General features: G+C 46.0%; 16 protein-coding genes and 2 long non-coding RNA genes across 41 annotated transcripts; 10 read left to right on the top strand and 8 right to left on the bottom strand.

The window, feature by feature from the left end:
* Positions 1–244: 244 nt before the first annotated feature.
* Positions 245–9,853, top strand: LOC125708600 (hippocampus abundant transcript 1 protein). The gene is made up of 12 exons (XM_048976260.1): positions 245–546; positions 2,104–2,199; positions 2,674–2,736; positions 2,825–2,952; positions 3,237–3,351; positions 6,296–6,514; positions 7,337–7,450; positions 7,817–7,888; positions 8,104–8,216; positions 8,332–8,429; positions 8,519–8,673; positions 8,787–9,853. Exons 1-12 carry the CDS (start codon positions 466–468, stop codon positions 8,991–8,993), a joined length of 1,461 nt encoding a protein of 486 aa, XP_048832217.1. The 5' UTR covers positions 245–465; the 3' UTR covers positions 8,994–9,853.
* A 73-nt stretch (positions 9,854–9,926) lies between these two features.
* On the bottom strand, positions 9,927–15,436 carry sass6 (SAS-6 centriolar assembly protein). 3 transcript variants are annotated; one of them, XM_048976257.1, is made up of 17 exons: positions 15,195–15,436; positions 14,966–15,026; positions 14,692–14,771; positions 14,380–14,484; positions 14,098–14,269; positions 13,588–13,665; positions 13,388–13,507; positions 12,985–13,176; positions 12,703–12,897; positions 12,544–12,633; positions 12,273–12,452; positions 11,953–12,034; positions 11,556–11,689; positions 11,318–11,455; positions 10,975–11,075; positions 10,786–10,877; positions 9,927–10,628 (listed from the first exon to the last, which is right to left on the bottom strand). In XM_048976257.1, exons 1-17 carry the CDS (start codon positions 15,257–15,259, stop codon positions 10,543–10,545), a joined length of 1,971 nt encoding a protein of 656 aa, XP_048832214.1. In that variant the 5' UTR covers positions 15,260–15,436; the 3' UTR covers positions 9,927–10,542. The 3 variants fall into 3 exon arrangements, with proteins under 3 accessions (XP_048832214.1, XP_048832215.1, XP_048832216.1); XM_048976258.1 differs by having other exon boundaries at positions 10,975–11,078; positions 11,375–11,455; XM_048976259.1 differs by having other exon boundaries at positions 11,375–11,455.
* Positions 15,437–16,536: 1,100 nt separating this feature from the next.
* Positions 16,537–24,275, top strand: trmt13 (tRNA methyltransferase 13 homolog). 5 transcript variants are annotated; one of them, XR_007382504.1, is made up of 12 exons: positions 16,537–16,693; positions 17,375–17,424; positions 17,511–17,577; positions 19,245–19,307; positions 19,389–19,458; positions 19,618–19,724; positions 19,814–19,981; positions 20,081–20,153; positions 20,377–20,451; positions 21,396–21,759; positions 22,199–23,025; positions 23,476–24,275. XR_007382504.1 is itself a non-coding variant. In XM_048976262.1 (11 exons), exons 1-11 carry the CDS (start codon positions 16,556–16,558, stop codon positions 22,377–22,379), a joined length of 1,314 nt encoding a protein of 437 aa, XP_048832219.1. In that variant the 5' UTR covers positions 16,537–16,555; the 3' UTR covers positions 22,380–24,275. The 5 variants fall into 5 exon arrangements, 4 of the variants coding, with proteins under 4 accessions (XP_048832219.1, XP_048832218.1, XP_048832221.1 ...); XM_048976262.1 differs by having other exon boundaries at positions 19,660–19,724; positions 22,199–24,275; XM_048976261.1 differs by lacking the exon at positions 23,476–24,275 and having other exon boundaries at positions 22,199–23,140.
* Positions 19,213–26,195, bottom strand: lrrc39 (leucine rich repeat containing 39). 3 transcript variants are annotated; one of them, XR_007382506.1, is made up of 10 exons: positions 26,059–26,195; positions 25,657–25,798; positions 25,204–25,309; positions 24,715–24,871; positions 24,489–24,625; positions 23,456–23,601; positions 23,216–23,368; positions 22,874–23,019; positions 22,193–22,751; positions 19,213–20,074 (listed from the first exon to the last, which is right to left on the bottom strand). XR_007382506.1 is itself a non-coding variant. In XM_048976265.1 (9 exons), exons 1-9 carry the CDS (start codon positions 26,081–26,083, stop codon positions 22,678–22,680), a joined length of 1,086 nt encoding a protein of 361 aa, XP_048832222.1. In that variant the 5' UTR covers positions 26,084–26,195; the 3' UTR covers positions 20,179–22,677. The 3 variants fall into 3 exon arrangements, 1 of the variants encoding a protein (XP_048832222.1); XR_007382505.1 differs by lacking the exon at positions 19,213–20,074 and adding an exon at positions 20,179–21,856; XM_048976265.1 differs by lacking the exon at positions 19,213–20,074 and having other exon boundaries at positions 20,179–22,751.
* Positions 26,196–32,782: 6,587 nt separating this feature from the next.
* Positions 32,783–40,293, bottom strand: dbt (dihydrolipoamide branched chain transacylase E2). Its single transcript, XM_048977142.1, has 11 exons — positions 40,137–40,293; positions 39,551–39,668; positions 39,388–39,463; positions 37,673–37,854; positions 36,768–36,895; positions 35,456–35,702; positions 35,102–35,268; positions 34,722–34,799; positions 34,332–34,523; positions 34,167–34,238; positions 32,783–34,033 (listed from the first exon to the last, which is right to left on the bottom strand). Exons 1-11 carry the CDS (start codon positions 40,185–40,187, stop codon positions 33,866–33,868), a joined length of 1,479 nt encoding a protein of 492 aa, XP_048833099.1. The 5' UTR covers positions 40,188–40,293; the 3' UTR covers positions 32,783–33,865.
* Positions 40,294–43,971: 3,678 nt separating this feature from the next.
* On the top strand, positions 43,972–50,357 carry rtca (RNA 3'-terminal phosphate cyclase). The gene is made up of 12 exons (XM_048976035.1): positions 43,972–44,191; positions 44,335–44,449; positions 44,587–44,687; positions 45,401–45,544; positions 45,842–45,965; positions 46,051–46,109; positions 46,456–46,597; positions 46,812–46,933; positions 47,190–47,248; positions 47,651–47,745; positions 47,831–47,935; positions 48,524–50,357. Exons 2-12 carry the CDS (start codon positions 44,405–44,407, stop codon positions 48,620–48,622), a joined length of 1,095 nt encoding a protein of 364 aa, XP_048831992.1. The 5' UTR covers positions 43,972–44,191; positions 44,335–44,404; the 3' UTR covers positions 48,623–50,357.
* Positions 50,358–51,652: 1,295 nt separating this feature from the next.
* On the top strand, positions 51,653–84,406 carry cdc14ab (cell division cycle 14Ab). Of its 10 annotated transcripts, none has more exons than XM_048976026.1 (17): positions 51,653–52,079; positions 55,396–55,486; positions 55,825–55,900; positions 58,011–58,058; positions 59,855–59,947; positions 63,976–64,055; positions 71,770–71,836; positions 73,669–73,731; positions 74,491–74,578; positions 75,036–75,266; positions 75,667–75,805; positions 76,580–76,742; positions 78,414–78,508; positions 78,624–78,671; positions 79,379–79,507; positions 80,284–80,668; positions 82,191–84,406. In XM_048976026.1, exons 1-17 carry the CDS (start codon positions 51,986–51,988, stop codon positions 82,218–82,220), a joined length of 1,920 nt encoding a protein of 639 aa, XP_048831983.1. In that variant the 5' UTR covers positions 51,653–51,985; the 3' UTR covers positions 82,221–84,406. The 10 variants fall into 10 exon arrangements, with proteins under 10 accessions (XP_048831983.1, XP_048831986.1, XP_048831987.1 ...); XM_048976030.1 differs by lacking the exon at positions 51,653–52,079 and adding an exon at positions 54,344–54,516; XM_048976025.1 differs by lacking the exon at positions 51,653–52,079 and adding an exon at positions 54,344–54,946 and having other exon boundaries at positions 58,014–58,058.
* Positions 84,407–85,129: 723 nt separating this feature from the next.
* Positions 85,130–87,758, top strand: gpr88 (G protein-coupled receptor 88). The gene has a single exon (XM_048976036.1). It carries the CDS (start codon positions 86,125–86,127, stop codon positions 87,166–87,168), a length of 1,044 nt encoding a protein of 347 aa, XP_048831993.1. The 5' UTR covers positions 85,130–86,124; the 3' UTR covers positions 87,169–87,758.
* Positions 87,759–92,123: 4,365 nt separating this feature from the next.
* vcam1b (vascular cell adhesion molecule 1b) lies at positions 92,124–95,979 on the top strand. The gene is made up of 7 exons (XM_048976034.1): positions 92,124–92,333; positions 92,479–92,754; positions 92,926–93,231; positions 93,367–93,627; positions 93,771–94,046; positions 94,401–94,661; positions 94,781–95,979. Exons 1-7 carry the CDS (start codon positions 92,288–92,290, stop codon positions 94,939–94,941), a joined length of 1,587 nt encoding a protein of 528 aa, XP_048831991.1. The 5' UTR covers positions 92,124–92,287; the 3' UTR covers positions 94,942–95,979.
* Positions 95,980–102,919: 6,940 nt separating this feature from the next.
* LOC125708889 (uncharacterized) lies at positions 102,920–106,651 on the bottom strand. Its single transcript, XR_007382556.1, has 3 exons — positions 106,580–106,651; positions 104,460–104,605; positions 102,920–103,763 (listed from the first exon to the last, which is right to left on the bottom strand). It is a non-coding gene; the product is annotated as an uncharacterized LOC125708889 (long non-coding RNA).
* Positions 106,652–106,889: 238 nt separating this feature from the next.
* On the top strand, positions 106,890–123,697 carry slc30a7 (solute carrier family 30 member 7). Its single transcript, XM_048976791.1, has 11 exons — positions 106,890–107,101; positions 107,764–107,865; positions 109,208–109,321; positions 109,779–109,866; positions 110,588–110,720; positions 111,934–112,155; positions 112,314–112,364; positions 113,681–113,816; positions 122,261–122,351; positions 122,429–122,578; positions 122,676–123,697. The coding sequence occupies exons 1-11, from the start codon at positions 107,022–107,024 to the stop codon at positions 122,721–122,723; spliced, it is 1,215 nt and encodes a 404-aa protein (XP_048832748.1). The 5' UTR covers positions 106,890–107,021; the 3' UTR covers positions 122,724–123,697.
* Positions 116,992–118,932, top strand: LOC125708890 (uncharacterized). Its single transcript, XR_007382557.1, has 2 exons — positions 116,992–118,503; positions 118,737–118,932. It is a non-coding gene; the product is annotated as an uncharacterized LOC125708890 (long non-coding RNA).
* Positions 123,698–124,600: 903 nt separating the features above from the next.
* Positions 124,601–133,078, bottom strand: dph5 (diphthamide biosynthesis 5). Its single transcript, XM_048976792.1, has 7 exons — positions 132,696–133,078; positions 130,188–130,312; positions 129,256–129,364; positions 128,448–128,568; positions 127,395–127,434; positions 126,208–126,311; positions 124,601–125,796 (listed from the first exon to the last, which is right to left on the bottom strand). The coding sequence occupies exons 1-7, from the start codon at positions 132,828–132,830 to the stop codon at positions 125,561–125,563; spliced, it is 870 nt and encodes a 289-aa protein (XP_048832749.1). The 5' UTR covers positions 132,831–133,078; the 3' UTR covers positions 124,601–125,560.
* Positions 133,079–164,671: 31,593 nt separating this feature from the next.
* Positions 164,672–168,654, top strand: s1pr1 (sphingosine-1-phosphate receptor 1). The gene is made up of 2 exons (XM_048977429.1): positions 164,672–164,947; positions 165,820–168,654. The coding sequence occupies exon 2, from the start codon at positions 166,032–166,034 to the stop codon at positions 167,136–167,138; it is 1,107 nt and encodes a 368-aa protein (XP_048833386.1). The 5' UTR covers positions 164,672–164,947; positions 165,820–166,031; the 3' UTR covers positions 167,139–168,654.
* Positions 168,655–170,147: 1,493 nt separating this feature from the next.
* On the top strand, positions 170,148–178,184 carry zbtb37 (zinc finger and BTB domain containing 37). Of its 3 annotated transcripts, none has more exons than XM_048977304.1 (5): positions 170,148–170,584; positions 170,696–170,754; positions 170,834–171,802; positions 171,921–172,020; positions 173,525–178,184. In XM_048977304.1, exons 3-5 carry the CDS (start codon positions 170,850–170,852, stop codon positions 173,993–173,995), a joined length of 1,524 nt encoding a protein of 507 aa, XP_048833261.1. In that variant the 5' UTR covers positions 170,148–170,584; positions 170,696–170,754; positions 170,834–170,849; the 3' UTR covers positions 173,996–178,184. The 3 variants fall into 3 exon arrangements, with proteins under 3 accessions (XP_048833261.1, XP_048833260.1, XP_048833262.1); XM_048977305.1 differs by lacking the exon at positions 170,696–170,754 and having other exon boundaries at positions 170,165–170,200; positions 170,451–170,584; XM_048977303.1 differs by lacking the exon at positions 170,696–170,754.
* A 741-nt stretch (positions 178,185–178,925) lies between these two features.
* On the bottom strand, positions 178,926–183,753 carry serpinc1 (serpin peptidase inhibitor, clade C (antithrombin), member 1). 2 transcript variants are annotated; one of them, XM_048977306.1, is made up of 8 exons: positions 183,640–183,753; positions 182,454–182,829; positions 181,043–181,258; positions 180,811–180,948; positions 180,477–180,695; positions 179,956–180,130; positions 179,327–179,391; positions 178,926–179,229 (listed from the first exon to the last, which is right to left on the bottom strand). In XM_048977306.1, exons 2-8 carry the CDS (start codon positions 182,823–182,825, stop codon positions 179,056–179,058), a joined length of 1,359 nt encoding a protein of 452 aa, XP_048833263.1. In that variant the 5' UTR covers positions 182,826–182,829; positions 183,640–183,753; the 3' UTR covers positions 178,926–179,055. The 2 variants fall into 2 exon arrangements, with proteins under 2 accessions (XP_048833263.1, XP_048833264.1); XM_048977307.1 differs by having other exon boundaries at positions 182,454–182,826; positions 183,640–183,747.
* A 1,833-nt stretch (positions 183,754–185,586) lies between these two features.
* rc3h1a (ring finger and CCCH-type domains 1a) lies at positions 185,587–209,284 on the bottom strand. Of its 4 annotated transcripts, none has more exons than XM_048976137.1 (20): positions 209,133–209,284; positions 201,329–201,747; positions 198,558–198,681; positions 198,192–198,431; positions 197,912–198,087; positions 196,551–196,751; positions 195,936–196,068; positions 195,718–195,836; positions 195,405–195,517; positions 195,041–195,313; positions 194,554–194,762; positions 194,060–194,454; positions 193,042–193,212; positions 192,805–192,960; positions 191,767–191,986; positions 191,590–191,683; positions 191,392–191,497; positions 190,730–190,891; positions 190,173–190,330; positions 185,587–190,080 (listed from the first exon to the last, which is right to left on the bottom strand). In XM_048976137.1, the coding sequence occupies exons 2-20, from the start codon at positions 201,557–201,559 to the stop codon at positions 189,933–189,935; spliced, it is 3,429 nt and encodes a 1,142-aa protein (XP_048832094.1). In that variant the 5' UTR covers positions 201,560–201,747; positions 209,133–209,284; the 3' UTR covers positions 185,587–189,932. The 4 variants fall into 4 exon arrangements, with proteins under 4 accessions (XP_048832094.1, XP_048832095.1, XP_048832096.1 ...); XM_048976138.1 differs by having other exon boundaries at positions 190,173–190,273; positions 209,133–209,283; XM_048976139.1 differs by lacking the exon at positions 190,730–190,891 and having other exon boundaries at positions 209,133–209,283.
* A 3,248-nt stretch (positions 209,285–212,532) lies between these two features.
* stil (STIL centriolar assembly protein) lies at positions 212,533–222,660 on the bottom strand. The gene is made up of 17 exons (XM_048977508.1): positions 222,323–222,660; positions 222,016–222,103; positions 221,723–221,830; positions 221,515–221,630; positions 221,159–221,346; positions 220,309–220,562; positions 220,139–220,222; positions 219,575–219,661; positions 218,981–219,128; positions 218,643–218,749; positions 217,826–217,952; positions 215,650–216,750; positions 215,275–215,389; positions 214,874–215,060; positions 214,467–214,623; positions 214,003–214,295; positions 212,533–213,918 (listed from the first exon to the last, which is right to left on the bottom strand). Exons 2-17 carry the CDS (start codon positions 222,099–222,101, stop codon positions 213,216–213,218), a joined length of 3,861 nt encoding a protein of 1,286 aa, XP_048833465.1. The 5' UTR covers positions 222,102–222,103; positions 222,323–222,660; the 3' UTR covers positions 212,533–213,215.
* Between the last annotated feature and the right edge of the window lie 318 nt (positions 222,661–222,978).

Genomic DNA, 222,978 nt, shown 5'->3' with positions numbered 1-222,978 from the left:
GAATACACTGAATCTGCCACCATTTCGATGAAGAATAACAACTGAATCAAGCAATTTACAGTAATTTGTCTTTGCGATTACGCTCCTTAACTACTGTATACTTGTAATGTACTAAGCGCATTACTTCTAAATCACTTCAGATAAAGCACCTGCTGAACAAATGTACGTCAATGTCGATTTGTGAGGCGCTAGTACCGAACCTGTCGTGCAAGGAAGACGTGCGATGACGTAAATACGTACGGGACCACGCACGAGCGAGACCGGTTTTCGGTCTGCCAAGATGGCGCCGGTGAAGGCGGCGGCGGAAAATGTCTTCAGCTAGCTTGTTGTGTTAGATAGGTATTTCGGGTTGCGGCTTGTCTTTTACCTAGGTATACATTTCCAGTCCGAGCAGGACATCAGTTGGGATTGTGTAACCTTCTTAGCGAGCCGCTTTATATTTAACTGAAGGACTAGGATGGTAATATGACACAGGGTAAGAAGAAAAAGCGGGTGAATCGCAGTCTCCTGCTAGCGAAAAAAATCATAATCAAGGATGGAGGAACGGTAAGTCCGATCCAGCCTTTTTATTTAGCTGATTTCCTTGTATCATCTTTTATGATGTACACTTCTTGGGTGGATGGTTGGATGGGTAATCGCTATTTATTTTAGTGGCCAGTCGCTGTGTATCACCTTGTGTTTGGGTAGATTACCGTAAAACATGGATCTGGTTTCACATAAACTAATGTCCGTCAGAGCTGTTATTCGCCTGACTAATAAGGATCGTGGCGTTTCAGCGTGGGATTTCCCCGAAATGCGTCCAACGCTTCAGCATCAGGTCCACAGACTCGGCCATCGGCCGGAACCATATGGTTCCGTTAGTTAATAACCATCCTCCGCCCGGGGAAATGACAGCTGTTTAACCTGCAATCTGCGGTCTCAGTTTGGTGCGCTGCCGTCCACGATCAGGGCCTCAGTAAGCGGCGTAATAATACTAAATGCTAAATTGTATACTAATGCCATCTGGTCATACAGTTCATGTTCAGTTTAAATGATCCGGCATTGATACTTAATGATGTATGTGATATATGAATGGCTGATGTGTTTTCCTGTCCATATCTGCAGTTAGGGCTCATAAAATTTATGCCTGCCGTTTGTGCCTGTGGTTTGAGTCCGTTATCACATATGTTTGATGTTTGTCATGTATCCGAACAGTTCAAGCATCTCTGCATATATGGCTTTACTCTAATGGTCATAGTTTTTCTCTAGGTGTTCATAGCCGGAGAACTATTATCGCTTTTAAAAGGAACTTGACAAATTATTGTGGTATGAAGAAATGATATAGAAAAATATCTGAAGGCTGAACAAATGTTTTTCGTTATGCAAATAATTTCTGGTGAATGGGAATACCATTCATATGGAAAGCGTTTGAAATGAGCCGTGACGCTTGGGCATTTGCCTCCCAAGTAAATTGTTGGTTAACCGCCCACAAATTTCCGAATTAAAGAAGTCCTTCCTGCTCTTTCATTTTCCTAAACACAACGTGGGTTGCTATGGCAAAAAAAATAAGTTCGTTTTCTGGGTGATTCTTATATATTTGAATTTGGAGCAAAAGCGAAACCTTAAACATTATGCTTTTGGTCAAAGCGAAACTGATATGTTGATAACATGTGTTCGCCCTTAAACTGCAGAGTTATTGTGCCTGTTGCCTGTACACTAGCTCAGATGAAAGTAAAATCAAAACAGTTTATTTATCAAATATACAACAGTATAGCAATGAAGACTTTCCAGTAAATCTCCTTATAGTAAGTCATAGAAATATGTAAAGAAAATAAACAACATAGAAAGTAATTCTAAAAATTGTAGAGAAATTAAATGGATGTGTGTAAATTGTTCATACTGTTAACGTGATAGACGCTGTCATGGAGCCTGTTTGTCAGTACTCCGATTCTGTTTCCCTGACGGCAACTCTCCAAATCGTGGAAAGGACGGATCTCCTTAAATGTACACATGAGATCAAGGGCCGCCCTTCGCTGCATCTGACCCAGGCGCATGGCCCACTAGTGTCTTCCAGGACGTTCCAGGTACTTGTGGTCAGTTACCATTTCTTCTCCAACTTTACAGCCGCAAGTTTTCGGGTCTCCCAGCGTTCACCACGCAGTCATTGTGGTCTTCCTGGAGTTCTTTGCCTGGGGCCTCCTCACTGCACCTACGCTGGGGGTAAGCTTGTTTGCTTATCACATAGACAATTGTTCAGGCACGTTCAGATTTGCTTCTGGTGCTAAATGGAAGTGTAGGAATAATAGCAATCTGTGAGGAACAGTGTCACATGAAACGCTTACTTTAAAGCTGGAAAATAGCCTTTTCTATTGCATAATTAACCTGCTCTTGCAAGGCCTTATGTGTGCATGGCCCAAATTTCAAAACTGTTATGCAATGCCCACAACTCTCATACTTATTGCTATTAACAGTGTTCTCTGGCTTGGCTTGCATCATTAATCTGATCGGGAAAGACCTGATAAATGTTAAAGAGCACAGTTACATCCTCAGCATAGAGAGATTTTTTAATCTCTTTTAATTAACATTTTGCTGAATTGCAAACTGTCCTTAGTCATTTTTAATGATACAATGGCAGTTGCATTGTGGGTAGTTCTGCAGTGTCAGTCCTGACATCAGTTGTTCCCTCTCTTCTAGGTCCTGCACGAGACGTTCCCTAAGCACACCTTCCTGATGAACGGCCTCATCCAGGGTGTGAAGGTGAGCCATGCCACTCGCTGCGTTCTCGGCTCGGCCTCCCCACTCGGCCCTGCTGCTGTTTATCTTAACATGTGCGCCCCCCCCTTAGGGTCTGCTGTCGTTTCTGAGTGCTCCACTGATCGGCGCCCTGTCGGATGTATGGGGGAGGAAGTCCTTCCTTCTGCTGACGGTGTTCTTCACCTGCGTTCCCATCCCCCTGATGAAGATCAGCCCCTGGTAGGTGGACACATGTTATTTATCAGTGTTGAAACATGGGGCTAAAACCCAAAGTGTAAGAGATTATCGATGGCACCTAATCCCTCAGAGGGAATCAGGCTGTCGGGTTAGGTGTACAGTACAAAGAAGGTGTTTGCTGAACATTATTTCTGCACTGCAGTTAAGATCATATTACAAGCAGACTTACTTGGGTAAGCTCATGTCTGTTCGCTTGATGTTGTGTCATTTTCTGAAATGTGCTTTGTGTCAATCTAATGGCCTGCGCTTCCGCGCTTCTGTTCCAGGTGGTACTTCGCGGTCATCTCGGTGTCAGGAGTGTTTGCTGTGACCTTCTCCGTCGTATTTGCGTACGTGGCGGACATCACCGAGGAGCACGAGCGCAGCATGGCCTACGGACTGGTGCGTGCCACCCTCCCACTCGTTTGTCCGATGAGAGCATGTTACATGCAGTGCGTAATGAGAAGCCTGTGGGCGGCTCGTACCAGCCCCCCCACACACCACAACCACACCTCACACTCAGGATAGCAGAAGTACGACTGATCCTCCATATGAATGGATTTTAGAAAATGAGGAAGCACGATGAAAGCAAGAGTTTCCGGGCGGGTTTTTCTGCCGGCAGTTTGTCTTGGTCTGAGTCATTAGGAGACAGGAATCCATCCCGGGCAGCGCTGAGCACTGAGACATTTTAGAGCGACAGTCAACCTAACTTCATGTTTTTAGACTGCAGGAGGAATCCAGAGTTAAACAGAAGAGCTGCATGGATATTTTACAATTCGGCTTCGTCATTACAGATGAAGAATTTCCCTCTGGGATCAATAAAGTTCAACTAATCTAATGATTAGTACACAGAGGTACACATAACGAGAACTGAATACCGTAAATTAATGTTTCACGACCTGGTCCTCGAGAATCCTCGAGACGATCCACGTTTTTGCTCCTGCGTGGAGATGGGAGGATCGGGTAGGAAAGTACTCTACAGGCAATCTAGGCAGGGGCACGGGGGGGGCAATGCCCCGCCTGGCCCATTAATGCCAAAGATTCCATATAGGTGGAGCTTTAGCTTTGCAAACGCCAAATATCCACCCTTAAAAATCTGATTGGTTGGTTTGTCCAGATTAAAATACAGTGACGCAGTCAGAGCAGTGCAGTCAGTGTCAACTCTCGTAGTTGCATGCATCCTGTCCATTGTCTTAGTCAGTCTGTAAGATTTTGGGCTGATATATCAGGAAATATTTCCATTGAGTAGAAGTTGGATTACTATAGCAGAGTATAATAGCTGGGCACGGTAGTGTTGGATAATGTTAGCTGCACTCTTACCGTTGGTCATGTGTCTTTACTTTTTTGGTTTCCTTTCCTTTCTATTCTTTCTTAGAGCAAAGCCAAAAAAGAGAAGGTATCCCTTGAATGTCCTATAAACCTGTCTTACACTGATTTCAAGCTAACATTAGCTGCAAGTTGGTGGTTAGCTGATTGCTCTCGTCTGTGTTAGCTAGCATTAGCTGCATGTTTCTGAACACTTCAAGATCCTCCCAATTGCGATGTTGTTTTCCCTTGGCTTTGTACTCTTTCGCTATCATTTTTATGCATCGATTTCTGATTGTTAAATCTAGCAAGGCTGCTGCTGCAGAGCAACAGTCAGCAAATTTGAAGACCCCAGTGTTTGAAGCGACTGTTTCTCAACCCAGCATGTCACAAGCCACCATGGCGCAGCTCAGTTGCCCAACCACCTCACTCCTCAATCCCATTACCCCGTGCACTACGCCAACGGAAGGCTGATCGCGGGACTACGGATTATTGTTGGTAGCCATGGATTGAATAGCTGTGCCCTGTCTCAGCCAACCAACCTAGCTTTTCCTAAGCTTACCTTCGGCCAGACTGCACATGCATTCAACCTCTGTTGGTACCGTGGGAGACCATGGCTAGAGTACTCTACAAAGCTACATTCATGTTTATGTTCCCCCTGTTGCAAATTCGGTGCATCAAATGATAGCGATACTGTTTTTACCAAGCAAGGATTTAATAATTGGAAAACTGTATTAGAGAAAGACAAGGGATTCAGCAAGCATGTATCTAGCGATTGTCATTTGAAGAATGTAGTAACCTGGTCTCAAATGCAAAAGAGGGAGGCAACTGGGGAAACTATCACAAGCCTTTTGGGGCCCCACCCAAATAAAAAAAAAATGCATACTATGTCAGAAGTGTAGGAGAGGTGGTAAAGTTCCTTTCAGTTAATGAGCTTCCTTTTCCTGGTAGCCAAGAAAGGAAGTATGGTGGTGATGAACAGCATTAGCCTGCTGGCCTCCTCCTAAAGCTTTTTGAATACACACACTGGCAGAGGATCCCAAACTTAATGAAATTACAAAAAAACATTCCTCAAAATGCAAAATACACATCCAAAAACATTCAGAATGAAGTAATTGACACTCTAGCCACTTTTATTATTGAAATCAATCATCAAAAAGAAATACAATAATGGAGATCATGCAGGGTTTGGCATTAAGTGATTCAACTAGAGACAGATGCAATGGGGAAACTCCTTCAATTATAATTAGGTTTGTGAGTGATGGAATTCCTGAGGAACACCTGATTTGGTCGTCTTGATATGAGTCAGCTGGATGCAGAATTCGTTACCTCCCAAAAAATAAATCATCTTTCTGACTCGGGTTACAGTGCAAATCAAATGAGTAGTCAGTGCTACGATGGGGCCTCAGTTATGAGAGGGATCAGGGGTGGGGTCTCGACCTTGTTGCAACAAAAGACAGGTAAGTATATTCCCTATATCCACTGCTATAATCACTAGCTGCAGTGGTTCATGCAATGGAGGCAGAGCCATGTGCAAAAAGCATTTTTTGAGCCATCAAGATCACCACACTCCTTGTTCCATCGTCATTACGTGTCACTATTATGTGTTACGCCCCCTGCAGGAGCTGGCAGGTACTGCCTGCAGCGACAGCCTTTCTAATGAAATCTGTGTTGCAAAAGTCGTGTTACTCTGAAAAGGCCTGTCCACCATTTGCAAACACCTCCAAGAGTTTAAGGAAGCTTCTTAAAAGGGAAACTAAATAAACTCAAACACTGAGAATATTATGGGTGTGGGATCAAAGTACAAAGATTATGCATTAGAGGGTTTAAAAATATTAATTATAACTATGGTTTACTTTAGCTTTTGTTTAAAAAAAAAAATAAAACCCACCAACATCTCCTACTTCCCCCCCATTGAATGCTGTCTAGAACCGGGCCTGGAAACACTGCTGTAGATTTTAAACCATAGAGCCTAATAAAAAGGCCACGGGTCCCTTTGCTCTCTCCGCTGTCCTGCACTTCATGTCATGGTCTGCTTTAGGTCTCGGCCACCTTTGCTGCCAGTCTGGTCACCAGCCCGGCCATCGGGGCCTACCTGAGCCGCGTATACGGGGACAGCCTGGTGGTGGCGCTGGCGTCGGCCATCGCCATGTTGGACATCTGTTTCATCCTGGTGGCCGTGCCGGAGTCCCTGCCAGAGAAGGTGCGGCCGGCGACCTGGGGAGCGCCCATCTCCTGGGAGCAGGCCGACCCCTTTGCTGTGAGTGGAGCCTTACTGCCTGAGCGAATGCAAACAAGGTCATTTGTGTCATGATTTAGGATTCTGGGATGTGATTTCCTGCAGGCTGCAGTTTGGTATGGTCCGTCGCTTTTATTTAGATAGCCTGAGGGAGGCGCTATATTTCACTTTCGATGAGCTGCAGCATGTGCTCCAGGCCGCTTTCGTCATCTCGGCAGAGAGGCCGTGAGCAAATCCTGGCTGGTTTGTTCGGACACGGTGTCTGACACTGTTATCTGATCGGGGAGTAGAATGTTGATTCGTGCACAATCCACAGAGCAGCACTTTGCTTTTGTCCTGGCAAGTATGAGCAGGTGTTCAGTCCCTGGGAACATTTCTGCTCTTTGTTCAGCTGCTGGCTGAGTGCCTTTCCGCCCTCGCTGCTGCTGCTTAGGGTCTTGGGGCTTTATATGGAACTGAATTCAGGGATACACTAGCCCAGTAGGGCTGGGACTCTGGAGCCCACGGGGGGGTCGTTTCAGCCTCTGTGTGACAGGTCATTAAAAATAAGATGCTGGACTCCATCCGACTTCCCTCGGTTTGTAGGTTGTTGGCGATCTGGTTCTCAGGCTTGTAACCTGCTCTTTAGATGGGGCTTTACCGTAATAAACCTTGGCTGTTCATCCTTTTATTAATCATAATGACGATGATCTTGACTGTAAGCCGTCAGGGAAATAAACCGAACTGCAGCCGCTCCTGGACCTTTTCTCTGAGTCCTCGTCCTGATTACGGGGCGGTGCTTGAGGCTGGCTCCGCCCCCAGCCTGTTAGCGTAACGCTGCCCGTTTTCCTACACCCCTGGCAGTCCCTGCGGAAGGTGGGCCAGGATTCGACGGTGCTGCTCACCTGCATGACCGTATTCCTCTCCTTCCTCCCTGAGGCTGGACAATACTCCAGCTTCTTCCTCTATTTACGGCAGGTGGGTGGGTCAGACCAGCCGCTCCGCATGTCCTCCTCTGACCTCACAGGCAGACATATTTATTGACATTTCCCATAATTCTCTGTTTTATTTTGCCTGGCTAACGTTGTCAGCCACAAAACTCACTTGCCATTGCATGTATTGTTGTTGTTAATGTATATTTTCATAAAATAATCTCAAAGAATTATATTTGTTTTTCTGGCCTGATAAAACTCTCCAGTTAGGAAAAAAATCTCCAGTTAGGATTTCTGTTCCAGCCCGGCTGCACCAGTCTGACCTGAAATAGCCCTGATGCCTAAATTGCTTTGTGCTGCCACTTCTGTTGTGTTTGCTGTTTGAGGCTGGTCTCTCTGCTCCATCTTGCAGATAATGAAATTCTCCCCTGAGAGTGTGGCAGCTTTCATAGCAGTGCTTGGGTTACTCTCGATCATCGCACAGGTACCAGTCAGTCAGTGTGTGTGTGTGTGTGTGTGTGTGTGTGTGTGTGTGTGTGTGTGTACACACTTCTGTGGAGTGTCTGCAGTTGGGTTAAATTATAACTGGGCGTTTTATCTAGCTCATACCACATCTCCCTTCTGGTCACATTCACCTTTATACTATGTGTTTTTATTCGGATAGTTCAGGGCTTAATGAAGGACTCTTTCTGTGGCTAGACGGTGGTAATGAGTTTGCTGATGAGGTCCATTGGAAACAAGAATACTATCTTACTGGGCCTGGGCTTCCAGATCCTGCAGCTCGCCTGGTACGGGTTTGGGTCCGAGCCATGGTAAGTAGTGTACTGCACCCAGACAAGCCAGAACCTTAACAGGCATGTCTCAGTGATGAGAGGAGGGGGTAATGGCTCAGTAAATGGTGTTTGAGCATGGGATTCCCCCCCCCAGGATGATGTGGGCAGCAGGAGCTGTGGCAGCCATGTCCAGCATCACCTTCCCAGCGATCAGCTCGCTGGTGTCCCGCACAGCAGACCCCGACCAGCAAGGTAATCACGATGTCCCCATGTCAGATTCCGATGGTTCTGATTGGTTCGTACCCGGTGAATTGGGACGTGTCCGGGCTTCTCTCACGCAGGGGTGGGCCAGGGCATGATCACGGGAATACGGGGGCTCTGCAACGGCCTCGGACCGGCGCTCTACGGCTTCATCTTCTACATTTTCCATGTGGAGTTGGACGAGGTGCCTGAAGGCAGCCACGAGAACCAACACCCTGCTCATGACATGCAGCCGGTACGTCGCCCCCTTGTGGTCAGAATGCCTTGTTTAATGTGTTCCTTTAGCATGCTGGTACTTTTTGAGGATGTTGGTGATTAACAGCCAGCAACACATCCCCCCCCTCCCAGAATTCAGTGATCCCGGGCCCACCATTCCTGTTTGGCGCATGCTCCGTGCTGCTCGCCCTGTTGGTGGCGCTGTTCATCCCTGAGCACAGCGGGCACACTACACGCCCTGGCAGCTGGAAGAAACACGCCTCCCCTCCTGGCCACCCGCACAGCCCCCAGCCTGCTGGGGAGGCGAAGGAGCCTCTGCTCCAGGACAGCAATGTGTGATGGTGCACATGGGCCTTAAAGCAACGTCCTATACAAGGTCTGCATGTACATAAGAAGGCTAGGCGCTCGGTTTTACTCTGTGGTCAGGTTTTTATAAAGGGGAGTGGCTCACTCAGGGACACACACCTGGTAACACAGGACCGCACCTGAACACAGTGTGTTCGCCGAAAAAGCTTTCCAGCACGTTGTCCTGCTGGACTGCATCACTGGGAGCTGGAGTTCTGGACAGCCTCCTAAAGGACAGCCTTAATCGACGGAGAAGACTACATGGTGACGTTTCTGCCTGATCATGTCGGTTGCCTGACAACTTATTACCCATACTTCTAAATTGATTTAATTATCAGGGTGATAGTGAAACGTTCCTTTTAGTTTTACCAGTATTCGAGAATACTGTAATGGGACCAGATTCTCACATTGACATTTTTTTTCCCACTGCTTAATATAGGAAGTGTGTAGGGCAAGTCCTGTACTTTTTAACCCTGCATATTTACAGCAAACTGTTTACACATCAGATTGTGTGTGTTGCCTTTTAGCTGTTCTGTTGACATCGGAGGCATTGTGTAGCTTTGAAAATGCAAGATCCGTCATCAGTGGCCTTCTGTAGAGAGTCATGAAAATGCTAATTTACCAAATACCTGAAATATTACATATGGAATTGTGACTATAGTTTTGTGAACCCTTGTTGTATTGAATTGGTATTGTAATATTTCACAATGTTTTTGTTTTACCTGAATGGTTTTTGCTGACTTTTAATCCCTTGACTGATGCTGCTGTACATATGTCAAAATGAAACCAAGATTATTGGTTAATTAGCACATTATTTGTATGTTATGAAGAAAATAAAGTGAGAGACAATCTAATCATTTTGACCAAAGAAGCACTTCACCCCTCCACCACCAAAGGGCAAAGTTAAGTATGGCGTAAAACTGATGCTTCTGTTGCAAAGTGTTTAAAAGAATTTTAATGAAAAAATATACATATGCACACCACCTTAGTCCTGTATATACAATTTTTACATTTACAGTAAGGTAGAGGAACGACTGTGGTAGACTACAGCAAGACCACAGGTCAGCCATTCTCTGGTCATAATCAAGACAACAGGCTAAGGTGGCCAGTGAACGATTAATCTCTCCTGCGGGGGATGGAAAGGGTGACTGTACAGCACCTGCTCAGTGGCACTGCTGTCTACTGTGATCACATATACACACAGCCTATAGTGTTTCAAAATGGCAGAACACTGTGCAAGCATTGGAAAAAATGTACATCATGGGGTACATAAGCAACAAGCACAGGACAGACTGCCGGGGTCTTTGTGCATGAATGCAAAATACAATGAGACTGAATGGTGCCGACGGCACACACTGATCACCAAGGAGAAGTGAAACATAATTCACCCATTTCCACATTTGCATACAAACCAAAGTTTCATTAACGGCAAAATATTTCATTTAAAAGCACCACATGCATACACCGGCGTACGTCAACGGCCCAGATCGTCTCGGCACTGAAGGCGCGGCTGGGGCCTCGAGGGTAAATCCGTCAGCCACCATCAGCTTGGAAAATATGCCGAGGGGGCAGAGTGCAGTCCGGACTTGGGGGCGGGGGGGCCGCTGGTCAAAGGTGGCCTGGGGGCTTCTGTGGACCAGAACCATCAGCCAGAAATGAAAAATTGAACAGCTCCCAGAATTCTTTGTTTCTGATCGGCCCTGGTTTTGGCGGGCAGGGAACTCACTGCTCTGACTGTCAACAGGTCACTTTACTAGGTGAGAAAGCCAGTAAATAAGTGTTTTACCTCTGCTGTTGGTGTTGGGAAGGAGGCCGTGCAAGGGAATGCTGTCATCTCGCCTCTCAAAGTACTTGGAGTCCAGTCCTGGGGGCTCCCTGCTACAGGAAGAGAGTGGGGAACTGAGCCAGGGCAGCAAGACGCCGAGGGAGTGGTGAGTAAATGGAAGCGGAGGGGCTGTCACACTCCATGACGTACTTCTCCTTGTTGGAGGCGGGACCCTGATGTGCCGTGGGGCTCCCATGCCTCACATCCACAGAAGACAGGCCTGCTTTGGAGCCAATGGGTTTGAACTGCACCTGCTCAAGGGTCAGCAAAACAAGAGATGAGTAACAGTCTCTGGAAATCACACATTATTGTCATTTTTCTGGTAGTACTGTGGCAGGAATCAAATTCATCTGCATAGCCTACAGCTGGGGAACAGAGGGTTTGCTATGTACACACTGACACAAAATTCAGCTGATGGCGGTAACCATAGTGACCATGGAGGCAATGCTGTCCAATGACTGGGGGGGTTACAGAGCTAGAATGAAAGGCCTGCCTTGGGGCCAGTGCCCTCGTTGTACAGTGCGAAGGTGGGCCGGCTGCCTGAGCTCACAGAGGATGACAGGGGGAAGGCATGCTTGGAATTCAGCGTGGAGGTGATGGGGTAGCCTGGGGCAAACGCACGACTGTCCAGCTGGAGGAGACAGAGGAGCACAAGCCAATCAGAACGACTGCTACAGAGGCCTCAGAACCTACCAAACCCAGGGATGCTTGGAGCCAGATGCAGGACTCACCATCATATGAGAAGAGGCGGTCATTCTGCCACCCACAGCCAGCGACTGGGGCGCCGGGGTCTGGAAGGCCCCCGAAGGCTCCGGCTTCCGGGCCAACTGGTTCTCGTTCAACTGCTTGTTCAGCCAATTGATGACTTGGGTTTAACAAAATGAGAGAACGTAAACTACTGAATATTTCATGTGCAACACTGAATAATTCACAGTGTAATTGTTTAAAGAAACCGGGGAAGGGTCGGTAAATCAGGGACACCAGCTGGCATCCTTAACTACAAATTTTAAATGTATGCAGGACACAAATACAGAATAACGTAACGCATGAATCTTAGGCTATAATTACGCAGAACGACTCCAGAGACAGTCCTCCGCTCACGAACATGGGTATGAACCCTAACCCTACCATTCTCGTTGGTCTTTAACACCTCTCTGCTTTCATCCAGTTTCTGAGCAGTAGCTTCCAGTTGTTCTTTCAGTTTTGATACCTATGAGTCACGAAATTAACAAGATCACATTCTTCAGTAACAGTAAATGTAATTAATACATATTTAATGTACGTGTTTATCCAATAGATTGTTATATGAATAGATAGAATGTCATCTATATTGTGATCCCCGCCCCCGACACACGCGTGTGAGTGCGTGTGAGAATGTGTGTATATGTGTGTGCATATGTGTGTGCATATGTGTGTGCATATGTGTGTGCGTGTTTGTGAGCCTCAACCTCCTCGTCTCTGTGCCTCAGCTGCTGCCTCGTCTCCTCCAGCTCCTTCTGCTCCCTGTGGAGCCTCTCCTTGGTTTCCTGCAGCACCTTCTCCTGGGACACGGTCACTGTGTTCTTCACCTTGATCTTCCCCACCAGCGCCCTCGCCTCCGCCTGCAGCTTCTTGATGATGCCGTTCGCCTGGAGACAGGAGGAGCCACAGACAGGCGTGAGGCGCCTTCGCATCCATTGGGGTGCTGGGAGCGTTACTCCACACGAATGGGCGACGCACCTTGATCAGCTCCTCGGATAACGACTTCACGGTGGCCTCCAGTTTTCCGATGTGAAGCTGCTTGTTCTCGACGTTCCCTTCCACAGATGTCTGCGAAAATGTGATGGCATCACCATCTGCAGGACCTCCCGTTCACTCCCAAACAGATGGACAGCCTACCTTCTGTTGCTGCGTGGCCTCCAGCACCTCTTTGGTGCGCAGCACCAGCTGCTCCTTGTCCTTGATCTCCTGCTCCAGGACGGCCACTCGCATCTGCAGCTGGTTGACCTGCCGCTCCTTCTCGTGGCACTCCTGGTCCAGCGAGCCATTCTCCCGCCGCAGTGACATGGCCTGCTGCTTCGCCCGTTGGCACTCCTGCCGTCAAACATGGAGGGTGTGGTTTGTACGAGGAGGTGGGTGGAGCTCCTTATCGCCATGGAGGCTCGCTCGAAGCATCTTCACCTCCTCCAGTCCTGCCAGCTTGGCTTTCATGTCACGGATGGTCGAGTCGGCCTTGTACTTCTTCTCCGTCAGGTCTCGGGTGGAAACTTCCAACTCGTTCAGCCGGCTCTGCAGGTGCTGCGCGCTTTGGAGGTGCGTGGCCTCCAGCTCCCTGCGCAGATGCTCGCTCTGCTGCTGGAGTTTCGTTTGGGTCTGTTCAGGACAGACAGTTCGCAGAGGGATGGGAAGCCAGCATCGCTGACGGTACAGCCTGAGGCTGCAGTTCAGTATGACTTCAGGACCCTTAAAAGTTACAAGTATGCTGATGCACAAAAGTGCTCATGAAAATCCATCCAGAGACGAAGCTCAGAAACAGTAAAACGCGAAAGCACACGGCGCAGAACATCAGCCCCCGTGGGCTCACCTCCAGCGCCTTCTCCCGCTCGGCCGTGAGGTCCTGGGTGTACCGGCTCGACAGAGTGGTGGTGTTGGATGTCCACTCCGCCCGCAGTTTGTCCAGCTCCCGGCTCTTCTCCGACAGCGTCTGGGGCAGACAGAGGTGCAGGATTATGAGGCTGCTGTCCACCTGCACGGTGCATGATGGGCGGGTGAATCGCTCAGCACCTGCTGTGTATAGCTGAGCTGCCTGGTCAGGTCCTCCTCTGTCCTCTTCAGTTTCTGTTCCAGCTGCTGCTTCTCCTCCTGTCATAATGGAGGGACTCGCGTCACAGTACATCGGTCCGCGTTTATGAAGGTCAGAAGCTGTATATTCTCAATATCTCTGTCAATCCAATTAAATCACTAAAATCCACATATACATAACATTTGGTCTGCTGTGTAACTGCTACAGGAGGTTACTTTGATGAATAGAAGATATGACATGTAAAAATGTTACTCAAATGCTGAACATAATGTAGATTTATTCCTTAGCAAATAGTGAATGTCTTTAGTAAATGGTGAGTAACATGCAAATGTATTAAATCTCAGTGTGTGCAAAAGCTTTTGACTGGAAGTGTATACAACAGTGAAATTAGTCCTTTTGAAATTGAAACACAAGAATGGATTTAGAACCCACTACATTCCAGACAAGGTCAAAGATCACTAGGAAAACAGTGAAAACCTCCTTCCACAGACCTTCAGCTGGGAGAGGCAGCTGGCCAGGTACTTTTTGATATCGATATCCGTCCCATGCAGGAGTTTCAGAGACAGGTGTGTGAGGTGTTTGAATGCGTTGGTTTCCACAATGTTCAGGCTCGCGTGGCTGTGCTCCAGCAGCTGGGATGAAGAGGACAACTGGAGAAGAAACCTACAGCAAAAGATAATGACAAGGAGTGAAGGCCCAAGGGTACGGAGTTAAAGCATCAAGTTTTGTCACATACGCAAACATACTTCTACGCGCTTTTTCCAAATGCTCACCTTGGACTGTCTTTGTCTTGTTCAGATATACACAGGTTTAACAAATCGATAAATTTCTGAGGAAAGGCCGAGAAGTCCACCAACAGGCCCTGCTGAACTTTCAAACTGTTAACAACACACACAGGATCTGTATTAACTTCAGATTCTTTCAGGATGACACCGTGAATCACTACAGCTGTCACACAATTCCAAAAACCCAGGTTAGTTTGTCTGAGCAGTTCTTCAAGCGCATATCAAAAACATGGTTTTGTAGGTAAAATGCACTACAGTGCAATTTCATAGTAAGCTTCATAAGCGTGATATGGTTCATACCTTTGAAAGTCCTCCTCAGAAATGGTAAGGTTGTAGAGAAAGTAGGGGTCGGCATCATCTGTCAATCGCACTACCAAATCCTGTCAAACAAAAAAGGACAGGCCGTGCTTGGAAACAAGGACATTTTTCATAATATACGTTCTTAGCAGTCAATTCGGGTAGGTAGTCATATAAAAAGTAGATTATGAATTTCATTGTTCTTGCAAAAAACCTTAAAATAAAGTCATGTTACAGTACTGTTACATTTGTTAAAAAATTAAATGCGATTACTCACTCTCTTGTGCACCGGATTTGTAGTCAGCTGAAGCTCAACGATGATCCGTATGGTGCTACGTCTGTAGAGAGAGAAGAAAAAGGCATATTAGCCAAAAGCGCACAGCGAGATGTATAAATCAAATATACATATACCTTAATGTTCTGTGTTGGTAGCATCTTATATTTGATTTAGCCATTAGCTAGTTAAAGCAACAGGCCGGTCGGCTGATGTGGCTAACCCAGCTTACCGGTCTTCGCAGTCTTTACATTTGATGTGTACTTCTAACACTTTATTGAAAAGTTTCTCCGACATATTTGTTTCATATTCCAGAGCGCTTGGTGTAAAATCCGATATATTCTCTCGAGTTGGATGCAAATCCGTTTTATTTGTTGATATGAGTTATTTTGAGTTTGGCGCTCCCCTGCCGCGAATGGCAGTTACGGACCAGGACCGGAAACCGGAAGTCGAGTGTTCAAGGAAAAAAAAAGTGTAGGGCGCGGTTACTGTGACGACGCAGACGCTTCCCTGCTGCGGGCAATAGTATGACAAACTTATCGGGCGAATGTTTCTGAAGCATGGTGGGCCTGCATACAGTTTTAACTTGGTGGATTGTTTAAACAATTGTCTGGAAATATCGGGAAAACGGAAAATCTATTAACAGTAAACATTTTACGTTAATGGGATATTAATAATTTTGACAAATTTGTGAAAATGACATATACTTGTATTCTGTAAAAAAAAAAAAAAAAAACTGAAAAATGTATTTCCACTAGCTAGGCACGTCAACCCTAACATAATAGTTTAACTACTTCTATCCATCCCTCCATTCAGTTTCTGAACACGTTTGTGCTATGCGGGGGGGGGGGGCAGAGAATAATAACCCAGGAGAAGGCGTAAATCGATCGCCGAGGGATCAACTATTTCACTTGACTCAATTAGTGTAAGGTTTTAATAAGATGCTCCTCTCAGTTAATCAATGAATTAACCATTTTTTAAGTTTTATTTTATTGGGTGATATTTCTCGTACGGGGCGGCGTGGTGGTGCAGTGGTTAGCACTGTTGCCTCACACCTCTGGGACCCGGGTTCAATTCTCCGCCTGGGTCACATGTGTGTCGAGTTTGCATGTTCTCCCCATGTCGTCGTGGGGTTTCCTCCGGGTACTCCGGTTTCCCCCCACAGTCCAAAAACATGCTGAGGCTAATTGGAGTTGCAAAATTGCCCATAGGTGTGTATGTGTGAGTGACTGGTGTGTGAGTGTGCCCTGCGATGGGCTGGCCCCCCATCCTGGGTTGTTCCCAGCCTCGTGCCCATTGCTTCCGGGATAGGCTCCGGACCCCCCGTGACCCAGTAGGATAAGCGGTTTGGAAAATGGATGGATGGATGGATGGATGGATATTTCTCGTAGTTACCTTGATATTAATGACATTATCTTACAGCCATACCTATTCTCAGTTTAACCAGATAAGTCACTATGGATCAATTAAAAAGTTTTTATTATGAGAAGGGCGGCAGTCGCACTCCACTGCAGTGGGGGGCGCTAAAGATTTCAGGGTTATCTTTACACACCCGCCACTGAAGGACCGCTGAAGAAGAGATTTGCTCAGCGTATGGCCACTAACATGGAAGGAGATGGTGTGTCGGCTCCCTTACCGGGAAGATGTGGCTTTTACGTCGTGAAGAAAAGGCGTTATTGTAAAATGATAGTGGGACGTGGAAAGGCGTTTTGCGGGGAACATGCGAATGTGGTGTGTATAACGGACCAGCGCTGGGGCGAGTCCCATATTCACCTCACATTGACGCGATCCGCGGTGCGCAGCTCCACGACTGTGGCTGAAACTTGCAGTGGCCTTTTATATCATTTTGCGGAATTTAAATATATTAAATATGTAAACCCATTCATTTAATGTCAACATATAATGGAGGTTGCTGTCAAAGTCGGTAAACCGAATTACTCAATAATGTTGTGTGGACTTATCTATAAGTACGAGCTACTGGCTGACACATCCAAGACTTACTACATCGCAGCTTGCGAACTGCTGCCAAGCAACAACTGTTCCTCAGATTATTAAATAAACCATTATGAAAGACAGTGAATAAAATAAAATTTGACCCTAAGGTTTTCGTGTAAATCTTGCTAAAGTTATTCTTATTTCTGTCTGTCTGCTGCGAATTTGAGTAACTTAAAAATGTGTAGGTCAAAATTTATAGAGTATGTCCCATTACACCAGTCATATAATGTATTTATGTGCCCTTACATTGATTGAGGTACTGTAGTTGGTTTTGATATCTGTTTTCTTAAAAACTACAGCCCTTCTCACTGGAAGTGCTGGGATGACATTGCACTCAGTCGTTTAATACTACTGAATCTTACTCAATAAGTAGCCTTGTTTCATGTTTCTTGCATACTTGTGTTTTTCCTTTGTAAGGAGCACGATGCTGAGAGGATAAGAGTCCCATGTCCACTGGATCCCAAGCAGTGAGTCATCAGGAGGTGTTACTGGAGGGTGTCAGGTGGAGATGGGACCTAGCCAATGACATGCTGCCTTTTTTCCCTTTATGCAGTACAGTATATCAGGACAATTTGGAAAAGCATCTTAAGAAGTGTAACTCAAGGGAGAAACTAAAACCGGTGAGTCTTTTAATGCAGTTTTGTGATGTGTGAGTTCATTTCAGCAGCTCTTTGTCTGAGACATTTAACTCTTGGTGTCAACTTAACATGAATGTTGTTATTATTAAAACATACAGTAATATGTTAACGTATTAGTACACTGCATTCAGAAAGTACTCAGATCCCTTCAGTTTTTTCAAATTTTGTCATGTTGCAGCCTTAGGCTAAACTCGTTTAAAAAAAAATGTCCTTATTAATCTTAATTTAATACTCAATAGTGTCTAAACATAAACAGGATTTTAGAAATGTTTGCAAATTTATCAAACATAAAAACCAGAAACATCACATTGACATAAGCATCCAGGCCTGCTACTCAGCACTTGGTGGAAGCGATTGCAGCCGTGAGACTTCTTGGATGTGACACAACAGCTTTGCCCACCTTGATTTGGGGATTTTCTGCTGTTGTTTTCTGCAAAGCCTCTCCAGCTTTGTCATGTTGGATGGGGACTGTCGGTGGATAGGTCTTCTCAGGTCTTTCTAGAGATGTGCAATTGGGTTCAAGTCTGGGCTCTAGCTGGCCCACTCAAGGACATTCACAGAGTTGTCCCTAAACCACTCCTGCATTATCTTTGCTCTGTGCTAAGGCTCGTTGTCCTGTTGGAAGGTGAACCTTCAGCCCAGTCTGAGGTCCAGAGTGCCCTGGATCAGCTTCTCATAAGGATATCTCTGTACTTTGCTCTGTTTAGCTTTTCTTTGACCCTGACTTGTCTCCCAGTCCCTGTCACTGACGAAACACCCCCACAGCATGATGCTGTCACCACCATGCACCACCACTGGGCTGGTATTGCACAGGTGATGAGCGGTGCTTGGCTCTTAGAATTGAAGCCAAATGATTCAGTCTTGGTTTCATCAGACTGGAGAATCTTGTTTTGCACAGTCTGACAGTCATTTAGGAGCCCTTTTGCAAACTCAGATGGGCTGTCATGTGCCTTTTACGTAGACTTTTACTGAGCCCAGATCAGTTGAATGTTGCAATGATGGTTGTCCTTCTGGAAGTTTCTTCCATCATCGCACCGGATCTCTGAAGCTCAGCCAGAGTGACTGTTGGGTACTTGGTCACCTCTCTTACCAAGGTTCTTCTGCCCCAACTGCTCAGTTTTTCCTGGGTGGTCAGCTTTAGGAAGGATCTTGGTTTTTCCAGATTTCTTCCATTTAATAATTATGAGGGTACTATAGTCTTTAGAACCTCCAGTGCTGCAAATATTTTTGTAGCCTTCCCTAGATCTTTGCCTCAATACAATTCTGTCTCCGAGCTCCGTATGGAATGGCTCGGTTTTTGCTCTGAGATCCATTGCCTGACACCATGACACCATTATATAGACAGTCGTGTGCTTTTTCACTTAAAATGTGAAAAATATGAAGTAGTCTGAGTACTTTCTGAGTGCGCTATACGTTACATCTTAGTGACAAAGTGAGCAAAGAGTATGCACATGTGAACAGGCCAGACGCAGAGCGAAAGCTATTAGTATCTCAGCGTACAGAATTTGATTATGCAGGAAAGTATAATTATAGTGCAGTTAAGAAATACAGAGAAATCTTGATGTTCTCAGGATGGAGGATCTCATGTCTTTCACAGATTGAGTTTTATATGAGACATTTGATCATTATTCTCTTTATTTCAAATCTAGGTATATTACATTCAGGATGTCAACGCTGGCCCACAGGAAGATGAGGGTCTTCTATTGGATGAGGTGATGCCTTGATGTTTCCTTATTGGTGAGATCTCTTCTCTGTGTATTTGTTTGGTTAGTAAGATGTTCTCCTTTTGTTAGGTACCACTAGGAGAACGTTCCAAAGAAGAGCTGAACTTACTGATTCAAAAACTAAACAGGGCTGTCAGTGGTAAGTAAAGGTGACAGTTCCATGTCATATCAGTCAGCACGTCTACCACAGCTTCCATGCATCTTCTACAATGTTTCTTGTGGTCACTGCACTATGTATGAAACTCATAACTGGATTGAGACATGCTTCCTTCTGTTAATGATTGATAAATACTTGTAGGGCTCAGTCTTGAACATGAAGAGAGAATTCTGTCCCATCCAGCTCTCTGTGATGCTCTCAACGATCCAAAAAATGGCGATTGTGCATTCAAGCACTTGAAGCAACAGGTGTGTGACAGCAGCCATTGTGTCTTAATTTCTACGGCGTCCGTTTGATCTAAAGGTTTTCCGCTTGCTGTGCTCTGTCGGTTCACAAGGCATCTCTCCTGGGGAACATGGACGCATTGGGTTTGCTGGGACCGGAACGGTGCTTCATCGAGTTCGGGGCAGGGAAGGGGAAGCTGTCCCACTGGATCCACGTGGCCCTGCAAGGGTCTCGCAGTGTCCATTTCATGCTGGTGGAACGATCCTGCACACGTTTCAAGGTACGTGACGTGACGGCCGGGCTAAGGCTACGTCTTCTGGATTACTGATGTGCCTGCGATGTTCTTCCAGCAGATTTACTCTCATGGTCGTACCTTTAGGTAGACGGTAAACACAAAAATGCAGACGTCACATTTGAAAGACTGCAAGTGGACATTCAGCACCTCTGTCTGCGTAAGTATGGTACATGAAAGAAACACACACTTCAATGCAGTTTTATTAATTAAAATTTGTTTTTCTGCAAGTTACAGTTTCTTATACTCAGTAAATCATCGGTTCTTAGTCCAGTCGTCAACCTTCTGTTCTCCGAACTGAGCACAGGGTTGAATAACACCGGTGTAAATCATTCATTCTTTGTTTCATTAAGGTTGTTAATGATTTTGTGTTTGGTTTAAAGGTAAAGTTCCTTTTCTACAAGGAGAGAAAGTCCCAGTTGTTGGAGTTGGCAAGCACCTGTGTGGGGCGGCGACAGGTAAACTCAGAGCTGTCTGTAGTCCGACTCCAGTAACTAAAGTAATGATTTGTTTATCTTCAATTACATTAATAATACCTGGAACATTTTTTGCCTATTTGACAACATTACTGAGGGGTGTGTTTTTGTCTCATGATTAGCGGAATGATTATTTTTTATTCTGTTAAAAATGAAAGATCAGTCTCCAGGTCAAATTTAATGATCGATTAAAAACAAGTTGCAGGCCATACAAAACCATCTTGCTGTACTTTGAGACTCCTACAGTTCCCTCCTATCCCATATTTTAGAGGATCGTTCCATGTTGTGAAATAAAATGCATTTTCAACCGATTTGAGATGGAATGAGCCGATTAAAATCCCTCATCCTTCACTTGGCTGGTTAGTCGTCCAACGCAATCATAGACATTATTATAGTAGTTATGTCTTTAGCCCAAGTGCTGCTAACTTTTGATAAATATAAAGTTCAAATATTGGTCAACAATACAGGCCAAAATTGACACATCGGACCAACACATCATGCATCTCCAACACTAGTAAATACATAATGTGCGCTATGTATCCAGGTAGGATTCTTTAAAGACCAGTCACATTCAAATTTCCCTAGAAATAACATTACTAAACGTTAAACAGAAAGTAAAATATATAAGACCCAAGAGTAATGTATCTTTAAAAACGAACAAAGCCACACTGAAAACTAAAACTAAACTGGATTTCAAATGAAAATTGAGAATTATATAAAAGTCAGAATTTAATTTTAAAAATCTGTAATAGTACTGCCCCAGCCTTGTGCACTGTGCTACCTGGCATAGACTCCAGGGGCCCGTGGCCCCCACCCAGGAGAAGCAGTCAGATCACTGGCGGATTCCAGGCCCTTCCTGCCTTATTGGCAGTGACCGCACTGCATTACTTGTTACATCAGGGTTCTGTGTTACTCCTCGTCCTCAGATCTGGCACTGAGGTGTCTGCTGGATAGTGTCGAGGACGATGAGGAGAGCGGAGAGCCCCCCAGAAAACGCGTGAAGCAGGAGGGGGGGGCTAAGCGTGACCCTGCAGCCGCAGGCGAGGTCTCCGGGCTGGCCATCGCGCTATGCTGCCACCACCGCTGCGACTGGAGGCACTACGTGGGGAAGGAGTTCTTCCGGGAGCGGGGGCTGGGAGCCTCCGAGTTCGCTGCCTTCCAGCGCATGTCCAGCTGGGCCACATGTGGTCTGAGAAAGGTGGCTGGCGTGGAAGGCCGACCTTCAGTGGGAGAGTGGGGGGCTGAGGAGCACGATCAGGGGGAGGACGCCGTACCCAGCACCTTGAACGAGTGAGTTTGCTTTACTTATGACTGGCAGACTCCGAAATCCAACCCAAGAACCTGCCCTGGAACTCAGGAGGATCGACACATCTGTTATGCTATTGGCCTGCAAAACAGATGTTCAGATTCACTTTAAGACCAAAGAGTGCCAAGCAAAGAGGAGGGAGAAATCAGACTGAAATCCTCAGAGTACACAGATGGCAACCTCATGTTCTGACTATCACTTATTTTTCATGATAATGACAATGCAAGAGGCAAAGTTCTGGGTATTTTAATGTTGTTTCACTGAAGTCTTGGTTCCAAGTTTTTGAGTATTTACCGAAGTCGTCACTATTCTGAGCCTCATTTCCGTCCTCTGCTTGTGCTGTATTAACCTTACTTCCCTGTTACAGCATTATCTTCGGTGCTGATTCATGTCACCCTTCTCCATCCCTGTGCCTACCTGCAGCGTCGTGTCTGCAGAGGACCGCGAGCGAGTCGGGCGCCTCTGCAAGCTGCTGATCGACTACGGAAGGGTCCACTTCCTCCATGGCAAAGGGTTCGCCTCTGACCTCTGCTACTACACCAGCAAAGATGTCTCACTGGAGAATGTACTCCTAACTGCAGTTCCAACCAGTATCAGTAGTTGAAGAACCCAAAAAAAATGACAGCTGAAAAGAATTTAGACCAGAGAGTATTGACACCAACATAGAGCTTATCGGCACTGACTGGAATCATGGGTCAGACAGCCTTGGCAGGAAGCAGTGGACAAGATGGCCTTGACAGGGAGCAGTGGACAAGATGGTCTTGACAGGGAGCAGTGGACAAGATGGCCTTGACAGGAAGCAGTGGACAAGATGGCCTTGACGGGAAGTGGTAGACGGAACAGGGACAGCACTGGCAGGAACCAGAGACAAGCACCGGCAGATATGGGGAGCACACAGCATGTTAGAGTGCAGGTGCCGCATCGGGCCCAGGGCTGATGGTCACGTTTAATACTGAGGTGTAATTTGCCTGGGTCTCTGTAAACAGAAGGACAAATTCACAGCTTAAGTGTATCGCTCAGAATGCTGTATTTCAGACAGTCAACAACGTCCGTAATTCTACCTCCAGGGCAAACAGTGAACGTTAATAACAGCGTAACCTCTCTTGCGGGCCTCCTTGATGTAGGCGTGCATGAAGTCTTTTCCAAACATCTCCTGGTCGTCGTCCTCCTCGTCTACCACGGCTGCGTCCTGCTTGGCAAGTGACACGTCTAGTGTCAGTGGGTTGTCTCTGAAGTTCACGAACCTGAAGGTGCACCCCAGTATAAAGTAATGTTTTTGTTATTTTAACATTGTGCCTTAAACTGAAGCAGACAGGTCCCTTAATGCGTATTTGTATTTTTAAATAAAATCTAATCATGAGCCTTGTTGAGTGTTGTCAAAGTCAAACCCACAGTGTTTTTTTTGTTGTGATCCTTATTTAGCATGGTGCTATTCCTTACCTGAGGTTACTCATGCCCTCCATCAAGGCAGGAATGTCCCTCAGCTTATTGCTGCTCAGCACCAGCGTCTCGAGACTGTGCATGTAGCCAATGTTGTCAGGCAGGACCTCTAGTTCATTCCTCTGCAGCCACAGTGTGTGCAGCTTCTCCATCCTGTCCGGGATGCAGAGGCCGTGGTCACCGGGTGCCGGGCCGGTCACCGAGGGGGGGGTCACAGGACTGCATCCCTGACCAGCTTACTTGTGGATGTTCTCCGGCAGGTGATCCAGCCGGTTGCCGCCCATGTCCAGCCACTCCAGAGCTGGCAGGTCCAGCACGCTGTCAGGAATGCTGGTGAACTGGTTCATGGAGAGGTCCAGGTGGTACAGCTTGGTCAGTCTACTCAACTGGAGGAAAAAAAACATGAAGAAGTGGTAGAATCCAGCCATCTGTTTTTTGCTGCTGCAGTTCTCAGTTTTAACTTTAGTACTCTTTAGTGTTTAGTATTTAAATTTTAGTACTTAGTATTCAATTATTTTATGAGAAATCAGAGAATTTAACTTCATTGTGAATGTGTAGATGATTATATTTTTCATTCTGGTGCCCATAGCACTTGAGAATGATCCCTTTACGATTTTGTATATTGACGAGTTGATAAAACCACCGATTAGTCTGTAAGTGTGTGTTTTAGGTGTAACGCCACTTGAATCTAGATCGTGAAGTCGGCCTCCTTTCGTCGATTGAGTTGTAAAGACTCGTCGCCCGTGTCATGAACTCTTCCAGTGACTGCGATCAGGCAGGTGCCTCTGGACCCTTGTGGCTGGGATGGAGAGGCTGAGAAGAACCCCCAGGCCAATTAAATACCACCAATTAAATACTAAAATAAGCTATAACTGCAACCCGCATTTTAAATATTTTCTCTTTACTTTTGTATACTTTGAATATTTTTCTAGTGCGTATTTTGTATTATTATCTTTGTTTGGTTATGCTATCACTGTCTGCAGCTGTAGCAATTTAATTTAACAGCAGGTGCCCCAGTACATTCATGCAGGGCCAAATAAAAATCTTGAATCTTTTTGAATTTTTTTATGGTGCTGATAATGAACTGAAAATAATTTATAAAGGATCAGGAGAATCACAGAGGTGCCTGATTAGAGGAAAGCTTTGACACAGATTCAGGAACGGGGCTGTGGAGATGTTGGTGGAAGTATCTCATCATGTTGGTGTGGCTCAAGGAAGCTGAAGTTGCTGACGAGCCCAAGAGGAGAGCCGGTGGCGATGCAGTGTGAGGGACCTGTGAGGGCAGCCCGTCCAGGTTCCTGTTGACAGCCAACTCCAGTTTCTCCAGATTCTCGCAGCAGCAGAGCTCCTCGGGGATGAAGTTCAGCCGGTTGTAGCTCAGTAGCAGCTCTCTCAACCTGGTCAGCTTACCTACAGGTCAGGAGCACCGGCTACCTTATTGACCAACGATAACGACGCGAAAAGCCTCTTGGGTCCTGAGCCGTGCCGGGGACACTGACCAATCTCTTTGGGGATCTCCATGATGGCGTTGCGGGACAGGTCGAGGACGATGAGGTGCTGGAAGCTGGCGATGAAGCGTGGGATGTTCTGCAGGCTGGTCCGGTGCAGCTGCCACTCCTGGACCTGAGAGAGCTGCACCAGCACTGGAGGCAGGGTCTGACAGGTGGAGATGAGAGGTGTCATGGTCTTTAGGCTTCTGTGGAACAAGCTGCCCACTTTCAAAAGCTGCTTTATTAGTTGTTGCCCAACCTGGCCCTCGGGGTCCCCCAGACAGACCACGGTTTTGCTCCTACCAGGGCAAAAATATGGACTTTGTGGCAGGGAGCATAAATGTGGAATGTCTAGGAGTCCCCCAAGACCGAGTCGGGAAACACTGTATTAGAAAACAACAGTCGCAAAAACTTCCCATTAATCGTAAACTTATTTGGAATTTGGTCCTTAAGCTCCAATAGTGTTTTTGCTGACACCGGATGACTTCAGAACCATACCTTCCATTCTTCTTTCTCTATCCTAAAGATCACTCTTCCATCCTCCGTTACCACTTTGTCCTTCAGTTTGGCCAACGAGATTCGATCCTCCCAGGCGTGTGCCAGCCTAAGGTAAAAAAACAAGGCATGACAAATGACTGCCTCCCATTGACTGACTCCGGTGGTCCTGAAGTGCTTATCAATATGCATACTTGACTGTACTTGTGTTCTCGCTTACCCATTTTGACTGAAGTACGCACGAGAGAGAAATATCCCAAGATGACCTTTTGCCCCGTCCCAAATATCAAGGATGCATCAGTTGCATCCTCACCAAAGAGAACAATCCCATGATACATTGCAACCCGAGTTTGTTCTTGGCTTTGATCTTGCTCTTTGCATCCTTGGTATTGAGAAACACCCCGGGACTGGGAAAGGTCACAAGAACACATTGTCCGTCCCGAAAAATAATCCTACCTGCCCACCGCTGCCCTCTCCTTCAGATCCTGCTGCTTCTGCTGATCCTCCCTGCATTTCTTTATCCTGGTCTCCCAGAGGGCCTTGATGGAGTTCACCGTACCGAAACACACCGTCACCCCTGTCATGGTGACTCTGCCACCTCGCAGTCAGAGGAGGGACAGCAGTCCAGCCTTACTCAACAAGGACACGCACAGCGGAAACAGGCCACTCGCGTGTCAGCTGAGAGATGAGAGATATATCATCGAAGGTGTTAATAGTACATACTTGCTTTATTAAACCACGGGTCAATAAACAATGCATACGTAGTTACTCTAATATGTAGCATTGTATGGTCTTTGAGAGGGAAAGACAATAAGTTCTGAGATTACATTGTAGCATTGCTCTCTAGCAGCCACTCACCCGTTTCATGATACAAGACGGTCATCTGCGGCTGTCGTTGTCATAAGCCTCCCGTGGCTCCCATAAGTCAGGTCCCTACTCTTTCATCAGATCTTTTCCTGGGATCGGATCGTGAACAGAGTTCAAATCACTCTTCTGTCTGAGAATTGCTGTGCAGTAGCGATTCTGTCAGCGTTACTCTTTAATAAAACGCAACCCCAGAGTGTGTCTATTTTTAGGGGCAAGACGGGAATAGTGCGGGTCACATGGGAGGGTCTGCCTCGGGGTCAGCTGTCTGCTGAAGCGCAGTGTTCTGGTTCGATGAGATAAAAGGGCCGCATTGTGATCGCTGATCTTTAACGGACACAGTCAGAAGTGGACATGCACTCGGTAGGTCGTCTGTGGGTCACGAAATGCACCACACGGCTACCACAATGTCAATGTGTTATATGTGCACCCGAGTGCCCTGTTGCATGTGTTGTCTTTGTTATTTTACCCCAGATGTTGCTGGAAGTTATGAAACTGAAATAATAAACGGCCATCTCCACGTAGCGGACGTGTTAATGTTTTCATTCTCTTTGTACTCGTGTTCACTTGCGTCTTCTATGACAAGCTGTTTTAGCTTTAATTCAGGGAACAACCCAGGATGGGGGGCCAGCCCATCACAGCTCACACTCACACACCATTCACTCACACATGCACTCCTACGGGCAATTTAGCAACTCCAATTAGCCTCAGCATGTCTTTGGACTGTGGGGGGAAACCGGAGTACCCGGAGGAAACCCCATGACGACATGGGGAGAACATGCAAACTCCACACCCATGTGACCCAGGCGGAGAATTGAACCCGGGTCCCAGAGGTGTGAGGCAACAGTGCTAACCACTGCACCACCATGCCGCCCCCTGTATGCTATTTCATTGTATAAAAAGAAACTTACTGTACTGTACAATAAAATATTTCACCACTGCTTCTCCCTCAGCTCCCACTGTTTGCTAACACATGCATCTTTGGATTTCTTAGTGCAATCTGTGCTTTATTTTTTTCGTGAAATGTAAGTGCAGTATCTGTTTATTACGTGCTGTGGTTTAATATGTACATTATTATTTCAGTACTGTGTATACTGTCCTTTAATGTCTTGCCTCTCTCGTATAACTTGAGATACGCCCAAATTGACTTGCAACAAGTGGTCCTGGTTCCAAATGCGGAAGCCCATGGATACCTGTATTTTATATGCTGTAGTGTGCTGGGTGTCAGACATTGCAATGCACCTTGCTTTGATTTTGACCCGTTAGATCAGAGGGAGGTAATCTTATCCAGAAAGGGCCGCTGTGTATGATGGTTTTCACTGCAATTCTCTGAACAGCGAACCTAACGGTTATCCCAATACCTTGATCTTGCTAGCATATTTAAATGTGTACCTATTCAGGAATAGAGTGGTGAAGGCATTCATAGGAGGACTGATGATTATCAGAGGGAACAAAGGGGCTGGGTACTTGTCAGTATCCAGTAGAACCACCAGACTCCTACACTGAATTGTTCTGGATGTGGCACAGACGCTAATCCCTCTGTATTCGGGGATCCGTCTCCAGTTTGTACTCTTCCAGTTAATAGGTAGATTATCAGACAGATTTTCGCCCTAGTCCAGTACTCATTGACAGCCTAATACACCGTGTTTCAGTTTCTCTTGATAGTCAATACATGTCACAGGATGTACATTACTCTGATGGGCAGGCCCTCTTACATATGATGGAAACACTACAACAACTTAAGGGTCAGAAGAGTGAAATACATATAATGAGTGTGTAGCTCAGCAGACTAAGACTCTGTGGCTGTGATCAGAAGGTCGACAGTTCGTGCTCAGAATTGGCAGAATAGCCACATGTCCACAGGCTTTTGAACAAGACCTGAAAACCCTGGGGGCCTCAAGGTAGCAGTGTCTTCACTGTGACCCCCAAGCTTGTTCTTGCCTTTATAGAGAGTAAGATGGGGCAAATTATTAATCCCATGGGGCCTCAGCAGAATTACAAACCTGTACAAGGAAAATAGTTGTTAATTTTACATACTACCTTCTGCTGGCCTTATGAGAATATTCAGATTGTCATTTTTCCCCATAATTGCAATTTTAACATTAAATTAATGATTTTACCATGGTCCTGTGGCCACTTTATATGGTAATTATTGATGAAAACTTTTTTGGAAAGTGAAACAATATTAAAATTGCTTTATTGCGTAAAAAAAACTGTTTTTGTTTAGTAAAATAATGTTTTTTCGATTTTTATACTGCCGTCTTGTGGCACAATTTAGTACTGCAGTTTGAAAATAATTAAATGATTTCTTCCCGAAATTGCAATACCTACTTTTGGCCACGAGATGGCAGCAAGAAAATAGAAAAATTATTTTCCCACGGTCTACTAGCAGCTTTGTGTGGTAATTGTTTGTATTAAAAATACATTGGACCAAGTCAAATTATTTTAATAAAGAATTAACATCAAAAAGCTGCTAGTAGACCGTGGGAAAATAATTTTTAACTTTTCTTGCTGCCATCTCGTGGCCAAAAATAGGTACTGCAGTTTGAAAAGAAATGATTTCTTCCCGAAATTGCAATACCTACTTTTGGCCACGAGATGGCAGCAAGAAAAGTTAAAAATTATTTTCCCACGGTCTACTAGCAGCTTTGTGTGGTAATTGTTTGTATTAAAAAATACATTGGACCAAGTCAAATTATTTTAATAAAGAATTAACATCAAAAAGCTGCTAGTAGACCGTGGGAAAATAATTTTTAACTTTTCTTGCTGCCATCTCGTGGCCAAAAATAGGTACTGCAGTTTGAAAAGAAATGATTTCTTCCCGAAATTGCAATACCTACTTTTGGCCACGAGATGGCAGCAAGAAAAGTTAAAAATTATTTTCCCACGGTCTACTAGCAGCTTTGTGTGGTAATTGTTTGTATTAAAAATACATTGGACCAAGTCAAATTATTTTAATAAAGAATTAACATGAAAAAGCTGCTAGTAGACCGTGGGAAAATAATTTTTAACTTTTCTTGCTGCCATCTCGTGGCCAAAAATAGGTACTGCAGTTTGAAAAGAAATGATTTCTTCCCGAAATTGCAATACCTACTTTTGGCCACGAGATGGCAGCAAGAAAAGTTAAAAATTATTTTCCCACGGTCTACTAGCAGCTTTGTGTGGTAATTGTTTGTATTAAAAATACATTGGACCAAGTCAAATTATTTTAATAAAGAATTAACATCAAAAAGCTGCTATTAGACCGTGGGAAAATAATTTTTAACTTTTCTTGCTGCCATCTCGTGGCCAAAAAAAGGTACTGCAGTTTGAAAAGAAATGATTTCTTGCCGAAGTTGCAATACCTACTTTTGGCCACGAGATGGCAGCAAGAAAAGTTAAAAATTATTTTCCCACGGTCTACTAGCAGCTTTTTGATGTTAATTCTTTATTAAAATAATTTGACTTGGTCCAATGTATTTTTAATACAAACAATTACCACACAAAGCTGCTAATAGACCGTGGGAAAATAATTTTTAACTTTTCTTGCTGCCATCTCGTGGGCAAAAGTAGGTATTGCAATTTCGGGAAGAAATCATTTCTTTTCAAACTGCAGTACCTATTTTTGGCCACGAGATGGCAGCAAGAAAAGTTAAAAATTATTTTCCCACGGTCTACTAGCAGCTTTTTGATGTTAATTCTTTATTAAAATAATTTGACTTGGTCCAATGTATTTTTAATACAAACAATTACCACACAAAGCTGCTAATAGACCGTGGGAAAATAATTTTTCTATTTTCTTGCTGCCATCTCGTGGCCAAAAGTAAGTATTGCAACTTCGGCAAGAAATCATTTCTTTTCAAACTGCAGTACCTTTTTTTGGCCACGAGATGGCAGCAAGAAAAGTTAAAAATTATTTTCCCACGGTCTAATAGCAGCTTTTTGATGTTAATTCTTCATTAAAATAATTTTACTTGGTCCAATGTATTTTTAATACAAACAATTACCACACAAAGCTGCTAGTAGACCGTGGGAAAATAATTTTTCTATTTTCTTGCTGCCATCTCGTGGCCAAAAGTAGGTATTGCAATTTCGGGAAGAAATCATTTAATTATTTTCAAACTGCAGTACTAAATTGTGCCACAAGACGGCAGTATAAAAATCGAAAAAACATTATTTTACTAAACAAAAACAGTTTTTTTTTACGCAATAAAGCAATTTTAATATTGTTTCACTTTCCAAAAAAGTTTTCATCAATAATTACCATATAAAGTGGCCACAGGACCATGGTAAAATCATTAATTTAATGTTAAAATTGCAATTATGGGGAAAAATGACAATCTGAATATTCTCATAAGGCCAGCAGAAGGTAGTATGTAAAATTAACAACTATTTTCCTTGTACAGGTTTGTAATTCTGCTGAGGCCCCATGGGATTAATAATTTGCCCCATCTTACTCTCTATAAAGGCAAGAACAAGCTTGGGGGTCACAGTGAAGACACTGCTACCTTGAGGCCCCCAGGGTTTTCAGGTCTTGTTCAAAAGCCTGTGGACATGTGGCTATTCTGCCAATTCTGAGCACGAACTGTCGACCTTCTGATCACAGCCACAGAGTCTTAGTCTGCTGAGCTACACACTCATTATATGTATTTCACTCTTCTGACCCTTAAGTTGTTGTAGTGTTTCCATCATATGTAAGAGGGCCTGCCCATCAGAGTAATGTACATCCTGTGACATGTATTGACTATCAAGAGAAACTGAAACACGGTGTATTAGGCTGTCAATGAGTACTGGACTAGGGCGAAAATCTGTCTGATAATCTACCTATTAACTGGAAGAGTACAAACTGGAGACGGATCCCCGAATACAGAGGGATTAGCGTCTGTGCCACATCCAGAACAATTCAGTGTAGGAGTCTGGTGGTTCTACTGGAAACTGACAAGTACCCAGCCCCTTTGTTCCCTCTGATAATCATCAGTCCTCCTCTGAATGCCTTCACCACTCTATTCCTGAATAGGTACACATTTAAATATGCTAGCAAGATCAAGGTATTGGGATAACCGTTAGGTTCGCTGTTCAGAGAATTGCAGTGAAAACCATCATACACAGCGGCCCTTTCTGGATAAGATTACCTCCCTCTGATCTAACGGGTCAAAATCAAAGCAAGGTGCATTGCAATGTCTGACACCCAGCACACTACAGCATATAAAATACAGGTATCCATGGGCTTCCGCATTTGGAACCAGGACCACTTGTTGCAAGTCAATTTGGGCGTATCTCAAGTTATACGAGAGAGGCAAGACATTAAAGGACAGTATACACAGTACTGAAATAATAATGTACATATTAAACCACAGCACGTAATAAACAGATACTGCACTTACATTTCACGAAAAAAATAAAGCACAGATTGCACTAAGAAATCCAAAGATGCATGTGCTAGCAAACAGTGGGAGCTGAGGGAGAAGCAGTGGTGAAATATTTTATTGTACAGTAAAGTAAGTTTCTTTTTATACAATGAAATAGCATACAGGGGGCGGCATGGTGGTGCAGTGGTTAGCACTGTTGCCTCACACCTCTGGGACCCGGGTTCAATTCTCCGCCTGGGTCACATGTGTGTCGAGTTTGCATGTTCTCCCCATGTCGTCGTGGGGTTTCCTCCGGGTACTCCGGTTTCCCCCCACAGTCCAAAAACATGCTGAGGCTAATTGGAGTTGCTAAATTGCCCGTAGGTGTGCATGTGTGAGTGAATGGTGTGTGAGTGTGAGCTGCGATGGGCTGGCCCCCCATCCTGGGTTGTTCCCTGCCTTGTGCCCATTGCTCCCGGGATAGGCTCCGGACCCCCCGCGACCCAATAGGATAAGCAGTTTGGAAAATGGATGGATGGATGGACTACGATTGGCTATTTGGTTTGGTAGAAGATGAAGATAATTGACCAATGGATGTGGGATTCACACTGTCATGATTATTAGAGCAGAGCTTGAAATTCAATGCGGTATAGCTGGTATCTTGTGCAATATTATTTATTCACAGTCTGCTATCATAATTTGGGAATTTCCCGCTTCGTCTTACCGTATATAAAAGAATGGGCCAATGTACGGTAAGTTGCATTGTGAATAACATTTCTTAATACAACATCACAAAGCCAATTTAATAAATTCAAATCCTGGGAAGAGCACTCCTCAGATATTAGTTCTCGGGTTAGTGTTAGCAGACTATAGGCGAAACCACCTTTAGTGCTATCTGTTAATGTTTATTAAGTTAGCATTAAAAATGGAGAGGTTTTTAATATCTTTTGTCCTTGTAGCTGCTAAATACACTCATTATTAAAGCCATAAAGTTGTCTGCCTACTACATTGGAATCTCCACTGAGTAAGTGTTTTTGATGGATTTTATTTAACTTTATTTGACTCTGGTCCTTAGATCTAATGTCATACTTCTTCACTTATATTGTTTGTGAAAAGGTTTATCACGGTCAAACAGAACAGCCACTACATCATCATACATGAACAAGCACCTCACAAAACAAAAACATTTCATTCTCATAATTAAAACTTTTGAATGGTAGGCCTAGTGTGTGGATCAGAGACAAGATCTTGACACCTCATTAACTATAATTTGTTCTATGAACAGCTCAGATACCACCATGCCGCCCCCCAATCGTAATCAATATAAAAAAAAAAAAGTTCCTTGCGATTATGTTTACTTAACATACAATCAAAAACACACAAACACCATGCACAGATCTGACACCACAAATTTATTAAAACCTAATCCACACTCACCCAGCATTACACATCCACTCAAGAAATGCATCAGAATCTAAACGGTGGCTACAGGTGGTTAGGGCTGGGAACCACAACAGCACTAATCTCCGGAAATCATGTGTCCATTATTCCCCAGTAATTAATAATGTAATGAGTACAGCGACTACTAGAAACTAAAATAAAAAAAAAGTAGCTGCTTGGGCGGGGGGACTACCAAATAGAGCAACATCGTGATTATTAAATGGGGAATGCAGTGAATATGCCAGAAAAAAAGCTATTGCAACAGGGAATTCACATCCCATAATGTAATCATTTTAATACATTAATAATCGTTATTATTGGTTGCTATACCAGCCAATAATGTCATACCCAGTCAATAATGTAATTGCTTTTTGTGCGTAAAGTTATTACTTTAATTTTGAAATTTTATTATTGGCAGTTATTACATTACTGGCTGTTTACATTATTGGCATGTACCCTGAGGGTCCCACCCCTCTGAGTGATAGCTAAGTGATAGCTAAGTGATAGCACACAAGCAGACAGCTCGATGCTTTTACCCAAAGAAATTCACCATGATTATCACACCACGTTCATATAGTCAGATATCAACTAGAGTAATTCAGTTTAAAATAATATTTCATAGTCTACCAGCCATGTCCCTTGCAGGACACGAACCAGCAACCTTCACATTGCACATCTGTGTGTTTAACAATTGTTCTACCGACTGCCCCATAGGGTAGGCAACCTATTGACCTTATACTGACGAGCATGCCACGGACATACTGCAGCTCGAATCTAAGATAACATAGAACTCATGACTCGGTACGCAAGACAACAGGAAGGCATGTCAAGTCAAACCTGAAGGCAATGAGGTCCCTACAATGGGATCAGTGTTAAGAATGCCGCAAACGCATATCATGTGTTATGACCCCATTAACAGCAGTGAGGGGGGGTGATTAGGACAGAAAAACTGGGGGCAAAGTCCGAATAAAGTCAATCTATATCATCAGACATCTCTGGTCACTTCAGTTCAGGTGGCAACAAGTGCTGCACGATCACTTGAGGTCGAAGACCATGGTGGCTGGGTCCTCCAGGTAGGACTTCCAAAGGTTAGAGAAGCGGCACATGGTCGCCCCGTAAATGATGCGGTGGTCAGCGGACCAGCTGACGTTCATGATGTGCGCTTTCACCACCTCACCTTTGGAGTTAAACCGAGGCAGGACCTACGGGGACAAGACCGTTTACTGCCAATCACTGCACCCACCCTGAGCAATGCTCACTAAGACACGGCTGCTTCCCTCAGCCGCGTTCGTGTTCCCTCAAGACGGAGATTCCCCATCTCTGAAGGGTACAAACCTGCACTTTCCCCAGTGCTCCAATGGCCACTTCAGGAGGCAGGATAACGGGCTTCGTATAGGTGCCCCCGATCTGGCAATACACACACATACACACGGGAGATGTTACCGGGGAAACCAACATCGTCAAAGTCATACAACGGGCAGCTCGGGTTCCTGCCCTCACCGAGCCGATGTTAGAGATGGTGAAGGTGCCTCCGGTGAGGTCACTGGTACCAAGCTGCCCCGATGTGCCAAGGGACTGCAGACGGTTGAGCTCAACCGCAATGTCAAAGATGCTCAGCAGTTGCACGTTCTTCACGTTGGGCACGAGAAGGCCCTGCGGTGTGTCCATAGCCAGGCCGATGTTGTGCGCTGCCTGGACAGGAGTACAAGACCGGACCGATACTTAGGTGGTCATATCAGAGTGTATTGGCTTCCTTGTCAGCTTTCCCGTCAATTGGGGTCAAATCATCTTAGCAAATAAAATTTCATATGATTAAACCATCATAAGCACGTCGACATGTTTAAGCTGAATGGGCTGACAAGAGTTGTCTTTCCTGCATGGAGCGCTTACCTTGTAGGTGATGTTTTGGCAGCTGTCGTCCAGGGAGGCGTTGAGGATGGGGTACTGTAGAAGGCCTAAGGAGGCTGCCTGTTCTCACACACACACACACAAAATCATGAATGACATGCTCAGTAGATATCAGTGATCAGTGTGGCATAAGGCAACCAACCCACTGCACGCACGCACGCACGCACGCACGCACGCACGCACGCACGCACGCACGCACGCACGCACGCACGCACGCACGCACGCACGCACGCACGCACGCACGCACGCACGCACGCACGCACGCACGCACGCACGCACGCACGCACGCACGCACGCACGCACGCACGCACGCACGCACGCACGCACGCACGCACGCACGCGCTTAAGGCACCAGTGGTTACCTTAATGAAAAATGGCATGTAGGTCAGCTTGATGCCCCGCGACTCAGCCAGGTCCTTCAGCTCGGAGCGCAGACGCATCAGCTTGCTCATGTCCACCTCATCACAGTATCCGAAGTGTGGGATCTTCAGTGCTGCAGTCATTGTTTTCACCATCGCTTTGTGGAACCCTGTCAAGAGCCAGGTTCAACCAAGAAAACCAACTACACTGGCCATGGAGATATAAATGACAGAAATCATCCTGAATTGGGTGGATATCAAACCCCCTGCATATAATGATGGTGGGGGAGGTCAGTTACAGTCCGGCATTTACATTCCACGTATTATTGACAGAAGAGGTTGGAAATCCCACGTCACCTTTGAGGGGCTCTATGTGGTCCTTTCCTGTTAACACTGGTCTATGTAACACAGGCCGGGTGACCCCAGGAGGGGCCCTGTCCTTCTGCTTTGCTGCCGAAGGGGCCGCCAAGGGTGGTGGCGGCTGGATCTCCTGGTACGGAGTGGGGGGCAGGATGGCGCCGGTCTGCTTGGACAGGTAGTTGAGGATGTCCTCTTTCAAGATACGCCCATCTTTTCCTGTCCCCACTACCTCACTCAGCTTAATCTGCAAATCATACGGACGAGACCAGTGAAGAAGCAGAGGCGGCCATCGCCGGGGGGAAAGGTCAACGAAAAGGTTAGAGTATAGAGAGGGACCTTCATAGCTTTCTGCTCAAACTTTAATATAACGGAAGCCAGTGATGATTTCACTTCTTACAAATATTTCAGCAGACAACTTCACAGCTGAACAGTACACACATTACTCCGGGGGGGAGCAATCAAGTACTGAAATACCTCACGAATGCACTTACAGTCCTTAGTTACAGACCCACAACAAAACTGATGTCTCTTCATACTTGTTACTGTGATGAGACTTAGTGTTGGTCGCTAAGATTCGACTTCCTACATTAAAGCTGGGTACTATGCTACAGAACTACATTATACCCGTCAGATAACCATGCTGACATCTAGACTGAAAAACAAACCCATAACTTCCAGCATGTTGACATTAACGCTCTGGGATGGACTACAGCACAAGTCCAAAGGGTCAAATTATGGTGTCTGGTACTGCAGTGAAAATTAGCCGTTCATAAAACAAGAGGAATCCCCTTGCCTGCCGAATAGCATTCCAGCGATAATTGCCCAGCTCTTTGGGAATCAGACCCCCCCATATGACAAATGCAATGCTTAACCCATCCCCCCTGCCAAATAAAAGACAAGCAGCCATAGCAACAGCACCTACACAGTGTGCAATGAGAGCCAGTTCAACTTGAAGCACACCGGTTTTATTTATAATCCCGGGACAAGTGTAGGGAAATTAACTCAAGCTCCCTGGGAACCAATTTCACTAGAGAACAGTCCATCATGGCCCCTCCTCTACTGCTGGACCCCCGCACACCCCCCCCCCCCCCCCGTTCTTTGGCAGACTGCCAAGACGACTAGCAGTTCTTCATCCACCTCCCACCAACTAACTCTTTACCAAGCACCCCAACACTAACCAGTCCCACCCGTTTGCCGTTTATAGTAAAGACATCAGACAGCATAAGTACACACAGTATCAAAGGCCATGAAGCGCTACAGGGGGACGGCGTGACGCGGTAGGTGTGCATGTGGAAGCCGAGAAGCTTACGTTGTTCTCCATGGCCAGGCGGCGGACAGCCGGTGGAGCCAGAGTCTTGTGTCCCTTGATCTCCTGGTGGGTGTGTTCTTCATGGGACATGGCTGGTGTTTCGACGACATCCTTTTCTGGAGCTTCCTCTGCAGGGACCGAGGGAAACGTCACGTATCGATACACAGAGTGACGAGGGGGAGGGAAGCATCACTGTTTCGTTCATACAAAGAAAAAAAAAATTGACAAAGACAATTTAATGACGACCGCCGCGAAAGCCTTGTAGGCCGAATGTTTTAAGATGATGTAAAACAGTCCCGCATCACAGGCGATACCTAATAATGATATATGTATATAATTAAGGTTAAGAAGAATAAAACTGCCAATACAAGAGATTATAGGCATATATATATAAAAAGTTCAGCAAGACCCTCCAAAACCCGGGGAAACAGGGTGAGCATCCTTTAACAGGGTGAGCATCCCAGAACAAGGATTCTTTCACATATTTCAGATAAGGATTCTCTGAAACTAGTCATTTGTGAAAAACAAAATATATAAGTGATCAGAAAGAGAGGGGGAAAAAAAACATGCTTATGCAGTTTAACCTTAATAAAATAAAATACTATTATAAGTGATGCATTCCTACAAAAACAGTAAGCAGATGCAATAATGAGAAGCCACAGTTTACCTCTGAATGAAGACATTGGTGAGGAGTAAAAGGAGAGGCTTTCAGGAGCGCTAACGAGTACAAGAATACCAGGTACGCACTGGAGAAACTAATTAAAGTCATCAAAAAAAAATAATAAGAGACTACAGAATGTTTTCAGATAAGAGTAGGGTAGTATAGTGAGGTCCGGAGAACATCAGAAGAGTGGATGTGTAGTGGGGACCCAGAATTAGCTAAATCGACTAAGTAACACTCATACCCTCAGTCGGCTCGGTTTCGATGTCCACGAGCGGCGTCCCCACCAGCGCGACGGAGTCCACATCGTAGTAAAGCTTACGGATGATGCCGTCGTAACGGCTGGTGATCATCACTGAGGCTTTGTCGCTCTGCACTTCGCAGATGCTGTCGAACTGGGACACCTTGTCCCCTTCCTTCACATACCTGGGGTGGGAGAGCATAGAAGGTAACTGATAAGGGCAGGAACGCACATAAAAAGCTAAGAAACATCCCAATTAAAACCTGCTACAGGCAGACAAAAATCAATTCAAAGTGCTCTAACTTTATTTAATGTACTTTCAAACACCTGAACAAACTCATCAGGAAGGCCAGCTCCCTCACAGGGCTGACCCTGCACCCACTGGAGTCGCTGGAGGAGAGGATGTTGGCAAGATTGGGAGAACATTATGAATAATTCTGCTCGTCTGCTTTAGGGGCCGCTATACTGGAGCACATTTAGCCACCAGTGTGCTAAAAAACACAGTTCCTGCCCACTGCCATCAAGCACCACAGCGCCTTCTCCTGACCCCCAGCCAAAACAAGTTAGGAAGTGACCCATGTTTATAATGCAAATCCGGTGATATGTGCTCTCTCTAATACCATCTCTAATTTATTATCTGTAAGTATTTATCTATATAATACTAAGAAAATATCTTCTATATTCTATATAGATATTCTATTTGTGTAATACATACTTTTAAAATTTGTTTGCACCATGTATACTGTCTTTGGCTTTGTCTGTCCTGCAGAGTGTGTCAAATTCTTCGGAGTATTACAACGAGGAACATTATTCTTAAATTTTACCACTATTTTCCCCACACAGAGTGGTAACCTCTCCCCATCTTCACTGCACAGAGTGGTAACCTCTCCCCATCTTCACTGCACAGAGTGGTAACCTCTCCCCATCTTCACTGCACAGAGTGGTAACCTCTCCCCATCTTCACTGCACAGAGTGGTAACCTCTCCCCATCTTCACTGCACAGAGTGGTAACCTCTCCCCATCTTCACTGCACAGAGACACTGCCTCTCCAGTAGGCCCTTTTTAATCTTGCTGACCTGCTGCCAATTAACTTCATTAGATACAAGATATTCAACCAGATGTTTTTTTTTAGCATAACACAACTTTTCCAGTCTTTTGTTGCCCCTGTCCCAACTTTTTTGAAACGTTTTGCTGGCATCAAATTCAAATAAAGCATATTTGTGTCATAAAAAAAAAATCTCTGTTCCAACAATTGATATGTTGTTTTTGTTCTATTCTCAATTAAATATGGGCTTATACGATTTGTAACTGCATTCTGCATATTGCATTCTGTTTTTATGTATACTTTATATAGCAGCACGTTACTGCTGCCATAAACATCAGAATGTCCCCCTAGGATCAATAAAGTCAATCTTAATCTGGTTCCTGGCACTTTATCCAGGTTACGTTTAGATTCAAGTCATTAAACCTCTAACAGAGTAATATGTAAGACTATTCTTCAAAAAGAAACCATAAAACTAACAAAGTACCCCCACCAAACGGTGCACTCTGAAAACTAATCTAGAGACTTATAATTAAAACAGTACTTAACAGTCCGATTGGTACAAAGACAGTTCACGCGACTTATAATCAGCAATAATGCCATCTGCAGTCTGTGGTCGGCATGACAATCCGCTTGCAAATGGTTTTGAGTTGACATTGTCGGAAAACAAACTTACCATTCTTTCACCGTCACCTCCTGGATGCCCTCCCCAATGTCCGAAAGTTTAAATTGGAAAATCGGGACGGGATTACCTTAAAAAAACAATACATCATTAACGCAAGAATAGCAATACTATGAATACTAATATGAACGACAGTTTGAAAAACAAGTTCACTTACAATGACTTGTCTTAAAACTCCTATATGGCAGGCGAATGAAGTGAATGCGATAGGCTGAAAATGCTGGTCGAACGACTTGCACTCTTGAGCAGCAATGTTTATAGTACAGTGGAGAAAGCTGTAAAAGAACGCAGAAACACTCGCTTTTAGTTCCAGAGGAAAACGTTGCGGGTTATGCACAGCAGGCAAAATCACTAGACCAATGGGAAGCAGAGGTTAAGATTCTGAAATGTAAGTTTAGCCATAAACATTATCATTCATGCATAAAATGTAGCAGAAACAATATATCAAGATAACTATGTATTCAACCATTCCCCATCTTGCATGACTATTTGATTCCAGTTTACTTAACAAGAACTCTAAGTTGAACATCCATACAACTAGGTCATAAAATACCGCACAGTAGGACACTTGATAGCTGTTTGACTACCCATTAAGTTGCTAGATGACATGCATTGCACAAGAACGTTTCAATCGCTTACGTTCTAGTATATCATGCAGTTAGCCAATCTGTACAAACAAAAGGCAGTCACACAATGTAATAAATCATGCCATGAAAGCATTGAAAACAGAATTCAAATCATACCAAACGTCTCATTAATGTAAATGAACCTCTAAATGTTACAAATGCCGCCATCTTTAGCCCGAATTCTTCGCTCGGCCGGAACTAACGCAATATTCACGCCCCACTACAAACACCAATCCCACGCCGGCATTGAAAAGGAGGGTCTAGCTGCAGACGCTTGTATGGATCTCTCCACCAGAAATTCATCAACTGCACAAAACACGTAATTTTTAAGAATGTAAATACGTGTTTCCTGTGGAGGTGACGTATGGCCAATTCCCTTAAAGGTGTACGCACTGGTGATGGGAAGTTTGATTCAATTAACCTTTTCGATTCAATAAAAATGTTCAGCTTGACTATTCACAATAAAAGAAAACAATATATAAAAAGCAGAAAGGGTGTCGATGCTGAATAAACACGCGTGTTTATATAGTTCTTATTTTCTTTACTTAAGCCAAATTCATGTGCATGAGTACATCCATCACAGTGAACAACTGCAATACTACCAATACAATCACACATACACATACAATGAGCATGAGTAAACTTGCATACGTTGTTGTGCAAACGTCAAAGTTAATAAATATATTTGTTTTTTGATGAAAGACATATAGTTTTATTATACAGAAATGAAATCATTTACTGTTGTGATAAACGATGAAGAGCTGCGTTTATTTTATTCCTTTTAACAGCGTAACTGCATTTCCGCAGTAAACGCCGCCCCAGCAAATATGCCCATTTGTATGGGCAGGTGTGGGTTTACTGTGGGCCAGTGTGGGCAGGGCAAAGCCTCACTAATCCCATGTTGGGCCCACAAGGGGCCCACAGTAGTTTTGTTTGACAACCCCTTTCTAATTAGAACTGCACACAGCAAACCAAGGCGCTGCACGTATGTGTGTGTGAAGGAGGATCTGCAACTTGCACTTCACTGACAGCAGTTCGAATTCAGGTTGTGTGCGTTTGACCGTACAGCATTGTGAGGGGGGCGCGTATGGCAAGTCATTTTAACATTTAATCGTAAGACCGGATATGTATTGCAGATATCTCAAATTAAATTCTTCGTAGTCAAAAAAGAGCATTTCAGATATCCACAATGACGTTCTTCCTATCCACAATTGTCATTTCAGATATCCACATCGTCATTCTTTCTGAATGTTGGATGATGCAATCATGATAATGCAGTTGTGAGTTTCAACTACCTCTAAGGCAGGGGTGCCTAACTCCAGTCCCGGAGGGCCGGAGCCTTGTGTAGCTTAGTTCTTTCCCTGTTCCACCATTTAACATTTTCGGGTTTCCCCTGAAGATTTATGGCAATGTGCACCAATACACAGCACACTTATTCAATGGAAATTCTAAGGTAGTAGCCAGTCAACTTTATGGCTTTAATAATGAGTATATTTAGCAGCTACAAGCACAAAACGTATTTAAAGGTTTTACGTGTTAATGGTAACTAAATAAACATGAATAAACATCACTTACGGTGGTTTTGCTTATCCTGGCCACCCGTCAGTCTGAATAGCGGCTGTGTGTTTTCCCTATGCATAGTGTTCAGCTGCTGTGACGTGCCATCAAACTTTGCACCGTGTATGAACCACCTTTTTATTTTGTGATTATTGTAACTACTCCCACAATTACGTAGTGATATTGTAGACAAATATTTCTTATAATGAATTGAAGCGTTTTAGAAATCCTGGATGTCCCTCATCTGCCTCTTTGAAACCATTGTCCCTACGGTGGGATATCAGCTTTTCCATTGATTTCGGGTCGAATACCAGTAACAAATGTTTCAAGTTCACCCTTACTGCAGCAGCAAGCATTCACATCAATAGAATACATGGTATTTGACAGGATACAGAATTCAACTAGTGCATGGAAACCAAGCCGTACCAAGTGAAACATTTTTAACATGTGAGTGGTTCTGCTGTGTTTTCATAATTTTCTGAAAAAGTCATTTATAACTTGTACTTCTAGCCATACTTTAGTGCCATAATTCCAGAACAGGCTCAACGCCCGAGCAGAATGCCAGCATTGTAAAGTAACATGGTGCTTTACATGTTTTTAATAAAAGCACCGTTTGTCTCCCATCTCCATGGGAACACGGTAAACATACCCTGGTCCTTTGTACCTCCTGTTCTCCTTCCATGTCATGGTGTGTTTCCCTGTCTGTGTGTGTATACTGTGAGGAAGAGCCCCCCCCCCCGAGGCAATGCCACAGAGCTACCCAGAGCACAGGCTGTAATGCAGCTGTAAAGCTTTCGTGATGATCAATACTGCTATTAGTTAATGTTACCATTGTGAAAACTGTTAATATTTTCCTGTTAACAGAGGCTCTAGGCACATTACTGAAGAACACAGATTACATTTAAGATCAAGTTTCAAAGTTTTGTCACATACACATAGTACAATGTGCAGTAAAATGAGTTATTGCTTAGCTGCAGGTTGTGAACAGAGGACAAACATATGAGAGACATAATTATAAATGGGACACGAGTATAAAGAGACATGATATTGGACATTCAACAATAAATATAACAATATATTTATAAATATCCATAATGTGCAATTAGCAGTTTTGACAATTTTATTGGTTCAGACCACAGACCACAATATCACTAAATAATTTTGATGGAATAATAATGGAAATGTTACAAATATGACCAGACTTTCAGCTCAAATCCCAAAAGTGAAATTTTGCTTGTAAATAAACTCAAAACTTGTTGAGATCAGTTTACATCCATTTAGATAAAAATATTTGTTTATTTGTCTATTTATTTATCTGTCTATTGTTTGTGATAAATTGAGGATAGTCAGATTGTATGAGTAGTTACAGTTTGATTGGCAGCCTAAAATACCTTTGGGTTCCATAAAACACCTATTTTAGGAGAGAAACCTACTTCCTGTATCTTTTATCAACTGCCTGCGTTGTGTAAAGCTACAACAAGCTATGTTTTGCGTCGTTCATTAATCATGACGACATATCCACACATGCAAATAGTCATAGAAACTGTTACACTTGTTGCTGAATGCTCCCATAATTAAAACTTTGCACTTTCACACCAAGATGCATTATTACGTGATAAGATGTCAGTTTTAAAAATATTGTGTACATATATACGTCAGTAAAAATTCTCTCACATAGTATAGTTCGCCAGTCAAAGGAGACACGCAAACGCTTAGAAAAAATACAGTTTATCCGAATTCAAACCATTCCATCCATCCATCTATCTTCTAATCAATCCTGGACAAGGTTAAAAAAGTAAAACAATAACAAAACCCCGACGTATAAACGGGTAATAGAAAACAATATCGACACATTCTGATGTAATATGTTGTGTTAATACATTATAGAGATACTATTCAATAGACTCAATGATTTCAATGACAGAAAGACAGGATGATACAGGTAGGCTATAAAATACACGTATAACTAAAATTATTTTTATAGAACATAAAGTAGGCATACTACTAAGTATTCAATAATTTAAACTTTTTTACGTTTTTGAGCGAGACGATTCGGCTGAGAAATTCTGAAACAACAGACAGTGACCCTATGTTGTAGGGTCAGCCCAGATCTTGAAAATAAAACTAAAACGGCCTAACACGTTCTTCAACAAAAAAAAAACCCCAGAGATATATGCATATACGAATGTATTAAATTTAAAAGTTAACATTATCACCGTTTCACAGACAAAGGAGTTATACAGTATACGGTATAGATGGGCTATTATGCGATTCAATGGGAAGTCTCCTTTTTATTGTGCTGCACCAAGGTCGGGCGTCTGGCGAGCTTTTTTCCACATGTCCCAAAGTCCTTTCTTGTCTCCCAACTTTGTCACACAATGCACTGAAATGGGCGCCTCTGCTGCGCATGTCTGCGCAGGCACGGACGGAGGCTGCCACACAAACTGCCGCTGAGTCGCCGGACGCTCACTTTTCACTGGTGGGGCGGAAGAGGAGATTGTTTTTGGAGGTGTCCGAAATAATAAGAAGAGGTTTTATCCACTACAGGGAGCGGCAGAGATTGCAGTGACAGTGCGTAAAAGGAAAGAGTAGGATCTCGCAAACTGGGGGAATTGGTGAGCGCAAAGACTGGTGGGAAGTTCGCGGTTCGCTCATTATTGTTTGCGCTGAGTCGCCGGTCTGCGGTACTGGGAGCGCGTCGCCAGGTTTGGTGCTTGGGTCGGGGCTGAGAGTCCGGGCTGCTTTGTCTTTGCGTAAGGTCTACTCCGTGGCTCCTCGGACTGCGGGATTTCGGAGTTCGTATCGCTACTTTTCGTCCTTCCAGAAAAATGGCCGCAACAGCGTTCGAGATGGACGGAAGTGTAATGGAGGGGGTAAGCGCTGAACCGCTGATCGATTTTTAATTTTTTCCCCTATGATACAAATCAAGAAAATGATTATGAAATCAACTTTGGTAGATATTTGATGTCCTACTTTCCCCACGTATGCTGATGCGTCTGTTTTCTCTTAGGGGGGGCAGATCCTGAGACTGTCCGCTGCGCTGAGTTGCGTCCACGGCTCCCCTATCAAAATAAACAAAATCCGTGCGGGGAGAAGTACGCCGGGATTGAGGTAACGTTGAATTTCAACTTCTTCCAAGTCCCCCCTTTTAAACACAGTCGTGCTGCAGTGTTCCTGTGATCGTGCCGTAAAGCGGAGCCAGCCGATCTGCCGGGCGTATAGGGAGACCGGGCTGCTCCCCCCAACTTCAGCCCAATGCCAAACAAAGCAAAGTTGATTTTTTCGCCCAGCTCTTCCAGCATCTGCCGGATCCCGAATCACAATCCCCCGCAGCTCGTACTGACAGTTCCGCGGTACTACGTGGGGGTCGCAGTTTTATCCACTTTCGCATTATTTTCACTCCCCAGTTAGAGAGAGATCCGGCCCTCATACATTTTTCATATGATCCTTTGTTAGTTAAAGCGTAGGCACATGGCTACTCTACTTAGTTTTATTTGCGATAGGGAGACCCATATTTAAAGGTTTCTGGGTGCATTGTGTCCGGCGGTAATGCTGTCTTCAAGTTGGCAAGCATAATTTTAGACATATCATTAATAGGATATTTTTGGGTGGGAAACCGGAGCATAATTTTGAAAACGTTGAAATGAAGTACATGCATGTGTTAATGTCGATGTGGAATATGACGTAAAAACATTATGTACTTTTTTGTTAAACCCATTGCTTTGTATAAGTTTAACGACCGATTTTTAAACCAGAAGGAAATGAATGAGAACCACCAGACGGACTTTCTTTTGAATGTAATCCCCCCGCCCCCATCTCTCCAGGCCCCAGCATCTGTCGGGTTTGGAGCTTGTGAGGGACATGACTGACGGGAATCTGGAGGGCGCCGTGGTGGGATCCACAGAGATCACGTTAACCCCCGGCAAAATTAAGGGTGGGAGTCACGTTGCAGACACCCAGACAGCGGGGTAGGAACGGGCTTTCACACAAATGCTAATTTTTCTTATTGTGCCGATTATTCGGGATGTTTGATTTGCAGAATAACATTTAAGAGCCAATATTGAATTAAATAAAAAAATCTGATAATATAATGTGACTTAGTAAGCTTATATTTTAAATTAAAAAGGATAAAATTTTATGTTGGCTCATTTCATAAAAATGAATCCCTTCAGTAAAACGTCTGCTGGTGTAGTGGCAGTGGTTCTGAGATGTGCTGGGTGTTTCCTTGCATCCGAGTACCCGTCCCCTGTTCTCATCTGCCTCAGGAGCGTCGCACTGCTGCTGCAGGTGTCGCTGCCCTGTGCCCTGTTTGCAGGCGGACCCTCGGAGCTCTGCTTGAAGGGTGGCACCAATGCGGAGATGGCACCCCAGATCGACTACACCGTGAAGGTAGGGGGTTACTGGTTGCTGTGAGCTGCTGATATGTCTTTCAGGGGTTTATGTGGTGATCTGATGGCGTTCATTGTCTTTTCAGGTGTTCAAGCCCATCGTGGAGAAATTCGGGGTCTATTTTGATTGTGATATAAAAATGAGGTAAACTGTGGCAAAGTTAATATCAGCCTTTTTATAGTTAATATCAGCTATAATTGAGCAATCTAGCGTGTTTCTGTGGAGTTTTTACGGTGGGGTGTTCTCAGATTTAGGAAGCTGGACTTGGCTCTCTTTTTATATTGTGTGGTCTCCAGGTTCAGGTCCAGACAGTAAAAATCCAGACAAAGATTTTGTTTCAAGCAAGCAGTTGAGTATAAAGAGTAAGAATACTCGCCTGAAATCCTGGTCTGGATTTTTACTTGAACTATCCACCTTCTGATTGCGTGCGTCTGCATTCATGTTTTGGTGACTGTGGACGGAAACTCGAGCTCTGTTCTCTCTCTGACAGGGGATATTATCCCAAAGGGGGTGGTGAGGTGGTGGTTAAGGTCAACCCTGTGAAGGAGCTGAGTCCTGTCAGCATGACGGAGAGGGGCAGCATCACCAAGATCTACGGCAGGGCTTTTGTCGCCGGAGTTCTTCCTTTCAAGGTATCCAGGGGTGACCTGTGTGCCAAAAGTAGAGCACCCTGTTTACACCCTTGTTAGTGCTTCTAAATCCCATTCGTCACGTGAGTGTTTTGCCGCTGTTTTATGCGTGTATTTCAAATCTGCAGGATGGATGAAACCTCAAGGTCAAATGACATGGGGGGGTGGTAATTTAAAAAAATTTTTTTTATAACCCTCCCCAATCCCATTAAACTAGCTGGCCAAGGACATGTCAACGGCAGCAGTGAGAACCATCCGGAAGGAGATCAAAGACCTGTACATCAACATCCAGGCTCTCCAGGAGAAGGATAAGGCCTGCGGTAATGGCAACGGCATCATGTGAGTGTCCGCTCTCACCCCCCCTGCTTCTCTTGGCGACCCGAAACCCCCGTCAGAACCTCGAAGTGTGTCTGACAAATTTGTGCAGGGTTGCGGTTCAGGACGCAGACTGACATCCAAGGAAATATCAATCTGTATAAAAAAAGGGTCACGATGGCTTTTTGCATTGATATCGTCTGGTATGCTCTGTAATCTACGGATGCCGTCCTTCTGTCAAGAGGCGCTGCTGACCAAGCTTTTGTTTATCCTTACTCAGAATCATCGCAGAGTCCTCCACTGGCTGTATATTTGCAGGCTCTTCACTGGGTAAAAAAGGTGAGGCTTTTGGTTCATGTTACTTTGCTAAAGTGGTGTGTAGTGTGGCAGCCATGTTGTTTTTCCCTCAAATCTATACTTGTCCTTACCATTAGATGGCGGTACGGTGCAACTCATTACTCAATACTTCGCTTGCATTAAGTATTTATGGAGAGGTAGTGAAGCACATACAATTGCAGATATTTGAAAGACAAAATAATTTTTATTAATCACTTTATGTAGAATAAATTTTTCAGTAAACACATGTTTTATTACATTTTATTCGCCCAAAGGTGATTTGATTCATTGTGGGTTCATTAGTAGGTCTGATGGTTCAGTGAAGCATTGCTTTCCCATAACTGTACGTTTGGCTGGTCTGCATCAATAGCCTGACCACTGTCTTTTCCCCACTGCCTCACCCAGGGGTCTATGCTGACAAGGTAGGTGTGGAAGCCGCGGAGATGTTGCTGAGAAACATCCGGCACAACGGCTGTGTGGACGAGTTCCTTCAAGACCAGGTGAGGGTTCAGTGAACACATGCGTCTTCTACACCTGCCTGGCATGAGATGTGTGCTCAGTGGCAGCTCTGTCTCTGGTCATCAGCTGATCATCTACATGGCGCTAGCCAAGGGCACGTCGAGGATCCGGACCGGCCCACTCACCCTGCACTCGCAGACCGCCATCCACGTCGCTGAGCAACTCACCACGGTACGTCCAACACAGATATGCTGTGAAATGAGATGATGGTCCACCTGAAATGGATGCACCGTGCCTGATCAGCACTTCATATGTATCAGCGGGTTTCCACCTGGATGGGGGGGGGGGTAGAACCTTTATGAGGGTCTGTAGTGAGTGTATCTTGATTGGGGGGGGTCTGTGCCCCATGAGGGTCTGTACCTCATGAAGGTCTGTGGTCAGTGTGCCCGGTTCGGGGGGGCAGTGCCCTTATGAGGGGCTGTGGTGAATGTGCCTGGATGGGGGGGGGGGGCAGTGCCCTTATGGGGGTCTGTAAAGTCGTGTTTCCGGGAGTTCAGTTATCAGCTCATTATTTCCCTCATGAATTGTTGGCCCACTGGTTTCATTTTGGAGTGTGAATGGGCTCCTCGTTGTAAACTGAAGAAAATCCGCCCAAGTAACCGCATGAATAATCTGATGGTCTGTTATGTTCTGCTGAGTAGCTGCCAGTTTTACCCCCTGGAGTCTCCAGTCAGACGCTGGTCTCTGCTGCTGGTGCCTCCCCAGCCGCTGGGCTTCCTCTCCCTAAGTGTCCCTGTTCTGCCTTCCGCCGCCTTACAGGCCAAGTTTTCTGTGACCAAGGCGGAGGACGAGAGCTCCGGCAGTGAGACGTACATCATCGAGTGCCACGGGACGGGAGCCCCCAACCCCAGCCTCTGAGGCGGGGCGGAGGCCGGCTCACACCTTTGCCTTTGCTACCAGCCGCCATACGCCGCACGCCAGCCTGTGGCCAGGAAGACTGTAGCAGATAAACTACTGTGCGTTGTTTTTTGTTTTTGTTTGTTTTGATTGCGGTTTTATGGACGTAACCTTTTCCCCATAAAATGAATTTTGATTAAACCCCTTAAAGCTATCACCCCCCCCCACCCCCCCACCCCATGTCCTTGTATTTTCTAGGCTTCTGTTACTCAGGGTATTGCCTTACACTGTTATAAATCCATTCTTTGATTTATTTTTTTTCTTTCCTCTCTGTCCCTGAATGAGGAATGTGACTGAAAGGTGATTATTATATATAAATTCTCAACGTTTTTGAAGCTAAATCGTTTTTGCCGCAAGAATGCGACGTTGCAGCAAAGCGCAGTTCTTTACTGTCTGGCGGGATCGGTTTCCATTAACCTGGTGCCCATTTGCTCTTTCTTAAGCAGAGTAGGCCGTCCTGATTCGACTAATTCGATGAAGTTTCTCTGTGCTTGTCTCTAACTGGATAACTTATGATGTTTATTTAAGGTTTTTGATGGATGTCCCTGTAATCGGTCTCTCCCCAAGTCACTGTGGTGTTAAAGGGCGTGATCCACGCAGGGCAGCATGCATGCAGTTTTTTTTTTGTTTGATTATCCATTTCCTTTGGAAGGAGAAATCCATTTCATTGATTTATTGCCGTTTAATTATTTACATTATTTCTCAAGCTGGCCAATGGGTGCAGGTGTGATTTATTGTGAGGTTTTACTGGTTCTGCTCATAACTGAAGCAATGTGTGGTCTCACCTCGGAAGGTTATTTCACTGGAGATGAAGTAAGGCAGGGTTTCCTCTGCTGTAAGTACTCATATTAAACCATTTAGTTAAGGGCCACCAGCTTGTACCATGACAGTGGGGTGAGGCTTTTACCTCATGTAACTGGTTGTATACCTGGGTTTTATTTATATGGTACTCATGCTGTTCCTACTCGCAGGCCTTCTCCAGCGCCGTGGTCTGGCTGATGGATGGTTGTCCGTCTTGGCCACATATCTCATGTGGCTTCCCACGGTGGAGCCCCTAGGTTCCTGCAGAAACCCCCCCCCCCTGGCCTTGCATAATCTGCCATGGCATTGCGGGGTTTTTCTTTTAGCCCCCATTACAATCTCCAGGCTTTGGCCTCGCTAGCAGCCCTTAATGTATTGGCTAGGTAGACCTGCGCTGGCTCTGTGTGCTATTAGGGGGCAGATGGTGTAGGTTAGGCCTGAGTCATTGTTCCTTTTGTTGTGCGGGGGCAGGAAGGTCTTGGGTTCCGTTGTGTTTTTGTCTCGGCTGCGGGAGGTGGGCGAGATGGATGCCCTTCACTGGGGTCAGGGGTTTATGCAAGCCTGAATCTGAGGGGGGGGGGGGGGTTATATCCAGCTGATGGGAGGCCCTTGATTGGCCCTGTGCTTTGATTTGGGGCCTGTCCTGCACATCTGTTACTCCAGGTGACCCAGACAGGGTTCATCTCCAATGTTCTCTTCGGATCTGCGCAAAGCCCAAGGATGTCTGTAAAGTCTAGAATATAGCATCTGCTCTTTGGAAATACTGTAAAGCCTAGAATATAGCATCTGCTCTTTGGAAATACTGTAAAGTCTAGAATATAGCATCTGCTTTTTTTCATTTGTAAGTTTCCATACAGATTTGGTTTACATTAAAATGGTGATGCATTACTGGGAACTATTGCTGTGCTCATTTATTTAAAAGCAGGTTGTTCTGACTGATATGGTGCTCTGGTTCCTGCGATCAAACACAGTATGAAATGAGCAGTGACCCACCCCCACCCCAAAATGAACTGAGTTCTAACTGGGGATCTTGTTACGGGGATTTCATAAGACAGTGTACAGTCTTCTGAAACGACAGAATGAATTTAACAAGTAGTTTAAAGCCTAAAAAACATACAAGCCCCCCTTCCCAAAAAGGCTCCTTAATTTCAGTGGGTTCCTCAGTCTTTGGAACGTTTGGTTCATTGTGGCAGATATTTTTTCTTTAGAGCTTCCTAAATAGACAGGTAGCTTTACGCTGAAGGCCATCGCTGTGTTCAGTGTGGCGTGTGTAAGGGTGATTTAATAAACACAGTGTTCCCTCTGTGATGGGGGAGTTTGAGTTATGCTCCCTACTCACTGGGATTAAGTTAGCAGGGAAACCTGTACATGTGTAACACAAATGAGCATGTAACTCATTGGAAAACACCGTGAATATATGCTTCAGATAAGTGATACTGGTTGAATCAACCTTACAGATACATGGAAGACTATTTGGTAACAAAGTGATGCTCTGGTGTTATGCTTTGCAAACAGTGATGCTTGATGCTGGCTAATTTAGCAGAGATTCTGCGAGTTTGCATGTCACCTCTGACTTGCCATTACTGGGCTCTATTAACTGTCCCAAGTTATACGGAGCTGTTGTTAGCGGGCAGCTAGTGTCCGGAGCTTCCTTACCGGGAAGAGAAGTTGATCTAAGGACGGCTGGGTAAACGGCAGGCACCGGGTTTTAGTGTGCTCCTCCCAAGTTAAGGTACACCGCGGACGCCATGGGAACAGAGCAGCCTGAGGCTGATTGGCTAAAATGTTTGCCCTATGTATGCTGTGGTTAGTCTAGTGCTGCTGTTTCATATCTTTGTGATTCTGTCCTGTTTCACTTCATTTTCAATTGACATGGTAGAAATGTAGCTTTGTGAGAAGTCAAACTGGTGTGAGTACAGAGGGGAGGTTCTGTCTGGCCGGCCAATTCCCCCCCCTGAGGTTACCACCCCCGAGCCAGAAGAACAAAAAGGTAGAACAAGAGGTTCACAGCGAACGCTGGGCCCTGACTTTTCCGTGATGTCAACATCTTAGGGTATCAGATATCCGAGTGTAATGGGGGGTGGGAGCCGCCTTGCCCTTGGAGTGACATGCAGCAGAACTTGGTCTCCCAAAGCATGAGCGACAAACCTTAAGATAAACAGACAAATGATTCTGAGACAGATCAGTGCCTGCAAAGTAGAAAAGAACAGCCAGAATGCTTGGCTGATAAATCGGAGCAGGAACTGGGGGAGACTTGAAATTCACACCTGACCTGGGATGTAACTGAAGCCGTATGTGAGGGCAGCTCTGTTTCAGTAACGTGAGCCTGTCACAGGAGCCAGTGTCCTACTGCCCCGCGTACTGGGAAAGGTCTCAGTGCATTCCACACGCGTGCCTGCTCGCTCGCTCCGGGAGCCAGTCCCCAGCTGCATCCCCTCCGATATGCATCTTCCCTTGGTGCCCCGACTGCTCTGACAGTCACGGGTCCCGGTCTTGCTCTCCTAAGTGAACTCCTATGAAGGCATGTCAGACAACCAGCCCTGGAGACCCCAGGGGCAAGCTGAGTGGAACTATCCAGCCTCGGATGTCCAGAAGGTCTGGATTTCTCTGATCGCAGGTAAGATCAAAATCAGGATTTTCTCCCTTCTAATCAGAAAAAAATACTTCTAAAGCTGCATTGATGTCTCATCACAGACACCTAATGCTAGCATTTAGATGAGCTCATTTCCATTCCAGACTTAACCCTGGCTTAGTCATTTGACAGTCGGATTTGTGTCCTCATTATGCTAAGGAACAGACTAACAGGTACTAAAAAATCCATTCGAAAAGTGCCAGTCAATATTTTTCTATGATTATTTTTTTCTAAACACATCGGATTTTAAGTGTAACAGCATTTATATCGGACAGGTTGTGGGCTATATGGTGCAAGACACGAGCTGATTAGGGGTTAACAGTGCTTTCTGTTACCGTTGGGTTTCTGCACCGGCTGCGGTAACGGAAACCCCGTGACGCTACCTAGTCGCTCCGGCGGCAGACTTATTAAAACATCCATCCAAAAATCTGATCCTATTTTATTGTAATGTTCTAAATTTTAATGGGGTCTATTTATGTTTCTTCTGTAAATAAGTTTCCTTTATTTTTTCTTTATTAATTTTGTTTAGATGACAGTTTAATGGTAAACACTAATTCAAACATGTCCTGTACATCTCACATATTTTACTACAGCACTTTAAGATAAGCTGAGTCTCTCTTCATGACTGAATCTGCAGCCTTCATATAACTATTCTGTAATCTACTGTCTGCTGATCAATTACTGTTTGTTTGGTCCACAGTAACTGGGAAACTAGCGGAGTTATGTAACAAACTTAGTTGCTGTTGTGATTAACCACACACTTCGATTTTTTTTTTTAAGAAAAAAAAATAAGCATAAGTTGTAGGTGAAATTTCCAGTAAGGCTTAGGGAGATTTTTTGTCACATATGTCCGAGAAAGTCTTGATTGGTGACAGTAACTATGCCACCATTTCATATCATTAATTGCAGCCACTCTAGGTTAATTTTACGAGAGGATAGCTGTCGCCTTGAAGGCACCACACGCTAAGGTATCCTCACTCACGGTAACCCGTGGTATGACAACAAACTATTAATTCGATACTACCTTACTGTTATAGTTAAAGCCTTCACATACAACTAATCCACCGCACCAATACAATTTAAACCCGTATGCTCAGCCTTTCGGCATCCGCTTCCGCATCTCTGTGAAGTATTATGACTAAATATCAGATTCAAAGCCGCAAGCAGAAGTGCGTCTGTGCATTGCAGGCCCGCAGCCAGGAATCCCGTACAGGGATCTGTCTTTCCTACCGGGGGGTGTCGCCGACCGGGGGACTGAAACTAATTTCGAGGGGAGTTCGTATTCGTACTTCTGCTACCTGGCTACGTACGTGCCTTTGCAAAAGACCGTATGAGCTCAGGTACATCAAGGTGCGCAGACTTTTCGGACAATAATACTGATAATAATCTGCCCAAAAACAGGGCAAACCTGCCGCTGCGCTACTTGGACCTCTAAGTGTAATTATGTGCTTTCAAGGCACATTCTTGGAAGCAAAATCACGCATGGCCTCATATTTTTAGGGTTTTAACTGCAGTATTAGGAAATGTCGCAGCTATATATGTGTCAGATGCTTTCGTAATCTATACCAATATTAAGTTTTATTAGGAATAATTACGTTACATTTTAAATTAATCTCATTAGACTAATATTTAAACCGTTGGGTTCGTATTGCCTTCGTCCTGCGAAGCCTTGCGTGTTTCCCCGTGTTGCGGTTTCAGTTAATTACCATAAATCTCCACCGAGTCCAGTTATATGTCAATGTGAGTAGACAGGAAAGGGGGTTCCCAGACAGTTACACGGTTTGACAGGTATGTCGGCGCAATGTCAATCTGTGTGAGATACTAGACTTTTGTAGGTTTATCTATGAGTGTCTAATTAAAATTTGCTTGTTATAGATAGATAGATATGCATTTACTTTTAGTTTTCCTGTATTACTCCTGTTATAAAACTACAATTCAGTCTCAAAGGTTTCAAAAGTAATTTGCATGTAACATTAACTTACTGTACATGGCACTCTTAACATATTAGTTACACATCTCACATTTTACAAGCACTAACACATCGTGCGAAAGTGACAATACTTTTGGATATCGCTCTTTTAATAGATTATTAATATATTAATTATTCATTAAAATTTATTTTTCTGCCTACCGGTAGAGCCAGTGGAAAATCTCGCCTGATGTTTACATTACTCGCGGGTTCTGATTGGCCAAAGGCGCCCAAGACTTCGGAACGCGCCTCCATGTGCTGATTGGGCGGCGGCTCACCACGTGACGTCCCTTTAAGAAGCACCTAGTAGTATTGTTGTACGCGGCCATGGCAGAGAGCAGTTTTTTTCTGAGGACTTTGCCTCGGACAGAGCGGAAGGGGGAGAGGCGTCTTGTCGCGCCGCTGGAGCCATGAGGGAGTAGTACACGCCGTCCGATCAAACTCTCGCAATTCGTAAGATCGCGTCAGAAGTCGTCTTCGTCGCACTTGTTCACTTTTTGTTTCATTTCCCCCCCGGTGGGTCATGGAAGTTGTTGGGGAACTGACGGCTGCCTGGCCGGTGTCTTTGTCGGGCGGTGGGCTGGGGGTGTAGCGCTGCCCGCGGTGTAGCCTCGAAGCTCAGCGCTCCGTTTAAATCCCTGCTGATTTCTCGGGACGTTCGAGGAGGCTTCAAGCCGGTTTCTCGATTACTTTTATCCCGTCCTCGCTTTCGCCCTCACTTTAACATTGTTAGTTCGGGTGACTTTTTTATACGTATTTTTTGTTTTACATTTCATTCCCGTGTCGATGAGTCTCGATAACGTTAAATACCCGACGATCCTGTCAGCTTTGTTTAAAATGGCAGACGACAGTGAGCTGATGGGAGCCTCCGAGTTCATAAAAGGTGAGCTTTACCGGTGATCTAATATTTGTTGGACGACCGTCCAGCTGTTTAAGCAGCTTCATTCACTTATGGATGTTTCTGAGGCCGACTAACGGGTTTGCTAACTCGCCCTGAGGGCAGATGGACAGGTAGTGAAGAGCTGGTCAACTTGGTCGCCCGCTGGAGGCGGTCTGTCTGCGCCCCGACGCTCATGCCTGTGGTAGCGACGGATCTTTTTAAGATTTTAATTTATTCAATGTTACTTTTATTGGGAGATTTCCCAGCGTGGTGCCTAAATGTACTTTGGGGTCGCAAAATGTGTGTGTTCTGCGATGTGGGAGCCTTATTAGACGTGTTAACGCTGGCTGCTAACCAGTATGCAGTTACGCGGACGTCCTAACTGGGTGTCCGGATTTAGCGCATCGCCTTGCCGGCAAAGTGATCGTGTGAACTTGGCGTTTAATTTTCAGATCGCCTGTATTTTGCGACGTTACGGAGCAAGCCGAAGAGTACAGCGAACACGCACTATTTCTGCACGGATGAGGAGTTCGTGTATGAAAAGTAAGTGCAGTCTGTGCCCCCCCCGCCCCCGACCTAGCTTTTCTGCACCCCGACTGCAACAAGTACATAGTTGTTCGGACCCCGTCTTACGTAACACCCTTCATTGATGCTTTTCCAACCTCCTTTTTAAATGTACTTCACTCCCTCTCCATTTTATTTGCTAGGTTTTCCAGAAAAGGAATTTGATAATCTTTAGAAACAACTTTAGAAAGTTTGCGATATTACATTTCAGTTACTCATTCATTGGCTATTGTTAACTTTGCTGCCTGTGGGGTGACTGATTAAGTGTACCCATCGCAATGGGTGTCGTTTACACTGATTTTCTCCCCTTTCCTCAGCTTTTATGCAGATTTTGGGCCCCTCAATTTGGCGATGCTGTACAGGTACTGCTGTAAACTAAACAAGAAGCTAAAGGTATGTCACCTGTCTTATTACTGATTGTACAGAATGGATCTCACACTTCTTTAAAAAATTACTAATATTTACATATCTTCATCTGCATTGATGGAGAATGTCATGTGTTTTTTAAAGCATTTAACCTTTTTGGGGCTTGGCTTATGTTGTCACTTCTTGTCGGTAATTTCAAAGGCTGCCTCTGAAATGTCTAGGTGCAATTTGACTATTTCTTCTGAATATAGAATATAGTTCTGTGGTTGGCATAATGTGGCAGACTCTCCCAGTATCAATTCTCACTTGTATTTTACACCAAGTATGGTATGTGAGTCAGATGTCTTCTGTAACATAGAAAGAATGCAGTGGATACATTTTGAATTGTTTTACTTTTGTCATGATTGGTGCTGTTAACACCTACTGTATGTCTATGTATTTTTACATTTGCTTGCCTGCAGTATAAAATATTAGTGAAAACAGCTCTGTTTGGTCTTTTCTGAATGGTAGTTTGCTTATTTTGTTTTTATTAAATTAGTTTTTGCTTTTTATGGCAAACATATTTAAATGTAGATGTTTCATAGTGTTTCTGTCCCAGGGTTCGTGTCAGACTGTCGATGAATCACCATAGTACTGTGCAATGTGCTGAGCATTATTATATTAACAGGCTTTATTCAAAGCGGCATATTGTTCCATTGTGTAGCCAGAAGCATTTCCCCTGTCTGTAATCGCCTTTCGCTTTTGGGCTTCTGACTCGCCCGTGTCCAAGCCGGGTGCGTACCGGTGGTTGCATTGGGTACAGTTCTGTTTGCTTAACAGTACCATATTCTGTCACACTATGAGTGGGTGCCCATTGATTGAATGTTTGTCTTTATTCCCAAATTTATATTTTAAGTGCAGTTTGTAACTATTGGGTGCCCACCCTTTGGCCAGTGTTTTTTTGGCACCCCAGTGGGGATTGTTCAGAGCTTTGGTGGTTATTTGATGGTGATGTGTGGAAGGTACTTTTCTCCACCCAACAGCTATTAGGCACGAACGTACTGAGGAAATGTCGACACTCCTTCTTTGAGAATTGGAGCGTTTTTATCTTGCTTGGCTGAGTATAGGATTTATGATTTGCCCTGCGGCTGAGGCATTAGATGGATGCATGAGTGTAACTAGGGTCTTGTTGGTCATGGAAGTGGGTGATGGTTGCTCTTTACCCTGAAGCACCATACTGAGGCTGGTGACGGCTCCTGATTTTTATATGGATTAGCCCTCAAAAAAGTGTGTGGATGGTTAATTTTAAGACTGGGCTTCCTCTGTGTTTCTGAAACAGTTTTAGTTGAATTCTTAATATTCATGGGCAGTTAAAGTCCATATTAAATAAATTCCTGCTCTGTTACCAGCATTCTCCCGTTGCTGGAATGTGGGTGCTGGGTGCATGCCTAAGTATTCACGTATTGCATTTGAAATATTTATCAGCCTGCATGTCTTCAGGTATGCAGCTTTCTGCAGTAAGGTTATTGAGGTACATCACGTGTACTGTGTGCATAATATACTGACAATGGTGTTCAGTTTTTAGATAATTAATATTATAGTAATTCATGGTAGCCTACCTAAATGTGAAGTCTGTTTCTTTGTCTCAGTTTGAGCATTCAGTCGCTCAAGGGCAGGGGTGGGCAGTCTTATCCGCAAAGGGCCGGCGCTTATGTGGGTTTTCGCTGCAACTCCCTAATTAGATTACTAATTAGAGGACTTATTGGCTGAAGAGTCCTCACACCTGTATTTGAACAGCTGACTTAAAGGTTACCCCAAAAACCTGTATACACACCGGCCCTTTACGTATAAGATTGCCCAGCCCTGCTCTAGGTAACCAATGGATCAGTCCTGGCAATGAATCCTAATCTTGTGTGAGAGTGCAGAGACCAAGGGCCTGTACTACGAAGCGGGGTTTCTGGCTTATCGGGGTAACTTGTCGGATTTAAGGTACCACATAAGCCAGTAACCCCGCTTCGCAGTACAAGCCACAGGGCGAGCACACTGTAAAAATGGTACCTTGCGATTTTGTCACCCTGCCAAGTTCAGCAGTGATGTTTGACTAATAGAGGTCTTCTATTCATGTTGTCATGTCTTGTCCTCTGTCGTTTTTCTGAAGCAGACAAGGTGTAGTTCTGTGGTGTGTACATGTATACAAATGTTGAAGGTAAAGACCAAAAACAGCATGAGACTTTTAATTTTTGTTGCCGTCACCACAGACCGCCCTCCTACCTCTACTCCCACCCCCATATTTGCATTGTTTACTCTCCATTGCCATAGAAACGGCATTCCTGAACCTCCCTTGCTTTAGGTCTGCATGTCAAGCTTTAATTTGGACCAAAATGAGGAGGGAGGAACAAAAACATTACAATGCAATGAACTAAGTTTTGTGATCTGTTGCTGTATGCGTTGGTAAAACAATGTTTTATTTTCTGAATGGAAGTCCTCCTTGCTTAGTGGGACATGCAGGCCCAAGCTTGTGTTTTTAAACAGATTAAACCAACACTGTAACCTTCAGTTTTTGGGTAGTCAGTGTTTTCCCATAAGAATCCTCCTCCCTCCCCTGCTGTTTCTACATCCTTGCACATACTTGTTGTTTATTGCTTTACAGACCTTAATATTCCACTCCAGGATTAATAATCTTTTTATTAGTATCTCCCCTAGTGCTTAATTTGCTGCAGCCTTGGTTTGGCAGGAGGGAAGTGGGACGGAAGGGATCTAAAATTCTGTACAAGACGACATATCGAGGGGGCATAGATCTACTGTATTTGTTCTGTGGATTTGGGTAAATGATTTGAAAGTGTTATTGGGGTCTATTTTGCCCCTTCCCCTCTGAATGTATTTGGCTTGTTTAGATTTTCTAGACTAAAATCTAGTAGCAGTCTATATCCACAGTAGTTGGCTGTTTGTGAGACACTGCAGTCACTGTTTTGGCTGCCCAAATAAGACAAGTACAGGTACAGATTAATCTGCCCCAAATGTCACCCTACCCACCTGGCACTGGATACAGCCTGATGTTTTTTTTTTCTCTCCTTGAGTGCCTTGAGCCCCTGCCAATATTGAGGTTGGTTTGGTTTGGTTTGTGGGAGCATGTTTAATCTCGGCTTACTAATCAGTGAAGATCAGGGTAAAGGCGTGCAGCTGAGCTGCTTGAAAGCTGCCCTCCACATAACTAAAGAGCCACTTCTTCATCAAGGTATTTATTTTGGAGCCTGTTCCGGCTGTCTGGGACTTGATTGGGCCTAGTACTGGGCTGGGGGTGGGGGGGTGCTTATGTAGTCAGTCGACCCTGTTTGTTTTTTAGTTGTAAATGCACAAACTTGAACGTCAGTAGCGGGTGAAGCCTCATGAGATGGCCCTCCCCTCAGAAAGGTATCGGCTTCTGTTTGCATGCCAGAACAGGAGAGGAGCCACTGTGAGGTTACTTCAAAGCGTCGATCTTGCCTCTTTACTTTGTGACAAGCTATACCGCATGTGCCTTTACATGCTGCTCTTGCTGCTTGCATAAAGCTGCAGTGCCTGAATTTCCCCCCCCCCCTCCCCAGAAGCACATCTGGCTGCGGGGATCCCGAGCGCATCCCCAAGCTCGCATGCCTCAACATGTGTCCTGAGCAGATGTTCCCATTAAATTGGTACCAAAGGTCTAAGAGCTTGCGGTGACAGCTGAAAGAGATGGAGCTGTGCTTCTGTTTGGCTTAACGCCGTGCCTTACTTCACTGAGCAGATGTCCTTCTCTCTTTCTCCTGGGGGGTGGGGGGGGGTTCATTTAACCCCAGATGCCCTACAACAGCTTCGACCCAAGCCAGGACAACCCTTTTACAGTTACATCAGCCTAACCACTGTTATTAACAGATTTTACCTGATTTTGACGCTAACGGTTCTGTGGAATATGTGTGAAAACGGCAGCTATCATTCATGTGTGCAGGTCACCTTAATGCTTTTTCTTTTAATTTCCACCCACAGTCCTTCACCTTGACCAGAAAGAGGATCGTTCACTACACCAGCTTTGATCAGCGGAAGAGGGCTAATGCTGCTGTTTTAATCGGTGCCTATGCTGTGAGTATCTGCTGTTCCGTCCCCTTTCATGTCCAATCTGACCACCACCCGACAGCTTTGGGATGCTGGTCCCTCTGGGTCTACAGTGGAAGTCGAGCTCTCTTGTATTTCTGCAAAATTGCATCACACTTGGTGAAAGCTTAGCCCCCGCACTGCCTGCAGGACCTTTTGGCTTTGCTGCCTCTTACAGGCAGGGGCTGGAAGAATTGTACTGTGACAGACTGCTCCTTTGTGCAGCAGTTGACTGTGGAAATGAAACCTTCATTATCTGAAAGTTGTGCTTTTGGGACATTGCTTGTATGCCTTTCTTTAATGACTGAACCATTTCTGAAAGGCTGTACCTAACTGCTTTTCCCACCTTCCTTGGCCCAGGCTAGCACCAGGTTTAGCTCACGCAGGGGTAATTACAACATCACACACTCTGTCTCCTGGCTTGCCTGTTGTTTTGGCAGCAGTGTCATCCAAGTCTTCCACTCTTGGGGGTTTCCTGCCAGGACCAGCTGACCTGGCGCCCCAGGGTTTTATCTCAGTCATTGCCACCTGCCGTTGATGGGAATGGCTGGTTGCAGTGTGGGGCAGTGGCTCACTGAGGCAGGCCGTTGAAAAGCGAGGCCCGATTTTTGATATTGATCTTGGCTGGCACTTGTAACAGGAATGATCGGTCCCTTCTCCTCCACCATGTGGTAAAGACCATTTTTTTGTGGGCATGGGTCTGTCTGGTCGCAGGGTCACATTGCTCTAAATATTTGGGTCCCCTGAGTGTTGTTTTAAAGTTTATTTGAGTTATAGTAGCCCGTTTGTCATCCTTAATGTGGATGTGGGTCACCTGTATTTATTAGGTGGAACTTTTAAGATTAGTAGAGATTTCACTGGCTAGTGTTCCCTGTTCTCTTCCCGACTCCAAGAAGAAGTGGGAGTCTGTGATGGAAAGCACTCTTCCGTAGGGGGAAGAGGGGGTGGACGTGGTCTGCATGATTTTTGGGTTCATTTTTCCTCTTGCCAGCTGATTTACCCCCGGAGCAGCAGGTCCTGTCCTAATAAGGATGGAAATAGAGTAAAAACCAGCACATCCTACGCCCTGCAGACCAGGCTTTTGCGCACTCTCAACCAGGAAGACAAGTTGGCAGAGCTGATACTGCTGATGCTGTCTGGTCTTTCCACTGTAATCTTGAGGGCTTTTTATTTGAATTAAATACTTTGATTGACCTAACTGTGGGAGATGGGGGTGGTAGGCTGGGCTGAGCTGTAACCAAACAAGGAAGCACATTAGTATTGAATCTCGGCATACTTAGATGTTACTGACTGACTGGTTTCAGGATGTGGGGGTGGATTTTTATTTGGCTCTGTGCCTTTTGTCTCTTCTTAGCTTTGTGTTTGATATTATGTTGCATATTGATTTATTGATCTGGCTGTGCCAAACGTGCTGTTGGTGGCGTCTTCCTAGGCAACGGTCAGCCTGCCCGCATGTAAATGATTGTGAATTTTGCAGCTATGCCAGTCCTGCACTGTGTGTGGCCATCGATGGAAACGAGGCTAATGGCCCACTGGCGTCCCCTCATGCAAAGTGATGGCTCCTTTCTCAGGTGCCGCTGTTGACGGGTTAATGCCGTAGTGAAGCTGTGTCAACTGATGTGTTTTCATGAGAGCTTGGCTGGCAGGGCTGTTGGCAAACCTGTGACAGATTCATCGCTCTCTGGTGATTTTGTTCTTCCAGGTGTGAAATCTCATTTCTCCCACATGTATCAGTCTCATTTGCATGAAACTGATTAGTCGGGTTGGTGTGTATTTGCCTGAGGCTGGTCAAAGCATTTTCTAGCACATGGTCCCTCTAATTGAGACTTGCCATATCTATTTGGTATAGCTTGACCTTTCCTGGTTTATGCTTTTGTGTCACCAGTCTGGTTTGTGATGTCACTTCCTGCTGCATGTGCTCCCATTGGCTGGGTTGTGGCTGAACTTTCTGTGCTTTATGTGGGTCTCCCTCCCCATCACTAAAGCCACCCCCTGCCTGTTTATATACTGTTCAAACAATGATGACCATCTAGTCTTCACATGTTAGGTCCTGAGGATGTCAGCACTTAACACCGGTAGTTATCCTTTTGATTCAGTGAAATCTACATTTGATTTATAGTGTTTATATTATGATAATTGCTTTTCTAAGTTTGGACTTTCAGCGGCAAGGATTGTCAGGATGACAAATCCGGAATTTGGGTTAAACAGATAAATAATTAGGATTTAATGGGCAGAAGCTGTATGTCTGCAGACTGTTAGCATTTGACGGCTGGACCAAATTGTACAGAGGTTGTGTGTCCCTTTGAAACCATGTCTACCACAGTGCCCTGAAACCCTGCACTTCAGAGTAGGTGTGGCTTAGGACAGGGTTGGTCCTGATGGGTTTTGGGACAGCACTATCAAATGGGAACCCTTGTAAATGGAGCAGCACAAGCGTAACCGGTCTCCTAGTGCCATCAGTATGGTGCTGATGTAGTCTAAAATTATCCTGCACCCTGAACCAAGATCTAAATTTATCTCTTAACTAAATGGTAGTGTGAGCTCTCCATTTAAAACCAGGCTATATGGTGATCTGCTGCTTTATCTTGTCGGCTATTTTAAAGCCAAGGAGAAAAGGGTGCCTTGTTTTCGGAAGTCAAAAGTGCTGAACTCTTGTCTCGCGTTTTAATTAAACTGCCGGGGTGATTGATCTCTATCCGCTGAATCTGCGATTGGCGCTTCGATCTGTGCCTGCAGAGCTTAATGAACCAACCTGGTAGCATAGAATTAAGTTTGCAGCAGGTAATTTATTGTGTCTTCTCAGGTACTATTTTAGGATTTCACTGAAATTGAGTGAAACTGAGTGAGCTATTTGACATGGGAGGATCTGTGCAGCTACTCCGCTTCTCAGGGAAGTGCTGATGAAGCTTGGGCTGCTGGTGACATGTCTGAGTCCAGCTTTTAAGACACGCAGCCTGCTTTTATCCCCAGAATGTGGGAATCAGACTGGTCTTGGAGATTCGGCCTCCTCTTTGTGTTGCACGTACCCTTCCAGTGGCAGAACTTAATCCGCCTTTCTTTCCGTAGGCTCTAATGCATGCATAGTGAATATTTCACGAGGGAGACGAGGAGACACAAAGCTGGGCCCTCTCACTGGCGAGGTGTGTGGGTGCCTCACACGCTGCTTCTCACGCTTGAACTTGACTTTTATGGGCCGTGCTGCTTGCTGTCCTAGCTGGGGTGACATTAGCACGAGAGCTCGTTTTGGACTAAGAGCAAAGCCGGGCAGGTGTCCTGACAGCTCCTGAACTGCCAGTGAGATGGTACCGTCTGCGTTGAGGCTTTCTCTGAAGAAATGCTAATGGACTGACTTTGCTGGTTTCTAGTGCTAAAGTCATCATGCTGGAACTGACTTAATGTTGGCAGGAGGTTTAATATGTGGGCAGCAAGTGGGCAGTGTGGGACCTGATTCCTGGCACTGCCCCTTCAGGCCAGGTGACACTGGCGTCTGTCTTGTCAGTGCCCCGGTCATGGTGACACTCTCACAGCTGAGAGTAAAAAATTCCTGACCTTTGACATGCGCAGTCCTTTGTCCAGCTGTTCTTGGGGGATGAATGTCTGTTTCTAAGATGGCTATTTGTGACCTGTCATGCCAGTTTATGGGATAAACAGGTTTAATCACTGCCCATGAACACAACAAGATTTCTCTCAGGCTGGTAGAAAATCAATCTTAAATTCGGGGGGGGGGGGGGGGGGGTTCCCTTGCTGACAAGTAACGTGAGCATAGCAGCAGCACCTGAGATGAGAACCTTAAGGCTGCCATCTCCTTGACCCCATCAGAGGTCCATGAACGTGGGGGTGACTGGCCGCTCACGGTGACATTTCTGTGCTGCTGTCGTCATGGCAGCAAGATTGATGGGATCAGGTTTCTAGCTGCACCGGAAGCCATCGTGTTGCTGGACGGATAAACTGTTGGTGGTTCGTTTAAGCTGTGGAGAACCTAGCAACGTATCCTCACACTTGCCATATCTTTCCAGGTCCTCTACCTGAAGAAGACCCCCGAGGAGGCCTGCAGGGCACTCGTCTCCGGGTTCAATGCGCCATACCTACCCTTCAGGTAAAAGAGCACGTTCTCTGCAGCTGTGCTGTGGATCATGCTGCTGATAACTGAGCCAAGTGTGTTTGAGCAGGGATGGGCTGTCAGTGTGATTATTAGCATGGTGTTGGTGTGCCGGATGTGACCGTCAGGATGTCCTCATGCAATGGAAGGTACTTAATGTGTGAAAGCTGTGAAGGGCTGCTGTTCCTTATGGGTTTGTGTGGGAAGTGTGAGAAGGGAATGGGAAGGAGAGAACCTCAGTTTTTCTTCCAGTAACTTGCAGTGAGATGGATTTCAGCTCTTATAAATGTCATGCTTGGCAGGTAGTGACACAAACTGCCCAGCAACTTGTCACGCTCACGTTTGTTCCCTTAAAAACTTAATTTTTCTTAAAGTTATTCTTGCAGTTTTACTGCGGTCCATTTAATTAAAGATTGCGCAATAAAAAAGCCTGCAAAAACGGAGCTGCTTTGTCTGCCTCGCGGTGTCTTCTAAACTTGTGTGAGTATTCGAGCGTGTTTTTTTTCTTCTCACTACTGGCACCAGACAAAGCTGGATATTAGATTTGGATGCGGTGGCCTGTCTCGTTTTCGCTACTGTTACAGATCCAGATCCTGAAACCAGATTTTCTCTGGTGCCGTGCTTTTTTTCTGGACTGGGGCTAGTTTTTTTTGTAGTGGAAATGGATGGAACCAGTTCCAGAGTGGGGAAAAAGCTTGGCAGATTTCAGCACTACGTTAGTGGAAATGGGGGTATCGAAGGCCCTCTGAAATGTCCCCTTTAAAGTTATGTTGGGGACTACATTAAGCGTTTTAATGGTGAGAGTATGATGGTATAATTCAGACTGAATTCAGTCAAACTACAGGGATAAGCTTTCAGAGAGCCCTGGTATATGGGGGCGGGCTTCTGGGTGGAGGTAGGATTCCAAGTGATCGGTGCATGTCAGGTGTTTCACTACTTGGGTGTTTTAAAAGGATTAAAACAAATGAAACTGCTGGTAACCAATAAGGGAAAAGGATATGGTTTCATTTAAAAGGTGCGTTCCTCGTTTCTGTCATTGGTGCTCGTTCCCTCAAGCCGTGAGGCTTGGCTCCGCCTCCGCAGCGGCAGCAGGTTCAACAGGAGCCGCGGCGTGTGAAAGCCGGGCGTCGTGTGTCAGGCAGACGGTGGCTCGGCACAGATGGAGGCGACGAGCGATTTTTACACCTGGTTTATGAGGGTGCTGTGCCCCGTCTGTGTGTCTGTCTGTAATCTCACTTTGGAAGGCCCCCTGTCTCTCGAAGATGGCAGGTTAACTTTGCTAGTGCATGAGCTTGGACTATCCCTCATGCTGTTAATCTTTTTTAGCTAAAGTTTGTTTAGATCTTGTACAGATTCATAGTGCTGGTCCCATTTCCTTAAATTGCCTCTCCAAATAGCCCCTAAAATGTAAGGATATAATGCATTTCTGTAAATGTAAATAATATAACATGTATATAATAGTATAATAAATACAATAACATGTAAATAAATTCCCCCCCCCCCTTGGTGAGACCCAACTGTCAAATGATGTGCAGTTTTCAGCTGTTCAGGATGGACTCATTCCCCAAGGAGTTGCTGAGGGAATTTCTCTCCTGTGCCGTTTATATGGATGTCTTGGGAATGGGGGCCCTGTGAAGGCGCACGTTATGTGCTCTGTGCTCTTGTTCGTCAGTGTCGGTTTCTGCCTCTCTCTGTCTGGATTTGTCATGCCCCCCAGACTCGTCTGTGCAAAGTTTATAAAAGTTGTCCCCCCATTTTTGAACAAACTTTCCAGTCAGTTCTCTCACTGTCTGAATGATATAGAGGGATGAGACTGGGCGTTCCACGAGCTGGCATGGTGTCTAATTTGGATGCTCCGTAAAATATCGCCCATCTTGTGTAGGGAAAATTTATACACGTAAAATAATTAGGACCATGAGGAGCACAAAGGGAGTGTAAATCAAGGTTTGGGCGTTTGGTCTCTCGCTGCGCAGGCTGATTCCAGTTTCGTCAACCAATTGGATAGAAAACCGATGGAAAGTTCTCAAAGCTCCTTAGAATGGCTCTGACATAAGTCTGCTTATCTCCCTCTCTCTCTCTTTTTTTTTTTTTTTTGAGCCGCTTATCCTAGCATTGGTACTGGTGCTCAGAAGCCTGTCCCTGGAAGTGTGGGTTACAAGGCAAGGTTTTGCCTGGTGGGGGAAGCCAGGCTGTTGTTGCTCTGGGCACACGCGTTTGCAGTTAGGCATTTCACAGGAGCTGGTTTGGGCCACTCACGGTTATTATGGAAGGTGATTGTTTAATGAATAGTATTGTAACAGCAGTCATGGCCAAATCACCCAGTGAGGTCAGTTGTGGTTCAGTCCCTTCTCTGCACCTTTGGTTGGGGCATTTGGCAGCTCTCATATCGGCGCCAGTACCAGGCAGTTGTCAGTATTTTCTCGTTCTGTACAAACCAGACATCTGTTTACAAAATGATGCTGGATTGCTGTTGATGTTGCCATGGTCACCCCAGTAGTGTCTCTCGCACCAAATTTTCGAACTTGGCTAAAAGTTCAAGTTCATGACATGCTTGCCAGTAATGGTCACATGAGCAGTCAGAACCCACAAATGCTTTTTCTGTGCTTAAGTGTTGGTCTGGCACCCTGGTTCTGAGCCAGTGTCTTACAGCTTGTAATAGGAATATTTGAAGAATAATGCAATTATAGTTTGGGCTACTTTACCCTAAATAACCCTTTAATGACTTCCTGGCTCCATGGTTTGTGTGAAGCCAACTAAACTACATGTAATTATTATCATGTAGTTATCTGGAGTGATTGTGTAGTATTGTGTGTATATATATATATATATATATATGTGTGTGTGTGCAGCATAAAGTTATAATTGAATTTAAATGCTTTACCCAAAAATCTAAAAGCAGTATCCTGGTCAGTATCTCACAGCCCTGGTGGGTGCTATGGGCAACCAAGGGGCAGGTGGCTAGTTTATCTGAGCTGAGAAGAAGCTGAGATTATCAGTTAGAACTGGGTCAGAATGACAGTCAGACAAAAGATGTGCCAGAGTGTGGGTGGCTGCTGCCCCGTGTGCCAGCCTTCGGCGCCAGTTTCCAGGGCCGTGTGAATTTGTTACGGGCTGACGTCCTCGTCGCTGTGGCTCTCTGAGTGTGTTTTCAGGAAAAGCATCGTCGGATGAGTAATGGGGGCGTTCTGGGTCTGAAGTTTCATAACAAGCCAAATGACCGGCTTTAGTGCAGCATTTACAGCTGCGTTTTCACGTGTAATTATGTAGTTGCGTATACCTTATGATTTTTTTTTAGGTTATTTTGTGCTAATTGCAATCTAAAGATATTTGTGCTGGTTGTCTGCACTTATTTTTGAAAGCACAGGCATTATCAGATGTCAAAAAAACAGTAGGATAGAGGTATCCCTCAACAGGAATCTGTTCATCTGTATTGCTGACATTTAGCTTAATACCCTTTACTGAGTTGTGCCCAAAGACGTGGCTTTTTTTTTTTCTTTCTTTTTCCTTCATGCTTATGAGTAACAAGGGTTGAGCACAGGGGTATTTTTAAAGTTCACACCCAGTTCTCTAGTGGCATGGTTACTTATCCACAGTTACTGTCTCCACGCCTTTGTTTTGTTTGGATTATTTAGTGATCCTTGTGCACTTGTGATCTCATCCCAAGGTTTAGGCTTGTTAGTAGGGGTTTACCTCTTTGTAACTGTTTAACTCTTTTTGTAATCACATGCTAGGTTTTTTTTGTATGTATCCACATACACATGTATCTGATGTGGACCAAGCGTGTGGCTGTATTTTATGCAGTTGAATTTCGTAAAGCGCTCTTGTTCATAGTCTGATTTCCACTACCGGTATGCTGTCATATCATCACCACCACAACCACAGAGATAGCGTTATAGTCTCTGCAGTCACTAACAAAATGAAATTCCTGTGTTGTCCTGAGACCTATTCTGACTTTGACGCCCTGGGAGGTACAGAGGGCCGCCTGATTGGGCGGAGGGGCAAACACATGGCCGTCACATGACACCCAACACCGCCGCTATGACTCTCTGCCTTTAATTAGACGCCTCTGTCATCGCTCAGGTGGCATATATAATAATCACTCGGGCCCTTGCTGCTGCTCGGATGTGATGCCCAGAGGATGCGGGTGTGTACAGAATGCAGGTAGGGCATGAGTGTGTCCCTGGGGAGATGCTCTGTTCTCTGTTCTTGGTCCTCAGAGGGGATCACACAGTGTGTTTCAGGACGTCCTACAGGCGTGTGTGTGTGTGTGTGTGTGTGTGTGTGTGTGTGTGTGTGTGTGTGTGTATGTGTGTGTGTGTCGTGGTCTCCTCACTACCATTCCATAAGCCGTGGGCGTTGCGTTGAAATGGGCTCCATTATCCAGTCCACTGATTAGGGGGCTGTTGATGTACACAGAACACAGTGAGTTATGAATGATGGTCATCCTGTTGAGTTCTCTCTTGGAAAGTATGTGGTTTTCTTGGTCTTGTGTTCTTAAGTGACAGTAAGAAAAGAATATGGAAACTGTCCCTTGTCCGCGCCCTTTCCCCTGGGCTTAGGAAGGTATTTTAATCCATGCAGTATTGAGGCTTAGATTGCTGACCCTCTCAGGAAGCTAGTGGGTCAGCCTGGTGAAAAGCCATCTGTCAGACAAAGGATGTTTCCGTACCTCTCCCAGACTCTTGAGGGGTTTAATCTGACCAGTCAGGATTCCTGTGGTGTGCATTTTACTCATGTGAATGATGAGGAGGTGAATTGGAGATGGACGACACGTAGCAAGATGGACTTGCATCACCACAGCCCCTGATTTAATCTTTTGGGGGAGTGCTTGCTCCCTTTCTCTGAACTCACTCACCCTCTCTCCCTGCCAGCTGCCTTTCTGCTATTCATAGATGTAAATAGACTGTGTTATGGCAGCGTATTCCCGGCCTATGCATTCAGGGGAAGTATTCGTGCTTCAGTGATAGGCAATAAACACTCTGGTGACAGTTCAGCCATTATTATCCTGGGTGTTAATCACATATAAATATTGCCTCCAGAAGACCGGGCCGCACCCAGGAACATGTGACAGCAGGGGGCAGAAACACAAGCAGCATTTGCTCTTCCATAGCAGTGGCTCCATGTCCTACTCCTCCACCCCTGAACCCAGAGTACAGCTCTGCAGCCTACCAGTACTGGTGAGGGTCTGCTGGGCCTACACTTCGTCCCTCATAGGTCCCAGTACATTTTGCGTTGGTTTGATTTATGCAAATTATTGTAGATATTTGTAACAGAAGGTCCCATTCATTGGTGAGCATGGACAAATTCCTACTAGTTAAACCCAAGTTCAAAAAGTCTCCAGTTGCCCAGGGCAATCCTGTAGGAGTGAGGACTTTCTTTGAGATACTTTCAGCACAGAGCCATAATGGTTGTGGTGAGTGTTGAATATGTGTGGTTGTGTAGGTTTGGCGTGTTCTAGCAAACTCCATCTGCTTGTATGTAGTCGTATGACTGAATGTGTTTATATCCTGGTACTATGGTGCTGAAACACTTCACAGAAATGCAGCTTTCTTTGCTGTGTATGGTGCTGTTTGTCCTGCTGTCTATGGAGATGTGGGTATCGGCTCTCAGGGGCTTGTTCATCAGAGATTGACCTCTGCGCTGTTAGATTGCATTATGACATGTCAGCATTACCGCCCAAACTGTTGCAGCTGAAGCTGGTGACCAGGTCAGCTTTGGTTTTCACTTCCCTCAAGCCTCTGTTGAGATGACAGAAGTTCAGAGTTGCGTGATCCATGTGGCTCCCTAGGAGAATCTGTGCATTTGCACGAGGTGAGAACTACTATCCACAGCAGGCCTATCCCCACTGGGTTTGTGAGTCGTCCACAGTACAGCCAGTTTAACGCGATTAACCCTGCGGCCTGCTTGCCGCCTCCTTGCTTTTTCTTGTGTAGTAATAGGGATCTCTTTCTGGTGATGTCATTGGCTTATAATTGCCGTTTGTTTGCTCGTAGACATTTCCGTCCCCTGTATCCTTTGTGCCTTTGTTTTCTCCTGCTGCGTCCAGGGCACACGACGGTCTGTCTGTTCTACCCACAGGTCCCAGTGGGCCTAGTAATGAATGAGGCAGTGTGTAGGAGAGGCAGACAGTGCACAAAGACCTTCTGCTGGGGGGGGCTTTGTGGCTCTTCTGTTTCTGCGCCCACTTATACTCCTCTGTGGGCATAATGGATTTCTGGTCCTTTTGGTTGGTTATGCATTCACTGGGGCATAGTCAGGGTCACGACGCTGACTGTCAGCTTGGAGTCGGGCCTTGACACTCATTTAAATTTTATTTATTGCATAATAAAATATTTTCTTTTACTGGCTTATCCCATTGGTGGATTTTCCAGACGAATGGAAAACTAGAGGTTGAATTGTGTCCCTGTGAAATAGTGTCTGGAGATGAAGAAACCTCATAAAAATGTGAATAGTTTTGTGTTTTTATGTGGGAGCCTCTGAGTCTCCCTCTGAGTCTCCCTCTGAGTCTCCCTCTGAGTCTCCCTCTGAGTCTCCCTCTGAGTCTCCCTCTGAGTCTCCCTCTGAGTCTCCCTCTGAGTCTCCCTCTGAGTCTCCCTCTGAGTCTCCCTCTGAGTCTCCCTCTGAGTCTCCCTCTGAGTCTCCCTCTGAGTCTCCCTCTGAGTCTCCCTCTGAGTCCCCCTCGCATCATGGTCGCACTGACGGGAGCTAAGCCGAGGGAGAGGGGCCCAGCGCACTGTAAGCTGACCTGCTTCTCCACCCTTTGCCTGTAAGGTCCCAGTAGGAGAGGTGGATGGAATTGTGCGGGTCTGGCCCACCTTTGCGGCTGCGACTTCAGGCTGCGTGAAGAGCATCACCCACATACCACTGCCACCCTTTCAGCGGCCTTTTGGTTTTGCCGATTAGCGTGCCAAGAGTAAATGGCCCTGTCCTGACTGCCTCCCCTCCAGCTCTCAGTTGGCCCTGAACGCTGTGTGGCACATGTGAGAGCCTGTGTGTATAATGCCTGGCAGCTCCGTTCCCACTCATGTGGTATGTGCCATGAGCGGCTTGCTTACTGCCAAGCGCCTCCATTCTGTGTCACCGTGAAATCGGCTTAACGATGGAGTGTTTATGACATCATATGCATAACATCTGACCATCAACTGTCAAGAGTGGTATTTTTTTGTTTAGCCTTTGTGTGAAATGGACCGTCGCAGGCATTCTAGCTGTACTCCAAAGAGGGAGATGATTTCGCCAAGCTGGTGGGATCGAAGGAAAGAGGACCTCAGACCTGAGAGGTGCGAGAATTTGATGTCTGGTTGGAAACGTTGGACACTTTAGTGGCTAAAGCATTTAGGTGGACTCAAAAAATGTCCTTAACGTGGTCCATTGTTGTGTGATTTATACAGGAGAGTGATGGTTAACCTCAGATAAAAGCTGTACCTCCATAACACCCTTATAGCTGTCAGGCTCCACGGTCAGTTTGACCTGTCGGTTGTCAGCGGTAGGATTCCAGCCTCAATTCCGCTTGTCGAGGCTGTAAACTTGGAACTCTACTCTGCTCCAGCCTGACGGCAGCACCTCGCGCTTTCTGTTTTCCTCCCTGAGGGAAATGGGATTCCGGCAGGTTCTGCCAGGTTCCACAGGAGCAGTTCCTGTTCTGCGGGATGCTTGGCTCGTCTCCGTTGCGCCCGATCAGCCGAACTTCATGCAGTCTCCTCTCCTCTTCTAGGGACGCCTCTTTTGGGAATTGCACATACAACCTGACCATTCTCGACTGTTTGCAAGGTATCCACAAGGTAAGAGATGTTTTTGTGCTTTCAGAGTGAGACTTCATGTTTCAGCAGGGCCCTATGTAGTGCCCCCACGGGGCATGCACCGAGCTCCATGTGGCCTCACCGGCTGGCCTGCCTCTCCTATCCTCATCCTGGCCGTTCCACAGTGGTTTGCCAGAGAACAGTTATGTAACAGCGAGGGTGCGCCGTCTTTGCATGGCTCCTTGGCGACGGCATGTAGCGTCTCGACTGGGAGAGGGGTGGGTTTGGCTGGCAAGGAAGGAAGGAAGGAGGAACCCCCCTCTGCACACCACACTGACACACACACACCCAAACACCTTGCCCTCCTGAAGTAGCGAGTGTCAGTCTATCTCAGTGTCTGGCCCTCCAGCTGCTTTCTTTCCCTCCTGCCGGTAAATGGTGAGCCTGCTATGCTGATGGGGGGGGGGGGGGGTGACCTGATAGCTGGGGTGCACAGGAAAGCCTAGGGGACCGTGGGGGGTGGTGGGGGTATGACCCAGCCAGTGGTTTACAAGGACACCTAATAAAAACCATTCCATACAGTGTGAGACCTGGCATCATTACAGCTCACTGTTTATCCAAGCAGATGGGCGTTATCTGCAGCCTGTGTGTTATTGGGGTACGGCTCTGTGGGGGGGTGTCTGCAGCGTGGCCCCCTTGGTCGGGCCCCATGCCACTGCGGCAGTGGCGGCGTCCTGCTGAATTGCCCACTCTATTTTCGGCCCGTCTGAGTCAGCATTCCTGCCTGCTCTAGGGAGCAGCCGCTGGTAGGACTCGCTGTTCCCTCGTCACCGTGGGTGTGTGTGCACCTCCGGGACCTGAGGCCGGCCACATCTGTGCAGATACTCCTGACACAGGCCTGGCCCCCGATGCCTCTGGATTGAGCTATTTTCTTTAGCGGAAACATGCTCAGAGAGAGGCAAGAGCCCCCAGCCTGAAAACGGAGCTGGGAAGCGGAGTCCAGGCATGTCAGGAGGGCCATCCATCCCATTAGGGAGCTGACTGTCAGGCCTCGAGTGAGGTGTCTGCTGTCGCATGCGTGCCTCTCTATGACTGACTCTTTACCTCCAGGTCATGTGACGAATGGGACCAATCTGTTTTACGCGGTCGAGTGATTATCCTCAGCTGATCACTTTGCTGGGCTGGCACTCAGTCGTTCTGGTTTGGGCCCTTAAGGAAGCTTCTGGTGAAGACAGCTGCCAGATTAATCACTTCAGAGAAACAGGGCAGAAGAGATGGTGATTAAGAGGTTGGAATGGGAAGATGGTGGGGGGGCTTACCCAGGATGTGCATGCCCCCCACAGGCATTATCCTCTTGTTAATCGCACAGTTGATGCTGCCCGTTCAGAGGGAGATGGGGGAGGGTGTTAACTTGATTAAAGGAGTGCAAGAAAGGGAGCTGTTATGTAACTGTGGAGATCTCTCTGCCCTTCCTGTGCCCAGTATACTGCTGTCAGCACTGGGGAGGGAGGGGAGGGCGAGGAGGAGGAGGAGGTGAATAAGGCCTCACTTGTTTGGTCTCCATGCCGAGTGGGCAGTGTGGTGAGGCTCTGTGTGTCTGTCTATCTGTCTGAGTCTCTGTCTGTCTTACTGTGTTGCTTTTCAATCTGCACAGTCTTTGGGCCCAGCTGGTACCATGCGTTTCATGTCTCCTAGACCTTTGGCACATTGAGCAAGACTAAGCGGGATGACATGGTAGCTTCCCCCCTGTTTAAATCCTGGGCACGGGCGTGATGGTCTCCTGCGGGAAGGTGTGGGGGTGTGGTGTGGACATGTCATGGTGAAACTTCTGTGACCATGTCCCAACCCATCGTCAACTTATTTCTTCCATCCAGGCCCTTCAGCACGGCTTTTTTGACTTCGATACATTTGATGTGGACGAATATGAGCATTATGAGGTATGCGCGCCCCCCCCCCCCCCCCCCAATTCTGAATGTGCTGTTTGTAAGGCCCAAAGCAGCCAAGTGATAGTACAGCTGAGGAGATTACATAAACTTAAGCAAGCAACACGCAGAGCATTTTTCCTGGGTAGGGTGCAAGAAGTGTTTTCTCATTACTGGCATCTTTGTAAAACGTCGATGGTAATCCAGAGCCTGATCTCAGCTGCTTATGTCAGGATTTCCACACACACAGAGGGCCGCCGGCTGAGAAACCGAAAAAAATATATATTTAGCCTCTTTCAGGTTACACCGAATAGATTTAAAATCTGCAATCCCTCCTAATTCACATCAGGTGGGCAAACTACATTCTAAACGCAAAGAAGAGGTTAGGATTTTTTAAAAGATAAGATTGTGCCTAGGTGTCCCACCAGGGGGCAGCAGTCTTGGACGCGTATGGGAATGATGGTCCTCAGAACTTTGGTGCTGCTTATCCGTGCTGCTTTAGCTGCAGCCGGCTTCCTGGGAGATCAGAATGAATTAAATGCTTCTCGGTGTGTGGGTGTGGCTTTCAAAGCTCATTTCGCAAAGGAGGAAATAACAGCTGTGATCCCAGGCTTTATGGTTTCCTTTGAACTATTATGGTACGAGGAAAGTTCTGCTTTTTATAAAGCGTAAAGCCATTAAGTAAATGTATTCTATAAAAAAGCCACTCTGCCTTCCCATGCTCTGGCTGGGACTGTTTCTGTACTGATGGACCTTTTGATCCTCCCCGGGCAGCGTGTAGAGAATGGCGACTTCAACTGGATAATTCCGGGGAAGTTGCTGGCGTTCAGTGGACCGCACCCCAAGACTAAAATAGAGAACGGTAGGTCGCCTGGCCACCCATATGCTGTAATGCATTCATTGAACAGAAGATGGCACCATTGCTTTTGTTACAGCCACGTGTAATAGAAGTGAACTTGCAGGCTGAAGGTCCGGGTAGTTTGCGTTTCTGTGGGAGCTGCCCACCTATATTTGGATTTCCAAGAAGGCCTGGAGATGTCATTCAATTTTCTACTGTAAATTATATTGTGTGTGTATGTATAGTGTGTGTGGCTGGTATATCACTGCATTGACTGGCCATCCCACTGCACCTACCGAGATGCACAGCAGGCTGTGCTTGACCTTCTGACCCACAAAGCATGGAACATTGCTGGCTAAATAGGAGTGTAATTTGCACAGTAGGCATCATCATTATTTTTCTAGTGTTTTAATGCTCAGAGTATATGCTGAATGTGACCATGAGCTGGTCATTGACCCACATCCCTGCCCGGCCCCCCCAGGCTACCCTCTCCATGCCCCTGAAGCCTACTTCCCCTACTTCCGCAAGCACAACGTGCTGACGGTGGTGCGTCTCAATAAGAAGATCTACGATTCCCGCCGCTTCACTGACGCCGGCTTCGACCACTATGACCTGTTCTTCGCCGATGGCAGCACACCCAGTGACGCCATAACCCAGCGCTTCCTGCATATATGCGAGAGCACCAACGGTGCCGTCGCGGTCCACTGCAAGGGTGTGTGTCAGAAAGGCTGCAGTTTGTCAAGTCTGCCTGTAGGGGGCAGTGTCTGTTCAAAGACTATTTCTAGTTGTCAAATCCACCAGTGTTTCACCAGTATAACCCTTTAAGTATTATATAAACATTTTTAGTATTATTTGCGTAAATTTTAACTTTTATTTTGAATAATTATTGGTATTGTGTTATTGTTTCTTTGAGGGCTGATGTGCGTAAGTATTGGTTACCTTTTTATGCTGTTTTTTCACACGTTATTTTGTCTTAAGTGTATTTGTCTAAGGGCTGACTTCTGAGGCACAGGCCCCTTCCACAGGTGTGTCTCCCCCCAGTTCCCAGACGCTCTGCTTACTCTGCTCTCTGTCCCCCCCCCCCCGCCCCCTTTTCCACGTCCTGGGAGCAGCTGGCCTGGGTCGCACCGGGACACTGATCGGCTGCTACCTGATGAAGCACCACGGCTTCACAGCTGCCGAGGCCATCGCCTGGATACGCATTTGCCGACCGGGCTCCATCATCGGGCCCCAGCAGCACTTCCTGGAGGAGTGAGTGTAGGAGGAGGAGGAGGGGCCGACGAAGGACGAAATTTGCGCAAAGCATGATTTACGTGACGGGGGGTGTTGGATAATCAGCAGCGCTACAGTATTTCTCTCAGCATGGGTCTCCGTTCCTGTGGTACGCTCCTCCCTGGCATGGAGACTGCAGGAGAGCTTGTTTCATAATCCTGTAAAGCGTGGGAGGCGCTGTGTGTTTCCAAACGCGCTGTCTGACCCGAGTCCCTCCTGTGGCAGTCGGAGCCCTGGCGGGCCACAGTCTTCCTGAAGATGTGCTACTTGCCAGCTTGCTGTGCTTAGATGTTAGTGTCCAGTGATGGCAGCCGGATGGTTCTGTGCACCTTTCACGGGCCTGAGCCCGGGGGCCGTGTGTGGGTGCTGCTATAGTCCTTGGCTTGTCATGCCTGAAGCTGAGCAGAGTGCCGGCTCCGCGTTCTCATGTCTGCTTAATCTCAGGAACGTCCGGCCTGTCATCATAAGCGAACAAAAGGCCAAAGATTAGCAGCTTGTGAGAAACTGGGCTGCTTATCTGCAGACGGCATGTGGCTTGGCGTGCACATAGGCTCCATCTTGGGTATGCTATGGAGGCCTGCGCTAGCTGTGATTTAAGGGCCTCGGGCCCCCATTCCGAAGGGTGTCTGTCAGCTCAAAAATGTCGGGGCTCTTCATGTGTGGTCAAGCAGCATTCTGAGGACCAACGCGGGTTGTGACATCTGCCTTGGGCGGCATCTTTTTAACAGATGCTCTCTTGCCTGTCACCCGCAGGAAGCAGGCCAGCCTATGGGTGCAAGGCGACAGCCAGCGGTCCGAGCAGAAGCAGCAGCAGCAGCGGCTGCTGCCCGGGGACCGTGATGTCACGCACCTGATCTCCAACCTGGACAACCTGACCCTCGCCACATCTATCTTCAAATCGCATGGCATGGAGGAGGTGAGCCGTCCGTGACGTGGCACAGTGCCCCCCCCCGGCACCCCTGTGCTCCTGGGGGTTTTCTGCTGAAGTCCCTGCTAAGAGCTTCCTTCCTTATTGTGGGTTCTGCCTTCCTGTTGGCAAAAAGGTCCAGGCTGACGGCCAGTGAGGGAGGAATGTGTCTCGTGTGACAGTTTCAGCACCCTGAACACCCTAAGCCCATAGAATGATTTAGATTTTCTGGCAATAGCAGTGTAACAGTACATAAAATTCACAGGTCAGTGCAAATTTTGGTTTTGGGTCCATGGTTCGGTACAGTTTGTTACAGTGGGGTAAACAGAACTTGTTTTGAGATGAATTATTATTTAAACTGCAAACACTCAAGAATGGCTGTAAACCAAAAGCAATGTGTCTACCGACGTGTTTGAGTAATAAAACCCGAGACGAGTTTGGCATTGTAAATTTAACCATATAAAATTCAAAAATAGCATCATAACAGTCATAATGAACTATATTCTGTTGAATCTTGTGTTCTCTATTACCGAATGTAGTCGCATCTATAGACTTGGTAATTTTTTTTTATCCCTGTGTGAATTTCCTGCCAATGTGCCTTAAATGCCGTGGGGAGGCTGTCTGACTTGCTCCGCTCGTACACTCGCATGATATTGGTATGTTGGATGCATTTCCAGCGAGTTTGGTATGACAGGGCTGACAGTCTTGGTTTTGCCAATTAAGACTGACTAACTGGCATTAGCCATAAACAATTCACAGCCAGCCTTATCATACTGTTTTATGTGTCGAACATCTATTTGTGAATTTAGATCCTATCTATGTCAATAAATATATACTTAAATGTGCGTTTCGAACTGAATGTTTAAGCGAGGGGCACACATCAGCAGTGTGTCCCGTTACGCCCCCCCCCCCCCCGGCATGCGCGGGTCATCCTGCTCAAACCTGCACTACACCTTTCCTCTTCCTGCCCCCACTGACAAGTTCAACAGCAGCAGCAAGTTATTCTGTTTGTAATTCGGTTGTTTTCATTAGTTTTTGGGACTAAAAAAAACTGTTTCTCATCTTAAAGACAGATCCAGTGGATAATGTCAGATAAAAGTAGATGAATGACAGCTCATCAGCCCAGTGGACTCATTTGTCTTAATTCTGTATCTTCTGAGAGATTTTTGTACATTGCTCAGTTTTATTTAGAAGAATTTTCTGGAATGTTTACTACAAAGTTCACAAACTATTGGCTGTGTGATAATTCGCTGGCTGTCATTGGCTGCTGCTTTTTTTGTGGAGGAAGCCTACTGGCTGGGCTTCTTAGGGTTAGGTGATGCAGGTTTTTGCTCTTGTGCACTAGAATAATTCTGTGGGGGGGGGGCATCCAGCGCCTGATATAGCAGTTAACCCCCTGCCGTCCCTAGCAGTCTGCTCAGTTGTTAACACTACAACGGAACAGCAGGAGACTTATCGGAGAACATGGACGCATGTGGACCTTAAGAGGAGTTTTCTGTGATGCCCACACCAAACCCTGTTTAGATCACTGGGTGATGAAGAGGTCCCCATATCCACGTCGTTGGGACATACCAGACAAGACACCGTTTTAGCGCTGATTATGGGTCGAGTGTGACTTGAGGTAAAAGGTCACGGAACTTGAGTTGTAATGTGTGTCTACCCTCCCACCCTTCCCCACAGGAGGACGAGAACAGCAGCGGCCTGACGCAAGGTGACAAGCTTCGTGCTCTGAAGGGGAGGAGGCAGCCGCGGGCGGTAACTACGGGGGCACTCAGGTATGTGGGCAAAGGGTGCGATTTGGTCAGTTTAGGGTCTGGCTGTACTCTGTCATCAGTACTTGGCCCTGTACAGGACCCACTGTCTGCTCTAAACGCTGGCTGTTTTCTCCAGGTTAGAGGACATGAAATCGCACACCAGGTCTGCATCCCAGCCCTTCAGGTATGTCCTGTGCTCTGCTGTATTTTATGTTTGAGTGGTGACCCCCCTCCAATCAGAAAGCTTCTGACGTGCATATATAAAAGGTGGCCCATGCAATGCCACCCAAACCTAAACAGCACCACCCGGCGACGCAGCAATATCAAAGGGGCCCAACATCAGCTATTCTGCCTCGACGGGCCTTTTATGTATCTTGAGGAGTGGATGTGAATTTAGCTCTCCATCTTTGTCCAAATGAGGCAGCCTTTAATTAATCGCCCCTTGTTATTGAAGTGGGCTCTTCTGCGCCCTCCACCTCGCTTTCCAACAAGGTGAGCAGCAGATGGTGACGCAGGAAGATGGTGACGCAGGAAGATGGCCACGTCAGGCTTGCTTGGTGAAGACCTCTCTCCCCTAAGGCATAAAACTATAATAATACAGACTGCTATTCTTTTGCAACCACCCCCTTCCCCCACCCCATTATTGTAAATGCCCTTTGTTCTTATAAAGCGAGCGTTCTCATGTCTGCCAAGCCTCAGGATTTGTTGTTTTTGGAAAGCAGAGCGATGTCCACGTTAGTAACCCTTACCTTAATTACCATGAGCTGTCTGTCCCCCAGGGGGCCACGGCATAGCCGCTTGGTGATTTTCTTCGGATGTCTGCTGAAATTGCTCTCCCCTTGAATGAGTAACAAGGAAGTATGTCTGTCTGTCTGCATTGTCCCGTTACAGGATGACACCCGTTGTGGGTGTTCAGGGCTTGGGGTCTCCTCTGAAGGTGTCCAAGGCCCCCCCCTCAGCATCCCCCTCTGCCAAGAGGATCAGCCACACCTCCCCCACTTCGGCCTCCAACCTTAAGAGGTGAGCTTGCTCTCGCTCCTCTCTCTCTCTCTCTCTCTCTCCTGCACTTTTGCTCCCCCCCTGCATTATCTGCACCCTCTTATCCTGTGCCATCTAACCTCATCCTCGTATTCCCGTTTTCGGTTTCTCTAACTGCCTTTCTTTGTCTCTCCCCCTTTCCTGTTCCTTCTGGGTCTCAGTTCCTTGGTGGTGTTTCTCCCCCTCTGTGATTACCCCATGCTGTGAAGTAGGGCAGGTTAAAGCCACAAGCAGGGTGCCCCCAGTGGCGTGTGGGATTGCACAGCAGCAGTCAGCCTTATCACGTGCCACGGGCAGCTGGAGTGTCCGGTTCAGAGCCTTTGTGTTATTTTAGTTCCTAAAGCAGGAAGTTGTAGTGACTCAACCCAACCTGAAGGAGCTCATACAGGCGAGCCTCTGACCCTGATACACCATTATTCACTTCCCCTGCTAAGGAAGACGGCAGCGTGTCCCACACGCAGTGCGTGGGCAGGTTACCCTTGGTGTGCAGCAGTAGCTCTGCCAGGCTCTCTGCCGAGCTCAGGAGGTCAGTGTGGTGGAGCTGCACCCCCTGCCCACCCCACTCCCCCCCCACCTTGTATTTCTGCCTTCCTTCCATTTCGGTGAATCCTGTCCAGCATTCCGTCTTTGTGGCGTCTTTTTGGTTTCTTTATTTGATCCCGTGTGCCCGTGTTCATGGTCCCTCGGCCCCCCCTGCTGCCTTGTTCCCCCCCCCCCCCCGCCCCCCCCCCCTACTCTGTGTCTGTGTCCCGATTCAGCTTCTCCATAAACTCCAGATTAGCCAGCTCCTTAGGCAACCTGTATGCCGCGGATGACGACGCGAAGGCCCCCGGCCGGCCGGCCGCCCCCCCGCCCCCACTTCGGACGGGTCCTGGCTATGCCAATGGCGGCCCACTCGTGTCTCCGGTCCGAAATCAACTCTTTGAAGTCAACAACAATCAGTATAACTGTACCACCTCCTCCGGCTCCCTGGCCTCCATGGGCCTGGGCAGAAGCAGCAAAGTGCCGGCCTTCAACCGCAACCACGGTAATGCGGCAGGACGCCCGCCCAGGCTCGGGCCGGATGAGCTAGGCCTCTACAGATCAGCGCCGCTGTCTGGGCTCGGCGCCCCCTCGGCCCGATATCTCAGCCGCTCCATCCCCGTAAGTGTGCACCCCTAACCCACAGCAGCATTCTCCTCTTCCCTTCCACTAACTGTCCTCGCTGTCCTGCATGTTGGCATGTCACTTTGACTACACACTCGGGCTGGTCATTGCTTGTCCTTTCCAAGCCCTCCAGCCTCCTTAGAGGCGAGTTCAACTATAAATCTCTGGCTGCATGAATGTTGCGTCTGAGTGTTTGGCAGAGAGCAGTCACCTGCCCTTAAGTGTCTAACATCCTGACAAATGGCTTTGGGATGTTTTTTTTCCTTTCCTCTGCTGCTTAAATGCTTTTTTTTAATGGAGTGTTTGGATGCTGTTAAAATCTCACAGGACAGGGACTTTTTAAAAGGACAAGGAACACTGTGGGGTGGAATTCCACAAAAAAAAACCCAGCAAGTATGGAATTGTGCTCTTCTGCAGATCAGCCCACTAATCGCAGGGTTTGCTGCTGGCGAGGACGGCCTTTGGCTGCCCTTTGGAAATTCCAGCCCCCTGTCCTGTTCACCGTGATCTCACTTTTTGACGACTTTCCTGTACATATAAGTTTGTTTAATGAAAACAGAGCTGTGCTTGTTGGTTTTATCACTAAATGTTACTAAAGTTCCTTCTAACACTTTCTATCAGCTATTTTTGAGGTCACATCCTTACTACCAGTTTTGCTTCACTTTTTACGGAGGTGCTGTGCGAGTACGTTGTCTGAAATCCCCAAACGACAAGTATGTGGGGGTGAGCTCTTTAGCCACTCGCTCTTTATCCAAACGCTACCCTTATTTCCCTGCTGGTGCCTGTATACCTGCAAACAGCTGGGCCTCTTTGAGGGCTCCTCCGTCAAAAGCCACACCAGCCCTGACCATGACGATGGAAGGTCCAGGGTTGCCAGGTCCATCTCCCCTCGTTGGTGCGATTCCATGTGTCAGTACGTTACCGTTTTGTTCCTGGCTCCAGTGCATCCAGTGTTGATTACTGGAAGAAAGTGTGTATTCCTATAAGTACTTCAAATGACCATTGCAGGAAAGTCCAAAACCAGCAAGAGATACAAATCTTTGGAAGCAATTTTGTTTTGCTCTCCATTGAGAGACGATTATACCACTTCCTAGAATTATGGGACCTCCGAAAGCCAGTCTCTGCCAGGAGTTTAGTTTTCCTTTTCGTGCCGCGATAATAGCCTCACAGCTCCACTCTGTGCATTTCTGTGAGATGTGGTGTCGTCGTGCCGCTATATTGCCTTTGAACTTCTATCATGAACCGAAAAATGTGCTGCCTGGGGTCTAGGCCGCCCGCGATTCCCATCTTTAATTTCAGGAAGCTGCATTTCAGTGACGCCCCACTCCCGCCGCTGCCCGTGTCATACGTTTAATGCTGTGGGTCACTTCCCATATCTGCCTCTCTTGTGTTCATCCTCGTGTCCATGTCCTTAACCCTTTCCTTATTTCCTTTATTCCCTGGTAAGCCATTACCGTCCCTGTGCACAGCTCGCTGTATTGTAGTAATAACATCTCCTGCCTTATCTCTCTCCCTGCAGTCCCTTCAGTCTGAATATGTTCAGTACTAAGGCGGCGACGTTGCACTGAGGAGCAGGGAGCCGGCCCCCCCACCCTGCTTCGCCGGGCCGCCGAACAACCCCTTTCCTCCTCCTCGCCCCTGCTGTCCCAAATGGGGTAAAGGGAAACTGGCCTGTGCACCCAGCAAACCTCTGGGTCAGACTCGCCCTTTTTGACCTGCTGTATGTAGTTTGCCCATGTCACAGGGACCTGGCAGTCTGGAGTGGACTAGATCAGTCTGCTCCTTCATGGAACAAAGAGGTCTTCCCTTTGGCCTCTGGACTTTAACAGGATAATTATTTCGGACTTGAAGCTTCCACCTAATTAGCTCTGAACACGTCCTGTTCTACCTGCTTAAGCAGGTAGTTGCGTGCATGTGTGCGTTTGTGGACAGGTACCTGCTATCCAAGCTAGCACTCCTGGTCATGAGAGTAAGCAGCCCTCGTACTGCTGACATGTCTATGAACTTTTGATAGGGGATCTTTTTTATGGATTTTTGTTTTGTCTACAGATTTTAAGCTTGGATAACACAAACACACCTGTGTGTGTGTATATGTATGAATTGTATCATGGTTTCATGAAATCTTCTGGTTTTTAAACTCATTCTGGGTGTACTTTTATATAGACAATTTTATTGATGTTTTAAAGGGCTTACTTTCCAGGGGAGGGGGCTTTTTTACATTACTAAAGTATTTACTGAGCCCGAGGAAGTCAGTTTTAATATACTAATATTTCACATTCCTCTTGTGGGGGGCAGTGACTGAAGGTACAATATTGCGGAACGAAGGCTGACTGGTTATCACAGAGTTTCATTTCACCAAGTTTCGTTTTCACCCTAGTTGGGGGAATGATTTGCCCGTTCGGCCTTGGACGCTGTGAGAGGTGTAGCTTAACACCTTAGTATTGCAGTAACTGAGTCTCTGTTGTATACATACACGTATGTACTCACAGTTGTCTTTAAATGACAGCCTTTGGTGAGAGGCTCCACTGAAAAGAGAGCCTGTCTTGTTCAGGATGATGGATAGTATAATTTCCTGCTTATGAAAATCTCTCCTCTGGCAGGTTTTCCTCTGTCCACCCAAATTGAGATGCTGTAAAATTATAATCCTATTTTGTGTGGTGATTTCTCCCATATTTGTCTTTTAACAACATTTGCTAGTGGTTTTTTTTTTTGAATGGTAATGACATGCTCTCTAGGATAGTGTATTATGGTAGTGTATTTGTAGCAAACCCAGTTGTCTTCATAATTTTTAAGACCGAGCAGACAACAAATTTTAAAAAACAAATTACTTTGGTAACGAGCTTTTCGGTATAAATGTAGAGGACAAGTACTTTTGTGCCCCGAGTATGAATATAAAATCTAAACGGCGCCTTTCAGTTTTATGGATTAAACACATCAGATGGGCACACAGGGATCTGTGTTTACGTCCCAATAAAAGTCCTTACATCGGCGCATCAATGGACAAGTCGTACAAAGTGCTGGGGAAGCGAGGTGTCCAAAGAGCTTTCTGAAAAGACAAAGGGCTGCTGACTTTCATTTTCCCTTGATTTTAAACGTTTTTTCCCTCCAGACTACAGGCTCACATGCACTCCTGTCTACCGACATGATTCTTGTAAATCTCATTTGATTGTGCTGTTCTCATTGTGTCTTAGAGGCTTCCGGAATGTACAGTGACAGACACTGTAGGACAGCATTGCAGTCTTTCCGTTGTGTGATTCTGTTATGGCAGAATATGCTGTTATGGCTCTGCTCTCCATCCTGAAAGGGCCAGATCAAATGGTTTACTTAGCCGAATGTTAAATGCCTTCCCAGCCTCTCTACCCATGTACTTTGACTGTTGTCTTTAAGATCTGTAAGATCTGAATTGTGGACCCCTTCATTTGTGCTGAATCACTCGGTGTTTCACTCTGTTCATTCCACACAGCCTAGTGCTTTTCTTTCATGAACTTTGGGAGAATCTTATTGCTGCAGTTCTTCTACCTCCTTACAGAAAGCACCTGTAAAATATAATATTGCATATATTTTTTCACGCAGTGTGTAGAGAGAAAAAGTTATTCTAGAGCAGTATTCCTTTCTACTTATGCAAAATATACTGTAAACATAGATGTTTGTATTTACTGTATGGAAAACTAATACAATATATACAGGGTGCAAATGAAATGTAAAAATAAAATATTACATTCTGTTTACATTGAATTTAGTGTTGTGTAATGAGTCTTGTACCGATTTTGGCTAACATTTAACATTCATTTGACATGGTTGTTAGGGCTAGATAGGCACAGCTAACAATTGACCATAGGGTTCAAATCAAAAGTTTGAATGAAATGGTTTTCTCTCGCAGCCAAAAAGGAAAATGTGTCTAAGCATGGAGTGGCCTGCTGTTTACAGAGGAAAAAGCTTCACAGGAAGCAACATTGATCGACGCAGTTTGAGACAAGGAAAGTGACATCGAAGGCTGAAAATCAACTCTCAGTTGTGACATACAAAAGAAATTGACTAATGGTCGGAGGGCTGCAATTAACGTGAACAGAGGGAAATCAGTGTATCTCAATACAGTCAAGTAAAGACTAAGAGCAGCTGGACTGCATGGTTGAGTATCTGCCAGAAAACCTTCACTTCATGGTGTTAACAAGAAAGACACTACAGGCTAAACAACACAGACATTGAGGTATTCAGGACGGGCAGCAGATCTCGTGGATGGATGGAATTCCATCCATGGGACGATTTGGACCAACTGGTTTTAAAATGAGCGTCTAGCAAATGAGACAGAACGGTTTGCATTCTGGAAAAGGTGTAGGAGGGTTTGGATACAAGCGATTTCCAAAAATTGCTGGAAAAGATGCAGTGAATCTGCCACTGTGATAAAGGCAGGGGGGTGGGGGTGGGGGGGGGGGGGGGGGGATATTTTGATGAGCTTCTTACTTGGGTACCTGCATTCATTAAATTGCAGTTACAATGTGTAGTAAATTGTTACACTTCAGAACCAGTCAGTTGCATTTATTTTAAGTATTTCTGATATTTTCTTGTAATAAGTTTTTAAAAGCAGTGTATCATTTATTGGTTTTAAATACGAGGGTGGGCTCAGACTTCTGGTCTGTAGTATGTGTGTGTATATAGCTAATATACTCCCTAACCTCATGATGGAAAGCAACTCTGCAACACAGATTTGTCCTTCATGGGCCTCAAGGCTGGTTTTAAAATCATCTTCTAATTCATAATAGGTCTATATACATACATTCTTAATAGTTAATACATTATTGGCTGCTACATTCGTTCGCCTTAAATCGTTGGTTAAATTAAATACACACCCTCCTGAACCCTCTAAACTAACTTTACCCCGTTGGTAAATGATGGTAGGCAGAGGAAATTGCATCAATCGCATGTTAAACAGGGCTTCTTGCCGAGTATGTAAAAATTAATCCTTGGATCCTATTGCAATCTTATGTTTCCAGAATTTTTGCTTTAGTTTTAAATTGGTATCAGACGCAATATTTGGCATCTGGACAATGACATGCGTCTTGCATGTTTGGGATTGCCATATTAATGCACAATTCGCAGAATGTTGATGGGCATCTAGTTATCTATTGAATCTCTCATAACCGCTTGTTCAGGAAACTATACGTTGTTAACACTTAGGACACAAGTGTTAATGCTTGCTTATCCACGGAAATCTTGCTGTACAATGTCTCTGGGCATGTTTAGTGGTGCTGGTATCATCTCCACAGGAGATCGAGTCATCGACGAGCTACGCCTTTGCAAAGCTGCTGCAACTCCTCACCATTCATTACGAGGCTAGCAGGTTCTCGACAACAGAAGTGCGTTATTTTCGTGTAAAAATCCGAGCGCAATCAGATACTTCATGCGTCTATAATTATGAATTAGATCATATCTAATCAAACGAGGGATTCCTGAGCATGACAAACCATTCTCTACCTGTTTCTGGATGCGAAGTCGGACATAGCGGCAAAACTGTCATCGCCTCAATCTATATCTTGATGTCCTTGTTCGGGAGTACTTCAAATGTACTGCTCATCTACCTAGTAGTGTCTTTCAAAAAACTTAGGACCACCAGCAATGCCTTCATAGTAAACGGCTCCGTGGCCGACCTCCTGGTGTGTGCGATTTGGATTCCTCATGAGGTGATGCTGATCTCCACGGGATCTGCTGTCGCGCCGGAGTACCACGCTCTTTCGGAGGCTCTCCTTTTCCTCGGCATCACCGTGTCTCTCTTATCCCACTCTCTCATCGCCGCAAACCGATACGTTTTGATTACTAAAGCACCTGCAGCATATGCGTCGCTCTACCAGAAAAGAAATGCTGAATCCATGATAATCGCTTCCTGGCTCCTAGCGCTGGGATGTCTGTTGCCTTGGCTGGTATCCTCTAGCCAGGCACAGGAAGGATGCTCAGATCTACAAGTTGGGAAAGCTTTCTTTGGCAGAAAAACGTCCGTTATGTCAAACCCTAATGAAGACGTTATATTGGCTCTGACTATTTTTGCGCAGTCTGCAATCGTCCTGTACTGCTATTTTAAAATATTCCGTAGGGTCCAGATCAGCATGAAGAGGGTTAGTATATTAAATTTCCAAATAGTTAAAAACCTCCCTTACTCCTTCCCAAGGAAGGACAGACGCCTGGGCTTCTACGTTTTGACAGTGTGCGGCGTCTTTCTGATCACCACCCAGCCGCTCCTCTGGGTTTTGGTTGTAGGGCGTTTGAAGCCGGTTCCCTTTGCTCATCGATCGACGTCTTGGATGCTCTTCTGCTCGCTCTTCGTCCTGAACCCCTTCCTATACACCTGGAAAAACGAGGAGTTCAGAAGGTCCTTTAAATCCGTGCTGAGGGGAGAGCTTTGCAGAGGGTCGGCAGTGGGACTTGCGCCCGTTACCGTCAACACCGTTGCTCACATTCTTCCCCGACAAAACAGTAGAAGAGCGTTTATTGGGCACATGGAGTAAAGCTGCACTACCAGAACGCATAGATGATGCTTTTGAAACACGCTTTCCTGGTTAGGATATAACTAGTTTTGAACGTTTATCGGGGAAATCGGCCAAACCTCCACTATACAACGATGCTTTTATAACAATGATTTCTTCAGTTACAAATTATTTTGCAGCGAGGCTGGGGTCAACATGCCTTTGGAAAACATTTCCTTGCTAAAATTTGTTTTTTTCCTCATGTAATACATTTTGGGACAATATCTTTATTTCTACGTAAAGCATTGCGTTTGTTTTTGTAAGTAACCCCTTGACTGCTGTGGGATCTTGGTTTATATTCATGTGATCTATTTTTAAATTTGTCATTATAATTATGTTTTCGTCATTATGCTTGTGCATTTTCTGTTGCATGCATTGTAGTGTACTCAGAAGCCTTAAATAGAGCACATTAGTTTTCAGTGGGCTGATTGGTCCACCCCCACCCCTCATCTGTAGTTCTAGTAAAGAAAAGCAACTTCTCTTACGTGGTTGCCATAGCAGCTGAAGTCCCATAACAGCGAATGTCTATTAATTTGTTAATAAAGGAATAAAAACCTTATCTTTGAACATGCTCTAGGCTTTACTCTTTCTTTACTAGACCTGATGCTAATACGTAATTTGGCTTTATTTATAGTAGCTGGAATTTTTACTAATTTTTCCTTATGTTACCTCATAACTCATCGTTCTGGGATTTGAATAGTTTTCTCGCTGCTCAAAAATCAGTGCCAAGGATTAATATATAATTTCAGAAATCAAGATCATTTTAAAAGGTTGGCTATTCCTCCTTTGGTAATAATTTTAGCTATGCTTTAAGAGTGACGTCAGTCAGGGCCACTTTCTATGATTATTGAATATATGTTTTAAACACAGGTCACCAGTAGAATCCTTAACCCAAGATACCGTAACAATGATGATGTCGTTTAATGTTCCTAATCCAGCGCTTGATCTCTAGATCCTAAAAAAGTCGAAATGATATTCCAATGAAAGTGCGAGAACAAGAAATTTCACAAATCAAAACAAACAAGAGGCCCGAGTTCATCAGCTGGGGCCTATATCATGCATTAGAGTTTATACGAGGTCGGTAACTGACGCACTTTACCGTGGAATTAGATGTTCGTTGTTTCCTTATCATTTCCCCCTAAACAGATATGGATGGATCAACTGTGATACTTAGAAACTTAGACTTGTTCTTCCATCCATCCATCCATCCATCCATCCATCCATCCATCCATTTTCCAAACCGCTTATCCTACTGGGTCGCGGGGAGTCCGGAGCCTATCGAAAGCAATGGGCACGAGGCAGGGAACAACCCAGGGCCACATTCATGCAGCATTCACTCACATATGGACTCCTATGGGCAATTTAGTAAATTAGCCTCAGCATGTTTTTGGACTGTGGGAAACCGGAGTACCCGGAGACTCGAACCCGGGTCCCGGGCAACAGGGCTAACCACTGCACCACCATGCCGCCCCTAGACTTGTTCTTGTAAATTCAAATTTTAATATTCCTAATGCTCTTAGAAGTACCCAATGTGATAATGACTTGATTTAATTGACTTCAATTCCCCTTAAGATTATACTCCGCATTAAACTAAAGCTGAAACATTTCTGTAGAAGAATGCATCATACGTCCGTGTTTTTATATAGAGATATTTTTGGTGCTTTCTTATATTTCAAATGGCCAGACGATTTTAGTTCTTAATTTTCATTGCCATATCTTAAAATGGTGTGTACTGCAGATAACAATCTTGACCGAAAAGTTATTTTTCCGCGGGGTTTAAACAAATAATGTTATCGTCCACTATTTCAAAATAAACATTTCTTTTGAACTGCATCCAAAACCTGTTTCACTGCAGATAAGACATTCAGAGCTACAAGGGAGTTTCCCGAATATGGGCGTTAATAATGGCGAGTTACGTTTGCATATTGTACATTGATTTGGCGCATTAAGCCACATTAGGCCTTTTCAAGGGAACCCCCGATTTTTCAAAGTTAAAAGTCACCGTTTCTAAATTATTAAATCGGGCAGCTCCTATTAAAGCTGGGTTGTGTTTTCATTGTGACACACCATCTCGCAGTTTTGCTTCCGTGCTTTGTTTTTCACCTGAATTTCCTTTATGGAAGTACCCTACCTTAAATGAGTTAAGCACATAAACGAGGAAATTCTCATTGTTTACTGCCGTTTCAACTTGCTATTTTAGTACGCCAATGTTAAAATTTTAAATGCAAACGGAAAAATCTGTATTTCTGTATTTCTGAGTCCAGACAGTGTTTGGCACTACGGTTTAAATCGTTCAAACACGCAGTTACAGAACTGAATGAATTTAGTAATGATTCATATTTTAATAGCAATAATATTTTATGCATTATTGTTATGGCATGATACTAAACTAGAAACACAGACAGATGACAAGTATTACCCTTAATAATGCATTTGACCTGTTCACCTGTTCCACTTATAATAGGCGTATATTTTGTACATGTTTTCCGTTGGTGAAAATGGACCAAAAAGCTTGACCGTCATTTTCATTTAACTTTGTTCTCATTTCTCCAGTGGGGAAATGAGTTTTTTATTAAGTCTACTACGCTCACTGAGGTCTGTTCTCTGTCTAATAGTGATGACTGATGTTGATGACACATACCCAGATAGGCTGTTTTCTATCGTTGTTCATCCAACACCCACAAAACGCATCATACTTACCTTAACGTTTCAACGCGCGTAACTGATGCACACATAACCTATTATTGTCCCGTAACGTGACGTCTAGTCTGCTCTCCGGTACCTGTCAACTCCGCTCCGCCATCTGCACCCGATATAATTAAACTAAAATAAATGAAAGTTAAACTTTGAAAGAAATGCAAATTAAAATAAAGAAATTCATATTAATCAAACCACGGAAACGATTTTATATTTTGACAAACGGCCGCCTAAATTAGTTTGTTTCGCTTATCTGACTTCTGATTTAAAAGGGAAAACCCGAACCGAATAGATGAGATCACACGCCAGGATGGATGGATGGCAAAGCAACAGATCCATCGATAAGCGTTTGATGTTTGCTGGGGGGTAGAAAAACTACATCTTCCTTACCCTGTGTGTCAACATGCGTATCTGATGAACACATAACCTACTATTTTGTCTATCTAAAGGTACCAACAATCCGCTTATGCATAGGTCCGAAGTGCCTGCGCTGAACATGCGCAATGCTGGTCTTGCTAATTAATTGCAAGAAATGTGTAACGCGGGTGAAAGATTTGATGTAACTAACAGATGCCGATAGAAAATATCGAATTTTTACATGTTTAATTAATTAATAGCGCATTAGAGACCTAGTGTGTATGACCTCATGTGGTCTTTAAGAGCTCCGTCACTTCAGAGTAAGTATTACCTGAAGGGAACCAATAAACCGCTTATGCAAAGGTGCCGGCGTAAAACCTAGATATTTAGACTCAGATGTCGGGGGCGCTGCCCCCCCCCCCCTCCTCCAGATTCCACCTCAACTGTAACCCAAGAGCCTATACTATAAATGGCCGAACTGGATACAGGGGTACACCTAGCGAACCATCATCACAGGGTACACAAGTCACCTAACATGTTTGTTCACTGCAGGAGGAAACCGGAGTACTAGGAGGAAAGTCACATGACTTAAGGGAAAACACTGAAATTCCACACAGTTCTTGGGGCAGGAAGTGATCCTACAGCCCTGTACGAATGAGGCAACAGATCCATCCAATAAATATCATCACATAGCCATAGATTGGGTGAAGAGTGTCGGAGTTTTATTGCAAATGAAACAGACACTGTAATAACCCTCCCATGAATATGTATAGAAACTGAGGGTCACTGGAATACAGTGACCCAGTGTCATATTTCTGGAACCCCCTTGAGATAATGCGTGCTCTGCGACATGGCATGTTAAGCTGCTGGAAGTATTGTGTGACAAAGGATTGAGTGTAGCCATGATCTGAAACCCCTGGTTAGCCAGCAGTTCTGAGGTATTTGCAGTGTTGCTTAGTGATGCTGAATTGGTATTAAGGGGAGTATTCATTGCTAAGATAACATCCCCCCCCCCCCCCCCAAACCGTTACACTACCAGCGGCTTGTCCACTGACCAGGGGCAGTGGAGGGGTCTTGGTAAGTTTCCTGGCCCAGGAAAGGGGGTGCTCTTGGTAAGTTCTGAAATTTGTGTGATTGTTGCCAGAGGGGAAATTGGTCAGATTTGCTGGGGGGTGCAGCCCAAGGATGCCCCGGCACCCCCCACCTCCTCTGCTACTGCCATTGACCCAAGGATCCATGATATTTTTGCCATCAGCAAGTTACCACAGAAATGAGGATGATTAGATGAGTCACATGTCTCCTCTTATTGCCATCCAGTTTTGGTAACTGTGTGCCCACTGTCACCATAATATTCATCATCTTAGCTAATGGGAATAATGGAGCCTGGATCTACTTCAGTGTCTGCACATTATGAGATAATCTTCAGCACACCAGTGCTACCCTGGACTGTTTTTACACTTCCTGTTAGGTCGACTGAATCTGGGCATTTCTTGTCACCTCTCTCATTAACAAGGTGTTTTTGCCAGGTAAATGATGCTGACTAGGTGTTTTTCTACATCACATCATTCTCAGGAAATTTTAGACAATGTAGTGCGTGAAAATTCCAGTGACCATTTGTTATGCTTAAATCACTGTCTCGCACATTGGAAAGCTGAATTAAACAGAAACTGAAACTCTTAGACTATCTATCCATACTTCGATGCAGCACGGTAGAAAATAAGTTTCAATAATGTTTGTCATACTCGGAAATATATCTTAATTTTAAGCGTTATGTCCAGACAGAAGGGGGCGCACTTCTCTACTTCTGTCGCTTCGCATTGAGCTGGGCTGCCGAACTGCAGGGGGCTTGTGTGACATGTTCGGGTTTTTTTCGGGGGAGTGTATCTTTTTTTGGCAGTAAAATTCCCTCTAATCCGCTATAAAAACTGGTCTGTGACCAAGTGCCGAGCATTGCAGCTCGGATCGAGACACTGAAAACTTCTGTTTTTGTCCTTTCCACTTTCATATAAGCTTGTGTTATTTAAAAATAATAGTAAAATCTTTTCAAATGTCGACTTTCATGTTCATTTGGATGTTCATATTGCCTTCAGCAGGTAAGAGGGTAAAGGCAAACATATAAACGTATTATAACGCATTTGTCCGTGCAGTGCAAACTTTAAAAATCGATTTGACGTTTTGTTTCTGCTTTCATGTATTTGCCGAAGATTTACTAATTTTATTTATTGACTTTCTTCTTAGACCTGTTCTCCGTAACACTTAGTCCACGTGATGCAGTGTGGAGAGTGGGGGACACGCAGGTGATGAAATGCACGGCCGTGGACTGTCCCGGCAGAGCCCACATCATGTTCAGCCGCCCGGGTGATGAACTCCTGTTTGCTGAAACTGAACGACTTGCAAACCAATCTCTAATCCATTTTGCTCCTGTGGAACATCGGCACAACTACCAAATTGTTTGTAAAATCACTTGCGATGGGCTAAAAGCTAAACAAAGCACAACAACAATAACTGTATACTGTAAGTAATAATTACGCTTCATCTATTTAAATGAATATCAAAATTGTTTAAAAAAATGTAATTAGAAATATGAAACTTCTATTTGACTATGCGGGTCTAGCATCACCTGAATTTCCTTCCAAATATTAGGCTTTTTTGCACAGTTAAACATTAAACATCTCTTTTTTTCAGCTTTTCCAAATGATCCAGTCATTTCTGGAACTACGAATTTAATGGAGAATGAAACGCGGGACCTGAGCTGTAATGTATACAATGTCTCTGCGCCGGACTATGCACGAATTGAGTGGTCTTTGGGGGATACGGTCGTTCATGAAAATACAGAGTATACGGCTACATATACTGCATCCTCCACATACACGATCACGCCAGAAGTTAAGGATAACGGGAAAAAGCTCACATGCAGAGCAACTATATTTGGGAAAGGAATACCAGAAGAATATCAAACCAGAGAAACCACGGAGATCGTCAACGTGCTGTGTAAGTGCCTATTGTCATATACATGTAAGCTGTAGATCAGAATATTAAAAGCACTCAAAAATGTAGACTAAGACTGAGCTGCCAGTCATTGGTTGGAATTTCAGTCATTCAGGCTGCTATTTGCATTTTCTGCAGATGCACCCAGGGATGTTAGAATATCTGACCAAATGACAGTGGCCTTTGGGGAGAACTTCACCTTGACATGCGAGGCAGATGGGAACCCAAAGCCCCAGGTGCAATGGAAGAAGCTGGGCGGCAGTGCCCCCCTTGCCACTGGGCAGGGACAGCAGAAGTTTGTCATTGAAGGTGCCACCCGGTCCCATGCGGGTGAATATGAGTGTGTAGTGAGCAACTCGGTTGGAAGAAAGACTGCAAAAGTGGCTGTGATTGTCCAAGGTTAGTGGCTGAAATGGAATCTTATTATGATGGGAAAGTGGGATTGCATGGTCTTATTGCATATAAGGTCTATGGGTAACATGAGCAGATCCTCACTTTGTTTTTATAATTTGGGATGTTAAACAGATTTGTTTCTCTGACAGGCTCACCCCGGAACACGTCCATCATGGTGAGCCCAACCGGCCAGCTTAAGGAGGGCGACGTGGTGACAATCAGCTGCCTCTCAGACGCTCTCCCAGCAGGCCGTGTGGTCCTGAGTAGAGTGTCTGAAGACGGGACGACCGAGCTGAACTCCACGTCTGGCTCCTCCACCTCCATCACATTGTCCCCTGCCGTCCTGGCCCACTCCGGCCAGTATAAGTGCGAAGCCAGCAACCAGTATGGCAAACAGACATTCATGGTGGACGTCAGCGTGAGAGGTAAGTCCCTCGCAGGAATTCCAGGTATTTTCCATCCATGAAGTCATGCGTCCTTTGTGAGCCAAACCCCGAATTTCACTTCCGCTTCTTCATGAATTATACTCCTGTCTATTCAAAGTAGTCTCCCGTTTAGTACCTCTTTACTAAACTTGACATTTACATGTTTGCGTACCGTCCACCTACATCAAGAAACCGACTGACTGTACTTCCCCCTTAAACTGCTGCATAAACTGTTATCTCCACTTTCAGTGCCGCTGTAACCTTTGTCAAGGTGTGATATATGCATAGCTCTGATTTCTGATTTATGACTTTGATATAGTGCCTCATATCTCTCAATTCTTCTCCCCCATCCAGCCCCACCCAGAAACACCACAGTCGAGGTGTTCCCTTCGTCACAGGTGCACGAGGGCCAGAACATCACCATCTGCTGTAAGACCGTGAGCTTCCCACCAGCACGTGTGACCCTCAGGAAGCTGGATGGTGACAGGGATATCTATTCCGCCAGTGGCACCTTCCTGCTGCAAAATGTCATGGCCACCGACGCAGGATCATACCTTGTCAATGTCACCAACGACCTGGGCCACCAGACGGAAGTTTTCAGCATTAATGTGCTGGGTGAGTCGAGCAGAAAGGGCAGAGAGCCTTAGCTGCTGATCGCTAACCCAGCTCAGCTATTTAGCTTGTTGTTGATGTATTTTCCACGCTGATCCGATTTTGTCTTTTGTCACGTACAGAGAAACACACCAGCCCTTCAACCCAATGGCCCGAGCTGTTAATCCCTACTATTGGGGTGATGTGTACAGTGGTAACGGCGAGCCTGATCATCTACCATCTGCGGAAGTCCAGGTTGAATAACTCCTATGAGATGGCCAAGAGCAGCCCTGGGCCTGTGTAGTCCCAGACATCAGGCGTTTTTGTGGAACATGCACTGAATGTCAAACCTCCATCAGGAGAACAATGGTTCTCCGGGGCACTCGTTGATCTTCTTCTTCACAGTTTGCACTTAAATAAAACTTCAGGATAACTGCATAGGGTGGCACAGTAACTTAGATGGTAGCAATGCAGTCTCACGCCTCCAGGGACCATGTGAGCTGTGCATAGTCGTCTGTCTGTGCCTGTATCCTCTTGCTGTTCAAAAACATTCAATTAGGCCATTTGGTGTCCCTGTATTGCCCATAGTGTGACTGTCTGCTGTACCTGCTGCTTCCTTTTATAGCCTTCAAGCTAACCATGATTCTGAACTGGATAAGCAGTTATGGAATATGGATGGAAGCGTGTTCAGGGCCGTTATGTGTAGTGTATGTATGAGACACGTACTGGTCCTGAGGGGAACTGCAGGCTGACTGCGTCTGGCCTCCATTAGACCAAACCGGAATGTCAGAGGAAGAAGCCAGAGATTCTGCGTGTCTTCAGCTTTCACTCATCTGTAAGAATACAGGAATGGTGGAAGGATGTCAAATTTAGGGCAGCACGGGGATACAAAATGTAATGAAGAAAGGGAGCATCCAGTATCAGCTGGAAATGCCTTAAATCTAATGCTGGAATGACTGACAACCATGACTGAAGCCTGTTAACAGATGGGCCTTTGGCAGCTCTCTGGAAAAAGCTCTCGATCGTTCAAAGAATCCAAGCTGCCGATGAACACGGTGACCTCCTTTTTTTATTATTAAATGATCAAATGCTAGTGATCAGAAGGTTGCCAGCTCAAATCCCAGGATCAGCAGAACCGTTTCACAAAGCCTCCAATCACTCCAGGGGTCGGTTGTCCCTGCGTTCTCGAAAAATATGCGTCACTTTGGAGAAAAGCGTGTGCTGAAAAATTAAAATGTGAGCGTAAACGTGTGTGATGATTTTATTGAAATGGAATGAATGTAAAAGCATCTGTTTCGTTCTTTTTAAGGTGACATACAAATACATTGATACCTGTGACACATCCTGTGTTTTCTGCTCTTTTGTTCTGCATTGTCGTCATTCGCACCTGCTGGTACAGAGAGTTATTATTTCTTTACCATCAGTTTCGGATGCAGGATTTTTTGAACTGGGGGAACAACAGCTTAGATTGCCGATGAAAAATGAGGTTATTTCCGATGGGATGAACTGGGGAAGTTCTTATGCTTTTCTGCGTGACTCACTTTTTGTTCCCAGATGAACTTTCACTTTCTGTTATAGCCTGTATGCATCAGGGGTTTCTTATGGAAATTCCAAACACCACCACCTTGTATTTAAAAGTCAGTAGTGGTGCAGTGTGGAGAACAAAAGATCTGAAATGTTGGCCCCTTGATCAGGGGCAAATCCAGGGGGCAGCTAGAGGAGGCCATGCTGCCCCAAGTAAATTCATCGCCACCTCTGTTGCCACCCAGCGTCAAATAGTAAAAAGGAAATACGGATTTTTATTTACTAAAAGGGACCACAGAATAGATAGGGTTCGATGCCCCCCCTTCCCAAAAAAATAACTCGCCCCGGATGGCCAGCCCAATTAAAATGTTTGGTAGGCGCCACTGCCCTCCGTATCAGCATTAGCATCTGGGTCAGGCGTAGCGCCAGGGAACATGGAACCACGTGACTCGAGGCTTCTAAGCAGTTTTATTTTAGACTCAGTCTTTCCATGTGGGGGGGGGTTCACTGGGCTTTCAGAAGAATGGACACTGACACACACTTAACAGGCAAAGCTTAATACCGTGACCAGCTCTGCTCACCTCAATCTCTGCTGTTGCCTGACTTACCGCCGAAACAGATAACGGAGCCGCGCTGGTAGACGGCAAATCAGAGAGCAAGCAATATATATATATTGGATTCTGGCAAGCCATTTTCTGGTTAATAGAATAATTTGTGTTTCGGGAATATTATGTTTTAGTCAGAAAGCATGTTTTACAGAACGTACAATACCATTGAAAAGCGTGAGAACACTTGCTTGAAATTAATTTTTTTTCATAATGATAGTATATAATGTTTTCCTGTAAATACATGAGAATACAAAGTAACAATATACAGAACATATATGGTCTCCAGTAGGTTTACTCCTATTACTAGCTATTGGCTGGTACACTACGGTGGGCAACAATTTTGGCGCTTAAAAATCCTCCACGGAAACATTTTTACACAAAAGCAGCAGAACGGTATACACTCAGAAAAAAGGTACCAGTTTGTACCTTTCCTTGTCCCTTGGGCTGTACCTCACTATTCTGCACCTTTTAAGGTACACAAATGGACTCCCCAAGGTACAAACTACACTAATGTAGCCCCAATGGTACAAAAATTTTCCTCAGAGTTCATTTCTGTACCTTAAATGTACAAACCTACAGGGTACAATCAGCAGACCCTTGAGGGTACAGACCCAGTGACAAGCAAAGGTACAAATTGGAGTTTAGGAGTTCTGGACAATGTCAGTCTACTGATGGAAAAAACACTGTCCATAAATTTACAAAATGTTCGTTTCAAAATGCTCCTGCAGCAGATTTCTAGGAAATAATCCCGCACGTGTTTACTGACATGTAGGAGCGCACAGCTTCTGAAGCAGCACGGAGTTTTATCGGAAAGTGTTGCTTTGAGTGTTTCATGTGGGCTATTCCTGCATTGCACATTCTGCCCTGGCTTTTAAAATAGACTGCTGTCATGGCAACCGTGGAGCGTCAGCACTAAGGCAGAAGGATGCAATGCTTTTTTGGAGAATGAATCGGAGAAGAGAGAGTATTGTATTGTAAGCCCTTAAGGGTGACATAAGTTTATATTATCATCAACAACTTATAAGCTATAACCCACTGAGTGTGTTGTAAACCTGCTACTACAAGTTGTTTTTTAATATAGCTCATTTGTAAGTTGGACTTCTGTTGACACCAGCTAGTGGTCTCCCCATTGCATCACCCTCAGTGTGAACAAGACAATCTTCATTACAATAGTGCAACTGAGTTTCTAAGGACCAAAACAGGGTGCGATCCTGCCTCAGAGATCAAAAGGAGACTGACCATGGATATATTTTATTTAGTACATATAAATGTTTTTATGGAATATCTTAGAGGTGGCCGATGGAAGGTTTATGATTTGTTTCAGAGTAATCCTTGTCACGGTTTTGCTATACAGTACATTGAGCAGATAGTGATTTTAATAATCAGCCTGTAGCAAACTGTAGCTAATTCATTTTCTGCTACAGATAGAATTGAGTTTACTCAGTCCTCCAGCTTATGGCAGACTTTGACAGTGTGGGACAGCATTAATGTAGATCAGTGTTTCCCAATCCGGTCCTCAGAGACCCACAGCCGGTCCACGTTTTTGCTCCCTCCCAGCTCCCTGCTGGAGATCTGTTCAGTTACATCCTTTTTGTGGACCCTAATGTGAACTTGGAGTAACAGTCAAGTTGTTACAAGGTTAAGCCTTGTGGCCTCTGGCATTCTATGACTTAGAAATAGGTTGTACTGTTGATCTGTATGGGATGTAAAGAAACAACAGCCATATGGTTACTATTTGAGACAATAGTCATTTATATTAAATGTCTTTCTACAATAAATAGAAGACATAATTGTTTTAACCACACTGTTTGACCTGATCTTGGTCCTGACAGTGAGGTCCTGAGAAAGGCCCATCTTCTACATCCTGAGGTTTGCGAAATATATTTTTAAAACAGTTCCATAGTCTCTCCATCACCTCCCCGAGCCCCTCACATCCAAAACTGTCTTCGCTGCAGATCTTCTGACCTGCCGGCGCCTGTCAGCTGACTCAGGAGGCAGCTTTCCTCACTGCCGGTGCCCCCAGCCCATGGACGGCGCGTCACTCGAGGTCTCAGATGTGGAACGTTCATTGTCAGTGACCCAGGCGGAAATTATTCCAGAGGCGCGAGCAGAATTATTCTCACGGGGAAACTTCAGCCTGACTACTTGTTGGCATCTCTCTAACGCATCCTGCTAAATCCAACTCACTGGCGAGTGGTGATCACTTGTTAGTCCTGCTTCTCTTTACGTCCGAATGTCCAAAACACACAGGTCATTCAAGGTCAGGTGTTCCTATAAGTCACGCTCCTCATAAGGTAGCAGTACTTGTGGATCTGTAGGAGGCCGTAAGGAATCATGGACCATATGGCTACTATATTAGACACAATCAATCATTTTAAAAAGTCTTTCTACGTGAAGACATGACTGTTCTAACCCTCAGTTTCCAGCTACATTGTATTATGTAAGATGAACACACAGCAGGATGTTCTTCTCCTCAACAAAGTTCAACAATGTTGAACCTGAGGCAATAGCTCTTAAAAGAAACTTGCTGAGATTTGCAAGATGAAGATACTTATTGTTCAGACAAATTCAAGCTGTTTTCTGATCATTGTTCACCAACAAAAACACATCCGTTTGCTCGCCGCATTTCAAGTACAGTAAAATCCCGTTATAGTGGACTCACGTATAACGGAATATTATATAATTATAACGGAAGGTCCGCTGGTCCCGGCCGTGCGCCTTTAAGAACATGCAGAAAAAGCATCAGATATAGCGGACTCGCATATAACGGAATTGCTTGGGGAAGGAAGCTGTTCCTCAGATGTGTGATACGTGATTTAATACATTTGTAGAATTTCCTGGGTGGGAGTGGTGAGAACAAGGCATGGTCAGGATGGTTGGTGTCCTTAATGTTGTTTGTGGGTTTGTTTCTACAGCGGATGGTCTACATACCATGGAGTTCTTGTAGTTCTGTACCAGTGATTCTGGTTGCTGTTTTCACAGTCTTCTGTAACATTGTATGGCCTTGTAGAGTTAGGCTGCCAAACCATGTTGTAATACAGCCTGTCTGTACATTTTCTGTTGTGCACCGATTCACAAGGGCTTTGGTGCCCACGCCAAAACTCTTGGGGTGCCTTAGAAAGCCCAACCACTCTGGTATCACCTGCAGATTTCATAATGCTGATATCATTATACTTAGCAACACAATCGTGTGACAACAAACTATACAAAAGAGGACTGAGATAGCAACTTTGAGGAACACTGGTGTTAAGAATTAATGTGGGTGAGTGAGTTTTGCCTATTCTCACAGTCTGTAAAAAGTCAAGTAACCAATGGCAGACGGAGTTGCAATCTGTATGCTCTCTGATCTCTGTGTTCCATATGCTGTTGTTCTCTCTCTCTACCTTACATAAAAGACATTCATGAATGGAAATTGATTGAAATAATAGAATTGGCAACCTATATATGATTAAAATGTGTCACATTACGCATCAGAAAGAAGACCAGACCCAGGTTGTTTTCTTCTCCTTTACAGCCTCTTGGACTTCATCCTTCCACCATCTCACTTGCTTGTCAATAAACGATATGTCAGGGTTTGTCTTCCTAAGGATTACAGCAGCGATGGCATGGGCCAACACTGGCCTAGGGGCTTCAGCAAGTTAGCTGGGGTCCTGATGGTAGGTAGTTCCCTGCCATTGAGCGTTCTGATGTTCATGGTGGCTAACCGGAGGTGCCAATGTTGGCTCACTTTCTGGGGGTGTCGGAGATGTTGATGATGGTGATAATAATGTTGATGATGATGATGATGATGTTGATGATCGGCTAACTTCTTTAGCCTGTTCCATCCATAAGCAGGTAGCCCTTGCATACTGTTCACGTTGTTCAGGCAAAGATGACGTGCAGATAACTGTGGATATGAATGAATGACATGATGTTATTGAGACCAGAAGAATACTACAAGAGGTGTGTTGCTCCACATGGCATCGGAGACCCTCCCTGTTAGCTAAGTTACCAAGGTCCCTTGTTTCCAGCGGGCACCGTGAGGAGGTGGTGATGTGGTTTTTGTCGGCCATTTTTACTTTATCTTTAATTTCTTTGGAACGTTGTTCAATTTTTTCACAAAGATTGAACAAAATTCCAATGAAATCAGACAGAAAACTCTCATGCCCCGCTCTTCCGATCCTCCCGTGTGCCATGCCCCCGCATCTACCCCGTGTTTCCTGTTGCTGTCATTAGTTCTGTGTTTTTAGTCCACCTTTCAGTTTGTTTCCCCAGTCCGGTCATTAACATTACATGTTGTTGTTCCATGTAATAGCCCTCAATAAAATCCTTTGTCCGTATTTACGGCTCCCCTCTCCTGCTTCCGTGTGCTGGTCGTGACAAAAACAAATGGATAGACAGAAAAATTTGGAAATTCTGGAAATTTTCCAAACTTTCTCCAGCAATATGCTTCTAGCCTACTTGTGCTGAATTAACTGTTCTAACAAGTCAGTCCTTAATTATTGATTCCGTCTTTCTTCCATCCATCCATTCCATCCATTTTCCAAACCGCTTATCCTACTGGGTCGCGGGGAGTCCGGAGCCTATCCCAGAAGCATTGGGCACGAGGCAGGGAACAACCCAGGATGGGGGACCAGCCCATCGCAGGGCACACTCACACACCATTCACTCTCACACGCATTCCTATGGGCAATTTAGCAGGTCCAATTAGCCTCAGCATATTTTTGGACTGTGGGGGGAAACCGGAGTACCCGAAGGAAACACCACGACGACATGGAGAGAACATGCAAACTCCACACACATGTGACCCAGGCGGAGACTCGAACCGGGGTGGTGTGAGGCAACAGTGCTAACCACTGCACCACCATGCCGCCCCTCCATCTTTCTTACTCAGAATAAAAAAACACACTGAATCAAACAAAAAGAAATGTCACATGTTTTGTGTAACCAATCCCCCTCAAAGTCTTTATCTTGCTGTTAATTACATCTGAAGAATGCAGTAAATCATTTGTACATCAGCACTTTTTGTTTTCACATTTCCCTGTACGAGACAGGAATGGAGAGATAAGCACTAACTGGAGCCGTGCCTGGCCCATCCCCCCTCCCCCAGAATTGGCCGGCTTGCAGCTGAATCACTCATGAGAATGATACCAGCTCTGGGGCTCCTGTTTGTTAACACATCTGACAAATCATGAAATAATACAGGCCAGATCTCGACCTGCCATCTCGGAGTGAGTAGAACACTTCAACCACCATTTTGCTGGAGCAGTTTCTCTTAAGTGCTTAGTTTAAAGGTATGGAAGCAAATGACAGTACAATAAAGCATAATTATGTTTTCGAGCAACAACAAGAGTAATATGGGTGTTATGCAAGTTATCCAAATCGCATGTGATTTGGTAACCACTGTGATCCTTTGAAAGATACAGGATATGGAAATTCACACTCTGTATTCCAAAACTGCCCGTAAAAGTTTGGTTATGGGTTGACAAAGTGATTTCAACACTGGCCTTTAACCCCCAGTTGCTATACTGATTATCTGCCGCTTTGGATAAAGGGTAAATAAAGATATGCTGTAAAATAGCCTCATAATCCTTGAGTGTGGATCCCTGACTGATGGATGCAAATAGGTTGACAGCATCCTTCATCTTTCTCTAAATGTCATTGCATCTGAGATGCAAGATAAGGGTGAAAGATGATTCATCAGACCATTTTAATTTTTACCGTTTCTCAGGGTCCGGCTTTAGTGGCAACTATATCAAAGAAATGCTCATTTTTCTTTGCAGCCGGTGACCTTTGACTTGTCATCACTCCTCCACTTTGCTGATTCTCATTGTCCTTGTTTGACATATGCCGTCGTGCTCTTCCATATCGTTCGCGTTGACACATTAAATAATTTTGCAATTTTCATGACTGACTGCAATTTTATGTCCGTCAATGAACGTTTGCTTAGCCGTTTCTGTGAAAGTCGCCCCAGTATAGGCAGAACCGAAGCAATGTACTTAAAGCCATCCAACAAGGTATCAGCCACTTTTGGGAAGACGAAGAAGAAATTCATGTTCATTTGCATATATTGTAATATGAACCTGTATTGTTTTCTGAAGAAATATACATTTATTACCCAGATAATTAACTTTAAACATTATATCGATACTGCAAAATATTTGATCACAATATATATATATTTTTCATATCAGCCGATATTGATAATTGTCACAATATAATTCAAGATATTGATCCTTTACTGCTAGGCTTCATTTTTACTTAAAACTCCCTTAGGAATGTTCTAACATGAAAACAGAACTTGAAAAAGGCAACACATGAAATGGACTGCAAACTGACATCTAACTGTAACAAAGAAATCTACAAAAATAAAGATGTTTTGCCATAAGGAGTAATGCTAGAAAATGCCGACAGTATGATTTGTTATTTTCTCTAACTGCCTCACTACTCATTCCAGGGTTTGGGTTTGACATTACTGATAGAGTTTTCACGTAAATAGTGAAAAATAAACTATGTCCCATTTTTAACCAATTTTTCTCCATATTGAAAGTGTAAAATCCTGTTTGCCCGTGTTTATGACCATAAGCATTTGCATTCTGTATGCTCTACCGGACGGCGATGCTTCCATTGGTGAAACAGGTTCACGGTGTTTCCTGCTTCTGTTGGCACCAGTGTTTGGCAGTTTACAGTGCACAGCGGCAGTCTGACGTGCGGCAGACTTTGAACTGCAAAAAGTGCCGCCCCACCAACCCCTTTAACCTTGTTTATTTACAATATCTCCTTTTTAAAAGCTGTTGTGGCTCCTCAGCTGGGGCCTTCTTCACCAACACTGGAAGCTGCATCTGAAGAAGTGCTTCTCTCTTCCTTGGTACTTCCAAATCAATAACATGTGACGTGCTCCGCTAACACAATCAATCTTACTGTGTGTTTGTTTGTTCTACTGTATATTCTTATGTGGCTATTGTATGATAAGGGGTGCAGTCAAGTGGAGATAGGGAAGAGGAATCCAAGGGCCCTAAAAAATGTGAAACATAATTGCATTGTTCTGAGCTGGAGGCCCAATAAGAAACGCTTTCATGCGGACCAGAAGCTCTAGCAGTGCCCCCGCATATGATTGGTTGCAATGGCATTTGTTTGTGATAGGCTGATTTGTGCTATCAATCGAAGTTCCTTATTGAGTTTATCAAAGTTTTTGATTTTGTTATAGTTTAAATTTTACATTATGATGTTAGTGTATTGTTTATATCACCCGTCTCTAATATGCCTAAACATATATTCCAATATCGTAACCACTTATCTGAGATTATCTGAGATTATTCTGGGTGAGCAAAACTTATTCTGGTTTTCTTTACTTTTTCTTCAGAAGGCGAATCTCAGCAGCTCTCATTAATAAAGACACATGCTGTGAGCTCTGAGAGGGCTTCGGTCAGGGTAACCGGGGAAACTGTCTGCACCATAGATTCCTCTCAATAGTCTACAGAAAACGTTACTATGGAAACCTTTCCATGCTTACAGTCCTTTGTGAGACACAGCTCTAAGGATTTCCCTTACTGATTACTGCGTTCTGGGAAATGCTGGAAACACACTTCATATGTCCTAATTATCTTTAGTAATTAAAACATACTTTGAGATGATCATTTTTAAATAACACATGACACAAAAAAAATATAAAGATGACGAAAAAACCGTCCTGTCCATGGTGTTCCTCTACCTTATGACTTCCTGTGATTTGCTCCAGGATCTCCATGACCCTGTATTCATAAGCAGTTAGAAGATTGGTGGTTAGAGGATGGATGGATGGATGGATGGACAATATGTAGATACATCTTCAGCTGGATGCACATGATTTAAAGTAGCCTATGGAAGGAAAATCACTCTTAAAAGCTTTCAAATTCTGGCAAGACAATTTAGACAGATTAATTGTTCCTATGATGTCTGAATGCTTTTGTTAACCTGATCTGAAGAAAATATGCTTCCAAGAAAATTACTGTGCTAGTTCAGTGTTCCTCAAACCCGTCCTATGGGACAGTCCACATTTTTGCTTCCTCCCAGCTCCTGAGAATGGGGTTTGGAAACACTGAGCAAGATAAAAGACACGTGACATGCAACACTAGCTCGATCCCTGCCAGAATGGAGACACACTAATCTGTGTCTCATAAACAGATTTCAAATATTTTAAACAGTCAAAATATAACTGTAAACATTTCAATCGAATTATTTAAAAATGATAGCACACTGGCACTTCATTTCGGATCCCCAGCTGTTTAGGCCTCAGTGGTCAGATGGTTGTTGGTTCAAATCCTGTGCTTTTACATCACCATTGGACCCTTGAACAAAAATTGGCTGAACGTGCCCTCACAGGAGAGCAAGATGTGATATGTGAAGAGCAGCCCTAGTAAGTGCATCTTGAAAAAAAATGGCAAATAAAGCACAGTTTCACTCTATTTTTTTCTAATGTGTTGTGTATCCTTACAAAGACACAATACTTGAGAAGTATAGGAACCGAATGTGTGATCATTTGCAGTAGATTGATTATGAAGGATGAGTGTCTGATATTTTATACAGGTATCAGCAACGTCTCATGAACGTTAAAACGACTGTTGTGTTTACCGCCGATAGTTGGGTGACATCTAGAGGCGAGAAATAAAAACTGCATTTAAATGCAAAAAGTGCATTTATAGGACAATTTTCTCATCATTCATTTTTCAACCAAAAAGCCTGTATGTAAAATCTGAAATTATTTCCGTAGTTATACATTCAGATTTAATAATAATAATATATTAAATAATATTAATATATATATCCCCCCTGGGAACTTTGGACTGTAATGCATGGTAATTTGTGTTTGTGTGTACTTTATCCATGTACTCTGTAGAGTCCCCCGTGATATTAATCAGGACAAGTGGTTAGAAAATGGAATTGGAAAATGTATGGATCTAATATAATTCACTGGAAACACTGCCCCTGCATTTCAGTCATTTCTGACTCCCTTAGGCCCCAAGCAGGGCTGGGGGCGCCTGCATCATTCTTGTCAAGGAACTGTTTCTTGTTTACCCGCTAAATATGTAAATATTTTTGGAAATATGAGACGTTTTGTAGCGAAACTTAATACTGGTGACTCTCAGAGTCAGTGGTCCCCTTCTCTACCAGTTTAAACAAAATACCACAGATTTTGAAGATGAACTTAATTGTCACACTAGAGGAAACATTTTAGTTACAGATTAAATCACATTAAATCAGACTTAATCAAACAATTATCATATCGAAAAATAAAATCCAATCAAGTCAAATTTCTAAAACAACCAATACACTAATACTATACTGTAGAGTAATTTTATTTTAAAACCACGAAGGTTATTTCGGCAAAACCATGTTTTTATTTTATCGATATATTTAGAATATTAATATCTTGGTACAAGTATGACATAGCTTGTCCTTTGTGTAGTTTGCATTTTTTCCCGTGTTTGCCGTTTTACAGGCTTCATGCCTTCATATGTTATATATTTATTATTGATAAATAGACACGTAGGCCTATATATATCGCATTAGATGGATTTAGATAGCCAAAGCTTCGAAGATCGCCATCTATGCTCGGGAGGAATAAACAATGACGATTACGATCCAAAAGCAAAGACCTTTGTAAAACATGACCCGTTTCGGAGATCAAAGACAACAGCATCGAACATGCTCGATGAGTGACATCCCTGAGATTCATCCCTAAATCTGAATGTATAACTACGGAAATAATTAATTACCCCTCTTTCATGACTCACTTTAATAACATATAATACAAAGTTTAACCAGTAATGATGGAATTACACTCTCTCTTACCTGTAATGTTATAGTCCTAATTCTTGGGTGCTACCTTGGGTGTATCAGAAATGTTTTAATAACACTGTCTGGTCTTTTTCGTTTTTCATACAACCCTGATAAAATTCAAGCATTAACTAACAATATCTGACTAAACTGACTACGTCATTTTTGAAGCGTGTTTTCTGATATAATTGTTTCACGTTTAAATTTAAAGAATCGCACAAATTAAAAATATCCGTGCGAAATATTGCTTAAAATTAAATGCTCAGGATAAGGCGTTTAAAAACTGCCGTCTAACGTTACTATCCAGCATTATATGAAGGTTATCTCCGGTGAAGGCAGAAGTCAGGGGTCTTACTCAAAAAGCGTCTTGCTGCGGACCTCTATCTACAAGCAGGAAACCGGCGAGGCAGAGAGTGCAGTCCGTCCGTATTCATTTACGGGACTTAGCAGCCTTAAAATGTTACCCTTGTCTATCAAAGATGACGAATACAAGCCTGCCAAATTCAACCTTCTTGTCAAGATATCGGGATGGTTCAGGCAAGTCACGCAGTATTTTAAAAAGGCGTTTTCGGCTTTGTTAGTGTGTTCCGAGCGCAGCGGTGTGGGAGTTACTGTTCGCCGGGGTTCGGTTACTGTTTGGGGGCGCATTCACCGAGGCCGTCACCGCTGTCCTCTCGGTACACGAAACACAGCGGACAAAGGTAGCCCAAAGATTGATATAAACTCATTTATCAAATGGCTGCCTTAGCGGCTCATTGTTTTTAGTTGAATTAAATCCCCAGATTTGTGGGCCATGTGGAATATTATATCAGATACTCAAGAATCAAGACCGTAGTGGCTTTAACAATATTAGAGACAAAAGTAACTTAGCAGTTAACGCCATGTGTGTAAACACATTTCATTGCAATTGCCTGCATGTTTATTAGATCGGAATCGGCAATAATTCGAGGACTTCAAGGAAGTAAGGGAAGCGTACAGCTTACTAGAGGATAGTAGGTTATTCGTAATCGACTTCAGGTAAATGGGAATCCGGAAAAACTATATAAATAGTTTGTCCGGCTAAAAGATCATTGAGATGTTAGATGGATCCGTAATTTTTTTTTTAATGAAACTCCGGTTTATTACACTAGCAAGTGGTATGCGGCGGATGTGGCCTTTCGCGAATCCTGCCGCCCATTACTGGTCATTCTCGTCTCCAGGTCGATCCTGTCGGACAAAACGTCCCGAAACCTGTTCTTTTTCCTGTGTCTCAACCTCTCCTTCGCCTTCGTGGAGCTGCTCTACGGCTTATGGAGTAACAGGTAGGGCAGCCGGCAGACAAACCGGCATAGCGGCGGCGGCGGCACCGCCGTGCGGGATGTGCCACGTAGCGTTAGCTCCGAGGGGGCGGCTCGAGCGTGAAGGCGCGTGGTTAGGGTGTCCGCGTGGGGTCAGGCAGCACGCTCGCCGTCAGTATAATAGTGGTAGTGATGAGTGATTGTTTCCGTTAGTAATATGGGCATAATCGATATGTTATAGTAAAATTATGGTACTGACTGTACTATTCAAATACACGTCATAGTCGCAGTAAAGTGTGGACAAAAGTAAGCTTTCTGATGGCAAACATTACAGTCTTGCAGAGATGGAATGAATGAATGAATGGATGAACGCATGAGCATATGAATGAAATTAGTCTATCGCTTGGAAGATCGGTCACACAAATCTGTAATTCTGCATTTCATTCCCTTAGTCCTAGACAGTTTCGCTTCTGATGTGCATTTGTGTTTAGGACTACTGCTGAAAAAGCCTCAACAGACATAACATACTCCTGTATTATGGTTCCCTTCACTAAATACCTGTATGCTAAAGTAGGCAATTCTGTATTGTTACAAAGCTTCATTATTGAGGACAGCAGCCTCATTTATGGACTGACTGACTGCCATTCTGTACATAAGTAGGCAGGGTGCTCCAGTCTGGCTCGTGTCCTGTAGAGTACGTTGTGTTGTGTGCTTTCAGGGGACACTATAGGAGCAATCGACTGGTAACAACTGAATATCTGTGATATTTTGTCGTGTATTAGGAGAGTTACTTTTCCTGAAATTTGTCCAGAATTTGAATAACTGACTCAGGAGTGGGGGCAATAATTGAATGGTTTTCTGTCATCAACAGCAAAAGAGTTAATTAGCTGCACTCTCTTCCATATGCTTATTGGTGGTATCCATGGAGTGCTGTGCTTTTTGTTGTGGGTGTCTAAGCTTACCTGAGCACTGGGATCGTGCCCTAAATACTCAGGTTACACACAGAAGTATCACCATTGCTGCATAATCAGGGCTTTGAATCAGTCCGCCGGCGCTGTTCTGGGCTGCAGCAGTACAGTTGCGTGTGTTTCTGTAGTGTCAGGAGTCATGACTTTTAGTGCTCCTGCTATTGGTTGAATGTCAGATGGTTTCCTGTAGGAACCGCCTGATTAATTTGTGATGGGGCCTCTTGTTGCCCCCGTGGCAGCTGCTCCTGTTCCCTGTGTGGCATGTACTCTGACGCATGTCGGCTGCGTAAAGCGGGCAGGGTGTCACCCAGTGCGGTGCCTCCCGGACACAGTGTACCGGCTCACGTTTGGTTTATGACTCTGTTTTGTGTGTCCGTCTGTTCTGGCTTGACTCCCAGTTTAGGACTCATATCGGACTCGTTCCACATGTTCTTTGACTGCACGGCGCTCCTAGCAGGCCTGGCCGCTTCTGTCATATCCAGGTGGAGGTCTAACGACGCGTTCTCTTATGGGTAAGTGGGTTGAAATCGTGGGGGGTGGAGGCGGGTTATTCTAGTCACTTCTGATTGGATGTTTCCCTGGTGTTCGCATGCGCATTATTTTCACAACAGACAACAAGCAGGCACAGATTATCAGGCATAAGCACAAAGCTGGACATTACATAGTACAGGGTTCCCCAGTTCCGGTCCTGGAAGACTAGTCTGCTACACAGTTTGCAGATTTCCCTGCTCAAATGCACCTTATTCAGCCTTCAGCCAGTTGCCAGATTTAATAGGTGTGTTTGATTAGGGAAAAATGCAAACTGTATCGTAAACTGACCCTCCAGGACCAGAATTGGGGGACCCTGATATAGAGTGTAGCTGTAACAGGAACTTCCTGAGAGATCTCTACAGGTGTTAAAGGGCCAGTTGCAGCGTGCTTTAGGTGTACAGGTGGGGGACAACGGCTGTAACAAGCTGGTTTTTGCAGGTATGTGAGGGCTGAGGTTCTGGCCGGGTTTGTCAACGGCCTCTTCCTCATCTTCACCGCCTTTTTCATCTTTTCCGAGGGGGTCGAGGTATGTCCACATGCCAGCTGGGATCGTCATGTACGCTACCAGTCAAACGCTTCTGCACACACTGAGATTTTTCTACATTTGCTCGTTATCCACTCATCACTTATTAAACATATACTCAATGTTTGTTGCTAATAAATAAAATAATTTTAACCATTTGAATATTTTTTCATATCTTTGATTCAGTTATAACAGCAGAGAAAATTTGAGGCATTTTTTCTACAAGGGACATTAAATACTGCTCTCTTTCATGGGGTGAAACAGTTAACTGGTGCATTTAAAGTTAAAGGACAGTCTGTGTTGTCATCACCACACAACCAGTGAATAGGATGTCAGGCATTCACTGTTACATATACAGGAAACTTGTCTTATTTCACTTATATTTTCATTTATAGTTGTTCATTCAACTTTCGAATGCTTAACAAGAATAAAAAAAATCTGCCCTTTGTGAAATAAATGGAACAGTGGTGTATAAAAGCTTTTGACTGGTAGTGTACACTAAACTTACATCTTTAATTTTAATATGTGTATGCTAATGAGTACACTGTCTGGAAAGGTTTTTTCTTATTTTAAATATTACATGTATAAAATTAAATATTTATGCTTGGTCCTCATTGAAATATTAATCGTGTTAAATGGGTTACACTGGCCACCTTAACAAGTAACCGTGGAAGCTTGTCCTTTGCAGTTGACCTAACATATTTCCTTCCTCCCTCCCCCTTAGAGGGCCCTGGAGCCCCCAGACGTTCATCACGAGAGGCTGCTGCCAGTCTCCGTGGCCGGCCTGCTGGTGAACCTGGTGGGGATCTTCGTCTTCCAGCACGGAGGACACGGCCACTCGCACGGCGACGATGAAGGTGCAGCCGCTCACCCAAAGCCACTGCTGCTTCCCAGAGCCGCGGCTTTGCTTTTAGCAGAACCTTCAAAACCTCCGTGATGTGGGTCAAATGTCTGTTTATCAGTGAAGTCTAATTCTGCATTTATTTGTGCGTGGTTCGGCATGCCCGCTTCATGGCAGAGTGGAGGCCTTTGCTGCTAGTTACATTTTTTAAGGAAAATTTTATGTGTGGTAAATATTAGGTAAATATGTGTAGGCTTCAGGCTACGGAAGTCGAGTTCTGTTCCTACGAGTAGATTAAGCGAATTGGTTGCTAAGCGAAGGGCCGCCTGTTTATTGATATTTCAAGCATACTGTAGCGGATGTTGTGTCATCCATATTTAGATGTTGTTTTAATGTCACTTTTGCACCATTTATAACTTTTTTTTTTGTATATTTCTAAAAGTTTATATGCTAGTGTGCCATACGTGGTAATAACGTAGCGGGGAGAGTGCGCTGCTTTTCAGCTACAGGAAACTGTGATAAGCAAAACACAGAAAAGACTTAGAAGATCTGTTATCCAGCATGGCAAAGTTACAACGAGCTGGCCGATAAGTGCTAATGCTAATCAACTGAATCACAAATTAACGATACGCTAACAGATATAGGCATGTATCGCAAATTAGCATCACTGCAATCCAGCGAATCACTCTTGGTGTCCTTTCGTACATTACCGAACTAAAACAGAGCATGGAAAATGTCAAATATCAAGCAAGTAAAAAACTTACGGACATTTAAGACACGGGAAAACTTTAACCTTGCACAGGTCCATGCTTAATGCATTACTGGAGGTTCCCTATCCCACCATGCATCAAATAATAGGCAGCGTATCAAAATAAAAGTCGATCGCGAGTTCAGTGCAAACTGATATGGCGTATCAAAATAAAGGTCAATTACTGCAAACAATGTACAACCTTCCTTCGCCGACCCAAAAAACTCAGAGAGCAGAACGGAATAGAAACGCAGCACTAGCGTTTCCACAAGCACCGTACACCGTATGATACCGGTTGGTCGTAAGTCCAGGAGCTCATTACACGGGTAGGTGTGTCTGTGAGGAGTGTCTGTATCCAATGTTACGCAGAATTGGAAGAAAGTGAAACTTTTGTAAAAAGCACTAAAGCACAGTAAGAGTCCAGCTGCGGGATTCGGACGGCCGCGATCTGCCCATTAATGTTTCGCCGCTCTTCTTTCAGACCACGGCCACAGCCACTCCCTGTTTAATGGCATCGTGGCTCCTGGGCACAGTCATGCTGGACACACAAGCCACGGGCACGGACATAGCCACGGGTCCAAACACGGGCACGACCACGGGCACGACCATGGGCACAGTCACGGGCACGACCACGGGCACGACCACGGGCATGGAGGGCACGGACACTCGCACGGACATTCGCACGAGGAGCCGCATTGCCACGGTAAGCCGAATTCCCCAAGAGACTCCGGAAGGGTGTTGTAAATATCTTATTACTACAAACGGGTTGGCAAGTGATGTTATTTCATAAGGGCAAGATGCAGAGTAAAAGCTTTCAGTAAGTGAATGGCTGTATCTCAGAATAATTTTCCCCTTTTCCAGATGAACATTCACATACACCGGGAAAAGGATCAAGCAAGCAGATTTTGCAAGGTATGGTTTTTTTTTGTTATAGTGTAGTACCAACCAAGACCAGCAGATGGCCACAGAGACATTCAGTAATTTATGATAAGTTGTTAACCGGTTACAGTCGTAGTTTGAGCCTAGTATAGTCAGTGTATTTTCGTGGAGATGATACCTGACGCTGGTCGTCTTGACTTTTGCAGGTGAGAGCTAGCTGCTAATTGTGAGTCACCCAGCCTAATTTAAATGGACAGGGGTCCTAACGGCATTCCCAAGTGTCATTATGTTAAGCCTTTTCACCCAGGATATGTGGGATTTGTGGGGGTGGGGGGGTGGGTGTGGAGGGGGCAGGGGGGTGACACAGTACTGACACAGTACTGACACAAACATCCCACAGCATTGTGAGCCCTTTGTAAAGGACTTACTCGGCTGCACCGTTTGCAGTATGTGTGGAATTCCTGGCTCTGTCCGCTTCCATCAGAGCGATTATCTCTAACCGGGGTCGTTGTTTTACCACATACTCGTCTGGTCGCTTATCAAAAAAAAACACCAGAATGTTTCACGGAATCAATATTCCAACCACTGAATCTGAATCGAAGCCACTTTTATTTTGCCGAGGGCATTTACACGTCTTCGTAACTCGGTAGAAGTATATAATAAACTAGAATAATATGAGGTAACAGAATACAGATATTTGCAAGGTAGTAGACATAATAAGTAATAGAGAAAATAAATACATAAGAATGTGCAGATGGTGCTTACATGTGCATGGCTGTAGTATAACAGTAGGGCTTCGTTGGGGTTACTGCACATGGGAAGAAAGTTTACAAGTGCCAGGCTGTTTTTGTGTTTATTGATGGAAAATGAGGGAAGGTTTTGGCATGATATACCCAGGATGGGGGGGGGGGTTGTTTTCCCAGCACGCTTATTTAACCTGGAATCGTCGTCATCAATGGAAGGAAGATCATAACCCAAGTCTTTTCTGCTGACTTGACAATGCGCTGAGAATTTAATCAGAACAGTCTGTTGGAGGTTGAATTTTTTTTAAGCTGGTGCATGAAAAACACTGTTTTTATTTTTCAGCTCGGTGGTGATATGTTCATGTCAGTCAAGGTTCCTAGAGATGAGGGTGCCTAGAAACTTGTTAGGCAGTGCACTGTTTAAGACAAGTTGTCAGCTGTTCTGTCTGTCTGCTTTGGAGACGAGTTCTGTGATAACATTTCCCAGGAACACATTTAAATTTAAGTGGTGACTGGCTATGGGCTAGCGAGAGGCTAGGCGCACGCAGACCTCCAGACCAAAAGGGGGCGCCCTTGCGGCATGCTGATGGTCCTCATCTTCTGCAGGGATATTCCTTCACATTGTGGCGGACACTCTGGGCAGCATCGGCGTGATCATATCTGCCATCCTGATGCAGAAGTATGACCTGATGATCGCGGACCCCATCTGCTCCATGCTCATCTCCATTCTGATAGGAGTCAGGTGAGTTGCTACCAGGGGATGATCAAAGGTGGCTGCTCCGGGTTTGGGATGAACCGTTTACCAATTCCTCATGGGCCATCGCACAAAAGTAAGATTTCAGTTCACAAAAGATGAAATTCCTGTAAGTGAAACATCTGCAGTTAAAATATGCTGTAGGTATGCTTTCTCCGGCCCCAGCTTGATGCTGCTTTGAAAGAGCTTCCATCCATCCACAGGAATGCGAGGAATTATGGGATACTTTTGGCTGGGTGTGGTTTTTGCGTTTTCTCTGAACATGCGCGGTTGCCTTTCCACTCCTTCCTCTCCTAACATCCCAGTGCGTTTCAGTGCCCCAGTGGAGGGTGTGATGCAGGCCGGTGCATTTCCTTTTCTGGAAGAGCTTAGGAAGGCAGGGATTGTGGTTAGAGCACCTGGGGAGGTTCCGCGCTTCATTAACCAACGCAAATGGCAATGGTTGTTCCTGCCGCCGTTTGTATTACTCAAGCGTCTATGGAAAAGTAGTGCGTGCTCCACAGTGATGCTCAAGAGAACCTGATTCACACCCGTCACTGCATCCTCTGACTGGTCCAGGGATGAGTTTGCAGCAGAGGTGGAGATCTCAGGTCCAGGGGGTACAAATCCAGACTAAGATTTGGTTTCAACCAACCAGTTGAGTATAAAGCGCCACAGTCACAGAGAACTCAACTGGTCGCTTGGATTTGTACACTGTGGACCTGAAATCTCCACCTCTGATTTGCAGTCGAGTAGCTTCTCCTTGTTGTGCTGTTCAGAGTGTGACTATCACCGTCTCCGATGGGTGACTGACAGACCACTGCGATCTCAGAAGGAGCGAAGGGTGTCGTTATACAAAGAGGGGGTGTGGGTGTGGAGGGGTGTGGGTTTAGCGTGTTTGGATATGTGGGTGTAACGGGAGGAGGTTTAGATCTTAGCTGTTTATCCGTGGATTTGGGGTGTTTCTGTGTGGCTTTACAGAGTATTTCCAAGCTACATGAGCTGTGGGTCAGGTATGATCGCTGATTTATCTGCTGGGGGGAGAACGTGCCTAGTCAGCAGCTCAGTGAAGCTTTTAGAGGCGAGGACCAGAAAGCACAGCGCCTCCTGGTGATGAGTCTATGGAACAACACTGGAATTTTACAGTAACAAGAGGCAGAAGGCTCTTTTATTCAGAACCATGAATCACTTCGCAGACTCTACTGTTCATCTTTTTCCTGCAGCACTTCCCGGGCTTTTTGCTTTCGGAGTGCGCCCCTGATCTCTGACTTCTTTTAAATATTTCCCAACAAAGGGATCTTTTAATATGGACGGCCCCCTCCCATCCCCTCCGACACCCTTTCAACACGAGTTTTTTTTTGTCCGTGACACTTGAGTTATGTCAGTTTCACTTGAGCGTCTCTTCACAATAGAAGCACGCTGAAGTCCCCGGCCGGACAGCAGGGCCGAGACGGGCCCCCCGCGACAGAAACGGCCCGGGGACACAGATACCGGGCCCCAAGCCGCGAGTCCTATTTCAGCGCAGGTGCCAAAAGCTCCCGGGGGGAGCCAGCAGAGGAGCGTGTTGCCAAATTAGGCCTTTTATGCTGGTGTTTAAAGTGCTTCTCGGCCCAGCTAGACGCGGCGTCTGATAAATGGACATTAAAGGGCAGGTGAACACAGTTTCATTCCTTACGTGGCAGTTTCTCATTTCAGGGACAAAAAAAAAAAGTTTGTCACATGGGGATTCAGAACCATTTCCTGTTCATGGTTAATTAGTTTGAGCCCCACCCAGATGCAAGAGTAATTTTAAGAGCATAATCTCCATTTCCTTCAGTTTTGCCCTCCTGCGTGTTTGTTTATTTTTCTCCTGTGTCCGGTGCCGTCCCCAGTCTCTGGTGTGCCGAGTGACGTACTTATTTTTTGCTTGTCCAGACTGTTACAGTAACTGACTAGGCCTCTGTTTGCTCTTGTATAATTGCAGATTGTTCACCTTTAAATCTCACATTCTGAGGGTTCCATTGTTAAGAGAACAGAATGTAGGGTTTCGTTACGGTAGACGGATAAGTTCAGGTCTAAATAATCGTCTCTTTATGTCCTTCACACCGTGCCCAAAGGGAACTTGCCGGAACTGGATTGTTCTGTCTGGAGTGTGAGATTCCTGTAGCTGAAACGCAGACTCTCTCTCGGACAATGATAACGTCATGTATTGTTGGAAAGGTACAGGAAACACCACTCTAGTCTAAACTGGGGACTTTGTGCATGTATAGAGCAGAGAGGTATGTGGTCATGCATTAGCCTTTTACAAAGAGTCTCCCACAGGAATGAAGCTGAAGGCCGCCTTTTGCTTTCGGAAAGGAGACAAATGCTAAACTGCAGTGTTTCCAAATCCAGTCCTTAGGAACACAGTCGGTCCATGTCTTTGCTCCCTCTGAGCTCCCTGCCAGACTGTACACATTTTAGCTTTCTACAGGGAGCTGTGAGGGAGCAAAAACCTGGACCATCTGTGGGTCCTCGAGGACCGGACTGGGAAACACCACTATATTGTAATTTGCTCTTGCATGGATCTTTCGGAGGAATATTGACGCAGTGGTATCTGGACGCAGACAAACTCCCCAGTGTCCCACCCCCTTCCTGAACGTAGTATAGCCTGTAGGATCCTTCCTCTTCCGATGACGAACGTTCAGGATGAGTTGTTAGCTGACAGACCATACACAAAGACCGCCCTTTGAAAGCATGAGGTAGTCTCACCTTTAAAGCACTTTGCTTTGTTTTGCTTCAGAGGAGACTTGCAGAACGTGTGGATGTTCTTCGGTTTATAGATGCAAAGTGCCGTCCCTGAAGGACATCTAGCCTGTGTTCTTTCAGTTCTCAGCCTTTTTATCATAAACACTTTCGTCCTGGTTAATTTGGTGCCTATTAAAACTGCAGTAGATGCATCTTAACCCTTTATCGTCAGTATTTGGCTTCTCTGGTGCGGGCAGCTGTGTTCAACACTGTGAAGTCACATGGTTTTTATTAAAACCAGATTTTAAAGCTGGAAATGTATTCTCCCCTAATAATGGCTTACAGGGTTTTCTCCTAGAACCATGATTTTTATTATTATTATTATTTTTTTTTTTTACCATTTCTTGTTTTTCAATCCCGAGTCACACTCGGGGCAGAATCCGCCGATCTTGCTCCAACGAGACCGCAGAACGGTGGGTCTGGACCTGCTCTGACATCCGTGCCACGTGGGGGGGGGTGGTCGTGTCTCGTTTAGAAATGAGATGATGGCAGTGGCATCCTGTGGAATATGGGTCTAAGCGCCGTCCCCCGTTGCTCCCCGTGGAGCGGCGTCTCACGCCAGCACCAAGAGCGAGGACATTCCTGAGGTACACAGGCACGTCATCTGCCCCTCGCCAGGAGCACTTCTGTGTTGCGGGCCTGGATTTGCTATATTTTCCTGCCTAATATGACAGGCTTAGCATTGAGCCTGCTCTCAAATCAGACGTTAGTCTAAGTAAAGACCTCTTCTCAGCGCAGTGCTCTTGAAAGCTTTCATGCTGCCTCGTAACTTCTCCCGGACCGGCGACCGCTGCCTTTAAAACCGGGCCTTTGTCTTGAGGAGCCTGAGTTTGTAATCAAGATTGAACCAGTGCCGTGGTCTTTTTCCTGTGCCGAGTTCTGGACGAATGAAAATGAGCACGATGGCAGAATTCTCGGGTTCGCTTCTGTTTTCTTTATTTCTGCACATAGTTTTAATTCTGTTACTGGGGGGGGAGAAAACAGCATAAATAATCTTTGAACTATGCAGTCTAGAATTATGTGGTGTCATTAAACATGTGTTTCCCTCTGTGGTGGGTTAACTGGAGAGGCACTGACGGTAATTCTGGAAGAGACCTCTTTTCCCCTACTTGCGATCAAGCTACGTAAATAAGACGTGTAAACATAGAAAGTCGCGAGTAGCTGCTTTGGAAACTGCCCCCTCCCTCAAAAGCTGTTTCCGGACACATGAATGGCTTCTAGATAATCCTTTGTAGTAGTATTTCTATAGCCTGCTGTTTTTTTTTTTTTTTTAGTAATGGCTGTTTTCTGGCCTCTGTTGGCCCGCTGTTGTATCGGGATCTCCGTTTAAGCGTCCCCAGCTAACTGGTCGCCTGCTGTTGGCTCAAACCCGCCAACTTGCACCTTTTCATGTGACGTTGATACACAGGACGTCATTCACAGTTAATGCAGAGCACCGTGTCTGAATGAGCTGATCTGAGCCGATGGCGTTTGGCTGGGACATGCACCCCTACGCCCGATGGGACGAGGTATCCAGCATTTGGTGCAGGAACGCTGTTAGCCTGCACTCTGGAACATTTCACATCAGCCCGTGCTGGGCCTTCCGTGCGTGATGCAGGACATTGCCAGAACAATGGGGTGATGTCAGAGCCTGGTGAGGCCCCTGTGATGCCCTTTCCTGTTTGGGGCCAGTCGCCTGGGAGCCACCCCGAACAGCAGCAGGCTATTAGGACAAACTGAGAGCTTAAACGTCGCTGAGGTCTTTCCTAAGACACTGTGACGTAGTGCTGGGGAGCAGGTTATTTGCCGGTCCTTGTTAGCGTCGCTGTGCCGCGCTGTTAGTTGGCAGCGCGTGACATGCTGCCTGGGAGGTCACAGGCTGGTCGTAACCCAGACCAGAGTGCGGCTCTGTATGTTCAAAGCTCCAGTCCTGCACCAAACAGGAAAGTTGGTGAGTACCTTGTGACTCGGGAGTATCCCCACATTTATTGGTCATCATTGGACATCAATAATCAAGCGATAAAGCGTGTCAAAGGCATGTTTTTTGCAGACTCGTAGTTTGCACGTTCTGGGTTCCTGTGCGGCCTCTCTCCGTTTGCCAGATGTAAACGTTGACATTGGTAACGCAGGTCATGCGGCCACTCGGTGATGATTTTTGTTGATGCCGCGGTTACGGCTTGGCAGCCGCGCACCAAGTGATTCACCAAGCTTGGGAAAGAAGAGCACGAGACGCGGGGAGGCGTGAAGGCTTCTGGGACAGGCGGGGCCAAGGAGACGAGCCCATCCATTTGCGAGTGGTCAGTCTGAACTTGTGTAGCGTTCATTTTGCTCTGTTGCATCGTTACGAAGCGAGATCCATAACGATGTCCTGGTTCCCCATGGGGTCATCGTTACTTGTTAAAAAATCAAGAACAAAATATTTGTTCGGTTCTCCGGGCCCTTTGTGCTAAATAAACCCCCTTTCCATCCTCCCTTGGGTCTGTTTCATTTTGTCAAAAACTTGATCGTTAGGACAGCAAAGTCCAAGTCATTAATATATAAATAGGTCTGATGTATTAAATGCTAATTATCCCTTGTGGTTCCATTTTGGTTTAACTCTTCAAATTTACAAGATGTTGTGCCAAGGACTTGTGTTGTTACCCGAGTTTGTTTGCCAAGTGATGAAATATGACTGTGCTGGTCAATTTGCACCTGTGAGAGAACTTGTTTCACATCCTAAGCCAGCTGCAGCGACAGACATTGCTTTCATCCCACTGTTGTCCAGCTGCCCCTTTTTATACTAAGTGCACATTTATACAGCTGCATTTTTCACTGGTGTAACGTGCGTGCTTTGCTGGGTTGGGTACAACTCTTCAGATTATAGTTGGCAATTTTCAGGTCAGTATTTTTGCTACATCCATACTGCTGTCTACTCCAGTGGTATGATTAGTGCTTTTTGTTGGTCACTCACTGCAAGCTCAGCTTAGCTGACCTTATACCGATTTGGCTCCTTGACATCTGTAAGGTCGTGATGTATTTGCCTTGCTTGTATGTCGCGTTCTTGTCTGGCGATTTATACAGCAATTCCGACGCTAACAAACTGACACGTAGATTTAGAGACTAGTAGTTCATTAGTTGGGTTGAAGTGGATCTGGATGTTGGGGTTAAAATGGGAAGTTTTGAGTGCATTTACAGTGGACTTGGGGTGGTGGGGGTGGATATGTGTGGGGGTGGGGGAGTGGTAATCGGAGACAGAAGGGGAAAAAAACGCCAAACCCAGAAAGTAATGGCTTGCATGTGTGCCAGTGGTCGACCTGCGGCTTTGGAAGTCGACGCAGGACATCATTAGCCTGCCGCGGCTGAGCCGCCTTTCTTGGGGCAGCTGAGATGATTCTGTGATGAGGAGAGAGCCTGCGGTCGGGGGGATTTGTGCGGTACAGCTGGCACCGTTAAGCCGTCTGAGATCATCTGGGAGCAGTGGTGCTGGCCCCAGTGTTTGGGTGGCGATGGGGGTGTTGGTGCTGCAGCTCGCCTACCTTCACCCTGTGCCACCAGCAGACTCCGTGACCCCAGCGTTAGCGGGCGTGGTGTCGCGGTTTGGACAGCACCAGCCTCCCTCCTGGCCCAGGCCGGCTGTTTGTGTAAAGCTTCAAGCTGCCGGGGAACTCAAAAGAGCTTCAAACAAGCTCCAAACGAGCTTCAAAGGCCGCAGAGAAGCGATGCCCATCGAGGCTGGCTTCCTTAGAAAGGGACGCCAAGATCTGGTTTGCTGAGCCTCAGAATTGGGAAGGGCAAAAAAAACCCAAGCTGATTGTGTTTCCAGACTTTCCTCTCAAGTTCAACAGCGCGTAGAGAAGGATATATGATGACTTTCCACTTTATAAAACATGAGTGAGGTTTTATACGAAGCCTAAGTAAAATTTTCCTGTTTTTCACTGAATAGCTAGATGGTGGTATGAAAGCCCCCTGCCCCCCCCCCCCCCCCCCCCCCCCAAGGACGTACTACTGAGCTCACCAAAGGAAACTGCTCATTGAATAAATATTTCATCGATAATAACATTAATTAAATTGATGGAGCGCCTGCAGTCAGAGATCTTGCCATGCTGTTGGAGAGTTGACAGCGCACACAGTACTAGGGTTGTTCAGAAGTTTACTGCAGGCACTTTCCCCGGGCTGAGGAGGGGGGTGGTGGCTACGGAACCAGAGGGTCAGAACACAGCATGTACAGCAGCTGGGTAGCTGGGATGGGCTGGACTGAAAACAGACCACATTAGACTGACCCTGACTGGTCCTTCTGTTGTATGAGAAACAGGGTAGGCTTTACCATCAACGCCTACTTAGTCTGTTTTGCTGTTTGTTTAAAATGCGTACAGAACATTCCATACCTAAATTTCTCATTCGTGGGATAATAAAGGTTTATTCTATTCTATTCTATACTGTATGCCATAGCCAACGCAGTTAACCAGGGGGAGGCAGGCGATCCGTAACGCTTAAGTGACGAGATGATTATGAAGGTCCAACTGGAACTTGAGAGCTGGAGTGATGTGATGAGGTCATGCTCTGTGGTTTGGGTGATGAGTCGGTGTGCTGCGAGTTTCACTCTGCAGGAGGCAGTATTTGTATGAGAGCCACCTCAGGGCACGGCAGTGGTCTGGCGTGAGGCAGGCAAGTGCAGGACATGTATGAAAGAGTCTGCTTTGTAGTATTTATATGCTGTTCTGGACACCTCACCTCTGCTGAGAGAGCAAAGCAAAGTTTAGTCCCTCAGAGCGAAGAGCTTGGAGTAACATATCGTCACTGCCCGATGGGAGAAGGTGTATTTCCAAAAATCCATTAAGAATCGTGAAGAAATGCATTTCCTCAGAAACTACTTTACAAAGTAAACTTGAAACAACGTAACGAGACCATAGAAGCCGCATATAGAAACCTCTCCTTACATTGCTGTCAGTGAAGGGTCCGGTATTTTACATTGACTTATGTGGATTGTTGTCAGTGAGACGCGTATGTCAGGGTCAACAAGATACAAACTAATATTGTTTTACATTTACAATTTACACTGATGTTAATTATCTAGCTATAAACGTTAAGTTGGTAAAATTAGCGTTATATTAATCCTTACAGATGAACATTCAGAATACAAATGTTATCTAGTACAAACACTAAGCAGATGATGTCATAAAACATCTCTTCATTGTTCAATTATGTCAAATTCTGTCAGTAAATGGAGATTTCATCTACAAAATAACAATTGTCTAAGTGCACACATGCGTGGTTTTCATGAGTGAAAATATTTGTTGGGATGGAAGGGAGACTATATATTTGTCTGTTTCTTTAATAACTTGATTTAAGACGGTCAAGGAGGTCAATGAGCAAACTAGACAAACTGCTGTTAGGTCTGCTTGAAGCTTAGCGAAGCTGTGAACTTTATAAGACCCCAAAGGTACGCAGTGATGATAGTGGGGGTTTCCAATGAGGACGGAGCCCATCAGCTGGCCTGGATCACGCCTCTGCCAGCTTATCGCTGGTGTCCCCTAGCAGTTGCACCCAGTTTGCTTGTTAAACGGTTGATGTCTCACTGCCCTTGATTCTTCATCTAAAGCCTGGCCTGTTAAAATGAGCAGAAGCATCAGACAGGCTGCAGAAAGCAGGAATGGGCCAAGCAGATAGTTTTGTATGGCTTTCGGGCTGTCAGGAGCACCGATTCATCCTGCCCTGCTTGTCATCTACAGTGTGGTTCCCCTGCTGAGGGAGTCCATTGGGATTCTGATGCAGCGATCGCCCCCAGCCCTGGACCACGCCCTCCCGGAATGCTACCAGAGGGTATGTAGAGCATCATTATTCATATTTTTTTTTTTTCTTTTTTAAGATGCAGAGTTTAACATGTCATCGCTGTGCAGGTGCAGCGGCTGCAGGGCGTGTACAACCTCCAGGAGCCGCATTTCTGGACACTCTGCACAGACGTGTACGTTGGTACGCTCAAGCTGCTGGTTGCGCCCGACGCCGATTCCCGCTGGATTCTAAGTCAGACACACAACATCTTCACACAGGTACCTTCACCGGTAACAAGATGAACATATCCAGCTGTCTCCTTAGAGCGCGAGGTCTGTCTGACCGTGTGTTTGCGCGTCTCTCTCCTGTCACCAGGCCGGCGTGCGGCAGCTCTACGTTCAGATCGACGTGGCCGCCATGTAGTGCCGGACTCCCTCGCTCTCGGGACTCCTGGGACCAAAGGCATTTTATGCCACCATGGAGAATTCCCCTCCATCTTAAACCATGCAATTTGAGATTTCAGAGTCTCCGTACAATTCCAGGGACCAAGATGGAGCAGCTGCTTTCAACTCTCGCCAGGAAATCAAAAAAAGGAAAACGAAAAAAAAAAAAAACTTGAACGTAAAATGGGGAAATAAAACTAGCTAATAATCACGTGAAATCTAAGCAAAACAAGGTGAATTTTGTCATCGGTTGCCAAAAACCTCCTCTGAGTACACCTACCTGTATGCTGTTTTTAATTTTGGTCGTTCTCAGATTGATCATCAGTGTGTTAATTTTCCAGTAGGGGTATCCTAGCTCTTGAAGTTGGTGGTGTCCTGAAGTTGTAAGAAATTGAACTGTAGTTTTTTTTTTGTTGTTAGTTTTTAAATGCATCACGCCTGACTGAGACACCGTCATGAAGAACTCCAACTGGCCATTCTTATTGCACTTTGCGGACTTCTTGAACCAAAACTCATTTATTGGTTTCCAAAGTGCCTTTTTAATCGCATTAAGAATGACCTGAAGCAAACTGTTGCAGAAGGCAGACCTGACCATTCAAGTAAGAGTTACTTCGACTTGTTTATGGCGAAGCAACTCGGAATCCGAGGATCTTCTCTGGGTTTGGCGTTCCGAAGCCATCGTTGTTCCAGCCCACCGATACCCCCGCCATCGTTCCGGAATGCCGTGACTTTCACTCGACCATTCTTAAACACTAGCATATTCCGTGGACGAACCCGTCGGACCACAGGAGCATCTGGTTTTGCAGTCATCCTCGTTTGGGGTCCACTAAGAGCACATGTGACCGTGAACTGCATCCGTGGTTTCACTGCCCCAGTCGGTCTTAGTTTTTAACAAGCCAAGTTGGCCAGTTATATATATACTTTTTTTGCAATGTAATAAACGGTTTTACTGCACGTTTAAATGAATTTATTTTTTGTGGATGTGTGTGCGTGTGTGGTGGTGGAAGGTGGAGGCATACAAGACGTTTTGTAGAAAGCTTTGGGGAGGCTAAGCCCTCAACAAATGCCGCTTTTGGTTCATCCGAGTGTTCGCGTTGCACCTGGTTTTCGTTTCTCAGTTCATTTCCAGAGGCTTCCCAGAATTCCCAGAGTTCTGCAAGAGTGCAGCATCTCTTGTTGTGTGGCTCCCCATTCCTAAATGCACTGCAGCTTTGCACCTTCCTCTCATCTTGGCCTGTCCTGCTAACCTGATGCAGGATATTTAGTTAGATGACAGCCACATGGATGGTATGAGTACAGCTCGGGGGCACATTTTCTGATGATTTCATTTTGATATGATCCACAGAGGTGACTGACGTTTTATGAAACACATGGGATGATGAGCAGCTGTAAACTTGTCCCATGTGCAGATGAATGTGAACCCAGCTGTAATAAACCCGATTGCTCACCCTGAACAAGGAAACCTCCACTGCCTTGGAAGGTAATCCATCCCCAGACCCATAAATGGGCGTAGATCAGCTGCAGGTCTGAACTTTTGTCCGGGTATAATATGGCATGATCGTGCAGAGCTGGTCTCGAATGAATACAATGCAGCTATTCATGGTTACATGCTTGATTTATAAGAGTGACCGTTGAGAGCAGAGAGTGAAATTGAACCATATACCCAACCAAAAAGGGATTACTGAGCAGGTCCAAAGAGCAGAAAGCTGGAATCCCAGGGTCACGCGTTATTAAGTAGCGAAGCGTCGAGGATACCGCCTCATTACAGACAGCTGCTCGAGGAATGGCAGGAATGATCTTTGGTCACTGGGCTTGGGTGTGATTCAACAGGCAAAACGGCGAGGGACACAGATAAGGTCAAGTCTGAGGAATAATTTAATTAGTTCCGATTCAAGAAGATGAGACCACAGCTGGAAAGATGAGCACCAGTTCAGGCCAAAAGAGGCACACGACGAAACATTCATTTAGGAATGAATTTAGCATTTTTCATAAAAACACTGGCTGATCCATTAGACCTGCAAGAACTGCTGCATGTCAAATAACTAAGTTCACTTTTAGACACTTGCTGCAACCTGCAAGCCACACGCACGTGAAATCTGGAACACTCAGCTTCCTTATGCTGGCCTGTGGACGGACACACACACGTACACACACGTCTTCTGACACTGTTTCCTGCATGTGACCATGCCACCCGTTTCCAAATTCAAAATAGGAAATGAATTTTGTAACATTGCAGCAAATCTGCCCAAAGGGTTGAAAACATGACTCATATTTTCATGAAAAGTATTTTTGAACAAGGACTATATTTAATTATTCCTTAATATAGTAACTGTCAAGATACCAATAGCACATGACTTTTTATTCCTAAAGTTCTACCTTCTCCCTATTTTATTTTGCCCTGTAACATTTCATTGTGGGGTTTTAACCTCTGAATGATAAATAACACCTGGTTAATCTTTTCTGGGATTTAGGCAACTGGCATTTTCAAGGGCTTTAAAGTGAAGATGAATTCTAAGGTATATTACAGAAAATCAATACAGACCAGTCACGATACAGCAAATGTAGTTTTGGGGGATTGTCAGGTTGTCCCTCTGTCACAAGTAGTCCTTTGAGAGCCATTTTCTCATCAGCTCTTCCTGAATACGCCAGAAGGTTGCAGACGCATACAATCCGTGTGGAGATCCCATCCAGGAGGCATCGTCTTCTGAAGGGAGAAGTGGATAATCCGGCGTACTGCACCATCTGACTTTCAGCCTGGCCTCATCTCGCAGGAGCATGTTTGAGGTACCCTGCCCCCCCTCTCCCAGCATAGTGCGCCTAGGACACATATGTGGAGCTGTCCGTCATCTTCAGATTCTGAAGGGTGTCAAGCTGGATGGCGAAAAGGCGGAGCATGTCCACCTCCAGCGGGTGCAGGTGACCCGTAACGATGAGTGAGTGGAGGGGCCCGCCCAGGTCACATGATGCCAGCTGGTGCAGCGTCCCCACCGCGATTGCCTGGTCTTCGGCCCCCACCCTCGCCAGCCCCACGCAGATGGTGTCTTCGGTGATGGCTGATGGATGAGCAGCACAGGTGAATGGAGCGTGAGTGTTAAGGTTCTTCATAGGAAGGAGTATCAGCAAATCAGAGCCGCAATGAAAGTAGAGAAGCTAACTCTACACTGGGTCGTTCTGGGTCTGAAGGTCCATAGGTGGAGATAACTTAGTGATTACTTGGACAGTATAAGGCCCTGTTTTGGATCAATAACTAAAAGCCAGTCGTCCTCAAAGTGAGGAACTTCTCATTTGTACTGTGGGAAAAATGCACTTAATGTCAAGGACAGAATTCATAATAGAGCACATTTAACCTACCTTCAGAAACATCACAAAATACTATTATACCGACAGCACTGGACTACTAATCCTCTCACTGTTGTAGAGTCAAAGTGGTATCTGGGGGGGAGGGGCACACCGTGTCCACTCACCGAGGTCTTCCTGCCGCTCCCTCCGATTCTGCACGATCTCCAGGAGCTGCTCTGCTGCCTGATTCACGCTCATGTACCTGGGCGGCTCGTAAATCTTACGGCCCCTTTACAAAATCAGAAGACAGGACACAGTTTGTAGGGATGTTCTCTCCACTGAGCTCCACCCCTGAGCAGCAGAACTTCTCAGAAGGTTTATGCTCTTCTTGGTGTGTCTGTGGACTGTTTGTCTCACTACATCCTAGGGTATTTAGATGACTCAGATATAAAAGCTCATTTTTCTGAATAGAAGATTAAAGTGTAATTTGAATTCTGTGTAAACCGCAAAAGATAATGCAAATCGAGAGGCAACTGAATGAGGATAAAATCAGTCCATTTCCCATTTTCAAAGTGGGTCAATAAAGAAATATTCTGTGTAGCTTTATTACCATAAACACTAAATGTAATTATTTAAAAAGGCGTTCACAGGTGTCAAAGCACATCAGCAGTGACACAGTCAGATTTACACCTAATTACTGAAGCAAACATCAGATCATCTGCCCCTTTGTGAAGCGAAGGGCTGATTTCTGACCTGAATCTCACAGTCGTCTTCGACGCTTTTTAATAGGATATTCTGGTGACCATAAAGGTCCATTTTTATCCTGTGACCAAAGAGCCTTTTCTCAACCTCACACCAGCCCCCACTCCCCCATTTACGCTGTTTTATCTACACATTCATAAATCCGTTCGGCTCCCGGCAGCTAAGTTAATCACTTAACAGTTTTTAAGTTTCCTGAAAATGAGGAAACATTCCCCATTATATATATATTTTTTTTATGAATGACCCCCAATAAAATACCAGGTCAGGCAAAAGCAACATTACAGCACAAAGAGGGTATGTTTGAAATTCACTGTAAATCTTTTTCCCTTAGAACGTAGCGGGCAGTGCGACATAAACCGTCTGAGCTGGACGCAGGCCACAAGCGGCCATGATGACAGAGCAGGCAGCCAAGACAAACATCTCATCCCTGCCCCTCTAGGCCCACGGACGCGGCCAGCCAGCTTCGCGTATAAGCGTACAGTAAATTCATGCCTAGAATAAACCTCAAACGGCACCCATTGCAAGGCAGCATTTATCAAAAAAAAAGAATGTAGGACAAGGATATAATTCAGGGAGGCCACTGTCTGTTTGGGCAGAATGTGAGACGTACCTCATCAAGTTCTCCATGGTCTGTTCCTTGACTTTGATGTCTGGAAAACATGAGGTAAGAGCTGCGTGAAGACCTGACCCATAAAATACAGTGGGACAGAATTGACAGGCACAATGGACTTTATTTTAGTCCTTGCTGAGTGCAGGCGCCGTGGGAGTTTGTGCGTCTGTCATTATTACTACTAGGAATATCACTGTTAGAATGAAAATGGGGTGGGGGGGGGGGCTTAATTGCATCAGTATAGTATGTGGTAATGAAAGGCAGTCATCACATCATCCCGTCTTTCTGTGGAGGCCTTTTGTCATGCAGATCGCTGGGGCAGGACAGTTTCTCGCCGATGAGGTGGCTTTCACAAGCCTCCACTCAATAACCAGCCCCAGCCCCCCCCTCCCCTGCACACACGCCGCTCAACACCTGGGGACATTTGGGGGGGGGGGGGGGTTCAACCAGAATGGTGGGGGACCATCAGCCGCCATCACCCAGAACGGTAATAAAAGTGAATTAAGATCAGTGTGGCCATCTGCCTGGCCTGTGTGCTGTCGCCAGCCAGCCAGGACACCCTCACTGGGCCTCAAACAGGGGTCTTAATGTGCTGCTCCGGGGGAAGGCAGGTCTGTGGAAAGTGCTGTAAAGCAGGCGTTTGGCAGGTCCCCGGGGCCTTCACCCCACCTCTCCCAACTGGTGAGGGACCAGTGCATGTGGGGAACCCTGGAGAATAAGCCTGTAATTGGGGGGTTTGCCCGGACTGGTCACACACGGTTCTGTGGCGTGTGGTGACTGTCACTCATCAGGCGTCCCACCATCAGTCACTCAGTGGACATCCCACTGCCAAGCTTCCCACCGTCATTCAGCGAGCATCCCATTGTCACTCAGCGAGCATCCCATTGTCACTCAGCGAGCATCCCATTGTCACTCAGCGAGCATCCCATTGTCACTCAGCGAGCATCTCATTGTCACTCAGCGAGCATCTCATTGTCATTCAGCGAGCATCCCATTGTCATTTAGCGAGCATCATATTGTCATTTAGCGAGCATCCCACCATCAGTCACTCACCGAGCAAACATAGCGTGTGCAACCCACTGTCACGGTTCCTCTTGATTTTGTCGTAGAAGCTCTCAGGTTTCCAAGAGTCTGTCCAGAAGACTATAGACACGGTCTCACCAAAGTTATACAGCTGCCAAAGGAAGCACCCATCACCATTATTATTACTATTCCGCATTGTGTAAGTAATTGAAAATGATCATTTAAAGGGCCAATACTTGATACTGTTGATAAATGAGGCTCTGAGGGGCCTTTAAGATGCGTCCCGAGGCTGAAACACTAACACTCGCTGGCCTCAGAGTACTGTGGGACAGTTTTCTTTTCATGAAATGTGTCTGTTTCTCTTTGTCTAGCCTCATAACTATGAGTGTTTGCGAAACCACCCGGCTCTGTGTGAGCACAGTTGATCACCTAGCAACAGACTTCCAGCACAAAGAAACCCAGGCAAGGTGCTTCCTGTTATTCTCAGGAAGTGATGTCATGTGGCCCGGCCTGATGCACCGCACCCTCTGGTGACAGTTTATCCCACCCAATGAGTGGCCTTAAAGGCAGGCTTGTTAGTTCAAGCCCCCCCCCCCACCCGCCCCCCAAATAATCCACACTCTCAACTAGTCTCTGAGACCAAAGAGCCCCTCGTATAGAGCCAAGCTTGAGGTCACTTTAGGCTACGGGCCCCCGGCCATCACTTAATGAGAGCTTATACTTCCTGCTGTATTTACTCAAAGGTGGTACCACTATTCCAGAGGAAATGGCAACAGGAGTCCCCAAGAGGTAGTTATTACAATCATTTCTTTACTGAGGATGCTGAGGGAGTACCTACTTGAAGACCACAACATCCAACCGCATTCATAATGGAGGCATTGTGGATGACCGTGTATCTGATGCCAGCGTTCACCGCTCTCAGGATCAAGTCGCTGTGCGTGGTGGCCCTAAACAAGCCCAAAAAAGCAAATCAAACCAACGTAGAGACACATGACTAAAGCACAAGTGTCGTTAGCCTTCAGCTGCTCCGGTAAAAGTCCTGCAGTATCGTACACAGTCAGAGATCCAGCCGAAATGGAAACACGCACATTTTTGGCCTCCAGCTTCATCCACGGATCCACAATATGTGATTAACTTTATAAAAACCGGAGTGTGTGCCAAGGATATTCGTGACCACGAGGGAAAGCGAAGCCTAGAGCGGGAACCTCATTCATATGGGCTTTCGTGGTTGCGGGTGGAAAAAATCTGCCGAGCTAAACGTTCTGCACGTCTTTGCCTACGACACAAGCGGTTCTAGCAGATGGGGAGTCTGCGGATCTTTCCAGAATGCTGCCCCGGCTTTTCTGAAGCACCAAAGTCCAAGCTGTTTGGTCCTGAATTCTGGGAAGTACCACCAGACCTGAACAAATTCCCATAAATATTTGATTTCTGTGTTGGTTTCGAAATTTCCATTTAATAACTTGTGCTGTCACGACCTACCATAATGAACCATAGAAAGATCCAGAAGGAAAGCAGGGCAAAGTGCCCCGTTTACTCTCCTCTAATCACTACAGAGGGCATGCCTGTGTATCCCAGTTGTATTACACCATTAGCGTCAAGTCAAGCTATTCAGAATACTGTACTTTACTGCACATAATCTCTTCAACTATTTAACATCAGACTTTTTTTAATGTTCCAAAACTCACTCCTTGCACCCCCAGGATAACAAAGTTGGAATCTCAATTGCTGGGGTTACTTATGATACCCCTAGTTTTGCAGTGTCCTACTCACCCGAACGGATCGCCCACAACCAGGAAGGCCACGTCGACGGCGTCCGCCCCTTTCAGGATCTCATCGGCTTCCTGCTCCACCATGTCCCGGTCCGCAAGTATCAGCTCACGGCCGTAGAATTCCTCCTGGGTTCAAAAGATACTGAGTGATGACGAGAGTAACCAACAGCGTTGGGTTTCACAGATGGCAGACCGTGGGAAGACGTGGGACCCGTAGCCGCTGTGAGGTCCGTACAGTTGTTACGCCATCTGTCTTTGGCTGTGGAGTGGCTTATTGTCAACCCGTAAATCTTTCTGCCACTTGCTCATTTCAGCAAGACTTAAAATTCTGTGTGGTTGACATATCTCACATGAAAAACGAAAACAAATGCTCAGAACACCAAAACAAGAACAGCAATGGGCCAGACCGCTACCTAAACTGATTATAAGCAATTAGCAGAGTATAAGCTGATGCTGACACCATGCAACAGTCATTATATTTAACATTGATATTCTGAAGATATATTTTACCAATTGAATGCACTGCTAGGGCTGACAGAATCCCCTTTCCAGGATTCAAACAGCTCCGCCTTCATTCTCAATTTTGATAAACGAGTGGCCAAGATGTAACATGCGAGCTGCAGAGTGTATGAAGTTGGGACCTCAGACATACATGAGCTCATTTGGAAGCAGACAGCCCCAGTTCCCAAGGGTCTGCTTTCATCCAGTCATCAGCGGTCATTGCTGGACTTGTCTGGATAACAAAGTGGCCTTTAAGGGGAAGACGGTGGTGCAGGGGGTAGTGCTATCGTTCAGCAACCTGTGGGTTGCGGGTTTGAGCCCCAATTCCTCCCGACCCCATCAAAGTGTCCTTGAGCAAGACACTGAACCCCAAATTGCACCTGGTGAGCAGGTTTGTGCCTTGCATGGCAGCCTATGCCACCGGTGTATGAATGTGATGTGTGGATGGGTGAATGTGAGGCATAAGATGTAAAGCACTTTGAGTACTCATAAGAGGTGAAAAGTAATATATAAATGTAATTACCATTTTTAAACTTTAACAAACTAATTAGTGTAAATAACTAATTACTGGTAAAGTCTCTCCCCTTCTCTTTCTATACTGGTGATCTGTTTGTAGTAATTAAATTATAGTTGTTACAATTACCTTACTTTGAAGTGGGAACTGAGACTCATAGTAAATTACTGCAGGTTTTTTTTATCTTAAACTTACAGATGACTGACAGCTCCTTCTGGGTGGTGGGAAAACTGTTTCATTGTTGTTTACTTGGTAACTGAAGGATCAGCATTTATTTTACTGTAATTTATTCCGCTTCAGCTTAGAACTAAATGATGGTTTGCTAAGCTGCAATGAATGTGGTTATGAACTTCAGGTAAAATAAGGTATCATCAGGTAGGGTGAGTAATCAGCAAAAATAAGGATGATAAGAAAGAAATGGATAAGAAAGACTGGTTATGATCTTGTCTTTTGGCTCAGTCATTGTATAAATGCACTATGGACCCACTGTGTAATGATGGGGGTCTGTGTTCCCAGCCTCCAGAGTGAATCCTTTAACAGAGATCTCCCCAGTGTGAAATATCTGTACCCACCCATGTTCTGTAACCACCTGTCACAGCAGGGGGGGGTTGGGGGTGTGTGTGTGTGTCCAGAACCTATTCTGAAGGCTACAGGCGCAAGGCAGGGAACAACCCAGGATGGGGTGTCAACCCAACTCAGGGCACAGTCACACGTCTACGGAGAGTTTGGTAGATGTGCCTACCAAGTCTGGTCATTCCAAATAGCATCAGCTTCTTTTTGGACCCATGGAGAGCATGTAAACTCCACACTCCCCAGAGAAGGTAAGGTAAGGACCATGAACTGATAGCGCAATGCCACACCCACCACATCACAAACCACCTTAGAGATGAGAACCTGAGTGGGGGGTCATACCTCAGCATAATAGTCCGAATGGACCAGTGTGAGTTTCTTCTGGTAGCTGGAGTGCCAGTCCTGCCACCAACCTCCAAATTATTCCCCGTTAGTCGGAGAATCTCCTTCCCAACGGAGAAGAATCACCGATTCATGGGATTTGAACCCACAACCTTCCAGTTGCTGGCACAGGTCCCTAGCCTCCGAGCCACCACTCCCCATGTCACACCACTCCAAAGAATTCTAACCACTGCGTCCCCATACCTCATACCGCCAATACCTGTACCAGTTTCTCAAAGTATACAAGATATTCCCCTTTAAAGCTCCTCTCTAACTCACTAAGCACACAGAATGTGTTCTAACCGATGTTTCACCTGCTCTGTCATCTTCACTTCTGTTAGTTTTACACCGCAATCTAAATAAATCAATTTCTTAACACCAAATCTCGCTTGATATTTTGACGATGACGTCTTGCTTTACACTTTTGCTAACAGCAAGGCATGGCAGGTAGTTTCCTCCTCGCTACAGTTCAAACGATGTAATAATCCGGACTGAAATGTAATAATCCGAGGTGAAATTTCAACAGAATAAAAACCAACCTACCAAAGCTTGTTTACCGACAGTCAGTATGGACGTGTAGGCTTCCAAGTAGACACGACTGCATTGTTTAATGATTTCCAGTCCCTTTACAGTGATGTCTTTCGCATCTCCTAAACCAAGGCCAATAAAATACAGCATTTCCACGAAGTGTCAAGTTATAGTTATCTCATGTAATCGAGGCAAAAAGCCCAGGTTAAAATATTCGGCTTCGTTGTAATTATACTACACTATGTAATACATCTACGTATTATTATAGTATATAAATGTATGTAATTTCTTCAAACACGCTCTTTCACGTATTCGCTACACATGAATGCATGCCAGATTCTTTCGAACTACGACCAGCAGTCAAAACGTTGGAGCACGCTACTGTCGCAAAATGAAAAACGTGCCGCCGTAAAGCAGCAATACAGTACGACACTGTCGTAGTAGTGAACATAGTAGTTGGTGATTGTTCTAACTGTACCTATAACAAGTGGCTTTAGGTTTTTGATTAGCTACATTATGAATGGGAAAGTTTTGTATATAGATAAGGTCGTGTTAACCCTAATAAAGTTTGGTATGAAATACTTATTGAACATCTGGGGAAAAAACCCTTGAAGCTTAAACAAATATTAGAGTGACCATCTTTTACTTTGTAAAGTACAGGACAGGATGATTAGAGAGTCAAAACAATGCAAATATACAGAAATATGAGAATGAACTATAGAAAACAAATGCATGCTTGCCAGCTCTCACACATCTGGCATGACACTCAGAATCTCACGCTCATGCAAGAAATCTTACAGCAAATGTATAGTATTCCACTATAACCCTAAAATTAGGTTTTTATTTATATATATAAATATATATAGATACAGGTGGCATCGTGGGGTTTCTTCCGGGTACTCCGGTTTCCCCCCACAGTGCAAAAACATGCTGAGGCTAATTGAGTTGCTAAGTTGCCTGTAGGTGTGTGCATGTGTGTGTTTTATATGTCATTTCATGAAATCAGAGGCACAATCGGGGGACAAGCAGGGCAGACAATGGTCTTGGGCCCCGAGGTGGTAGTGGCCCCCAAGGGCCACCGATTACATAGCACATTGCGACGCCAAATGCTTTATATGTGTATTCTGTTTTTCACAAAAGTAAAAATAAAGATATTTATTAAATTGTCTTATTAATATTATTAATTTATACTTTAATATAAAATAAAGATAATAAATTAGACCAGGCTGGGGGAGGGGGAGTTTTTTCCTAGGGCCCCCATAGTCCCTAAAATCGCCTCTGCATTAAAAACAACTTAAACACCTGAATGGCTGGGCATTGTGTTCCGTTATATTGCCTATCAGTGGATAGCTCTGGTAAGGGGGGGTGGGGGAATTATGGGTGCAACTGTCTGATGAATGGAAGGCTCTAGGATTTGAAAGCAGTGAGGGACAGTGTGTGATCCTGCAAGTTAGGATTCTGTGATCAGATGGTCACTGGTTCAAATCCCGTGGTTGGTAGAGTGATTTTACTGTTGAGCCCTCAGGCAAGGCCCTTACACTCTGACCCCGCTCTCTGATCCTCATATTGCTTTGGACAAAAGCATCTGCTAAATAAATAAGTGTGACACATTCACTGCACATGGGAACTGTACAGTGTTGCCAGTGATTTTCAGTTAGGAAAGCTGGCATTCTGTGGAAAAAGAGACATGAATATGACCTCATGCAAGGAGAGAGAATGCGAGTAAGTCACCTTGGGTTTATAATGAGTCAGGATAACGTTTCTGTGGAAATGCATTTATCACAAACAAACTCCTCATATTATGAAAGCAATTAGATTTAAAGTAGTAATTTGAAGGACTTTAAAGCTGACAGTTACATTATTTGCCTGAATCAGAAATGCATGAAGTACAATATTTATAATTTATAAATTATAATAAAAGACAAAGAAATGGACCAATCAGCTTTTTCCCTGGCCCGCACATGATCATCGTCGCTCAGGATTCGCACTGCTTAGCCCCGCCCCCGCAGCTCAGCGGAGCCCACATGCCCCCGTCATGCATGAGCAGTGGCGGCGTGAGCAAAAGGGAAGCGCTTTCAACGGAAAACCCTGTCCTCTGACCCCTCCCAGGGAAATGTCCAAGAAGGTCAGACACAGGCAGTGTTTCCAAGCCCCCGTGTGGGAAAACCTCGGCGATCATACGGCTTCTTTTTGCAGTTTCTTTTCCCTGTCCTGGTACCTTGAGGTGGGTTGGCGGAGCTGATTTATAGTCTGTGTCCAGCCCAGTCGTATATCTGGTAAAAGTGGACATTTTCTCTTCACCCCAGGGGGTCAGATCCAGTGTCTGTGTAAAAATAGATGCTTGTGCACTTCTGCACTGCAGTAACTGCACATTGCTGGGTTTATTTGTGACTTTGAAGCTATACTGAGCACTAAGGGTTGGTCATCTTGCGTGTCAGAGGTGGACTTGATAAAGTCAGTCTGTCCAGCGTATGATAATTAGCGGACTGCATCTGCGTTCCACATGCAACGGAGATTCACTTTGTTACTGTAACGTGGCCTTCGGTTCAGGAGAGCTGAAGGAAAAGCCGGTCAGGTATAGAAAGGCGGTGAAAGCCTGCGCTCTCCAGCCCTCCTTTCTGAACCGTTACGTGTGCCGACGTTTGCGTTGAAAAGGCTGGAAAACAGTCCCCTTTTCTTTTTAATTTCTCATTGGAAAAATTGGGGGGAGGGAAAGCGGGAAGAGGGGAAGAGTGGCATTGAAGCCCCTTTGAGGGTCCCTGCTCGTCCGCACAGCCTTTTCAATGGCCCAACTCTGAATGGGCTGAGTGATGGGACGAGCCATTGTGCTGGGGGGCTCCGTTCAGGGGGGGGGTAAGGAGACCACACCACTGAACCCCATAACCCCATCCCTCCCACCACCCTGAAAAACAATTCATCAGGCACCCCCACTCCCCTTCCCCTCACCTTATCTGACCCCCCCCCCCCCCCCAGCTCCAGCTGTGTCCCAGACCCCTGTCCAACAATCAGCTACCGGTAGGATCCTCTGCTGTCTGTGGTTGGGCTCTAGCTCAGAGGAAGGAGGGGAGGCAGTGTGTCTGCTCTAAGGGCCGTATGCAGTATTATTCTCCATTAATTACTACAGTGTCGGCTGGGCTTATATATTATTCTATATAAGGTTTCAGTAGTTATATATCTAACTATAAAAACTCATCAAAGTTTGTAATTATGTGAACATTAATTGGCAGATAAATTTGTGAACTTTGTTTTTCCCATCAGAATGTAAATATCGTACTATTGCATATAAGTGAAATGATGACCACCTTGTACCTTAATCTGTATGTTTGGTCTGTGTTTTTATGTTTAGTGGAAGGACGTGTAAAGTGACACTTTCATTGCATAATAGAACTGACTATTCACTATGTATATAGCAAATTAAGTCTTGAATCTTGAGTCTTATGTATGTAATTAGGATGCAGTCTTTTCTTTGGTTGGCAGAAATGTGCTGCGTCATGCCCACAGGGTATGTAATGAGAGCTCACTGTACACATGACCTGGACTATTTCTCAGTCAGTCCCTGGACCAAGAATCATGGGCCCAGGCATCCATACACCCCAACATGCACCTGCGGGGGAATGTTTAACAGCACAGGTGAAGGCCAGAGGAACAGAAGCCCAGTGGATTATATTCACCTGGCTTTTATTAGTGACTGGCTAAACTTTCTGTGAGGGCCTTCAGATGCAGATAAGGCCATGTCAGTGCGGCTCTGTCCCCAGCTAGAGATCAGCAGCGCCTTGTGATGTTTATACCTTCCAGCAGGTACCGCTGCAGCGCAGGCTGGCTTTCGCAGAGCAGAAAGGCTGCCCGCCGGTACACATTGTGCCCTGCAGAATGGGCTCACTGGGGCTTGCGGGACGCCCGGATCTCACACCGCTGCTCTGCCGCGCGGACGCCAGGCTGCCCCCCATGCCTGAGCCGTTACTAGGGAAACCCCCCCCCTCCTCTACCCGACCCCCTTCGCCCAGCATCTGAAAACAATTTGGCTGTTAATGAGAATTTATTTTGTGTGAAACGGTGGGAAACTGTGGTGAGGAAAGAGAGAGAGATATACCAGGGAAAAAAAGAAACGCAGGAAGGAAGGCGTGAGGACCTAACTGTTCCATGCATGTGTCCCGGCCGGCACTGACGGACAGCGGGGATAGAGCAGCCGCTCTGCATTCCAGAACCTCTACGTCAAGATGAATATCTATGTGTCACTCATAAGGGACTCACTATATTGTTACTGCTATTGTTCTAAAATCCAAGTTATCTATTCCTGTTATATATTTAAATCCATATTATATATTCCTGCCAAAAGTACTGTATTATTTACTTTATTAGTTTGAGTTCCCTCACTGCTGATTTCACATCACTGTTCACTGGCAAAAATCTAAGGCAAAAGCCTCTTGGTAACATAGTGTCCTGTGTGGCTTTTCAGCAGGATTCTGCAAACTGCAGATATTCATGGTCTTATTCTGCAGCCTGGAAATCTTCAGAGGCCCCGTCCCCAGTTCTCCGGGGTCCTGAGGGACACCTCCGGCTGCGGCTGTCACCCAGCTTGCGATCTGCTGCGTCAGCAGCCCATCTGTCGTCTTCTGGACACGTGGCTCTCACTGTCTGAGGTTCTCCCCTTCATGGGGCTGGTTATGGCTCCTTGTGATCGGTTATGTAACACCGGGACTCTCCCCGATCGCGGGGCCTTCGGGTGCAAGCCAGCTTCAAATGAGTTCTTGCTTTTGTCCAGCAGTTTCTTTTCCCCCAGTTTTGTTCACATCTAGTCAGCCAGTGGCTAATTCTCCCTGCACGGGGGGGGGGGGGGGGTGCTCACTATGTCGAGATTGTCCCGTTGTCAACATTTTAACCCTTTTCAGTCCTCTCTCTTTTGCTAGCTGGCAACTGCACCATGAGAACCAAGGGGAGGCGGGGGGTGGGGGTCTGGAGAAGGACTGAGGGGGAGTGAATGGATGGACGGGACACTTCCTGTTCAGCTCAGGATGTCCTTTACAATTCTCCCGGCTTATAAGGCGCTGAGCCGGCGGGCCCCCGCTTATCTGACGGAACTGATTTAGTGTGCACAAACCCAGGAGCTATCTCAGCTCAGAACGCAGGCCTGCTTTCTCCTTCCTCAACTTAAGAAAGGAGAGACAGGAAGGCATACTGGTTAATGGAATCCATATCTGATGTAAAAAAAATTAAAATCTAAGCTGTAGACCTATTACTAATTTACAATAAATAACCCCGTTGATATTCCAGGCCATATGCCTGTATCGATCGTTCCTCAGTAGAGGTGGAGATTTCAGGTCCAGAAAGTACAAATCCAGACCAGGATTTTGTTTCAACCAACCAGTTGAGTACTCTGTGACTTGTGACTCTTCATGCTCAACTGGTTGGTTGAAACAAAATCCTGGTCTGGATTTGTACTTTCCGGACCTGAAATCTCCACCTCTGATCAGGACTGATCCTGATGTCCGTTTCCTCTCCCTGCTTCCTAGGAAGTGGGCGGAACTTCCTCAGCTGACATCATAGGTTCAGCTAACGAGGTCTGGACAGAGGGCCGCCATCACCCACCCCCCCCCCCCCACCCCCTCCCCCAGCATCACTTCCCAAAGCACCGGGCACCTGTTTCTGCTGGTGTCTTCTTTACCTGTAGCTACGGTCGGAGTTTGCCTGCTGGCCCTTTTTTCCATCCCACTCCTTTTGGCATCTTGTCGCTTTAAGCGGCGTCCGGCCCCGACGCCGCTGTTGCTAAGTGTCCGCCGGGTTCGTCGAGGCAGCCCCTGTGGGAAGGGCTCCGTAAAAACAAACTGCATTTAATTGACAAGAATAGCTAAAGAGTGCCTGAGAAAAGAGAAGAGAATGGACAGGCGAGAATGAGAGGGCGAGCGAGACAGAGAGAGACAGAGTGAGAGAGAGAGAGAAAATGCGAGAGAGCCTTGAGCTGAATGGGGCGAGAGAGAGGAGCAGAGAGACAGAGAGCGCTCACACAGTGGGGCTGTGCTGCTGAAATGCCCGTTTATCTCAAAATGTTTTTGTTCAGTGCTTATGAATTCTTACGTAATATTCCAAAAAAGGCCCACAGTCATTCCATTATGAACTGTCCAAGAAACAGAGCCCTTCGGATCTCTAATGACTGTAATAACTCTATATTATGGAGTAAAAAAATTAAATAATTACAAAAATATCATCTGGTTGAAGATTTAAAAAATAGCTAAATAATTCTGCCAGTAATGAAGAAATTATTCTTGAATTTCCATATTTTGATAAAAATCAGTGCCTATTAAGGAATAATCTGTTTGAGCGAAACGTGAATTAAGGGGGTGGGGTTCAACCGCAAAAACAAGACCCCACCCCCCCACCCAGGCAGGGGTGACTAACACGGTGGGGAAACTGAATGGATTAAATGAGCTAATCGCAGGAAGACTGTCCCCATGTCCCTATCCTCCAATCTGGGTGCGTAATGAACGTTTTCCTTTTGCCACTGTACTTCTCCTGCAAGAAAATGTATGCTCCCTTATTGCGGGTGCTGTACAGCTCAGGGGAATATCGAAGTATGTCTTACTTGGTGAAGGCAAGGGGGTGGTCCGGTTTGTTTTTAAATGTCTCAGTGCCACCCCCACCCTACAGACTGTCACTTTGTAGTGAAACGCGACCCTGACCAACATGAGCCACTCATGGTTTAGGGTGTCTGTCCATCAGGCCAGCAGAGAAACAGGGCTGATGACCCCTGGGCCAAACTGCCCCACGCAGAGGGGGCCAGAGGTCATGCAGGTCGAAAGCACAGCTGCGGACTTAATGCTTGCCACCGCTGTAGATACTCCTGGATCCACACTGGTGTTTGTTACCCATATTTCGCTATGGTAGAAAGACCATAACGACAGGTAGAAATGCTTAGAAAGGCGGCCTGCAAAGTGCAGAGAGAGGACCATACCAGGGCTGCTGAGAGCAGCATAACCAGACCAGCGCTAAAGTCGGACCATCTGCAGGGCTCCTGAAGACACAGAAACCCGAAGGATAGGGCCTGGTTGCCCCCCCCCCCGCCTTATGCCCTGCACTTTCTGTGATTGGGTCAGGCCCCTGTATCCCAGTGCTGTATAATGTTGGATGGATGGATGAATGTTGTGCCCATAATATGCAACAAGTACAGAAAAGGATCATACACAATAACACATGTTCTATAGAAACCCATAAAGTCAGTCTGATTTCTTTCACCAATAGTGAGTAAAACAAATCCGGTGAATTTATTTCCTTCAGTTCCTGCGGTTCATTTCCGGGTCTAATCAGCCGACGAGCACCCCGGCGCTTCTGGGCGGTCCACACTCACCGACGCCCGTGCCATTACACCACCTGAATGTTTGCCCAGAGGCTCGTGCTCAATTACAGCCCACTTCAAACGGGTCATTCTCAATGTAGCGGGGAATCGCGGCATATTAGAATGTGTTTACGCACCGGTGGGGCTGTAGATGCGAAAGCGCAAATGTTTCTGGCTCTGGAGTCAGCAGGACAAAAAGTGAAAAGTCCGGGAGAGGAAAGCAGCAGCACAGATGTTTGTCTGTGGTGGAGAAGCACAACAATGAGGGATTAGCAGGCCGGCGGACTGGCCTGCATTGCCTCCCGCGGCAGACCAATAAGGTCAGCCTGCAGCGGTCAGAGGAATCTACCGCTTTTCCAGAAACCGGACACAGAGGTGGGGATCGCTCATTTCCCCTGGCACCTCAACCTCCACTGCTGCCAAGTTTTATCAGTCTGAAGGAAATGGGTGGGCGTGGGGATGAAGTGACAGTGGGGTTACCTAAGTTCATCGGGTAGATTGTACATCTTGGATTTACACTGTGAAATTTCATAGCTGAGTATTTACCAGGAAGTCAGCATCCCAATGGGGAAAACAATGTTCCATCTAATATGTTAAATTCCAATCAATATCATCTATAAATATGCCTCAGAATTGTTTTGCACACACACACACACACACACACACACACACACAGGCTTGTAATTATATCTTTGTGGGGACTCTCCATTCATCTCTATGGGGAAAACCCTAATCCCAACAATGACGACCTTAACCCCTACCCAGCCCTGACCTTAACCATACAGTAAGTAACCAAAATACTAGACTTTTGGCATTTTTAGTTTTTTGATTTCATTCACAGATTGTACGTCCGCAAAACATCAAAATAACAGGTTTTTATCACATTGTGAGGAACATTTGCTTCCCACAATGTATTACAAACATAATCTATACACACACACACACACACACACACACACAAAGAAAGGTTTATTTATATTATTCTCAAAATTTTAGAATTATAATAAACACATGAGAACTATAAAATAAAAAGGATGGGGGGGGTGGCTGTGTGGGTTGGTATTCAGAAGGTTGCCGGTTCAGATCCCGTGATCGACAGAATGATCTCACCATTGGGCCCCTGAGCAAGGCCCTTAACCCCAATGGCTCCAGGGACTGGCCGACCCTACTGTCTCCTCTATGCCAGTTCCATGAGGTGGCCTCCTGAGATGGTTTTCCAGCTGTCCTGAAGGAGATGCCACACACTATATGGACAAAAGTATTGGGACACCTGGCCATTACCCCCACAGGAACTTGACATCCCTCCTAATTCCCTAAACTGTTCCCTCAAAGGTGGAAGCATAGACTGGTCCAAAATATCTCCGTTTGCATATTCTAGAATTGTTATGCAGTTCTATACAGTTCTACGTAGTTTGGGGAAAGTCCCTCTTCTGTGCCAGTAAGACATTTGGGCACCAATGCCCAAAGCAAGGTCCATAAAGTCATGGTTGGGTGAGTTTACTGTGGAAGAACTTGACTGGCCCACACAGAGCCCTGACCTCAACCCCAGCAAACACCTTTGGGATGAACTAGAAGAGATTGTAAGCCAGGTCTTCACTTCCAACATCAGTGCCTGACCTCAGAAATGCTCTTCTGGATGAATGGGCAAAAATTTCCAGAGACACCATCCATCATCTTGTGGAAGGCCGTCCCAGAAGAGTGGCTGTTATAGCTGCAAAGGGGGGACCAAATCCATATGGATTTAGAATGGGGTGTCATGAAAGTTCCTGTAGGTGTAATGGCCAGGTGTCCCAATGCTTTTCTCCACATGATGCATATGCTGAGCACTTATTGGCTCACTCCTGCACTCTCTCAAACTCCTCCCAAAGCACCTCATCTGCCTTTAGGTCAGGTAAGCTTTTCCCAGAAAATCCAGGACACAAGATTGGGGTAGAATGCATTCAGTGAGATATTAAATATAATACCTGATGTACAAAATAATGCATTCAATAAAATGTATATATTTCTCCATGACCTTGACCATGATAAGCGATTGTAGGATGGGTGGATATATTTATATGCCGTGGCATTATAGTGCAAATATACTGTCATACGTGCCATAGAATGATATGTAGTGCATAATCTTCACATGGACAGTTCCAGCTGTGCTCACCAGTGCATGGGTGACACAGAGAATCCATTCATCCTCAAAATGCACTGTTTCCCCCGAGCGAATCCACTCAGCTGTGACCAGCAGTCACTTTAACTGCCAAATGAAAGGGATTAAAGAATTGGTTTATTTTTTTGTAAAGACCCCTCAGAGCATGAAATTAAACGGGGCTGCATGATGTCCGTCATTTTCGGAACGCTTGACGAGCCGGGCCCGTCCGCGTGCCTCCCGTCGGAGCGTCGATCCCGGTGGCGTCCGACAGAGGTGTCCTGTGTCTGCCTTAGATTCAGCCAGCATTCCAGAAAGGCCCTCATTATGCATGCAAAGCCCCGATGTTCGGACCCACGGCTCCTGAATGAAGCCCCTTTGTCGTGTAATTGGGGGATCGTTCTGTGTTGTGCACAAAAGGAGTTCTGGGCCTCTTTCCTCCCCAGGGTACCCTCTCCTCGAACACCGCTCTGTCCCCCCCCCCCCTCTCTTCTTCCTCTTCATTCTTATTTCAGAGCACAGACTCTCCTCATGCCTGCACCATATTTTAACGATATTTTAACTGCACTATTCACGATACCCATTTTGAATTCCTTTTCTGTTTGTGCCAAATCGAAGTTTTGTTTTTCATGGCTTAGTTCGGTCTTCCTGTTATCCATCTCTCCCTCTCTTTTCTCCCGTGACTGGCAAGGTTCCGCGACGTTGACCTGACATTCTCAGGCACCGCGACACACAGCTGCCATAACACGCATGAAATCCGTCTAATCCCCTTTCTGATTCTGTTTAGCTTCTCGTCTCGGCTCCCAGTCCTCCCAGCTCCTAAGTTATGAAAACAGACTGGGGGGGGGAGTGGGGGGTGAGGCCACCCTAGGCTTCAGGATATATCAGCCGGAACCATTTGCGTTCCTGGTTCATTTACAAGCTCGAATTTCAAATGTCCAGCATGTCACTTGCACTGTCCCAACATACCTGAGGTTAGAATGGTTATGGCATTTCCTATATGATGTTCATGGACCCTACACCTCCGAAAACAAACTGCTAACACAATGAAAACAAGTAGTTTTGGGACATTTTTTCACATTTTTTGTGTCTTAGGTCCCTAAGTGGCCGTGAGAGTCAGATGACGGGGCTACAAAATACAGAATGGGGCCCATGTTTGTATACCGCTGTCCCTCTGTTTTGCCTGCTCCTTAGCACGCTCTCTTTGGGGCTGGACTCTCAGAGGCGTGTGGTGGGTGGATCCCGAGAACAAGTGGCTGGCGAGGGCTGAGGCCGCCGTCAAGCTGGCCTGACTCGGCTCTTGGGCGACGTCAACGGTGTAACCTCCTCCTCCTAATCTCCTTTTTTTCCCACGGCTTGTGTTCTGACACATCATTGGAGATCCTGCGTAATTAATAATAAACAAGGTGCCATGAACTTCCTGCCTTTTGGGCCCCGGGTGATGCCGTTTCAGATGGGAGATGTTCGGCACCTTCGACGGCGCCGTTCGCTCACTTCCGTCCTGAATCCCCTTCCTGAGTCAACCTTAGAAGAGAGGAGCCCTGCATTACATGCTCTGTCCTCCTCCCAGTATGGTCAGCTCATGGGCTAAAATGCAGTCAATGGCTCTATTGAAAGAGCCCCTCGGCCTGCTCTCTGATTGCCTATTAATGTGTCTCTGCACGCACATCACAAGCAGGAAGTGACATCGTCGCAGTGGGGGAGTGACACTGCGCATTGCAGTGAGGCTTTTTTTCCTCCATTTTTTGTTTCAGCCAAGCTGAGGTTGTGAAGCTCGTTTCACGCACAATGTGCCACAAATGTAAAAAGCTTCACCTCTGTAAATGGCGTGAAGGAAAGATATTTTTCTACCACTAATATTTGGTTCCACTGAATTATTTTAAGCAACCATGCTGAGATTGTGCACATTGTGTGAACAATATATATACAACAAAAGAGTGAAAAAATAAAACACAAAAGGTATCTATTTACCTACCATTATTATGACTTTGCTTCCAGTTTTGGATCATAAACAAAGTTCTGCCCTTTGTGACATATTAATCAGTTTTAAAGGTGACTTTAAAACTTGGCCCCTGACAGATCAGGAAAACGTTGTAAAGTAGATAAACACTTCTGCATCTGCTCTGTTCTTCACACAGCCCTGCATTGTATGCGAGGAAGCTAACGGCTGGACTTTGGGTTGAGGGCACAGTGTAGGTTCAGCTCTCACACAGTGTGAGATCCAGGACCTGGTTTGCTCAGAACCTCATTACTAGTCCTACAGTGTGAAGGACCAGACTCCTGGTTATGCGCAAGTTATTTTAATAGCACTTTACTTAAAGCAGTCATCCGACCGTTTCCTGTAACTGCTTGATCTATTCAAGGTCGCGGGGGGTCCGGAGCATATCCCAGAGGCTACAGGCACAAGGCAGGGAGCAACTCAGGATGGGGCGCCAACCCAACGCAGGGCACACTCACACGCCAGTCACTCACACTTATGGGCAATTTGGTAGCTCCAGTAAATCTCAGTATGTTTTTGGATTGTGGGGGGGAAACTGAGTACTATGGGGAGAACATGCAAACTGCACACATGGAGCCATGGCAGATACCTGAACCCAGGTCCCAGGAGTGTGAAGCAACTGCACTAACCACTGCACCACCATACCACCCCTTATAGCAGTCATGTAAAATGCTTTATACATACTTTCATAATGGATATAATGCATTCATAACGTAGTATAGACATGGCTATAGCTATTTATAAAAAGGTATAACACATTATAGCCATGTTTATTATGCATTATGAATGTTCTGTGAAGCTCTCATCTATAATGCACTATAAATATAATGCAACACAAAGCATCCTTAATTTTTATACCGGCCATTATAATGCATTATAAACGTATGTATAGTGCATTATTGATGAGAGCTTTATAAAGCATTCATAATGCACAATAAACCTTTATTATAAAAAGCTATAGCCGTGTTTATAATGCTTTTTGAATGCATTATAATCCATTATGCAGGTATCCATAGTGCATGAGGATGACTACTTTAAGTAAAGTGTTACTGCTATTTTTTGACTTTCTGTGATTGTTTACCCAGAACGGGATCACAGTAAGTCTGTTGCCCTGTAACAGGAAACACAGGGCACAAAGCAGGGGACTCCCTGATCAGGAGTTCCTCCAGCAATGCTTGGCTGCCTTCTCTCCAGAGGCATCCTGCTCTGTGTGTGGTCTGAGCCCACACACCTGATGCTCAGGACTGCGGTGTGATGTGTCTAGGTACTTTGCTGCACAGGACGATGTGAGAACTTGAGTGGGCGGGACCCCACGGAAATTGCAACATCTTCTGGCCACAGTATCGACTGCAAAACCTTCCAGCGGCTGAAGAGATAAGAAGACAATTATATCAACAGGTGTACTTTTCGCAGCTTCTGTAGTTTATGAGTGATATGACCCGCCTCCCTTCGTGGGTGTCCTTTTCGAACAGGGGTGCACCTCCATTTTAGTGTCATGCCAGTGGTCACCCCAGTCTCACGGTATTCAAAGGATTCCGGGAAATTATTCATATGGCACACGTGAGGCACACAGTCAGGCTATAACCTGCAGTGAAATGCAAGGGGATCAACACACAGCACACTGTGCGTAAGAATCATAAATATGTGATAAATAATGAACAGTATAGATATACTGGGAAACAAGGGAGAAAAAAGACAGACTGACAGACAGCAGACCCACTTTCCAGACCTCAGCCTAGTATAGAGGTAGCTGTTAGCGTGGATTGTGCCTGGCAGATGCATTCGGCTGAACTTACCACCTTCTGCAGAGCTTTATGGTCCAGGGCAGAGCAGTTACCAAACCAGGCTGTGATTCCCATGGTGAGAATGCTCCCTAAAGCTCCCGGTGTTAGATATCTGAGTCTGTATACATCTGTCTCTATGTTTGTGTTTCAATCTATGCATATATCTATATAAAAATAAGACCTTCATGTCCAGGACACACCCAACGCCGGAACTGCCTCCGGAAACCGCAGAGTATATGGCACCAGCGAGATCTCTGCCCCTTCTGCAGATCTGCATTGCTTAGCCTGGGATTAGACCTCTGTCTGCTTGTTGTGAACACTTGGGCTCAAGTGGAGTATCCAGTTAGTCCCAGTAGTCAATAATAATGAACAGCTAATGCCTTACAGCGGCTATCCATTTTCCAGCTGCTCATCCAGTACAGAGTTGGCCTGGAAGCTATCCAGGGAAACACAAGGCAGAACACAGGATGCCAGTGTGCAGCTGGGCACGGCATTATGGGTAATTTAGAAGTACTCCACTGCATAACCGCATGTTGACTGAGTGAGGAAGAGGGGGGAAAAGAGCTGCATATTGGCACAGAGTGGAGGTATGAGGCAACCAGCCTACCTTGGTACATTATTCCTGCACCTAATGGCATTTACAAGGTTAATAAATGGGGGTCGGTAAATAAAGGTTTGTATGTCTCACTGTGTGACAGACTGCCCAAGTTACTGGGCAGAGAGGGGGCAGGATAGTGTCACGCACAGCACACCGTCTGTCTGTGTTCAAGGCGTGAAGCCGAAGCCGATTCCATGAACACTGGCGTTGATGGGCTGAGGTGTGCTGTGATTGGTGGAAAGATACATTCCGTACTGTCAGATGACAGGACAGGCCAATCAGGAAGCGCGATTGTGCTCATATGCTGACCGAAGCACTTCAACATGGTCAGAGGCCCTTGGGCTATGTGAGTTATCAGAACCAGGGTGACAAGAGTAAATGTTGTGGTGGTGAGACCCCTTTTTAGCTGAAGCTAAACCCCCCCCCCCCCCAACCTCTCCCATCATTAAATGAATAATGGGAATTTAGCGACAGGAAGGTCGGCAGCTGTAAACTCTGCTCCTGACCCCTCTGTCGTTGGGTACATAGCTTGCCGCTGGCTGTGCAGTAATCACACGACAATCTGCAGACACCAAAGCCTGTTCTCAGGACCTGTGTCCCGTCTCTGAGCTCTAATACTTTTCATTAAATTCTGTTTACTCCTCCAGTTTATTTTTAATTTCAGCTGAGTTCACAAAGTAATAATAAAGTTGTTTTTCTGCATGCCGGAAGTGATTGTTATTGACACTCTTCATCCTATCACAGTACTTTCATCACAGTACATCCTATCACATTCCTTAAATTCCTTTATATTAACAGATGTGTTGGTATAGAAGGCAGATTCTTCAGAGTTTAATCTAAATATCAGGTGGCATTATTTACAGAATAATTCAGCAGACCTAAGAATTTAGGCCACGCCCATCAGTCTGCACTTGCAGGGTTAGCCTTCTTGATATTATATTAAAAGGTGCTGGTGAAGCACAAGAGTAAATTTGCACAACCTAATAAATCGCTCATTGAAATGAATCAATCCTCCTGTTGTGATTTTCTCGTATATCCATGGGAGGTTATAACTCCGACACCATTAGGGGTCCAGAGATCCCTCCTGGATTTGTAGGGACCTCGTGTAACTCTGGTGGAATCCCCTGTGTCCGGGTAACGTGAGCTGTCCCGCCGCTGATACCCAGCTCCAGCAGGCCCCCAGGCTGCCCAGCTCGCTAGCTGCCGCCTGCCTCAGTGGCCGCGTTTGGTCACCAGCCGCACGTCCTGTCGCACCGCAGGTTTCCTTTCACCGCTTCCCCACGTTTCTGTCGCTGGGAACACGGCATGCCTTACAACACCCTCTCTCTCTTTCTTAACTCGTCTCACCCACCCTCTCTTCTGCTCAGTTACTCTTACCCAACTCGTCACAAAATGGATCCTCAAGAAGAACTCGGACTCTCTGCATTATCCGTCGCTGAACTTTCCCTTTTTTCTCTAGCTGTACTGAACACTTTTTTTTTTGCCAAATTGCACTGAAAATGTATAATTTCTACACCAGCTGTAAGGTATCACCTGTGGTTAATAGTCAGGTGTTTTTCAAGTTACTTGCTGGGCAGCTGCAACACATGTTTGCAGGTAATAACTCGGAAAACTGAGGTGGATGCCTGAATGCCAGCTGCGGTGGTGCATTTGTCTGAGTTTTCAAATAAGCCAGGTTGTTCTCTATTTTCTTCCTGAGCTTACAGTGACGGAGGAAGTATCTTGCGATTCCGCACATATCTCTCTGACTAGTCCTTCCTTTTTTACTTATTAGACTTTTTGAGTTTCTAGAAATGAAACCAAAGTGGGTTGGGATTCCCGGGGTGGCATGGGGGAGAGACCTAAACAAAGAGCGGCTGTGTGTTGCAGTGGCTCGCAGCTCCTTCAAAGGCCATCAAATGATGCCCATTCCACAGTTAACCTGCTAAGAGGTGCCTCAGGCCGGCTAGTAAAAGCACATTTCTGAGACAGCAAGGTCTTGGTGTCAGGTCAAGTGCTGTCTCCTTTTGAGAATATCTCCCTCGGAGAGTGTCTCCCCCTGGGAATATCTCCCTCTGAGAGTGTCTCCCTCTGAGAGTGTCTCCCTCTGAGAGTATCTCCCTCTGAGAATATCTCCCTCGGAGAGTGTCTCCCTCTGAGAGTGTCTCCCTCTGAGAGTGTCTCCCCCTGTGAATATCTCCCTCGGAGAGTGTCTCCCCCTGTGAATATCTCCCTCGGAGAGTGTCTCCCTCTGAGAGTGTCTCCCCCTGAGTATGTCTCCCTCTGAGAGTGTCTCCCTCTGAGAGTGTCTCCCCCTGAGTATGTCTCCCTCTGAGAGTGTCTCCCTCTGAGAGTGTCTCCCCCTGAGTATGTCTCCCTCTGAGAGTGTGATGCCTGGGTGTCTCTTCCCCTGAGGGTGTCTCCCCCTGAGAACGTCTCCCTCTGAGCGTGTTATCCCTGGGGGTGTCTCCCCCTGAGAACGTCTCCCTCTGAGCGTGTTATCCTTGGGGGTGTCTCCCCCTGAGAACGTCTCCCCCTGAGCGTGTTATCCCTGAGGGTGTCTCCCCCTGAGAACGTCTCCCTCTGAGCGTGTTATCCTTGGGGGTGTCTCCCTCTGAGAACGTCTCCCCCTGAGCGTGTTATCCCTGGGGGTGTCTCCCTCTGAGAGCGTCTCTGTTTGAGGGTGTCTCCAAGTCCTGCCCACCTCCCTTCTTCCATTGGTTACCTGATCCTCTCTAGTTTACTGGAAATTGTCCTGAATTCCTCTAAAATGCATTGTGATATAGTGCGCGAGGGATGAGTGACTCAGCTATGAGTCTTTCCCAGCAGGAGCCCGGATGACGTTGGGGGAAACACAGGGGTCGCAGGAAATGGCATTCCAGCCTTGTGCTGTTTCCTGTAAACCCCAAGCCCACTACTTTCATACACACACACACACACACACACACACATATACATACACAGGTTTGTAATTATATCTTTGTGGGGACTCACCGTTCATTTCTATGGGGAAAACTCTAATCCCAACATGACGACCTTAACCCCATACGCAGCCCTAACCTTAGCCACAAGTAACCAAACAATATACAAGTCTTTTGATTTCAGTCACAGATTTTTATAAAACTGAATTACACACACACACACACAGTAGTGTAATAATATCTTTTTGGGGACTACTCATTCATTTCTATGGGAAAAATGACAACCTTAACCCCTACCCAGCCCTAACCATAACCATAAGGAACCAAATATAATACAAGAGTTTTTGCATTGTTAGTTGTTTCATTGTGGTGGCGGATTTTTATAAAATAGAGTTTTCCCATATGGGGACCAGGAAACTGGTAAAAAAAAAAAAAAAACGGGTATTCATGACATTGTGGGGACATTTGGTCCCCACAAGGTAAGGTATACCTGGACCACACACACACACACACACATCTATCATAGCTCCTTTTATCTCTCTATTTACACAATATCATGTAACTTCCCCCCCCCCCCACTTCTCCAAGAGAGCAGAGGAAGCAGGTAGTCGGTGTTGATGAAAAAAGGGGATTTTTGTTCACTTGTCAAAGCTCCCTTGTCTGAAACAGATGCCATAGTCCTGAGATCATCACATGACATCACACTAAATATGACATCAGTCAGGAAACAGTTGAAACCAGCTCCTAATCTGCATTATCCTACCACGTCTCATTTCCCGTCCATTCAGACACAATATGAGAAATGTGGTAGAGACTGGGTCACATACCTTAGTCAAGAAACAGCTTCTGTCTAACTCTGAGGTAGGAGGCCCCTCCCACTGGGAGTGGCCTATGGGAGAAGCCCCTCCCACTGGGTGTGGCCTGTGCAGCCCATTCGCTGCCATCAGGACTGCCCCTTTTACATCGTCTTGGCATGTTCAGCTGCGCTTTTGTGCACTGTTTCCACCCCCCAAAGCCTTGCATCACTCCCACGGCTTACCCTTGCTGTCCCCCAGTCCCCAGCCGATTCAGACAGAAAGGTCCTGAACTCCACTTCTGTTCTACGTCAATTTCCCTCAGTTTTTCCATTTTTTCACTGATTTCTCATTCTCTTACCAAGGATTCCAGGAAAACTATCTAAAACGCTTTAGGGACAGCTGGTCAGTGATATTTAAATAGTATCTGCACAAACATCTGGAGGATAAATTTAAAACTGAGTCTCTCTGCTTTGTTTGCCTAACCATCTCACAGACAGCGGCAACAGACTCACACATCATGAGAGTTGGGGCTTAGAACGTCAAAGAAATATGGTGTTTCATTTTCAAAAAACTTACATTAACATAATTACAATTGCAACTAACTGTAATGCCAATGGCAAAAGCTGGCATTGTAAAATACAGCTTGATTTTTCGGGGATCGGGGGAACAGCGGGTCAGTTTGTGCATGAATCAGGCCTCATCCGGGCTGTTTTCCGGAACTGTCCATCAGAATTACCCATTCATTCATACCCATTTATTATTTGTACATACATGACAATCAAGTGATACTATTGTCAAATCTAAGCTTAAAATTTTAAAATCGAGAATAGATAGCTATAAAAGATAATGAAAATATCTAATGTTTTAATTATATTGCGTGACCCGGGTGGACACCAGCACAGCCGTGTGCTACAAGCCCCCTGAGGAATCGCTGGTGCCAAATCCATCTCAATCTTTCATCTGAACAATTGAAAAAGCGACGTTTCCATAAACAGTTGCACGCAAAATTGTTTCAGGGCTTAGAAGGCGGGCAGCTCCCAGCTTTATGAAAGAGGCCTTTTGCCGTCTTTGTGTCCCGATTGATCGGATCGACATTATTTATTTATGAATCCACACGTCTGAGTGTCTTTTTTTGGTTCGCGGCTCTTTAATTAAGCAGATTTTATTAGCTGGGGAGTCGTGAGCTTTTCCTTCTCAGCTGGGATAATAACCTGGAAGTAGCCCAGTCTGCCCCCTTTGTTTCTGGTCACATTAGTGACATTAGATGACAGCTGGTGCTTCCTGGAGTGTCTGCTTTATCCCGGCAAGGCCCTGGCCACCTGACACCAGGCATTCGGGCCCCGTGGTCCACTGCTGGATTTACCTTGAAGAATGCTATATCTATCTATCTATCTATCTATCTATCTATCTATCTATCTATCTATCTATCTATCTATCTATCTATCTATCTGTCTATCTGTCTATCTGTCTGTCTGTCTGTCTGTCTGTCTGTTTGTCTGTCTGTCTGTCTGTCACTTGTGCCAAGCAGCAATGTCGTACTATCCATCTATCCATCCATTCATCCAGAGGTGGGGCACCCAAGTCACATGACTTCACCTGAGTCTCTAATTGGAGCCCTGGAATGACAACGATAAAAGACTCGACTTGACTTTGACTTGGTGTCTATGACTTGAGACTTGACGTAGACTTGAGACAGATGACATGAAAGGACTTGAGTTTTTTTTTTATTGAATATCTGCATTTAAGGAAATATAAATATTACATACAAATAAATATTTGCTAGATTTTGAGAAGACGTATTTCGTTTTGGAAACACATTGGTTGATTTATAGTGCAATCAATCAACGTGCGCAAGCCTAGTGACCTGCTGGGTCACTAACAAAACACACACATATATATATATATCAGTAAGATTTATATATATATATATATATATATATATATAAATCTTACTGATATATATATATATGTGTGTGTTTTGTTTTTTGTATATAGTTGTTTTTATTTTATATACTATTCAGCAGTATTGAGTTTTGATGCAATACTTTTTTTGCATTTACAAACAGTTCAGTAAGAAAAGACGCAGAGTTGTATGAGAAGCACCTTAGACAGACGCGTTAAAAGGCTTCAGAAATGGTGCGACCCTCCTGAAGGGGACCTATGGCAGGAGGCTGAACATTGTGATGGAAATGCTTTTGTCTCTTACTCCTGTTTTCACTTTAGAGCACTTCAGAGCAATAGGGCTCCGCTATAATTTGAGTCCCTCTCTCCATTGTTGTTCATTCAGGAGGCAAAATGTCAAATATCAGTAAGGTTTATAAGATGTAAGCAAGCAAGTTTTCATTCATGTTGAAAATAAAACTCAGCGTTTCATGACCACCATCTGGTTTAACTGATTTAAATGTGGAAACTGTGGTAGATCATCAGAATTTCGTATGACTTAACTTGTGACTTGCATGACCTGAGCAATGCATCGAATCGTCTTGCTTGACTTATTTGCATGGAATTAACTTGACTTGTTTGAGGCACACCACAATAGCTTGGGACTTGCTTGGGAATTGAAGGTTAAGACTTGAGACTTGCTTGTGACTTACACATGTACGACTTAGTCCCACCTCTACATCCATCTGTCCATCTGTCCATTCACCATCTATCTACAGATGTGGATAAATTTATTGGTTCCCTAACAGCTCATTGAAACAATGTTTCATTTCTCCTGAAAAGTGATTCAATGAAAAGCAACTGTCTAATGTATACCTACACGTCTTTAGTGTGTGATAAAGTTGTGAAAAGAAATGATTTGTTGTTTATTTTACAAAGAAATGCTAAAATAATATGAACAGATTAGTTAATACCCATAAATATACTATTTATCCTTGCATCATAGTCATGTTTCAAACTTTTGAAGCTTAATTAGTATCACAGGTGCCTTCAAGCTTTTCATCAGCCATTCAGCCTATTTAAAGGGAAAGAATGTGCTACTGTGTTGTTTGGTATCACAGTGTCACCACACTGAACATGGACCAGGGAGAGCAAAGGAGAGAGCTGTCTGAGGAGCTCAGAAAGAGGATTATAGATAACAGTGTTAAAGGTAACGGCTATTAGACCATCTCCAAGCAGCTTCATGTGACCACAGTTGCCAATATTATTAAAAAGTATAAGTTTCATGGGACTGTAGCCAACCTCCCAGGACGTGGACGCAAGAGGAAATGCAACCTCAGGATGATCAGAAGGACATTGTGGATGGTCGAAAAAGAGCCAAGGAAACCGTCCAAAACCATCCAAGCTGAGCTCCAAGGTCAAGGGACGTCACCTTCTGATCGCACCATCCGTCACATTTTGAACAATTATGGGCTCCATGGATGAAGACCCAGGAGGGCTCCACTACTGACAGAAAAACACAAAAAGCCAGAGTGGAATTCACCAAAATGCATGTTGACAAGTTTCTGGGAGAATGTGCTTTGGACTGAGGAGACAGAACTGAAGCTTTGTGGCCAGTCAGAAAAGACCATCATACCTACTGTGACACATGGAGGGTTGGGGTTTGTTTTGGGGCTGCTGTGCTGCATCTGGCACTGGGAACCTTGGATCTGTGCAGAACACAATGAAGCCTCAAGACAACCAAGGCATCCGGGAGCCAAACATACTGCTCAGTGTCAGAAAGATCAGCCTCAGTCACATGGGTCCTCAAATAGGATAATGACCCAAAACATGCAGCTAAAAGCACTCAAGATAGGCTGAGGAAAAACATTGGATTATTCTTAAATGACCTCCATGAGCCCAGATCTTAATCCTATTGGACATGTATGGAAAGATCTGAAAATTGCAGTTTGGAGACGCCTCCTTCAAACCTGAGACAGCTTGAGCGGTTTGCTCAGGAAGAGTGGGCCAGACTACCTGCTGGCAAATGCAGACGCCTCATTCTGAAGTACAGACATCGCTTGTTGGCAGAGATTGCTGCAAATGGTAGTGCCACAAAATATCAAACTAAAGGTACCATCTTTTTTGTCCATGCCATTTTCATTTGTTTAATTATATAAAATATCAAAGTCAACTGAATCAGTAATCAAAAACAAAGTCTGATTTGTGTTAAATATGGAATTGTCTGTCTGTCTGTCTGTCACTTGTGCCAAGCAGCAATGTCGTACCCGTACCAGGCTAGTTGAAACAATCTTGGTCTGGATTTCCATCAACTTTCCCCCTCTGCACTCTTATGCCCCCCGGTCCACACCAGTACTCCCAGACACTGGTGGAGGTTATGGCTGAGGACACGTCTGCACTGTGAACCCATTTCCCGTCTCACTCAGTCTTTGGAGTCACATGATCTGAGGGCTGGGCGGCCATTGTTCGGGATCGGCACGGCGCAGCAGGAACGCCGCGTACCGACACGCAGGGTCAGGAAACAGACTCACCACGGGGAAATTAGCAGCTCCACAGGCATTTCGTGCCAATTTATGTTTCTACTCATACTTTTATATGGCGACAAAAATCAGGTCCCTTATCAGCCCTTAGTATCAGTAAGCAGAACAATCCCAGAACAATCCTAGAACAATCCTTTGAAAAATGCAGCTCCTACCGTCTCAGAGGAGAGTTCCTGGGTTTGTACCCAGTTTATGTTAAAACTCTCACCTCCACATTATCAGTTGGATGCACTTGGTCCTAGTCTGGTTCCATTGAAAGATGGTGTGTAAGCCTGGAACATTTCTGCAAAATACTTGCAGATCATTGGTAGATTCCTTAGTTGCTACGCATCCTTCAGGTAATGTCATTATAATTCACACCACCTAATCCATGTCATTGGGGACGATATGAGCTAGGACAGGGTTTGTAAACCGCCAGTGCAACCATTTAAATTAAAAGGACCCGGATTTCACTTAAGCACTGAGTTCTTGCTGTGTGCTGATTGGTTAGTTTCCTATAATAATGCAAATATTATCTAATGTTAATGTGAAACAGCTGGATGACTCTTTCAATCAAAGAAGGAAACAAACCAGTAAAGGTACAAGATGAACTGAACAATTTAACCAAGCGTGAGAGCCTTTCAGTTTGAAAGTAGTTTGTAAAAGCTGAAGTAGCTCATAGTGGCCCCCCCGGACATGGATTAGGTGTCACCCTATTCATGCCCCGTTAATAAATTATTGTCCTGTTATATTATGACATAAACAATGTGCAAGAAAAAGTTGAATAAAGCTGTGGAGACTCAGGGTGTTGCTAGGCAACCCCCAGTCAATGCTAAAAGGCGACGAGATCCGTGTGTACACAGAGAGCGGCACGGCTGATCGAGGATCAGGTCTGAGGGCTGTTTCTAGGTAGGACCAGGTGGACGGGGGGGGTGTGGGGGTGATGGGCAGGCTGACACACATGCACCGAGTGACGGCCCCAGTCTCGCTTCCCGTGAGGCAGAAACTCCTCGGCTGTTCGAGGAAAACCAGAGGAAGAAAGGAATGGAGAGGGGGCATTCCGGAACAAAGGGTGTTTTCCCGCGGGCTGCACCCCCATCCCGAGGCTCAGCATAGCTCTGTGTGTCCCGGATACCTGCCTCTCACACAGCCCTTCTGCCTCTCTCCTCTTTGTTTTTGTTTATTTTTTCTAATTTTATTGAGCTTTTATGGAAAAGACTCACTCCAGGCAGTCGGGCACCTTGCCAAGTTTCACTTTTCATAATTACTCCCCCATCCATCTCTTAACCGCTTATGTGAGGCCTGGAGCCAGTTCCGAGCAGCACGGGGCACCGGGCGGCGTTTCACTATGACGGGACTTTTCACAATTATCCTTCGCATAAATCTTTTCTCATGTCCTTCACACATGAACTCGCACACAAAAACGTCTGTGCTTGCAGGAATGCCGTAGTTTCCTACAGGACATTCCATTCAAAAAGCTCTTAATATCTGCAACTTTTTAAAGCAACTTCAGCATGTGAGCAAATAAAACTGCTAAAACACCATTTTCCCAATAATTAGTCCACTAAAAATCTTCTTTTTTATCACGGAAACAAAATTGCTCCTTACTCCCTCCAAACAGGGAGATCAAATTGAACTGGACAGCAAAGCAAGCGTGACGCTTCAGAAAGAGTTAACGCTCTGTCTTGTTTTCTGCGTGAATCGAGTTGTCACCTTGTGTCCCTCCTCAGAATGATTGGGCCCCGGTATCTGCTTACATAACTGTGTGTTGCTACACTTTCTTTGTCCTGTATTTAAAACACAAAGTGCTCTTTTGTTTCATCGAGCCATACTAAGAAGCGGACTCCTGTGAACCGGCTTAGCCTGAGCCGAGTCACACTGGACTGGGACTCGCACAATGAGAAAGGCGGCCGGCCACGCAGTCATCTGGACCAAAATCCGCACGTCCGGCTTTATTCAGACCCTGTTTGTGAATTCCATTCCCTCCAAAACGTAAAGCACCCATTAGGCAGATATCTCCTCTGAATGTGCTCCAGCTCTCTGGGTGACATGTAGACTGGGCTCTCCGCAGCTCAGAGCAGGACCACATTGCGGTGAGACTTTGTACTCATTCATGACCCTTCAGATTCTTTTCTTTCTCGTATAAGCAGTAGCATGGTGGAGCTTTCCAAGGCTCTGGATTAATGCCCTCCAAGGGCATAGGTTTGAATCACACCTCTGGCAGTGCAGCCTGTTCTCACTTGTTTAGGGGCTGTTGTGTGGATCTCCGGATAAGACTCTGCACGAGTGTCTGGATGGTTGTTCATTTGAATCCCATGACCGGCAGGGTAAATAACAGACCCTGAACTCTGGCCGCAAACTTTGATCTTGGCACCTGTATGTGTTTCTCTCATGGAGAATATGACTGGATATGTGAAAAGCAGCGGATTCCTATGCACTTGCCCTCAAACAAATAGCTAATAATAGTGTTTTACCTGCTGAGCCCTCAAATGCACTGGCATCTTGTGATCACGTCAAGGGCAGAGTACGGGGGTGACAGCAGGGAGCAGCGCCACCCCTAGTCACCCGAGTCGTAATTGCAATGAAGTGGCCAGACTAGCATAGTCTCTGACACAGAACGACCAGGGAGACCCGGGAAACTCCGTACGAGCAAATTTAACTACATTTAACTTTTGTTAAATTCTTGATTTCTGCCTTGCTATTAGTGCCTAACATGCATGGAGCCAACATAATCATGTCCTACAGCCCATTACTGGAAGCGCGTTGAACATGCACATATTGTTTTCAGTTTGGTTACGCAAACGCTGCAAATGAGGTCCGCAGCAATGGAACCAGCTCACCGATGCCACAGTATGTTACTTGTTACACTGAATTATTTGATCCTGTGGTGCACATGCTCCACGTTGCCGGAATACAGAGACGTCCCTGACCGGCAGCATTACATCCCATTTTAAGTGTTTTACCTGGCTAGCAAAGAGAAGCATTATGCACAGATTCAGCCGTTGTTTGTTTTGGTTACTTGTTTGAATGCAGCTGTTTGCCGTCATGGATCAGTATGTTGATGATGTTGTGAAGGTATAATTGCGTTTATATTTATAGCACTTCATACCTTCATATAAGTGGTTTGTTGGCATCCTGTAGGTCTGCAAAATAACAGGATGTGTGCATCGGATGTGTGAATTAACATATAGGACAAGCAAGATGCGTTTTTTTTTTCCCCCCGAAGTGCAAATATCAGACCAACATGCTCCCCTGCACCAAGGCACAGTCACACACAGACCCTCAGAGTTCATGAACCCACCCACTCACTTCTTTGCAATCATAGCAGCCTTTCAAATATTCACAATTTGGCCTTGGAATTTTTAGTAAGGGATTCACGGTTGCATGTTCTTTTGTCTCATCATAGCTCCACCTTCTTTCTGAGCTATAGGATGGTTCCTTTTCCAAAGTGAAGTAAAAGTGGACAAGATTTCCGGGAATTCACAGTGGGTTACGGGGAGCCGAGCTCAGCAGGACATGGCAGAAACTGGGAACATCTGGGCAGCTGGAGAAGGCCTGTAAAGCCACGTGGGGTTTGCTATAAAATGACCCCCCGCAGGCGTGTTTTCATCACAGCATGGACGTACTCTCCCAGACGGCTGAAGTGTGCAGAAGTAGCATTAGTGTTGCTGAATATGTCACGTCTGAGATTCGTGATCCCGGGAATCCACTAAACCAGAAGACCAGCTCAGAATAAACGTGTGTCCAAAACCAAAAGGCACGGAACACAAAGCGTGACCCCTGAGCCCAGTCCGAAGGATGGCCTGCTTCCCTTCATATGCCTACATGGATTTGTGTTTAGAGAAGGATTAAAAATGTCACAAAGCCACTTTAAAACATGGGTGTGGGAGGCTATTTGTAGGAATCGCTGGGTACCGCCATTGCTCCACGTGGTTGTAAAATTGCCAAGGAATTTCACAGAGCTACGTTCCACCCATGGTGTAACCACTGCGTGATGATCCCATATTCCGAGCTGCTGACTCCCCCCTGCAGCCTGCTTAGCAAATACCCCAGTGGTTTCAGGCCACAACATTCAGTCAGCAGATCTAAATATCATACATTTTATAGCTTAGAGGAAATTCTGGAGCTGAAGAGGATTTCCTCCTCCTTCATCCCCGCAGTTCTGAGACTTTATGACAGCATTCTGAGAAGGACTGAAGCTACTAGTTTGGTTAAGAGAGACCCTACTCCTTATTATGCCTGTGACTTTTAGGTGATTCCGTAGCCTAGTCCATTCCCTGCACTTACATTGTTCCTTTTCTGGTTTTATTGTCCATGCTGCACATACACAGGAGTCCAGCCCCTCGTCCTACAGCTTTTGTCCCATGATGCAGTCAGTAAGAGTGATACGTTTAACGCAAAAGGCCAAATACAGCTGAGTGAGTCAGCATTCTGATTGCACTACTTCAGCTGGCATCATATTATTTTTCTCGTGTTTTGTTTGTGTGCTTTGTCACGTTATTTTACATTAAGCTAAAAGAGACACAGATCAGCGAAATAGTGAAAAGTCTAAAATGCAAAGTAAGGCTAATCATCAGCTAATTAAGAGTCAAACAGAGCTGTATAATGGAATTTACTGTAATACAGAGTATTCCACTTCATATTTACTTAAAATTTCAGCCTGACAGCAAGATGAGGTGCTAGAGAATCACAAATTCGTTTTCTTTACTTGGCCTGTCATGCCTGATATCAATGGCCCAGCCATTAAAGTGCCACTCATTGTTTGTTTGGAGCCATGCAGGAAACTCCCTCGGAGGTAAAGGGAAGCCGGCAGGAATTCCACACACGGTATCAGCGTGTCATCCGTGATAATGTCGCTTTCTCTGGAAGTATCGCTCTGTCTCCGCTCTGGATGGCAGACTCCGATTATCCCTCTGGGTGTGGCGGCGGGTACCAGGATGTCGCCATTCATATCTACAGCGGAATAATATTTCCTCTGCAAAACCTATATCTATTTTGATTTGATGTGATGGAAATGGTTGGATTGTTTGCTTCACTAGAGGGATTTTTAAACAAATAGTCAGTAAATACATAACATGCATACTGCTGATGAGTTGTAACCAGATTCCTAAGGAGGTAATACTTTCTTCTCTGGCCAGAGAAACACTCGGTCTTTCTTCTGTCTCCATACCTGCCCAGAGCCACATCGTATGTATCATATATCTCCCTTTTAATATGACAGCAAACGCCATGCGACTCCCTGCCAGCGTTTGCAGAAGCTCTGTGAAGTTGCGTTTGGTTCTTCTGCGCTCTCGTTTACAGTGCGTCTTCCTGCAATTAGGCTCCTCAGGAATGTTTACCGGCCGTCTGTTATTAGTACCATGTGGAGGCATTTTTATGGCCCCTCTGCATGTCTCCCTGCTTCCTGTCCATCGCACTGACCCTCCTCTTTTTACCTTTCACACACGCAGTTATACTCAGTACAATGTGCAGTGAAATGCATGATCGCCAGAAGTGGAAAGTTCAGGTTCGGACGGTAAAGAAAAATCCAGACCAAGATTTCGTTTCAACCAGCCAGTTGAACACAAAGAGTCACAGTCACAGAGTACTCAACTGGTTGGTTGAAACAAACTCCTGGTCTGAGTTTGTACTTTCTGCACCTGAACTTTCCACCTCTGATGGTGACCTAGCCCCAGACTGTCAACAGGGGCAATCGGAGACAAGACATCATGTATTAACAAATATTAAACATTAAATAATAATCATAAGTATCCATAGTGTATATGTACACTATGTATTCATATAGTATCCATAATAGTAATTGGAGGTAGTGCAAGAGATCAGGAGTGAATATATATTTATATATGTACATGTGAGTTGAGTAAGCCATTGAGAATGTCGTGCGCAGGTCCTAAACACTCCTTACTTAGTAGCCGAATTGCCTGTAGAAGGAGGCTCTTCTCCAGCCTTCCTGTGCTGACCTTCAGGCAGCGGGAGCACTTGCTGGACCTCAGCACGGAGGAGAGGCCGCATTCTGGACTGGGATCATCTCATGTATCTGTTCTGGAGGTTGGGGAGGGCATGTCTGACAAGTTTGGCTGACCACACCACCCTCTGCAGAGCCTTGTGGTCCTGCTGTGCGCTGCTCCCGAACCAGGCGGTGATGCTGCCTCTCAGCATGCGCTCGATGGTTACTGTAGAAATTCTGTAATATTGAAAGGGGCAGCCTGAAGTTCCTAAGGCATCTAGGGTGGTGCAGGTGATGGTGTGTCCTCCACCCTGAGGAATAGGAGATCACCATATGCAGGTTCTCCTGCCACCTTCGATATCCTGTATGTTTTTAAAGGAGGTGGTCTGAGTCAGGGGGAGAGAACCTGATCCACGGAGAGCCACTGTGGGTACTGGTTTTTGGGATGGCCCACTGGGGACTCACTCTTATTGGCTGATTGAGAGGTCATCCCAAAAACCTGCACCTACAGTGGCTCATGGATCAGGTTCCCCACCTCTGGTCTAAGCTCTCATTACAGGGCACAGAAAGTTATGTGAGGCCACAGAGAAACAGTGTGTTGGTGCTGGTTCTATTTTCGCTTCCCTTACTTTATTCTTTTAAAATATACAGTGCCAGTCAAAAGTTTGGACATGTCAAGGTTCCTACAGAGGAGAGTCACAGTGTCACATCACATGACCTGGCCACCTAACCAAAACACAGTGGAAATGTTTTTGGAGGAGTTTGACCAGAGAGTGAAGGCAAAGCAGCCAATGAGAGCTCAGCATATATGTGGGACCTCCTTCAGGACAGCTGGGAAAGCATCCCAGGAGGCCACATCATGGAACTGGCATAGAGGAGGCAGTAGGGTCAGTCAGTCCCTGGACCAGTTGGGGTTAAGGGCCTCGCTCAAGGATGAGGGGATCACTCTAGGATCACTCTGGCAATCGTGGGATCTGAACTGGCAACCTTCTGAATACCAACCCACAGAGCTGCCCCCCCACCCACAAATTTTTGATCAGTTCATAATTCCATATATGTAAATGATCCTTTCCACAGGCAGGTGGGTAAGGCAGGAAGCTGCTGATGGGAACAAAGAGGCTGGCTATGAATGGGCAGGGGGGCCCACTGATACAGTGTGAGGCCAGTGTGGGGCAGTGCAGGGCAGGGCGTGGACCTCAGGACCATCTCTTCCTTTCTTAGATTCACTTACTCACTTGGCCCTTCCTTAAGCACATTATACTACATAAGTGAGTGTATAGCATGCTTGTCAAACAGGAGTGTCACTAGAGATTAATGCAATGGGGTCGAAGCTTTACTGGGGGGTCTGATGGAAATGGCCCACATTATTTAAGCTAATTAGTGTACATCTCTTTGAGGAAGGGGTTTTAAGCCCCCCTAGAGCAGCCCGGGCCACACCCCTGCTTTCAACTACCAGCTATATACAGTTTAACAAACTTACTGAGGTTTTGTGAATTTAAGGGTTTAATTTATCTTTTAACTAATAAAGCCAAACTAATACCTTTAAATACATTGTTACCCCCAGAAAGGTGATGTAACACCCTGTCACCTTGAGGTATCAACACTCAAAGATGTAAACAGCGAAAGATCAGGTCTGTCAGAGTGGTGAGTCGGCAAGTAGGGTAGAGGTCTGCTCGGACGTTTTCCTGTTTCCTCATGATCCTGCAGGATGAGGATGAGAATCAGTGGAAAAACCCAGGATCAGTGCACATTCTCCAGCTCCCATCTTTCCGGACATTTATCGGAAGGGTAGGAAATATGGCCTGAGAAACACTTTACTTCATCATGGAATTATGACCTCAAGTTCCCTCCATGATGAGTCACGACGTTTCGTGACACAGGGAGCCCTGTCAGGCCACGTCACTCCCTCTTCCCTTTTCATTTATTCATCTGCTGTTACAGGCTGGCTCTCCCTCTTTTTTTGCACCTCGTAGCCAAAGCCAATCAGCCCCAACAGTGGAGTTTCAAAGCGGGTCGATTCTGTTACCGAGAAGTTGGTCTTCAGATGTGCATTGAATCCAAGAACAAAGAGAATAGCCTGTTCTTGGCACAGAGTGTTAATTGTACAAAGTGCGCATGTCTTAAACCTTTTCATTTGGGTAAACCCTTTGCGTACTATTTTTAGGGATTCTGATGATAAATTTACCCATATAGCACTTGTGCTTTACAGCAGTAATAAAGCCCATTAATCTCCTATTCTTTCTACATCCACAAGTCTCTTAATATTGCTTTAAGGCACTCAAAACGAGAGTCGCATGCATAACATCACCCAGAGTCACATTTGCTTTAAATTCTCACTGCCATAAAATCTGCGCGACTGACTCTGTGGGCGTATAAGTGGTGCGTTTTAAAAATTATTTTTATTTTTCCAAAATCATGCGTGTAATTTTGCACGACATCTTAGAAAAGGAGGCTGGAGAAAAATAAATAAATCGGACGGATCACCACGCGCCTGCTGAAATGAAAGGGCTCCATCCTCCCCCTCTGCCCCGGTGTTTGATCCTCAGTGGGTCCCATGGTTCTATGAGCTGATGGAAGTAATGCTAAGGTTCTCATAGACCACAGCAACCCCAAATGACAAGACCCCACCCCCCTTGCCCCATGTAAGAAAACTCTCCTTGAACTGGGGGCCCAGTCTCAGACGGCTGGTAGGATTGAACATCCTTCCTGTCGTACACTGCAGACTTAAAATGGAGGTCGCTGACCATAAAAACTCCCATCACCTCACAGGCTTTCGCACAATTTCACACTTAGACTAAGAAACAAGACCACAGAACAGTCAGACACAAAATGTGGCCGAGAACCACCCAGTGAGGTGATACCGGAGGTCATCGCAAACCATCTTGGAGACCAGGGTGGCAAACATTAAGTTCTCATCCTCATCACACCCCCCCCCCCCACACACTATCATCGTGGGTACCCCAACAGCCAGACGTCGAACAAAGTCATCAAGCCATTCATCCAGCTGCCTGACTTGTCCAATTAGTTTTTCATTGTTGATATCATTTTCCCCCACTGACCGACAAATTATGTCTAGCCTGCCCCAAGATGTGTAGTGGAATAACAGACCTTGGCAGTTACGCCCCAGCCCTGCCCTCATAGATCTGACCCCCCCCATTGAAGAACTCAAGTCACTCTCCCCTTGCCCCTGAGCCTGAGGCTAAGGGACAGTGGAGAATGTGGGCAGTAGACCTGAAGAGACCGTGAAACTATTGCATTCGACACAGAGAAGATGCAGGATGATGGGTTTGGATTGGGGGCGACATGTTTTCATTTGGGTAGGCACAGCTGGCGTCTTCCCTGGAGATGAAGAAGGAAAACAAACCGTCTACCTCACAGGAAATGTGACTGCTTCGACTGCTACAGAACATTCTAGAGGAATCACTTTGCCCTGTTTAAGATCATTTTATATGTTACAATAAATTCTGGGCCAAAAGGCAGTCAGTATTTTCATGATCACTGATGGCATTTCTGCATGCATTATTTTATAGAAAGGTTTTAGATTACAATCTTAAATTAGAAAATTTGCCTGTGTGGATTTTGAGTATTAATGAAGTAATTTTAGATGAAGAAGTTCTTCAGAAATAGAGTTGCTACACGCGATGAGTTCTCTAAATGTATTAGATAAAATTGGCAAAAAGTGTAAAAATGCATATTTTTCTTTAATTTACACTTCTTGCCTTTGGCTACTGCAGTATTTATGTCTATTAAATTGAATTAAGCTACAAAACCGGTAGGCTTATATATATGAATATATATATATATATATTAATCACCAAATTTTGATAAGATTACTTTTAAAACCCATTTTCCAGGACGTGCGATGATAAATGATTAATTGTGACGTTATAACTTGGAATCATGATTAACACAATTAATTGGTGACATGATAGTTAACTGTCGGCAGAGGAAATGTAACTTCATTTACACAGGAAGTGCACGTCGTTGGCATTTACATACTATTACGTGAGTTAAACTATTGATTTTATTTCGGCACAAATGCGAGCGATTGAATTTGTGGAATGTGCAGTGTGGATTATCTGAAAGCGAAGGGGGAGGGGAGACCGCGTGAAGACCCCCCGCCCCGACTCCACCAAAATTTGCTTTTACAGGGAGAGTTGCTTTACTTCAGGGAGAGTTGCAGTCACAGTCTACATGGAAGGTTGTCCCAGCGGTATCTATTACTGACTTGGCATTATTTGAAGCTTTTATATATTTATAGCTATTTATATATTTAATTCTGTATGTTTATTCGTTTATACATCTATACATGTTTTAAGGACACTTGAATTTTTCCGGCTGTAATTCATACTTTCCTGTGCGGTTATCAATTTCTAAGGTAAGGCGCCAACTATTTTATTTTATTTTTTTCAACTCTAATGCGAATCATAACAAAAAATCGTTAATATTATAAATAGTACGTAACCTGGATGGAAGATACGGGCGCTCAACATGAACGTGTGAATTTCGGGTGTGTTAGTTTTTCTTTCTATTAATCTAAATTCTGTATCCGTTTGCACGGTGTCTATGAGATCTGCAGTTTGTTAGCGGCGTAAATATGGCTCGCGAATACAGAAAAGCAAGTTAACTTATCGAAGTTGGGTATTCGACTTGATAGTATTTACACTTGACCTTAGCCGTTTTGTCACGAGTAAACTAAATTTCTAAGTGGATTTATATTTCTTGGGGTATTTCTTTATTTGTTTTTTAGAAATGACCACTTCTGTTTTATTTCTATTTTATTCTATAACTACAAGAATTTATAGTTAAAATAACGGCAAATATTGCAGTTCTAATTGGGGGTTTCCTGTAGTCTCATAGCCTGTGAATAATATACATTGGATGTAATTATTAATACTATTTCTAGCCTGAGTATAAGTGTATACGGAACATAAAATTATTTGTCCCTTTTACATAAACTTTAAAATCTGGAGAAAAGCGGCATGACGATGAAGTTATAGTTTTAAACGTGTGGGATCCACAGTACTTTGCATAAACTAAATATAATTTATCACTAATTAGTCTATCAATAATACTTTTAAGACAACATTGAAAAGCAACTCGATGACAGCGACGTAAAATATGCTGGTATAAGATACACCTGCCGATCATTACGTTTTCAGGTAAACTCCCCGTGCTCGCTGTTCACCAGGATACGTAATTTTATATTTCATAATTTATTTAAATTACAGCATTTTCTTTTTTTTTCAGGGTCATCACAATGTGGCCTACATGCATATGGAGAACATTTTTTTGTAATAGGGATTTTTTCTTGACTTGAAGGAAAAGTAAGATAGCATCGGGATCAAGTGGAATAGAAATTTCAGCCTTTGCGTTGGACGGTGGTCCTCTAGCGCCCTCTACAGACAGTGCGGAGGATTACGACACTACGTTAAGCAGGATTTTTATTCGTCCGATGAACTATGGCTGTTGCTGATTCCATGTACTCTGACTTGATATCAAGACACTACAACTTCACGGGGAAGCTGCGAAAGGTGGAGCAGGACTCGGGTTTGAAGGCAGACTCGGTGGTCTTCATCATTGTGTGCTGCTTCATCATCTTGGAGAATCTGCTGGTCTTGCTGACCATCTGGAGGACCAAAAAGTTCCACAAGCCAATGTACTACTTCATTGGGAACCTGGCACTGTCGGACTTGCTGGCCGGAGTTGTGTACATGGCCAATATCCTTCTGTCGGGGGCAAACACGTACAAACTGACTCCAACGCAGTGGTTCTTCCGTGAGGGCAGCATGTTTGTGGCTTTGGCGGCTTCCGTTTTCAGCCTGCTGGCCATTGCCATCGAGAGGCACCTCACCATGCTCAAGATGAAGCTCCACAACAGCGGCAACACCTGCAGGGTCTTCCTGCTCATCAGCACGTGCTGGTTCATCGCCGCCATCCTGGGTGGTCTGCCTGTCCTGGGGTGGAACTGCATCGACAACATGAAGAGGTGCTCCACCGTGCTGCCGCTCTACCACAAGACCTACATCCTCTTCTGCACCACCGTCTTCAGCGTCATCCTCATGGCCATCGTCGTGTTGTACGCGCGAATCTACGCGCTGGTGCGCACGCGCAGCCGCAAGCTGGTCTTCCGCAAGGTGTCCAACGGCCGCAGCAACAAGAACTCGGAGAAGTCGCTGGCCCTGCTCAAGACGGTCATCATCGTGCTCAGCTGCTTCATCGCCTGCTGGGCCCCACTCTTCATCCTGCTGCTGCTGGACGTGGCGTGCGAGATCGGCAAATGCGGCATCCTTTACAAGGCGGAGTGGTTCCTGGCTCTAGCCGTGCTGAACTCCGCCATGAACCCGCTCATCTACACGCTCACCAGCAACGAGATGCGCCGTGCATTCATCCGCATGCTCGTCTGCAGCTTCTGCAGCCGACCTGGTGGGAAATTCACCCGGCCCATAATTGGCGCCGAGTTCAGCCGCAGCAAGTCGGATAACTCCTCCCACCCTAACAAGGAGGAGCCTGAGTACTCACCACGGGAGACGGTGGCCTCCTCTGTGAATGTCACATCGTCCTCCTAAGGGACCCCATCCCTCTGTGCTGATTGGCGTTTCACTCTACACTTATTTGTGAATGTATACATGTATGTATGCCCAGGGCTTCCTCAGAGGACACCCGTGATGTCAAAGACGCCCCGAAGGAGCTCGGCAAGTCATGAGGAGCGCCACGTGAATCGAAAACGAGACACATACAACCAGCAGCTGTATGAACTGGCAGCAGTGTGCGGAGATGTTGTTGTACGCTTGAAGGACTGACGGCCCCAGACACTTACTTGCCATGATTTTCCATAGGGAAACACTTAGCACATGATTGTAACCTTCGTCGGTCAGTATTACCTGTGTGAGTTTAATTTTATTTTCGTTAGCAATGCACTTGTTGGAATTGTGCAAATAAAAAATTTCTAAGCATTACTTACACTCTCTAAAATGTGTTTTTCAAGAAGGAGTGAAATTAGATACTAGTTGTTATTGCTGTTATTATTGAAACATTTCAGAAATGCAGCTAATGAAGGACTTTTCTCCGAAGTAACTCGGAAGTTTAGTAGAGTGGAAAACCAACCCCTGATTGGGAATGTTTCTCATAAAATTTGACACCTTCACCAACATTGGATAAACATTTATCATCGTAGCAATGCTGTGTAGATGCAATAACAGTTTGTTTTCTGAAACATTTCAGATGGGCTCCATAGTGGTAGAAACCCAAAGGATGTTCTTACATCAGCCGTAGTTATGTTGCCTTGTAGGTGGTTTGCATTGAGACTTCATTAAATATCTTGAGCCACTGATACCCTGAAATATAAAGTGGTCCATCATTGAGATAATCAGTGACAGACTGACAGTATTTTGTCTCAGCATCCATGAGCAATATGAGAGAGGAAGATTTTCTTTAAAGTAGTGTTTCCCAATCTGGTCCCCGGAGACCCACAGACAGTCCACATTTTTGCTTCCTGTCTGGTAGGGAGCTCAGAGGGAGCAAAAACGCGCACTGGCTACGGGTCCCTGAGGACCAGGTTGGGAAACACTACTTTAAAGGCAAAGTTGTGTTTTGTCTGGGCACATGCAAATCTACCATCAAATTCGTGTACATCATGTGACAGACCAGAGACGAACAGTTCACAACATTCACTTGCAAACTGAAATCTGTAAAAAAAAAAAAATCAGACCTGTTCTTCCCTAGCACCTGTTCTTTCTGGCTGAAGTTGGATTTTGGCTTGGTGTTTGTGGCAATAATAACGAGAGTATTTAAATGTAAGGTGAAGCAGCAGCCAGACCCTTTAGCACATGCTAAAAATTTCCTATGGAAACTCACATTGTGTATTTTTTTTTTTTTGTAAAATATTTAAATGTTATACTTTTCAACATCCTCTTTTGTCCAGTATAAGGGCTTCATACCGAAGCACGTTCATTACTGTTAATTTGCCAAAACATTTTTCTCTCATTCGACCATGTTGTCCCACTTCTTATTTGCACACTTTAATATTTGTGGTATTTGTGTAATTGTATTTGTTAGATGTTAATAAAATAATTCTTAAAAGTGTTTTGGCAGTTATTTTCAGACTGGACTTATTGATGAAAATCTCATCCATCCATCCACCCACCCACCCATCCATTCATCCATCCATCCATCCATCCATTCACATTTCTTCCTTAACTGCCCAGCCCACGGAGCACAGGCCAGGAACACCTCCGATGGGATACTGATTAAATATTTATTATTTAATAAAAATAAATCTTGTTCTGTCCCGCTATTTCACGTATCACAAAGAAAACTGCGACGGTCACTCCCCTGAGATACATTCACTGGCAGATACTTATAGATACAATCAGCTAAGCAGCTAAGTAAACATTGAAGTTTTAACATTCATGTCAATACTTGTAAAAACAAAATATTCAGCGATTCTACACATGTGTTGATAAGAATATATCCTTAGAATACTTTTTAATTACCTAAATGACAATTTCAGATATTTTACTTTTTATGGGAAAATGTAATGTTAAATAAACAAATAGTTCGGGTCAGTTCTATCTATATAATCTAATGGTACATCGCAAATGCAAAAAGGCGTCTCGTGTAATGATTTACAAATATTGTAGTGTAAATATTTATTTGACTGACATATCCTGAAAAAAATATCGAACATACCGGGCGATTCAATACGCCTGTGATAAATCCAGTTTTGGGCTAGTATATTTTGACATTTAGGAGGGAAAATAATTTTTGAAAAACACGAGTTTCTTGCCAAAATATACAAGCTTAATCCTCCCATCAAAACAAACATTCGGAAATTTTGTTCAGAATTGAGATTCATGCTAACGCAGCGCCACTTGGTGGCTTAATATTCCAATGGCACTTTAAATTTAATATTAGCTGACTTACGTAACAGAAGTACAGTTTATCCATTATACGGTTTTCTCAGGTTTATCATCGCAGGCTTGGAAATATTATAATTAATGTATTCTGCAGATTTATAAGCATACTACAAAATGAAGTAGATAATATATTCTTACTGATGGCGATAAATGATTAATAAGTGGCATTTTTGTGGTCGCAGGATGAAATAATGACGGCTCTTGTCACGCATCAAACCATGCATGCATGCATACATGCATAGATATAAACATACATTCATACATAAGGAATATTGCATATTTTAGTGCATGCCGGATATGCAAATTAGGAAAATTAAGGAATCTAACCGTTTTAAATAAAACCATTGTTCAATGTTCATTTTTCAATGCGTAAAATTTCTCCCGGTGTCAAAAGCAGAGTCTGGTTATAAAGCTTGTAACTGGTATTTCACGCATCAAAATCTGTCATCGCTGACTGTCCGTATGCGATACTAAGAAGCACTTGTTAAAAGTTGAGCAGACCCACCAATCTCTCTGTCATCCCGTGCTGCGCATTGACTGCGGGCAATGCATGACGGGATTATGAGTTTAAGTTCAACGACGGCAGTTCTTTGTTACTGCGTAAGTGTTGAGAAAGAACTACTTTTCCCAGCGTACCCAGGCGTCGGGTTAGCCAACGTCTTCTATTGTATTTTGACCCAGGCACAGCGATGAAAGTATGCGAGGCAAAAGAAGTAAAGATGATTATGGATTTTATAGACACTATTTGTAGTCTGTTGTGTTATATTCTTCACAATGCATGAGACCATGTCTAAATGACAGTCAGGATTGATTGCTGTTATTGCTTGGCGTTAACCGGGCTCCTCCCCGTATATGGAAATAGTAAGATCAGCTAGGCTCGGGATCATGTCAGTTGTGCACTAATGCGATTTCACCACCTTGTAATCATAACGCAACGCTATGCGTTTACTTTAAAAATGTCAGAAAAAGAAACTGCGAGACAAGAATGCGTAGAAGTTGGCCTTAAACGGCGAGGCGATTACTGATGTCCAGCTGTCAAACGGACAGCCAGTATACCCCAGCTGACGGTATTCAGTGTTTCATCAGCCTGTGTCCAAGTAAGTTTTTAAGACCATTTTCTGATTCCACCAAGCCAGCTAAGAACTTTTTTATTCGTCAAAATGAGTCGGACTGTTTGAACATAATTATATCATTTGTTTTTGCAAAAGATGGACCGTACTTAACACTGCTGCAGGCTTAAATCTCGGTATCTCTGGTGGTATTGTAGGTAGGTACAGACTAGGAGCACAGCAGAATGTTTCAGGACATAGGCTATTTCTCAGGCTGTAACCGCTGTCTTTGAGCAGGTGAAGCCACGCTGGGATGGAGCAGACGAGCAGCGTGCAGCTGGATATCCCGGATTTCAGTAACTCAGTGCTGTCCCACCTCAACCAGCTGCGCATGCAGGGCCGGCTGTGCGACATAGTGGTGAACGTACAGGGACAGAGCTTCCGCGCCCATAAGGTGGTCCTGGCTGCTAGCTCGCCGTACTTCCGGGACCACATGTCGCTGGGCGAGATGAGCACCATGTCCATATCGGTGATCCGCAACCCGTGTGTATTCGAGCAGCTGCTGTCCTTCTGCTACACGGGCCGCCTGCGGCTGCGGCTGGCCGACATCATCAGCTATCTGACGGCGGCCAGCTTCCTGCAGATGCAGCACATCATCGACCGGTGCACCCAGATCCTGGAGGGCGTGCATTTCACACTCAGCCTGGCCGACGTGGAGAAGGGGCTGGGGGTCCGAGGCCAGGTTCACGGCGGTGAGGCTCGGGCCCCAGGGTCTGGAAGAAGAGGGGAAGTCAGGGCTGGGACCCAGCCTCTGAGCCCCGGTCAAAGCGCCCCCCAGGCTGGGGATGCATGGAACTGTAGAGATGCCATTAGCGATATTCAGGAGCAGACAGAGGTGTGTGAGGTGAGCCCTCCCGGAGAGTCGATGAGCCCCCAGGTTATAGAGCACAGCGAGCCGGGCTCCGGAGTGCCGGGCACCGGAGATCACGGAGGCTCAGAGGAGCCCTTCCTGCGGATAAACCAGGCGGGGCAGTGGTACGTGGAGGCAGGGCCTGAGGCTGACGGGGGTGCCGTCCGCATCAAGACCGAGAGCCTGGAGGACTGGACGGGGGCGGAGGCTCCTCTCACAGGGAATGAGGGTGGTGCCGAGGAAAGCGGCCCAAAAAGGACGGGGCACAGAGTGTGGGTGCAGGAGGGCTTCAACGCACAGCCTTCTGGGAGCAGGAACTCTCATCAGCCCACCAGCAGCCTCCGCGAGACGGAGAGGTACGTACGGCTCTCGCAGTGACCTGTTTAGCTTGTTTAAATGAGCATGTGCCATGTTACGGTGATGAGGTGACATGTTCCCCCGCCGCGGAAGCTCACTCTCCCTCCCCCGCCGCAGATTCAGCCCGACAGGCAGCGTGGCGGAGAAGGCGGAACGGCACAGGACCAAGGCAGAGTCTCCGGGGAGGCGTGACGATCAGAGCCAGCCCACCTCGCAGGTACGTGCCTATCTCACAGCTTGGGGGCGTGGCTGCCTTCATTTTGGGGGGGGTATTAGTCTCTGCTAATTGTAATATGGGAATCAAGTGTGTAAACATGACCATTTATTAAGAAGACATAAATACACTCGGTGACAAAAAAAGTTAAGTCAGTAGGGTGTGGCACCCCCCCGGTTCTGGGTACATGCCGCGGCTCAGAAGGGAGTCGTACAGCCGTTGTATCCTCTCCTGCGGCCCACAGCTGTTGTAACTGGCCCTCGAGATCCTGCAGATTGGCACGTGTTTGACTGGGGAAAGATCCGGGGTCCTGGCTGGCCACACGAGGACCTCAACATGACACAGGCAGTCCATAGACACTCGGGCCATGTGTGGTCAGGCATTGTCTTGTTGAAAGGCTGTACCAGGCTCTCAGGAGGGGTAAGACATGCGGATGCAGGATGTCACTGACGTAGCGCTGTGCTGTCAGGGTCCCCTGAATCACTACCAGGGATGACCTGAAGTCATACCCTATGGCTCCGCACACCATGATGTCATACCCTATGGCTCCCCACACCATGATGTCATACCCTATGGCTCCCCACATCATGATGTCATACCCTATGGCTCCCCACATCATGATGTCATACCCAATGGCTCCCCACACCATGATGCCAAGAGTCACCCCAGCAGGATTGGTCCTCTCCCCTCGATGCCGCCATATGCGCACACGACAGTCATCCATGGTAATGCAGAACCGCTTTTCCATAGGGAAACACTTAGCACATGATTGTAACCTTCGTCATCGCTGAACATGGTACGACGCCACTCGTCATCAGTCCTCGCCTCCACAGCTGTCTCTGTGCTGGTGTTAGCGCCAGCCTACACTACGGAATGGTGGACCCATAGTCCGTTGAGACAAGGTGTGGGATGACACAGGGTGCTGTAGAGAGTCCGATACCTGAGTCTGGATGGCTCAGATATCATGGGGTTCTGTAATGCTTGGCGCACAATACAACATCCCTCCTTGGTGTGGTCTATCTTAGATAACCGGAACCTTCCCGACGTGTGTGGGTGCTCTCATGTTCTCATTGGTTCCAACATCAGGCTACTGTGACATCTGCATGCCCCACATGCCGGGCAATTGCATGATTAGACCCCCCAGCCTCATGGAAAACCCACAATGTGACCCCTATCAAACTCTGTCAAGTGCTGGTAATGCTGTCTAATGCGCCTACGAGGCGTCCCCTGTGCCTGGTGACTAGACATGCCAGCTCCTGGCAAATTGACATTACATACCCATCGCTGGTCTGCACGTGTACCAAATTGCATCCAAATCGGACCATTACTTCTGGTTGCTTACATTTTTTTTTCCCACTGAGTGCACCTAGGCATGAACCCCTCACACAAGCGACACTCATCTGTGCATTATTCTCACGGGTACCAGACGTGCATTGCTTGAAGTGCAACCAAATCACAGCATCTCCCCCACTGCTCCCACTCCCCCCCCCCCCCCCCCCCCACCCAGGGCGAGGAACAGGCAGCGTATGACGGCGGGGGGTACGAAGAGTACCTGCGTGAGCAGGTTGGCGACCCCTGGTTCCGCTACAACCCACGGCTCACCTGTATCTACTGCTGCAAGTCCTTCAACCAGAAGGGCAGCCTGGACCGGCACATGCGGCTGCACATGGGCATCACGCCGTTCGCCTGCCGCATCTGTGGCAAGAAGTACACGCGCAAGGACCAGCTGGAGTACCACATCCGCAAGCACACGGGCAACAAACCCTTCCACTGCCACGTCTGTGGCAAGAGCTTCCCCTTCCAGGCCATCTTAAACCAGCACCTTCGCAAGAACCACCCAGCCCGCGGGCCACACAGTGCCTCACCTGAGACCACCACGCGGGCCGGTCCCCGGGAGGATGAGTCGCCCGGTCGCGAGGAGCCCGAGGGCTCAGGTGGGGGCGGGGGGGGCTCTGTTTCCACTACGGGACCTGACTGATAGAAAGATCTCAACACCGTGATGTCGTGGGTGGTCTGGTTCACCTGTTTTCCCTTCGATTTGTTTCGATACACCGTCAGAAAAAAAAGAATACAATTTGTACCAATGAGGAGTACAAATACTTGTCACTGGGGCTGTACCTTCAAGTGTTTGCCGATGCCTATCTGTAGGCGTTTTAAGGTAGAGAAATGGACTCTGAGGAGCATTTGTGTACCATTGGAGGTACACTGATGTTCTTCGTACATTGGGGCACAAAGTTGCACCTGGAACGTACCCCTTTTTTCTGACAGTGTAGGGACCTATGGAGGTGGAGGCTTGTGGACCGGAACCAAAGGCAGAGACCCAGGAAGATGCTTGGCTGTGATGGATGCATTGAGGAGCTGACAGGAGTTTCTCAAAGGACCAGCCGGCTGCACGGCAAAGCGCTCGCTTAGAGATGCCTGCCGTTGGCTTGCCAACCAAACACGTTAATGCCTCTATCAAGTTACCTTACACTATCCTATAAACTGTGTTTTTTTTTCCAGTTTACCATGAATTTTGAATATTGGAGATGCCCAGCCAGGTCAGATTAGGTCAGTTGGTGTTCGACCCTGCCTTTTCTAACAGTGAGAAATCCTTGTGTGTCAGGTACGAGACTCAAGGTTAATTAGTGGAACAAATTTAGCATGAAGACAATCTGGATGATCAAACTTTGGAGTTAGTTGAACGTGTTTCCTGAAGCAACTTGCACATGCTGTGGCAGAGCAGCTAGTGTAAATGAGTGTGGGCCGTACCATCTACAGCCAACTGGGGGGGGGATCTACACTCTAATCTTTGTCCGTTTTAGACACTTTTGCTGACTTTCATTAGCCAGATACTAGTTAGCCAGGGTATTTATACATGAATATACACTCTCATGGTTTCCCAAATCTGCTGCTGAATGTTTACTCTTCAGAAAACGAGAAACACAATATCGACCTGTAGATAAGCTACTTTATGACTGTTAGCGCATATTACGGCCATAGCACAGGTGTAGTAATGCACGCACTTGACGGACTTTTGTGTGGAGATTTTATATTTCCTTACGGTCCTTTTTTCCCTACATATGACTATTTTGGGGTCTTTTCATACATTCTGATTAAACTGTGTCTCTGAGTTCAGACTGTTTCTCAGAGCTTGAGTAACACATGTGGAAACAGACCAAACCACAAGGTACCCATGAAAGTCATCGCTTCACAAATCAATGAACTGCTTGTACAGGGAAGCCGTGCATGGTGCTTGGAAGGGGATCCGTGGATCAAGGATTCAGGGCTTCCAGGAATGCGGAGGCATGGGCAACATCTCAGCAAGCCTCGTTCGGAAAGAAAATAACATTATTCTGTTACTCCTGGAAACACTCGTAAACTAAAACGACAACATTAAACTTCTTTACAGATCTTGATTTTCAAACGACTCCAGAAATACTGAGATTATGTATCATTTACGTAAGTAGTACATTTGTATTTGTACTTCTTGTACTTGTCATATTGCGAGCAGAAATTTCCAGAAAAAAGCAAATGTAGCCGGTGACTAATGTACTGCAGTTTTTATACTCTGAGCTGTGAATTTACACCCCTGGGAATCTTTGCTTGAATGCGAGTTTTAAAATGGCTACTGATTTTATAGGGTGTTTTGTTACATGCAATCGCTCACAGGTTATCTCCACGTCAATTGTACCCAACACAGCCAATATCCACCTCATCTATGGCCAACGAAGCTGATCTCCTCAGCTGCGCCCAACACAGCCAATCTCAACCTCAGCTACACCCAACACAGCCAATCTCAACCTCAGCTACACCCAACACAGCCAATTTCAACCCCAGCTACACCCAACACAATCAGTCTCAACCGCAATACACCCAACACAGCCAATCTCAACCTCAGCTACACCCAACACAGCCAATCTCAACCTCAGCTACACCCAACACAGCCAATTTCAACCCCAGCTACACCCAACACAGTCAGTCTCAACCGCAATACACTCAACACAGCCAATCTCAACCTCAGCTACACCCAACACAGCCAATTTCAACCCCAGCTACACCCAACACAACCAATTTCAACCCCAGCTACACCCAACACAGTCAATCTCAAACGCAATACACCCAACACAGCCAATCTCAACCTCAGCTACACCCAACACAGCCAAATTCAACCCCAGCTACACCCAACACAGTCTCAACCTCAACTACACCCAACACAGCCAGTCGCAACCTCAGTTACACCCAACATGGGTGATCTTCAACTCAACTACCCTCAACATAGCTAATCTCAACCTCAGCTATACTCAAACCAGCAGATTTTCACCTCCGCTTTACATACCTCTGTCTGCACAAATTACAGGTGTTCAGCTGTAGCTGATAAAAGGTTTATGCATTTTTTTACTCCTATGTATAGGTCTGGTAGTAATATTCATAAATCCCTACGTGAGCATAGAGATACACGTGGTTTCAAAGAAGTGTTCTTTGAAAACAATATTCCAAAATAATATTATTCTGTGATAAACAGTGTGGGTAATGTTACATGTTATACAGTTTATTGAAGCATGTTGGTCACTGACCTTGTGGATGTTTGTATTATACTCAGACATCCTCGGTCTATTCATAGATATTCGATTAAATGATCCAGCACACACATAAACATCCTTTTTCATAGTTTAATGTACATTTCATTCATAAGACACAATCTGATAATTATCCAGGACAAGATGGAGACATTAATGTGAGATATTAAGGGACCAGTTGAGGTCAGCATGCTGTCTTTGAGACACCTTTCATCTGGACTTTGAAAACATTGAAGTTTGTCATTGTTGTTACTATTTTGCCAAATGGGTGCCGATTTGCCTTTTGTACAAAAATTAATTACATGTGTGAAACAGGAGGGCACTCGGACCCTGGGAAGCTGGTGTCTGTACTTCCCCAGTCACCGGTTCGCGGTACAATATATAGTGAAACTTCAGCCTTCCAACCTGAGACCCTGGTTTGTAGTGAAATCAAAATATGCATGCATGTTTTGGTTATTGGTAGAAAAAAATTTTTGTATCAGAATTTTTTCCCCTTTGGTGCAAAAAGCGAAAGTCGGAATTTCTGCGCTGGGATGCATGTGCAGAGTCACAGGGCTACGATGGTATTGCAAACCAAAATATTCACCCATTTAGGTCATGTTGTTTTCTTTCTTAGTTATTTTTTAAATGAAAATTATCCGCAGTAGTTTATTTCCCTTTTACAGTTGTGGGAAGGGGGCAGTATGGTGGTGCAGTGGTTAGCACTGTCACCTCACACTCCTGGGACCCGGGTTCGAGTCTCTGCCCTGGTTCCGTGTGTGTGGAGTTTGCATGTTCTCCCCTTGTCATCGTGGGGTTTCCTCTGCTATCCTCACACCGTCCAAAAGCATGCTGAGGCTAATTGGAGTTACCAAATTGCCCATAGATGTCCCTGTGTGAGTGAGTGTGCCTTGTGATGGGCTGGTGCCCCATCCTGGGTTGTTCTCTGCTTTGTGCCCATAGCCTCCATAACCCTGAATAGGATAAGTGGTTTCAGAAAATGGATGGATTTGTGAAGAAGCATTACAATCAAAGTTGCGTTTCAGTCATTTTTTGGTGCATTTCCAGAACTTAACAAATGCATCACCAAGAGTGATATTGTTTAATTTACTGAACGTTTCCGTTTATACTGAACAGCATAGGTTTCAAACTAAGACACTATTGAGACCATTGCCTGAATAAATTGTACTTCACCTGAGATTTAAAATAAAGGCAAAATTTAATATTTAGTAGCTTCAACTAATAACATGAAAAATTACTTTTGTATGAAATTCTCTCCTTGGGAATCATTTAGCACTTTGAGTTTAGTGGTTTTCATGGCATTTTTCTTTATTAAAAGTTGATTCATTCAGTGCACTTATAATGTGCTGTATCAGTGGTTATAGGTTGGATCAGGGTTGGAGGAACATTTCAGTTTTATAGCTAATAGTCATGGTTACACTTTATGGAGTGTGAATAACTGCTCACAGCACTTACTGTTACATAGATATAAATGAAATATTTCCTAAAGCAAAGCACTTTACGTGTTACTGTGAAGGAAACAGTGTAGTATATTTAAGGAGTGATATATCCGTTGTTTGATTTTGCCATAATATGTTACATAAAACCAATAAAATGGTTTGAAAATGTCACAAATTGAGTTCTTGATGCCTGTCTGTATGAATTTATTATTTTTTTGCATAGTTGGTAGTTTAATGGATACTTTTTTTTCTTATAATAGATGACAGTGATCACACAGTTTGTAGGTTTCTGTGGTATAGGATTCATCATGGTAAAATCAATTAACACTTTGTTGCATTTGGTTTAACGCAGTGGTTCTCAAAGCTGGTCCTCAGGCCCCACTGCCCTGCTTGTTTTCCAGCTATCCCTGCCCCACACACAAGTCCCAGCTGTCTTCCAGCTTCTGATTGGCTGAACACACCTGATCCAGGTAATGAGCAGTGTGTAGGGCAGGGCTCAGGGACGGATTATGGGTAGTGTGGGCCCCTGGGCAAAACGTTTGCGAGGGCCCCCCAGCACCAGCACCACGACCACCACAATTGAAGGGCCCTTGGCAGCCAAACGCCCTCCCTATAGGGTCAGGGGCCCTTGTAGGCAGAGGATCAAAGAATGTAGGCCCTCTAAAATAGACAAACGAAAATACATTGTTGATAAGCGTTGCAAATTGTTTTGGGCTAGGGGCCCCACGGTCCCCCTGCACCCCAAGGGCCCCTGGGCAGCGGCTGGAAAACAAGCAGGGCAGTGGGGCCCGAGGACCGAGTTTGAGAACCACTGGTTTAACGTAATTTAGTAAGGAACTTTTAAACCGAGTGGCAGTGGCATCTTTTTTAAGGAGCGATCATAATGTGCATCAACACCACGGCAAGCAGAGAGGGACATTTGTCACTTTATTTGAGGAGCACTACACAACAACATACAAACACATCTTTCTCTTCTGAGCATTACGGAAATGACAGGCTTCGCCCCCTGTAGGCGTCTCTGAGGAGCACACCTTCTAAAGCTAGTCACATGGGTTGGCCACGCGGCCATTGAATATGATGGTGTTGGTGGTGGACATCCGGATCAGCAGGAGGAAGGGACGGTTGGCGATGAAGACTTCCCGCTGGAAGTTGATGGAACGGCCAACGGCCAGTACAGCCGTGGTAGCTGCAGCCCTACTGCCCTCCTCGTTCACCTACAGTTTGCAGAGAAGTTATTCTGTCAATAAAATATCACTAATAATAGCAATTTCTCCTGCAGTGTGACGTATATTAAATAAGCAACGAACGTACCTCCAAGAATGCCTTGTGGAAAGCGTCTGAGATGTAGAGGTTATTCTCCTTTTCTCCACCGATTCCTGAAAGGTTTTCCAAGCTGGATGTTAACATCACTTAGATACTAATAAAATGTCTAGAATGTTTTATGAAATAATCAGTCTGATACACTGACAAAGGCATAGTGACAGAACACTGGCGCTGAATCCATGGGGGAACTCTAATAAAACACACACAAACCATCCGAGTTTGGACCAAGTCTTCATTATTTTGAGTGCACTGCATTGTCTATGAATGATGGTATCAGGTACCTGAGTAGGTAGGGCACAGTGTTTTAAATCTTTATCCTATAGAATGTTTTATGAGATATCCAAAGATTTCTTTCATAAACAAGCACACCGGTCTAAAGACGATGACATCACGACCATGATGATTAAACTCATGGAGTTTTACACAAAAATGTTCTGAGGGCAGAAGAAAAAAATGATTGGTTCAGAGACATAACTAGTCAGATTGTAGAGGAAGTGGGACCAACCAATCAGATGTCTTGGTCCCGCCTCCTCTAGTTGCTTAAACCCCATGGCCCTGGAAAAGCAGCATCATTAAATTGCTAGTTTTTTTTTAATTGTTTTTCAAGGATGAGATACCTGGCAAGCTGGCCCGGCTCGGGTCAAAGAGGTCCTTCAGTCCCAGTGCTTCAAGATTTTCCTTCAGTGTGAACTCATCTTCTATTTGGAATCTCGGGATCTGAATGGACACCTTGGTCTCCACCAAGGCGTCCAGCCAGCCAGACAGTTTCTTTAACTGCAGGTTGCTCTCAATCTTAAAACACAAGTCTGTACATTAATATTTCATATATTTTCCAGGAAACTTCTATATAAAACAGCGTACTTATGATCATATTGCATTAATTAGTTCCTGTGACTGTAAGCTTCAGTGTAGTACATTTTCTTGCTACCATAGTTCTACATGTTGATGTTATCAAGCCCAACTTGGATATCAGACCCCTTCTGCCTTATTACTCATTCACTCCAGCTCTCCACCCTCTGCTCCTTATATCATCAGTCATATGTGTACCCCTTTGTTTGGAACTGAAAGGTTGTATGAAAATGCTATAACATCATAGTCCTTCTTACTCAAGAAAGACAGTGACAAGGTGGAGACCAACCTCGGACAGCGGCGTGTCTTTTCTAGGTAGGATGAGAACCATTGAAATTTCTCCACCTTTGTATGGAAGGCTAAGGACTTGGACTTTATCTTCACTGAACATCCCATAGTAGAATTTGTGCTCCTGGTACATCATGGACACAGGGCAAGAATGTGACTCGGTAACAAAAAACTCTGTCTTGAAGACGTTCTCTTTATCGAACTGCCTTTCCCATTGGCCCTGCAGGGACAGTATGATACAAACCACATGACAAGAAACTCTTCTCAAAGTGGCAAGACAGGCCATTTGACAGACTCTAAAGGATAACAGATGAGATCCAATTATCTTTAAGCACCTTAAAGTAGATGGTGTTCACCAGAACCAGCACTGTATTGGAGTCTATTGCCCCATTTGGAAGTGTCTCCTGGATCTTATTCTCTGTCTTATTGGAAATCCATTCATTGATTATCATCCGCGATAACTCAGGCTTCTCCTGGAGAGGGAAGGGTGTACAAAGAGCTACTGTCAAGTACAGTGAAAACTCTAATGGTCTGTTTACAGGAAAACGTCATGACGATATGATTGACCTTGAAATTGAGCGGCATCATTTTGGCTCCATACACAAGCTCACTGATGTTCTGGTAGGTCTCGTTGAAAAGGAAGGACTTCTCCCCAAACAGGCGGTTTGCAGAGACCAGTTCAATGGATTCATGCTTTTTACGATATATCTGGCAGTTCAATTTAGCAAAAAAGTAGTGAACCTGGTCAGATGTTTTCTCCTTGATAGAGCTAAACTCAAAAACCTGCAAGAGACAGATTAGATATGAGATTCAAAGAGTAGTACAGATGTAGCATGGAAACCAAGACATTGTACATGCATCCAAAATGCTACTGCAGTAACATACTCAACTGGAAAAGTTTCAAAACGTCCCACAAGCTTAATGTCATTTTATGCATGTCCTATCATACAGATAATCACGGTGAGCAGTATCTGGGAAGGTTACTTCAGAAAGGTAATAGGTTACAGATTACTAGGTACCCTGTTAAAATGTAATAAGTAATGCATTTGTTTTGATTATTCCATCAAAGTAACATAGTAATATATAATTACATTTGATTACTTTTTCTAACAAATGTTTTAAACTGGGGGCGGCATGGTGGTGCAGTGGTTAGCACTGTTGCCTCACACCTCTGGGACCCGGGTTCGAATCTCCGCCTGGGTTACATGTGTGTGGAGTTTGCATGTTCTCCCCATGTCATCGTGGGGTTTCCCCCCACAGTTCAAAAACATGCTGAGGCTAATTGGAGTTGCTAAATTGCCCGTAGGAGTGTGTGTGTGTGTGTGTGTGTGTGTGTGTGTGTGTGTGTGAGTGAATGGTGTGTGAGTGTGCCCTGCGATGGGCTGGCCCCCCATTCTGGATTGTTCCCTGCCTAGTGCCCATTGCTTCCGGGATAGGCTCTGGACTCCCCGCGACCCAGTAGGATAAGTGGTTTGGAAAATGGATGGATGGATGGATGTTGCTCCATGGCAAAAAGATGCAGAACAACAAAAAGAATTATATGTTCTTCATATAAGTTTTTTACTGAAAAGAATGTATTTGGATGTAACCCCTTCTTGATTAGTAACTATTACATATTTTTTCCCTCTGTAACTAACAAGGTTACAATGGGGTTATGTTCGGATAAACCTATTGTAAGGCGAAAATGCATTTTAATACAGTACGTATAACCTAACAAACATCATGGCCTAGCCTAGGGGAGTGTCTGTACATCTATTTTTTAATTTCATTATGTAACTAGTTACTTCACAACACTGAGTGAGTGAGTTGGGGAAACATCCCAGATGTGTGTTGCTGATGTTTAGCTGACACTTTTTGAGTCACCCTCAAATCATTTTACTAATGTAGGGTGGAGCGGGCAGTAGTCGGCTTCCTGTTGCTTTGCACCCACTTCCCCCCATGCCAGCCGCGATGTCGCCCCAGAGCCACCAGCTCTTACGTTCATGAGCTGCTCCAGCGTGGAGTTGCAGGCGCCCAGCTTCGTCATAGCGAAGGCGTTGGAAATGCTGAGTGGGGACATGAATATGTTGGCGGTGCTGGGCTTGGCCTGTGCCAGGTGCCCGTACAGGGTGAGGGCGAAGCGGCTGTTGGCCTTGGACAGCTCCCACACCCGGGGGTTGGTGCTGTTGGGAACCTTCTCGGACCCCTGCTCCAGCGTCGTACCCTTATCGGGAGACTCAGGCTTGCGATGGACGCACATGGGCTCCAGCTTCAGGCTTTTGGGCTTGGTGTTACAGATGTCCACGAGGCCCTGGACGGCCGACGCCAGGCACAGAAGCCACAGGAACCAGGGGCCAACAGGCCGACTCATGCTGCTGGACCAAGAAGACCCCAGCGGATGATCGTAATTCGACCTTCCTATACTATTGCAGAGCAGCCAGAGATTCCAACAGACAGAGGTCAGGACAATGTCAATATTTTTTAGGACAGACAGCAAATAGTTGTGGTGCTGCCCAAAGTAAACAAAATGGTCCCAAGCAAGATGTCAAATTACTGAATCAGTGGAATTATATTTAACACGCACGGCAGGATCAGTAGTGATGTTTTCTTCAGTCTTTTGTCAGAAATGACTCTGAAAACTGAGTGGCTCGGAAAGCGTGCAAATGCTCAGAAGAACATGCACGGCCGTTTCCCACGCATTATTGTTTGTTTGTATACCACAAAATAATGCGTTTAAAGGACATGGGTCATCAGATATGATGCTTCTCCAAAATAATCAGGAATAGACGCCTCTGACTCCTGCTGTTCATATTCACACTGCTTTGCAAAACGCCAAAACGCACAGGAACAGCAGCTTGATGTTCAAGATTGACATGTACTGTCATCATGCGGCATCTATCATTACCAAACTACTCAGACAAAAACATCTTTCCGAAGTAATTATCATTTGCCGAATCAGTTACTTCACAATCAATTAAATCGTACAATTAATCTTAAAATTAAATTACAATGGTCATTCATTTTCAGAGTTTTCTTCTAATTTAGAGTAAAGCAAATCGTTCAATGCTGTTGATTTTCTAAAATGAAAAGTGCCCACAGATTGTAATTCGAACAAAAGAAAACTACTACGAGTCCATAATGAATTGGTTTGGCAGAAAAATGGGAAAAAAAACACACAAACTTACCTGTATTCGATAACTTATTCTCTAAGAAATGGGGCTTGAAGAGAGCAGCCTGACAGGCAGAGTACAAAGGCACTAAGAAGCAGATGGGTCAGTAGGCTGCAGTGCATCCTGGGAGTTTTGGGGAGAATAATTTGCTCAGATCAACACAGTTCAGTTACCTTTGAGCTATTGATCACTTGCTAAATGCACAACCCAAACAAATGGCATTTACACAAACACCAAGTAAAACCATTTTGACAGAAAATAAGCCTGAATTTGTATCAAGCAAATGTGTAGCTAACAAATAAGATCAAGAGGAAAGTATTTAGAGCTTACACGTTTATCAAAGCACACATTTTTTTTTCCAAGAAACCAAGCTGCCCCCCCCCTACTGAAACTGAGCACCAACTCCTGGGGAGGGCTCTGTCCTTTAGCCCAAAGCTCAGCAAACAGTACGGCATTGCCAAACACATCTGTTAGGTGACGGGGGTAGAGACAGAGCAACCAAACGTAAAAAAAAAAAAACATATTTAACCAATAAGGAAAAAAATACACATATATTTAACCAATAAGGCTCTACCTTTGTCTTCTTACAGTTAGAGTAACTTCTACAAAGAGAATGATGCAAGGAGCTAATTGAGTTTAAAGATGTGGTATATCTATACAGCGGTCCTTAAAATCCCAGCCAATAATCTCCTCACCCATACAGGTGCTGAAGTCACATGCCAGCTGTCTTCAGATCCTAAAAGAAACTGCGCTGGCTACACCCACCCCCCCCCCCACCACCCCCATAAAGAAAGGGATGCCAGTCAAAAAAATGGATTAAGTAAATGCAGCTCAGAGCACTTTACATGTAGCTCATTAAGAGAAGTGTTCACCATTTGAAATATGCTTACAAATGCAAATAGATTGGATTAATTAGAATATTTAATTAACCTTAAACCCCCTGGGTTCTCAGAATCAAGGTTAAAGAACTGGTGCATCTACAGCAAACCCCTCGAGTCGAGAGGTAAGGATCCGTGACTAATTGGTGCAGGTGGTGGGGCTGTCTTGAGAAAAGGTATAAAAACCACACCGGACAACAGAAGATTTACAATTATTTAATCACAGTCCCTGCCAGTAAAGAATCACTGTTACACATAACTTACATTTTTAATTTCACAGTTTTTTTTATATTTTCCCCCAAACTTCCAGTTTGTCATCCCTTCCCAAGTCAAAAGAAACAAGAAGCAGATTGTATTATACAAAAATGCAAACAAATTTTCACACAGTGAATTCTTTTACGAAGAAAATGGTATATTATCAGCTACATCCACATTGGAGAAATATAATTCTAAACATTCCTTAATGGAGTATAATATAAGAAACAAACTTTTTTCTTGAAGTTAACTTGTACCTTAATTTAAGCAATCTTTTACAAGACAACATGGGAGTAATCGAACAGCAATTACATTTCCCAGTGTTAGGAGTAAAATTCAAAACTATGCAAGAACAGCCTGATCTTGTGACGACGAAGCCAGTCTGAGACTGAACACAGACACTCAACTGGAGGACGCGGACTCCCAACAGGCGTGCCTGGAGTGCAGGAACTGGAGTGGATAGACTCCTCCAAAAGTCCTGTGAATGACCTAATACAGTGTTTCCCAACTCGGCCCATGTGGGCCCCCAGAAGTCCATGTTTTTGCTCCCTCCTAACTCCCAGTTGAGACCAAAAAGGTAGGCCGTTTGGCTGGGAGTTGGGAGGGAGCAAAAACGTGGACCGGACAGGGGCTCCTGAGGGCTGGGTTAAGAAACACTGACCTAAAACTACGATACCCAACACTGCTACTACAATGTGCCCTTTGTGCTATGCCCCTCCTCCCCCTCCCATCTGCCTGTCCTAAGAGAACATCTTACTACTGAGAAAACAGGAGCATAAGTGGGATAACCAATCTCACTGTTCCTCAAACCATTTTCCGGGGGGGGGGGGGGGGGGGGGGGGCACCCCTGTCAGACCGCTCACCAGATTGAGTGACCGGTGCGGGGAAGCTGTGTGTGTCTGTGCGTGGCTAGTGAAAGCAGTGAGACCAGGAGAGAATCCATTTTCAAAATGGAGTGAATCTCAAACGTGTTTCCATCAGGGATCAATGATCAAGGCAGCGTCCTGAGAGTCAGGAGGATCAGGAATCTGGCTTATCGCTGACGAGACGTCGTCACGGAGCTACATAGTTACAATGTTCAGGAAGAACTGGTGCCGACCGCAGCCTTTCCGTGGTGGGGTGGGGCTTAAAGATGAACGGTGAATCCAGTGCTCAGTTACATCTGCCAGTAAGATATATACAAAAATTAGAAATTGCTAAACCACTTAAAACCTGCTCAGCAACGTGAGGACTTAAACTCAAGCATGTTCAAATTCCCACACATTTTTAATTACAAAACATTTTTTAAAATCTTTAATCCCTGAATTAATTGCAAACTTCAAAAGGTAATAAAAATGAGAATTATGTGCAGGTATATTTATATAACCCTAGTTAAATGAGTCGCGGTGAGGTATTAAATACTGGAAAAAAGACCAATTTTTAAAAATGCCAATGGTTTTTTCTGAGCAGTTGAAAAAACAGCCACATAAACACATTGTAATTGCTGCCAAGGCAGATCTTCACCTTAGAAATAGTAAGCGATAATCAGCTCAGCATTGGTAAGCAGTTCTCTGACAGATCTTCGCGTTACCGATCCATAGAGGTCATTTAATATAAATGCAGACTCGAAGCAAATGGGGAAGCGGCCCTGCATTGGAGTGCTGTGCCCCGGGGAACGAAACGCAAACTAACGAATCGCCATCGGCCCGTGAGAAAGGCACGTCGAAAACGCGAAGGGATCCGCGCGGCCGAACGAGAGAGGATATTAATGTTGGGAGTGAGGCCTGTTCTCGCACCGACTGGATTAAAAGCACATTAGTTAAAAGGTAACAAATGGAGAATCGTCACAGGGGTGCATGACACTTTCAAGACCGGAAAAGTTGAACTGGGAGGAAGAACAAGTCAGGCACACAACCGAAAGGAAAGTCAGCCGAGGCCAGACAAGGGAGGTCACTGCTTCAGAATTTGAAACCCAAAGGATGGTGCTGAAACAGCAGCTTAGAGATGGGATGGGGGCGGCTCGCAGAAAGCAGCCGGCCTTCCGGGGGGCGGCCATGTCTGTCAAGGCTCTTCCGTGCCCAATCTTGGCGATTGCTTAGACGTCCGAAACTCTTTCACGAGCATAAACACAACTGTAAATGTATTAAGCAACGGTACACATATATCAACTGGTTCCACCATAGTAGGTGCTTTAAGATCACAGACCGTCTCCAAAGACCAGTATAGAGAAGTAAACAAAGTAACCAAAAAGGAGTAACGTACAAAGGGCATTGGTGGATGTGCCAATTAAGACAACTAATGTAGCAAAAATGTACATCAGTCTACTCGTGTTACGGTGGAGGCAGACCAGGAGAAAAGGCGGCAATGTGGGGAGGGAATTGCGTCGCCACTGGGAATCCCTGCATCCTCACGTCAGACCTGAAAGCGACCCCATCCCCCCCAACAAAGGCAGGCAGAGAACTGCCAAACAGCGACACACTGAAAATCACTGAGCACTACCTCACCCAAGGCAACCTGCACTGAACAAACCGAAAGCCCCGTACCCTACTGGGTGACTGCATGGGGGGGTACAGTGAAGAACGCAGACATTTACCTTAACATCATGGTGACCCTCACAATATCTGAAGTACAAGTATGTCAAGAATGACTAATGCAAGGTGATATTAATTTCTCTTAAAATATAGGGGGGGGAGAGAGTCCTGGGACTTACAGTACTTTCATAAGTAATACGAGGAATGAGCAAGCAAGCAAGCAAGCACCCACCAAAAGGTCTGCAGACAAGCTTAGGAGCGAGCGTCCGCTTGGAGAAACATTCTGCGTTTACACTCCACTATCCTCACTGCCTGCTACTGTCCAAACCTGCTCTGACCAAAGCCATCAGGATGGAAAAAGAATTATAATCCCGTCATAAAGCCAGAACTTCAGTATGCTTGCATTATTCTTTGGGGGGGGGGGGGGGGGTTCCCGTTTTCCTCTTTGTGGGAATATTTCTTATTAATGTGGAACAGATGGATTACACTGCCAGTTTTCCTAACTCCTGGAAAGGATCCCCCATGGTTTTATGTACAGCTGTGATCTCTTGAGTACAACAGACAGAATGAGAAAACCACAGCCGCTATGAAGCTCAACCTGTACAAAGCCAACAAATCCTTTGGAGAATATTGCAGACACTCGACTGATTTCTCCAGTAATGTCAGACTCCCGGACTGGAGCAGGGCATGAGAAGACATGGGAAGATTAGGAATTTCAGCCTTTTTCTGGGCATCCAGATCTATGGTGCCACAGCATAACATTTGCCGGAAAAATGCTCAGCAGTGAAATAAGCTTAGATTTCTTTTTATGTTACTTTTACTTCCCGGACAACAGTTGTATAAAAAAAAAATCCTTTAGATTAAAACAGAAGTATCAGGTGTTTGTAATTAAACAATGTGAAATTCTTGGGATATAAAATGTAAAGTATTTCCACAGCAATATATCATTTAAAAAATATTAAAGATTTGCTGGAAGTCAGATCTTTTTCCTTCCTGGAAGACGGTCATTAAATTGTGGGGAAAGTACTGGCAAGCATAATTTCAGAGACCCAGTGGGTACAGTGTATGGTGAAAGGGGAACCCTGGTCCCACCACACTCCCTCAGACACCTCCCAGCGCAGAGATTAACATTCTTTAACAACTTCATAGAAGTTAACGTTAAATTTAACGTTTGTTTCCACCTGTTGACAAAATGAGGCCACAGAACTCCTGTGAACATAGCAGTGCAGGGCCGCTGGCGTGCAGCTCAGGTTTCCACCGAGATCTCCTAACTGGGCATTCTTAATAACAGAATGTCCCAGTGCGTCCCCGCGTCACTGCTACACCCCTGACAGCCTGGGTTCTGAGAGACAGATCTGTCCACCATTTTGTCAACAGGAGGTTTGCGCCTAAAAATTGTGGAATATATTTTTTCCTTAATACAAAAAGTTTGCAATAAAACCAAACGAGAAACAAAGGCTCGAATGCCAAGACGCACGACACGGCCTTTCCCTCCCAGTCCCGCCGAACACAGCGACGGCTCAAATTCAATATGAAATAGTAGTTTTCTCTGGCTGTTCTGCCTCTCTAGAGGTGGATGCTACAGGAGGTGTGGTGGCCCTACACCCAGAGCGACCCAGAGTTACTGTGGAAGTATGAAACAGGGAGGACAGCCTCCCATCCAGCTCCTTTATACGGCACCCAGTTAGCGGAGGAACCACGGAGAACATAGGCCCAACCTGGAAACCAGAGGCCTTCAGTGTAGTCCAATGATACCGGAAAACAGACTAAGACATTAATTTGTAACTTTAAAAACATTCATGTTGTATAAACCCCACAAATTCTCCAAATGCCTCGAAGTCACTTTTTTTAGACAAAAAAACAGTAAACAAAACTGTTAACACAGGTACCAGGTAAGGCCTGTGCCAGAGTAAACCCCCCTAATCAGCAACATGAGCCCCAAGAGGGTCACCCTGAACGGGGTTTCCCCTGCTGTCAGAAACTGAACCCTCAAACGCTTCGAACCAGAAGTCAGGCATATTCGGGACTGACAAGTAACCACAGGAGAAAGTAGCCTTTGCAGGTGTCAGACCCCCACTACTGCCGTGACTCCGGCAAACACCCAAGTAGGTGAACACGTCACTTCGCCAAGAAATTTGCTTACAAGCTTCACTTTCCTCGTGTTTGTTTTCTAGTTTGACCTATTCTGGCGGCTTTCTGAATAACCTAAAAATACTTTAAATATCAGTTTAGCGAACGACCATCCAATGCAATGAGTTCAAAAAAAAAAATCATTCATAGAACAAAAAGTAGATATGAAATACACTGCAGATGCTGCTTTCTTCTAAAGGCTTCTGTGCACTTGCATGACTGCGGTCTAAATCCACAGAGGTCATTTACATAACCCCACCCCCATATGCAAATATAACGCAAGCGGTGACCCCCAATTCGACGATGTATCTAAGGCAGGTCTACTCTGCAGCTGCTGAAAGCCTAAAACGGCCTTTCGCAGCTGAGGCTGGGGATCCGGAAGCTTCCAGGCCTCCCTTCCATAGAGACGCCACCGGGTCTGAGGGAACGGGGGGCGGGTATGGTGAACGGGGCTGGGGGGGGGAACTGCCGATCGTCACCGCCAGCGGGCTGTAAAGCGAGGGTTGGCATAGGGGGGAGGCCGCTGGACCAGGGACTAGGAGCAGGAGTGCACCACGCCATTCTTCTGCAGGTCCGAGGAGCCGCCCCCCAGGTCACTGGCCAGGCTGAGGGAGGACGTCCTGCTGGCCAGGGAGGAGACGCTGCTGTCCTGGGGCAGGCTGCTCGAGCCATTGGAGACCTCACTGCAGAATGGGGGAAGGACAATGGAGTCAGTCAGGCAGACAGAGACCACAGCCGGGGGGGGGGGGGGCGTGCCGGGGTTCCGGCTGCTCACCCGAGGCCCAGGGGCACGTCCTCGCGCTGGCCGTCGTGCTCTGCCTGCCCGTTCTCCGAGGGCTTCATCTTAAACTTCATCTCATGGGACAGGTGGTTCTCCTGAAGGAGAGAGGCAAGTCGGCACTTGCTTCGCCTGCTAGCTTTCGATACCATCGTCTGTTGGATGGAGTGGGGTGATGGTGACATGTCACCCAGGCAGGCAAAGGCATGAGGACCTCAGTGACACCCCCCCCCACCCGTCAAACAGAACTTAGAGAGGCGACACGCTGAGAAACATTCATGGTGCGACATCTCAGACATGCAAGATAAAACATACAGTGTATACAGGCAGCTGTGAGGTCATAAGGAAAAAGGAAGGAGGGAGGGAGGCAGCAAGCAGGTGACAGAGAGAGAGAGAGAGAGAGAGAGAGAGAGAGAGCGAGCGCACAGCAGAGGGGGCAAAGCAGAGTGAAAGGCGGGTGAGCCAGTGGCCGTGAGCGCGGGGTTCCGACATGCGGCCAGTTCCCTCCCGCATCTCTGGGTCCAGCACCTCTGCGCTCCCCGGTGCCGACTCACCAGCGCCATCTCCCGGGTCCTCTTGCCAATCTCTCGCTCCACGTGGTGCAGCTCCAGGCTGAGCTGCTCACTGGACAGGCCTCCAGCAGGCCAGTCCCCGGGACCGGGGGAAGGAGCTAACGGGCCTGCCTCCCTCTGCAGCAGCAGGGTGTTGCTGGCAGCCTGGGGCGGGGCGGGGCAGAGCGGGGGCACAAGGAGCCCACAGAGGGGAATAAAGAGAGTCCCAGACTTCAGCACAAGCAGTGTGGAAGGAAAGGCCCGCAGGTATGAATGCTGGATGGTCTCGAGCAAACGGGCACAGGTCACTCACACAGGCGACCAGCAAAGGCACCGACACTTCAACCGCGAGCCAAGTGCAGCCCAGGAGGCAGACCCGCGCAGGGAAAGCCACCCCCCTCACTCATTAATACTCAACAGGCAGCATGTAAGAAGCAGAGCATCCCTGAGCAACAATCATCAGCATCAACCAAGTTGGTTTTAGATGGAGATTTTGGGGTCTTTGTTCACTAACGCAATGTAATTTAAAGTGACAAAGGCAGCTGCCAGCCTCCATGTGTGCCTGCCGATCCCGTTTCGGAACGTCATAGACGACCTCCCCATAGCACTGGATACTGGGCTCCAGACCGGCAAACGCACGAAGCACCCAGCTGGAAGGAACGCACCTCCAGACCCCGCATCTGCGTCTGCTGGCTGATCTGCTCGTTCACCTGCCGCAGCTCCATCTTCAGCAGCTCCCGGTCTGGAGTGGGGGTGGGAAGACTGGGGGGGCTGAGAGAGAGAGAGAGGGGAGCACTAAGGCTAACAGGCCAGGGGCAGTGAGGCTCTGTAGACATGGCCGACGTAAGCGGAGCAGCCCCTACCGCTCACTGAAGTGTCCCTGAGAAGCGACGTTTTGGTGCTGAGCGTAAGAGCCGCTGCCTCCCCAGGCTCCGTGGTTCCCGTAGGTGTAGTCGGCTGCGAGGAAGCGGCAGGGACACATCAGAGAGCACGACTCGCACACGGACAGAGAACGAGGAGCAGGAAGGATCCAGCCGTACCAGCGAACGTGAGGTGTTTCGCGGCCGACCCCTGAGAGGAAGCCATGGCCTGGATGGGCCCGGTGGTCTGGTAGCCCGTCTTGGAGGTCCGGGAGATGGCCCCGAATCGGGAGACCGTGGGCTGCGGCCCGAATGGGATGATGGGGTCGTCGTCTTTGGCCTCAGCCGACCGGCGCTGCAGGTCTATCACCGGCTCCCTCAAGCCTTTGCTGTCCGAATTCTGTGCTCGGGGGCACAGAACAGCCATCAGTGACAGCCCTCCGAATAACTGCCCACCAACCTGACGGGCAGAACCAGCACGAGACCGGCCAGGATCCGCTAAAGCCGGACGAAGACACCCCGCACCTAGAGGCACGCCGCTACGTTACTGTCACAAACACAGCAATGCAGGAATCACACGTGATGTTATCTGGCATGACATGACGACATAGATGAAGGGCAAATGCGCCCTTCACGCTAAAGACCGGGAAACGGGTATAAACACAGGGCCGCCATCCTCAGCGAACTGAACTGCGTGAACCAACGGCCGCCAACATGGGCGTAGAGATTAAAAACTCCCATGCAGGGAGAGACCTTTGGATGGCCAACAGCAGAGCGAAAGGGGGAAAACGGCAGAGCAAACAGCAGATAAGCCGCAGATAACCTTCACCTCCCTGCTGCTGGTTCACAGTCAAAGGGAGCAGCTTCACCCAGCGAGTCCGTGCCAAAGAGCAGAGGAGGGGTCCAGACGTTGCTTTAGCCTCCTGCAGACCCTCAGGCATCAGCATGGGGCTGCTGCCACGTTAAAATGCGGCGACCCCACCCACAAACATGCACACCCACCCTCGCCACACAAACTTTGCCGCTTGCTGCAGGAACCACCGGCAGCTCCATTTGAGGCCGTTACATAATTAGGAAATGTGTTTGACGACAAGGCTGGACATTTTGAAATGCTTAGATACACGCATTTCAAAACAGTTAGACAGAAACTCTCCCGTTCGTGGCCAAATGAACGTGCGGCTTGTTTATGAGAAGCAGAAACCCACGCTCCTCACTCACCATCATCTCCATGCCGCTGGCCGTCAAGTTCTCTTTGGACTTGCTCTCCTTGGTGCTGATGTAGGAGCTGATGGTGTCACATGACCAGGGGGAGTACTGGCTCTCATAGTCGGCCTCGGGACACTTCCCGAAGCCCTGCGAGTTCTCCTCAATGTACTGAAACAAACGGGGTGGGGGCACGATCACATCAGTATTCCTCTGGCGACCTACACAACGACCTTAGCGATGACGACTCACCTTGCGCTGATAGTTGTTGGGAAACGTATGGGACAGCGCTGTGGGGGGGGCGAAGGGCGGAGGAGAGATCACTTCTCTCTCCTCCAGCTGGGCCATCAGCTCCTTGCGTCTCTGCACCAAGTAACCCAGGCTCTGCTGAGGCCGACTGTAGGGGTCCTGTAGGGGGTTGGGCTGACAGGGGAAGAGGACCACAGGGGTCAAACCAGTCCCCCAGTATTCCCACTATAAGCCTGCCATATTACAGACTAATGGGGACTTTAGGGAACTGAGAATGTAGGAAATGGCCTGAGACACTGACATAAACATGACTGAAGTTGTACCTGAAAGCTTATCTTCGGAGTGAATTATGTAGTCAGTATGCTGATAAAGCCTTCGGTTTATAGGTCAAATAACCATGGAGCAAACTAGCAGATAATTATGGGCTGCATTTAAGCATTGGCATCTTCACCAGATTATGAGAGACGCGACACATTGGGACACTTCTTGTACTTTGTTTCCTGTCACATGACCCTCATTAGCACTTATGTGGTATGAATAACAATATTTATTACCATTAGCTCATAATAAAATTCCAAGTATGATCTACTCATCCTCCAGACATCGCTACATGCCATCCCCTGACACATTTCACATTCATCTCTGTGAATTTTAAAATGGCCAATACCCTGCCACACATTTAAGAAGCTTAGAGTGTTTTCCTACTGGGCCCATAAGCACAGAGCCAATCGGCGCGCGGGCCGGCCGGCACAGAGCCAATCGGCTCGCGGGCCGGCCGGCACAGAGCCAATCGGCTCGCGGGCCGGCCGGCACAGAGCCAATCGGCTCGCGGGCCGGCCGGCACAGAGCCAATCGGCTCGCGGGCCGGCCGGCACAGAGCCAATCGGCTCGCGGGCCGGCCGGCACAGAGCCAATCGGCTCGCGGGCCGGCCGGCACAGAGCCAGTCCAAGCGTGACTATTGCTCTTTTGGCACTCACATTTGTATTGTTCAGGACTTGAATAAAGCAGACGGTCTCTTACCTTCACCCATGGTCGCACCTGAATGTGAGGCCCCACGGGGCAGTATGTATCCGAGGGGTACAATTCCCGGGAAGATTCCGGAAGGTATGCAGATCCCGTCGAAGGGGGAGGGGGAGGAGGCGGTGGGGGGACATCAACAGGGCCGGGACTCATGCGGACCAGGTCGTCACGCGGCAGGTAGGACTGGCTTGTAGGGGGTGGGCGCCGCGCATCGTAGTGGTGGAACATGGTGGAAAACTGAGGCCCAGACTGGGGGGTGGTATACTGGCGTTCCGACACATAGGGTCCTGCGTAGGGGTCCTGGTAGGGAAGCAGGCCTGGCTCGCTGGCCTGTGAGGAGTTGCGGATGTAGCGCTTTGGGAGATATGGGGAGGGCTGGTAGGGATAGGGGGTTCCTGCAGTGGAGAATATAAACACACACATAAAGCTGTATTTATATGGGAAGGGTTCGGTCACCTTAAGGAAAGTCCCTGGGCTGGCAGCTGGCCTCTTACCTGCGGGATAATGGGAGGAGTCATACTGCATTGCAGAACCTGGAGGCCGGGGCTCAGGGTAGATGACCTCAGCCTGCTGTTGCGGGTACATGGGGGGCCCCCTGTGGACCAGGGGCACCTGCCGGTGGCCTGTGAGGGTCTGCCCTCCCAGCCTTTGGTTCGATAAGTGGTGGTTCATCGTCACCAGCGGTTTGGGGACGGGATCCAGGCTGAGAGGAGAAACCTGAGCCTGAATACCAATGCCCGTGGCAAGAAACAGACAGGAGCAATCGCACTAGAGCAAAGGCATGACTAGCCAGACAATGGAGGCCAAACTCTTGAGGATGACCTTGAATCCGCGGAACACTACCTCCTGCAGTAATTACTGCTGTAATTCAGCCACCTGGGTAAGAACACACCGGCCTCAACCAGCAGAAGGAAAAGCCAAGATTGAGAAGCCAGGAAGAGGGGGTCAAAACGGAAAGGGAAACAGAGGCAGTTTTCTCACCAGTCCGGGGGCGATCCCGGGGCAACAGGGCTGCCGGCGTCGATCCTGGACGGCTTGCGCCCTGGGTCACAGGAACTGGGGCCCCGCGATATAAGCTGTGGCAGTGGCGAGCCGGTCCCCGCTGCTATGATACCGTTGCTAAAGCCGGGCGACTTCCGGGCCAGAGCATCACGGGCCGCCTCGTCCTCATCTGGGAGCACCGACTCACCGCCCGGCACCAGGGATGAGCAGTGGGGGCGCCGCGCCGGGGGGCGCCTGCTCATCTTGCGGTACCTGCGATCAGACAGGTACGATCAGACTGCCTGCTCCGCGATGGGCTGCAGAGGGGAGCATGCAGGCATGATCGAGCAGACTGCCTACTCACTTGTCGAGCTCCTCCTGGGAATGCGCAAAGGTGCAGCTGGCCCCGCGGGGGCACCCCCCCTTCTGCTTCATGTCCCGGCACATGTAGGTCTTGTACTTGCTATGCTGGGATGGCTGCAAATGAGGCGTGCGAGTGTGACAAGCACAATCACATTTGGCATCAAGGATCACTTAAAATCAAGCTGTCGGAAATGCTAAACGTCAGCCAGTCAGAATACCATATACCATGGTATATAATGGTATGGATAATTACATTCCACCTGAGTCTAATCGGTAAAACCGTTTTTGACGGCACACATTTGAAGGTGACTCACCTGTTGCTGATCATTCCCCTTCTTGCTGTGGTTCTGGATGAAGTCCACCAGGCCATGGACCACAGTTTTCACTGCCACCAACCCATGGTCAAGCTGCTCCCATATTGGGGGTGGAGCATCTGGACAGGAAGGCAGCGGTGAGGTCACACCCCGTTGCCCATTCAGGCTTTGCATGTCTGCTCTCTGCTGCTCCCACTCATCCTGGCCTGCATGCTCACCTGGGCTGGGATCGATGTCAGCCAGACGCTCGAGGTGAGACCGCAGGCGGTTCAGGTTAGCAGGGTCTCCGGTCCTCTGGAGGGCGATGGTCAGCTCCTGGACGCTCTGTGCAAACGATGCTGGTGTCTGGAGCTGCCAAATCAGACAGAGATAAACAATAAGTGTGCAACGTGGGCAACCCCCCCCCCCAAAATGAGCAGCCACCAGGGCAGCAGTGTGGCTGTGAGCCCCGCCAGTGTTCCTCAAAAGTCAGCCGGTGACTCATCTCCCCACCCCTACAATCTGTCCTGACTCCAAACCTCCCCAGAGATGCACAGCTGCAAAAAGCAGAACTGCCGAGTGGCACCTGACATCGGCGCCACCTAGCGAGTGTTGCGGGTCAGAGCGTCATTTTAAACCGCACGCCCTGCAAACTCCACCAGCCCTCAACTCCCTAGTTCTTACAGAAAGGCTAGACTTGTTTTTGATTCAGTGGGGGATCTGGCTTAAACATAAAGGTATCACAGGAAAAAAGCTATGCATTGTGCTAGGGGTGCGATTTATTTAGATTTTATAACATGGTGGTCTTGCATAATTTCAGACATATCCGACTGCAGCGGTGCCTGGCGAGCTACCTTGTCGATGATGGACTGCATGTGGGACTTGTGTGATTGGTCTCCATAGAGCAACGAGGACCACTGGTCCGGGGCGATGCGCAGGCCCCCCTCCATGGCGATCTGCACGATCTGAGAGTCGTGCTCACGGCGCAGTGCCTCATACGTGCGGAACTCCTCCTTCAGCTGCATGAGGGACGAGTCCTCATCGCGTTTCGTTACCTGTGAGCGAAGTGGCCATTTAGCGATGGCTGAGAAGTGGCGGCTGCTGACCAAATTTTTTTTAACGAAGCCAACTCTACATTGAACCCTCCCCCACCAGGGTAAATATTAAAATATTCATTACACTGTAGTAAACATGTCCTAAACATTTTCCATTGGTCACTAGTTTCAATCGAATGCATCCTTATTTGGCCTGTATCTCAGCCTTCAGTTGTGTCGCTATTAACCTGGCAAGCTGATGCGTAGAAAGTGAGGGTGACAAACTGCTTAACAGCTGCACTCTTTTCTGAGATAGTCACAGAAATATAGGTACAAATACAAGAGAATTCATTATAATATGAGCAAGACACACAAGTCTGTCAGACTATCAATCCTCACTAATGCTGCCACTTTCCACAAAGATAAGGGAGGCTTCCCCACCCCCAGCTCTCCAGGGGCACAATGATAAAATTTGGGGGGTGGGGGGGCATACTGACATGTTTCTTTTGCGCAATAACTAAAAAAAAAATACATATATTTATATACTGTACATGTGATTAGCTACAAATCAAGTTGAGTATACTAATTCCTTGCCCGTAAATTGGCAACTAAATGAGTTTCTTGCCTGCTGGCAGGACCCACGTTTGGAATGGTTATCCGTTTGTCAGTTATCTTTGGGTTGAGAACACGCAAGGGTGCACATAATTGGAAATACTAGGTGAGGCTTTCTTCAATGGGTAGGATTAAAAATGCATCATAATCCACAACTTGCCAATCAACTACTAAACAGAAAGTGATGAGAAGTACGGTGAAATGTATAAGGCAGGAAAAACAATCTTTTGCTTCACTTAAGCTATTTTAACCAACCTCCGGTCGGTGCGGTTTTGCACAATAATTTATCAGACATTTTGAGTAGCGGCACTTTGGTTCCACATGGAAATAAACGCTGCCATTAAATATTTTGCGATATGAATGTTTCATTGATCCTTTTTTTTTTGGTGAAGAAACCACAACTGCTGAAGCCACATGTGATAAGTGAGACGCTGCCAGAAACTCCCCAAACGCAAAGAAAAAAATTTTACATAATACAATCATTCACAGCACTGGGACACAGAAGCTCCTGACCCTTAAAGCACCGACTGAAACACGTGACATGGTTAAGGGGGGGAGGGGGGCTCTACCTTGAAGCAGGAGGCGCGGTACAGGAGCTGCACCACATGCCCGATGCTGGTTTTGGAGGCCTGTGGAAAGCGTGGCTCCAACCTCTGCACCACGAAGAGAACGAGGACCTTGCGAGACAGGGCCGAGCCATCTTCCAGGGCCAGCAACACCAGCTTCAGGGCCTCTTCCTGCATGGCTGAGTGGACACACGAGCCGTAAGCACCATACCACAGCCAACGGTGACAGAATACGGCCGCGTGACAGAGGGCCGGCGGCCAGTCTGCAGTTCCCAGAACATACCGGGCCCCAGGAACTGGCAGCCGCGAGCGCGTACGGCAGCCCACAGGTTGGAGGAGAGCTGCTGGGGGTTCTGGTGCTGGAGGATGAGCTCGGTGACGGTGCGCTCGCCGAGCGAGCGGGCCGCCCGCATGGCCCGCACACGGCCCTCCTCCTCCACCAGCTGGCAGTGCACTAGCGTCACCAGCTTGCGCTGCATGGGCCGGCTCAGCATGCTCTGGGCCGGGCTGCTCAGAACCAGGCCTGGAGGGGGAGAAGACCAGAGAAGGGGGTGAGGGAGAGAGGGGGCGAGAAAGGGGAGAGGCAAAGGGGGAGGAGGAAGATGAGAGGGGTGGGCAAATGTGCTGTGGGCCCCCACGCAGGGCTTACCTTTGCTGCTACCGCCGAGGGGTTTGAGGTAGAGGGCCAACTCCTCCACGCAGTGGCAGGCCTCCTCATAGTGCTTGGTGTCGTCGGCGCCGCTCAGCAGGGAGACAGGCTGCTGTCTGGGGGCCTGCAGTAATGGGGGGGGGGGGGGGGGGTCACAGTGAACATCCAGGAAAATTCTGAAACAGTGACTGAATTTGGGGGGGGGGGGGGGGGAATGACACAATGTTGCTGTGAATTACCAAATAAAGCCCAGAGAGCATAAGCAGGGCCAGGCCCCCGCAGAGAGCCAAGTCTGCTGCAGCGGCACGGGCTCAACTCTCCATTACAGCCCCTCCGGCAGTGACAGGAAGGGGCTGAACGATCCCCTCTGACACGCACCATCTACAATGAGGAAAAGCCAGCACCAGGCAAGCTGCCCTTTAAGGGAAACCATGTGCAAGCCTGACGGGAACTGAGAAGAGTGTCATGACAGCAGTTACTGCTACCCCTTAATGAGGAAGATCCATGTGTTTAACATAATAGAAAACCGCACGCTATTCCTGCTTGTTAAACGGTTCTGCATACATAAGCTACATTCATATTAATGTGAAAGCAACTGCAAGTTATCCAATACTACACAGCAGCGATTTACTAAACAGTAAACCGCTCTTTCCTGGTGCGGCCCAAATATAGAAAATTGTGATATCTCAGCTTTAAATAGAATAAAATGCATTACTAAGGATAACACAGAGCTATTTCTGAGTACAGGAAAGAACTGATTCAGTGAGTCATTTTTAAAAAAACTCCCTTGCGAGTCTGAGAAGAGCATTCCTCTTCCCGGCCAGGTGATCGTCTGTGTACATGGTGCCCCAGCAAGCACTGCAGAGCTCAGGTGGCAGGGTGGGGCAGAGCCGGCCCCTGTTATGGCCGTGCCACCCAGCCTGGAAGCTCGCTGGACCGGATTGGCAAATCGACGCAGGCGGGCTCCAACCACACGCCCAAAAGCAAACACACACTTCCAGGAACGACCCACGTGTTTCTCTGTAGATCTGAAAACGCGTTGTCCCACAATCACAACCAGTACTGCCACAACCCACCCTACATCCCACCCCCACAGTGATAAAGCTGATCACTTAAGTCTGCAGATTCTTCCTTTTAAGACACTACTGAGCAAAGGTACTTCAATCATGGAAAGAGGAAGACAAGACCAGACAAGCTGAACAGGAAAATACTGGAACCACTGTATGACTACATTTAACGTAAATACTGAGTCAGGGTATGGAATAGTGGTGTGACAATTTGGAAATTTTCCTTGACAGGACATAATTTCTGTTTAATACAATTACCAGTCCCCAGCTAACCCCCGAGCCATTTTCTGGGGGGTTAACGGCTGCAGAGGAATGACGTTACATAATTTTTTAATTCTGTTGAAAACAGAATCATATCTGCTGGCCAGGTAAAGAATTAAAAACATCGTATGCATGCTGTATATAACTGTCCCAAGGGCCGGTTCCTCTTTTGAGTAGAGATGGCACCTGTCCCGTACTGTAAAATAAAATGCTGTGCTGTGTTTTGAACCAATACAGGACGCAATTAGTCCCGTACCTTCAAAGGCCACGATCGTCTCCCTACACCATAATCAGGGCTTACAGTGCATGTGCAAGTAAAAATGTTGGTGTGCGAATGTGAAAAAAGATTTAGGCTCACTGCAGCAAGTGACAAAATGATCTTTTTGTACAGTGACAGATTAAATTTCATATTTTTTTCCCCCAAGTTTTGGGAGGAGTAGTGTGTCCTGTCCCTTTATGTAATTATTATTTTTTTAATACGGTTAATAGCCACACAACTGAAGGCTGAGATAAAGGAAAAAAGATGCATTCGATTGAAATTAGTAACCAATGGAAAATGTTTAGGACTACAGTGTAATGAATATTTAAGTACACCTTAAATCACTACTACAGGTGGGTATGGGCGCTCTTATTGCGAAAAGGTATAAAAAGAGACAAATAATGTTCTCTCGTTACTCCAATAATTATTAAATGAACAATTAGTTCATTTAATGTGAAATTGTATGTGAAATTGTATTATGATGCATTAACTGGTGCTTGAAAAACAGAACTGACTGCACTCCCAGATTTTTGTTGGTGCTCCTAATTTTTTATTTATTTATTTTTTTAAGAAGTGCTCCTTGGGAAAAAAAGTTACCATAGAGCCCTGATAATACCGGGGCTCCTTTATTTCTTCAGACTGAAAGTGGCAACCCTTCTTAATGGTTAATGCGCTGACAAAATCCCTTGTCCTTCATTATGGAAAATTGCTGATCATTCAATACAATCATCTCCATTTTTTTAGTAGTTGTATATTTAGCTCTGATGCTGCTAACTTTAAATATCAATAGTTCAAATATTGCCCAACAATACTGACAAAGACTGACATCAGATTGAAGCTGATATCTTGATCTTTTAGCAAACAGTCAATATGGATACTTTAAACAATAAACTGCATCTTTAGTGCAGAAGATGCTATTATTGTGAAGGAGTCTTCGGCATTTCCGAAGAAAACCACTGATGTCATTTCTCCCATGGCTTTTGGTCACGTTAGGAAAACGCAACAAGATCCAGCAAATGACCGGAAATGACGGTCCTGGAAGGTGAAGATCAGCCGATACCTACAGTGTGGTGGGCTCACGGGACATGGCACACAACCCCGGGCACACAGCATCAGTGGGAAAAGGGGTCCGGGGGGTGGAGACTCACCAAGGGGGAGGAGAGAGGAGGACGGAGTAAACTCACCTGTCCTCCCACCAGCTGCAGTAGGGCCGTGTTCACGGGGAGCAGCTCGATGTCGGTGCTGATGGCCGTCTGGTCGAAGGGGCAGGCCTTGCGGTGCAGCTTGTTCAGGCACATCTTGCACACGGTGTGGCCACAGCCCAGGCTGATGGGGCGCCGGATGGTCTGCTCGAACGTGTGGGTGCAGATGGGGCACGATAGAAACTCCGTCCATTGTGGGGCTTGCACGGGCATTGTAACGGGCTGGTGGGCCAGGGGCACTCACTGCCTCCTAGGATCTCTTCTCCTGAAACGTCTGTGTGCTCAACTTAAAAAAAAAAAAAAAAAAATCTAGATTCCACTGGAATCAAAAAAAAGATCTTCAAAATATCAAATATTTTCAGACATCTTGGACGTTCAGCACATAGTGTGAAATATACAACCTGAAAGACAAAGAAAGTGGAAATACTTAATGTTTTTCTTCAACACACATGGTATATTCAACCACATAAAGCAGACACTGAAAATGAAGCTTGGGCATTTCCGGAGTGAGCTGGGTGCAGGCGTGAACTGTTAGGTGCACAGCACCCCCAGAGGACAAACACCGGCATTACGATCATAGGAAACCCGGGAGCCACGGACACCACAGTGCTGACCAGAGGACAATCAGGGTGTAAACGAGGATTGGACTTCTGATAGAGAGCTTGCCTCCACAACACCAGAGTACATCGTCGACCAACAGCCACTGTAAAATTTACAGGTCTAATTCATACTCTTAAAGAATGATATCTAAACTGCATCAGAAAAGAAAGCTTTGTATGAGGCTGGGGGGAAAGGGGTGTGCTTCAGCTAATCTTACCACATGCTTCTAAAGATGGAGAATGCCCCAAGTTGTGCGGTTAGGGTTCATACCGAACAGAGAGATTTAGCAAGACCAAACAGGCCGAGACTGCGCCTCGCGGAAATGTCGAAAGGAATTACGAGGCCAATAAATCATGCTGTAATTGCAGGCTTTTATCATCTGCACAAACCTGTCTAACAACAGCAAACAGACTGATGAATCAGCTGAGCAGTATTGCAAAGTAAAAAGGAGGTTGGTACATTACAGATTGTAACTGCAGAACGGAATGAAGCAGCTTTTGTCCTAACTACAGATTACTCAGATGTGTCATAAAATGAATTGTTCCAGCGTATTAAGTATTCTTGATGATAGCAAATCTAAAGGCCTTAATGTCACTGAACTCTAACCAATAAGGAATGAGAGGACCTCATCTTCACGAGACAAATGCAATGCAGAATATTCACTGGGCCAGCATGTCCTATGACAATCTTCACAGCCTTCACTCCTAGTTCCACAGCTCAGCTGTGCTTTGGGGAATTGGCTTTCCATTGACACAATTCTGCACTCTCAAGCTAGATTCCCAAGTCTCATTTGCATTGCCAGCCAACATCCATCCATCCATCTCTGCCAAAATATTAAGTGGGACATTCACACCAAGGGTATTTTCTGGCTGGCTCTCTAGTCTTTCTAAGTGGAAGTTCCTCTTTCAAACACCAGTTGACGAATCACCAAGAGGTCGGAGGCAGGGTCCCTCTGATCTAGAAGACCAGCCACAAAGAATTATTTACCTTTTCAAAGGCTTCAAAGAAAAGAGTTCAGTGATTAAGGAAATTATGACAAAAAGGCATTATGACAAAGGACAGGAAGTGCTTGCGTAAAATAGGAAACACCAGAGAAGCACAGTGATGAAGCGCAGAGAGAAGCGAGTGAGTCCTTCATGGATGGAAAGCGGGAGACACTGGGAATTAAACACTATCAACACGAGAAAAGTATGGGAGGTATCAAGAAAATTCAGGAATTTTAAGGTATGCATTAGTGTACAGTGGAACAACAATATAAGTCTGACCACATTTCTGAATTGATACAGGCTACTGATTTTGGACATCACAATATGCATCGCAATATCATCTTACGCACAATACTAATCTGTTTACGGACATTTGCTTACGCCCACAATTTGCTAAAGTACCAAATTCCCGGCATCCTGACAAACGTTTCACCCGTCATCTAAAGCCCTGGTGGTTATTGCGCATGTGCTGTATAATCGCGATTACATAGCAATGTGATCATGGCGGCCCTACTCAGGGGTTCAAATCCCACATGTGCGGGGTGTGGAGTTTGCCTGTTCTCCCCGTATTGTGTGGGTTACCTCCCACAGGGATAACATCAGCCTAACAGGCATCTCTAAATTACCAGTGTGGGACAGGTGTTGTGCCACCCAGAATCCTCCCCAGGTTAAGCAGCTGGAAGATCGAGTTAAGAATTAAACCACCCCGAGTTGCTGTTCATGTTTACATTTCCTTACTGTCCTGTTCATCTCACCGCAGGGCAGCGCACATACCACACTAACCTCCCAACAAAGTCACATGACCACGAGCTCTGGGCCTGTTGAATTTCTCACTACGTGTAGCACAATCACGAAGTAGAATGGTAAGTGATGCCCGTATAGTCTACTGAGCCCGAGACAGTCGTGGTCTAACCAAGTAGTCAGTCAAATGATTGAGTATGTTTTGCTTTCTTGCCAGCACCCAATGGAACAAAGCATGATTGAAGCAGAGGTAAGCGGCAGGTTTCCGATAGATGAACTACAGGAAGTAGTTGATGGCTATATGACTCAAGGTGAGAACCCTGAAAAACAAAAGGACAAGGTTCTACCCAATCACTTACAAAAATATCTGACTGAAAATGTCTAGTCAAAAAGCAAACCACAACACATTCCATTAGAAATACAGTAAACCTTAAAATCAACAAGTAACGATTACGGGATGACCTTTGTAACAAAATGACAAATGAAAAGTTCTTGGATTGTTTTGATCTTTAAGACTTGCGGATATGGAAAGCTTTACAAAAAATGCGCAGCTCACTTTATCAGTGTCTACATGAGGCGCCATGGCAGGCGATCTTGCGATCTGGCACCTCATAGCGGCAGACCTACAACCCTGTACTTCTCAAGCTACCATTCAAACAGTGATGCAAGTAGAGCACAGGCCCCCACTTCCCTCAGTAATTTGCTGCTTCGCCTGAATGGGCCTCGCCAACAGAGTTAGGGTTACATTACTATAAATATCCAGGTGGAATCCCAAACAGAGCACTTGCCTGCCCGGCCTTCTGTCCATCTTTTGAGAAGCCTGTCTGGTTACTTTTCATCAAGGACAGGTAAATACCGTCGACTCCAAACAGCAGAAGAAACTGTACACACCGATGCTACAGGAAAACTTTATACTCAAACAGGGCTTATGAATCAAATGTCAAATCATATCAATTACCCATTGCCCATTAGCCACTATACATCAACACCATGACAGGGTATCACTTATAAATTTTGGAACCAATACACCCCCACTGAAATTTTATTTACAAAACACTGCACCAGAGCACTGTGAGCACAAGATGATTTAAAAAAAAACCTTTAATAGAATGCATGTCTCAAGATACTCAGGAGGCAAATGCTACTTAGATACACATGCCTTTTTAACTTGCCGGCGGTGAATCTGCAGACGCATTTTCTGTTTATTCGACAGCTAATTTCCCAGCTGACTGCCCAGCTACGCGGCTTAGTCAAAATCACTGGGTACCCTGCTTGTCGACTCGGGCTGGGGACGGGAAGACGGAAATTCATTCGTGTCGGGGGTGGGCGTGAAGCTGCAAGGTTTCTCCTGCAGCCAAAAAACTTTTAGCAGTTTAATGCTGTATATGATCATGTTTCATTAGGTTCAGTGTATCGCCAGATCTAGGCCTAGCTGCTATTTTTGGAAAACCCGAACCATGTTCCTCTCTTATGTCAGCTTACGTGGCAGTGAGGGGCCAAAAGCCGGTCACGTCACGTACCAAACAAAGAAAAAAAAACAACAAACGCCACCAGAAAAAATAAGAGCAAGTCAGTGCAAATTCAGCCAAGAAAAGCTGGCTACAACCACATGCCAGATACTGTTAAAAATGCTGCAATCCAGCACCAAATATTTGTCAGCCTTCGACAGTAATAAGACTGTCGAATAAGAGTTACTTCCTTACAAGTACCAACTTTCAGTATTGAGCTCTACTAATCTGGCAGTTCATGTCAGCCTCCCACATTCACCCACTTATGATAATTATGCAGAAGGCTTTTGGAAAAAAATATTAGGTACCAAAATCCTATCCTGCTCATTTCTAAGCTAGACAGATTCAACAAAAAGAAAAATTCTAACTTCAGAGCATGCGTAAAGAGCGAAACTTTCCACACTCTTACAATTGATACTGATTCACCACAAAGTTAGTTGAGGGTAGGGCAGATACAGCCTTCTGAAGTTTTCAGACATGCTGCTTAGAGCTGATGTTCTAAATGCGTAGGTGAGCTTCTCACCCGAAAACTACAGTCAATCGGGACCCTGAAACTGACTGCAGCTCCCAGAGTGTTAACATTACATAAGGGACTGAAGACACCATCTCCATTCTCAAGCATATTTAAAGGTTCATTATTCACAAGAATTCAAGGCCCGTCCCTTTGACCTGTTTATTCCATAATTACCTTTGTCAATTAAATTCTTTCTGAGTATTGCAGGGTATTGGAAAAGACGGGAAAGCTACAGCTGACGTGTAAACAATCATTCACAATCATTAGCAAGAAAAAAAAATATCTTAACTGGGAAGTTCCCAAAGCATGCAGGGTAACCCGAAGTAAGACAACAACCTGCTTCACCTCCAAGTCACTTTACAAACCATTTATTTCGGACTTGCAAAGCCGGTTAATATTCTCTGCAACACCCACCATCCCGAGACTCATAAAGTAAGCATGACAACAACCTTTAATGTAATTCAAGCAAAATATTTTCCTTAACTTTGTCCATTAAAAAAAAGCTTACTATCTACTTAACAGCTGCATATGTCGAAAACAGTAAATGTGTCTATAAGGCAGCATTTTACTATATGACATATGGAAAAATTCCCCCACAGATGAAAACCACAAATCCCAAAACCTTCTGTCTCTGAAATTCCCATGGTTTCTGTCATTTACCCATCAGTATTTCAGCTTTCATTCATGAGTCAATGACGCGAAAAATAAACAGCAGCAGCGATCGCACAAAGCCCACACCGCTGGCCACCTTCGGACACACGGCAGCTGTGAACCTTTTTGCTGGCCACATACATGGCCCCATGCTCAAAGAGCACAACAAGCACTGATGGCAGAGAAGTCTTTAAGCAGAGTTTGCCATTTGGGATAAAATATTTGTCATGAATTTCTTACATCTGTAATTAAGAGACGTGTACATCAAATAAAAACTTATACACACAAAGTTAAATTTACAACAATACATCATATCTTAATGCTAAGAATAACCAACAAAATGACAAAGAGTGTGATGTGCAGGCAAAACAGGCAATAGTGACTTCTGCTAAGAAAGGTATTCCTACACCACAACTAAAAACGCTGAATTACCGTACCAAGACACGACCAGCTAACCTCAACTCTGCTGACCAACGCACTTTGAGTTTGCATTGTCTTCCAAGGAACTTAAAGATGCAATGTGTGTTGTTCCCTATTTTGAAAGAGTTTCATAATACAATCAGAGACCAGAACGTGAGCTATACCTGAGCACATGGAGGGGGGCAAATATGAAATAGGAGCTGAGCAGAATTAAAGGAAACTCAACTTGCCTTTCTGAATGAATTCAGCATTATACATTTTTTCAAAATCTAATTTAAACTGACTTGCCATCCTGTCTAAATCAAAAGCCGTTTTATCCACCCACTCACATGAATAAACTATCAAATTAGGGTCTCTGATCCAGAGCCCACAATACACGTAAAACACCCCCTCCCACCAGCGCGTGCCACACGCACACACACTTCATTAAAACATTTAAAGCATAACAACCCACACTGCTTTAGGAGTATAAAACCGATGTGTTACAAAAACTAGTGACTAATAAATTAAAACTTAACCATTCAAGAGCAAATCAAATGGAAATGTTTTCAGGGCTGACTCATCTTGCATTTTCTTTACAAAGGACGCTTAATCCACCTCAAGAGTATCTGCTATCATAAAGATCTAGGGCCTTTCCACAGTTCACCCTAACCACTTCCATACCTAGTTATGCCAATGCTTTGAAGGCACCTTAAACCTGCTCACACTAATAATACACTAATTATACACAATGTAGTAATGAATTCAAGTTGAAATATACAATAAAACTCGGGATGACAGTTGCCCGATTCTGTGGTGCATGTATTGGCAAATATGGTGTATGTTTTTATAAGGGGGGGGGGAAACGTGTATTGGAAAGTTGTATTTCAAATTGTTTCATTTAAAGTAACAATACTGTTATACGGTCAAGGAGACGCAATGGTAAATTTATTATCAGGTTATAAAATAACTGGATCTAACAGAAATTAGACCGTACAGAAAACACCGCTTTGGTTAAAAAAAACCCATTAACACTAAATATGTCAAGTCGAAGTATGAAAGCAGAACATAAGTAATATTAATATAATAGGTGCAGTGGTCATTTTCCATCACATCATGAAGACAGAATACTTTGCCAAAACAGAAATGTGTTTAATACTCGTGCAGCCGATCGGGAGCTACCCGGAAGAAACACAAACGGCACAGTAGCTCCGTCAGATCGGGGAGGGGGGCTGGGCCGCCTCTCCCGGGAGCCACCCTTCCCACTAAGCGGATGGGGGTGGAGGGAACCGGGAAAGGCCCTAGCGAGCTAAGCCGTCTCCGCACGGGACAATGGGGAACCCTACCTCCTTGACACCCCGCTTTCGGTCCTGATAAACGGCACACGTCCGATTCAACTTTCATGTCGCCGTGAGCTTCAAGCAGCCTCAAATTATTACAAAACTAGCCACAATTAAACTCACAAACACATTAAATCATAAAACCAAAGAAGCGCAGACCACTAAACGCCGAGCGCCCCACACGTCGCGGGGCTCGGCGGGCGAGGCGCGGCCGGGGTAACAAAGCGAGTTGGGAGGCTGCGGCCTGGTCGGCGTGCGGCCAAGAGGATGCAGCCGTGCGGCACCAAAGTACCGGCGCGGCGTATGGGTCGTGGAGAACCGTCCCCGATAACAGGTCTTCGACGTTTTTCCTTTTTACCTGACGCTAGTGCCGCAGCCTCTTCGACTAACGGGCGGTCTAGTTTCCGCGGCTGATGGCCGATTATCAGGCCGTCGATACTGAAGCCCGATTTAAAAAAAGATATATGCAACCGCGAAGGGAGCGAAGTACGGGGCGGGCGGCGGTGGTGATACCCCTACCCGAGCCCCGGAGTACAGCCAGCCGTGCGTTACCCACCGGGAAACAGAAGAGCGGGCGCTCAAAAACCTTTAAGTAACATCCAAATAACATCAAACTATTGTCCATGAATGTTACGCATATTCCTCAAAGCGGGGAGCCGGGCAGCATCCATCCGGACAGGACAATTCCGTGTCTTCAGCTCACAAGGGCCTGGAGCGCAAAAGGCCGCTGGGTTCAGCTTAGTATCGACAGCTGCTTCAACTGTGGAAACCACTTTTCCGAAAGCAGTAACCGCTTAACCAGCCCAGCGGGCTCAAGTTCCTTAACTGGTCAGTAAGCGCTGAAAAGACGCTGAGTAACCGGCGACTCCGACAACACCCCGGTCGACCATAACAGCTCCCGGCCGTTTTTAGCGGCTCCCGAGATTCCTCGCCGAAACTGGACCGCGGTACCAGGAAGACACCCGCGGCCCAGCTAGACAAAGCGAAAGTCGGGCTGGTTATGTCCTCCCCGATGGGCTCGCGGTATTCCGGTCCACGGCTACTCACGGTATGCGATTGAACAGTGTCAATCCTCAGCCGTCGGCGGAGAAGCGTCGGAGTCGCCTCTCGGTCGCCATCTCGTCCGTGCAGCGGCCGCCGGGGATCTAGAGCGGATCGCAGCGGACACTCAGCGTAGCCGCCTGCGGGAGAGGCTGTGGGCGGAGCGTCTAAGAAACGGCCGATGGGTGCCCCTAGTGGGCATACGTCGCTACTGTATGTACCTGGACGGACGGGTCCAGAGAAATTCAGGGTTGCCAGCTCTAACGCATCTGGCGTGATACTGTCGGTAGAATAATGTATAATTCCATAAAAACCTAAAATTAATTACATCAAAAGCGTTGGGGTAGTTGGCAAAACCTACATACTATTTACAAGGTAATAAAACTGTTACATACATGTCAACGCGTGTACAGCCTTGTCTCGAATTGAAAATCTCACTCTGGCCAGCTGACCAAAATTGGCAACCCTGGAAATGGATCAGTAGAAATGGACCAAACGCATATCGATGTAAAAGTTACGCAAGTACTGTGATTTGTACGTGCATATTAATTTATTATGCTTTCATTGCGTATGGTTTTAGTGTGATAATATACGCACGTAAGTGTTATTAAATTGACATAATATGTCATCCTTATACATGTGTAATGACTCAGAATTTCAAGCTATTATGTTTTTATGTGGGTGTCACGTACAAGATTTTTAAAAAAGAGCAAACCCCCATCAACTGCAGTTATAATCGAGTCTGTGGTGCTTGATGTGCCGAACTCCAGTTATGCCAGTTTTACTTGGTTTCCTTGCCATGTTTCCTTCCGACACCTTTAGTTATTTGTCTCTTCTAGGAATTAAATGATTCGTAAAGTGTAAACCCCATAAACGCGTTAGCTACGGTATACGAATTACAATTAACCAGATATTCCTAATCAGTGTAACAACGATTAAACGTGATAGATAGCGGAAAAGTTTATTCCTGTTTTCTCCTCCTCTTTTTATGTCCTGCGCATTCTTTGTATTGAGATAAATCAAATCAAAAGCACACTTCACATAATAATTCAAATGCCGAATACCGTGAAAAGGACTGGAAAAATTCTGTAAAAATTTCTGTAGTTAACTAAAACTTATTTTGAACACTCAATTAGGAGCCTTCCTGTGCTCCTGGCCATTTAAATGTGTAAATCATTGGTTCATTTAAATCAAACAGTAATTCATCCCGGGGATCGAGGCATTGCGATGCGTAAGTATTTGCACAGATCGTGTCTCTCATTTAGCTGCTTGCACATTGCATTGATAATGTGATAAATATGTATTATTATATTAGGATTTTGTATTGAATAATGGCTACTTGTTTGACTATGTTTCCATCCAGTACACTGCTGTTTATAATACACATTTCATTTGTCAAGTGTTGCTCCGATTTTAGAGCCAGCGTTAGCTGTCTGTTATGGGGGCCCTTAGCCAGACAGCCTGCTTTCCCTGTACCCCTCTACCCTTCCCTCCATCAGGAGGCTGTGGAGCAGTTGGTAGAATTTTTCTGGGATATAATCCAGACATGGCATCTTGTCTTTATTTAACACAGTTCAAAAGGGCTCCCCAGTGCCCATGTCTTTCTGCCAAGTGCTCCTTTGCCTTTCTCCAGCTAAACAGCCCCGAAGCAGCTCTGTACAGAAACCATTTCAAACCACAGTGTAGGAAGATTTTGAGCAGTGGTGGCTTAATGATTGGGAAGCGCACTTCTAATGGAAAGATTGTAGGTTCGAATCCCCAACCAGCAAGGTACTCTTGAGATAACATGAGCAAGGTACTGCCCCCAAGCACTGCCCCCTGGGTGCTGAATTAGCTGCTAACCACTGTGACACCCCACACAGATTTCCGTGGATCAAGAAATAGGTACGACCCAGACACCTTAGGGAGTAAACCTCAATGCATTGCGGAGGGGCAAATCATGCTTTGAGAGACTGCCACTCTCCAGTCACTGCTGTAGTTCCTCTCCATTAAACCATCTCCTGCAATTGCTGGCTCTTGCCATGAACGGTGTGATATTACTTTGAGGAGGGAGACCTTCTTTGGCTCAGCTGCCGTGGCCGTGCACCTTGTACTACGATCCCCCAGTGTGATGCAACATGGATTCTTCTGCTCACCTGACATGTTTAGAAGTTACATGAAAGATGTGCTGATAAATGTGCCCGATTTTGGCAGTCGAATGACACAGACCTGCGACAATGAGGTCAGTGAATGAGTGAGTCACACTCACACAAGTTTTAAATGATCACAAACTCCTATCAGTAGATGTGCTGATAAATGTCTGATAATAATGAACAAAGGCCTGCAAGGAGGGATATGCATGTTTGGTGGAGGATCGGTCTAGTGCACAGATGGCTGAAGGGAGGTGGATCTGCAATGTTTTTATTGGCTCAGCGTTGGATATCTTTGTAGCTTCCACAACTGCCCATGAGTCATTGTTACTGTTGTCACTTTCAGTGTATGTCTCGAGAACTAGGATCTTCGATGTTTGCGGGGGCGTGCAGTTCGTTACCTTCTGTTCTTGAACAGGGTAGTTTGCATTTTGAAAAAGCAAACTCAGGGAGGTGACAATCAAAAAATGAGCCCAAATGAGATCTTTTTTAACATTCAAGCAAAACTACGGCTGCCCCAAATTGATGGGCTAATGGTGTAGGGTCTGCGAAAACTCAGGTGAAACCTGTTTAAAACATCCGCGACCGCTCTAGGAAGCTAGGCTGTCCTTGTCCCCATCTCCTTTTAAGGACGCGCGTGTGGGGACGTTCATTAACGTGTTACGCAAGACTGGCAAGCAGGGTGTTGTCAAAGGCAGCTGTGAGCTTAGGAAGTAGTCAGGAGGAAACGGCAGATGGAAACCGGTGTTCCACCGATGTCGATCATGTCGTAATACCTGAGCACTCTGTGCCGAAAACTTATCAAAAACCTCATTGTCTGTAAAAGTGACTTTGGGACTGTACTCTGCCTCATAGATTTTGTGCAGCTCAAAGATTCCCCTGGAAATGTCAGGCCGGCAGGACAACGTGCCAGCAGTCTGTTTACGTTCTGTATTGTATTATGGATTTTGTGTTTCCTGGAAATCTTGCTCTGCAGTTGCACCAGACTATTCGTCATTAGGTGGTTCTCTTGAGCAGCTTTGCTTCCCAAAAGCAGTTAAAACGAAATACTCCCATAATTTATTACGCGAGCATCATGAAGAGCTTCCCAAGGTGTAGCATGAGTAACGGATACATGATCTCAGTGATTCTGAAGCTGGAATTCACAAAACAGAAGGTACCTTTTGAGACATTCAAAAGAATGCAATGTGATCTGGTCTGGAGTTTTCAGATAAACAGAACCATTACGAACAATCATTAAAATGTGCTCTACTTGTGGAATAACCAGTTAGCAAACATAAGAAATCGAGACGACCTTTATTTAAATTTTTTTAAAAACTCAGCGTTAGCATAGTGGTGTCAAAAAAGTGGAGGTAATTGATGTAAAAGTTTTCCAATAAAATAAAAGCAAATAAAATATAACACTGACTTTGTTCACAGCCACCTGATTTGGAAAACAAATGTGGAATCGACTGACCTACAAATCAGCCTAAAATAAAATTCCATTACAGGCAGAGTAAACCACATATAAAAACATTTTCCTGACGAACAAAACATTTAAAAGGGTACAATACACTTAAAATGTAAACATACCCAGGTTTAAGTAACTGAAATCAATTCAATTAGTAATGATGTTTACTTCTAGCAGCTCTTCATAGAGAGACACGCACATCTTAAAAAGGACAAAAGCCAGTTCAGAAATACTGGCGCTGACATCACACCTCTTTCCCTCCCTCCCTCTCCTGCAATGCAGCCACATCCCAAAACAAGCGACTTCAGGTTGGTGCAACAAAACAGGGCTGACAGTATCGACCACACTAACTAATGAGGGAATAGCATGGATTGGTGACACCAAACCAGGAGGGTAATGTGGACAATTGCACTGACATCTACTGTAATCTATAAACAAACATGCTCAGAAGTTGTCACATGTACAGTACATTTGTTTGAATAGTTACCGCTCGAGCCAGTCAGCGGTTTGTCAGAAGAGCTTGGGGAGCTGCCGGAGACGGCTAAGGTCCAAGAAGTTGCCCACAGAGCTCTCTGCCACTGAAGGATCCCGAGGTGCCTGGGCTCCCACCCACATGGGCTGCGGGCCTCTCTCATGGGGGTCGTTCTCCTGTTGGGATTTCTTTTTGGCACCACTAGAGAGAAGCTGCATCTTCGGTCGTAGGTCTCGGAGAAGTTGGCTCTGGGATCCTGCCTGGTTATTCCCAATGTTCTTTAGGATCCCACCTCGCTCGGGACTGAAATTCTCAGACAGGTCTGTCCGGGCGGAGTGGCCCAGGGCCGAGTCCCTCCGCAGATCCGTACTCTCTGCCTCTTCCTGCATTTCCACCTCCTCCTCGCTACCGTTTTCCTCTATCAGACCATACTTCTTCATGTACTTCCTGGTGGCAAAGGACATGTTGCTAGAAGACAGCACGCTCAGTCCCGTCGTGGCACATTCTGTAAAAGCATTCCCAGAATGCACTGCGCCAGGGCTCTGCAGAGGTACTGAAGGCCTCATCCCCAAGGAGAACCGTGAGAGATGAGAGTCGCTGAGGTATTTCAGGGCGATGGCGTTGGCCTCGAGACTCAGGTCCACGCTGCCTCCCACGCTGGGGGCCCACATGCTTGTCCCAACAGATTCTGAGAGGGTCAGTCTAGGGACCACTGCCTCGGGACTGATGGAGGCCAGCGTGCTGTAAGGGGACAGATGGAATTCTTATAAGCCTGAGCATGATGAACGTCAAAGGAGGCGACTGAGACAAAGGCATGGGGCGTACCTGGTGCTCTCAAGGGTGCTGCGCGTGGCCTTGCCCTGCCGAGGAGGGTCCAGCTCCACGGTCACCCCCAGCTTCTGCAGCTGCCTGAGTGTGGCTTGCAGCACCTGGTCTTGCTCCGGCTTGTCAGGCTCCGAGGTCTTCTTCCGTCCCTCGAGCTGGGCAGACCGGGGGGGCGGAGCCTCCTTAGGGGATAGGCTATGCCTCTCCGTGGGGGGTCCAGTCCATACAGCGCGTTCTTGCTGCTCAGCCTCTTCCTTCCCCAAGGAGGCTTGAAGGCGACTGTTCACCTGGCCCTACAGACAGACAGGGTTATGGGATCTGCAACCTTAAAGAGTTTACAGCAGAAATTGGGCTATCTAGCCCCACCTCTGGCCAAATTTGGGTTGTGCTTTTCTGACCAAAGGGTAATGAGGGTCCCACTGCACTACATCATCATAAATTCATGTCACAAATGACAAACTGACCAGCAAGACTTTGTAAAATCTCTGCTCATCCTCCGAGGTGCTGGCTTGCTGTGGGGGGGAGCCCAGCTCGTCTGGAGACCGCGCCTGGTCACACAGCACGGCAGACTCTCCTGGCACTGGGCTCTGGAAGACGTGCAGTCCATCGGCAGGCAGAGACCTGCGAGGAACAGGTACCATCACACACTATCGACTCGCCCTGTGAGGGTAGCTGCTGCAGGCTGATGTTTTATATGTACAAACATTACAAACGGCTCATGGTCATTCAAACCACTTTGCTTGTCTGGATGCTTCAGGTGTCAGAGGCAGATAATCCTCATTCACTGCAGCGCTGACAGTTTTTTCCGATCCCTGTCACCTTCGCAGACTAAGCCCCGCCCCCGCGATGATGGCACCGCGAGAGGCCGTACCTGGGTGAAGACACGCCCACTGTCTGCCGCCGCTCGTCCTCCCTGTCCGGGCCGTCGCTGGTCATGGAGGAAGAGGCGTGTTCCTCAGGGGTGGGGAGAGTGAAGGCGGAGCTGACCTCAATCTCACCCTGTGCCTCAAGCTCTGACTCAGGCTCTCCTTGCGGGGGGCTCCAGTACAAACTGGCTCCTGTAACAGGCAGAAACCCCCCACACATACACAGTGGGACAGACCCCAGTACAGTTACCGCCTTTTGGTGATTTTATACAAGACCCTAACCGCTTCCCACCCCCACTGCATCCCCCAGTATTATATTCCTATTTCCCCCCCACCCCAGCTTTAAGCACAAAGGTAGTTAAGGGCCCAGGGCAATAGTGTGGCATAAACGTGATTAACGCAGTACCTGTGCTCACAGCGATGCTGACTCGCTCCTTCGCCTCCTCCTGCCACCTCTCTGTGGAGGATGGGGGGGCTGCGGGACTCGATTCCTTGCCCTGAGCTTCAAGGAGCTTCTTTATCTGGGGGGGGGGGTGGTGGTGGTGGTGGTTGCATTTAGTTAAAAGTAATATTACAATGTATTAGAGAACGGCAGACAGGATTAGAACAGAATGACGTATCGGAATCCTCCGCTTCAGCCTCCTGGGATTAACTTAGACCTCCTTTCGGAACAGCAGCATCTTACATAGACAGATGAGGCTACTTTAAAATGTCTAGTCAGCAATACTGCACTCTCTGAACCCCAATAAAGTGCCTCAGAATGATAAATTCAGGGCCGAACCTGAGCGTGCAGTAACTTCAGCTGACGGTCCTGGTCCACGAGGATCCTGTAGGCGTCAGCAGGCAAGATGCCAGTCGCTCCATCAGCTGGAGGTCCAGGCGGCAAGGCCGGGTACACTGCTTGGCAACAGGGGGCCTGGCAGGCAGGGGCCGGCTGTTCCACGAGCCACCTGGTGGGGGCGCTATGCTCCCTGGAAGGGGAGCAGGCTTCATGGGGGGACGGGTGATGGACGGGGCTGCTGGTGATGCAAGCGGGACTGTGGTGCGGAGACGACTGGCAGCAGGCGCGACGAGGTGAGGAACTGCAGCACTCATGATGTGGGGTGCTGTCCGGTGTGGGGCAGCAGACCACACCAGCACCCCCGGAGGACAGGCGGGGTACTGCAGGGCTGGGGGACACCGTTTGCCAGGAGAGGGGAGTGTTCCGGGAGACGTGACCATGCTGCCGGACACAGCAGCTACAGGGCAGCCCCACACACTCAGAGCTGGGCTTTGATGATGGGGTACTATGCATGTTGTTGGATGGATGGGGGTACAGGGGTACTTGACTGAGAGAGGCAGTGCTGCACCTGAGGCTGTGGTACCCCAACGGGGGGGGAAGGCCGGGGGATGACAGCGGTGGTTGAGGAGTGAAGGGAGACAGACCCTTGGGGGGAGCCGCCAATGGCCGTGGTTGGCTTGCAGATGTGTCGGGTGAACCGCTGGTCATCGGTGTGGACGGTGTGGAGGACGAAGAGGCGGAGTTTGCTGGGGATGGTGGACAGCCCCCCGAAGATGACCTTCCGGAAGAGGAGGCGGGTTGTTTGCCCGCGTTGGCTCGTAACCTCTGCTGGCCAGGGCCAGGCTGATCTCTGGCAGGCAGAGTCCCCAGAGCAGGTGGCCTTCTGAGCCGGGGCGGGCCGCCGAGCACGGAGGCCAGGCCGGGCGGCTTAGAGGCCGAGCGGCATCCGCGAATGGCAGCACTTCCTCGCTGCTGCAGAGCCGGCGATGGCGTGGGACCCAAAGCGTGGGGAGGTTCACGGCATGACAGCTTCCTACCATCCAGAAAACTGCCATCCATGACCAGGGAAAGCTCAGGCACCGAGGGGCGGATACTCCTCGTCTGAGAAAACATTCAAATGAATTAATACATATTACAATGAACCTATTGTAGTCTGAATGTGATCCAAGACCCTACATGCCAAAAGCCCCCCCTACTCCACCAGTCCGTTAAACTCCATAACAATGAACACACTGGTTACCAGAGGTGGTTGCTAGGGAACCCAAAACAGACTAATCTGCTTCTCCTGCAGAAATCTTGACCAGCAAGAATACTTAGTAACTAACCAACTGATAATTTAAATGCTCAGTCAGAAAAAATAAAACAATAGCCATTGGTTGCCTCGCAACATTTACGGACCAGGCAACTCTTGCTATTGGCACAAGTAGTTGGCAGTTTAGTCCAACAGGAAGAGATGGATCACCCATGGAAACGTGACACCTTGGAGAGCACAGGATGTACCCGACACCAGAGGTGGAGATTTCAGGTCCAGAAAGTATAAATCCAGACCAGGATTTCGTTTCAACCAACCAGTGGAGTACTCTAACTGCGACTCTATGCTCCACTGATTAGTTGAAGCTAAATCACGGTCTGGATTTGTACTTTCTGGACCGGAAATCTCCACCTCCGCCCGACACACTATAGCGAGAAGTTAAACCAGCATTTAGGGGGGAAAGTCATAAGCTGACAGTGGCATAATGACTAGAAAACATGGAGCCTTTAAAGCCAAACAAGCAGGTTGCTTAACCTGGAAAAAAGCGAACAGATCTAACGGTACTTAATGTATCAAACTTTTTACGACATCGTACCAAGAACTTAAGCACATGTACAGACAGGATGGACCTGATCCAAACTCCCAGAATCTGACCCACACTATAAACATAGATTCTGGTACAAGAGCTCTTCGCCTTAAAGATCAGAGATTGTCCACAGGGCAAACAACCAAGCCTGGGACCCCTCACCTCAGCCCTCAACCGGAGGCTGACCCACTGGAAATCACTAACCACCCTGACAGGGGCCTGTAGAGAACAGCACCAATTTCTGCCTCTTGATGTTCCAGAGGAGCACAAGTCCGTTATCTCACTACACTGACTCTAAGAGGAGATCTGGGGCAGCCACCTTGAGATGAACACCTTACCTGTTGGCTGAGTGGGTGAGGGTTGGGAGACGGCCTGGGAGAGAGGTCCTCGTCCTCCACCCCCGAATCCTGGTCGCTGATGGAGAGCTTATTTTGTGGGGAGGCTGAAGATGTGCCACCTGAGCTCCTGAAGTGATAAAAATAAAAAAGGTCACAGGTCGGGGAGCGTGCACTGATACAGCGCGTTGCCACGCCCATCACACGACCGAACACCTCGGGATCTTAGTTGGCAACCCCTTAGGTTGACATGCGGTCCGGTTCCACCCTCCAGAAATGGCCATCTTATCTGCCAGGTATGTGTCCCCTCAGCCTGGTCCAGCTATTCCGGTCCTCAGCAATGAGGATGCCGTAACTGACGCTCCCCTAGCAAACACTTGCTTGGCACAAAGACAAAACCAGCAGTACCCAAGAATTCTTCAAAAAACACACAGTCCCAAAGGAGTCCAGTCTCAGCTCACTGGATAGCATCCATGTCTCGCAGCCATACAGCAAAACAGGGAGCACCAGGACTCTAAAGGCTTAGACTATCATCCTACAAAAATATCGAGAGTGCCAGACACCCTGAGCTCATGACCGCCCATGTTCTCCCAGTCCGTCTATTGACATCATATCAAGAGTCACCAGAGACACAAAACCGCCGGAGCCAATGGGGTCAGGCCTGTTGGGGATCGGAACTGGTGTGGTGCTGATGCATCGCCTGCACTGCGATCCCAATCCGAGGCGGCCCATCCGGGTAGGAGCACGAAACATCTCTCGTCTCTCGGGACTGAAGTCACATCCAAAACATACACATCAAGCAACCAGGTGGCTTTCGTACCTGCTGAAGGACACACTGGATACCACTTTCTTGAAGAATTCAGATTCCTGGTTTACGTTTTCAGGACTCAGCTCGAACTGCAGAGGTCGCCCTGTCATCTCAGCATGCTTCCAGAAAGAACAAGACAAAAGGGTCACCTTCAAGGAGGCTTCCGGAATCCCCTGCTGAACGTTAGCTTGGGTTTGTTAGCAGTTTTTGCACTTACTTAACTTAGATCAAATACCAATTACTAGATCTAAATATTCAATGCAGCTTCCAGGCATGCATGTACACTATGGTAATACAGTCTGACTTGGGTTGCCATGAAAAACCCCGAAATTGAGAGTGCCACAAGTTACCTTGTAAAGGGTGACGGACTCCGTACTCGTGAGCAGTTGGAAGGTCATCTCCTGCTGTCCGCCACACGGCTGGCACTGGTAAAACTCAGGATTCCGATGGGTGAGAGAGTATAGCACCACCAGGAATGCCCCGCCCTCCGACATCACCCTGAAACGGGACATCAGGCGCGCACACACACACACACACAGGGTCAGAGGGGCTGCCGGTGACCACAGACAGACTGTACAATCTAATGGTCTTAGAGATACACAAACACACAACAGCCACTAAATTTTAATCTGCCAATCAAATAACTGGCAACTGAAGTAAAATTCGGAAAAGCTATACCTTGAAAATGAGAGTTTAATATTTTACAATATTTCATAATCATAATTCATTTCTATTATATCTGTATGATTTGGTAAAGTTTGAGGGAGCATCACAAAACCTAAATAGACCCACCCAAAAAACACCACTCATGCATACAGGTATATAAAATCACACACTGTTGTGTTGCACAAAATGAGCAAATTTACGTTTCTAGTTACAGTAGGAACACGGCACAGAAAATCACATGTACCGAGGCTGAAATGAACTCGTGGATACTGACGCACCTGTCCTGGACAGCAGCACCATACAGGTACCGCAGACACCACGCCCACACCTGGGGACTGTGGATGTGTGTGACCCCACTCAGCCATCTGCACCCGGGGGGCAAAATTACTGGTTAGCTCAGCCGGCAGCACGGGGTACGCCTAGCGACAGTTTAACAGCAGATGTCTAAGTGGCTGCCAGTAAGTGGGCGGAGCCAAAGTGCCATCAGCTAGCTTATCCTAGGCCAATACGCACGGACATATTCCCCCCAGATTGAAACCAAGCACCTTAATTAAGCATGTAGCCACAGAGATTAGATTAGAGGGAGCAAAAACACGGACTGTCTGGTAGGGAGCAAAAACACGGACTGTCTGGTAGGGAGCAAAAACACGGACTGTCTGGGGGTCCCAAAGGAGCAGGTTCAGAAACACTGGATTAGATCATGAAAATAGCAGAACTACACACCTACCCACTTAGACGACAGACCACCATCCAAACAATATTGCAAATAAACATATTTAAGAGTTTCATAAGTGATCCACATATAAAAATAAACCAAGAGACAGAAAAAATGATTAACTCACACTCCCACAAGAGGCAGCGAGTGCGCCTTTGGGTCAGACTCGAGTACGAGGAGGAGCTTACGAGTCTGATCCATGGTAAGGAACCTGCAAGACAAAAATAGCAGCTTAAAAATAAGCAAGTGATGTTAAAAAACCTTTTATTCCCCCGAAATCAGGACAGGTGCTCTCACCCCCGCTTCCGACACACGGCCTGCAGTGGCTGAGTCACGCTGGCAACGCCGCTGAGGTTCCTGGCCAGCGCAGTTGGGATGATGGGGACCGGCCGCACGGGGACGGCGTCCAGAGTGTCGGCTACCGTCACGGCAGCCCAGCGGAGGCTGAAGCTCAGCCTGTCCAGCTGCTCGGAGCAGCCCAGGCGGGCCCGCGGTACCAGGAGGTCAGAGAGCTCCGCGGCGTCCCTGCTACAACAGCTGTGTCGCAGAGCCTGGGGCGGAGAGGAGAAGGCGGCACTGGAAAAACGACACAGCTCACAAGGATATCTGTGATATCTGCACAGTCCTTTTGCAGTGACTGATCTATTTCTGTCAGGTACTGAACCGAGTATGCTGTTAGATGGGGCCACCTGTCACTGACAGGCTGCAGTAACTGCAGGGGGGGGGGGGGGGGCACACTCAAGACCACCTGGCTAAAAAATAAAAAGCCCCATAATTGTCCTCGTTAGGTAATTGAATGAGGAGCAGTTTTGGGAGGCTTGATGTGAGACAGGGGTATTACAGAGACAAATCTGACAAACAAATAAATGAAAATGACCCTGGAAGACGGATGGATGGAAAGATGGATGGATAGATGGATGAGTAGACGCTGGAGTCCTGCAGATGTACAGATGCATTCACTGCATTGTCCTGATGGTCCTACCTGAATTCTCAACATCTGGCCACATCATCCCAATTCCTACAATGAGCATGAGCTCCACACTCTTCTATGACTGACTTATATATTCACTCAAGCAGTTAAGGAACAGCTCTATGCGTCCTGGATAACACTAATATGCCACCCCCCACCAAAGGGTTGTTCCTTTACCTTAAACGTGACATTAAGGTCCTCAGTCGAGTGCAGCAGCAGATTCGCGGATGTCGCCCCTTGTGGGCCAATCACGCAGGGCAGGAGGACATCGCCGGGCAACAGGGCCGTGGGCACCTTTGCGGTCGACCCCGGCTGGTCCCGACCCGGGTCAAACCGGTCCAGCGTCAAGGTGACTCCTTCCTCATCTGGGAAAGAAGGTGGGTGTGACCAGACAGCGGACCGAAACGGCAACGTCATAACGAACAACTTCCCTCATTACACCTATCAGCATGTGGTTTCTGAAGTGCTCAAGGTGGGGAAGAAACCCATTAACGGGTCATTAACAGGTCACCCTATGCCCCTTTAATTCTTACCATCATCTACGGTTAAAGCACCCAACAGGAAACAAGAAAAGATGCCAGTGCAACTCTGCCGTGCCTGGCGGTATGCCAAGCGGAGGGCTTTCTCCGCCAGAATAATCTTGGGATTCCTATAAAGAACAAACAGGCATGAAACCTGACACAGGATTTCATTCATTTCAGTTTAAGGAAGAGCCTTATAAGCTCTTTAGGTTAATGTCACCTGTAATAGCACAGATGAAGGCTGACAGAATCCCCGGTAGGAGCTGGATCCCACAGTGCGACTTTAGACTTGGGGAAACTGAAAGGAGTGATGACATTCTCAGAAGACCTGTAAAATACAGACACGGCATTCCAAGAAATAAATAATAAAAAAAAAAACATAGATTATCGATATAATACAAAAAAGCAAACATGAAAATATTTAACACTATTTGTGAAAGTAGAACTCTGTATCAGCTTTCATTTAAATACATACAAAATTACTGCACAATACCAAAGAGCAGATGCATTCACCTGAGCATTCGCTGGGGATCTGGGTTCTTGAGAACGCCTTGCAAAACTTGAGGTGGGAGGGCTTTTAAATTCACTTTAACGCTCATTTCTGAAAACCGGAAAAAAACAATGGCAGGTTACCGATCGACGCTTAAATAAATGCATTTACAACATTTTAACGTGTTTTGCACCAGGCATGCTCTCAGCAGCGGAGCTCTTTGTATATTAAAGAACATTTAGTTAGCCAGACTAAACACGGTCCGTAGTACCACGTGGAATTCCACACCATTTAGGCACATCATGCATGAGAAAAATATGTTCTACTTACCAGAAAGCGATTGGGTTTGTTCATTGCTCCAGAAAAAAATCCGGTTTGTGGTGGGTATGAGCAGCTGCCGTAGATGGAAACGTTTAGCAGGCCGGGATAAAGCTGCAAGCACTCCTCCAAGGCTACGGTTAGAGACTGCCAGAGGTCCCGGGGCGGTCTAAAACGCGGTAAGTCGGAGTCTTTCTTTTTTTTGACTGTTTCAACACTTCTCTCTCAGCCTTGCAAATCCACAACAAAAAACGTAAACTAATCCACTTTAGGCGATTATCAAAACAGAGATTCCATGAGTTAAATCAAATGTAAATTTGTGGCGCTGTTTCCATGTTCCAATGGCGGGGCAAAACGTAGGACCAATGGGAACGCGGAATTGTCTCTCTTCTGACCAATCAGAAGTGCAATTCCCGCTCGCCCCGCCCTCCCAGTTTTTCGAACGGCTCGGTTTAACTGACCAAGCAGGGGCGGGTTGCACAAAGGAGGCGGGGTCTTCGGTGTTACGTCACTAACATGTGATAGCCGAGGCGGATACATTCATTAAATGCCATTCTGAGATCATAAAACCGAAACTAACATTTTTATTGATAGCTGGGAAACTGTCACCTAATTGAATGTTGATTATACGCTGATGGTAGAAGTATACGCTCAAAGATTGAAGCATG

Source organism: Brienomyrus brachyistius, chromosome 15 (genome assembly GCF_023856365.1).
Source record: "Brienomyrus brachyistius isolate T26 chromosome 15, BBRACH_0.4, whole genome shotgun sequence".
NCBI classification, from domain to species: domain Eukaryota; kingdom Metazoa; phylum Chordata; class Actinopteri; order Osteoglossiformes; family Mormyridae; genus Brienomyrus; species Brienomyrus brachyistius.
This window is presented reverse-complemented; position numbering and strand designations above follow the sequence as displayed.

Excerpts from the sequence above, each read along its gene's own strand:
- LOC125708600 (XM_048976260.1), top strand. The coding sequence starts at position 466 with ATGACACAGGGTAAGAAGAAAAAGCGGGTGAATCGCAGTCTCCTGCTA. Across the intron at positions 3,352-6,295 it reads GCAGCATGGCCTACGGACTG|GTCTCGGCCACCTTTGCTGC; the intron begins GTGCGTGCCACC and ends GGTCTGCTTTAG. Across the intron at positions 8,430-8,518 it reads AGCAGACCCCGACCAGCAAG|GGGTGGGCCAGGGCATGATC; the intron begins GTAATCACGATG and ends TCTCTCACGCAG.
- sass6 (XM_048976257.1), bottom strand. The coding sequence starts at position 15,259 with ATGTCGGAGAAACTTTTCAATAAAGTGTTAGAAGTACACATCAAATGT. Across the intron at positions 12,035-12,272 it reads TGAGGCACAGAGACGAGGAG|GTATCAAAACTGAAAGAACA; the intron begins GTTGAGGCTCAC and ends CGTGACTCATAG. Across the intron at positions 11,690-11,952 it reads GTTAAAGACCAACGAGAATG|TCATCAATTGGCTGAACAAG; the intron begins GTAGGGTTAGGG and ends GTTAAACCCAAG.
- trmt13 (XM_048976261.1), top strand. The coding sequence starts at position 16,556 with ATGGCCACTAACATGGAAGGAGATGGTGTGTCGGCTCCCTTACCGGGA. Across the intron at positions 19,982-20,080 it reads GATCCTGCACACGTTTCAAG|GTAGACGGTAAACACAAAAA; the intron begins GTACGTGACGTG and ends TCGTACCTTTAG. Across the intron at positions 20,452-21,395 it reads CCTGTGTGGGGCGGCGACAG|ATCTGGCACTGAGGTGTCTG; the intron begins GTAAACTCAGAG and ends CCTCGTCCTCAG.
- lrrc39 (XM_048976265.1), bottom strand. The coding sequence starts at position 26,083 with ATGACCGTCTTGTATCATGAAACGG. Across the intron at positions 25,799-26,058 it reads CGTCTTGTATCATGAAACGG|GTGGCAGAGTCACCATGACA; the intron begins GTGAGTGGCTGC and ends TCTGACTGCGAG. Across the intron at positions 23,369-23,455 it reads CTGCCGGAGAACATCCACAA|GATGGAGAAGCTGCACACAC; the intron begins GTAAGCTGGTCA and ends CATCCCGGACAG.
- dbt (XM_048977142.1), bottom strand. The coding sequence starts at position 40,187 with ATGGCGGCATTTGTAACATTTAGAGGTTCATTTACATTAATGAGACGT. Across the intron at positions 34,524-34,721 it reads GCCAAAACATCACCTACAAG|GCAGCGCACAACATCGGCCT; the intron begins GTAAGCGCTCCA and ends ACTCCTGTCCAG. Across the intron at positions 34,239-34,331 it reads CCATCTCTAACATCGGCTCG|ATCGGGGGCACCTATACGAA; the intron begins GTGAGGGCAGGA and ends GTGTATTGCCAG.
- rtca (XM_048976035.1), top strand. The coding sequence starts at position 44,405 with ATGGCCGCAACAGCGTTCGAGATGGACGGAAGTGTAATGGAGGGG. Across the intron at positions 44,688-45,400 it reads AGAAGTACGCCGGGATTGAG|GCCCCAGCATCTGTCGGGTT; the intron begins GTAACGTTGAAT and ends CCATCTCTCCAG. Across the intron at positions 47,249-47,650 it reads CTCTTCACTGGGTAAAAAAG|GGGTCTATGCTGACAAGGTA; the intron begins GTGAGGCTTTTG and ends TGCCTCACCCAG.
- cdc14ab (XM_048976024.1), top strand. The coding sequence starts at position 54,850 with ATGAGTCTCGATAACGTTAAATACCCGACGATCCTGTCAGCTTTGTTT. Across the intron at positions 78,509-78,623 it reads GTAACTACGGGGGCACTCAG|GTTAGAGGACATGAAATCGC; the intron begins GTATGTGGGCAA and ends TGTTTTCTCCAG. Across the intron at positions 80,669-82,190 it reads ATCTCAGCCGCTCCATCCCC|TCCCTTCAGTCTGAATATGT; the intron begins GTAAGTGTGCAC and ends CTCTCCCTGCAG.
- gpr88 (XM_048976036.1), top strand. The coding sequence starts at position 86,125 with ATGACAAACCATTCTCTACCTGTTTCTGGATGCGAAGTCGGACATAGC.
- vcam1b (XM_048976034.1), top strand. The coding sequence starts at position 92,288 with ATGTCGACTTTCATGTTCATTTGGATGTTCATATTGCCTTCAGCAG. Across the intron at positions 92,755-92,925 it reads AACAACAATAACTGTATACT|CTTTTCCAAATGATCCAGTC; the intron begins GTAAGTAATAAT and ends TCTTTTTTTCAG. Across the intron at positions 94,662-94,780 it reads TTTCAGCATTAATGTGCTGG|AGAAACACACCAGCCCTTCA; the intron begins GTGAGTCGAGCA and ends TGTCACGTACAG.
- slc30a7 (XM_048976791.1), top strand. The coding sequence starts at position 107,022 with ATGTTACCCTTGTCTATCAAAGATGACGAATACAAGCCTGCCAAATTC. Across the intron at positions 109,322-109,778 it reads AACGACGCGTTCTCTTATGG|GTATGTGAGGGCTGAGGTTC; the intron begins GTAAGTGGGTTG and ends TGGTTTTTGCAG. Across the intron at positions 109,867-110,587 it reads TCTTTTCCGAGGGGGTCGAG|AGGGCCCTGGAGCCCCCAGA; the intron begins GTATGTCCACAT and ends CCTCCCCCTTAG.
- dph5 (XM_048976792.1), bottom strand. The coding sequence starts at position 132,830 with ATGCTGTATTTTATTGGCCTTGGTTTAGGAGATGCGAAAGACATCACT. Across the intron at positions 129,365-130,187 it reads GTTGTGGGCGATCCGTTCGG|GGCCACCACGCACAGCGACT; the intron begins GTGAGTAGGACA and ends GGGCTTGTTTAG. Across the intron at positions 127,435-128,447 it reads GCACACGCTATGTTTGCTCG|ACATCAAAGTCAAGGAACAG; the intron begins GTGAGTGACTGA and ends CATGTTTTCCAG.
- s1pr1 (XM_048977429.1), top strand. The coding sequence starts at position 166,032 with ATGGCTGTTGCTGATTCCATGTACTCTGACTTGATATCAAGACACTAC.
- zbtb37 (XM_048977303.1), top strand. The coding sequence starts at position 170,850 with ATGGAGCAGACGAGCAGCGTGCAGCTGGATATCCCGGATTTCAGTAAC. Across the intron at positions 171,803-171,920 it reads AGCCTCCGCGAGACGGAGAG|ATTCAGCCCGACAGGCAGCG; the intron begins GTACGTACGGCT and ends CCCCCGCCGCAG. Across the intron at positions 172,021-173,524 it reads AGAGCCAGCCCACCTCGCAG|GGCGAGGAACAGGCAGCGTA; the intron begins GTACGTGCCTAT and ends CCCCCCACCCAG.
- serpinc1 (XM_048977306.1), bottom strand. The coding sequence starts at position 182,825 with ATGAGTCGGCCTGTTGGCCCCTGGTTCCTGTGGCTTCTGTGCCTGGCG. Across the intron at positions 180,949-181,042 it reads TGATGCCGCTCAATTTCAAG|GAGAAGCCTGAGTTATCGCG; the intron begins GTCAATCATATC and ends TTCCCTCTCCAG. Across the intron at positions 180,131-180,476 it reads AAGACACGCCGCTGTCCGAG|ATTGAGAGCAACCTGCAGTT; the intron begins GTTGGTCTCCAC and ends TTGTGTTTTAAG.
- rc3h1a (XM_048976137.1), bottom strand. The coding sequence starts at position 201,559 with ATGCCCGTGCAAGCCCCACAATGGACGGAGTTTCTATCGTGCCCCATC. Across the intron at positions 191,987-192,804 it reads CCAGCGGCATGGAGATGATG|AATTCGGACAGCAAAGGCTT; the intron begins GTGAGTGAGGAG and ends CCCCGAGCACAG. Across the intron at positions 190,081-190,172 it reads GACGTGCCCCTGGGCCTCGG|TGAGGTCTCCAATGGCTCGA; the intron begins GTGAGCAGCCGG and ends CCCATTCTGCAG.
- stil (XM_048977508.1), bottom strand. The coding sequence starts at position 222,101 with ATGAGCGTTAAAGTGAATTTAAAAGCCCTCCCACCTCAAGTTTTGCAA. Across the intron at positions 216,751-217,825 it reads CTCACCCACTCAGCCAACAG|ACGAGGAGTATCCGCCCCTC; the intron begins GTAAGGTGTTCA and ends ATGTTTTCTCAG. Across the intron at positions 213,919-214,002 it reads AGCACCCTTGAGAGCACCAG|CACGCTGGCCTCCATCAGTC; the intron begins GTACGCCCCATG and ends GTCCCCTTACAG.